We start from the raw sequence: 288,358 nt of genomic DNA, 5'->3' as shown, positions 1-288,358 counted from the left end.
ATGGAAGAGGCAGCTTCAGTGAAGGAGGAGCTCATCTTCTGGGCAGAACCTCTGAGAGGCTCTGGGTTCAGTGTTGGCAGGCATGAGGGGCAGAGAGAGGAAGTCTATACATGATCACCCCCATGTCTTCTACCCAAATCTGGAGCTCAGGTAACCCAACTTTAACCCCCAGATGGGGTCTTCTCCAAAAAGTCAAATCCTAGATAGCGCTGAAGCTTCATGTATGGTGAAATTTATGGTGTGGCATCCTAAAGAGAGCCATCTTTATTCCAGTATTTGAGGGGTCCACTGTCCATATAGCTCCCACCAACTCTGTCACACAAGACTGCACATACAAGTGGAAGATGGCTGGGTGTATAGAAAAGTAGTTTTAATCCATTTTCTGCAGTAATCATTCCAGAAAGCCAGCTGCTATCTAAATCAGATTTACAGGAGGCTGGAGCACTATTTTAACCACAAGCGCAGGAAGCCAGACAATCACTCCTTTAGCAATTGGTCCCAGACAGACAGGACTTGATTGAGTGACAGCTTCCCTAACTTTTATCCTTACTTCCAACTGAGGATCAGTCAGAGAAAGCCAAGTACACATTTCTAACCAATCACATAGGATGCCCCTCTTCTAGTTAGCCTGCCTACAGCCTCCCCATGCCAATAGCCTCAGTTAGGGCATATCTGAAGCTTTAAAACCTTCTGTATCTGCTTTTGAGTCTCTGTCAAAACCCAAGTGTTGGTGGCTGACTTCCATGTTACAGTAAGCTCCGACCAAATAGCCTTTTCTTGTTCTCATTTACTTCCACACTCAGGAGCTGTCCTCTAGCCAACAAGCCTTCCGCCCTATACCCAGAACTCCCCATCAGCTTTGCTAGTAGGAGAAAGAGTCTCAGACACCACCCCGGGAAACCTATACCAGCTAGAAAAAAAATCAAACCAGCTCATCATTCTTGGATGTGGATACGCAACCAAGGTCACCAGACACAGAGAAAACTAGCGACACATGGGGGAAGATGAAGATAAAGATAACAGATTGCCTTTGGTGGAAATAGGTCATTCAGACACTAGAAGAAAAGACTTTAAAAAATTCTAATTAGAGCCTCAGTGAAATTTGAGAAGAAATAACAGCCATAAAACCAAAACAGCAGGTTGTGAAGACCAAGGGAATTTAAAAAAAAAAAATCTCCTGGAAATTAAAAATGGACTGCCAAAATTAAAAAGATCAGAAGATTAAGAAAGTAACAGAATAGAGAGCAAAAAGGTAATCTGTGTGGCAGAAAAGATAAGCCGCCTTTTGTAACTTTTTCATAGCTAAATCCAGAAATGGTAGGAAGTGGTAGCCCTGGAGCTAAGGGGCTGACTGGCTGGGGCTCTGTTGTTCTGTTAGGGGGCTTTTTTAAAATTAATTAATTAATTTATTTTTTCAGTGTAACAGTATTCATTGTTTTTGCACAACACCCAGTGCTCCATGCAAAACGTGCCCTCCCTATTACCCACCACCTGTTCCCCCAACCTCCCACCCCTGACCCTTCAAAACCCTCAGGTTGTTTTTCAGAGTCCATAGTCTCTTATGGTTAGCCTCCCCTTCCAATTCTTTTTTTTTTTTTTATAAACATATAATGTATTTTTATCCCCAGGGGTACAGGTCTGTGAATCGCCAGGTTTACACACTTCACAGCACTCACGATAGCACATACCCTCCCCAATGTCCATAACCCCCTCCCCCTCTCCCAACCCCACCTCCCCCCAGCAAACCCCAGTTTTTTTTGTGAGATTAAGAGTCATTTATGGTTTGTCTCCCTCCTCTGCTTGAAACAAATCACTCAACTGCAAATCTAACAATCCTATTCCACTACTGAAAACCGTCACTCCTCTAAACACAGACAGGGAGAAAGCTTAGTCTCTCTTTCCTGACCATGACCTGACATAAGCCTGCCCCCTCTCCCTACATTTGCCCCAGTGCCACTTGCCAGGGTGTTCTGTGTAAGACTCATGAGCTGGGATTGTGGGGTCAGACCTACCTGGTTTCAAACCCACATATGTCTGACTTAACTTGAAAGGTGTGTGTAAGGGTGACTCTCAAAGCTTTTGGAAGGATCAGATCAGCTAATGCATGTTAGGAGCTTAGCAGAGCCGCAGGCACAGAGTAAATGATCAATAAACAGTAGCAGTCATTAGGGCTCCCAGAACTGGTCTTGTTTGGGCTACCTCAATGTTAACCTTAATTTTATATTTTTACCAAAAAATACTTTTTTTTTTTTTTTTTTTTTTTTTGCATTTTTTTTTCTCATTTTATTTATTTTTTCAGCGTAACAGTATTCATTCTTTTTGCACAACACCCAGTGCTCCATGCAAAACGTGCCCTCCCCATTACCCACCACCTGTTCCCCCAACCTCCCACCCCTGACCCTTCAAAACCCTCAGGTTGCCCCAACCTCCCACCCCTGACCCTACTTTTAAAAAAGTCATGTAACTCTCAGCTTTAGAACTGTACACATATCCTCAGACACTTCATTCAAGTCCTTAATTTTTTTTTTTAGTAAAGTGATAGTTTATTAAGTGAAGATAGAGAAAAACCAAGTCCTTAATTCTTAAGAAATTTTACCTATATGTATTTTTGAAGCCACGATTTCTTGATTCACTTAAGAGTAGGTAAAGTTCCTGTTTCAGATCATTGGGGTCTTAAGGACTGGCCGGTTTTTGTTTAGCCTTTTTTTGTTGTTGTTCCTGTGCTTACTGCAAAGACCTCTCTTCAGTGGGCTCAGGCATCACCCCCTTTGTGAGGACCCACAGCCCAGTCCCTGTTCTCGCAGGCTTCCAGCGAAGCGCTTTGTGTCCACTGCTAGTGTTGGTCTTCTACTCCAGACTCTGAGCACCTCACTTAGGAGGACCGTCCTCACTGGTTTGAGAACCCGAGTGCCCAAGCTGTGATAGGGTCTGTTCAGTGAAGGAGCACATTCAGGGTAAGGATGGAGGGATGGACATAGACTAATTATGAGCAAGGCTTACTGGTGTCTGGTAAGAATGAGTAATTGTCAGAAAAGCCATGGGCTGACATATTAGAAACCCTCTTTGTCAATGGAAAGGTTGTAGGGAAGGTGCCATCTATGCTGAGAAGCTGCTGGGCTTCTGGTTCTGGAACGTTCTGGCTGGGTGGATTAGCTCCCATGCCACTTACAGAAGGGACGTGAAGGCTGCCCAGTGCCCCTTCTCTGGTTCAGTTCTGACTTCTATCTTGTGCTTTATGGTGTGGCACTGCCTGAGAAGTACAGACCATAGCCCCACCAACGGTGGCATTGGCTTTTCCCTTTTCCTTTTTGTAAGCTAAGAAATCATGGAGTCCAACTCCATCATGCCTTTAGAGGAGAGGGAGGCACAGACAGTCTTAACTGAAGGCCAGTGGACTTGCCAAAAGTCCTATAGAAAGTGGTAAAACTGGAATAGAGCCCTGGCTTCCAGAATTCCTGAGCTGTGTGTTGTGAATCTGGGGTTAAAAGAGTAGGAAATGGGCAGCTGGGAAGCTCCCTCGGTTAAGCGTCCACATTAGGCTTTGGTCAGGATCCCAGAGTCCTAGGATCCAGCCCCGTGTCAGGCTCCCTGCTCAGCCGGAAGTTTGCTTCTCCTCTCCCCATCCCCCTCCACTCAAGTGCTCTCTCACCGCTTGACCTCTCAAATAAATAAAAAAAAACTAAAAAAAAAAAAAAAAAAAAAAAAAGAAGAGGAAATGCCTCAAGCATTTGAGGGGCTTTAATCCTGTATCCAAGATAAATCCAGTGGTCTGGGTGATCCTTACCCTGGCTTTGGGTCCTCTGTTTGGCACAGGGCTTAGGGGGGCTAGGGGGAGGGGGTGTTGAAAATCTTCCCACCAGGAGGCGTTCTGAGGAGGTAAGGAGAGGACCTGGCACATGTGAAGAAGCTAATTGTTAGGAGTTAGGTCGCAGCCAACTCTGAGACGTCAGTGCAGCAGGCGGACTGGCTCCCCGCCATAGGGCTAGGACAGAGTGGGTCACACAGAGTGGGAAGGTCAAGTGCAGTTTTGTTGGAGGCCCCATGGTGGGACGGGAGGCCGGGGCTGTGACAGCCAGCTCTGCCCTGGAAGGAGGTGGGCACGCCCTGGAGGAGAAGGGCCTGGAGCCCCACATGGGAGTCACACAGGCCCCGTAAAGGCGAAGGGAGAAGGTCACGTGGGCGCTCCCAGCCTCTGCTGCCTTCCAGGCAGAGGAAGACAGAACAGAGCGGAGTGGGATGGTGGGGGATGGGGGCAGCTAGAACGGAAGGTTCAGTGCTTGGGCACCAGCTCCTGAAGCCTCAGTGATTCCGGCCCCCAGCCTGTGCTGCTCTATTTAAGGGAAGGGCCCAAGAAAGGAGGAATGCGGGTGGGAGAAGAAGGGGCTCTGGGGATAGGAACGCCAGGAGCAGAGAGAAGGCCAGGAGCGTGCAGGGGCGGTCCCAGGACCAGGACGGGGCCGTGCTGGCAAAGAGGCGGGCCACAGCCACATTGGGGTTGCCCTGAGCAGGCTCAAACCACTTCTGCAGGCACTGCCCACTGTTCCGGTGCTCAGGGCTCGCCTTGAAGGAGTGACTCCAAATCTTCTCACACAGGTCAACCGGGGTGGGGAAGTAATGGGGGAAAGGGTGGCAGAAGGCCTGTGCAGGGCAGAGGTTCTTGCCTGTGGAGGGATGGAGGCACACCCTTAGTTCCCCCTCTCCTCCCCACCCCTCCCTACCCTTCACCCTCGGGGACCAGAGAGGGCTTGCACTTGCCCCCAGGTGGGGGCCCTGCTGAGCGAGCGACACTTACCCCCACTCCGGTCCCAGCCGTGCCAGTCGGCTTTGCAAGTGTAAGATGTGCTGCAGTCTTCCCACCACTGCTCACAGTCCTCCCGGCACAGGGGCGCCTCCAGAATTCGCTCGTCCGGCCCGCCCGAGTCCAGCTGGATATAGGCATGGCAGGTGACAAGAATGCTAGTAGCAATCGCTTGAAGATGATCGGTAGCTGGGAGGGTACTTGTGCCGGGTACCCTCGGGACAGATTCTTCTACGGAGTCTATAAGCAGGGCTTTACCCAGAACAAGGAGGCTTGGAGGCTCCATTGTTCGGCCCTGGCTACACAGCTTCGTCCATCTGGCAGAATGGGACTCAGAGGGGCTCTTCTCCTACAACTCTCATCTCTTCCCCACTACACTGCTCTCCAGGGCCTGAGGAAGCTGCCTCTCCAGCTTTGGTCCCAACCCAGCCTCTGACTGCGCTGTCTGTAGGGTGACAGCACTGCCCACTCTGCTAGCAGCGCGGGGCTCAGGTCCTCAGTAACAGCACACTGCGTGGACCGGCCTCCCGCCTGCCCCCGGCCCAGCCTCCTGACCTTCTGGATCCAAGGCCCCAGGTTTGGGGAGCACTGGTAGAAGCAGATGGCCTGGAGGAAGTGCTTCTCACAGCCTGGCAGCATCACCCCACAGTGGTGCAAGCTGAAGTTGTAGAGCAAGGGCAGGTCCAGGTGGGCGTCCAGGCTGGTGCCCGCCGTGCAGCACGCATTGCCTCGCCAGGGGTTGCACTGAAGACCGAGGAAGCAGGAAAAGGCATGGGGGTTGGTAAGACACGGGAGAAGGAGGAGGACCTGGGCAAGGGGGATGGCTTCCAAGTTGGCAACGCCCATATAGAAGAAAAGCGGAAATTCCCAGCCAAAGGGCCCCTGCATCTCCATGCTGCAGGCTGCTGCAGTCCTCTAGAGACTGGACTTGCAGGGTGTCACCTCCTGAGGGGCCGCTGAGGAGCCCCACGAACCCCAGGGGGATGTGGAGCACTGAGAAGAGCTCTCAGGGAAAGGCCAGTTCCACAACTCCGCCCTGCCCCCATCAATTGCCTTTAGGGCTTGGGGAGGGGTCACCAGAGTCCTAAGTCTCCCCTTCCTATTGGTAGGAAGGCTAGAGGAGGAGGACCTTGTTTGCATTTATGCCAAACCAGTGCTGAGCCTCCAGGATCACCACCTGCCCCTGTTCCCCAAGTGGCCCAGAAGCTTAGAGATGGGGAACTTTGAAGCACTCAACAGTTATGATCTCAAACGGCCACAGTGTCCCTCCAGTGACTCGGGCCCCAATACCAGCACAAGGAACCACAGGAGTTAGAGTTGGTGGTGGTTCAGAAACCATTGTGGCATTTATGTCCCTTCCCTGAGCTGCCAAAGCAGCCCCTCCTCCCACCCCCAGGCAACGTCTGGCCTCTGTACCTCTTTGTGGAGCTGGTCTTCTGGGCCAGGCTCTCGCTTGTGGTGTTTGGTGTTCATGCAGACATTGAGCAGCTTGTCCCGAGCCCAGGTGGGTGGTGTGACTGTCCACAGCCCTAACAGGAGCAGCCATGACCGATCCATGGCCGATGGCAGACAGGAGCCACACCTGCTTGGGTGAGAGACCAGATAGGTACTCCATGCCCTCCACTATCCCAAGGAGTGAGGTTAGGTGTCAGGGCTCTCTCAAGTGACCATGACCCTCTGGCTGCTCTGAGGACCTCTATCAGATGTGGCATCAAAAAATGTCAGGGCGGGTAGGACATGCTTTAGCGTTCCGACTCCCACTCCCAGCGATGTACAGACACCTAAAGGGACTCCCAGGAAGAGCCCAGCCCGAAGGTGAGGGAGGGTCAGTGTGGAATGGCTCCAGCCTGGGAGCTTTTCCTGGTCCCAATGCCTTTACCCATCCAGAGATCCCCTGGCTCCCACCATCCCCCAGCACTTGCAGGAAGGCCCCTGTGGCCCATCACAGTGAAAATGAAAACCCCTGACCTCACCTGAGTTTCGAGCAGCCCGCAGGCTGGGGATGGAGACCCCAGGCCGCCCTTCCATGCCCGAATCTGCCACTGCCCCCACTCAAGTGTCAGGCACAGCTGTGACCATCCAGTATCTTTAAAGAAGCTGGTTTAGCAGGGGAACAGAGGAAAGATGCTGCCCCTTCTAGTGCTTTCTGTATACTTACTTTCAAAATGGGAGTCGCTCCCTCCTGCTTCCAGAGATGCGAGGCTGCCATCTTGCCCATTTATGGCCCCCTCCACACAGCCCAGGTGCGGACACAGAGCTCCAGGTGGCGTCCCTTAAATGGCATCCATCTCACTGAGCTTGAGGCTTTCACTTTCTCAGAAAAGCAGAGACCCGGTAGTAGGAAGGCTCCTGGGCTCTGGTCAGCTACTGACTTTTGCTCTTGGCCCTGCTCCTGGCCAGCCGGACGACCTAGAGAACGTGGCCAACTTTCTAAGTTTGCCTGTCTGTATAAAGAGCTATTTTGTAACAGGGTGGCTGGGGGAAAGAAATGAAGGAGAAAATTCACAGAAAGGACTTGGCATTGTGTCTGGCACAGAGTAAGTCTTTTGGCTTTAATTCTTTTCCTTTATCCTGGGAAGCCTTTGTCTCTGGGTCCCTGCCTCCTGCCCTCCATCTGCCCGCAGCTCCACCTGGCCCTTTGTGGGCTCAGACACCTGGGATGCACCACCCGGTGGCTTGAGTGACAGTGAGCCACCTCTGTCAGCTCGCAGGTGCCAGGGTTCCTGCTGGGAAACAGACGCTGTGACCCAGAAATAAAACAGGGCCTTGGAGACCCAAGATTTTCAATGTGTGACCAAAGCCCAATCCAACAAAACCAAGAAAGTCCCCTCTGAACAGCCTCCATGAGCATGCGAGACCCCTGTCCCGTGAAGTATTCTGCGGTGCCCTCGGCAGTGGACGTGTTCACAAGGAAGTCCTCAACCAAGAGAGGCTGGCAGACTCGAACAGGACTCTTGGGAGAGGCCCAAAGGTGATGGGAATGCTGGAAAAGGAGCCCCTCTCCTTGCCCGTTTCCTAAAACAAGTCCCCTCTCCAAGGGACAAGCAGCCCAAGTGACTGAAGTGGTACCGATAGCCAGGAAACTAAAACAATAAGCATTTTTATACTTGAAGCCCACAGAGCCCTTCCTGGGTTGCTCAGCTGCGAGGCTGATGTGGAGACGTGAGTCAGTCATCACGCTGGAAAATGGAGTTCTGCTGAGCGCCAGGAAGGACCCAGATGCTGGGCTGGCGCCTTCTCCACGTGGTCTGACTCAAGGGAGCCTGAACGCCCTCCCTGATTTAACTGCGGGGAGCCTGAGGCTCAGGTGGGGGCAGGGGCGGAGCTTCATATCTGATGCACAAGGACCAGCTGAGTGGGTTCCCTTCAAGACTGAGGGGTAGATGCTTGTCCGGGTCTCCAGGGAGGTCTGTTTTTCAGAAAGTCAAATGCTAGAATCAGGTGGTGTTTCGGGAGGCAGGTGTCTAGCTTTATTTGGGAGTGGTGATGATCACTGGCCCAGCCTCCCATGTCCTTTTTTTTTTTTTGAAATTTATTTGAGAGAGAGATTGAGAGAATGAGTGGGAGGAGGGGCAGAGGGAGAATTTGGCTCCCCTCTGAGCTAGGAGCCCCACGCAGAACTCATCCCAGGACCCTAAGATCCTGACCTGAGCCCGAGGCAGACGCTTTACTGACTGAGCTACCCAGGTGCCCCCAGCCTCTCATGTCCTTAAGTAAGAGTTAGGAGTCCCCCCTTTTAGGGTCTGATACCAAACAGTCACTGCATTTCTGTGGCATGGGTCTTTCTCCAAGGGCATCCCCAGGGGGTGCAGGAAGAGCAGGCAGGCCTGCCCTGTTCAAGTCCTCACAAACACAAAGCTCCTAAGCCTTCCAAGGCTGTGGGCGTGACAGCGACAAGAATCCAGCAATGAAGACCAGAAGTAATTATGGGAATGGAAAACAGGTCCTCAGATATCACAGGGAGGGAAGGAGAGGGAGGGGCTTGCTAACAGTCTTTAGGACAAGGCTGGTAGGAAATGAGCTGAAATTACACTCCTCACAGGTGCCGGGCTTGGGGCAGTAGGGGGAGTGGGAGGGTTGGGGGGAGGGGGGAGGGATTCCTCTCCCAGAACCATCAGGCCAACAGCTGCTCTAGCAAAGATGCAGTTTGCAAGCCTGGAGGAAAACTCATTTTTGCTTTATTGTGATTGAGTCTTCCCAAGGAATCTGTTTTGTAACTGAAAGCTGATAAATTAAAGTTGGCTGTGGTTGAAGAAGCCATAAGAAGCTGCTGACCCCAGAAGCTTTGCTTCTGAGAAAACAAAACACTTGAACTGCAGGAGCAGAGCTACAGCAGCAGCGCTGGGAAAGGGCTGAGGGGAAGGGGAGGTGGGTGGGAGCAGCCCAACCCCAGCAGGGAAGTAGCCACTCTCCGACTCTCCCCCGGACTATCCCCCCTGCTCGTGAGGTGCTGTGGCCCACTGAGTTCCCCACGAGTTCCAGAGCAGACAAAGAAGGCAAAGGATTCGTGTCAGGAATCTTCTGGCAGGGACCCGAGGTCAGAGGCCAGTTAAAGGGGACACTGGTGACTCAGTTCTTCATGGGTGTTAGGAGTCCTCCTTTTCACCCCCAAATCTATTGGCCATCCTTGCTCAACTCTTAACTGGTTTGTGGCCTGGTTTGTTGTTTATCCCTAGCCTGCCTTCCTGCCAGTCAGTCCATCACCAAGTCATTGACGTAACTTCTGAAATAGCTCTTGAATTCGAATTCTTCTCTCCCTGTCTCTCCCCAGTTTCCGGGAACATGACTACCTCTTGCCTCAGTTACTGCAACCACCTCCTCACTGGCTCCTATTCCCCTTTCTAGAATGTTCTATAATCAGCCAGAATGATCTAAATTTCCCCATATTTTATTATCAACATTTTCAAACATAAGGAAAGTTGAGAGAATTTTACAACGAACACCTATATCCCCACCACTTTGATTTTACCATCACCATTGTACTGTATTTTCATTGTCCCACATCCAGCCAGCCTTCCAGCCTTCTAGTTACCCACCGGGCTGCTTTTCCATCGTGCACTTCCAAGTAAATCACAGATCTCAGTATGCTTCCTCTGAAGTAATTTGTGTATCCTTATCATTAACCAAGTTTGATATTTTCCTCCAGGTGTTTTTTAATTACCCCCTTCAGATGGATCTTTTTAAAAGGTTAAAGGTGGTTAAGATACTCTCATGTTTAAAAGCCTTCCAGATTTAACATAAGCCCCAAATTCTTAACCTGTCCCAAGAAACCTGTTTCATCAGGTCCCTGTTTATTTTCTGTGCTAATCTCTTGTGCTTTACAGCTTTCGACAGGCCCTTCTCACACTGACATCGAGACCACCCTGTGCGGGAGCTCTGCCCGGCCCTTCTCTCCAAGCTCACGCTCCGTGGCTACTACCTCCTACTGATCCCTCAGCTCTGAGGATGGATGGCTTCTCAGGGAATGTGTGTGGCCCCCACCAGAACTGGTGAGCTGTTCTCTCATGCCGGTCCCTGTTGTGGATTTTACCGCCCGTCACTGTGAATGCCTGCTTGCAGCTCCGGCCAGGCACCAAACACAGTGCCTGACCCAGAATGGCTAGTCAATACATGTTTGTTGAGTAATCAAGCAGAAAATACCTGAGTAGAATACAACTGCATTTCTCTTTTTTCTTTTTTTCTCTAATATTTATTTGAGAGAGATTGAGCATGCGCACACTCACACCCACACCCCTGCCCCTCCGAGCCCACAAGCACAGGGCAGGGGAGCTGAGGGAGAGAATCTCCAGCATAGACTCCCCACTAGTGCAGAGCACGACCCAGGACTCAGTCTCACGACCCTGAGATCACAACCTGAGCTGAACCAAGAGCAGGATGCTTAACTGACTGATCTACCCAGGTGCCCCTAAAACTGTATTTCTTATACACTTTTTAATCCTGCTTCCCTAGTTTAACCTGACCTAGTCCCTCTCCTCCCCCCTTCGCCTTCCTTCCTACTCTTTATTCCATCCCCACCTATGCTTCCTGCCTCAAGTTTAAAATTACCTCTCATTTTCTGTTCCTGTCCTCTCTCCTCACCCTCCTCCTCTCTCTCTCTCTCCCCTCCTTTTCCACTCTGCCTTCCCTCACCCTTCGATTTTCTCTCTCACTCTCAGACTCTCACTTGGGATTGTCTTCAGTTTCTGGTGATTTCTGTGAATGCTGGGGCCTTTCATCACCTCCTTGAAGAGACCACTTTTTTGGTCTAATCCTAACAAAGGAAAGGAGTGTGAAGCCTGTCAGGTGTTGAAGAGAGTGCAAGTAGATAGAGAGAGAGAAAAACATCAAGGTCCTACAGGAAAGAGATGAGCTGAAAACCAGAGACGGGAGAAAGGCAGGTCACAAAGAACAAATGTCTTTAGTCTCTTCTTTTTCTTCTCAGGATACTAGATTCTTCTCTCTTCAACACAGTTGCCCCGTTGCCAGTGTCTCATCGTGACATTCAAACCAGGCTGCTCCTGGGTGTCTGGGAGACCGCATTAATAAGCAACCGAGGTTTGTGGGCCGTTTGACAATGTGCAGCTGAGATCAGTCCATTTTCTCTTTTAGTCCTCCCAACATCTCTCCCCCCAATTATCTCTTGACTCGGAGTTTTTCTCCAGCTACAAAACTGCCTCCCTCTCCTTCCCAGACTCGCTTCTTAAAAGACCTGTGTGTGTTCGTTGTGGCTTCCGTGTGTCGCCAGACATTCATGTATTGACCACTGCTATTCAGCTTCTACTCACCGTCCCATAGAATCCACTCTTGACAAATTCACTAACAACCTCCTAATTGTTCTATGCAATGGAAAGGGTCGTTCCATATTATACTTGTCCTCCCGGCTGCCTTTGACCAAGGTAATCCCTCCAGCCTTCTTGAAGTTCACCTCCTCCTTGATTCCCAGGGCTCTACTATGTTCTGGTTTCCCTCCAATATTTCGACTTGTTCTTTCTCAGTCTCCTTGGTAGGCTCCATTTCCTCCATCTGCCGTGTAAGTGTTTTCTTTTTGTTTTGTTTTTTTGGGTGGAGGGGACTCTGTGCTTGGACCTCTTTTCTTTCTACTATACTTACTCTCACTGTGCATGATCTCCTTTAGAAGATAATTTCTAAATCTCCCTCCAGTCCTGACCTGTAGAATGGCTGGGGTGTGTGTGTGTGTGTGTGTGTGTGTTTATGTATGTGTGTGTTGATCTATCTCTAGTAGTGTTTTACTTCGATTTCTAGCAGGCTCCTTACACTCAATATGACCCAGTTGTTCTTTGCTCCCCATTCAATCTGCTTTTCATGTTGCTTCATGGGACCTTATTCTTCTAGTCATCCAGGTCATGGCCCAGGAGTTGTCTTGGACTCTCTTTCCTCCCCAACTTCATACAGATACTTCCATGTGACCTGCAGAATTCTTCATGGCCTGGCACTTAGTTTCTGTAGAAACCCCTCTTCCTCCCACTCCCACCCTCACTCTAGACACTTGCCAAATTGATCTACTTGTTTCTGTCTGAAGTTGCCATTGCTCTGTATCTTCACGCCTACATCTCCATCTGCCAGGGGTTCCCTTCCCCTGCTTCTTCACTCAAGTTCTCATCCTTGGAGACTCCACTCAAGCGTCATCCTCTCTAGGCAGGTTACCTTTGCCCCTCCCTGGGTTTGGGTCCCATCTGAGGACTCCCGTGGCTTTCTATGTTTTTTTTTTTTAGCCTTGCATTGATCACAAAGTGGTACAATTTTCTGCACATTTGCTTGCCTCCCCATGTAGATTGAGTTCCCTGAGGGTGAGGATTTTATCTTCTTCTGAGGCTGCTAGCCCCTAGCACAGTTTTTGGTGCATATACACACCTCTAAATGTTTGAATAAATGAGTGAGTGGTATGTGCTACATCTAACGATGCCCAGGGGCCTGCACCCAGATGCAGAACCTGGTCTTTCTGAGCCATGGACAGTGCTCTTTCCTCATGGTCCAATTCCCAGCACCCATTGCTTCACTGTTCCATCTCACCTGCCTAGTATATTTAAAATGGAAAATTTGTTTGGAAAGGCCCAAACCTATCAGCAGGTCCTCTCAGAGGATATTTTAGACTGGAACAAATTGACACAGTTATAATACATATGGTTTAGAGACCCCCATCCAAGCATGGATGTTTAGAACATGACTCTTGGCACCACTGTGTCCTCCCTCCCTCCATTCCCCTCCCCAACCCCCACCATCTATGGGGTATGAGCCAATACTAGCATTAACCTTAAAATTGTAACCACAGGGGCGCCTGGGTGGCTCAGTGGGTTAAGCCGCTGCCTTCGGCTCGGATCATGATCTCAGGGTCCTGGGATCGAGTCCCGCATCGGGCTCTCTGCTCAGCGGGGAGCCTGCTTCCCTCTCTCTCTCTCTGCCTGCCTCTCTGTCTACTTGTGATCTCTCTCTGTCAAATGAATAAATAAAATCTTTAAAAAAAAAAATTGTAACCACAATCCAATCCTACCCCTGAGAGGAAGAGACAGGGCCCTAAACCCCAGCTAAACTGAACTCTCTTTAATATTCTGTGGTCACTTTTGCCCCAGGTCTTCACACGTGCTCTTTCCTTTCACTTGGGACCTTGCCCCTACCCTCAACACTCTTAGTACTTCCCTTACCAGACACCTTATTTTTGAGATCTCAATTTGGAGTGGTCCACATTCAGGGAAGCCCACGTCTAAGTTAGGTGTCCTTCCTGGTGTGGTGACAGCCCATGGGTGATCTCTACTATGATGCCACACTGTCCCAGAACTGCCTGCTGGCTCACATGTTCCCTACTGGTCTAAAATCTCCCAGACCAGTAGAGACTGTGTCTGTCTGTTTCACAGTTGTAACTGAGTGCCTGGTACACAGTAGACCCTCCGTAGGTATTTGTTGAATGAATGGATAATTTTTTTGGTAAGAAGGATTCTTTCCTATGATTCATTTTTTTACTAAGAAGCATACCAGGACAAATTCTAGGAAACCTCATTATTTTTTATGTGTGCTCAGAGGGATAAGAGTTAAATGTATGTGGTGTACAAGCTAGTGGATTTCTACCTTTTTAAAAAGAATTGTTTTTCTGTCCCTCTCACTTATTTGCTAAATGACCTGTGCTGACAGTCTCATCTTGCTAATCTACTCTCCACAGCTCTGATAACCATGAGGCTTGGCAAATGTTGTTAGTGAATTGTTTCTCTCTTGGGCATGTTCACAATTTCAGGTTCAAAGAATGAAATTGGGTCAGTTGTATACTTATTTTCTTTGGTTTCTGAAATATAATCTTTCTAGGTTTGTTTTCATCTTTATGTCTTGGTCTTGATCTTACATTGCAAATGCCTGAGAAAATGCACAGAAGGGTTGGAAGGTCCATAATGTGTTTCATTGTTTATAGAAAGAAAGTGGTAGCAAGCAAATCATTTTGAACTGGCAAATATTTGACTTCTTATGCCCTTGAGCCTACAGATGAAAAGATGGAGATGGGAAAAATGAATTTTGCAAGAAACTGTGGGTAAATTGCCTTCTGGTAATGCAATGATTAAGCCATTGCCATTTCTAGAAAAGTGAATTTTGTGACTCTTCCATGACCTCTTTTATAAACACTATAATATAGTACAATGTGAAGCTCTTGAATGTATTATGTTTACTTAAGACTTAGTTCTCTGGAAAATGTTAATGGCTGTGAAGATTCAATTACTTCAGTTTACAAAACTAGATTTTAATTTGCTAAGTGTCTGCTCACACTTGAGTTGATGATTCTGGTGTTTTGTTTTGTTTTGTTTTTACCAAAGACTTTGGAATGTTTGGTTGCTATGGATACTGGGGTTTAAGAGGAACCACTGAGTCATCTTATTGTCCATAAAGACAAAGCACTGCACACATCCCCAGAAATGTGGAAATAGCTCTATCTTCTCTATCTCTCCGACATGGTGGCTTCTTTGGATTCGGAAGAAGTTTTCTGGACTTGCTACTGCAGTACGAATGGTCCCTTTGGGTAGAGTGAAGACACACAAGCTACCACTGGTTATTCTGAGAGCTGTGGCTGCCCCATTCCAGGAGGAAGGGGAAGTCAACTGAGGCTTCTCAAGGATTACTCTGTCCTAGGCCATGTGGCAAACTCTTGATAGACCTCATCTCATTGCCTTATGTGCTAGTCAGGGGCAAAGATGTGTCCAGTTCAGTACTACATAGTTTGTACTGATTGACACAAATGATTGCTGAATGAATGAGCAATTAACCCTGCATAGGTATTATAAACCCATTTAACAGATGACCTCAGATGGTTTATACAAGTTCTTTGATGTCTTATCTCCTTATCCTCTAACATAAGATGTATTAGTAGTAGTTAACTTTATATCACAGTATTTAAGTTATAGGATATCAGAGGAGAAGAGGGAATATCATTCAAGGATCTGAATCCTCTTCTGGGGAAATGGATTAGCACATTCCTGGTTGTATATGGGATAATTGTATCTTGTGGAAGTCTGACTATATTGTCGTTACTTGGAGATTAAGTATGGTTTAAGGTCTGTATAGGTGCCAAATTGACAAGAGTAGACTGTAATGCTCAGTTTTGTATGTCAGCTTGTCTAGGTTGGGATCCTCTGTTATTCATTAGCACTAACCTAGATGTTGTTATGAGGGTGTTTTCTAGAACTTACTAAAGTCTGTGGTTAGTGATGAGGAATAAATAAGGATCTGAGTCTAGGACTATCTAGCTTCAAAATCTGTGTTCTCCTGTGTTACAATAAATAGGAGAAAATGGTCTGTTGAATTATTCCTTGGCACTTAAATCCTATAATAAAATCTGCAAAGTGTTGTGTGCCTGTTAGAGCACTGGGCCAGGGATGTTGTTCAGGTTATTACATAGCAACCCCAAGTACTTTCACACCACCTACTGTCATGGAGAATGTGGGGTCTAGAAAGCCTCCATGTTATGTTTAACTCTTCCCTGTACTGTTTCCCAATGTATGTTCCGTGAAGCTCCAGTCCCCCAAATGACAGATTCTTTCCATGAAACAAAAACTGGGGAGATGTTCATGCTATCACTTCCTCCTGAGGACTCTGTGTATATGCACGATGTATTACAAACGTCAAGGAGTCCTCTGGTAAAGACATTTCTTGAACTCCTCTTAACCCAGCATTTCCAAACGTATTTGACCACAGTAGCCCTTGCGTGTATAACAATCGTCAACATCACGGTAGGAGTGTTTTGCTGATCACACTTAGGGGAATCCTGGGCTGCTCTGTGGCACTAGTCATCGGTTTCACTGCAGCAACACTGGGAAAGGTGCTCGGAACATGTCAAGCTCCTGGGCTGTGCATATTACTTATTTGATGTTTCACATTTGTATTACGTTTTTTTTTATTTTTATTTTATTTTTATTTTTTTTAAAGATTTTTATTTATTAATTTTGACAGAGAGAGATCACAAGTAGGCAGAGAGGCAGGCAGAGAGAGTGAGAGGGAAGCAGGCTCCCTTCAGTGCAGAGAGCCCGACGTGGGACTCGATCCCAGGACCCTGAGATCATGACCTGAGCCGAAGGCAGCGGCTTAAACCACTGAGCCACCCAGGCGCCCTGTATTACGTTTTTGCTAACAGTCTTGTGTGGGCTAATTTCTCTTTTGACGAGCCTCATTTTGCCCATAGACTATATATCAGATTCCAGTGAAAGATAATTCTTTTTTTTCCCAGTGTAACAATATTTATTGTTTTTTTGCACAACACCCAGTGCTCCATGCAATACGTGCCCTCCCTATTAACCATTCTTGCATATTTGTCAGAATAAGAGAATCTCTCAAGTCTTCTTTCATTTTTATCATTTTGTGTGCCATTTTGATTTCCTTTCATTCCTTTTTTATGTATTTTTAAGTTCTTTTTAGAAAATTTTTAAAAAATCATATTTGTTTTTTTCTAAGTTATTATCCTGGGCATTACAATTAACATCTTAAAGTTCTAGCAAAGTCTTGATACCAACTTAACTTCAATAGCATACAAAAAGTCTGCTCTTGCACAGCTCCACACCCCTCTTTATGTTGTTTTTGTCACAAATGACATCTTCATACCTTGGGGCCTGTTCACACAAATTTATAATTGTTTTATGCCTTGTATTTTATTTTTTATTTTATCTTTTATTTTTAAAAATATTTGAGAGAGAGCAAGGGTAAATGAGCACAAGCAGGGGTGGGGAGGGGCAGAGGGGGAAGCAGACTCCCCGCTGAGCAGGGAGCTTGAGCTCTATCCCAGGACCCTGAGATCATGACCTGAGCCAAAATGAGCCACTTAACCAACTCTGCATTCTTATTTTAAATCCTATAGGAAAAGAAAGAGGAATTACAAACCAAAAAATGCAGTAATACTGGTTTTCATATTTGCTTATGTAGTTACCTCTACTGATGTTATTTCTTTATATGGTTTCAAGTTACTGTCTGGTATTCTTTCATTTCATCCTTAAAGACTCCCTTAGTATACCCTATAAGGCAAGCCAATTAGCAATAAAATCCCTCAATTTCACTTTCATTTTGGAGTATACTTTTTACAGGTATAGACTTATTGGTTGAGAGGGTTTTTTTTTTTTAATTTTTTAAATTTTTTTATTTGACAGACAGAGATCACAAGTAGACAGAGAGGCAGGCAGAGAGAGAGGGGGAAGCAGGCTCCCTGCTGAGCAGAGAGCCTGATGTGGGGCTCGATCCCAGGACCCTGAGAGACCCTGAGATCATGACCTGAGCTGAAGGCAGAGGTTTAACCCACTGAGCCACCCAGGCGCCCTGGTTGAGAGGGGTTTCTTTTCTATTTCTTAGTACTTTAAATAGGTTACCCCATTGTCCTCTGGCCTCCATTGTTTTTGATAAGAAATCAGCTGCTAGTACATTGAGGATCCCTTGTACCTCACCAGTTGCTTCTCTGTTGCTGCTTTCAAGATTGTCTTTGTCTTTTGATAATTTGATTACAATGTATCTCATTGTGGATGTCTTTGGATTTATCTTACTGGAGTCCATTGAACTTTTTGGAGGTATAGATTCATGTCTCTCATCTAATTAGGGACTTTGGGGATATTATTTCTTCAAATATTTTTTCTGCCTCTTTCTCTCTTTCCTCTCCTTTCTGAGAGTCACATAATGTGTATATTGGTACATTTGATGATGTCCTGCATGTCCCTTCAGCTCTGGTAATTTTTTTCTTCTCTTCAGACTGGATAATTTTAATGGAGCTATCTCTAAGTTACTGGGATTCTTTTGCCTGGCAGATCTTCTGTTGAACCCCTTGAGTGAATTTTTCATTTTAATTGTACTTTTCTGCTCCAGAATTTTTATTTGGTTCCTTTTATTGTTAATTGATAGTCTCTATTTGTTGAGATAGCATTTCTCTGGTTTCCTTTAGTTCTTTATGCATGTTTAAGATGGTTGTTTAAAGTCTGTCTGGTAAGCCTAATGTCTGGGTTTCCTTAAGGACAATTTCTGTCCATTTATTTTCTTTTTCCGTGAAGTGGCCATAGTTTCCTATTTCTTGGCATGCTTCTAATTCTTTGTTGAAAATTTGGCATTTTAAATATTACAATGTGATAATTCTAGAAATCACATTCTTTCCCCTTTCCATGACTTGCCTTTGTTGCTTATAGTGACCTGCAACCATCCACTTATTTAGTGACTTTTCCAAATGATTTTGCACAGTGTATTTCTTGTCATGTGTGCTTATGCCTTCCATTACTTGGCAGTGACCTGTAAGATATTTCCTTAAATTCCCTGGAGCCAAAAAGAAAACCAAACAGAAAATACTTTGTGGTATTTGCAGTCCTTGCAGGTTGTTTCTGAACTATAGCCCTCAGTGCTTAGGCAGACCATCTACAACTGTCTTAACCGTTACCTCCTTTTACATGGATCCCAAAGATAAACCAGAAGTATAAGCATAGGGTCACCTTAGTCTTTTTCTGAGTATGTATTCAGACTTGGGCATGCACATGGCCCTCCAGACTCCCTGGCATCGTGGCAGCCCTTCCAAGCCCTTATTCTTTCAGGTATCTTCCTCCTCAGACTTCTCTTTCCCAAACTTTCTGGTCTGTCAGTTGCTTCTTCCATTCTCCATCCCTTCCCCAGGTGACTGTCAGTAGTCTAATGCTTTTAAATCCTTTGACAAATGCTACCCAAAAGACCATCCCATCCCTGAGAAAATTCTAAGAACATCAAAACAAAGGCAGCCTCTGAGCCAATCACTTAGGGAACCACCAGACAGTTCTTTGATAACAAGGTTTGAATTGCCTCTCTGACTTTAGCAAACGGCACTACCAAGAATATGAGTCATTGTCACCATGGCCACTGGCCAAGTTAAGGAATGGGGGATGGTAGGTGGGTAAGAAAAATGTCAAATGCTCTCACTAAAATTTAGCAGCTGCTGCTTCATTAAGCATTCCCTGGTTGTTGCAAGTCTTTTTTTTTTTTTTTTTTTTTTTTAATTACATTCCTGGTTCTGCATGTTTCTTCCAGCTTAATGTTTTCTTCAGTGGAGGGATAGATGCTTGGAGCTCCCTAGTCCACAGTTTTTTGGTGACACCTGTCCTCCAATACCTAACACATGTAGAAGCAAAGATACTCTGATTAGAGCAGGGATAGGAGGCCTGGAGTTCCACTCTTGCAGGTAGCTAGTCCACATTATCCCTCTTCTCATTACCCGAGGCCGCTGTGGCACAAAATTTAAAACCACCACTATAGGTATCAAGGAGGGCACATATTACATGGAGTACTGGGTTTATATGCAAACAATGAATCATGGAACACTGCATCAAAAACTAATGACATACTGTATGGTGACTAACATAACATAAAAAAAAGAATAATAAAATAAAAATGAAGATGAAACCAGTACAGAGGATAGAGCAAGAACTTTTGGGCTACACATCCCTGCCTGCCTGTTTGCTTGCTTTTCCATCTTACTTATGTATTTATTTATTCCTTGCCCAATAAATATTTATTGAAGGCCATGTGCTAGGCAGAGGTTTGAACCTTGGCCCCATGGTTTATTAGCTGTGTGACTTTGACATATTCTCAGCAAAATGTGTTTCTTCCCCGCTGGTGGAGGACTAATACAGCCTGGCTTCAAGATTGACTGTTAATGACTGGGTTTAGTACTGAACAGCCTTCAGTATTTTTCACTGGAACAGTATAACATGTTTAAAATCCTATCATTCAAGTCAGCAAAGGAAACTCTATACACTTTAAATATTCCTTAAGACCAAACACTTCGTCCATTGTACAGATAGTGTAATGGCAAAGAATGGAGGATTTGGAGCTAGACGAAGGCATCCAAACCCCAGTTCTCCATCGTATATGTGGTCTGACCATGCATAAGTTGCTTAATTTCTTTATGCCTTGGCCTTCTTATCTGAAAAATCAGCATATCAGTAGTATCTAACTCATCCTACTCTTATGATGTATAAATAAAAAATTTATTTAAAATGCTTAGAACAGGGGTGCCTGGGTGGTTCAGTGGGTTGAGCCTCTGCCTTCGGCTCAGGTCATGATCTCGGGGTCCTGGGATCAAGCCCCGCATCTGACTCTCTGCTCAGAAGGGAGCCTGCTTCCCCCTCTCTCTCTGCCTGCCTCTCTGCCTACTTGTGATCTCTCTCTCTCAAATAAATAAATAAAAATTTTTAAAAATGCTTAGAACATTGCCTGACATACAAAAAGCTCTCAATATCTCAATATCTCAATGCCTATTATTATCATTTTCATAATTTTTGTTTAAGTGGTGCTCTAGATAGTATTTCCAGAGCTCTGAGGAGTGGATGAGGAAAGCGCAGGCAAATTATGAGAAATCAAATCTTTGCTTTGCGTGGGTGGCAGAAAGAATAAGAGGGAAGAGCATCTGGAAGGAGAACCCTTCCTGGATTCATTTAGCTCTTACCATAAAGCAGGGGGATTGTGTTCATATCATTGGGTCTTTCCCTGCCTTCTCTCTAGGGCTGTGGCAGGCACACAATCATAATTGTGGATGAGTAAACAAAGGAATGGATGAGAAGTGAATGACTGTATAAGTGAATCACTGATAATGGAATCAGGTTCCTTTTCACAGTCTTTGACACTCAGTTTATCATATTTCACCCAGACACATGGGTCTACTTATTTTAGTCTCTTTCAAATTAAGAATATGAGTAGTCATCGTACACTGCCTCCTCCTCCCTCCCACACCCACCAAAAAGAGGATTCTCAGCTTGTGCCTGTGCTTTCTGGGCTTTATGATCCTGTTCCCCAAATCTTCAGTGTTTCATAGGTCTGCCCCTTCCCTTCCCTTCTCTGGGAAGGAAGAGCTGGAACTCACGTGGCTGTCATAGGGAAGGCTGATGTTATCAGCTGGTCCTGACGTTGTCCTGACAAGAAACAAAGATGATGCCATGTGGCCCTGCTTTCCAGAAAGACTAGAGGACCATCATAGGACCACTGGAACTCTCAGGAGTAGCAGGGCTGAGTTTACTTGCAAGAACTCTTAGATTCAAATTTCATGATAGAATGTCCATATGAAATTGTAGAGTGTTAGTCTTTCTGCTGGGTATTTCTGTTCTATGTGGACCCTAAGGTACATACTGGTTTTCTGATATGGCACTGACATAAAGTAGCATGGGATGGGACTGTGCAGGGTACAATTTCAGAAGTCTTTCATGGATGACCTGGTATAGGAGCTTCTCTTCAGTCCCCTAATGCACTGAAAGGGGAAGGAGGCTGTGCTCACAATTTGGTCAGACCAAGTAGGTAGCAATAGTTCTGTTGAGTGTAGGACACAGTGAATTGATTCTCTTCCCTCTCTCCACCTGGCACAGGGCCCCTAACCCTCCCCGTCTCCAAGGGAGGTCACACTCCTGTCCTGTAATCTCTGCATCAGGAACAAGGTAAAAGGAAATGGGTCTGTCCCATCCCCATTTCCAGAAATGTTTTATTTCACTTCCTCTTAATATATACCAGATTTAGGGTTCTGACTCTCAGTGTTTTTCAGCCTATTGGCAATTTCCATCCTCATTCTTACCTCTTTCTCCCCATGATATTCCTCCTGATGTGTCTTTGGTACTTAAAGGGTCTCTTCCTGTAGAGAGAGTTAAGATGAGGTAGCCAGCCCTTGGGATAAATGCTAACACCACTTCAATGATTTTCTTTGTGGTTGTATTTTCAGACTCGTTCTAAGGCTCCCTCCAGTAGCTTCTTCTCCTGTGGCAAAAAGGAGCACAAAATGGTGATGATGGTGGTGAGGTACAGGGAGGGAAAGAGAAATGTAATTGGCGCAAGTAAAGCCCTTAGTGTAATTTTGTAATTTCTATAAATGCAACTATAGAAAATAGAGGTGACTGAAATCCACACACATAGCTTCAGTAATACCATCTTTGTCTAGAAAATGTTCACTCAGACTGCATAAGAAGGTTCATAGCGGTAACCTTACCTGAGAGAACGCACGTAGTGAGGGATCTCATGGCCCAGGAGTCAGTATTGGAGATATTTGGGATTGGAGATTAGAGGCTCGGGTTTCAGCTGTGGCTTTGACATCAACTCTGTGGGATGTTTCTGGCAAATTACGTTTCTGGGTCTCGGACTGCTCGTCTGTAAACTAGAGGTAATAGTTCTTTTCTAAAAGCACGTGCAGATTAAATGAGACAAAGTGTATAAAGGGCCTAGCACTGTGCACAGCTGCCTGGTGGGTCCTAACATGTTTACTAACTGAGGGTAATTGCAATCTGCCTTGAGGACCTCATTGGTGATGAAAATGAGAATGTGCTTTGGAACGGGCTCTGTCCAGTGTTCTTGGGGTCCAGTGCAGAAGGTCTGCTTAGGAACAGCCCATTTTTGGCAAATGTTTGAATTCAGTAATGAAGAGTCAACAGAATCCAGGGAAGCCCTCCTTTGGTACCCCTGAGAAGTATTAGCTTTGTGAAGAGTTCCTTCTAGCTCTTTGGATGGTTGCTTCGTCTGCATTTATGTTCAAGGGATCTCAAAATCCAAAAAGGAAGTTGTGGATTTGGCACAATTTACTGCCTTTCACCAAGTTAAAACCATTCCTGTGGCTTCTGACTTTGTGGGGGTAAAAAGGGCAGATCTCTGGGTCTCTGGGAGCTTGGGCCTGGGGTTCTGGCAGGGGGGACATGAGCACAAAAGACACGGAAATTTCTGAGACCTGAGAACCCCTTGGAGTCAGGAAGAATGCTGATTGCTTGTACCTGACCTTGTACCTGATGCAAAGTTGGTTCTTAGTATTTATGCCAGAAAGAATGAAAGACAACAAGTCCTAAACTGGTGGGACGGGGGAACACTCAGAAATCCATATAGGTGAATTCTGCTATCAGTTCTATAATTTTCCAAGTACTGTATTTAATAACATAGGGCATGACCCACCAACGTCGGCAATTTCTGTTTTATTGATAATAATAGCCGTTTTTTATTAAGCACTACTTATAAGTCTGGCCCTGTGCCAAGCACTTTACAAATATTAAACTTAATACACCAGCCCTGTGTCAAATCAAACTTCACTGGTTACCTCCACTTTAGGAATACCTCCCTCTGACTTGGTAAAATGGTTCTCAGACTCCATTCTAATGAGGGGGGTGGGTGGAGTGGTTACCCACCACGCCACCAATTCTCTGGGGATACCAAGGGGTGTCCAATTCAACTCAATACTATCACTGTCTACCTGGGGATAGGATTGGACCTCACAGGCCAAGGGTTCGGTCCCATAAGACTGCCCCTCACCATTTCCCCACCCCCACTTCAGATGCCAGTCACTTGGCCGGGTTACCTGTGTTCCTGACCAGCTGGCTATAAATCAGAGATTCCCAAGACCCCCTTCTTGGGTTTGACTCATTTGCCAGATTGGCCCACACACCTCAGAGAAACGTTTTATGTCCCAGATTACCACATTATTATAAAAGGATACAACTCGGGAAGAGCTGGCTAGAAGAGATGTGTAGGACAAGGTGAGTGGGAAGAATGCAGAACTTCCCTGCCCCCCAGGTGTGCAGCTTTCCCCACATCTCCACATGTTCATCAACCCTGATGAACCCTGGTCTCTGAACAGGTCCCTGAACCCTGTACTCTTGGGTTTTAATAGGGGCTTCATTACATATGCATGGTTGAGTAACTTATCGACCATTGGTGACTGATTCAACCTCCAGCCCCTCTCCACTCCCCTCCCAGGGAAGGAATGAAAGTTCCAATTTAATGGAAAGGTGGTTCCATTGGCAACCAGCCCCCCATCCCTAGTAGGTGTTTTCCAAAAGTCACCTCACTATCATAACAGAGTGATAAACTCTCAACACAGGAAATTCCCAGGGTTTTGAGTTGTGTGCCAGAAATGGGGACAAAGACCAAATATATATTTCTCATATTTCTTTTTTTAAAGATTTTATTTATTTGACAGAGAGATCACAACTAAGCAGAGAGGCAGGCAGAGAGAGAGGGGGAAGCAGGCTCCCTGCTGAGCAGAGAGCCGGAAATGGGATTTGATCCCAGGACCCTGAGACCACGACCTGAGCCAAAGGCAGAGGCTTTAATACACTGAGCCACCCAGGCACCTTATTTCTCATATTTCTTATAATAGATCACAGCATCACATTAGGTAACTCAACACTGACTTTTTTTTTTTTTCCTGAGCTGCATTGTGCCCAGCCCCAAGATATGAATACTATTTGGTGTAAACTAGTAATAACAACCCTATTCCCCAATTTCCCAGTTCCTTCGCTCTAAGAGTGCCAGATGTCTGAGTTCTGGCTATTAGCATCTAAAGAAAAGTCCAATACAAGGACTACTGGGAGGACTTCTATTTTCCTATTAAAAGGAAAGCTATAGGTACCTTGAATATAAATGTGGTATCTGGAGCCACAGCAGCCATTTTGTAAGCATGAGGCAATAAGAATGACATAAAAGCCGAAAGAATCAGGAAAATATTATTGAGGTACTGAAACAACGCAATTAGTCACCACTCCCAGAGCTCTTAAGTGAGAGAAACTGTAATCCTTTTTGTTTAAGCCACTGAGTCTGATTTCTTTACTCGTAACCAAATGGTGAAAAAGGTGTCCTGTGGATACCATCATTTTCATTTCTGGATGAGAAGATAGATTAAAGTAACTAGCTCAAGGTCACAAAGCTGGTAAATTGTGGTGCAAAATTGAAATCTAGTTCTATCCAAATTTAAAGCCTGTCTTCTCAACCGCTATGTTATGTTTAAATTGTCAGTGTGGTTAATAAAAAGTACGCTTCTCAGTTGCTGGGAACTCTAAAAGATAGAATAACAAAAGAGCAGGAAGAAAAGAGGAAAAGGCAGGCTCCTCGGAATCTTTGCTATATCTGGGGCCCAGGGTCTGAATCTGGGACTCTGACCTCCAGTTAGAGGTAAGAACTGTGCTACAGACTTATTTACTCTCACATCTAGGAGTTCTTCCAGCTGCTTGAAGGAGACCAATGGCTACAAGTGGTGGGGCCAGTGAGGGAAAAGCTGGGATTGAGGTTTTGGTGTACCAGCTCTGGTGGGTTGGTGAGGAAGCCTGGAACAACCTTGGGGAACTAGTCCAGGGACTGGATTGAGACCGGCCTTAATGCTGACCTAGTGGGAACTGGACATCAGCTACAGCCCCCTGCACAAAGTCAGGGGGAGTGGGGAGTGACAACTCAAGGCAGATGTGACAAGAGCCAAAGACTGCTACTTGCTTGCAGCATGCTTATCTTGTAAACAGAAAGAAGGGAGAATCTGTCTGAAAATCATATCCTAGAATGTGCAGGGAGTGACAAGGGGCTGTGAACCTGCTTGAGGGGTAAGGGAGGCAGCTGGATTCTGCAGTTCAAGTTTTCTACCAGGAAATGTGGCAAGGATGCTTTCAACACCAACTATGCAAGGGAGAACAAAGATGAGTGCATTTCTGTACAATGTGCCAGACTCTGAATTAGGTACTTTATGCATAATATTTCATTTACTTCTTACTATAACGTAATGAGGTATTTATTAATATTATTGAGTTGTTAATTTTTAAAAATTAAAGCTCAAACAAGTCAAAATTTTCAGGTTTCACAGCTAGAAAATGGTGACGTTGGAACTCAAGCCTCAGTCAGTCTGCTTCCAAAGCCCAAGCACGCTACCCTGACTCTCAGGAAGGTTGGGGTAGAAGGAAAGAGACCTGTTTCTTCCTACACAGCAGAGAGAAGGAAAGAATGGTTCATGGTTCTTAGTGCCTGAGCTCTGCAGAGGAGCGGATTGATGACTGGTCTAGAATTAACAGTGCTTGGCAGCTGTCACCACCCGAGAGGGCAGCGTCGAGAAGGAGGGTTCTGGAAACGTGGGCCAGGGGAGGTCTGAACTCACTACGGTTCTCACTGGGATGGTCACGCACAGACACGTTTTCCCTCTGCATTTCTTCAGTATCCGGCTGCTGTGACCCAGACCTGTGTCTCAGCACAGATTGTGGGTGACAGCAGAAATGTCGGCGTGAGTACAACCACTCTAAGGATGAGAGCAGAGGTCCCCAAGAAGTAGGCTGCAGCAGACTGGCATCTGAGCACAGCCAAGGTCAGGGGTAGTCCTTGAGTCGTTTTCATGCTTTGTTGATAGGATTCTTCATGGCTCTGAGTTCATTAAACAGACTCTCATTTGTATGTTGCTGAGTCCCTGGGGTGGGCTTGATTCCTGGTCCATGCAGCCAAAGCCCCTCAAGACAGACCAAATGTCCTCTCAGACAGGACTGTGATGCCCACCCTTTCCTGAGCAATGCCTTCTGTGATCACCACAGAGCATCCCTCTCACCACAAGGCCCGGGCCGTGTGGCCCTCCCTTTTCCTTCACCACACCCCTGGCTTGCTGTCCCTCCTGCCATTCCCGTTGCATCTGCTCTGTTTACTCCTCTAAGCTCATGCCAGCTCTCCCACTGCCTCCATGCCCTCCCTGCCTTCCAAGCAGATCCGTTCTGCTCTGCCCCTCACAGCTCACCTCAAGCCGAATGCCCCCAGCGTCCATCCCAGACCAGAGCTGGCCTGTCCCAGGGCCCCTCATTCTCTGTCATGTCACCCATCCTGAAATGGACCCCTTCCAACCACCATCCTCCCTCATGACCCTTCCTGCTCCCAAAGTTCTAGAGTTATGGAGGACCCCGCTGCAGGTATTTGGGGGAGAATGACGAGAGGGACTGGAAGGCATAAGACAAAACGGACCTCTGGACGCACCTCTTCAGGGGTCGTTGCCCACGATGGTTAGGTTCCAACATGCTATTAGACATGTGCTATAAGAAGGGTTGACGTGCCCAAACATGTTTTTGTATACAGACAAGTATGTATGTTCTTAAGCAGTTTTTCACAGTGCTTTAAAAAATATATATATGGGCTGCTTAAAAAAAACTTAGAGCAATAAATCAGAAAGGGCAACACAGTGTACTTCTAGAGGCTTATTTTATATCATGCCACCATTAAAACATCCAGATGTACAATTATAGGACCAAAATCTTCTCCATGTATAGTGAGGCAAATGGCTCCCAGCTGCACCATTCCACATTCTTTGCACAAAATCTGGGATCATAAAGCCCTGACATCAGGTCTTTTGCGGAGCAATTAGGCTTAGTGTAAGCCACCCTGATTGTGCTGGTTAGAAATAACATTATTATAGTTTTTTCAAAAAATATTAAAATAACCCCTCTACTTAGAAGAGTTCCAAGTAGTGCAAAATGAGCCAACGGGGGGGGGGGGGGGACAGTTTCTTAAATTAAATTCTGCTGCCTCACTGACTAGTCTCACTTCTCAGAGGCAAGTGCTTTTAAGCATTTCTAACGTTATTTTTTGGTTTTGGTTATTACCATAATTGTGGACGAGTCTTCCACTGTTGCTGTCAGAGAGGACGAGTTTCGTGTCACTTGCACTCTCCCCCACCTTCGCCTGCAAGCCCCACGAGGGCTGCCTAGCAGCATCGTGGACGTGTTCAGCATCGTGTCTCAAGACCCAGGGCAATGAGTGGCACATGGAGGGCATGTAAAAATTGTAGGCTGAACTAAGCAATATACTCCAATATGTACGTCTGGTTCAATAGACTTGAGATGATCATTGTGGGGGAAACGGCACAGCAAAGCCAATACAACATCTACTGTTTCCTTTGTCAGTGACAGAATATCATTTTTACCAGGTGATATCATTCTAATTCTTTTCTGTACCTATAATTATATTTCATGTTATGCCTATAGAATGACTCCAAAAAGCAAGATATCACCCCAGTATTATAGTTACATGTTTTTCATTTGTTGCAAACCCAAATACAAATTACATCACATGTTGCTAATCCTGTGCAGTTCAAAGAATATCCAAGCCTACTGAGCAAATGAATCCTCTTACGTTCCACCATTGCTCAAAAGCATGTCATTTTATTTTATGTTTTTAAATTTAATCTAACTTAGTTTTTTTCAGTGTTCCAGAATTCATTGTTTATACACCACACCCAGCACTCCATGCATTACATGACCTCCTTAATACCCACTACAAGGCTCACCAGCCCCCGCACTGCGCTCCCCTCCAAAACCCTCAGTTTGTTTCTCAGAGTTCACAGTCTCTCATGGTTCATCTCCTCCTCCAATTTCCCCCAACTCACTTCTCCTCTCCATCTCCCAATGTCCTCTGTGTTATTCCTTATGCTCCACAAGTAAGTGAAACCATGTAATTGACTCTCTCTGCTTGACTTACTTCACTCAGCATAATCTCTTCCAGTCCCGTCCATGTTGATACAAAAGTTGGAGGCATAATATTCCATTGTATATATGGACCACGTCTTCTTTATCCATTCATCCCTTGAAGGGCATCTTGGTTCTTTCCACAGTTTGGCGACCGTGGCCATTGCTGCTATAGACATTGGGGTACAGATGGCCCTTCTTTTCACTACATCTGTATCTTTTGGGTAAATACCCAGTAGTGCAATTGCAGGGTCATAGGGAAGCTCTATTTTTAATTTCTTCAGGAATCTCCACACTGTTCTCCAAAGTGGCTACACCAACTTGCATTCCCACCAACAGTATAAGAGGGTTCCCCTTTCTTCACATCCTCTCCAACACTTGTTTTTTACTGTCTTTTCATTTTGGCCATTCTAACTTGTGTAAGGTCTCAGTGTGGTTTTGATTTGAATCTCCCTGATGGCTAATGAAGATGAACATTTTTCATGTGTCTGTTAGCCATTTGTATGTCTTCTTTGGAGAAATGTCTGTTCATGTCTTCTGCCCATTTTTTGACGTGATTATCTGTTTTTTGAGTGTTGAGTTTGAGGAGTTCTTTATAGATCTTGGATATCAACCTTTTGTCTGTACTGTCATTTGCAAGTATCTTCTCCTATTCTGTGGGTTGCCTCTTTGTTTTGTTGACTGTTTCCTTCGCTGTGCAGAAGTTTTTGATCTTGATGAAGTCCCTGAAGTTCATTTTTGCTTTTGTTTCCTTTGCTTTTGGAGACATGTCTTGAAAGAAGTTGCTATGGCCGATGTTGAAGAGGTTACTGCCTATGTTCTCCTCTAGGATTTTGAAAGATTCCTGCCTCAACTTGAGGTCTTTTATACATTTCAAGTTTATCTTTGTGTATTATCCATTTCTTTCTTGGAGATCGTCATTTTGGCGTCCTTTGACTTCAAATTCTGGGTTGGGCCAGTTGTTTTATAAACTCCCTGTACAGTTGTCATCTAATATGCCTTTTCATTGTAACCATGGATACAATGAACACAATTTCTATTGTTGTGTAGACACACCTCCAACCCATATTGTTGTTTTTTAAATAAAGATTTTATTTATTTATTAGAGCATGAGCATGAGGGAGGGGAGAGGGAGAAGCAGACTCTGCAGAGCCTGGCGTGGGACTCAATCCTGGGATCTCAGGACCCTGGGATCATGACCTGAGCTGAAGACAGGCACTTAACCAACTGAGCCACCCAGGTGCCCTGTTGTTGTTGTTGTTCTTCTTCTTCTTCTTTTAACACTGTCTCTTACCTAATTTTTTAAAAGTTTTTTTATTTATTCATTTGAGAGAGACTAAGAGAGTGAGGGAGAGCACAAGCAGGGGGAGGTACAGAGGGAGAGGGAAAAGCACTCTCCCCGCTGAGCTGGGAACCCATTGTGGGGCTCAATCCCAGGATTCAGGGATTTTTTTTTTTAAGATTATTTATTTATTTATTTGACAGACAGAGACCATAAGTAGGCAGAGGGGCAGGCGGGGAGGGGGGCGGGGAAGCATGCTCCCCACTGAGTAGAGAGCCTAATGTGGGGTTTGATCCCAAGACCCTGGGATCATGACCTGAGCCAAAGGCAGAGGCTTTAACTCACTGAGTCACTCAGGTGCCCTGGGACTCAGGGATCTTAACCTGAGCCAAAGGCAGATGCTTAACCCAGTGAGCCACCCAGGCACCCCTCACATTGTTCTTCAGTGAAGCTGAAAAAGCTTTATTCCTCAATTTCCAAGGAAATTCCCAAGTCATCATTTTTTTTTTTTTTTTCCAGAAAGACTGTGAGAGATAAACTCTTGGACCCCTGTGGTTCTGAAATGAATTCAGTCCCCATGGTGACTGACTGCCACAAGAACTGGCTTCAAGGGGGCATCATGGGTGGACCTGCTGGAGGGCAGGGATGCCTGGGAGAGTCACCGTAAGAGACCAACCTTGGATTCGCCCTGTCTCACCGTAAGCCCTCCGGAGCACACTGGAGTTGTAATCAATTATTTGCTCCTGGTGGGCTGGCAGACAGAGGAAGAAGGTCAGATACAAAAACACACCAGACAGAGCTCCCTGATTGGGATGCTCCCCTGAGGCAGGTGATGAATCAGCAGTCAGGTACCTGCAGGGAGAGGTGAAAGCCAGAGGGTCTGCTCTCTGGGTGTGCTGCTGCCCTATGCTCCATATGGCTGTCACTGTCCCTTCCTTCTGCATGGAAGGACCTAGATGTTCTGCTTGCATCTTTTGCCTCTCTCCAGCCGTTCCTTGGGACAGTCATGCCAGTTTGCCAAGTGTCATGAGGTGCTTCTCAGTGCTTTCCAGGTGATGCTAGATTACACTTTACCTTCAATATTGATGGTGCATTGTCTACAGGCAATTGAACATTTGTCCTTTTGTAGTTGACTTACTTTATGTGTGCCTTATTTTTTCCAATGGCAGCTTTTAAGCATACCTATTCTTAGTAAAACTTTATGCGGATGTATTTGCATATGCATCTTTTTTCACTCAGCTTTTGGGGGACACATTTCATTCTGAAGATGTGAATTTGGGGGGACTCTGGGAAATGTATGTTTTTAATTCCTCAGTTGTGTCCTTTTTCATATACTGGATTCAGTTTTTCTAGGATGGATGTTGGATGCCTGGTTTGGTGCTTCGTGTCTTTTCTTTCATGTTTTGTATCCTTTATCTTTTGTTCCATGTTCTTGACAACTTCCTCCATTTTATCATCCAGCCCTACTATTAAATTTTTATCATGGAAATCACATTTTTAAATTTCCATTCAATTGTTTTTCTCCTTGTCCAATATATTAGCAGCTGATTCGTGTTCCCTTGATGTAATAGCTTCTCCAATATCTGAGCATTTTAATAAGACCATTTTAAACTATCCTTCTTTTCCTGAATATTCTGTTTCCCCTTTTCTTTTTCTTTCTTTCTTTCTTTCTTTTTTTTTTTTTTTTAGAATTTGTATTGAATGAGTTTCTTGTTTTGTTTTCTTATCTTGATCCTTGTCTTTTAACCTATTGATTTTCCTCATAAAGATTGCGATCCTGGGTTTCCTTTTGTATTTTTGAAAGACCAGGTCAGTTAATAGAGATGCTGGCAGAGGGTCTGCCATTTCTCCAACTCAAGTGTTCCCAAGGGAAAAGGGCTAGCTGCAAGTTCTGTGTACTTAGAGTACGTTGAGTGAATGACTCCGTGCATGGGAAAACATTCGGCAGGATCCCTCCTCACGCCCATCTCCATCCTTACAGATAAATAGACTTACTCTGAGGTGGGCAGCAAGCTTCCACCCTGAGAGCCCTGTTCTCTCCAAGCAGACTCTTCCTGGTAGAGCGGGTCTTCTCAGGTTTTGTGCCGAGGGCAAATACCGTGGCCGACTAATTGCTCTGTGTGCTGAGGGACTGGTGGTAGAAACAGAGAAACGTATTTGAGTAACTGACTCCGTGGTTCAGTAGATTGATTACAGGACACGCCCCTTCATATACCCTGCCAAGAAGAAGGCAGTAGGGTATGGACTTTGGGGATTCATGTGTGGGCAATACGCAAAAGGAGAGGGAAAGGAGGTAGAGAGATGGGGTGGGACTGGCAGAATGAATGATTTACTGGTATTTGATTATGTACTGTCCCTCGATTGAACCATAAGCATTGGAAAGGCAGAGACGTCTTTATCCACTGGCAGTCCATTGAAGAGAGGGGCTGGGCTGCAGGTACGGTCACCTGCAGAGATGGAATAGCCAGGACGGGAGAGACAGATGAGGCCCTGGAGAAAGAGAGTCCCAGAGAAGAGGGCAAGGACAGGGCCCTGTCTTGTTTCGTCAACAGATCTTTGAGCAAAGTTAGTCTACGGCCGAAAATACAGTCTAGAGCAGACAGCCCAGCTCTGCCATTTACCAGCAGTGTGGCCTATAGCACACGCGTCTTAACCTCCCTGTGCCTCCGTTTCCTTATCTCTAAAACGGATCTAATATTAACACTGAGAATTTGAAAAGTTAACAGATGTAAAGCATGGAGAGCACACGTGACACACTCCGAGGTGTGTGTTAGTTGTTATCGCAGAAGGGTTAGCTGTTCCTGTTGTAACAGCTGTTGTCGTAAGCACCGGGCACTGAGCTAGAAGCTGTTGATGCAATAATGAGTTAAATACACCCTAACCTGGTGTATTTGGTGGTGGTGGACACAGCAAGCAAGCGGGCTACTACTATAGCTTGAGCCTTGCTAGAGTGGAGACAAGTTCAGGACACCTCTGGGCCTACAGAGGAGAGGTGCCATCCCACGTGTGGTGTCGGGAAGTTTGTCCTGTTGGACGTGTTCTTCCCCCTCCCTATTTTCTCTGGCCTGTGCTCTTGCCTTGCCGCACCCACACAAGCCTTGCTGGTTGGAATCCCCGAGGCCTAGGGAAGCTGGACATCTGGGCTTCCTCCCAGCTCCCCCCAGGCTGCAAGATACTTTTTCCAGGGCTGGGTAACCCAAGGCTTTGCCTTCTAAGCTCTAAAGTTACCTTTCAACTGACCAACCTTGGAGCTCAGTCTTGCTCAGAATGTAGCCAGGCCCTTCCTGGCCCTGGTTTCATTTCCTTTAGTTCAAATTGTCTTTTGTAGTTTCCATAGACGTGAAGGCTTCCGGCTGGGCCCATCCTTGTGGAAACTTCAAGGAGATTCACAGGCACCATTACCATCTTTTATTCATTTCTCACTTTCTGCACTGAAGAAAACCTCACATCCTAGCCCTTGTTTTTTTTTCCAAAGATTTTATTTATTTATTTGACAGAGAAAGAGATCACAAGTAGACAGAGAGGCAGGCAGAGGGAGAGGGAGAAGCAGGTGCCCTGCCGAGCAGAGAGCCCAATGTGGGGCTTGATCTCAGGACCCTGAGATGATGACCTGAGTCGAAGGCAGAGGCTTAATCCACTGAGCCACCCAGGTGCCCCTCACATCCTAGCTCTTGATCTTTCTGGTGCAAAGGATGGCAAATTCATCAGTTTGCTAGAAGCTTATGTGTAACATATATGTTTGATGTGTAGGCACTGCTTCGTGGTTGTGTCAACATCCTACTTGCTGGCTTGGAGTAAAAAACATACATGAATACATATAGATGCTCACGATATATGGATAACGTTCCCCCGTTTGTTTATGGGAACCCGAGCAAGAGGACAGTGTGTGATCATTGGTTCATCAGGAGTAGACAGTCGTGCTGATTCCGAGTGGCCCTGATCCTCCTCGTGCCAGGGCTGAGTCTCTGTGCTCCCAAATGACAAATTCCCCAAGGCAGAGAGGAGTCAGTGGCCAGTCTTAGAGGCAGTGGCCCCAGCCGGGGCAGCTGTCCCAGTGGGCTAGACAAAGAAAATTACTGTGTCTGTGCCTTTTCCTTTCCCCCCTATTTTCCAAAGCAGGTGTACCGAGGTATAATTTTTTACAGTAAAATTCATCGTGTTTATGTACAAATCTGGGAATTTTGACACAGGTGTGCAGCCACCACTAGAAATAAGATCTAGAGCACTTCTGTCACCAGCGCCCCCCAAATTCTCCTGCGCCACTTTCGTGCTACCCTTTTCCCTTTCCCATCTTCTGATGCTCTGGCTTTGCTCCTTCCAGAGCAAAGGTATACACAGTTATTCATTTTTCATGTTATGTGCACAAGGGCGTCACACACAGAAAAGTGAATACCCCCAGACGTGGTGCGATTTCAGAGCTTACTTGCCGTCTTAATAAGGGAAGGAGGGGCTCGTGGAGCAACATAGGGGAGAGTGCCTGGTTTTTAGAGAAGATGAATGGGCCCTTAGAAAAGCAGATGGGACAGATGATAGTTTGTAACAAAGTGTGCCTCGGTGTGGTGTCCACTTCTAGTCTCCTGTGATAGGAGTCCATCTTCTCTGGTTGACGGAACCCAAGGAAGGGGACGTGACAATGGAGTTCCTTTTGGGGGCTCTGTCTTGGGGCAGAGCAGGGTGTACCAGGAAAGTCTCTCTTCATGTTTGGTGTTTCTCAAGTGCCGTAAGCTCGAAGTAATCACTCTACCAAGTGGCACATCTTGGGGTGATGTGTCCTGAGCTTCTTGAATGCACTAACGCTCACCCAGCTCGTGAAAGTAGACCTGACTCTCAGTGTGTGTGTTTCCAGAGTCCACAACCCCTTCACCCTTCCCCCCACAAAGGCAATCCTGGCAAAGGAGGATCTTTCTCTCCTCACTAGCTAAGAGAGACGAAGATGTGAGGAGGAACTGCACGGTAAAGACCATCCATCTGAGGGAAGAGACTGTCCCTTCTCCCACCTCTTCCCTTCCTTCCACGAACCCTTCTGGGTATCAGTGTGTTTGAATTCCATGTGCACCTCAGAGATAAGAATGTTCCCATGACAGAACGGGAAGAATCTCTCTCCCTGTGCCGCCGACACGGTCTTCCATGAATGTGTCTGCGTGTCCTACTGAATTTTTCTTTGTGAAACTGCTCTTCTGGGAGAAGACTTTCCAGGAAAAGCGTTGGGGTAGGCCGCTGAGCAGATCATGGTGGGCAGAGCAAATCCCCTGAGCTGGGAGAAGACCAGAGGCTTGTATTACCAAGTACTGCATCTCGGTTTTTTTTACCAAGTGGTTTGTCTCTTTTTAAAACTCGATACAGAACAGATTCCATCTACTATTCATTATCATCATTCTACATATTCATTATCAGTAGATTCATTATCTACTGCTGTATAACATCTCACCCCAAAACTTAGCAGCTTCAAACGTTCAATATTTACTATCTCACCGTCTCTGTGGCAGAGGCATCCAGGCCCAAGGCCCAAGGTAGATGAGTGGTTCTGATTCAGGGTATTTTACAAGGCTGCAATCAAGGTAACAGCAGCCTGACCAGGGAAGGACCCACTTTCAAGTTCACTGGCTTAGGCCAGGCCCCAGGCCCTTCCTGGTTGTGGGTCAGAGGCCTCAGGTCCTTGCCACATCACCCTCACCACTGGGTAAGCTCACAGCAGAGCAGTCGGCCTCTCCCAGAGAAAGAGCAAGAGAACAGCAGAGTCTCCCTCAAGCAACGGTCTTCTCAACGAAACCTCAGTAGTGATGAACCATCCCTCGTGTTGTCGCAATTTTGGGGAAGTCAGTCATTAGATTCGGCTCACACACCAGGGGAGGACCTCGCACCTGGGTGGGAATTCCTGGAATTGAGGACCATCTTGGAGGCTGCCTGGCACGGGCAAAATGTTATCACACTTTAATACACCTTAAATCTTCAGGGTTTAAGTCCATAAGCTTGGACAACTGTATACACCATGTAACCATCACTCAAGGCACAAAACATTTCCATCCCTGTAGAGAGTGTCCCAATGACCCTTTCCACTCAATTTACCCGACCCTCCCCCCAACAAAACCACACACCCCACCACCCACTTTCTTCTTTCTATCACCATGGATTCTTTTGGCCCATTGGTGGACTTCATGTACATGGAATCAGTCCGTCTGATTTTTAATTCATGTCCTTTCATCTCTGCTTGGTTATGTGGAAATAAACAAAGACCGCCCACATGAGAACAAGTAAAATCTATTTATTCCAAGCTGCCTCTGACAAGAGAGTCAGCCACCATTGCTTGCATTTTGGCAGAGACTCAAAGGCAGGCAAAGGAGCGGAAAAGCTTTCTAGTAAGAGGAAAGGGAAGGCCTCAGGTGTGCGCCAGCTGGAGGCTGTTTGCGTGGGGACGCTGGAGGCGGTATAACCAGAAGCAGAGCATCCTGTGTGGTTGGCGAGCAGAATACAATGGGCTTTCTCTAGGTGTTCTGAAGTTAGAAGCGAGGACAGAAGTCAGGGAAACCACCAGTTACTAATCGAATCCTGACATCTGGGGCCTGTTGCTACAGGGGTTTGCTTTCATAGACTGGTTGCCACAGACCGTGGTAGATCTGGTCCCTGCAGTTTGCAGGTCAGAGTCCTAGTTCAACATATGGCTTGGCTATTGTTCATTGTCCATTTGGCTCTTCAAGTTCTGGGTTGCCTTCAAGGAAGTAAGGAAAGGGATCCTGGCCCAGACATCAATATTTGGTAAAAGCTTTCCTGAGCATCTTTTAGGTGCAGCCAAAAAGAAGGGTCAGTGCTCTGAAGGGCATCTCTGGGCCAGCTGCCCAGCAGAAAAAAAATGCAGGCCATCCCGAGCTTCTTCCTGAGTACCTTGCACCTTCTCCCAAGCTGGTGTCGCTATGCCTCCTCAACTTCACCTCAGTGGTGGCCAAACTCCTGCTCAGTGACTGGTGTTTGTGCCTCCAGAAACCTGGCCCGTTCTCCTGGCCTCACCTCAGGAGGACAAGGCTCTCACCTCCAACCCCCTTTTCTCTAGTCAGGATGCTTAATCTCCACCTAGCTTTGAGCAGAGAAAAGCCTCCCCTAGCTGTGTATCCTATTGTAGATGATTCTCAAATTATTTCTGGAAAGTTTTGCTTCCTGAAAGGGATTTCAACCTGCACAGAATTAAAGTCCCAGTCTAGTTTCAGGAGGGACTAGCATACAGCCGTGCAAACAGTAGGCAGAGCTTGAACGCCTTTGCTCTGTAAAATGAGGTTATCTATAAAATATACGGATGGGCAAATCTCATCCTGTTTCAAAGGAGGTGTTGGAAATGATGCACACAAAGTGCCCGGAAGTGGTGGCTATTTTTAGATCCGTTGAAACCCAGACATTGTAACCTCCAGGTCCGTACTTCCTCTAGCTCTCAGCAAGCCCCTAGTGACCATGAGACTCCAAACTCTTCCAGTTTGGATGTGGAAGTGCTGAGTGAATTGATTGGCTGCTAACTGTGAGCTCTGTTCAGGAAACATTTTGACCAGTGAGTTTTGCAAGGCCCATTACCATGAGAATGTTATGTCAACATGACCTACCAGAAAACAATAGAACCTGAGTCATTCAGAGGACTAAGGGTGTGACATTCAGGACTCCATCAGCCTGATCAGCATGCTTCTGGTCCTCCTGCTGGGCCATTGCTTAACTTATTCTGTAAAAGACCTGCCTGGCTGGGCTTGACCCACTCTCCTCCCCCCATTCCCCCTGGCTCTTCTGAGCAGATGATAAGGACCCACTGTTCTGGATACAGGCTGCCTCTTCTGTCACTCAGCAGGAGGGTCTCTTGCTTTGTGTTTTGTCTTCAAAGGAAATCACAACTCTCAGATGTCGAGGTACTGCCGGTTCAGAGAGAAGGCACAACTTCCCAAATTCTACCTCTGTTTCATCTCTTCTGTTAAGAAGAATGGAGAGTTGTTAGATTGGAAAGGTTGAGGTCACATTACCTGAAGGGTCTAGAGATCCAAGAGGATAAAAGATCAGAGGAGAGCTCAGAATTCATCTGTCTTTGAGCCCTCCCCAATAGAATATTTCCCATTGTGCTTGGAGAGGTTGAGGATGAAATTTTAGAACGTTTGTTGGCACATCAGGGAAAGTGGGTGGAAGAGAAGTTCAAGGTGAGGGAGGCCAATGTTGTCCCATCTATTTTAGTTACAGTGACACCAGCTGCTCTAATAGATAAACACCAGAGTCTCAGTGGCTTAACACAGTCAGGGATTACCTCTCCCTAAGGCATGGTCTGCTATGAGTTACATGGCCCAATAGCCCTCTACACCAACGTTCAGGGACCCAGCCCCTTTCCAGCTTGTGTTCCACGCTCCTCGTCGGGGGTCAGAGTTTTTCCCGTTCAACTGTTAGATGGGAAGAGAAATTATAGAAGAAGTAAACCTGCTTCTTAACGGAGTCTGCCCAGAGAGGATACCTGGCACTTCTGGCCATATTTCCTTGGTCAGAGCTTGGTTACATGGTCACACCTAACTGCAAGAAAAGTGGGAAGGTGGTCTAGCTGTGTCCCAGGAGGAAAGGGAAAGGATCTGATGAAGAAGCAAGGGAAAAATTGAAAGTTAACTGAAATAAGGATGCCAGAGTACAATGTCACAACAAGCCTCACTCCTTCTGAACTACTGACTTTGTTTTCCTTGAATAACAGTTCAAATCTTCTCACTGTTTCTTTTTTTGTCTTCACTTTAGCCACCACAAAGCTCAACTATAGAACTTAACAATGTCTGCTTCTAAGTATAACCTTTTTCTCCTGGCCTTATATTTCTGTCTTTGTACTAAATCTACATTTATTTCCCCATTTTCTCAGATATCTTTCTTTCTTTCTTTTTTTTTTTTTTTTTGGAAAGATGGGTTTGCCTATAAAGCAGACAATTTGGGGCTCCCACTTTTGGGATAAGCTCAAACCGAGGTTCAAAGCCTCTGTCTGTTTGTTAAGGCTCTTAAAGATTTGTTCTGGGCTCTTTGGGGATCTTCTTTCATAAACTGGTAGAAAGGGCTTTTGCATTTCTGTATGGTTTGGAGGACAAAGGGGACACAAAGGATGGGAAAGCTGTGTGCCTTGGGGCTTCAGAAGACAGTTAGAAATGATGCCCAGGAGAGAGTGGTATGGTCTGGCCCCAGCCTAGGCAGAAGCCTCTATGCAAATACTCAGGGCCTCAGGCTGCAGGGATTGGCTCAGGACAGACTTTGTAAAATGGGGTTGTAAGGTGACAGAGTGCAGCCAGAAGGAGGACAAAGACTAAATCCTTTCCACCACCACAAATCACAGTGCAGCTTTGGCAGCAGAAATGCTGGGAGCCTACCACTGACGAGTACTCTCGGGTGTCACCAGCCACAGAGGCGGTAGTATGTGGCTCAAGAGTGAGAATATGGTCCTCTTCCCTGAGGTGGAGATCTCTAAAAAAGAGCTTTAGGTTTGTGTTGTTTGGTCTTGTTTTGTAAGTTCCCCATAAACAGGTAGAGAGGGGCTGCCGCTCCAGTTAAAAGATGAATACTGGTGTGAGTGTGGCCTCCTCATGCTATCAAGCCAACGAGAGGCTTGGGAAATTCAGTTTCATTCATTTTTGTAAGTTACTTCAAACCTTTTGGAAAATGAGATGAAGTTTATTATGAGCTGAGTGTCCTCCAAAAGATGTGTTGAGGTTCTAGCCCCAGTACCTATAAATGTGCCTTCTGTGATAAAATTAAAAGACTAAAAAAGAGAAGAAGGAAGGCTGTCCAGACAAGCTCCTTTCAAAATTAGAAATGAGTGCCTGTGTTTTATTCCTTTGGAGTCTGGCATGAAATCTCTGCCCCCAGTTTTCCTGCTGTATTTCAAATGTCAGAGTGATCATAAGACATTCAGGTTTCCGCAGGGAAAGCAAGATACCTCTCTGAGGGATCTTGGGTAGCTCAGTCGCCTAAGCATCCAACTCTTGATTTTGGCTCATGCCATGATCTCAGGGTCATGAGATCAAGGCCCACCTCAGGCTTACCGCTCAGTGGGACATCTGCTCAAGATTCTCTCTCTCCCTCTTTCCCTCCCTCTGCTTGTGCAGACACTCTCTCAAATAAATAAATCTTTAAAAAAAAAAAAAAAAGTTCCTTCTATGAGACCAGCAGCTGAGAATGAGGGAGTGTCCTTACTCCTTCCTAGACCTCCACCATATGGCATAGCTACTCAGGAACAGTGTAATTCATTTACCTGTTATGCCTATTCTCCAAATGGAATACAAGTTCCTTGAATGTAGTGTTCTCTGTAGTCTTCTCTGGAAGCTATTGTTTGTTTGTTTTTATCTCCCCAGCATGCTTTCATTTCTCTCTTCTTCCATTAAGGAGGGGGGACTGTTTTTTCCTTTGGAGATGTCTTCCTCACTTCATGTGGTACTGGTAGACTTTTACTTCTAATGATTTCCCCCATTCAGAGGGATGGGTGTGGGACCCAGACTGGGAAAGCCATAATCTGATAGTCCTTCAAAGCCATGGATTAGTCCAAGGATGAACACATGATTCAAAGTCAATCATCAGTCCTTCATCAAATTCTTTGAATTGGAAGGGAGACAGGGTAACCATTTTTCTTAGATTCTGAGCTGAAAGAACATTGCTTCTGGGCTGCAGCAGCCAAATTCCCTGATACCGAGTAATCCTAGCTGCAGAAAAAGAGTGAGGCCAAGAAAAGGAGAATTGAGTGTAGAGTGTGTAGAGTGAGGAGCCTTGAGTCCTCGGCTCCAGTTTCTAGCTCTTACACTCAATTCCTTGATTCTGTCACTTTCCCATGACTGCTGCAAGCATTTTAATTCAATAAGACCTGCTTTTTTGTTTAGTCTGCACTGAATTTCTATTGCCTTCTACATGCTGAAGTATATACAGTTACACAGCTATAACACCCATTACAAATATTAATGGTGGAAAGTATTTATACATGCTTTCTGTGTACCAGATATAGTCAAAATTCTTTATGTACATTAATTCATTCAAAAATAATGCCATTACGGCATCACGTTACCCGATTTCAAGCTTTACTACAAAGCTGTGATCACCAAGACAGCGTGGTACTGGCATAAAAACAGACACATAGACCAGTGGAACAGAGTGGAGAGCCCAGATATGGACCCTCAACTCTATGGTGAAATGATCTTCGACAAAACAGGAAAAAATATTCAATGGAAAAAAGACAGTCTCTTCAATAAATGGTGCTGGGAAAACTGGACAGCGATATGTAGAAGAATGAAACTCGACCATTCTCTTACACCGTACACAAAGATAAACTCGAAATGGATAAAAGACCTCAACATGAGACAGGAATCTATCAGAATCCTAGAGGAGAACATAGGCAGTAACCTCTTCGATATCAGCCACAGCAACTTCTTTCAAGATATGTCTCCAAAGGCCAAGGAAACAAAAGCAAAAATGAACTTTTGGGACTTCATCAAGATCAAAAGCTTCTGCACAGCAAAGGAAACAGTCAACAAAACAAAGAGGCAACCCACGGAATGGGAGAAGATATTTGCAAATGACAGTACAGACAAAAGGTTGATATCCAGGATCTATAAAGAACTTCTCAAACTCAACACACACAAAACAGATAATCATATCAAAAAATGGGCAGAAGATATGAACAGACACTTCTCCAACGAAGACATACAAATGGCTATCAGACACATGAAAAAATGTTCATCATCACTAGCCATCAGGGCTAGTGATTTTAAAAGTGAAATTAAAACCACATTGAGATACCACCTGACACCTGTTAGAATGGCCAAAATTAGCAAGACAGGAAACAACGTGTGTTGGAGAGGATGTGGAGAAAGGGGAACCCTCTTACACTGTTGGTGGGAATGCAAGTTAGTGCAGCCACTTTGGAGAACAGTGTGGAGATTCCTGAAGAAATTAAGAATAGAGCTTCCCTATGACCCTGCAATTGCACTGCTGGGTATTTACCCCAAAGATACAGATGTAGTGAAAAGAAGGGCCATCTGTACCCCAATGTTTATTGCAGCAATGGCTACGGTCGCCAAACTGTGGAAAGAACCAAGATGCCCTTCAACGGATGAATGGATAAGGAAGATGTGGTCCATATACACAATGGAGTATTATGCCTCCATCAGAAAGGATGAATACCCAACTTTTGTAGCAACATGGACGGGACTGGAAGAGATTATGTTGAGCGAAATAAGTCAAGCAGAGAGAGTCAAGTATCATATGGTCTCACTTATTTGTGGAGCATAACAAAGAACATGGAGGACATGGGGAGATGGAGAGGAGAGGGAGTTGAGGGAAACTGGAAGGGGAGATGAACCATGAGAGACTATGGACTCTGAAAAGCAACCAGAGGGTTTTGAAGGGGCGGGGTGGGGGGAGGTTGAGGAACCAGGTGGTGGGTAATAGAGAGGGCACGTACTACATGGAGCACTGGGTGTGATGCCAAAACAATGAACACTGTTATGCTGTAAATAAATAAAAAATATAATGCCATTAGATAAATACTGTTATTATCACCACTCTTTTAGGGATTAGAAAATTGAGGTATAGGGCGCCTGGGTGGCTCAGTGGGTTAAAGCCTCTGCCTTCAGCTCAGGTCATGATCCCAGGGTCCTGGGATCGAGCCCCACATCGGGCTCTCTGCTCAGCAGGGAGCCTGCTTCCTCCTCTCTCTCTGCCTGCCTCTCTGCCTACTTGTGATCTCTGTCTGTCAAATAAATAAATAAATCTTTAAAAAAAAAAAAGAAAAAAAAAAGAAAATTGAGGTATAAAGACCAGAGAACTAATAAGTAGCAAAGCTAAGATCTGAAACCAGGAAGACTGGTTCCAGAATATGAGTTCTTCACAGCTATGCTATTTTGCTGCTTTTTTAAAAGAAAAAGATTTATGTATCTATTTATTTATTTGATAGAGAGAGCACAAGCAGAGGGAAGAGGCAGAGGGAGAAGCAGGCTCCCTGCTAAGCAAGGGGCTCAACCCTAGGACCCTGAGATCATGACTTGAGCTAAAGTCAGATGCTTAACCAATTGAACCACCCAGGTACCCCACTATTTTGCTTCTTTTTTTTTTTTTAAAGATTTTATTTATTTATTTGACACACAGAGATCACAAGTAGGCAGAGAGGCAGGCAGAGAGAGAGGAGGAAGCAGGCGCCCTGCTGAGCAGAGAGCCCAATGTGGGGCTCCATCCCAGGATCCTGGGATCATGACCCAAGCCAAAGGCAGAGGCTTTAACCCACTGAGCCACCCAGGCACCCCCCACTATTTTGCTTCTTAAACATTAAGTACTTACTGATATTCTGTAGAGTGGATGAGTGGCAAAAAAGGAAAAATAGGAAAACCATATTGCTTCAATGACTGTAAGGGGGAACTAATGCTATGTTCCACGCATGAAGGCAAAGGAACACTCTGCGCTAAAAGACTAGAAGGAAACAAATATCCATTAGTAGGAAATGAGTACCCTAGTACTCAGATTATGGTCTCTAAATACTATTTCTCACTGCTAGGAACCAGGACTCTTTGCAAAAATTGCAGTTTCTGTATCTGAGGCAGAAAAACGCACAAGTGGAGTTTAGAACATCATGTCATACTGGAATGCAGGGTATCTATTGAAAATCAGTAAGCCCTTGTCAAAAGAATTTAGGAAGTAACTTGGAGACTAACACTGACCAAAGATGGGACAATTTGAGCAACAATAAGGATATTAACTACAATGGATTGGGACATATTAAGTAGGTTTAAATCCATGTTTTTCTTATATAATGAGGTCAAGAAAAATTTTTTTGAGCATCTTTGAAGGATATTTGGAAATTAGCAAATAAAAGAAATGACATTTTTCCTATCTTTTCCATGGATAGTAAATGGTCAATGAGGGAAAGTTTCTCTGTATATACATAATGAAGGAAAGAAAAACCTAGAGAATCACTATTTGCAGCCATTAATTAATGGATCTAGGCAATTATCAGCAGCAACTGCTGACATCACAGAGAGATGACCAAACATTATACGCCTCCTAGAGGAAGTACCCAACACCTCCTAAAAGATGTCTTGCCAAAAAAATCAGATTGAATCTGTTGAAGTCCCTAGACATAACTACCAATTTACAGGAAATACAGAGGGCAGGGAAACATGTTAAATGATGCCATACAGATGCAATCACCAAAATTAACACTGTGGAAAACTCTAGAGAACAAGCAACTTGTTTTCTTCAACAAGTAATTGCAAAGGGATGAAGAAAAGAGGTGGAGCATATTGCTGGGTCAGAGACACTTTTAAGGTATAAAACTAAATGACAATGAGTATTAGTTGGAACCTGGTTCAAACAAAAACACTACATTGACAAAAAGATGATTCATTGACAAAATACTTATTAAGGATTATGATGAATATTTAGGTGTGATAAATATATTAGTTATTTTTTTAGAGTCCTTATCTTTTAGAGATACATACTGAAACATTTATGAATGAAATTATATGTTGTCTGAAATTTTCTTCAAGATTCTTCATGGAATGAGAAGGAAGTAGTGGGAGTATAAATGAAACAAGACCAGCCATGAGTTGAAAATTGTTGAAGCTGGGGAATGAATGGGTCCATGCCTCCCTCTTGCTATTCTCTCTACTTTTGTATGTTTGTTTTCTGTAGTAAACAATTTAAAAATATATTCCCACATCAGTCAGGACTGGCTTGGAAAAAGGGCACAACGGAGGCTTCATACTAATGGATGGACATCAGTAAGGCCAATTGTAAGTGGTTGTAGACCTGGGGAAGAGCCAGGTCAAAATGGAAACTGGGACTTAGCATGAAAACTTGTATCTGGGGTGATTGTCTAATCCTTTGCTTCTGTGCTTATACAATTCCTCCCATGCACCCATTCATCAATCCACCCCTTATTCTAGGTGCTACCTTCCCAGATTATGTATCTAAGCACCTTCTACCCCCACTTACAAACACCCCATTTACTACTGCTTTGGCTCTCTCCTCTTCCTCTATGCTTGAGAATGAAGATGTGGTAGTGGTTAGGTCTATATCTGCTCGCTTAGATCAGCATGAATAAGTGAAGTTGAGTGTATTAAATGGCATTGAGTTCTTAGAATTCAGTAAACTCCTTATGGGCATGTAAGGACTTCTATGTCCTAAATTCTACTCCAGCCCTGTGCTTTCTCAGTTAGTATTCCATCTACAGTGCTTTTAAATCTTATTTACAGAGTTGTGAAACAAATGTGTGATTAATCCAGAGAACTGATGTTTTCCAATTTGACTTCATGACATTTCTGGTCACTTTTTCCATGGAGTGAAGAGTAGCTCCTCATCCTCTATGCTTCATATGAAGGATCATCTTCATAAATACCCATACAGAAGGTACTGGAATTCCAAGGCAGTTTGATGTCCAGAGAGGTGATCTGCAAACCAAACAGGAGATGAGAGTGGGTAAAGCACATTAATTGTCTTTGAATCTCATAATTTGTTTTCTTTAAGTCACATTCATGGTCTAAACCATTGTTTCCAGAGCTTTTTAATAGTACAGACCAGTGGGGTAAAGAAAAAAAAATCCCATAGAATGACAGAGTGCTTTTTAAAAAAAAATACCAATTGTCCCATTCAGATCTGCCCTGCAACACTCTTCCTCTGCCCCATCACTGTAAATACTCGTTTAAATGGATACAAAGAATGGATTTACCTTATGACAGCTTATCATTTAGAAATATTATGTATATTAAGGAAAGGAAAAGTCAGAATCAACTCTTGTTAAGGATCGTCAGTGTAGCAGGCATGGCTGTGTTTATCATTATTTACGTGCATTATGTCATTTAATAATATAAGGGTTTCTAGATGATTAAATGATATCACACATGTTAAGTGCCTGTCAGAGAAACTGACACATGGAAAATACCTAAAGTTGGATTGCTCAAAAATACATAAACAAGAATAGCTTGGTTATTAATTATGAAGTAGTTAGTCCCCTTATTTTATAGATAAGGAAGCAGAGGCCCAGAGACATTTAGTATCTTTCCTAAGATCACACAGGTAATGAGTAGTAGAGCTTGGGTTTTACTGGGGTTCCCATGAGTATAAAGCTACACCAGTCAGAGTTCAACCAGAGAAACAGAACCAATTAGAGATATGTAAAAAGAAGTTTATTGCAAATAATTAGTCTAAATAACAGTGAAGACTATGTAGGCAAGTTGGAAATGTGTAAGGTAGGCCATCAGAAAAGCCTGGGTGGCATTTTCAAGCATGAGCTGCCGCTGGAGTCCACAGGCAGAATTTCTTTTTCAAGGAAGCCTCAGCTCTAAACTAAGGCCTTTCAACTGATTGAACCAGGACCACCCATGTTATCTAGGGTAATCAGCTGATTATAGACCTTAATCACATCTACAAGATACCTTCCCAGCCATACCTTGGTTACTGTTTGAGTAAGTAGGGAGTATAGACTAGCCAAGTCAACACTTCAAAAGACCATGACAGCATTCCTTCCATTTTGCCTTCTAAATAGAAATTTAGAGGAGGAAGTTGCCTTAGACTTAATCAATTCCAGCTTGTGCATTTTAGAGGAGAGAAGAACCAGATTTAGGGCCATGCAGTAACTTAGTCAAACTCACGCACTTACCAAAGCCCAGGACTTCTGGCTTCAGGCCTCTTTCTACAGTGACACCCAAAGCTTGTTCAGCAAGGATTTGCTGAGCAGCCATCTTGCACCCTGTGAAAGATGATCTATGACAGGATGTCAAGGATGACACGTAGATGTGTGTGCAGCACACGGGAGAGGCACAGAGTGAGATCAATTCCTTGCAGAGAAGAGTGGTCAGGAAGGGGCTCATGAAGGAGCTGAAGCAGAGGTCTGGAAAACTTGCTAATGTTGGCTAGGTGCTCAGCAAGAGAAGAGGCATCAGTGATAGAGAAAACAGTGGGAGCAAAGCCCTGAAGTAGTGTTCACCTGAGGTGAGAAGAAAAAGAGGATTAAAGTTCTGCCTTGGAGGAAAGCACAGACTTTTTCACATTATGTGCAGTAAAACTAATTGAGTCGATCTGTGGGTACTTGTCTGGTCATTAATGATCTCTGACTTTATTTTGAGAAGTATTGCCTTCAGAAACCCATTTAAGAGAGGCAAACAGGTATCTCATTTTTAAACATAGAGGAAGATGGGCAACTCTGGCAAGAATATAGCTAGAACCATCAAGCATGAAGTGAAAATCACAATAAGGAACAGCCACATCTCTTCTGCAATAGGACAGGACAGGGGTGTGTCTCTGGAGATGTCACTCTGCCATTGCCTGTGCCTCTGGCTGGAGGATGGTGAGGACTGGAGGCTTGCCGTTCTGTTCCACAAGGACACTTTCACTGGGCAGAAAGGAAAGCCTGGGTGATGGGTTGTGGGGACATTTGCCACCTTCTAATGTACAGGGGCCATGAGAGCAGCCCTATTGCTGCTCCTGTGTGCAGTCAACACTTCTTTGAAGCAGCCAACTTCTAGAGGAAATTGAAGCTAACTTGGATATTCCTACACGGAAGACTTCAAGGACAGGAGGACCCGAGCTCTCAGAATTCTGAGGTATGTATTCTCAAGAGCAGAACAAAGGAATAGTGGGGCCCCCATAGGCTCAGTGTAGCACAGGAAAGAGGCCAGCATGTTAGCTCATTGCAAACTAGCTGTGTGGCCTTGCTGAGCTGCACAGAAAATGGGGAAATACAGCACCCTTTCTCTCAGGGTTGTCGTGATGTAATGTAACTGCAAACATCCCACAGAGTGCCTGGAAAATGTTTGTGGAATTTAAAGTCCTGGAAAATCCATACTCTATGCCACCCTGCAAATCCCCACAGTTACATATAGTTAGAGACATATTAAGGAAAAGTTCAAAAGGGGACTGAAGCTACTCAGAAGTTTTCCCTGAGCTCACCCATCACCCAGGTTAGTTTTCTCAGCTGGCAATCCATAGCACCTGTGTACGTACCCATCATAATAGTAATTAGACTTTCCTATGAGTGCGGATTAATCACTGAGTTCCCCTAATGGACTGTGAACTATGGAAGGGTAGGACCATATTCATCTTGTTCCATACTCTATTCCCAGAGGCTAGTATGAGCCTGGCACATGGCAGGTGTTCAGTTCTTGCCAAATGAATAAGGGAGTGTAGAAGGGATTGAGCAGTCCCAGGTGCTTTGCCTTGGTCTTTTGGACCGGCTACACCCAGGGGAGCCAGAATTCAGTGATGGAAGACCCAGCCCTAGCTTGGCCTAAAGGTCATCTAGAAAATCTACCCAAGCCCCTGAGAAGTAAAGGGTAAGGATCACTGGATCAGAACTTCTCATGAGAATGTTACAAATGTGCTGGTATATTGATCTCCTTCTGCCCATCAAGGAGGGCCTAGAATAGCTGGGGCTCACAGGTTTGTCACCTCTAGCCAGAAGCAGTCCCAGACAATTATCCCAGAATGCCAGGTAAATATTTTCATGTATGACATAAAATGGAGAAAAGAAAGTTGGGAGCACCGCATTGGGATGAATAAGGATATGGTCCCTGGCCTAGGACATGACAAGCTCTTACTTGGAGGCCCTGGGCATTTGGAACCTAGAAGGATACTTCAAAGGAAGGGATAATTGGAGAAGACGGAGCTGCCCAGAAAAATAATAAGTAGAATAGTCTCATGGGATCTGTCTGTGGTGCTGAATCAGCTCCCAGCCAGGTTGACCCTTCTCTCTAACTTGACCCTAGACCTCTGCTACTTCGATCTTTTCCTTTCTTGCTGGTCATGGAATCATAATCTTGACCTCATCTCATTAGGCTATTGCAATCAATCATGAGAACTTCATGTGGGACCCAGACCACAGCATGTACCACACCTGTGGGGATCTCTGCCCTCAGCCATGCAGGAATCTGCCCCTTCCCAACTCTCCTCTTCTGGACCGTATCTCCTGCCACATCCATGTTTTAAAATGTGGTAACTGAAGACTCCAGGTGCCAAGGAGATTGCTGAATTTGAGGAGGGAAGTACAGTTGGGCATGGCTTCCTGGGCTTCAGAGCATCAGTGTGAACTGTAAGGGAGGGAAGCCCAGTCCCATATTAAGTCTGTCAGTATTAATCAGGATGGGGCTAGATTATGTCGTGATGCCAGACAGTCCCCAGATCTGGTCTGCCTACAGCAGAAGTTAAGTTCTTGCTCCAGCAAAGTCTGCCGAGGAACCAGGTAGCTCACCAGTGTAAATGTCTGTTTGTTGTCTCATCATTCTGGGCTGCTTTGATCTTGCATCACCTCCATATAAAAACTTGCTTCTATGTGTGGGAAGTTGTAACAAGGAAAGAAGAAGAGCTGATGAGTTGACCACCAAGAACTAAATGCTTTGGTGCAAAATGACACAAATCTCTTTTCTCATTTTATTGGCCACATCTAGCCAGTATAAACAATCACATCCAACCGAAGGGAACAGGGAAGCACAATCCTCTATCTGTTACTCTGTTTACATGTTGATGACCATTTGTATTCTCTACCACACTGCCTGGCATGGGGCCTCAGGGTAGTGAATTTCAGGTCAGAAGTACCTTATTTGAGCCCCAGCTGTGCCACTCACAAGGTCAAGTCTCTCCATCTCCCTCGTCTGGTTTTTTTCTCTCGGTGTAAAATGGAGAGCACACCTGTTCTTTCTGTTGAGACATGAACTAATGTAAGTGTTTTTTAGAACTGTAAGCATCAGCTCTTGATTGTTAAAAATTAATAGAATCCCTTGCAACATTTTATAGAAGAGGGAGCTGAGACTTCTAAATAGAGAAACAACTAAGTATGAAAATACCCTTAAGGGAACAATTTCTAGCAGCTAGAAATAGAGAGGAATTAATTTTTCACTAGGTCCTTACTGCCTTGTACAGATATTTTTATACTTCTTTTATTCATGAACTGTTGGTCGACTTGCCATGAACATGTTTAAGATTTAGGGGACAATAAATAGCATCCCTCTTGTCTACCTGAGTTTGGGAACCAACTGAAAAATAGAAAGGAGTCGGGTTCAGGAAGAATAAAAGACTGGTTTTGTTAGTAATAAAACTGACGCTGGAAAATACAGCAGTAGGTGCAACAGTGGATTTCTTAATACTGAATCCTAGAATTGGACTTTCCACCTAGTGTCATTCAGATAGATGAGGGAAATGTAAGAAAGGAGCTATGGAAACAGGGAGAGGGCAAATCACTTCTCAGCTCTTTGGTGCCAACCATAAAATGAGTATAGAACAGAACACGGGCCCATCATCTGTGGGCATATAGGTTGTGCACTGCACACTTCTACAGGGTATTACAGCCTATGACCCCACCACCACCCCCGAATGTTGCATAAGGAACAACCTGAAGGGCTGTACACAGTGACCCTCACAGAAAGAATGGATACCATTTGGGGGGTCGAAACTTCTTGAAGGATCAGATGAAATCAAAGATATCAATTATCCCTAGGAAGATGTGCTTCTGGTGGAATTCTGCAAATAATTTCAGGAGTGACACTAAGAACCTGAAGCCCATCTCTGAAGAACTAGCAACGAATTCCTGCAGAAGATGGTCTCCAGAATCCCATACCGCTCTGATATTCCATAACTCTAGGACAGTCTTCTGGTGAGATTGCAGGGTTGGCCTGGCAACAACCTGGAGGAAATGCATCAAGGTTAAGAGAAAAGACCACTTGCAAAATGCAAGGCATGTTTTAGCAGAGAGGGCAGAAAAGCTCATGCAAAAACCTATATACCATAGCCATTAGGTTAGGCTTTTGAAATGATGCATTTGTTTGTCTCTCTCTTGACATTTAAAAATTGTGGTTATTTCCCTGTTTAAAGCAAAAAAAAAAAAAAAAGAAGAAGAAGAAGAAAGAAAAAGATAAACAACCCCTGTGGCTTCATGCTGTTGGCATTTATCTGAGAACAAGATTCGCTGGCTGGCTGCCTGGAGGTGAGCTCTGCATCGCTTCCTGGCTTGCCATGTCGGTGGCCCCTCCAGTGACAGCAGTCAGCCTGGCTCAGCCTCCAGGCCCTGCCCCTGCCTGGGTTTTGCTTCTGAAACCATGTGGAGGAGAAAGTTAGACAAGTAGGGCTAGGTGAGGGGCTGACTCATGACTGACCATTAAGATCTCCCTCCTCCCAGGGTGTAGTGGACCCCTGCAAAAAAACACAAGTGGGGGTGCATTTAACCTTGCAACTGCTTTATATCCTTAAACAAAGGTGTCTCCTTCCTTCCTCCTTAATTTTTTCATGACCTGATAATGCAGTATGTCCTAGAAGATTTTTCAAAGACTTCACTCTTAATATGAAACCTGTCCTCATCCTCTCTTGGGAAAAAACATTCCTATTTCCCTGTAGATACAGAAATGCTGAAAGGGCGCATGCAGAGGGCATGGATGTTGATGTCCCTAAGTACACTGGAAAGTGGGAGGGGTGAGAATACGGACCAATGGGAATGATATTTTCTCCTGATAAGGAATGCCCTTTCCTGGGAGCCCCTGAAAAGTGAGAAGGCAGGACAAAGGCGGTAGTCCTCTGCTGGGAGTGCTCTTAGCCTGGGCTAAACAGTTACTCTATAGAGGTACTTAATTTATCACCAAAAGTTGGTGCCTTCCATTCAATGCCATGGCTGGAACCAGTTGTTTTCAAGCTTCAGGATCATCTGGGTGTTAAAAGAGTTGGGGAAGATAGCTGGCCCTGCCCCCAGAGTCTCTGATTCAGTAGGACTGGGGTAGGGATCAAGGGGTTGCATTTCTACCAGCTGCCTGGTGCTCCTGCTGTTGCTGACCCAGGGATCATGAGGTGAGAACCACTGGATCAACAGTTCACATTTTCCCATTCTCTCTCTTTTAAAAAAATTATTTTTAATGTAAATTCAGTTAATTTACATATGACATAAGGTTCAGAGGTAAAGGTCAGTGATTCATCAGTCTTCTGTAATACCTAGTGCTCATTACATCACGCACCCTCCATAATCGGTCCAGGCAGACAGAGGATATACAGAGACTCAGAAGAGCTCATGGGGCAGTGGGGGAGAAAAGCTGAGGGAAGGGAGGTGATTGAAGGAGCAGCAAATGTCTAATATTGGTTTAGCATATATAATAGGGATCCAAACTCTAAGTTCGGAAATCATATTCAGCAAGCAAACCTTCAAATTCAGTTCTCCAGTTTTTGGCTCTCTATAACACTCATTGATCACTTTGTACAAAAGGAAATAAAGATGTAAGACCATGCATAGCCCACCATGCAGATCCTGGATATTGTGTAAGTTTTTCCCACAGTGCTTGCTATGAATTTCTGAGGCATAAAATAGGGAATTACCAGAAGAATGGAAGAGGAAGGTGTCACCATATGGGAATGGGAGACAAGGTTGTGACATTTCAAGAAGGAAGGCATTTAGTAGCAATACGTATTTGTTGATGAGCGAATGGACCCGTAGCTATGTTATTTAATGGTGTCTAATTCAAAACTGTTGAAAAGACTAAGAATGGGGCAAACCTTTGAAGGCTACAAGCTCACTGGTTTTCAGGTCATGCAAATTAATAATCCCACTGGATCCCTTCTCCTTCAAACTGCAATGGAAGACGATGCTGAGCTCCTGCTGGGATATTTTGAGGTGCAGTCAAATGTTTCTGTAACCCGAGAGGAGGACAGCAGCTCTAGAAAATTCCTAGGTGAGAAGTGGCCATGTCATCTTGTTTTGGATGATGGCTTCTGACCATCAATGGAGAGCACGGAGTCTCCCGATTATCTTTTACGTGCCTCATCCTGAAACTTAGCCTCTGAATTATGAGCACACATGGCCCCAGGATGGCCCAGGTACATACAGGGTTTCCTCCTCCACCATCAGTCTCTGCCTGCTCTGTCCTGGCATGGAGGAACCTGGGACTTGGCCTGCAGCAACGCGGTGATTGGGACAACGAAAGATATTTAGGATGTCTTCTCTTGCCAAACAACTTCCCATTTTTTTCCCCCTACAGAAAAGTCCTGACTTCTGGACGGTTTCTGGATGTTATGTTCGTTTTATAGGTACATAGGTCTTATAAAGCTGAGACATAGCTTGGCTATGGCCTCCCAGGCTCCCCTCCCTCTGCTTCAACTGCCCGAATTTTATTTTCATCGCATCCTTTTGATGGCTCACAAAAAGTGATTTCGATGGGCAGTTTGGACTTCAGAGCCCTATAAACTCTGGGGGAAGTCCAGCAGGACTTTTGAATTACATTGTAGTAGTTCAGTTTTAACTGACTCGGTTAACTGTCACAGCGGTTGCCTGGCTGCCATCCACGTCTCTTTCCCCAGCCAAGCAGTTCATCCAAACAAAACCTGCTAGAATCGACAAGGAGATTTGAGGCACTCTGTCTCCTGAGTAGCTTCAATTCTGTACAAGAGAAAAACTCACATGAAGCTCTCCACAGAAAAAATAATTCTGTTTTTAGGCATGGGATTTGGGCCTACTCCTCTTGAAAGTTGGCTTCTTAAGGATGCCATGCTCTGTACATAATATTGGAAATGAAAGGAATGGCTTATTTAGATCAGCCTCTAGCCCGAGCACTTCCTATGTTATCTGATTTTTTTTTAAAGATTTATTTATTTATTTATTTGACAGAGAGACATCACAAGTAGCAGAGAAGCAGGCAGAGAGAGAGAGAGGGAAGCAGGCTCCCTGCTGAGCAGAGAGCCCGATGTGGGACTCGATCCCAGGACCCCGAGATCGTGACCTGAGCCGAAGGCAGCGGCTTAACCCACTGAGCCACTCAGGCGCCCCTATGTTATCTGATTTAACCTCAACATTGGAAACAATAACATCTGCCATAGGGTGTGAATTTCTGTGGGCCTCTGTGGATTACGTACGTTGCTCAATGGGTCCTGTTTTCACCCCCATTTTATAGATGAAGAAACTGGGGGTCTAAGAGGATAAGACCAGACTCTTTTGGGTGTGGATTCTGGAATCCTCAGAAGCCTAAATTCACCGGGCTCCTTTCAGAGTCAATAAATTGGATAGATTCTCATTGTGAGGCGATCCCCAAGAGCCCGAAAGGGCGGTAAAACATGACTTGTCTGAGGGTTACGTTGTATGGCAAACATAAGGGATTTGAATCACGGAAGGAGAGCTAACAGACTTCATGGGTGCCAGGCACAGAAGCTCTTTCCATGTCTTCCCTCAGTTAAGCCTCAGAAGGGGCTTTGGAGGTAGGTGGTACTATCTGCATTTTTCAGTTGAATATGGAGTTGTAAGGAGGTTGAGGAACCCTGAAACTGTGCAGGAAAACCACACTAGGAGCCAGCCTGCCGACCTTACAGACCTCCCCCACCCCTCTTAGCCCTCTTTAAATCCATCTGAGAAACAATGCCTCAAGCCAATACTGTTTGACTAAAAATATCACAGATTGTAGGAAAATGTATGTGTTAGAGAAGTATGACACTCTTCCGCTTCCTGAATGATTCAGTCCTAAAAGCATTAAGTGGGCAGTGGGGGGAGGGGCGAATCCAAAGAAATGGGGAGAACCACAGGAGCAGGGTCCTGCCTGGGGCCTCACTCTTCCCACCTCCAGGCCAGGAACACATGCGCCCAGGAAGGCATGCGCCCACCCACAGGGACAGGGGCCCTGATGTGTGACTGTGGCCTCCGTCAGCACAGAGGCCCGGGGGCTGGGGCTCCCTGAGAAGCTTCTCCAGCCTCCAATGCACATGCTCCAGGTTCACACCCACAGGGCCCATCTGGCTCTTCCTCAGGAGCTTGCTGAGTCAGGGACACTCCTGAGCCATTCTGGAAAGCCCCAAGCTACTGTCAGGATCCTCCCTCTTTGCTGCCACTCCTGTGGGGCCCAGACACAAACCCCGGGGATTAAGGGCAGCGTGTCCAGCTGCTCTTGGAAAAGGTGAATGTTTTCCTGTCTTAGCAATGACCTTTCTACATACTTTCCCGGCCAAATGTCTGGCCAGTGCGTTGTGTGAGTTTGCCTTGCCTCCAGCTGTTCTGAGTGGGTTCTGCTTGAGCTAAGATTAGTAGCTACTGTTTGTTGGGCCCCTATTCAGCGCCAGGTGCCTCGCTTCACTGAATGTGCACAACAGCCCTGAGAGAGGGACTGTGGTACAAGGAAAAACATCTGAAGTGACTTTTGCACAGTCACCTCTTGTAAGTGTTAGAGCTAAGGTGCCAAGTCAGATTTTCTGATCAGAACTCACATTGAGCTTTTCCAGGATGCTGAGCTGCCTTTTGTTATGCTCCAAGAATTTGGGGTTTTCTAGTTTTCAAACATGGTTCACTTTGTGAATAAAGAAAATGCTGTTAGACTTTTTTTTTTTTTTTTAAACAAGAATTAAGGGTTTTCTCTCTGCGGGCATAACATTTAGTGTCTTTATTTTTATTTTTAAAGATTTTGTTTATTTATTTGACAGAGAGAGATGGGGGGGACACAAACAGGGGGAGTGGAAGAGGGAGAAGCAGGCTTCCCAGCAGAACAGAGAGCCTGACGTGGGGCTCCATCCCAGGACCCCGGGACCATGACCAGAGCAGAAGGCAGTTGCTTAACCGACTGAGCCACCCAGGCCTTATTTAGTGTCTTTATTTAGATGATCTACTTTGACCCTTGCCAAAACCCCATGATGATATAGATATTGTAGATGAGGAGACCAAGGTCATACAGAGGTCAGACAGAATTCTGGCAGCTTGTCTGAAGCACCCCTTCCCTTGACCCCTTGATTAGGTTCCTCATTCCAAAACAAACAGGGACATTCTCAAGAGACTGTGAAGGCGTAGTGAGCTAATGTATATTTTTAAATGTCCAACAAACAGGTGCTCAACAAATACTAATTCCTTCTTCTGTCTGGAGTCCAAGGATCTAGTGTGGGACACTATGATTCCAGAAGCTCAGATGTTAGACCTCAGAGGATGGTTAGTCTGAGCCCCAGACTGAGCAGACGAATGGGGCAGCACAGCACGATCTTGGATAGAAACAAAGCCTTAGTCCTCTTCAGCTTCCCCCACACTTTGGCCACCAATGTGCCCAGGAAAATCCATGAAGCCCAGGGCCCGCTGGTGTGTTCAACTTTATAACCGGCATCGTCATGGTAAGAGTTTGGAAAGCCTTTGTTGTATGAATGAGTGAATGAATGAATGAATGAATGAATGCCAACCTCATCTTGCAGCTGAACTGAGTTTGAAGTCATGAAGTCTCCTCCTTGGAGCTTTTTATCTAGGGAAAAACCGAGCATCTTTTTCTCCCTGCCCTGACTCAGTCAGTGTTCAGGGGCTTGGTGAGGAGCCCAATTTCCCAGCCGACAGACAGTGCTGTACACAGACTGCCCCCCACCCAGTGGGGGATTAATAAGCTGGGATAGACGGCAGGCTCGGCAGCAGGCCCAGTACAGTGGAAAGAGCCCTGGGAAGGGAGTACGTGACCTAGGGGCTTATTCTTGACCTCCCTTTTCTCTGGCCCTCATCCCCCTTCACTCTACAAGAAAGTGGTGCACCTGATGAGCTCTGACCACAGGGCTTTATACAACAGAATGCCAAGCCGAGCGGGAGGGCAAATTCATGGGCAGTGGGACCCCCTGCCCCAAGCTGGTGTTCATCTTCAGCAAGAGCTCAGCTTTGCTGCCAGGAACATTTGCCAAGAAAGTCCTGTTCACGGACCATGGTGCTCATGACTTGTCTCTGGGCTTTTCTGTAGGATCCTGCAAACAAGTTTATACAGAATACTCTCGGTAGAAAGGAACAATCTATTTACACCTGCAGCAATGTGAATGGACCTCCAGGGCCTTATGCTGGGCGGGGAAAAGAAGACCTTTACAAAGAGCGGTATGCTGTATGATTCTACTTATGCAGCATGCTAGAAATGACCGAACTATAGAGATGGAAACTAAATGATTGCTAGGGATTGGGAAGGTGTCAGTGGGGGCGTGACTATAAAGGGGTAGTAGCATGGAGTTCTTTTGTAGATAGAAAACAGTTCTGTTTTCTTTTTAAAAAATTTTATTGTACTTAAATTCAATTAGTTAACGTATAGTATTAGTTTCAGAGGTAGAGTTCAGTGATTTATCAGTTGCAAACAATGCCCAGTACTCATTACATCACAGGCCCTCCTTAATGCCCATCACTCGCCCCTCCACCAACCATTCTCCCCTCTAGCAACTCTCAGTTTGTTTCTGAGTTAAGAGTCTTTCATTTGTCCCCTCTCTGGTTTGGTCTTATTATTCCCCTCCCTTCCCTTGTGATTCTCTGTTTTGTTTCTTAAATTCCTCATATGAATTAAATCGTATGATAATTGTCTTTCTTTGACTGACTTATTTCGTTTAGCATAACACTCTCTGGTTCCATCCATGTCATTGCAAACGGTAAGATTTCATTTTTGTTGGCTGAGTAATATTCCATTATATATATATATATATACACATATATATGCATATATAATATGTAATATAGGTATATATGTGCACACACACACACACAGACACACACCACATCTTCTTTATCCATTCATCAATGGACAGCTGGGCTTTTTTCCATAGTTTGGCTATTGTGGACATTGCTGCTATTAACATTGGGGTACAGGTGCCCCTTTGGATCACTACATTTGTATCTTTGGGGTAAATACCTAGCAGTGCAATTGTTAGGTCATAGGGTAGCTCTATTCTTAAAGTCTTGAGGAACCTCCATACTATTTTCCAGAGTGGCTGCATTAGCTTTCATTCCCACCAGTACTGTAAGAGGGTTCCCTTTTCTCCCCATCCTTGCCAACATTTGTTGTTTCCTGACATGTTAGTTTTAGCCATTCTGACTGGTGTAAGGTGGTATCTCATTGTGGTTTTGATTCATATTTTCCTGATGCCAAGTGATGTCGAGCATTTTTTCATGTGTCTGTTGGCCATTTGGATGTCTTCCTTAGAGAAATGTCTGTTCATGTCTTCTACCCATTCCTTGACTGGATTATTTGGTTTTTGGGTGTTGAGTTTGATAAGTTCTTTATAGATCTTGTATACTAGTCCTTTTTTGGTAAGACATTTGCAGATATGTTCTCTCATTCTTTTGGCTGTCTTTTGTTTTTGTCAACTATTTCCTTTGCTGTGCAAAAGCTTTTTTATCTTGGTGAAGTTCCAATAGTTCATTTTTGCCTTTGTTTCCCTTGCCTTTGGAGATGTGTCTAGCCAGAAGTTGCTGTGGCCAAGGTCAGAGGTTGCTTCCTGTGTTCTCCTCTAGAGATTTTGATTTTGATTGATTCCTGCTCATATTTAGGTCTTTCATCCATTTTAAGTTTATCTTTGTGTATAGTATAAGAGAATGGTCCAGTCTCATTCTTCTGCATGTGACTGTCCAATTTTCCCAGCACTATTTATTGAAGAGACTTTTTTCCATTGAACATTCTTCCCTGCTTTGTCAAAGATTAGTTGACCATAGAATTGAGAGTCCATTTCTGGGGTCTCTATTCTGTTTCATTGATCTATGTGTCTGTTTTTGTGCCAATACCATTCTGTCTTGATGAGTCCCCTGGTGACTGGTCTTTTCTGGTTCCATACAAATTTTAGGATTATTTGTTCTAGCTCTATGAAAAATGTTGGTGGTATTTTGATAGGGATTGCATTAAATGTGTAGATTGCTCTAGGTAGTGTAGTTGTTTTAACAATATTTGTTCTTCCGATCCATGAGCATAGAATGTTTTTCCATTTCTTTGTGTCTTCCTCAATTTCTTTTGTAAGTGTTCTATACTTTTCTGAGTACAGATCCTTTGCCTCTTTGGTTAGGTTTATTCCTAGGTATCTTATGGTTTTGGGTGTGGTTGTAAATGGGATCAATTCCTTAATTTCTCTTTCCTCTGTCTCATTGTTAGTGTGTAGAAGTGAAACTGATTTTTTAAAAAGATTTTATTTATTTATTTATTTGACAGAGAGATCACAAGTAAGCAGAGAGGCAGGCAGAGAAGGGGGCAGGAAGCAGGCTCCCTGCTGAGCAGAGAGCCTGATTTGGGACTTGATCCCAGAACCCTGAGTCCATGACCTGAGCGGAAGGTGGAGGCTCAACCCACTGAGCCACCCAGTGCCTGGTGCAACTGATTTCTATGCGATGATTTTATATCCTGTCAATTTGCTTAATTCCTGTATGAGATCTAGAAATGTTGGGGTGGAGTCTTTTGGGTTTTCCCATAGAGTACCATGTCATCTGCAGAGAGTGAGAGTTTGACTTCTTCTTTGCCAATTTGGATGCCTTTTATTTCTTTTTGTTGTCTGATTGCTGAGGCTAGGACTTCTAGTACTATGTTGAACAACAATGAGAGTGGGTATCCCTGTCGTGTTCCTGACATTCAGGGAAAAGCTCTCAGTTTTTCCCTGTTGAAAATGGTATTCGCTGTGGGATTTTCATATGTGACTTTTATGATATTGAGGTATGCTCACTCTATCCCTACACTGTGAAGAGTATTAATTGAGAAAGGATGCTGTATTTTGTCAAATGCTTTATCTGCACCAACTGAAAGAATCGTATAGTTCTTGTCCTTTCTTTTATTAATGTGGTATATCACATTGATTGATTTGTGGATGTTGAATCACCCTTGCAGCCCAGGAGTAAATTCCACTTAGTTGTGGTGAATTATCCTTTTAATGTGCTCTCAGATCTTATTGGCTAGTACCTTGGTGAGAATTTTGGCATCCATGTTCATCGGGGTACTGTTCTGTAATTCTTTTTGATGGGATCTTTGTCTGGTTTTGAGATCAAGGTAATGCTGATCTCATAGAACGAGTTTGGAAGTTTTCTTCCCATTTCTATTTTTTGAAACAGCTTCAGAAGAATAGGTTTTAATTTTTTAAATGTTTGGTAGAATTTCTCTGGGAAGCCTTCTGGTCCTGGACTCTTGTTTGTTGGGAGATTTTTTATTACTGCTTCAATTTTCTTGCTGGTCATGGGTCTTTTCAGATTTTCTCTTTCTTCCTGTTTCAGTCTTGGTAGTTTATAGGTTTCTAGGAATGCATCCATTTCTTCCAGATTGCCTAATTTGTTGGCATAGAGTTGCTAATGATATGTTCTTATAAATGTTTGTATTTCTTTGGTGTTCGTTGTGATTTCTCCTTTTTCATTCCTGATTTTATTTATTTGGGTTCTTTCTCTTTTGTTTTTGATAAGTCTGGCAAGGAGCTTATCAATCTTATTAATTCTTTCAAAGAACAAGCTCCTAGTTTCCTTGATCTGTTCTATTGTTCCTTTGGTTTCTATCTCATTGATTTCTGCTCTAATCTTTATTATTTGTCTTCTGTTGGATTTAGGCTTTATTTGCTGTTCTTTCTCCAGCTCCTTTAGGTATAAGGTAAGGTTGTGTGTTTGAGACTTTTCTTGTTTCCTGAGAAATGTTTGTATTGCTATATACTTTCCTCTCAGGACTGCCTTCTCTGCATCCCTGAGGTTCTGAACTGTTGTGTTTCCATTTTCATTTGCTTCTGTGAATTTTTAAAATTCTTCTTTAGTTTCCTGGTTGACCCATTCATTCTTTAGTAGGATGATCTTTAAGTTCAATGTATTTGTATTCCTTCCAAATTTTCTCTTGTGATTGAGTTCAAGTTTTAAAGCACTGTTGTCTGAGAATATCCAGGGAATAATCCCAATCTTTTGGTACCAGTTGAGAACTGATTTGTAATCCAGTATGTGGTCTATTCTGGAGAATGTTCCTTGTGTACTCAAGAAGAGTGTGTATTCTGTTGTTTTACGATAGATTCTCTGAGTATAGCTGTGAAGTCCATCTGGTCCGGTGTGTCATTCAAAGCCCTTGGTTCCTTGTTGGTCTTCTGTTTAGATGATCTGTCCATTGCTGCGAGTGGGGTGTTAAAGTCCCCCATTATTATTGTATTATTATCAATGTGTTTCTTAAATTTTATTAATAATTGTATCATAATTGGCTGCTTCCAAGTTAGGGGCATAAATATTTATAATTGTTAGATCTTCTTGTTGGATAGACCCTTTAATTATGATATAGTGTCCTTCCTCATCTCTTATTACAGTCTTTGGTTAAAATCTAATTTGTCTGATAAAAAGATTGCCACCCCAGCTTTCTTTTGATGTCCATTAGCATGATAAATTGTTCTGCATCCCATTACTTTCCATCTGGAGGTGTTTTGGGGTCTAAAATGAGTCTCTTGTAGACAGCATATTGATGAGTATCTGATACCCTGTGTCTTTTGATTGGAGCATTTAGCCCACTTACATTCAGAGTTACTATTGAAATATGTGAATTTAGTGCCACTGTATTACTTGTAAAGTCTCTATTTCTGTATATTGTCTCTGTTCCTTTCTGGTCTTTGTTACTTTTGGGCTCTCTCTTTGCTTACAGGATCCCCTTTAATATTTCTTGCAGGCCTAGCTTATTGATCATAAATTTGTTTGTCCTGGAAACTCTTTATCTCTCTTCCTATTCTGAATGACAGCCTTGCTGGATAAAGTATTCTTGGCTGTGTATTTTTCTCATTCAGTACCCTGAACATATCATGCCAGTCCTTTCTGGCCTGCCAAGTATCTGTGGACCCGTCTGCTGCCAGCCTTATGTTTCTACCCTTGTAGGTTAAGGATCTCTTGTCTGCAGCTGCTGTCGGGATTTACTTTTTATCTCCGAAATTTGCAAGCTTCACTATTATATTATATGTTGGGGTGATGACCTATTTTTATTGATTTTGAAGTGGGTTCTTTGTGCCTCCTGGACTTGAATGCCTGTTTCCTTCCCTAGATAAGGGAAATTCTCAGCTATAATTTGTTCAAATAAACCTTCTGCCCCCCTTTCCTCTTCCTCTGGGACCCCAATTATTCTAATATTGTTTCACTTTATGATTTTGCTGATGTCTCGGATCCTTTCCTCATGATCCAGCTTATATTGTTATCCCATTCTACAGATGAGAAATCTGAGTCTCATGGAGGTTGTATAGCTCTAGGCAGAAAATAAGAATTTTATTCACTTTCCTGAAACCCCTTAAAAGTATAAAGTTGAACAAAAATCAAAATGGCTGCACTAATGCTTCAGTAAACCTCGGTTTTATACTAAATAACCTCTTCCTCTCTTCCCCAAATCTCCCCTCCTTCCTTCTTAGCTTTTTGTTTCAGGAATCTGGTACCACTTGGAAAATGTGACAAAAGAGGCTGACAAGAGGTACACAATTCCTGTCAAAGCTGACTAGATCCTGTATTTTCCTGTAAATCCCCTCAGTGCCTTCCTCAGGGTGGGCTTGCATTTTGAAAAGTTTAGTCTGCTGTAGCCTCCCTTGCCTGGCAAAGTAATAAAGCTGTTATTCCTCTTTATTGCAAATTCTCTGAGTTATATTTTGGCTCTGTAGCATGAAGGTCAGTTTTCAACAACACTCTGACTCCAGAGCTGTGAGCTTCTGTCTCTGCCACAGGGCCCTCAGTGTGGAAAGAGAGCTGCCAGAAGCCAGCCCATGCTATCCCAAGTTCTCCACTCCTACTTTCAAAGGTTTCTCTTTAGAGATTCGGTGCCTCATATTGTGAAGGGAACATGTGAAGTATTCATGTTTTCCACCTGGGTGGTGAGAGTCTAAGACTTAGCCAGCTCACTGGTGGACAAGCCTTTGGAGGGCATCTACCAGGCACTCTTAACTCTTATTACCCTCCTTTGCACACTTTCAGCAAGGCTTTGGTTAAAGGAAAAAGATTGACCCTGAGCACCTGCAGTTTGATTGCCCTCAGAGGAAGGAAACACTTCTTTAGCCACTCACTTAAACTTTCTCCCAGAAAATTCCATCTCACTTTATCTTGCTATGCTTGGCACTAGCTAGACAAAGGCTGGGTGGGAAGGTTTACTGTGAAGGTCTGAAGACAAGATGCCTGAATGAAACAGAGCTAAAACCCATTTGAGGAGCACAAGGACAAGTAGTAAACAAACAAACCAAACAGCAACAAAGGCAAGGGAACATGTGGTTGGAGAAGCAGCTACAAACTCTTACTCCATTAACTGTTTTGAAGGGAGGTATTTAATGTACATCGCATTGTGGGTGGGTGGTAGGTACTCGTAGACTTGTTGAGTTTCAAGGTAGCAGAGAATATATACTCTTCTGATGAGGGGGGACCCATATTCTTTCAGAAAGGAGCTAGGTTTTAAGAAAAGAGAACCCCAGACCGGAAGAAAGACACTGGCAAAGACACAAACACATTAAAGTACGTATCTTTAGGTGGGAGCAGACGGAGGCAAAGCATTCTGTTGTGATCTGTCCCATCCAGAGTGATAGCCACTGGCCACCTGTGACCACTGAGCACTTTAAATGAGACTAGTCTGATCTGAGATGTGCTTTAAGCATAAAATACAGGCTGGAATTTCAGAGTTAGTACCAAAAAAAATGTGCTTTTCAATATTTTTATATTATATGTTGAAATTATATTTTTGATATATTGGGTTAAAATAATTATGGACATTAATTTGACCTGTTTCCTTTTACTTCTTCATGTGGCTGCTAGAAAATTCTAAATTAATTACTTGGCTCTTGATGTGATATAGGGTTGAGAGTTGAGAAAGAGTTCTTGAGACATTTTCTGTGCAAAGAGGTATTTTTATTATAGCATGGGGATAGGACCTGAGGGCAGAAAGAACTGTGCTGGGATTGTGATGAGTGATGATAATAAGTTTTTAGTTTGCTGGGGTTAGGGATAGTGTAAGTGCCTAAGAAATTTGGAAGCACGCCTTGTAGGACCTTGAGAGGCTAGCTGCTTTTGGAATAAGGTTATTTACTGCTAGCTAGTAAACATTTCTGATGTATAACTGTGGGCCTTATGTTTGAAGGATATATCATATATCTGACATATCTCTTGGGGGGGTAGAGATAAAGGAAGTTTCCAAAGGGATTTTTCATATATTAAAGAAGACTTACAGGATCCTGGAAGTCAGGCTAATGTCAAGCTAAGGTTCCTTTTTGCCTCTGGCAAACCATTAACTTTAAGATAGTTGTGAGCTCGGGGAGGAAGATCATATCCAGTCTGCCTCAAGTGTTTTCAGTGGGCTGCACGTTGTAAGATTTCACATTATCTACATTTCTCTTGCCTTTTTTCTCCTCATCAGCTCTCATCTTATTCTGTTGGACAGCCTGTCCAGGCCATGCTTGCTGTAATACTACTCTTTTTTTCTGCTCCCTTTTGCAGCAGCCATAGTTTGGGGTAATTTCTTTTTTCTTAAATGAGCTTCCCTTATCTCAAGGGCGATATTACTTATAAAATACTTTAAGAGATGGTGAACAGCCCAAAGGGCCTCTGGGCTCAACAGTGCTCCCTTTAGAGCAGTTTTGATATTCAAAATGAGCAAAAGAGATGAATATGGAAATCTTTACCTCTGAAATTACCATCAGAACTTTCCCTTTTACATTCCTGATGTTTCCATGGAAGCCCAGCTTCCGCTGGACTCCTAAGGGTCCTAGGAATCACAGTTCTGGGATGTGGAAGTGATTTCTGATAGCATTTTAGTTTCTCGGGATTTCTTTTCCTTGTGTCTGAAAAGCCACACCGCAACAATCAAACCAGGGTCTGGGAAAGCATATTTCGATTTCTGTTCCTTCACTGATTTGACCTGCTTCTCCTTTCCGCCAGGGGCCTGCAGTCTCCAGTGTACCACAAAGGAGCATTTACCTGCTCCTTCTCTTTTTCTTCATCTCACTCTCAAGAAGGGGAACCCAGAACACTGATGGTATTTAAAGGGGGAAGAAGAGAGAGATCTGAATCAACAAATTCTCCATTCTGCTGTTTAGTCACTGTAACTCAGTTTCGTCAGAAAGGGCACAGAGCTGCTGGCCCAAGTCAGCAGGCTCCAGCCCAACCTCTCCCCCTTACCCCTGTCCTCCACCTGGGTGGTGGTGGGGGTGGGGGGGCGATGCTGGTTGGCAGGGTGGGGAGGTTCTGGGGGGGATTAGGGTTGGCAGTGTAGTGGGGGGAGGGGAAGCCCCACAGACTAAGCCTCTTCCAAACTCTGACTAGAAAATGTGTCATGATTCTCCTCTTGACTACAATGCCATCAGCATTTCAAACCCACAGAATGCCAAGGATTCGCAGAAGGTGGGGTGTTAGAGTTGTTGAAAAATGAACTGAGACCACTCGGATGTAAATTGGTATGGACACAGATGGAGAAACCACTTACCAGGAAACTCTTAAAAGTGTTTCAGAAAGGCCCCAGCTGAGCTGTCACAGAAGTGGGAGGAAACAGAGGATGGCCGTCTTCAGCCACATGAGTTAGGCAAACTGGAGGGAGGGGTGGCGGAGCCCCATGACGACTGGGATGAGGGGCCAGGGAGCATCCCTTCTTACCGGATGCTCCTGTGCACACGGGCCATTCTCAGGAGACATCACGGGGCTATGAGGGTAGAAAGAACTGTGGGCCAGGTGCCAGGAGTCAGGGACAGGAAGGCTCGGGCTGTGTGGGGGTGGAGGGGGGCAGGAAGCCGGGGGGTGGGTGTCCTCTGAGCCTTGGGAAAGGGGAGGGGAGGTTGCAGAGAGCTGCCTGCAGCTGATCTCAAACATTTTCTTCTTGAGGTGAAGTGTATGTAACCTAACACTGCCCGCCTTAACCAGGCTTAAGCATACAGTTCTGTAGTGATAAGAACATTCACGCTGCCATGTGACCAACCTCCAGAGCTCTCTTCATTTTGTAGAACTGAACTCTGGGCCCTTTAAACAAAGACACCCTCCTCTCCCCTCTCTCCAGGCCCTGGTAAGCCCCAGTCTACTTTATTTCTGTGAATTGGCTTACCTCACTGAGCATGATGTCCTCAAGTTTCATCCATGTTGCAGCCTGGCTCAGAACTCTTCTCTCAGGAGGGTCTGGGTACGGATACTTCCTTTCCCAGTTCATCCACTGACAGACATTTGGGTTGCTTCTACCTTGTGGCTATTGTGACTAGTGGTGCTATCAATAGGGATGTACAAATACCTCTTCAAGATCATACTTTCCCTTCTCTGAGGTACATGCCCTGCTTTGGACTTGTCGACTGAAAAAAAAAAGTCAACCTCCAAGTAGGTAAGTAAAGGCTTTATTCCTTGTCTTCTAAGGATGATGATAGCTCCTGAGACAGTACTCCAGCTAGTTCTGAAGGACCGCTCTGAAGCTTGTTAGCTTATGGGGGATCATATGCAAAGAGGGGAAGGAGGGATATACATGCTTGCAAATAGTACTCTCAAGGTAAAATTGCACATCACAAGGTATAATTTGGTTGTAGAAATTAAGGCTTACTGATTTCCACATAGACATGGAGACACATTGGTTGTCCTAATCCATTGTTCCCATCGTATCTGAGTTTTCAGAAATTTTGCCTGCCTCTGCTTGACTGGTTTTCTAGTTCTTGTTTTGGATTTCTCCTTGAGGTCCCTTGAGATGATCACAGAAGGCTGACATCAGTCTCCTATCTGAATGTGCTATACTTTTAGGGCACGGACTGAATAGTTCTCCTCTGCCTGTCCCCCCACCCATTCACAGGTTGAAGCCCTAATCCCCAAGGAGATAGTATTTGGAGATGAGGTCTTGAGATAATTTATTTTTATTTTTATTTATTTGACAGAGAGACAGTGAGAGAGGAAACACAAGCAAGGGGAGTGGGAGAGGGAGAAGCAGGCTTCCCGCCAAGCAGGGAGCCCCATGCAGGGCTGGATCCCAGGACCCCGGGATCAGGACCTGAGCCAAAGGCAGATGCTTAATGATTGAGCCACCCAGGTGCCCCTTTAGGAGATAATTAAATGAGGTCATAAGGGTGGGGTCCTAATACCAGAGGCCTAGTAGCCTTATAAGAGGAGGAAGAGGGGGCACTTGGGTGGCGCAGTCAGTTGAGTTTCCAACTCTTGCTTTTGGCTCCTGTAGTGATCTGAGTCCTGGGATCGAGCCTCACATCCAGCTCTGTGCTCAGTGTGGAGTCTGCTCGGGATTCTCTTTCTCCCACTACTCACTCACTCTCACTCTGAAATAAAATTTAAAAAAAAAAAAAAAAGGAAGAGAGAAACCCCTACCCTTCCCCCAATCATCACATGCACCAGGGAGAAACATGTGTGGACAGAGTAAGGAGGCAGCTGTCTGCAAGCCAGAAAGACAGTTCCCCCCAGACACTGCATTGGCTGGAAACTCTAGCGTAGACTTCTAGTCTCCAGAGAGAGCCTCCCTTCTCATGAAAAATAATCCAATCGTGTAAGCCACCAGCTTCTGGTATTTCATTAGGGCAGCCTAAGTGGACAGATATGTACCCAGTAGTGGAAATGCTGGGTCAGGTGGTAATCCTATGCTCGATTTCTTGAGGCCCTGACCTACCTTTTTCTATAGTGGCTGCACGGTTTTACATTCCCGTCAACACAGAGCTGATTTTTGACTAGAAGAGGAGGGGTGGGGGTAGGGAAGGGTGCCTGAGAGAGGGGAGAGGCCATCGAGGAGCAGTGTGCAGGGCCGCATCTGAGACGGGAGACACAGGGCTACTGGACGAGCCTGAAGCAGTGGGCCAGAGGCGGGGCCTTTGCAGCAGAAACCACGAGTCTGTTCTTTATGCCGAAATCCGTGAAGAATCCTGAGGGCTTTAAGATGGTGGGGGTGAGGTAGGGAAGGTTGACAGTATCAGAAGTCCTGACAGGAATGCAGAGGATGCCAAGATATGGTCAGACTGGAAGAGGAGTTCAGGAAAGAAGGGACCAGAGCCGGTCAGATGGGACTGGGAATGGAGCGAGGCCTCAGAAGGACATTATGCTATAAAGCTCAGAGGCAGGGAGGCTGGGAATGAGGATAACTTCCTTGGGTGGCCCCATGATTCCCTTGATGTTCATGTCCCAAGTGCAGGCGGGACCTGGGACTTGTCTCTGGGTGACACAGTACGGTAAAGCTGAAGTGGTTCCGCAGACGCAATCAAGCTCCCTGAGCAACTCATTTTGAGTTTATCCAAAGCGAGAGAATCCTGAGGGGCATGACTGAGGCAGGTATAAACTCTTAAAAGAAGGGCTGGGCCCTCCCCGAGGTGAGACACAACCCCTAGGGGCTTGATGGCAAGAGCAGTCATGTTGGAGAAACGCACACGGCAGAGGTGGGCAGTCTCCAGCCAACAGCCAGTGAGAAGCCGTCGGGACAGAAGGAAACTGAGTTCTGCCTGCAACCTGAGGAGGTTTGGAAGCGGCTCCTTCCCCAGCTGAGCCTCCAGGGGAGCAAGTAGCCCTTGTCAGACCCTGAGCAGGACACCTGGCTCAGCCACGTCCAGACCCCTGGCCCGGAGAACTGTGAGTTGATAAAGGTGTGTTGCTTTAGGGTGTTTAGGTTGTGGTGATTTGTTCTGGAATGACGGAAACCGAGTGCCCCGTCCAAGGTTCCTTGGGGTGCCGCCCTAGGAAACAGCTGGGAAGCAGGAGGGGGCGAGGAGGGCTGCAGGTGGTGTCAATGGGTGACTTTAAGCCCGGCGCTGTATGACCACTCTGGATGGCCCCGGATTTACTACCTACGGCAGTAAAACTGTGTTAAGTGACCACACGTAAGGGAGTCAGTCCCCCTCGAGAGAGAGGCAGGCAGGCCAATCCGTGCTTAGTGGCATATTGTCCCCGTTTCTTCCTCGCCAAGCACGCGCGGACAATCCCTAATCAGAAAGCATGTGATTTTGGCTTTGGAAATTACAGAAGCTGTGGGCCCTTCATCAAGGGCTTTCTTCCCTTGGTTCCTGCCAGCTGGGTGGGAGCAAGTACCACGACACCTACTGAATTTTATGTATTTGGCGGAGAGGAAGGAGCCTCGAGCCACATGACATTTCAGGACTCGTCTCCCGTGACATCCGCCCCGAAGAGAAGGCAAGAAATGGGACAAGACACATTTTTCATTAGCGAGAGTTTTATTGGGGTGGATGCAAGCCCTGCAGAACGAAAACATTGTTTCCACATTCTCTACAGACAGGGGCAGCCTTGGATCCCTCCTTAAAGGGAAGTCAGAATGCAGAACTTGGACGGGTGACTTGTGGAAATGGAAAACATCCTAGTGAGAACCACCGAACCTCAGAGCTTTCAAGACTCTTGTCCTTTTCTTAAGGGTCATTTTCTAACGCCGTGATCTGCTGTCACCCTTTGATCTTTGTGGAAGAGCGAGTGAGTGTCCTTCCCGAATGACACAGCGGAAAAGAGCCCATGTATTTTTCTTTAAAATTTTGTGAAGATGTTTAGTCATTCGAAAGAATTTAAAGTATGCCTCGAGCACCTCTCCACAGAACCGTGAGACTGTAACAGTGGTACTTTTAAAAAAGCCAACTTGTTAAAGAGGAACGGGCGGCATCAGCTTTTGTAGGGAACACTCGTGACCCTGTCGAATTCTACAAGGCTTTTCCTCCTCTGGGGGGCAGGGGGGGGGGCAGGGGAAAGCACTCACTGCATGAGAAACTATATTAACTTTCAAGAACTTGAACAATCACGGATCAAACCGCATGCTTTAAGTAACAAAGTGTTTTTTACAACTAAGAAGAGAGCCCCCAAACACAATACATTTCATTTCAAGCAGGCCGAACAAACCAAGGGTGAATTAACATCTATTATGCTCCGCAAAGGACACACTATCCTCTTTGCAGCCCTTTTTCGGGGCTTCACATTACTTGTGAAAAATACGGCCCCGGTCAACGATGGCCCAGAAGGGCCATTTCATCTCCGCGCCCTCATCTGAAACCCCAATCAACGCTAACTGCACATTTCAATCATCGTTCCTTTTCAAGAGGTTGTTCTGGGAAACGACAGAGATCGGGAGCATCAAAACTTCAATTTCACTAATCATGGCAGGGCAACGCTGCACTTGGACTGAATTTGGAGAGCGGCCACAAGAAGCAGCTAAGAACCGTCACTGCTTATTTGTGGGGCCATAGTAATTTTACACAAACATTCCCCTCTCCACAGGAGGCTGAGAGGGTCTCCCCTCTCCTTTCCTGCAGAGGACTGTGTGCCTTTTTGAATCAAATAACAGCTGCCAACAAACTCGAGTTCTCATAACTGTGTTCAGCGAATATTTACAGAATGCCTATTACAGGCCAGCCGCTGGTTTAGCTCACATCACAAGATCAACAACGCCCATCCTCGTAGATATTCTATTGATCCGGGACTGACAATAAGCAAAATAAACCAATACGAACACATTTTAAAAACGGGTGCAACACTCTGGCTGTGGGAGTGTCTGCCTGGCCATCTCCCGACCTTGGCTCATTCTTGGATAGGACACAGGCTCGGCTTCTACAGACGAAGCACGACCACGCAGTAAGACAGCCCAAGCAGCTGGAAGTTTCTAGCGTTTTCACAGCACAAAATAGGACAAAGCACCGTTCAAGTGTTAGGCTCACCGGCTCTCCATGCTGGAGAGGCTGAACGGGGTCAGTGGCAGCAGCCAGCTCGCCCCGGCCACTGTCATCCACCTGCCCTCTTCACTGGCTGTTCACCCGGACTCTGAACAATGAGATCCACCCCTCAGAAGGTACAGCCCCCTCAGAAGGGTGTAAACATGATTTTGCTACGTGGACACAGAGCAGATGTTGCTGGAAGCAGCTCTCTGGGAGGCCAAAGGGGCCCCCGCTGTGCACCGGGTAGACTGGTCTCCAACCCCTCGCCGTGTGCGCGCCCAAGGACAGCCCCTGGAGGTGCATTTAGTGTGTGTGCGCGTCACAAGAGAGGGTCTGTGCCTTTTGGGGTCAGTCACTCCCCGGAAGTTTGCAGAAGGTCTACACTGGAAGTCTCTGCCTGTCCTGGGGGAAAAGCAAACAGGTGGCTGGATGCTGCTCCCAGGATGATCGGTTCCAGTCCCAGCTGGTGCCTTTCTAGGAAGATGCGAGCTGGAAACAAAGTCAGTAGCCTTGGGGTACCCAGTTAGGATCTGTCGGTCCCTTCGTAGAAAGCAAGGAATGACTGTTCACCCTCCGGAAAGGGAACCCTCAGAAGTCGTCCTTTAAGCCAGCAAATCCCAGGGGATGGAAGAGTTCACTCTCCTGGTAACGCTTTTTCCCACGCCGGACTGTAGGGCTGGGCATCCACCTTGGCCTCTTAGCTCTACAGCAGTCATTCACGGGTAATTCCATGGCCACTGCAGGCTTGCCCTCCCCCTCCCCTGCAGAAGGCCAGTGGAGAAGGCCACTGGTAACGTGCGGAAGGCCAGTGGAGCTCTTCCTGTGCAAAAACACTCGGTTAGTGTTCTGTCCCAGCTTCACACCACAGGACCAGTGGCTGAAGAGCCTCTGGGAAAAACCAGAACTGGACTCTCAAGACCACCAACTCCAGGAGACAGGAAAACAAGATGGCATCTCCCGAGAACACAGAACAGCTGCTGGGAGCTTTCTGGAAGGGCCTTTACTGTGGCTACTCCTTTGTACCTGCCTCTGCCTTTGCTGCCTTTGACTAGGCTCTAAATTCCTCAAGGACGGGGAGTGGCCTTATTCATCCTATCCAACAGTCTGGGACGAGCACTACGAGCCTGGGACATCAGGACCTCCTGGGGCTCAGTGTGTCGCAACAGGGACAAGGAAGAGCAGGCAACAACTCCAGCCCCACCAACCGTGACAAAAGGGTTACAGGGCATAGGACTTAGAGAATTGCTGGTTTCCTGAAAAAAATGATCTATTTTACCACCTCAAAATACAAATTAGGGGCTGTCTATAGAGGAGATGAAGCTTTTGAGGGGAAAAGAAGTACATCCTAGAAAAATAGCTCAGAAATCTTTTCAAATTATAAAAAAAAAAGCCAGTGTGGGGAGCTGTGACGGAGCACTTGGACACAGTGATAGAAAAATGAAGGAAAGAGGAGTATTTAGGTTCCTGCAATTTCTAAGTCACATGAACTCAAAGGTAATAAATAGCACATAATAATTTAAAGCATGAATGCATCCTTGAGACTCGCCGTCAGCTTTCCATCTCAGACCCCATCACAGAAGGGCAACTAAAATCCACTTCTGTGAATATTCTGAAAAGAGAGTAGAATATTCTCAGAATATTCTGAGTAGCTTATATAACTTTTGTTTTTCAAACACTAATTAGATTAAGTAAACAACTCTTCCTAGGAGCCAATTGTAAACTTTGAGGTTCCTGAGGATTAGATTACTCACTTTAGTAATGTGTTAATTTCCTAAGAATAAAAACAGGGAGATCCACAAACGGAATTTTAAAGGGTTCTGTATAAAATGTAAACATAGTTTGGACCTATTTACATGGTTAGAACTGGGAAAGGTTTTTATATACTCCGAATCGGCCATAAATGTTTATGAAATGATGCTTGGGTGTGATACAGCTGTCTGTAACATTTATTCTTTCTCAGTGCTAGAACATCCTTCCCACATGGCCTCCGTTCTGACATCACAGGATTCTACATTAAAATGGATTTTTAAAAGATGTGCTTAAAATATAGATAAAATAAACCACAAAGCTGGTCTCATTCCAAGCACACCATATGGCCAATGTCATTTATACGTTCTGACCGTCATAAGCAAAATGTCCCTTTATTACTATTATTTTTAAGCATTCTGTGTTCTGTTCATTTGTTTACCATCCTGTTTCGAGTCTTTTGATAACAGAGGAAGGACCTACACAGAACCCCTTGGAAAATGGATTGAAATAACCTGCTCTGTCTGCCCAGATCTCCCCACGGCTCTGTGACAAGCATCCTCTCCCATACAGAAGTCACAGTTCTGCCTGGCTCACCACGTTTCCAGGGTGGAGTGGCATGATTTTGGTTTGCTGTGGCCAACGAGCAGCGGTGTGCTCAGAGCCCTGGGGGACAGGAACCCATGCCAGCACTGTCCCCAGAGGAGGACACCGCCAATAGCAAGTCTGCAACTGGCTGGTGCAGCGGTCGTTAGGGGCACAGAGGAGGTTCCTAGTAAAGCTGTACCCTGACAGGTGTTATCATTATTTCATATAACAAATCCAAAAAGCCTCCCAAAGTCCTTGCTGGTACCCCTGAGTCTTACTGCACATCCTTCCAGAAACGGGCTTCTTTGAGGCACAAACAGGTCTCTGAGTCTTGCTCTGATGAGCCTTCCCACCTTCCAGGTGATGGACACACACGTACACTTGCTGGGGCTGGTTTGCCCCCATGGTGCTGCTCATCAGAAGTTCATGAATCATGCTCCTACAGTGTTCTGGGGGCCGTCATTTTCCTTAGGGACTCAGTAAGGCACACTCAGAAGGACCAGCGGGGAATCTGGCAGCCGATACAAATCCCATGTCACAGAGGGTCACGGACCTCAAATCAGCAAGAAGAATCGAGAAGTCTCTGTCGAGCACTCGTCTCTCCGTTATTTACTTTAATATCACTGGGTGCGCTCGAATCTGTAAAAACAAAACATTTATGACAAAAAGCAAGAACCGACAGCATGAATTACCTTCTTGTCTATAAATCCCGTATTCTTTGCCTTACAAGGTTTTGCTTCTAAGCCACATTTCAAGGAACAATGAAGTTAGGTCAGGGCTCCAGTTCCATCAATGAACTCTGTATCTTTTGAGAGAGATGGAGGACAACGGGCTGAGGCCCAAAAGTACGGGGAAAAAGCCAGCAGCACAGGACAAGTGTATGCGAAAAGGACAGCACGGACGGATGCCTGGGGCAGAGACTGTGAGAGCGTGACCAAGCAGCAAGGACAGTCTGGAGAAAGCACAGTTTCCTCTGGACATCTGGGGTGGCACCGATTCTTCCCCTCTGTCTCCCAGTACTGAGGCACCCCAAGAGCTCCCCCTACCTTTGAGCTCTGTCATCGGGTCCCCCGGCTCCTCTGTCGTCATCTCCATGGGCTCCTGTTTCTTGCCATCCATGACATCCATCTTGATCATGCCAAGGTTGGTCAGGAGGACCATTGGGTCGATGCCCTGGCCACTGTTTTTAATATTCTCCAGCACCTTCAGACACCTGTAGGACTTGAGCTCACTTACGTTCTCCTCCAAGAAGAGGTTGTAGAGACTCAGGTCGTTGTATGCCTCCGATTTGAAATGCAGGACATCAAAGGTGGGCAGAATCTCATATACCCTGAGAACGTCCGTCTTCTGCCGGAATGGAACGAAGAGCGTGTAGATGACCACGGGGGCCAGTAGCACATAAACCACGAGGTTGATGAGGCTGAGCAGCTGGAAGACGCCGACGGCAATGAGCTTGCACTGAAAGCGATCGGGGATGGTGCTGTCGTTTCTCAGGATCCCAGACTTGATGCTACAGACAAACTCGTCAGACAGCGACGAGAGGCTGATGTAATAGCCTAGGTAGACGCTCGCAGACAGGACAATGGCGAGTGTCAGCAACCGGCAGCTGACGTACTTGATGGTCAAGTTCCTACAGTTCCTCTTTGTCTTCAGGTACTGCTCCACAATCGGGTACTTGAAGTGGCGTTCAGAGATCTCCCACAGACTGCAAACAGTAACAACGAAGGAATAAAAAAAGAATTTAAACCTTCGCGAAGAGCAGATATCAAAGACGTAAACATGCAGGGATAGTACCATGCTAAAAACCTCAAAACCCTTTTCTCCCTCCCTGCTTCACCTGTAACTTCGCTGGCGGATCAGGGAATAGAATCGGGTCCAAGTAAGAAGACAAGCTACCACAGAACACTCTCCCCCTGTTTTAAAGAAGGTCTGGTTAAACAGGTTCTATTTGAAAATTCTAAAAATGCCCGGCATCTGGTAAACACTCCACATGGACCGTTCTTATTCTAGTGTTTCTAAATCTGATTTAGATCTTCTCTGCTGTGCACAATGAAGTAGACTTTCCCGCCCAGGCGAGGGGCAGGAGGCGGACAGCTCCGTGAGTGCGGGGCTCAGGTTTGGGCCCGTCCGCCTGGGTGGGTCCCAGCTCTCTCGCGGAGAGCTGGAAGCCAGTGTTTTTTATTTGTGGAAGAGGGAGGCAGAAAATCAACGCAGTTAGTTGTAATGACGTTCTGAGGGTTGAGATAATGTACCCAGATAAAACACAGTCTCTGGGATAAAGTATTTTAAAAATGAGAGCTATTAATACAATTTCCCTTGCTGACAACAGGAACCAGAGGAAGAATGTGAAGAGACCAGGCGCTGCCTGCTCATTCCCCCACTTCTCTCTCTCTCTGGTTCTCTAAGCTCGGGAGGCCCATAATCCTCCTTGCTTCTCCATTGGTGCCAGCGAGTAGCTGGTGCCACCCCGTTACCCCAGCCTTTCAGAACACGAGACGGCGGCATTCCCCTCAACAAGGGAAGGCGTCTGGATGTGAGGACAGGTGCTGGCACAGGGAGGTGGGATGAGACTGGGGGCCAGCAAGTCTTCCCGGCTCCCACAGTGTGTCTGCAGGTGGATGACAGCCCCCCACCCCCTCCCCATCTACTACAGTGGGAACCCTAAGCCCAGATGGGCAGGAGGAGGACTGAGACCTCATACCCCAAAGCCCGCCAAGATACTTGCTGGGGGCTGAGTTACCTTTGTCCCATGTTCTCCTGAAAGCCTGGAACTGGGCTGGTACCATCCCTCACATCCTGGTCACACATGCTCTTAGCAGCTTGAATTGCGCGGTTGTAAACTTTGTCAAGTTCTTCCATGATGAACTTCAAATCTGAGCAAAGATGAGGGGCAGCTGCAAAACGCCAGAACAGGGAGGGCAGGTACAGGAGGATAGCCACCAGCAGCAGAATGTAGGGGAAAAACTGAAAAACAAGAGAGCCCATCAGGGGACCCGCAGAGCCCTCACTTCTGGAACCTAAGCGTACAAGTGCTGCTCGCCGTTTTCTCCTTCGGAGACCAATGTGCACGCTCACATCAAGCACAGATGGAAATCAGGCTCATTCCCTTGTAACTATTTAAGTCTAAACTCACCTGCCCAGGTAAGTAACATCACTTTTTTTAAATCCCCCTTCAATAGAGTTTGAATTAACTGGCAACTACACTAATCACAGAAGGGAACAAAAAAACCAAAATGACTTCCATGTCCTTTAGAGTAATCCCTTAATAAAACCCCTGTTAAGGAACAGGTAAATGTCACAGTGGCCTCTGCTGGATCTGGGGGGTTGTTTAATTTTCACTGCCATGGTTTTAGGAGGTCACTAATCTTAAAGCTCCCCCCATCCCAATCTGGGAAAATGACGTGGAAATGCCAACTTTGCCCAAACGTGTGAGAAAAATCATGGCCTCAGTGATCCAGTAATCACACCGTCAAACGGGGCATAAGCAGTTAAAATTCCCAGAATGCAGGATGGACCGTCTGTGCCGGGACAGAGCTGGGGACTGCCCAACACCCCCAGTGTGCACCTGAGCCATCTCAGGTCCAGACCAGCCGATCGCCATGGGCCACAGCCCCGCAGAGAGCAATTGGACACGGATGTACATGAGAAAGAAACAGGAGCGGAGTCTGGAGTCCAGGAGAGCACAGAGCACCCAGGAACCAGGGCCATTGGGAAAGCCTGAGAGCAGGCAAAGGAAGACCACAAACTAGTTAGCATGAATCTGAATTCAGATTCGTCTTTGTGTCCTTGGGTGCTGAGGTCACTGAGCCTCTGACTCTCAGGCTCCCGATCTCTGAAACGATCATGTAAGAGACATATCACGAAGATTAAGTTAACTTGTGTCAACTGTTTAGCGTGCTGCCCATGCGTGTGCATGTAAAATGCACAACACACCACCTAAGACCAACAGAAGGGCTACCTCGGGGACACATCATACCCTTGGTCCTCACAATGACCCTGCCAAGGCCTTTACTGATGGCTTCCCTTCACCAAGGGGAAGAAGAAGCCTAGAATGGTTCCTGGCCACAGAGCGCAAAGCCAGAGCCAGGGACAAAACAGGAAGCTGGACCTTTCTGAACCCAGAGCCGTGCCTTTTCCACAATACGCCATAGATTGTTTCACTTCTCTGGAAAACTTCTCCCCGTCTTTTGGACTGGTCTCTCCCGTCTCCTCAGAGGTGTAGCAGTGACGGCCTCGAAAGGACACAGATCTCCCAACCCCCATGTCTGGGAGCAGGCAGCAGACCCAGCACTGGGCCTCTTGCCACCAAGTCAGATGTACAGAAAAGTTGCAAAGACCGTACAGAGTGTTCTTGAATGACATGCATCTGGTGTTCCCACTGTTAACACTTTACATTTCCGGGGTCCACGTGTCAAGATGAAGAAGCCGTCATTAACTCAATTTCAGACTTGTACTTGGAATTCTCTAGCAGTCCCGTTATTGTCTTCTTTCTGCTCAAAGATCCAATTCAGGATCTGTCTGTTCATTTAGTTGTCATGTCTCCCTCGTCTCCTTGGTTCTGTGATAGTTTCTCGGGTCTTTCCTTGTTTTTCATGCAGAATAGTATTTTTTTTTTCTAAAGATTTTAAGTAATCTCTACAGCCAATGTAGAGCTTGAACTCACAACCCCAAGATCAAGAGTCACACCCTCCACCGACAGCCTGCCAAGCAGCCCAAGAATAGTCTCTTTAAATGTATAAAGTAATACCTACAAGTTCACCAAAGAAGTGGATAACTGAGTTACCGCAACATCAAAAAACAAATTTATGTGTTTATTGACATATGGTCTGACACCAACTTGAAGAAGTAAAAGGTCTCTGTACCAGAATCACAGATACCACTGACATCAGAGATTATTGTCTGCATGATACGTATTTTTCGATGTTAAATTTTAGTTAGAGATGCATTTTAAAAAAAAAATTCAAGCTGTCACATGTTTTCCTCTCCAGGTTCACAGCCTCCCGACACATTCCTGGAGGCCACACAGCACCAAGGTCCCCTCACCAACGCTTCCACCTCTGTCTGGGGTTCTGGCCTGGGATGGCTTTCTCCAAACCACGAACCCAGTCTGCAGGGGCCCACTGCACTGTGACACGCACAAGAGGCTGAGATCCAGTGAACTCTGGCCATGTCACTCATAGCTGGCTGTGGTGAGAAGCTCGTATTCTGAAGGGCGCCCATTTGCACCGTGTGTAACGGCATTGGTTCTGCTCCTACAAGGAAGCCAGGCATTTTCTTGGGGAGCTGCAGGGGAAGGGCTATTTCTAATTTGGGGCTGTGGGATACCTTTACAAGTCTCTTTTGTCTCAAAGTTATTTGAATTGCAGAATTTTTACCTCAAGCTGTTCTTCTGGATGAAAAAGTGACTGTTCACAGTCTGTGGCACTTTTTCCAATAGGCCCGTGTGGAGCAATAATTAGTACCGATGACTAGATCGGCACAGCTCATGGTAATTGGAAAAATGAGTGTTCAAAGCTATTACATATTGGGGGTTCGCTTTCTCCTTGGATACCCTGTTACCTTGATCACCTCTGCAAGGAATGCACTGAATAACGCCCCATTTCTCGGTTGTCTGCACAGTTAATCCTCTTGTTTTTCATCCAAAACAAAAATGTGACTTTCAGTGACTCAGCAACAAGGTGGAATTAAAATCAATTCAATTGGAAACAGGAATCCAAAAAAACATTAAAATCCTTTTGTCCACATACAGAACATAGGAAAATTGCCAAACTTTAGGAGTGCACCTGCTGGATGGGAATGGCTTTGCTTGTGAGCTCCATCTGCTCCAAATGAGGTCTGAGACACCCGGCATCTCTCAAAGTCACGGCTGTCATATCAGCACTGGCTCTTCCGTGATGGCGAAGCTTCTCAAAGCCCGGTAGAACCAAACGGCAGCACAATTTCCAGTCTGTTTGCCTTCGAAGTTTCTTCAAAGTGTTGTTTCTGGAAGGGGTTGCAGTTCGGACAGCAGAACTTCCAGATGGAAGGAAGCCTGGAGGGGCTCTGGTACAACCTCCCTCCACATTCCAATCCCCTCTGCCTTGTGGAAGGTGAAGACACGTCCACTTAGGCCCGAACAGCTCCCCTGAAATGTACGTAGTCACGGCCAATGGCACTAAATGCACAGGGGTAAATCCATTTCAAATCATCCGGGCTGGGGAACCTGGCTGGCTCAGACAGTGGAGCATGCCACGCTTGATCCCGGGGTTAGGAGTCTGAGCCCCATGTGGGAATGGAGATTACTTAAAAAAATAAAATCTTAGGGCGCCTGGGTGGCTCAGTGGGTTAAAGCCTCTGCCTTCGGCTCAGGTCATGATCCCAGGGTTCTGGGATCAAGCCCCGCATTGGGCTCTCTGCTCATTAGGGAGCCTGCTTCCCTTCTTCTCTCTCTGCCTGCCTCTCTGCCTACCTGTGATCTCTCTCTGTCAAATAAATAAGTAAAATCTTAAAAAAAAAAAAATCTTAAAACAAAGAAAAAACCCATCTGGGCAGGCAGCTGGGCCAGGTAGGAATACCAGCTAATAATTAAATGATCAAAATATTAAAGCGACAGGCACTAAATATGTTGGTCCTTAAGTACTGAGCGATGAGAAGTGTCCTTGGGAAGGTCAAGGAAGGCCTTACAAAGAGATGACACCTGAACTAGGTCTTCAAGGACAGTGAGGCAACGAGAACATACAAGAATGCCATTCATACATTAAAACTCCACTCAAATCTCCCCTTTTTTGTGGCCCTTTGGACGCACTCTCTCTGCTACATGGAATTCTCTCTCCTTTTCCGCCCAGTGAATTCCTACCCATCCAGGGCACCAAAGCAAAGGAGCAAGCCCAGGATGAGGACGCAGTAAGAGCGGAGGCTGGAAGGGCGCACTGGGTTGAAGGGTGCCCCCTCCCCCGTGAAAACATACACCCGGAACCTCAGAACATGACCTTGTTGGGAAATACGCCGGAGCTTGCCGGTCACCGCCAGAAACGAGAAGAGAGGCACACAGTTCTCTCCCTGAGCCCCCAAGAAGGAACCCGCCGTGCTGACACCTTCATTTCCAACTCCTGGCCTCCAAAAATAGGAGCGAATGAATTTGTTGTGCCAAGCCACGGAGGGGGTGGTGGTGATTTGTTACAGCAGCCCTAGGAGCTCATTTCAGGAGGAAGCAGGAACTAAATTACGAAGCCCTCGGCTTCCCCATTACAGGTGGTGGGAAGTCACCAGCGGAGCATGGTGAAAACTTCCTTGAGAGATTCCTACAAGCCGTGGAGAAGGGAACCCACTGGAGAGGAGGGAGACAAGGCCGGAGGTCTCGGCGGCAGAGTGGCGGGGAGGGCCATGCGCTGGACTAAGGCAGCAGCGGTGCGGACAAGGGGGAGACCGAGGCAAGAGCCACAGACAGCGAGAAGCAGACACTGCAGTGCCCCCGTGGAAGGGATGGATGGGAAAGGGAAGAACAGAGGCTAATTCGGGGTTTCTGGCTTATGCAAGGGTGTGGGTGGTAGTACCCTTGGCTGAAGTGAAGAAACAAGAAACAGATTCCAAGCAGAGGGGAGTGAGGTGGGAAGCGGATCGGAGAAGATGAGAAATTGTGAACGTAAGACTCCCATACTCAAGAACTCACATCCTAGCGGAGATGTGCAGCAGGCAGCTGAAAATAAAGGGGGGAAATCCAGCTGATCTTACCGTTCAGGACTGTGTAGCACACGGAGATGGGCGGAACCAAGAACACCTGAGCTCATCCAAGGAGAATGCGTAGGAGGGGCTGAGAGGGGCAGGGAGGGATGCGGGATCCTGACGTGAGGGTTGGGCAAAAAGAGAACCCTAGGGGTGCCTGGGTGGCTCAGTCGTTAAGCGTCTGCCTTTGGCTCAGGTCATGATCCCAGGGTCCTGGGATGGAGCCCCATGTCGGGCTCCCCACTTGGAGGGGAGTCTGCTTCCCCCTCTCCCCACTTGTGCTCACTCTCTCTCTGACAGTCAAAAAAATTAAATCTTTTAAAAAAATAAAAATACAAAAAAAAAAAAATACACACGGCAGATGTCTCCTTTTGGCCTCATGTTGTTCAGACCATAACTTGCTTTAAAGATAATCCCAGATTTGGGAAGTCTCAAGTGAAGGGCTACACAGAAAGGCTAGCGCAACCACGAGCAGCTTACAGAGGACAGAGAGGAAAGGTGGGTACTCCATCCTACTCTGCACTCAAGGGAAGTCACCCAGGGTAGCAGGCTTCATGACTCGAGACATTGGGGGAGGGTCCCGGCACCAGGAGAGACTTAGAAAAGAGAAGATGGTAAGCCAAGCATTTACGTGTGGAAGCAGAAAGAGAGTCCTGAAGGCAGAATTAGAACCAAGTGACGAGGAAGGAAGGACAAACGTTCCCGAAGATCTAGACAAAAATGGAACAAACTGTTTGGGAAGCAGGGAGTTAGTTCCCTTCCAGCGAATCATCCGGGAGGGCTTTAGAATTCTCCATCAGGGGTGGGCAAAGGTTCTCCTGCAAACAGCCAGACAGTAAATGTCTGTGAGCCACAGGACCCCTGGCGTGCATGTGAGAGCAGACGCAGGGAACATGTGAAGGAACAGGCATGGCCTCGCGCCAAGAAAACTATTCGCAGAAATAGGTGATGGAGGGGCTGGGTTTGGTGGAAGCACGTACATCCGAGTCTGTCAACCCGTTGCTCTGGATCCTTGCTTGTCAGAGAGTGGTCCAAAGAGTACAACTGCAGGATCATCTGGGCCCTTGTCAGGAAGAACGCAGGCCACGCCAGACCTACCGGAGCAGAGCCTACATCTCCACAAGGTCCCAGATGACTAACATGCACACACAATTTGCGAAACCCAGGTCCAAGTGAGTGGTACCCACCTGGGAGCCCGAGGCAAACCAGCAGCATCAGCAACTCCTGGAAGACGTAAGAAAACCAGATTCCTGGCCCTCCAGATCTGGGATTTTCACAAACCCCTGCCCCTCCAGGGTAATGCTAAGGTATGGAAACCTCTGGTCTGGGAGTCTCCGTGGATCCCTCCAAACTAAGTTTCACTAAATCCACTTAAATAAAGATTTGTCCGTTTTATTAATTTTATTTTCTTATTCTGCGGCTTTTTTGTTGCAGTCAAAACCTTGCTTTCTTGTTTCAGAAAAGAAAAAGCTTGCCTAGCCGCTGCCTACATTAAGCTCTTGAACAAAGAACAGAATGCTAAAAGGGAAAAAAAAAAAAAAGGCCCATTATCAAAGAGTCCTTGAGCACCACCTGCCGGTGCCCCTGACTGCACACACATTTCTACAAAAGCCGTTCCTTGGAGCTACTGGAAGCTGGGTGAGTGGAGGAGGAAGAGGAAGAGAAGAGTGAAGAAGTAGCTGGGGGGAATCACGGCATTCCTTATACTGGGACCACAAACTCCACATGGATGTACACTTAAATACTCCAGTGGGTAACTTCTTTCGGGGGAGTTTTGGCCCCTTCGGGGCAGGTCTGGTGTCGGCACTGACTTGAGGAGTGTTCTCATAAACCCTGGGCCTCCAGCGCCCTCCCCCTGGCCTTGGGAGGCTCCCAGAGAATGAAGCCTGAGCAGGCCCTAGGAACTGCTTCATTTTCCCACCCTCCGCCCGCAACAGACGTGTTCTGAGCCCCTGCCACGGGCGGTGCCCTGTCCCAGGCGCCCGCTGCCGCATGAGACGCAGGAACCTGCAGGCTTAGCAAAACATCCCTTCAGTAGAATTCGGGCAAGTATGTGCTACCTCCCACGGCTGTTCTGGGAACAGCACAGGCTGCTCTGGGAACGCACAACAGAGAGACCAGAGTGCGGGGAGCTCACATTCTGCTCAGCCAGTGCCCCATTTTTGGGATGTGCCCGCCTGGAGGCACGTTATGCAGTCTGCTGTCCATGCAGTGGCCTCCGGGCCTTAGTCCTGGAGCTTCATGTTGACCCCGCCAGGCCCTGGAAGTGACTGGACTTGGCAACAACTCTCAGTCGGGAGGTTCAGAGGAAGCTTCCAGGCAGACAGAGTAACCCATTAGGAGGTGGCTGGATTAGAGGGGAGGGGGCTTCTGGGGGTCGGATCTGGAGCTCCGGAGGGGTAGGGGTTGCCGATGAAGACCCGGGTGCTGATGGCAGAGGGGAGGAAGCCGAGACAGATGCCAGGTGAGATGATCCAGGGAAGGGGGCGGTGTCACAATGGGAGGGGCCAAGGATAGAGGCCCGGGGTAGCCCCAACTTCTCAGTGATGGGCAAAGGAAAAGCAGTCCGCCAACGAGACCCTGCCCCAAGAGTCGGGAGCATTTCTGCAGAACGAGGGCATGGTCCGCAGGACTGCACCGCTGAGAGCAGTCAGGTGGGACGAGCCCCAGGAGGCAGGCATTTACGCGGCATCACAGAGTTGCTGGGGACGTGGGGAGAGCGCTTTAGATGACAGATGTGCCAAAACGAACTCGGAGTGCGGTGGCCATGGGAGTGGAGGACACGTGGAAAGGGGGTAAGTCCTCAGGGAGCGGACAGAGGGTAGTGTGTCACAGGCATCATCCGGGAGGACAGAGCTCCCGTGGGATGGAAATGTCTGTGAGCCACCTCCGGAGCTGTGAACGACTGAGGACTAACTGGGCGCGTGATAGCGGGGGAGGCGGGGATGACACAGCCAGATGCCCAGAACAGCTGGGAGCTGGGCTTCTGCGTGAAGGAAGCCCAGCTAGGGTGAAGCCCTAGGAGTGAAGCCGTGCGGAGAAGACACACACCTTTGTGCCTGTCCCAAACCAAGGGGCCCCCCTCTGCACCACTCTGCTACCAGAAAATCCTTTCTGTGTAGAGCTGAGGCTCACCAGGTGAGCCTGGGGGCAGCGTGCAGACTTCTGAAGCCACACTTGGCAATCAAGAGTCCGGCCGAATGCAGAGAGGCCGGAAGAAAACCACTGGGAAGAACTCTGGAAACTTGGGGTGGAATCCAACAGCCCTGTGTCCAGGTGTATGCTTGCAAGACCCGTGGGCAAGGGCTCGTGCTGATGCCTGTCCACCCACGTCTGTGCAGCATCACGGCACACAAGACGGGGTCGACACACGTGATGGAGTCTGACTCAGCCTTAGAAAGGGAGGGAGTTGCGACAACAAGGTGAGAAGGGTCGTGAAAACATTATGCAGAGTGAGATAAGCCAGACGTCAAAGGACCCATCTCCTACAACTGCAGCTACAGGAGGGCCTGGAAGGGCAGACAGCACACAGCAGGACAGTGGGGGCTGGGAGTTTCAGTTTGGGAAGGCGAGAAGGGTCAGACAGATCTTGGCAATGAGCGTACTTCACGCCGCGCAGCTGCACACCTGAGAATGGCTAGGAAGGTAAATTTCACGCGGTGTGAACTTTGTCACCACTAAACGAAAACACCGGAAGAGGAAATCATAATGAAAACAAAGCAGCTAGAATTGCGCAGTCTGGCCGGGCCAGTACCACCACGTGGATGTGCACGTCTACCCTCGGTTTCGGCTCTCCTCCCGCCTGGCTGCAGCCCTAGCTTCTGCGACAACCTGTATCAGTCCCCAGGGCTGCTATGACCAGGGCCCACACGCCGGGCAGTTTAAATAATGCTTTCCCTCCGAGTTCGGGTGGTTGCATGCCTAAAACCAAGATGTGGGCAGGTCCGGGCTTCCGCCAGTTCCGCGAGCGGAGGACTCTTTTGGCCTCGTGCACGTTCTGCTCGAGCCTCTGTGTCACATGCCGTCTTGTCCCCAGCACCTCAGATCTCCTCCCTCTGTGTCTGCAAACAGATTTCCTTCTGTTATGAAGGCACCAGTCACAGTGGACAGTCACCTGTCCCAACTCTGGTAGGACCTCACCTTAACTAATTCTACTTGCAACAACCCTGTTCCCACAAAAGGTCCCATTGGAGGGGTACAGGTGTTAGGACATCAAAACATCTTTTAAGGGATACAATTCAACACGCGACACCACCCAAATGAAGATGCGGTATTCTTGGACATTGGCTATTTTTTAAACGACTCCTGAAATTATACGTGAAAATCTGGACGAGGATTTGAGGCTCCGGATGAAGTTAGCTGCCTCTGGAGAAGACTTATTTCTGCTGCTGGCTGGCGGGCAGACTAGAGGCACTGACAATCCCCCTATCTCCTCATTCCATCAGTACTGAAATGATTCAAATCAGGACTCTAGTCCCCATGAGGGCTGGTCTAATTCAAAATCATTCTTTACTCCCCAGGTACGGACTTTTGAGCCTGGGGTGTTTTCCAGGGTCCTTCCAACTTGGCTGGTCCCACCTCTAATTTTCTGCACCCAACCCTGTGAATCTGGAAAGATCTCTCTGCCAAACTTCCATCCAAATAAGCTGGACTACCACCACCAGAAAGAGAGCCACTCAGCCTCTCACCGGCACTGGAGACAGAAGGCTTGGCTGCCCCTGCTGCTGTATATGGTTTCTGCCTCTCTACTGCAGGGGCAGGGGACAGCCAGGGACCTGACTCTGGTCTTAGAGCTGGCAACTAATCCTGAGTCCCCAGCTTGCTCTCTCTAGGTGCTCTTCACCTTACACTGCAGCAAAATCCTTGAGTTTCTTCCTGCTCTAAAAGTTTCACAGTCCCTACCATCCCTGCCAGCACTTACACCGGAAAGCCAGATTATACATTCTTCTTCTGTGGTTCCATTAATGTCCAGCCCAGTGACAAATTACAAACTCCCTTCTCCCAAGAGCATCACAACAAAGGGACCTAAGCCATAACTGCATGGAACTATGCCCATTCATATCGTTATTGGTTGGCCTGGCTACTACACATGCAGAGTTGACAGGGACCCAATGGGATGCCAAGGCTAAAAGTCAAGGAGAAAAGCCCAAGCCCAGAGAAGAAAGGAGTCATTGTAGGGCATCACTGTGCCCGAGAGCATGCAATAAATAAGCAGGGGAAGAGGCCTGAGTCATAGTAAAGGACTTAAACTGCTCATTTTTAGAAAGAAGGATGCTGTGTGTTCAACAATAGATCAAGGCTGGAGTGAGTTAAACGTCAGCCTGTGGCTTTTCAGAAAGTAAAACAGCATGCATTCATCAATGGAGGAGAAAGCAGAAGAAACACCCATCTTCTGTTTGTTTTCAGGACGGACAAAAAACCAGCAATTGAAAATAATGACAGGCAGACGCATGATCCTACTTCTGTAAGCACAGAGAAGACCTAATGCAGCCACTCCCTTATACAGAGAATGTTTGGCTGCACAAACCCACAGACTTTGGCTCAAGTTCCCCATGGCCCATCCTCTATGCACCTGTCTCCACCGCTCCCCCGCCATGGAGCTCTTATCTATACCTCTTCTCTGCAGGATGCCGGTGTCTCCCATGTAGTGTGCCTCCCCATCCTTGCAGTATCTGGACCCATCAGAGAGCAAAGCAATCTATCCCGAAGGCTGTGTTGCAGCCAACACCCTTGGAGGGAGCCTCTCCAGGCTTCCCGAAGTTCCAGCAGAACACACTGGCTGTACGTCAGCCCTTACTTTTGCCGGGAGACCCTGTGAGCAGTGAAAAGGCACCAGCCAAAGTCAGGTGCGAGCGTTACCTCTGCCCCATCTAATGCTGCCCACCCAGGCTCCACCAGGAGCCTACTCTGTGTCAGACACCACTGGGCAGTAAGGGTAGAAAGGAGACTAAGACATAAGAGGTGTCCCCTGGGACAGAGCTAAAATCCAAAGAGTGCCCCCGCATCCTCAGCTGCTAGCGAGGGTGCTGGACCAGGTCATCTCCGAGGTCTCTCTGGACTTGAAAGCACTCTGGCTGTCTGATCCGTGGGATGGCGCTGCGGGCTGGCCACAGTCTCTGCGTGGCCATGGACAAGTGTGGCCTCTCGGGGGCCCGTTCCCACATTGACAGAGCAAACAGGTAAGACTCGCACGTATCCGCAGTTACCTTATGCAGCCACAGCGGAAGGCGTCCGGAATCACCTTGCAAGGAGCCCTGCTGAACAGCAGCCCAGCAGTAGGAATCCACAAAGGCAGCCTGCCGCCACGAGAAGGAGCTTGGGGAGAAACAGCTTATCTGGGTACCTGAGAAGCAAAAACAGATGGTGCTAAATAAATGTGAGCGCAGGGTCTGGACCCGCCCCTCCACCCCAGCCCGCCCTGCCGTGTTAGCAGGCAGCGCCACGCCAGGCAAAGGTCACAGTGAAAACCCGGCGCGAAGTTCGCACTTGGGCTGCGTATCTGAGAGATTTTCGGCCGATACGGGTCATGAGGGCAGCTTGGGCTCTGCTGGGGAAGGCTTGGAAAGAAGTGAAACCACCATATAAAAAAGAAAAAATGGCCAGGAAAAGAACCAGGGCCCAAAGCGTTGCAGGGAGACATGTCCAGGACTGCTTGAATGCAGGTGAGGACCGAGAGAAGGGAGGGGTGACGGGGCAGGGGGAGGGGTAGGAGGCGGAGGGTTGGTCAGAAAATTGGACTAGCGGAGGAGCCCTTCAGAACAGAGAAGTCAGGGCTTCGAGCCTGACAAAGGGAAGGCCAAAGGAGCGTCTGGTGATGGGTCACTGGAGGGAAAATCAGTAGTTTTCTGCCTCCTCCAAGGAAAACGGCGGCATAGGCGAAACCACAGCCCGAGTGGGAGTGCGCAGCCCCGCACACAGGGGGACGGATGCGGGGTGGGTGGAGGGAGACATGTGGGGGAGCAGGGACGCGTAGGAGCGCAAGGCAGGTGCACTGACCCGCGACTCAGGCCCAGAGCAGCCGTGCCATCTTCCACACCCCGTGTGGCCAGAGAGATGCCAAGTGCTTGGGCTCTGCTGCTGGTTCTATTCAAACCCAGCCCTGCCAATCACAGCTGGGTGACCTCAGGTCACTTCACTTGCCCAAGCCAAGGCTCTCCAAACGGACACTGGCCTTCATGCCTGCGTTCTCCGTAGGCGGCCTGGTTCCCAGGAGTTGTTCAGTAAGCATTGCATTCTTCTGTATGAAGTAACTAGCGAGTGCTGCTATTGCTTGAAAAGTGGGGGGACGCCCACCCTAGACAGAGGGGAAAGAAGGGAAGGCACGTGGGTGGACTTCCCTTGTCTCTGGGACAGAAAAAGCCCCAAAGAGTCACCTCCCTCTGGGGAGGGGGAGGGCTTTATACTTGTGGCAGGAGAGGGCAGTAAGGGGGGGGGGGGGTGTTGTCCAGGGAGCAGAGTCTGATGGTGGAGGAGGTACAATGGGCCCAGAGCAGTCCCCCTTCATCGGGGACTTCTGTGCCCGGAGACACTGAGAAAGGACTTCTTAGGGGGCGCTTGGGTGGCTCAGTTGTTCAGTGTCTGCTTTCAGCTCAGATCATGATCCTGGTCCGGGATCGAGCCCCACATCCGGCTCCCTGCTCTGTGGGAAGCCTGCTTTCTCCTCTCCCACTCCCCCTGCTTGTGTTCCCTCTCTGTATCTCTCTCTCTCTGTCAAATAAATAAATAAAATCTTTAAAAAAAAAAAAAAAAGGAAAAGAAAGGACTTCTTGGCAAGAGGCCTTAGGGGAGATGGCTGTGAAAACTCACACCATCCGAAAGTGTCTGATAATCGGGTACATTCTTGCCAGCTGCGAATGGCTTAGACATGAGTTGGGGGTAGGTCCGGGATTTCCAGGACCTTTCAATTCTCATATCCCATTGAACTTCAGTTCTTGCATTTTATAAAAATAGATTAGCCGGAAAAGCGCAGAACCATGGGGCTGACTTCACAAAGCTCTTGTGTTAGCATGACTTTGCTAAATGCTGCCCACGCAGTCCCACGCACCAAGGCTGACCGAGCCCAGTGGCAGACACACAGGAGGCAACCCCAGGGTTATAAATGGATGGGCAACTGGCCCAGAGAAGAGTGTCCAAATGCTTGCTCATGAAAATGGGCAGTGCTAGTAGGAATTCAGGAAGATATGATCGTCCCGTGTAGCTATTAGGTACAGTCCTCGCCGTGCGCATAGCCAACACGTCGTAACATTCTTTCTACAGGAGAATGTGCAGCAAGTCCTATCTTGGGACTTCCCAAACCTACCCCAATGTGCTGGCAGAAAACGCCAAAGCATAAATAACTGAACTGTTTATACCAAAGTTTTTGCAAAAGAGGAAGAAAGAAAACATAACTTAGTCTAGAGAGACAGAAATTACGGCGGTGCTGAGCTCAAAAGTAAACGTTCTTTGTCTGCAATGGAAGGTCAGAAGAAAAGACGACAGACAGCTAATATTCACGGGACACTAAGCAGTCCTTAACTCACTGCCTCATTTCAACCTCACACTGAATCAGAGAGGGAGGGAGAACGCGATGCCTTCTCTTCCTTTCGCCCTCGATGAAACTGAAGCTCAAAGTCACCCCTACCCGAGCTAGTGACTGGTGATGGCAGAATTTTAATCCCTCAGTTTCTTAAGCCCTCCTCTCTGGGCCAGTTGCTCTAGCGAAGGCACACCGGGGAGGTCCCGGACCCAGCGTCTGTAGAAAAAGAGGTGGTTTGGGAAAGGGGTCCCTCCAAGTGAGCAGGAGGGGCAGAACTTTCTGGGAAGACTCAAGAACAAATCCAGGAAAGGACACAGATAAAGCCCTGAGGGGTATTTCTGGGCCAGCTGTCAGAAACAAAGGAAGCCCAGAGCCAGGCAGCAGCTGGAGCCAAACTGATGGGAGTAATTGGAAGGGCAGAGCAAGAGGGCCTGGGCTGTGCAGGCCCTGGGCAGCAGACCAGCCTGGCTTCCAGGCACACACCTGCCAGGTGCTCAGTGGCCGCCAGAGCCTAGGACACTGGGGACCTGTAACATCCTGACTCATCTCTCCAAACGTATTTCCACAACCTTCATCTCAATGAGTCTTCAAAATCATACATAAGCACCTAAGTATGGTGCTTTGTACATTTTCATACTGTGTCCAGTACAGAAAGCTCTGGCTCCAAAAGAAAAAATAAAAAAGGGCACTGAACCAAATTAATTCACCAGGTCTGTTTTCCACACCCAAGACAGGCTGCTTCTCTTTCTTTCTTTCTTTCTTTCTTTCTTTCTTTTTTAAGAGAGGGAGGTGGGGTGGGAGGGGCAGAGGGAGAGGGAAAGAAAGCATCCCAAGCAGGCCCAATGCCCAGTGAAGAGCCAGACATGGGGCTCGACCTCATGACCCCGAGATCATGACCAGAGCCAAAATCCAGAGTCGGACGCTTAACCAACTGAGCCACCCAGGTGCTCCCCAAACCCAGCTTTTTAAAAAGAACCCACCAAGGCTAACATTAGCTAAGATGGGGATAATCAAGTGTTATCTCGTCAATGAGTTCTGAGCCCCAAGGCACTACCCATCCCTGCTAGAAAGAGCAGAATGAGTGGTTTTCCCCTTCGGGGCCCAAAAAATTAGACAGAGGCCCTATCAGTGCACAACACCATCCCTAAATGGACAGGGAGAATAGCTCGTACCTAGCAACCTCTGGTCCAGGACGGGTGACCACAACACCGCACAGTCAAAGGGAACCCACGACCAAGATGGCAAGCCACAGACGGAACCTACGTGGCTGCTTTCATTCAGTCAAGCACTGATGGCGTTAAGAGAACAGAAAACAGGTTGCTAAGTGCAGAAGCAGAAGGAGAAAAGGAAGCTGGATGCAGACCCTGGCCCCACAGAACCGTGGAGCCAGATTACATCCAGGAGAAAAGACCGGAGAACTAAGCAGCAGGCTGAGTGGTTCCTCTTCTGTGGGGGAGAACCCAGAACGTCTACATCACGGGAAAGAAGAGCTTGTATAAAGCTGGTGTAAAACCTGATGACTGTCCAGTGAATAAAATTCCCATGATCTGGGTACCAGGGCAAAAAAGGCATGAAAAGAACTCAATGTTCCAGGAAAGATGCAAAGTAGGACTCCATATATCTACCCGTTATTTTCTTTTAAAACTTTTGACATCTGAGATTAACTCAAATACATAGAATATTATGGAAAATAACAGGAGGGTATGTGATATGGTGAATGCTGTGAAATGTGTAAGCCTGACGATTCATAGACCTGTACCCCTGGGGCAAATAATACATTACATGTTAATAAAAATCTAAAAAAAAAATAATAGACACACAGGAATTTAAAGCAATATGAACATTTTGCTGTATTTACTCCATTTTCTTAAATTTAGCATTTTATTTTGATTTTTTTCACACCTACAGAGAAATTACAGGAATATTCCAATGATGTTTATCCATTAAAAGGAAGGAAATCCTGCCATTTGAAACATGGATGGACCTTGAGGGCATTCTGGTAAGTGACATAAGTCAAACAGAGAAAGGCAAATACTGTATGATCTTGCTTAGATGTTTTATCCAGTAAAACCAAACTCCTAGAAACAGAGAACAGTCTGGTAGTTGCCAGAAGGGGAAGGTCGGGGTGGGGTACAGGAAATGGGTGCAGGTGGTCGAAGGGTACAAACTTCCAGCTACACGATAAATAAGTTCTGGGGATGTAATATACAGCGTAGTAACCATAGTTAAAACTACAAAAGCTGCTACTAAGCAAATCATTTTTTTTTTTTTAAAGATTTTATTTATTTATTTGACGGACAGAGATCACAAGTAGGCAGAAAGGCAGGCAGAGAGAGAGAGAGAGGAGGAAGCAGGTTCCCCACTTAGCAGAGAGAGAGCCCGATGCGGGGCTCCATCCCAGGACCCTGGGATCATGACCTGAGCCGAAGGCAGAGGCCTTAACCCACTGAGCCACCCAGGCGCCCCACAAATCTTAAAAGTTCTTATCACAGGGGCCCCTGGGTGGCTCAGTGGATTAAGCCTCTGCCTTCAGCTCAGGTCATGATCTCAGGGTCCTGGGATCGAGCCCCACATCGGGCTCGCTGCTCAGCAGGAAGCCTGCTTCCCTCTCTCTCTCTGCCTGCCTCTCTGCCTACTTGTGATCTCTGTCAAATTAAAAAAAAAAATCTTAAAAAAAAATGTTCTCATCACAAGAAAAAAGACCATGTGAGGTCAGAGTATTAACTAAACTTACTGCAGTAATTATTTCACAATACATACATCTGTCAAATCATTATGTGGCATATCTTCAATTTATACTATAAATGTTATAGGGCAGGTGTAGCTCAGTACAACCGGGAAAATGACATAAAATTTGTAAACACCATAAAATACGGTATCAGCATGAAAAAAGAACATTACAGTGAAATCACAAATAATCACCCACTGTCAACATTCTGCCACATATCCTCTCTAGACACATATCCTCTCTAGTACCTAATATATCCATTTCTTTTTCTTCCTAAACCACCTGATAGTAAGTTGCAGCGGTTATGACCCTTTCTCTCAGAAATGTGTATCTTCTAAGAACAAAACATTCCTTTATGACCAGCCCAATTATTGAGGATTTTTTTTTTAAAGATGCAGTACTGGAACGCCTGGTAGCTCAGTCAGTTAAGCGTGTGCCTTGAGCTCAGGTCATGATCCTGGGGTCCTGGAATGGAGCCCCAGGTTGGGCTCCCTGCTCAGTGAGGAGCCTGCTTCTCCCTCTCTCTCTGCCTGCCACTCCCCCTGCTTGCGTGCTCACTCTTTCTCCGTCAAAAAAATAAGCAAAATCTTTAAAGATGCAATACCGCTAACAGTGTTCGGATCTTCCCAACTCTCCTTTAGAGTGATCCTCTCCCCTCCAATCGGCCCCCAATCCTGCACCAGATGCCACATATCTTCAGCCACCTTATCACCTTCTCCTGGAAGAGTTCCACAGCCTTTCTTTGTCATCTGCAGCCCTAACGGGGGTGAAGGGTGCAGGCCCTCTGCTCTGTGGGGGACCCCCCGATTTCTGTCCATCTGATCATCTGTCCACGCTCTGACCAACGTCTGCATTACGGGCAGGACGCCCCCAGGAGGGTGCGGGTCCTCGGCAGGACTCCTCGGGAGGTACCCGGCATCGGTCTCCTCCAGGGCCAGTGACGTCATGTAGGACGGCTATGTGCTCAAGCTGCTGTCAGGGCTCTTTGTCCCTGCGACGGACATTGTCTATGTGGAGATCCCGGACTGTGCAAGTCTTTGGTTGCCCAGCAGGCTTGCACCCGGTGGTGAGTCAGGCACTTCCACAGGCTTTGCACAGTGAAGGTTTTCCAACTTCATCCTTCCCTCTGTGTGTTGGTCAGCATTGTACTGGAGAGAGGAACTTCCCTTTTCCCCGTTTCTGACCAGCTCTGTGCCCTTTAACATGTGCCGTGTAGTTCCTGGGCACCCTGCACTTTGTGGCACAGATTTCTGGGCTCTTCTTGTACTTTCCCTGCCCCAGCTCTGCCACTGGCCCTGTCTTCAGGGAGTCCTTGGTTCCTTTTAGTAGGTAAAACAATTCCTAAGATGTGTTCACTGCTACTGGGGTGTCAGTGCTCCTTGCTGCCTGCAACAGACGCAGCAAGGAAACCAGTGTGTGTGTGTGTGTGTGTGTGTGTGTGTGTGTGTATGAGAGAGAGAGAGAGAGAGAGAGTGTGTGTGTGTGTTTATTCTAATTCCAGTATACACCCCTGGCCTCCCCCAGTCTGTATTTGCATGTTCTGTCTTTTCCAGTGAGACTCCTAGATCCCAAATAGACCAACAGAGTTACCCATTTTCTCAATTCGAAAATGCACACAGAATAATTTCAGAATTTTTAAAGCCAATGCAGCTTCTGATTTTCATTTTAAAAGGCTTCCTCCGGACGCCGTGTCAGTAATTGCCCATCCAGGGTCAAGAACAGAAGCAGACACCGGTCAGGAGTCTAGCACAACAGCACAGCGGAGACACGGTCTGCAGAAGCAGTCCCAGCGCACAGCAGCCTCAAGCCTCTTCTACTATTGCCTCTCGGGCGTGGCGTGAGCCCAGCCAAAGGCACAGGGTCTGCGAAAGGAAGAGCAATGCCAAAGGCCAGACGGAAGGCAGAGAAAGAAATAAACACAAACATCTCTGCTATTTTGCCACTGGCTGGCTTAAAAAGAATAGGAAACTCACACAAAATCTGTCCCTAGAGCAACCAAACAGCAACAATCCCGATAAAAACACGAGCATGATGACAGGGGCTGTAAGGAAGGCTGCTGAGTTAGCGCACAAGACTAAAAAGCAGAACACACGAAGACCAGAGGGAACTGCATGACGGCATTTCTAAAACATGGTGCATGGCCGGGGGAGCCCAGAGGAAGAGCCTGGGGTGAGTGGGCACCATGGACACACGGAGACGGAAGAACGGAGGTGACCCCCCATTCCACTGGCATTCCCCTGAGTGCTGAGCTCATGCAAGCTACTTCCCTTCACAGAATCGCCTACGGAAGGAGGACAGGAGTCATTTATTAAACACTACGATTAAGTAGGAATTAGAAGCTCTTGTTCAATCCAATAAAAAGAGCCTATGGGCTAGTTATCATTTGGGTCCATTTGTGTGAGGCAGAAATGAGGCTCCGAGTAACTTCCAAAGACAGACAGCTGGTACAATCCCAAGGGCCCCTACTCTTTCCCGGGAGTGACGGCAGCCTGGGAACGAGGGAGCAGTGGAGAGAGAGGGCAGAGGCAGGGCAGGGAGGCAGGGTGGAGGGGAGGACAGGTGTGGCACAATGCCAGGCCAGCCAAAGACACAAGAAGCAGCAGGGAAGGGCCAGGCTCCGTGTCCCCAGCAGCCTGGGCCCAAGCTCCGAGTTCATGAGGAAGCATCACCAAAAACCACAGGGCCAACAAGAGCAGCCCCAGGTGGCCAATGGCTGGTGAGTGAAGACCTACCCCGAGCACGTAATGCTGTTTTGTGCGGAGTAGGAAGACTGCTGGCGAGGTGCGGAAGAGGAGACCGCGGGCATGGACCTCGCTCAGTCGGAGTGGAGGCTGGAGGCATAGAAGGGAAGGGCCAGAGCAAAGAGACTGCATCACAAAGGCCACAGTGCAACCGGACGTGTGAGAGCCGGGATTAAGTTCTGATGGCAAAGCCAGACTTGCCACACCTCTGCCAGAGGAAATGCGGTCTTGATTTATGCACTGTTAGAGGGCGCAGTGGGGAAACGAGGCATCGTTTCAAAATGAACACGAGAAATGGATGCTGCCCCAAAAAGGAGGTCAGGGGTCTGAGGTCAGCTTAAGAAAAATGTCAAAAGATACAGAGACACGTGTGCCTTTGTCACACCCGTGTCACTTTCTTCAGTGTGCCTGGGAAGATCTGAATGTCACCTGTACTGGCTGGTTTACCTCTGGGTCGTGTCTTCTCCAGCCCTCGAACCCCTGTGCCCCGAAAGCCCGCCGTGGATCACTGGGATCTTAGATTTGATGAGGCCATAGCCTGAGACTAGACCCAACGTTGTTCAGTCCCTCTGCCACCTCCTCACCCTCAGTGACAGCTTCGAAAAGCTAGCTTTTGGGGTTCTGGCAACAAAGGAACCCTACTGTGAGAAGGCCTTTGGTGTCTCAATCTGGGAATGAATCCGAGATTGGTGACTCCAATAAAATGAAAAGAACTTGGAACAACTGTTACTATTATTTAGATAAGTGGTCATGAGACTTCTTTGCAAATACAAAGACATTCTAAGTAGACCAACCCAGATTTCAGGGCGAATGCTCTTTTCTCAAGAAAGCTTGGAAAAGAAAAGACATTCAAGTTCGTCCGAGCGGGTATTAAAGGGCACAGGGCCTTTGTGCGAGCAGCACAGCAGAGAGAGCCATGGACCCCGCCCTCCCCAAGTGCTCTGTTCTTCCTGCATCTATTACAGGGCACCGAGCGCGGATGTTCTCCCTAAGGTACTCAGAACTCGTCGGTGAGCAAGGACTCACTGGGCATGACTATGTCCATGTGCTATGCGGGACATGGGGGATTCTAAGGTAAAGAAGACAAGGTCCCTGTCCTCGAAGAGCTTACAGCCCAGTGGAGGAGGCCAAGACAATGACACTAATGACTCAGAGACAGAGCAAACTGCATAAGGCAATGGCTAGGCCATGGCAGGTGTTCCCATTTGAAGGGAGGAGGACCGAGGCTAGGGAACCAGCAAAAGCAGATACTGGAGTCTTTCAAGTTCCCAGCTCGTTATGAAGGGGAGCAGACCACTGTGCCTGGAACACAGAACCCAGCCGGCATCAGGGAAAGGACGTCCTTGCAGACTTGATTCTGTGGTGCTGGCAGGGAGGGCTGGGTGGGGGTGGGAGTGGCGGGGGAGCTGTGTTTTAATGTCCTTGGGGCTGTCCTCTGCACAGAGTGGTCCTGATGACCCGCAAAGGCCCAAGTGCTGGACTGGGAGGGGCGAGCCGCGACCTTAGCAGAGCAGAACGCCCCCACCGCCGACCCCAGCAGGAATGCAAGCGGTGGGGAGGGCAGCCCCGGGGCCCATGCCCTGGCACAAGCAAGCAGCCTTGGTGCTGCGGTGCGAGCTTGCCCGGCTCCCCCTCCGCTGCTCCTCACTTCTCACTCTGGGATCAGAGCCACTTTCCCACCGGGCTCCGCAGGCTTCTGGGCGGTTATCCGACCTCCGTGGCCCTTAGCTCCTCATCCGCCGGAGACACCTATGCCAGGGTATGGTTAGCAGCCAATCTCCCAAACGCCTGCCTGCCCCCAGATGGGGGTCCGGTGCTCACTGTGCTGAGCAACCTCATCCTCACAGCCCTGTGAGTTGGGCTCTGTGACTCCCGATGTCACTGAGGAGGAAACTGTGTGACAGAGAAGTTATGCAACTCGTCCGAGGTGGATGTGTCACCCGCCAGCATGAGCCCAGGCGGTCTGCCTCCAAAACTCACATCCTTTTTTTAAGATTTCATTCAACTATTTGAGAGAGAAAGTGATAGCAAAAGATCGAGTGGGAGGAGGGGCAGGGTGAGAGAAGCAGGAGAAGGAGAAGGAGAAGCAGGCTCCCCACTGAGCAGGGAGCCTGATGTGGGACTAGATCTCAGGACCCTGGGATCATGATCTGAGCCGAAGGCAGATGCTTAACTGACAGTCGCCCAGGCACCCCCAAAACTCACATCTTGGGTGCCTGGGTGGCTCAGTTGGTTAAGCGACTGCCTTTGGCTCAGGTCATGATCCTGGAGTCCAGGGATCGAGTCCCATATCAGGATCCCTGCTCGGCAGGGAGTCTGCTTCTCCCTCTGACCCTCCCCCCTCTCATGCTCTCTCTCTCTCTCATTCTCTCTCTCTCTCAAATAAATAAATAAAATCTTTTAAAAAAAAGAACCTCACATCTCAACTATTATCCCACAGTCTCTCAAAAGTGAACAACATGTAATTGTCTGGCAGGATTGAGGCCCAGCAAGCACTGTGCTCAGAGGACTAGCACACAGGCGGTGTGGGTCTGTGGCGGCTTCACGCAGTAAAGGAGTGGGATTCAAAGTCCACCAGGAACCCTTCAAACCCAACAGTAAGAAAACAACTCAATTAACAATAAGACCTTAATGGGCACTGCACCAAAGAGGATATGTAGATGGAAAATGAGTGTGTGGAAAGGGTCTCCATGTATGTCACCAGAGACGTGCAAATCAAAACAGGGTACTGGTGGGGCGCCTGAGTGGCTCAGTGGGTTAAAGCCTCTGCCTTCGGCTCAGGTCATGATCCCTGGATCAAGCCCCATGTCTGGCTCTCTGCTAAGCAGGGGACCTGCTTCCTCCTCTGTTTCTTTTCTTTTTTTTTTTTTTTTAAAGATTTTATTTATTTGATATATAGAGAGAGATCACAAGTAGATAGAGAGGCAGGCAGAGAGCAGGCTCCCTGCTTAGCAGAGAGCCCAATGTGGGGCTCGATCCCAGGACCCTGAGATCACGACCCAAGCCGAAGGCCGAGGCTTAACCCACTGAGCCACCCAGGCGCCCCTCCTCCTCTGTTTCTGCCTGCCTCTCTGCCTACTTGTGATCTCTGTCTGTCAAATAAGTAAATAAAACCTTAAAACAAAAACAAAAACAAAACAGGGTACTGGTACCCGCCTATTATGATGGCGAAAATCTGGAACACTGACAATCCCAAATGTTGGCAGGAACATGGAGCAACAGGAACGCTCATTCACTGTGACCGGGAATGCAAACACACAGGGGTCCTAGGAGGGCAGTCTCTTACCAAACTAAACATACTGTTCCCACGCCATCCGGTGATGGTGCGCCTTCGTATTTGCCCGAAGGACTTGAAAACTCATGCTGACGCGCAAACTGCACATGGCTATTTACAGCAGCTTTGCTTACAATCGCCAAAACTCGGAGGCAACCAAGAAGTCCTTCAGCAGGGAAATGGAGAAACTGTGGTACACGGAGACAACAGGATAGCACTAAAAGGAGATGACCCATCAGCTACAAAAAGGTGTGGAAGAATCCCAAATGTATACGACCAAGTGAAAAAAGCCAATGGGAACAGGCTGTACGGCTCCAACTCATGAGACTGTGGAAAAGGCAAAAGTACAGACACAGGAAAACCAGCAGTGGTTGCCAGGGGTGTGGGGGTAGGGCTCGAATAAGCACAGCACAGAGGACTTTCTGGGTAGCGAAAGCACTCTGCACAACACCATAACGATGGACTCATGTCATTCACGGTTTTTCCAAGCTCACGGAATACACGACTCTTGCGGGGGACAATGCTGATGAGGGGGAGGGCCAGGCCTGTGGGGGGGCAGGGGCTATCTAGCAGATCTCCCGACCTCCCGTCAGTTTCACTTTGAAGCAAAAAATGCTCTAAAAAAGTAAAGCCTTCGTTACAAAATGCAAGGATGTGTGCGTATCTGTGCACACCCAGGAGCTGTTAACCCTGGTCCAAACGACAGCAGGGGAAGGCAGACATTCAGCACAGGGGCAGGTGGCATCTCCTTCTGTGGGCCCCCCTCTGGGGCTCAGGCCAGGCCCACCCAGAACTGCAGCTTTCACAAGCACACTCACCACAGAAGGGGCTCCTGCTGGCTGGGTGATGAGCGCCAATCACTGGCCACCCCTCCCTCCAGGACCAGGCTCCCACGACTGCTTGCGCCCACCTCTTCCTCCCCACCCTGGGCCAGGCTAGGCTTCCAAAGTGCCCACGAAGCCATTGCCCCCCACCCCCAAACAGAGCCGCTGCTGGGGACCAGCTTGGGTCCTTCCCAGATGGGCTCCCGCATCCCAGGAGAGGCAGGCGAGCCCCCACGTGCTCACAGAGCACCTGGCAGTGGCCCCCGCTTAACTCTGATAAGCCATCTACCCAAAGTACCATGGCAGAGTCCAGGAGCCCTATAACTGCCCCCGTCCTTCCAGGGGCACAGAGACCATCGGGCCCCCAAGTTCCCTGCAGTCGCCCCTGACTAGCGTCTCCACAAGGCCAGGCCATTCTCACGGTGCACCTGGGGTGAGGTTTAAAATGTCTCCCAGACTACATCCCATAGACCTAAATGTCCTCTGACTGCTAAGAATGTTCTGGATGAACTTGACCATCCAAACGCCGCAGGCACACCACGACCGGGCTGCTGGCCACCTCTCACATGTGCACCCCTCACTCTTCCCCCTCCTTCCACAGGCCCCAGGAACCCGGACCCTGTCCTCTTCCCCCGAGAAACCACATCCTCTCTTCCCAAAGAGGCTTCGCACAGGCTGAAGGACAACTCAGGCCTAAAGCCACCCCCAATGGCCCCCACTGGCTGAGGCTCCCCCCACTCCCGGGGCACTGGTTCCAGAATACTTCTCACAGCCAGCAGCAGGAGGCAGTCCCTGGGAAGCCATCCCCCTACCCTCAGGCCGGGCCGCAAGTTTCCCGCCTTCTTCAGCCAGAGCTCCTGGTGCACTGGCCGGTCCAACAGAGCACCAGAAGGATGAGAACACAACTTCCTGGGGGCGAGAGGAGCAAAAGAGTCATGACCTTAAGATGGAGCATGACCCACAGCGCCCGAGTCAGGAGGGGCCTGGAGGGCATCTGGTAACTAATTTTAGTCCACCGTCCTCCCGTCGCAAGGCTGACAGTAGGTCTCGGCCAGATGCCCTCCAGGCACATGTGCTCCGCACAGGGGCTCCTTGCTAGGAAGCAGTGAAGGCGTTCCTTCGCTTCTTCACACGGCACCATCTTCCTGCTTGGGCATTCACTGCGTGCGACAATGGAAACCAAAAGCATAAAGGCTTAGGGAGACCTAAAAGGACGGATGCCTTGCTGGGAAGAAGGATTTCAAGGTCATCAGGCTCTCCTTCCTCTCAGGGACACGGAGGGAGGGACAGGAGCCTCGTGAGCCACTCCTGTGGAGCTGAGCCTCCCGGGCAGTCTCAGGAGCGCCTGAGTAGGGAGGCGAGCTGGGGAGAAGCGCGAGGCCTCTCATCTCAGCTGTGCTGGTTGATGGCTCAACACGACATTGCAAAACACCGCCAGACTGCAGAACCTAATGTACCCCACCTGCGGCGCCAACCAGCACATACGAAACTGGAAGCTGGTTTCCTTCCACATACTCTCTCACTTAACAGGCATCATTTTGTTTTGCAAAGAAAACCTGGTCAAAGGAGAGGTGAGCCTCCCCGAACAAGGGAACAGCACTTCTCTGCTTTCTGAAACCCTAAGAACCTTACACTGATCATCGAATGCGCGGCACATGTTAACATTTAAAAGAAAGACTTTCGAAAAGACATCTTTACAGTTCCCAATAGATATTTGCTAGTTTTGCTCGTTAACCAAACTTAAGCAAACTTAAGTGAGGGAAATGTTTTTTGGGTTTTTTGTTTTTGTTTTTTTAACTTTCAGCTTAAAACACATACAAAGGAATAGTTAAGATAGCCTGGGGATGGGGGAGATTTCATACGGCAATGATAACAAGCTGAGACATCCCGGGCTCCCTAAGATCAGATACCCCCAAAAGCATGAGTAGGTAGGCTGGAAAGAATGAGCAGCCCCTGGAACACTGCGAAGGGTTACATCCAGAGCCAGAACCACATCTTGTGAAATCTCCGTGCAAATAGGGAACTACAAACCAAGACAGTGAGATGCCATTTTTTTAAAAATATATTTATTTATTTAACAGAGAGAGCACAAATAGGCAGAGAGGCAGGTAGAGAGAGAGGAAGGGAAAGCAGGCTCCCGCTGAGCAGAGAGCCCGACGTGGGGCTTGATCCCAGGACCCTGAGATCATGCCCTGAGCTGAAGGCAGAGGTTTAACCCACTGAGCCACCCAGGTGCCCTGAGATGCCATTTTTATGGGAAGAGCGAAGAGAAAACTCTGAAAACATCAAACGTGAGTAAAGCAGTGGGGCAGGCCAGCTCCCCTCCAATGCTGGTAGGAGTGTCCGGTGATATTCCGGGAGCGCCTGCAAATACCTTTTACGTTTGGAATGTGCCCACTTTGTGCTCCTCTAACTTCCAATTCCACCCTCCCGTTTGACCCTGGAGCAACAGGTCTCCAAGTGTGGTCTGGAACCCGAGACTCTCCCAGGAAGGTTGTGATGGTAAGCCTATTTTCACAATAACACTAGGTTTTATTTGCCTCTTTATTCTCATTCTCTTATGAGCTTATACAGTGGAGTTTCTAGAGGCTACTCACATGGGATATTACCACATGAATAAAAGGCAGATGTGAGAGTCAGTGGTCTTCTATTAAGTCAGACAGTAAGAAGATTTGGTACAAGTGGAAAACAACGCCACTCTTACAAAATTCTTGTCTTTGAAGTTGTTTTTAAAAATATGTATGTTGACATATATATGTTGACTTAAATTGTTTTTAAATTTTCTCAGTTTTAATTTTCAACATGAAAAATACTGACAGATACAATCCACAAAGAAAAGTTCTTCGAAATCTTTAACAGAATTTACGAGTGTAAAGTGTAAAGGGGTCGCGAGACCAAAAAGTCTGAGAACCACGGATCTAGAGAAACACATTTTACATGACGAAGCACGTCCAAGGACGCTCCTAAACCACTGCGTACAGTAGGAAAAGGCAGAATGAACGTACTTGACCCCTAACAGAATGGTTAATTGAACTGGGGCGTAGTCATACTGTGGAAAATTACTCCACGCCTAAAAAGAATGAGGCAGATCTACATGCACCAACACGAAAAGATCTCCAGGACACACCGCAGATAAATGCACAAACTGCAAGCCAGTAATATATGGCATAATATTTTGTTAAAAATTTAATAATAATAAAATACAAGTAAAATCCTGTTTTTCCACGGGAACCCAGAGTGGCCTAAAACACTAACAAACAGTAATGGTAGTTACCTCTGAGAAAGAGACCAAGGGTAGGTGTGTCCAAAAAAGGGCAGGGCTTTAATTTTCTTACTGCCTGAACTTGAACACAGACACACACACACACAGACTTACAGACATGTGGCAAATTAGAATTTTGTATGGAGGAAGCTCCCTCCACTATCATACCAGAGGCAGGTGGTGGGACAGACTGGGGCTGGTTGGAGCAGGCCACAGCCTGTCTCACTGGCCATAACCTATCCCATCAGTGGAGGCACTGAGGCAATGGACAGCCTATTCATCCTTCCTCCTGGAATATTCTCCGCTTTCCAAACCAATTTCGAAGTTGTAATTCTTCTCAGAACCCATTCATAATCAATTACAACTTCCTGTAATCACAAAGACAGTAGTCATAGCAGTGATCAAAATACAGAAGGTTAAGTAGCCTTAATAACACCCCGAAATGTAGCAATGTATGGGTTCTCGTAACTTTCAAAAAGAAATGTGTCCAGGAGTTGGGATAACCTGACAAGTTCCCAATAGGATCCCAGTAAGGGACCTGTTGGTAATGATCCTCTTCCTATAATTCAGTAGCATTCTAAATATTCACTGTATTGTAAGGAATTTATCTGCAACAATCTGAGCTAGGCAAGTGGGATACTTCAACTGCGAGCTATGCCTTGGACTCCTTGCTCATGGTTCCAGTATTCCCCAATTTTATTTAATTTACCCAGGTATCTCCATGTATCTAGAAACAAGCCAAGATGAAAGCAGTAACAGGATGGTGCGGTATTTTATGAGAATTAATAGACCACTGGAACAATACAAACATCCCTAAAACAGGCTAAGTCACATAAGAGTTGATGATAAAAAAAACCACCATAGACCCATGGGTAAGTAACAGGTACCTCAGTAAAGAACAAGAGACATTATCAGCTAAAGCCTTGACTTACACCATCAAAAGAGCAAAGCAGACTAAAGAGGTAAATGTTAATCATCAAAGATAATTAGAAGAAAACTAAATGGATGTTTAACTGTCCTAAGAAGGAGCTACACTGGTCTAATGATAACGGAATTGAAGAAATAAAAAAATGAAAAAATGGGACTGTTTTGACAACTTAAAATAATATCTGCTCATCAAAACTAACCACAGCCACAGTTCAAAGGTAACTGACAACTGGAAAGGAAGGTATCTGCCATAAAGGATAGTCCCCAAGTTTGTGAAACTATGTTAGCTCTTAGTTAATAAAATCCACTGAGAAACCAACAACCCCTTTGAAAGACAAGCACAAGACACAAACAATTCAGAGAATTATACAAATGGTAAAAGTACATATGGAAAAACGTCCAACACCGTGACCGAATAAATGTGACCTGAAATGATGGCAGACCTTTATCCATCTACTAAACTGTCAAGGACAATCACCACCTGCCGTGGACAGAAGGGAGATGGGCTCTCTCCCTGCTGGTGAAGTGGTGAGGACGATCTTTCTGGAGGGCGGCCTGCCACACTGGAGCCCTGAAAATGCGCACTCTGGCCTCATAATTAGACTTACATGATTTGCTGAAATACTGAAATCTCCATAGGGAAGAGGGCTCTGTTCAGGTGTATTCCCCACAGTGCTATTCACATCAGCGAAAACACTGTGAAAGGGCTACACTGTGATACTCAGATTCAAGGTTCAATTTTGTAGACAACAAAAAGCAAGTTTAAGAATATGGTAAGATTGGGGGCGGGGGATGCCTGGGTGGCTCAGTCTGTTGGGCGTCTGCCTTCGGCTCAGTCATGATCCCAGGGTCCTGGGATCGAGCACCACATTGGGCTCCCTGCCCACAGGCAGGCTGCTCTCCTTCTCCAACCTGCTTGTGCTCTCTCTCACTATCTCTTATAAGAATAAATAAAATCTTAAAAAAAAAAGAATATGGTAAGATGGCTCTGATTAGTGTTTGATTTTTGTAAGAAGTAGAAGCTGTCAGCTATGTATATATAAAAAGCCTCAGGGGGAAATACACCAAGCTGTAACAGTGGCTATCTCTAGTGGTGGGATTACTGCTGTTTTCTCTTCTGTATCTTCCATTTTTTTTAAAATTTTATTTATTTATTTGACAGACAGAGATCACAAGTAGGCAAGCAGAGAGAGAGAAGCAAGCTCCTGCTGAGCAGAGAGCCCGATGTGGGGCTCGATCCCAGGACCCTGGGATCATGACCTGAGCCGAAGGCAGAGGCTTTAACCCACTGAGCCACTCAGGCATCCCTCTTCCATGTTTTCGACACTAAGCCCTGTCTTTATCATCAGATTAAAAAAACACACAAATTCAGAGAAACAGGAGCACAAGCTTTAGAGAAGATGAATAAACACATGAGAATGAAAACCCCTTTCCCCAACATACACCTGTACCCCACAGAGAGCGAGGCTGGCCTCAGTACTCTACAGGTTCGGTCTAGGTCCCTCCCCCCAAACCCCCACCCTGCCACGCCACCTCCCTCCCCACCCTGCCTGCCTTGCTCCACCAGGACGCAGTGGGCGTGACACTCCCATACTGTCACCCTTTTTCCACTCTAGACCAACTCACTGCCTGAGTTAAGCCGGTTTGTTTGAGCAAAAAGCAATCCAAGGAAGCAATCGGCAGAGAAAGAGAGGCTTACGTGGTTTTTTAAAAGGATATTGCTAATCCAAACTTGGAATCTGCAAACGTTCCAAGATGTACTTTCATTTTGCTAGTGGTGGAAATTCCATCTATTAGGAAAGAACAGACTTTCTCCCAGTTTCATTTTCCTTTCTTCTTTTTTACTTAGGGCATGGGTGGGGAGACACAGGAAAGAGGGTAATCATCAAACAGGGCTATTCTATTTACTAGGTCTCTTCAAGTCAGGGGACAGGGTGCGCTGAAACCGAAGACAGAATGCCTTCTCGTCAACTGCACATGAGGGTTCCTTTTTTTCCACCTCCTCGCCAACTTATTTGTTTCTCTGATTTTAGCCATTCTGGCAGGTACAAGGCAATGCCTCATCGTGGTTTTTATTTGCCCTTCCCCAATGCTGAGTGATGCTGAGCATGTCTTCATATGTCTGTTGGCCACATGGATGTCTTCTTTGAAGAAATGTCAGTTCATGTCTTCTGCCCATTTTTAATCAGACTGTTCTTTTTGAGGGGTGTTGGGTTGTATAAATTCTTCATATATTTTGGATATTAACCTTTTATCAGATATATCATTTGCAAATATCTTCTCCCATTCAGCATGCTGCCTTTTTGTTTTGTTGATGGTTTCCTTGTCTGTGCAAAAGCTTATTTTGATGTAATCCCAATAGTTTATTCTTGCTTTTATTTCCCTTGCCTTAAGAGACATACCTAGAAAAATGTTGCTATGGCTGATATCAAAGAAATCACTGCCTATGTTCTGTTCGATTTTTATTATTTCAGGTCTCCCATTTAGGTCTTTAATTCATTTTGAGCTTATTTTTGTGGATGATGTTAGAAATTGGTTCCGTTTCACTCTTTTGCACATAGCTGTCCAGTTTTCCCAGCACCATTTATTGAAGACCCTGTCTTTTCCCCACTGTTTTTTAAAAAAATATTTTATTTATTTATTTAACACAGAGAGAGATCACAAGTAGGCAGAGAGGCAGGCAGAGAGAGAGGAGGAACCAGGCTTCCCGCTGAACAGAAAGCCCGATGCGGGGCTCGATCCCAGGACCTTGAGATCATGATCTGAGCTGAAGGCAGAGGTTTAACCCACTGAGCCGCCCAGGTGCCCCTCTTTTCCCCATTGTAAAACTGACACAGTCACTATGGGAAACAGTATGGAGGGTCCTCCAAAAACTAAAAATAAAAGTGTCATATGATCCAATAATTCCACTACTGGATATCTGCCCAAAGAAAACAAAGACACTAATTTGAAAAGATATATGAACCCCTATGTTTACTGCAGCATCATTTACAATAGCTAAGTTATGGAACAACCCATGTGTTCACCAATAGATGAATGGATAAAAATGCGCACGCACACACACACACACACACACACACATAAACACACACACAGGAATATTATGCCATAAGAAAGAAAGAGCTCTTACCCCTTATGACAACATGGATGGACCTGGAGGGTATTATGCTAAGTGAAATAAGTGGGACCAAGAAAGACAAATGCCCTATGATTTCACTCAGATGTAAAATCTAAACAAATGAATAAACAAATAAAAAGCAGAACATACCTATAAATACAGAAAACAAACTGACTGTTGCCAGACAGAAAGGGGTTGGGGGGAGTGGCAAAATGAGTGAAGGGGAATGGGAGACAGGGTTCCAGTAATGGAATGAATAAGTCACGGGAAGAGAAGGTACAACACAGGGAATACAGTCAATGATACTGTAATTGCAAATCACTATGTTGTACACTTGAAACTAAGGTAACTCTGTATGTCAACCCTACTCAAATAAAAAAATTAAAAAAAAAAAAAAAAGAAAAAGAAAACAGACCAAATGCTGCTTCGGTAAGTCTAGTTATTTTATTTTCTTTATTTTATCTTTTTAAAGATTTTATTTATTTGACAGAGAGAAAGAGAGCATGTGTACAAGCAAGGGGAACAGCAGGCAGAGGGAGAGGGAGAAGCAGGCTCCCCGCTGGACAGAGAGCCTCATGTGGCGCTAGATCCTAGGACCTTCGGATCACGACCTGAGGCAAAGGCAGATGCTTTACCCACTGAGCCACCCAGGGCCCCAAGATTTTATTTTAAAATTGGTCTCATCATTACTAAATGTTTGCTTATCTTCTCTCAATTCATATCCCTTGCTCTATTATTGTTATTCTAATCAGTTCCGATGACACTATAGAGGGTTTCCAAATATTTTTGACAATTTTTTTGACAATTTTTTTTAAAGATTTTATTTATTTATTTAACATGGAGAGAGAGATCACAAGAAGGTGGAGAGGCAGGCAGAGAGAGAGAGAGGAGGAAGCAGGCTTCCCACTGAGCAGAGAGCCCGACGCGGGGCTCGATTCCAGGACTCTGGGATCATGACCTGAGCCGAAAGCAGAGGCTTTAACCCACTGAGCCACCCAGGTTCCCCCGATTTTTGACAATTTTTTAAAGACTAACTCTTTGAAGGTCCATAAAATCCCATCTTGCAGACAATATAATAATTGACACTCAGGACCAGTCCTACCACATGGCTGATCATCCGCTCATTCACACACTGTTGAATGTCTACTATGTATCAAGTTTTATGTTGGAAACTAGGGATAGAGCAGTCAACCAGCCAGAGGACAGATGGTTCCTGCCCTCAATGAACTTACAGTGTGGTGGGGAGACAGTAACTGCAACTTATGGTTAAGTGCTTAGAAGGAACCCTACAGTGTGTTATGAGACTACTTGAGTCCAATAAATGTTGCAATTTTCTTCTTTCATCCTTAAAACTGAAAGCACATCACAGTGCCTCTCCCCATCTTCTGACAGAGTAACATCCAGAGGGAGTTAGCGGTGGAAGCATACAAGGTGGCTTTTTTATTTTTTTTTTTTTGTACTTACTTTCAATAATAACTCAGGAATCCGAAGCTATCCTGGAAAATGATTTCATCCTGGAAGCTGATACTGGTCTCTTCTTCTGGAAGCATACAAGGTGGCTTTTTTTTTTTTTTTTTTGTACTTACTTCCAATAATAACTCAGGAATCCGAAGCTATCCTGGAAAATGATTTCATCCTGGAAGCTGATACTGGTCTCTTCTTCCCTTTCAATGTTGAGAGGAGGAAGTATTTACAAAAACTTACGTACAAACAAGGCTTGTGTGTAACAGCAGAAAGCTGGAAAGAAACTAAATGGGCCTCACTGAGAGAATGCTTCGGTGAATTATGGTGAGAACATTCTACGCTCTTCAAGAACATGGATGGAGCCAGAGAAGGACAAACACCCTACCATCTCACTCATATGTGGAATTTAAAAAACAAAGACACAAGGAGATAAACAAACAAAGAAGACACTCTTAAATACAGAGGACAAACTGGTGGCTGCCGGAGGTGGGGTGGGTGAGGGGACGGGCGAAGGGGTGAGTAGCGGATACAAGTGCTGAATCCTTACAGTGCTCACCTGAGACTAACACGCCACTGTAAGTCAATCCCACTTCAGTTAGAAAAACAGCCAGTAATGCCCATGTCCTAACATGGAAGGCTCTCCTAAACACCCCAAGTGGGAAAAAGCAAACCACTAGGTTTGACTCAGTTTGTTTCCTAAAAGAACATGTACACACGGCATACTAACGAGCGAAAGGGAACGTTAAGGCTGTACCAAGCATCCACAGTGGTTACCTCCGGCACAGGACAAAGGCGGCTTAGGCGTCATTTATCACGAGAATGTATTTAGGTACTATCTGTACAATAAAAATACCAGGGTAAAAAAGAAAAAAAAAAACAACTCACAAAAATGAACCCAGAAAAACCGTACCCATCAGCAGCCTCTCCGGAGTACAGGAAACACAAGGGGACTGGAAGCTGAGAGGACTGGAAGCAGCTGCAGTTGTCACCTGTCCTTTGGCTTCGAGGGGGGGAGGGAGAGGGAGACTGGCTGACCCCTACCCTGTAAAACTAACTGCGGAGCCAAGAACTGTGGGCGCTGCAAGGGGGGTGGGGGCTGCAGGGAGCAAAGGCTCCCAGCAAGACGAAACACCCTTTCCAGGGATCTGCCGGCTATGCCACTGCTCATTCCATCCAGCCACACTGGCTCCGGGCAAGAAGCATCCTGGCAGAAGACAGGGGCTCTCCTCTCCCAGGGCCTCCTGACATGCCAGGTCAGGGCAGCGGAGAAGCAAAGCCGTCCCTCAGGAGGAAACCGTCAGCATCAGGCCCTGAACAGTCCTGAGCCAAGGGCACGGCAGACCCTGCCAAAGACTCTGAGAACATGAATCCCACTCATGTTGAAAGGCAGCACACTTAGGGCATCTGTTTCTTCAATAGTTTGGATAAATCCGCGTAATGTCTTGAAGCTTAAAGGTCATGCAGTCTACCTATGCTGGTATTCTCCTTTGTTTGTAATTTAAGTAGGCTTCACTCCCAGCGTGGAGCCCAGTGCGGGGTTCGAACTCACAACCGTGAGATCGAAAGCCAAGCTTCACTGACTGAGCTACCCAGGCGTCCCTATTTATGCTTGTTTTCTAAACAGAGTTGCCACCCACCTATCTCCTCACCTCTCCCCAGGGGCAGGTATATTCGAATGAGGGTCCTTCCGTGGCACAGAACTTTGTCCCCCTCCCACACAGGCGACACACAAATGTTCTCCGAGCCACAGGGAATGAGAGTCACCGCCCTACATAGTAGAGCCCTTCAGCACTACAAACACAGCTCCCTCCTCGTCACAAAACACTGCAAAAGGGAATCTGAGGTACTTGGAATACAACCTACCCTTGTAAGTCAAGTGGGGCAGCTTGGCTCCCCCCCATGATGACTGGTATCCGAGAATGCTATTATTGGGAAGAGACAGCAGGAAGGAATCCATGACTGGACATGACTTGTCTTCTTAAATGACATGGGAGCCCAGCGACTGGGAAGTGTCCCTCTCCATACCAGGAACCCTGCCTCTAGCTGGTGAATTCCAGGCACTGGGTGGGACCTGGCAAGCTTAGCATCTGGACCTGGCTTCCCATCTTCCATGCTTCCTCTTGCCCACAACGCCCCTGCTCCCTCTGAGCCCAGCCACAGTCCAGGGGACAACTCCAGAGAGTCCTTATTGGGCTCCGGCATTTCCTTTGCTATATTTGTATTGAGCAATTGTTGTAGACAAGACATGAGGCAAGGCGAGGGGTGAGCAAAAGGGAGGGCTGGTAAAACAGAGCGTCAGTTTCCCCTTCTCTGGCTCCCATCCCAGTCTTGCCAGTCCAATCATGAGGACATCAAAACTTCTGGTGTGTCCCAGCTAATGCAAAATTCACTTGTTTTTTTCTCCATACCCAATGTGCCCACTAGTGAGCCAGGGCTGGAGTGTTTGAGGTGAGCTGAGCAGAAGTATCAGGCCTCACCAGACCAGACCATATTTTAATTCTTACATCATTTCAATGGTCAGGAGCTATTGCTCCAAGAGCCTTCCAAAACGCTCCCAGCAACAAGTCAGGGCTTAGAAAAGTCCCCTTAGTGACTCCTTCCAGAATGTTTCTGCTTGAAAGTCTCCGCATCGCAGGGCAGTCAGGATCAACAAGCAGTCCCAGCCCCAGACTGCTGCAAAGGCTACCAGAGTTCCTTTGAACTTGACCACGGGCACCACACCCTCTCTGGTCTTTTGCACCTCATCCTTTCTACCATGGCCCACAATCTGCCGGCAGACAGCAAGGCAGAGCCCCTTTTGCTCCCCACCCCCGCAGCAATCCTCCCCAGTGCTATCTGCTGCTGGGGGGGGGGGGCGGGGCGCACAATGTCTGTGGCATGGGCTCTGCCTGCAGCCCCCCATCCTCCCATGCCAGCACCCAGGAGGGCCTAAATAACAGTCCTTCACTGCCCCACCTGTGAGTCTCTGTAGCCTGGGCAGGGTCTGTCCCTCTTTTCTGAGAGAAGTCCAGTGGGCTGAACTACAGAGAAAACGGGCCAAAGACCAAGGAGAAGCCTTTAATATAAACCCCAGTCGGTTTTATTGTGAGATCTCTCTCTAATCTTCCACACACTGCTTCCGTACACATGTACTTTTTTAATTCCAAAAAGTCTGTGCAAATTTTCAGATTTGGTAGAACTCTTTCTTTAAAAGAAAATGTTTCCTTAAAGTAAAAATTGTCACCCATTTACGGCTTGGATCCTATTTTATAGACTACTAGTTCATGAAAAGTTTAGTTTTCAGAAACTGGAAAACAAAAAGTTATTTTAGGCTTAAGAGGATATCAAATTGCAATCAACACATTTTGACGTATACCAGGATATCAATGTCAGATGTAGAGAGGAAAATTGGTATCTGTAGCCACTAAAGGTGATTTTCACATTTTGCATACACATGCCCACAGCGACAGGAAAGCAGTGAGATTTACTGCACCCTCTTCCCTAGCAGCACCTCTGGACTGACCTGACTCCCCCTTTTTCCTTTCCCCACATGACCATGCCTGCTCATAAAGCCCCACAGCCACATGGCATCCCATGCCCTGCTGCTTCGGCTCGCACTGCACCATATATCTGGAACCCTTCTTCAGAGTTCCCTTCGAACTCTTCCCCTGCTCGTGACTGTTACCCCGAGTCAGAAGCCACCCCTCCCTCTGCTTTCCATGGCGCCAAGCTGCACACCTCTGACACTGCCCAGATGCCACGAGTCCTGCAAGAGGAGGTTATGACCATCTTCTCTGCTCAACCATCTTCCAAGGGGCAGGTTCTCTGTCCTATAAGACCCTATAAGGGTCTGACGTCCACTGCCAAGAAAAGCCATCGTGCACACCAGGCTCAACAAACATCGGTGATGCCAAAACCTACCACTTCTTGTTCACTTGACAAGCCTTACAGAAGGGCTTCCACATGCCATACAAGACACCAGCTTCTAGGGAGCAACAGAATATGGAATAACTCATAAGCAAGGGAGCCATGCAAACAAGTGCAAAGTGCAACCTGGAAAGAACATTCCAGGTACCAGCAAGGTGGGGAGGACTACTCATGAGGGGAGATGAAGCCAGGTTTTAAGTGTGCAGGCCTGTCTCACACGTGCTTGGGGCCAGCGCTCCTGACTGAAGTGGTGGGGGTCAGCTCCATTGAATCACTCCCTTCTCTCTTTGTTGTTGCTGTTCTCCTTAATCGCCACCGCTTGTTCTTGCTTTCACCCAAAAGCTGACACTGCACAAAGTTCAATGCTGCCTGACATGACTCCATGCATGAATTTATGTACCTCTCTTCTCTTCCCTACTCTCTCTCTTTCTGGCACTATCTAATAAGCACTCCACCTAATAGGTGTTCCCCAGTGCAGCTGGGATCCCCCATGCCTGCCCTCCCTGTGGAAGCCCGTGAGAATAAGGGGAGTCTGCTCCACAGCATCACCCAAGTCCCCGCCAACCCTCAGTGGCTGGGCGCTCAGAGTCTGACACTGTCTTGTCACTGAACCACGTGCTGCTGGATATCACTGGTCAGCACGTCTGTCCTAGCCCCCAGATGAGGGGTAAACTCTTGCAGGGCGGGAAGAAGACCATGCCTGGACCTCCTCTCGTGTCCCACTCAACACACAGCAGTGCTCTGCACCTAGCATAAGCTCAGATGGCTGCTAGATAAACCGACTCCCAATCCCAACCAAACGCCCTTCCGGCAGCCCATCAACTTGAACGTACCCAGAGGGCTTCCGCCTCCGGAATGCCCCTACTATGCAGGTAGACATTAAGCTTGATCACAGAAGGTAACCAACTCCTTCCTCCTGGCATCAGAGGCCCAAAACTGCTGCCTCTCCATGATGGGGACCGTGCCTCATTTGCTCCTGGGCCCTCACTGCCTAGCATAGGCTCTAGCCCACAGCTGGTCTTCAAAGAACATCTGCAGAAGGAGAGACTATCTCCAGGACCCCAGCTACTTGGTGGTTTTCCTTTCTACCAGAAGTCCCAACTCCTTGCCAGCTGGAAGGCGGAAAGAGAAACTGCATGACTCTGCCAAAGACACACAAAAAAAAAACCCCGATCACTTGTTTTCCACAAGGAATTTGGCAACTTCCTGCCAAGTCGAACAATTTAGTGCTGTAGATCACAAAATTAAGCTCACCCTAAGCCGTTTCTAACCAACTCCTTCTGCAACTTCAGAAGTCCCATCAAAATATCACCATTCTCAGGACGCTTGGGTGGCTCAGGTCTCAGGCTCTTGATTTCAGCTCGGGTGGTGATCTCAGGGTCATGAGATGGAGCCCTGCGTCAGGCTTCGTGCTCAGTGGGGAGCCCGCTGGAGAGTCTCTCTTCTCCCTCTGCTTCTTCACCTCTGCAGGCACCACCATTTTCCAGTCACTCAGGTCTGCAGCCTTCCCAACAACTCTGGTCAATATCTGCCTTTCTTGACCTATTAAAAACTAGGTACCCAAGGGCCGCTTATTGTTCCTTGATCTCTTAGAAATCATCCTCTCCCATCCTTCCCCTTCAAATCTTGGCCCCCATGCATGCATAAGACCTCATTTAATGCCCCATCATCTGGCATCTGGCCTCCCTAGTTCCACTTCCCTCCTCGACCCTAGACCCTACATGTTACCATCAGGTTTATTGAGCACTGCTTCCAGCAGGTCCATCCTCTGCTCAAATAATAACTTCGCACTTTGAAAATCATCAAGTCTGTACTCCTCTGTTCTAACAGACTGGACCTGTATTCATGCTCCTATCCCAAGAACGGTGACTAACTCCCCTAACGCAGGGACGGTCACTGTCTCTCTCCTTCCAGGAACATGTAACATTCTGTGAAATCTCAAAATCTTAGCAAAGGTCTCACCTCTGCTTATCCAAATCCCACCTGTGCTCCAAGGCTCAGGACCAGCACAACTTCTCATAGAAGCTTTCCCCAAGGTCCATTGCCACCCACCTCTCTTCTCTAGGACTGAACAGGCTATAGCTGTCCCGTTGACTCAAAAGCATCCTCTCCTGTGTTGGAAGTCAGAACAGCTGATGAGAAAGACCAGTCTTATTAGCCGCATGATCCTGCCCCAAACACTTTCGCACCTTGGAAGTGTTATTATGAGTAAAGGATAGTCTACATGATGGGGACTTGTTCATCCCACATTCGTAACAATGCCGTCCGGATGGAGGATTCTGGTATCCCTCTAATACCTGCCAGGTGCAGTCATTTCCCAGCACTCACCATCCCGCAGGGCTAAAGTCTCAATCAGTATCAACTCAAAGTGAGGTAATGAAGGGAGAACACACATTTCATGGAGTACTTTTCTTCACATCCTCCATTCAGCCACTCAGGAACTTCTCTGCTCCAAATTTTGAGGTAATTACACAAATGCAGGCGTGAGAGGGAAGGGAATAGGAGACCGTTATTTTCGACAAATATGATGGTAAGGGCGCTGGTCCTAAGAGCGGGACACGAACGCTAAGCCACACTCAGGATCAGTGGGGAAGCAGGCAGAAGAACTGAGCAGTAGGGATACAAACAGGATCCACAGGGGCATAAAATGAACCACGTGGGCAAAGAATACACATAAAGCTGGGGCTCCCTTTCTTCCCAACGTTCACGCCCATCGCAGCCTGGGAGGGCTTCCAGGGGCGCGCAGTAAAATCTATTCCCACCAGACCTGGGCTCCTCGGATGACGCCCAATCGCGCTGGCCGGCCCCACCCCGCCCCTCCCGCACCGGCCTTACCGATCGAGATTTCCTGCGCGAAGGCCAGCGAGATGAGCAGCAGGGGCAGACCCACGGCAATGCACGTGACCATCTTATCCACTGCCAGCTCCAGCCGCAGCCCCTTGAACTTGGGCTCCGAGGGCTCCTTCAGCAAGAAGTCCGAGAACACGTACTCGGTGGCCAGGTGGGCGATAGCCATGGCTGCGGCGCGCCGGGGTCAGCCCGACAAGCCCTGGAAGACAGGCCCGGGTACCCCGCCTTCGCCGTCACCTGCCGCGCCCACGGCTTTCGCTTTCCGTTTCGCGGCTCCCCGGTTGCTCACACATCCCCTCCCCGCCCCCCAGCCTTTGTGTGTCGGGGCTCCCGGCTCCCGGCGAGCCACAGCACCGCCGCCACAGCTCCCGCCGTGCGCCCGGGCGCAGGAGCTCTCGCGCTCGCTAGTCCGCCGCCGGCCCGCCCCCGCGCGCTCGCCCAGTACGCGTTCCCCGGCTGCGCGCGCCGCTCGCCGCCTCGTCCGCGGGCGCGAGAGGCAGCCGCTCCCGCGACCCCTCCGCCCCGCCCCAGGACCCGAAGCCGCCCCCCGGCCCGCCCGCGCTCCGCTCGCCCCGCCGCGCTCTTCCGGGACCCTGGGCGAGCCCGAGAGTCCGGGCGCGTGGAGTTGCCGGAAACCGCGGTGACGCGGGCGGGGTGGGCGCCGCCCCGTGCGGGGTCCCCGGGATCCGCCTCCGCAGAGGCATCTTCGCACTGAGCAGTACCTCCGAATTGCTCGCGTCCCTCTCGGCCTCCCCCGTTCCTAGCCCGGGATTTTTGGAAATCATTTCTGAAAGCGGCTTTTCACCCTGTGGACAGGACGGTCTCCCTTGACGCCCCGCTAACAACTCTACACGGTGGAACCAGCTTAAAAGGAGCTGCAAATGCTTCAAAGGGCAATGGCCGCCATAAAAGCCAGTCCAAGGGTGTAGAAGAGGGGACTCTGGACCCTTCCGGGGAGCTTGTGCGAGTGGAGGCGCGAGGTCTGTGGGGAGCCCTGCGTGCGCCACAGTCCCACACTTCTATGATCGGTGCCCTGGTCTGCGTTTTTCCTCCGGCGCTGGAGAGCCGAGCCTTATGCGGGAGCCGGCCCCCAGCTGTTCGCCGGTGGGTGGGATTAGGGGCTGCAGACAGCTGCTTCTGAACCCCTTACAGGAAGTGGAGAAACAGGAGGAGATGCTCTAGCCCACAATCTTTGCAGCTGACGGGACCTTTAAACAGGAGGCTGCTTGGGCTGGGCTGCCTACTCTGCCCTTTGTTGCTGGGCGGGCCCAGGCTAACCAACCCCTCTGCCCTCGAGTCCCTCCGGCTTATCTCCATCTTGACCTGTCCTCTGAACGCTCACCCAGCAGTTTACACAGCTCTGCGCTGGGATGGCTCACAGGACTTTGGACTCACAATGGTCGGGACTGCAGTCGTCTTCCCCTCCAGCTGAACTCCTGTCTTCCCTATCTATCTGGCTGAATGCACTACCATCCATCCATCCACCCAACCCAGAGCCTCCAGCACGATCTTCACCGCTTCCATTTCTCCCAGCTGCCACAACCAATTTCCAAATTCGCTTGCTCCTCTCTCCTAATATACAAAATCTGATGGTTGATCAGATTACATTAATATTAATACAATAATAATATTAATGAAAATCTAGTTTATTCGTATCTCCTAAATGTTCACCTTGTATCCTTTTTAGTTTTGTTCTGTTTTGTTTTGTTCTAGGATCCCATCTAAGGATGCCACGCTGTGTTTAGTTGTCACATCTCCTTAGTTCCTCTTAGCTGTGACAGTTTCTTAGACTTATTTTTGATGACATTACCTTTTTTAAAAAAAATTAATTGTAAAGTGCATTTAGGGATTGAATAATACATGCTCTTCCCCGCCCGGACCCTTGCTCCTGTGCCATTTATTAGAAGGAAGCCAAAGCAGCTGTGGACCTCACAGCAAGCATCCCAGAATCTGTTTTGTTTGTTTTAGACCCTTGACATTTGAATGAGACTTTTTGCAACCGAAATAGTCAAAGTCAGACTAGTCCAGCCCACTATACCATCTGTTCTGCTTATACATTCAATCAAGTAATATTTGCTGAACAACTATTATGTATCTGCACAGTGGTCTGGGCTGGGGATGCAGCAATGAGCAAAAAAAAAAAAAAAAAAAGTCAGGGGTCTTTGCTTCCATGAAGCCTACATTGCAGTCAAAGAGGCAGAAGAAAATCAAACAGAAAGATAAAATGGTCATGTCTTGTGATAAGCACTACAAAGTAAAACAGTGACTCTGGGAAATAACAGAGGAAAGTCTGGATAGCTCAAAGATAGCCAGGAAATGTAGGAAGAGGGATGAGAGTGCTGGAGAGGAAGAGTACTCCAGGCACAGGAAGCAGCATGTGTAAAGGTCCTGAGGCAGAAAAGAACTAGAGGACACAAGAACTGATCAAAGCTAGAGCAGGGAAGAGTTGGAGATCAAGTTGGAGAGGTGTGCATTGGCCAAATCAGGCTGGGTCCCAGACCAAGATAAACAATTTGGAAATAATTAAAAGTGAAATGGATGAAATAACATATGGAGAAGGCTGTAAAAAATGACCACAAACTTGATGGCTCCGATGTATTCTCTAACAGTTCTGGAGCTCTTAAATCCAAAATCATGTTCACTGGAATACAAGATGCTGGCAGGGCCAAGCTCCCTCTGAAGGCTCTGGAGGAGAATCTGTTCCCTTGCCTTTCCCAGATTTTACAGCAGCCATTCCTTGGCTTGTGGCCCCTTCCTCCAACTCCAAAGCCACAGCACGCTGTCCTTCTTCGGTTGTCACATGGCCTTCTTCCATAGACAAATCTCCCTCTGCCTCTCTTAGAAGGGCACTGTGAGTTTTATTTATGGACAGCCTGAGTAGTCTTTCTCAGGATCCTTCACTTCACTGCATAGTCCTTTTTGCCGTATAAAATAACACAGGTTCGGGTATGAGGACACAAAATCTTTGGGAACATTATAAGCCTACCCCGAGGGCAAAAGAGAGAAGAGGGCCCAGTGGCAAGCCCTGACACATGCCAACACTTAAGTTAGATGGGAGAGAAGGAACTAGCAAGAGACTGAGAAGGAAGAGCTGAAGGAAGAAGGAAGGCTGGCAAGGGGTCATGGTGATGAGCCAGGGGACTATGGGGTATTTCAAAAGAAGGAGCCATCAGTTGTTATGGACAGGTTGAGTGAGATCAAGATGAGGAAGCCATTAGAAATGGCTTCGTGGTTGTTGATTTTGACGACAGCAGACTGGGAGGTGGGAGCAAGGCACACTGAGTTGGAAGTCACTGGAATGGGTTGAGGAATCCATGAGGTGAGGTGGTACGGACAAAAGTTCTGCTATGAAGAGAACAGAGAAACTGGGTTAGAGAGGGATATGAAATTAAGGAGAGCAGTCCTCTGTCTTTTGGCAGTTGGTGCTGCCAATGACTTCATGCAGTAGAAAAAGCTGAACACTGAGGGAATGAAGTTCTTGAGAGAGCAAGAAGGTTTAAGTCCAGAGCTAAGGAAGACACCTGCCCTGGTAGGAGCACGGATACTTCTTCAGTGTAACAGGAGATGTATCTAATTGTAATTGATTTTCTCAAGGACTAAAGCAGAGGAAGAAGTATGGTACATTTGAGGAAACAATGTTTAAGGATAGTCATATTCTTTGGGAGACATATTGTTATTCTGTTTCATTTCCTTAGCAGGTATAAGAAGGATAATTGCTGAATAGCTAAAAGACTATTCTCCTTTAACCAACCCTGCCCTAGGTCTAGTGATCAGGTAATAGTTAAAAAAAAAAAAAAAAGCAAGTAGCCATCTCATAATCTGTGAAACTTTATTAAAAAGAGAAATGGTGTGTAATCAAACTACTTTATGGTTTCATTTTCATTAAAAAAATAGACTAAGAGAAAGGGGAAAAACTAAGTAATTTGTTATCTAGGTGAGTTATAAATAAGGCATTTATCATAATTATCACTATGAAATTATACAGCCTACACGTGTATGAAAACCGTAGAACACATACTACAAAATCACATTGTGTGGTTAGCAGGCTGGAATTCAGAATCCTTTGGGTACACTGTTGGATATGACGTTCAAGCCAACTAAGAACAGAACTATTAGCATCCGCATCCTGTTTCATGTAAGACTATAACTTCTATCAAATTACCCATTTTCCCTCACCAAGATGAAGATGAGAAAGTAGGAAAGGTCCCTCCACCAGAGTATTTTTTTAGGTTCTACTTGTTCATCTGGACAGCCAATTGACCTGCTAAGGCAGATGTACCGATATCATTCATTTGGCATTGACATTGGCATCGCAGGGCATCTGGCCCTGAGTTAAGGGCAATTTCTCAGTCTAGTAATAAGCAAAGTTGCTTTTATCAATCTTAACCTAATGTTTAGGCATGTATACGGAGAGTGTGGATCACCTTGTAATGGGTTGAGTTTAATTGTCTGGTAATTTATTTTTGCATTTGAGCCTTGAAAACTGTAATGCATGTCTTTAAAACCAATTTAATGATTTAAAACCTTACAACTGGGACTCTCTTTTTTCTAGCCTTTTCTTTTCTGTTTTTTTTTCTCCTCCCCCAAAGGGCTATCTTTAAGAGGCATGGAATCAAGAATTTTGTGAGTTCTTCTCCCCACCAGTCAGCTGCACATGACTTCCTCCTTCCTGACCATTTGCATGAGGGATTCAGGGAGGGTATCATGTTGCTCACATGGTGAGACTGTTTTTGTTTCCTAGAAGATGCAGACTTGGAAAGATCCACTAGGTGAATGAAAAATCAGACTCAAGGCTCAAGTCCAGATTCGCCTTCTGCAAAGCTTCCCTCCCACGCAGGAGTTCCCACTAAACTTTAAGGAAGTCTCTGCTTCACAGTGGGAGATCCTATCCTTCTCTTGTAGACTTTCTGGACCCCACATTCTAAAATACAAATACAAATTCTCTGAATGATTTTTTTGGGGGAAAAAAAACCCATTGCCATGGAAACTTTGTAAAAACATATAACATAATGTGAGTTGTAAACATCAAAGTATCTCTGCAGGTTTGCATAAAAACAGCAGCAATTAAAAAAAAAAATGCTGATAACTTTGCCTTCTGTAGGCTATTTATATTAAAGTGGAAAAGGCCAGGAGATCTGGCTAAGGCCTCCAAAAGCTTCATTTGGTCAAATTCTATCAGCAGATAGTGGTTTAGACATTTTCATGAACTCCTCAAGAAGTTATTTTCCCTGAAATGACTAAGGGAAACATCTTAAGTAACATTATGCAGTGTTGAAAAATCAGTGCCATTCCACTTAGGTGCCTGAAGCAGTATAACTCCCAAAGTCGTCCATCTAGAAACTTGGATGGTTAGCTGAGGAAGCACTGTCTAATCTAAGAATTACAAAAAAAAAAAAAAAAAAAAAGGAAAATAAAGATATCTTTCAGAGGGTTGTCCCACTTCAGCAAATTCTTTCAGAGAACAGACTGTGTTTTCTCAGTCACACCTGTTCTTCTTTCTGTATTTTATACCTGAGGATTATTCACAGCCCATTAAAAAAAATAAATAAGTAAAAGCAAATTGCTATGATTGTGTTCTGGAGGATCAGAGCCTGATCCAAGATATAATGTAAACCTGTCTTAATGAACGATGCCTTGTCCAGTTTCCCTGCTGAGGACGACCAGCTGGTTCACAGAGCATCCGTGGGGAGTGCGCAGGACTGGACTTCCCGATATGCGACCTGCTTCCTTGCCGACTGCAGTCTGAGGGAGAGAATCACTGTGGAGATCAGGAGGAGGAGTTCAATGATGAAGAGGATGACCAAGGCTGCTTTGGCTCCCCTAGGACCCAGATTCTTGCCAAAGAAATAGAGCTGCTCCTTGCCGGGTTCTTCTGCGAAAAGAAAAGTGAGGTGTTAGTCCTCTGCCCTTCCCTAGGGAGTGAATGCTGACCATTTGCATGAGGGATTCAGGGAGGGTATCATTACCATTGGGGGGCACTGTGTCTGGACGGGATGCTCCTCCAGATGGAGATTTCGTGGAGTAAGGGATCCTGTTGTCTGGACAAAGATGACAAAATTGATTGTTTTATAAACAACAGAAGTAGATTCTTCTCATGACATGAGTTATTTCAAGGGTTATGCCATTTTACCAAGGAGGACTTTATCCTGTTTGTATCTGCAGGGCTTTCTTAAGTTCTTACTGTTTTACATACCTATACACACACTGTCCTTACCCCATCTACCTTTCAAGATTCTGCTCACCCATTAAGATCCATCTGAAGCATTATAGCTTCTAGAATGTTTGCTCATGTCCCCACATTGTTTTTTTGTTTGTTTTGTTTTTTTAAAAGATTTTGTTTATTTACTTGACGGATCACAAGTAGGCAGAGAAGCAGGCAGAGAGAGGAAGGGAAGCAGGCTCCCCGCTGAGCAGAGAGTCCAATGCGGGCCTTGATCCCAGGACCCTGGGATCATGAACGGAGCCAAAGGCAGGGCCTTAACCCACTGAGCCACCCAGGCGCCCCCTGTCCCTACATTGTTAACCATTATCTTCATTATCTCCACAGAGCCCTGTACTCTGCATTATATGTTGGCACATATCATATTCTATAATAGTTACTGTTTCTATGTCTGTCTCTCTTACTTGACTCTGAGCCCTTGGAGGCTCTTAAGTCCCCTATTTTCAGGGCCTACAGGAAGCCTGGTGCTATCACCCATCATCCCTGACAGAAAGCAGTACCTATGTTCCGAAGGACTGTGTAGGTTGTTTCCATGCCAGCATGGATGTGGTCAGACACGTGACAGTGTAACAACCATGTCCCTGGGTGATCAGCAAACAGCTCAATGGTTTGGAATGTCCCAGGAAAGAGATCATAAACATCTCCTCGGTAAGATTTATCTATCTGCAGAAAGAAGGTAATAAAGATAAGAGCAGAAATCAATAAAATGGAGAATAGAAAAATAATAGAGATAAATCAAAGAAAACAAAAACTGATTCTTTGAACAGGTCATTAAGATGTGATACCATCCTTCATGATGCCTCCCAATGATCCCTGCCTCCTGCTATTCATAACCTTTGTAGTCCCCTTCTATACTGTATGAAAGTTGGTCTGTGAGATCAACAGCATGTGGAAGAAGTGATGGCATTCTACTTCTAAAAGACTTAGACTCTCTCTCTTGCTCTCTTCTCTTGGATCACTCACCCCAGGGAAAGTCCACTCCCATGGCATAACCACGTGGTGAAGAAATGAAGCTTTCAGTCAATAGCTCCATGAGTGAGTTTGGGTGTGGATTCTCTGGTCCCAATCAAACCTGACGACTGCTGCTCCAGCTGACATCTTGATTATAGCCTTATGAGAAACGCTGGGTCAGAACTGACTAGCTAAACTACTCCCAGATTTCTGACCCAGAAAAATTGTAAGTTAGCATCTGTTGTTTTAGGACACTATGTTTTGGGGTAATTTGTTATAAAACAATAACTAATACAAACCCCTAGACAAACTGACCAAGAAAAAAAAAAGACACAAATTACGAATATTAGGAATGAAAGAGGGGACATCACTAAGACCTTCCAGGCATTGGAAAGGATAATAAAGGAATATTATGAATAATAATAATAATAATGTCTGTGAATTCTACAACTTGGATGGTATGGACAAATTCCTTAAGATGAAAATTACCTAGGTTCACTATTCAGATTATCTATTAAAGAAACTGGAATTATATTAAGACTTTCTAATAAATTAAAACTCCAGGTCCAGATGGCTTCATTGGCAAATTCTACCAACATTTAAAGAAGAAATAATACCAGTACTAAACAAATCCTACTGGAAAAATAGAAGAGGACAGACCTCTTCCAACTCATGAGCTAGCATTACCATGACACCCTAATATTTTACCTATACATTACCCTAATACTATATGAGAAGAGAAAGCTACAACCAATATTTTTCATGAACATAAATGTAAAATCCTTAAAAAATACTAGTATGAATCAAAAAATACACACAAAAGATAATGTATTGTGACAAAGTATGATTGATCCTGAGATTGAAAACTGGTTCAATATTTGAAAATTAATCTATGTCAATGACAAATATACTAAAGAAAATCATCCACAAATTAAAGAAGAAAAATATGATCATCTCAATAGATGCAGAAAACACATTTGATAGAATTTAACATCTGTTTATGATAAAAACCATCAGCAAACTAAGAATAAAAAAAAACTGCTTCCACTTATTAATAGGAACAACAAAAATCCTAAAGCAAATTTTATATTCAGTGATGAGTAACTGAATACTTCCCCCCAACCCCCATCAAGACTAAGGCGAGGATATTCCCTTTCACCATTCAGATTCAACATTAGAGGTCCTAGCCAGTGCAATAAGGCAAGACAAGAAATAAAAGGCATGCAGATTGAATAAAGAAATAAAACCATCCCAATTCACAGAAAAAAAGATTGTCTATGTACGAAACCATCATCCCGAAATCTACAAAAAAGCTACTAGAACTATTTAGCAAAGTTGTAGGATACACGGTCAAGTATACAAAAATCAATTATACTTCTATATATTGGTAATTAAAAATTATAAGTTGAAATAGAGACAATGAAACTTATACTATCACCAAAACCCATGTTATTACTTAGGTAATAATCCAACAAAATATATTCAAGATCTGTATGCTGAGATGGAAAAAACATTCCATGCTCATGGATTGGAAGAATAAACATTGTTAAAATATCTATATTGCCCAGAGCAATCTACACATTCAATGCAATCATATCAAAAAACCATCAACATTTTTCCCATAGCTGAAACAAACAATCTTAAAATTTGTATGGAACCAGAAAAGACTCTGAATATCCAGGGGAATGTTGAAAAAGAAAACCAGAGCTGGGGGCCCACACAGTGCCTGACTTCAAGCAATATTACAAGGCTGTGATCATCAAGACAGCATGGTACTGGCACAAAAACAGACACAGACATCAATAGAACAGAATAGAGAGTCCAGAAATGGATGCTCAACTTTATGGTCAACTAGTCTTCGACAAAGTAGGAAAGAATATCCGATGGAAAAAAGACAGTCTCTTCAATAAATGGTGCTGGGAAAATTGGACAGCCACATGCAGAAGAATGAGATTGGACCATTCTCTTATACCATACACAAAGATAAACTCAAAATGGGTGAAAGACCTAAATGTGAGACAGAAATCAATCAAAATCCTAGAGGAGATCACAGGCAGTAACCTCTTTGACCTTGGCCACAGCAACTTCTTGCAAGACACGTCTCTAAAGGCAAGGGAAAAAAGGCAAAAAATGAACTATTGGGACTTCATAAAGATAAAAACCTTCTGCAAGGCAAAGGAAACAGTCAACAAAACTAAAAGGCAACCTAGAGAATGGGAGAAGATATTTGCAAATGACATAACAAACAAAGGAAATAAAAAGAAAGAAAAAGAAAAGGGGAAAGGTTAAGGATAAGGAACAGACTATTACTGGGGCTTTTATATGTAGTATTAACAGCATCATCCAGAGTGGTAAACATTATCCCCATACAACTGATGAGAAAACTCCCCTCTGAAGCTTGGAGAGTTTCTTGTAAGCACAACAAAATATGTACACATATTAAGAAATATTTACCAGGGGGAGGGTATAATCACGTTATTCTCTTCCATTTTCTAACAAGAACCTCACAAGTCATCTTTATTCACAGTGAACATACATTGACTCTTTGAGTTCAAAAAGTCTTCCCCAAAGCGCATTCCTAAGACTTACTTTGAAAAGAAAGCTCTCAGCATGATAATGGATGGTATGTATGTCCACCTCACTTCCCATTCCCAACAGATACCAGTTGGTCATCGTATCTTCATTCATGATAAGGCCATGGAGGTTCCCAAAAATCTTTCCATTGATAGCTAAGAAGATGAAAAGAAAAGAGTCTTTGATTAGCGGTCATTACTTAATCTGGTTTTAGAAATGGTTCAAGATCTTTAAGTTACCCATATTTTCATCTACCTAATAAACACATAACCATCTTACTCACACCAATGTTCCCACCATTCTAGATCCAAAATCCAGGTTATGAAGAAATCCTTACAAAAGAGAGCCAGAAAAGAGAAGTCGCAGTTTATTTTCAAAAGCTACGTCTTGGGTAGCAGGGTGTTGTCTGTGTACTTTCTAGTTTGGCACATTCTCTTTATGGAGTGGGTTACAGGCTTATTTCTGAAGCAGCCCTTATTTATGCCATTCTATAGATGAGTGAACTAAAGCACAGAGAATCAAGGTCCTATAAGTCAAAACTGAATGACTTAGAAGCTATTCCCTTAACTCTTTGCTTTCTGAGAGCTAGTTTGGGGCAAGTTCCGAGGCATGACTGAATTGCCAAAAGGAGGAAAGCTTCACATGGACTGAGCCCATGCCCTCACAATGACCAAAGCAAACTCCAGCTGGGTTGAATTATGGGGACTCCCCTCCCCTGATTTCTACTATTATTCTGTACATTTTGCCACAGCCAAATGAGTTATATTTATTAAAAATAGCATACTCAAACTTTGGGGGAAGGGAAGCAAAATTGTAGGGGAAGGAGTAGCTGAATCAGAAATCAGCCTACATATTCTATCAGTGTTAGCAATAATTACTTTGTGACCTTGGGCAAGGCCTATCTTTTTGTATATTTTGGTCAGAAGTAGATCTTGGTATGATAGTACGAATATGTCAATTAGAACATATTACTCTCACTTAAAATAAAAAAACTACCTTAAAGTACATAGAATTAAATAAATAGCATAGACACATTAAAAGAGAAATTTGGTGATGGAATTTCGTGTCCCCGAGTCAGTGTAACCAGGCCCTTAAATTTGATTAGCTTGATGTTATGATGTATTCTTATAGAAATATACCCATAAGTGATCATTCATTTTTTAGGAATTACTTTACAATCTTATAGTTTATGGATCCCAGACTTCTGAGATAGAGCACCCTACATAATTGATCTAAAGTTGCACTGGACCTTGCTGGCAGCCAATCAATGGATTAGTTCATTCCCTCTGAAGGAAAGGTCTAGAGGACTTTCTCTAGTCCAGGTGCCCCTGGGAATGGGGAAGGGTTCAGAGAAGGAGTTGGGGACCTACTATAGTTATAGGAATTTCTATGAGCTTATATCTTCTTTTTAAACCTCTGATATACCATGCATTCTGTTGCTCTCTTCAAAATCATCAGTGCGCTTAAAATGTCGTGGATCTTTATTGAGATACTTCTTAATATTGTCATCCAGATACCAGGATTCATTCTCATTAAATACCAAAAACAAGAGAACGAATTCATAATCAACATCACTTCTTCTTCCCTTTTCATTCAACACTCCTTCTCTGCAAATAATCAGAGGACCCATCAAACCGCTATATGTATCCTGAAAGAAAAATAAACTGAATTAGAGGAGCCTTTAAATAATTTAACAAGACATTTTAAGTTAGTAGGAAGGCCACTGTTGAAAAGACTGTCGACTGCAAAATAATAATTTTTTTTAAGATTTATTTATTAATTTGTGAAGGGAGAGGCAGAGGGAGAGGGAGAGAGAGAACCTCAAGCAGACTCCATGCTGAGTGTGGAGCCCCCTATGGGGCTCGATCTCACAACTCTGAGATCACAACCTGAGTGGAAACCAAGAGTTGGCCACTTAACCTACTGTGCCACCCAGCTCCCTACCACAAAATAATTAAGAAGCCCTGAAGATGTGGAAGTGCTCCTAAAAATGAGCTCCAGCAACCTCTTTGAGGGCTGAATTGGTGTCCCTTCCTCATCACTGAGTCACCAGAGCACAGTCCAGTGATTAGTACCTAAAAGATGCTCAATAAATATTTGTTGAATAATTGAATGCTTATTTCTATTTTCTTGTTCACGTTCCAAGTGAGACTATATAACTACATACAGGTCTTATATTCCACTTTCTATGGGTAATTAGAAAATGATTTGGGACCATGGATGACTGCCATGTCAAATTGTTCAGCCCTACGTTTTCTTTGGGAGGAAAACTCCCACATTTCCAATTGCCTATTTAGATACTCCATCTGGATGTGCTTCCGGCAACAGTTCAATCCACTGAGCATTTTTAAAGTGCGTTTTATTATTTCCCTCAAAACACTTCCTTCTCCTGAACTCTCTATTTCTGTTGATAGTACTATGCTGTTTCCTGTTATTTAGGTCAGGAAACAATTTCAGTGTTTCATTCTTTTTTCTTCCTCATTTTGTCCCATCTTGTTTACTGTCAAATCTTACATTTCTTTTCCCTTCACAATACCTCTCCATTCTGTGACTTTTTTCCCATTCCATCCACCATGGTTCTAGTGTTGGATCTTAATCCCTCGCCCTGGACTAGAAATTGGGTCCTCTCTGGTCTCTGGCTTACCTCGCATCCAGCCTATCCTTTTGACTACCATCAAGTCAGTCTCATCACTCCCATATCTAGCAGTCTTCAGTGTTTTTCCAGTGATATTCCTGCTGGAAAAACACAAACTCTCGAGAGGTCCTTAAGCTCTTCATGTGCTCCCCCAGTGGATTTTTCTACCTTAAGTTCCCCCAAACTACTTTCCTTTTGTACCTTAGATGGTGGCCAGTAGGATGCTGAACATTTCCCAAACACACCTTCTATTTTCCTATTTTCAGCTTTACTCGTAATGTTCTTTCTTCTTAGACTCTCTTTCTAATGCTCCCTCTATAGCCCTGTATTCCTACTGAACTCACCAGACTCCAAGTTGTATTATAATTATGGGTGTGCACATGTATTATTTTCCCCAAAGATGATAAATTCTTTCAAGACAGGAATATTTGCATCCTTCATAGAACTTGGTAGGACCATTTGCATATCACAAGTGCTCAATAAATATTTATTGGGAGGCTCAAAGGAATAAACAAATGTGGGTTTCCCATAATTCCAATATGTAATTTTATTTTTTCGGGTGTCTTGTATTTCTCTCCTGAACTCTTGCACTGTCCAATACAACTCAGGGATGTTAATACAGCATCTAAAATATAAGTTTAGATAATCCTTTATCTTTTTAAAAATAATGGACAATGCTTACATTACATATCAGATATGACTTTAGTTTGGATTTTGATTTATGACATGTAATTAGAGACTAGTTGTTTTATATACACATATCTGACTTGAATTCAGTATTGAATCTTTAATTGCTAAGTAAAGTTAATTACTTATTATTCAAATAGTTTGCAGTTTCAGTTATGTTTGGAGTGTGCTTTCTTTCCCAAGTCCAATGGCAATGGCAGTACCTTTACAAATGATAGATTTCTCACATCAAAAACCATGATATAGGGACGCCTGTGTGGCTCAGTTGGTTAAGCGGCTGCCTTCGGCTCGGGTCATGATCCCAGCATCCTGGGATCGAGTCCCATATCAGGCTCCTTGCTCGGCAGGGAGCCTGCTTCTCCCTCTGCCTCTGCCTGCCTCTCTGCCTACTTGTGATCTTTCTCTCTCTGACTCTCTCTCTCTGACAAATAAATAAATAAAATCTTTTAAAAAATGATATAAATTACATTAAAATGTGTTTTTATTTTATGATTATCTATTTACATATCCTCTTTTGCTTCCAGCTACCTTTATTTTATTATTATTACTATGCTCAATTAGCCAATATATAGTAGATCATTAATTTTTGATGTTGTGTAAGTTCTAAATTTGGTAACTGACACACGGGGATTTTATTTGTTGTTTTTTTTTTAACCCATACTTTAGATCGAGGGTTGGCAAACGTTTTTTGGTAAAGCACCAGCAGTAAATATTTTTTTTACTTTGCTGGCCATACTGTTTCTGTAATAACTACTGTTTACAAAGAGATAATAGACTCCAGATGGAGTCACTTATACAAAGCCCACATCACCAAACTGAGATTTAATACCTTTTCATTTAATTACCATTTCAACCTCTCCCCAGAGTGGAGTCTTAATCTGGAGTTACTTGGTCATGACCAATGAGGTAATCTGCTTCTTAGACCTCTGCCATCCCCTAAAGGAAGATGACCTTGCCACAAATAATCCATTTTTCACTAGTAACTTTCTTATCCCATCCCTTTCTGCCTATGAAAGTCTTTCATTCTGTGCAGCTCTTTGGAGCTCTGATCTATCTGCTAGGTGGGATGCTCCTTGATTCATAAGTTATTGAATAAAGTCTGTAGGACTCTAGAGTGTACTCAGTTGAGTTTTTTTTGTTTGGTTTTTTTTTTTTTTGAGTTTTGTTTTTTAAGAGAATTGGTAGCAATGATGGTATCCAAAGAACACTCCTGATGGCTTTCAGGAACAGTGAGAAACAGGCATGATACCTGCAAACCCTCTGAATTCTCTTTCTTACCATTTCTGAGGGCTGTGGATAAGTTCTCCTTGGTTCTGAGCTCCACTCTCTTTGCGTCAAGCTCCCACTCTAATTAGCTTTCCACAGTTCTCCATTGGACTGGAATCCCCAGCCCTTGGTTCAGTCTCCAAATTCTACCTTGGGAACTGCTGGTCATTACTGGTTGGAGTTGGACTGGATCTAACTTGAAAGCTGGGCTGGGTCCAAAACAGAATTTTGTTTTACGTGTTTTGTGTAGATAAAGGCTATTGCTAATGGAATCTTGGAAGCCAAAACCTACAAAATTGGCAGGCATGGATTGAGCACTTAAAAGCTGTTAGAGCATCTGCTACTAAACTCCTAAGACTCTTGTGGTAAAATAAGTTGGTCACAGAACAGGTTAGATTGACACTCGGTCATTCATACACCTCAAGAAAATGTCCGAATAACAAGGCACAGTGTAAAACACCACATAATCTCCAACCCAGTGGCACAGCCCCCTTGGGTATTAGTTTGACTTCAAGAGACTCAAAGACTTAGCTCTCTCTTTGAGAGAGACCCTCAAATTTCAAAGAGTTGAGCATACCACCTTCTGGAACATCTACTTATTTTATGTCTTGGAACTACAGCCCCAGAAGCTATAAATACTACTAAAATGGCAAAATCTAACTAAAGATGACCTAGAGTTACAATGGCCATCATGGGGAATGTTTCAATGAGACAAGATCATTGATTTAAGAAGTACACTTACAAACAAGGGTTTCCAAATCAAGCAAACAGAATGGGAAACCTATTTTAATTGGTATGTAAAAGCTTCCAAAAGGCTTTAAGATTCCAAAATAACTTATATAAAAAAAAAGGGATTCCAAAATAACTTCATGCAAAGTGTCTTTGCAAAAGTCTAATGAAAAATTAAAGATGCAAAAAGTATCTGAAACAATACTTAGGACTTCTTCATTACATGCTCCTTGGAGTCCATCATCAAAACACTGGCCCAGAAATTGATGTCTCATTTGTAATCAACTGAGACATAAGGAGAAAGACATAAGGAGAAATACAAAACCGTCCTCACAGGTTTTGTGCAAATTCTTCAATAGCCACTCAAATGCCCCATATTTACCTACAAAGGGGTCATAACGCCCCCCACCCCCAGAGTTGATAAACCCTGACAGATTTTTTTGATAAACTGTTACATTATTCCCTTAAAAAGCCCAGGGGAAACTAAAATTAAAATGAATAAAAAACCTTGCCAAATCCTAATAGACAGTGGAGCCTGCAGTGGGGATCCTGAGAAAACTGGCAAAAGTCAGAAAATGGTAAGAATTCTTACCAAGAGTCAGGTCTCCTGAACATCTGTCTGTAGGGTCCAGTTAAGAAAGGAAAATTAAACTTCACATTGTCCTTTCCTTTCCAAATCCATACCTGTTGGTTATTGATCATTTCTCTCCCAGGGACAACTATTGCCTTCCAGTTTCTTTTATGTCCTAAGAACTTGACTTGGCTTTCTGCCTGCCTGGGACATGCAGGTTGCCATTTCTTTCTCTTGCCTATCTTTGCGTGTGACTTTGGATCTTGGGAAATTAGTATCTTTTACCCTCTTCAGGGACTGCTTTTCTATACAAGGAGTATTCAGTACTGCCAGAAATATTTTCCTGGCTGAAAGGTGACAAGATATTTACAAGAATTTTTAAAGTAGTTCTGTGGCAAGAAGTTGACCAGATTGGAAGCTGATAATGAGACCCTGAGAGACATTTTTTTAGATTTCCTGGCAAAAATGAAATGATGTATCCAGAGGGAAAGAAAAACATCCCAAGCATTTGTAGAAGGATTTACTAAAACATTCCAGAGACAAACAGTCCTAAATCCATAGAAATCGTTTGATTTTCATCTTAGCTGGAAATCCTCTCCTGACATATATTTTTAAAAAGCCAAATTGAAAATAATGAGGTTAGGTGGGTACATCGGCCCCTTGATATCATTTAGGCTGCAACCCAATTCTTTGAGGAATTAAAGCATCTACCCTTATTTCACAAATCTTGACAAAACCAAAAATGCAGCTCTAGAAAGAATTCAAAATCCACCTACTACCAATTTGCCAATCCCCCAAACCTCATCTATTTATTACAAAAAGCTTGCAAATACTGTAAAAATTCTGACCTCGGGAAATAGTTCTGGTCAGTTCTTTTGGAAAAACTGGCATTCTTTCCCTGTGCCTTTGAGACTGGAAATATTCTACCTGGTGTTCTCCAGGAACTCTTATCTAGTCATCTCTTTGAAATACAAACTTCATGGAGATAATTCTTATCAGAAGAAAAACAAGGAGGTGGGGAATTTCTTTGGAACTTGGGCAAATGAAAAATCGCATCTTCTCCACAAATAGTAATAAAAAGCTTTGACCATCTTAATAGGTAACCTTAACTTCTTCCATCTATCAGTAACACAATTTAGATCTAACTTCTTTATAACTATTGGATTTTGTATTATTGTGCTTGATTCATGGCAACATTTTAGAACAGAATCTATAAGATCTGTTTATATCTCTCTGTGTGTGTGTTAGATAGTATTGCCAAAATGAATTTGTAAAAGAGCTCTATTTAATTGACTTAAAGAAAATTAAATACTTAAATGAATTAAGTATTTATAAAATTCTCAAAAATATAATAGAAATTAACCCAAATGCTTTCTGGGTTCATGTGATCTGGGAAAAGTATTCAGTATTAAAGCTAATTAAGTTTCGGGACACCTGGGTGGCTCAGTCAGTTAAGTGGCTGCCTTCGGCTCAGGTCATGATCCCAGCATCCTGGGATCGAGTCCCACATTGGGCTCCTTGCTCGGCAGGGAGCCTGCTTCTCCCTCTGCCTCTGCCTACCACTCTGCCTGCCTGTGCTCTCTCTCTCTCTCTCTGACAAATACATAAATAAATAAATATTTAAAAAAATAAAGCTAATTAAGTCTGATAGCTTAATTAAAATGTATACGTCTTTAGAATTATTAACATTCAATAATGCAGACCTGCAACTTTTATTCTACCTGGGTTTATTAATTAAGGAAGTCCACATTACCTCTGTTAAGAATTTTGTTAACAAGAAAAATAATTTGTATGATGAAATTTTCATAAGTATTCTAAACATGATTGTTAAAAAACAAGTGAATTTAATAGATGTAATCAGAATTAGAGTTTTTAGGTGAACTTTTTTAATGTTTGAAGTTTTTATTTAAATTCTAGTTAGTTAACATATAGTGTAGTATTGTTTCGGGAGCAGAATTCAGGGATTCATCACTTATATATAACACCCAGTACTCATCATGACAAGTGGCCTCCTTCATACCCATCACCTATTTGCCCGTTTCCTCTGCTCCCCTCCATCAACTTTCAGTTTGTTCTCTATCGTTAGGAGTCTCTTATGGTTTGCTTCCCTCTTTCTATTTTCCCCCTTCCCTTATGATCATCTGTTTTGTTTCTTAAGTTCAACATCTGAGTGAAATCATAGGTATTTGTCTTTCTCCGACTGACTTATTTCCCTTAGCATAATACTCTGTAGCTCCAGCCATGTCATTATAAATGACAAGGCTTCATTCTTTTTGATGGTCAAGTAATATTCCATCTCACACACACACACACACACACACACACACACACACACACACATCACATCACATCTTCTTTATCCATTCATTAATCAACGGACATTTGGGCTTTTTCCATAGTTTGGCTATTGTTGATGATGCTCCTATAAACATTGGATGGCATGCACCCCTTTGAATCTGTATTTTTATATCCTTTAGATAAATAGCTAGCAGTGCAATTGCTGGATCATAAAGTAGTTCTATTTTTAAGTTTTTGAGGAACCTCCATACTGTTTTCCAGAGTGACTGTACCAGCTTGTATTCCCACCAACAGTGCAAGAGGGTTTCCCTTTTCCGCATCCTTGCCAAAATCTGGGGTTTCCTGTGTTGTTGATTTTAGCCATTCTGACAGGTGAGAGGTGGTATCTCATCCTGGTTTTGATTTGTATTTCCCTGATGGTGAGTGATATGGAGTATCTTTCCATGTGTCTGTTGGCCATCTGTATGTCTTCTGTGGAAGAATGTCTATTCATGTTTTCTGACCATTTCTTAACTGGATTATTTGTTTTTTGGGTGTTGGTTTGGGTAAGTTTTTATATATTTTGGATACTAACCCTTTATCAGAGATGTGAATTTGCATTTTTCTCCCATTCTGTAGGTTGTCTTTTAGTTCTGTTGTTTCCTTTGCCTTTTTTTAAAACAAAGATTTTATTTATTTATTTAGGATAGTAGGAGGATGGGTGGATGGAGAGAAAGAGAGAGAGAGAAAGAATCTCAAGCAGATTCTACACCAAGCATAGAGACTGATGGGGGGACTCAATCTCACAATCCTGAGATCATGACCTGAGCCAAAATCAAGAGTCAGATGTTTAACCAAATAAGCCACCCAGGTACCCCCAAAAGCTTTTTATCTTAGTGAAATCCTAGCAATTCATTTTTGCCTTTGTTTCCCTTACCTCCAGAGACCTGTCTAGTAAGAAGTTGCTACGGATGATGTCAAAGAGGTTGCTGCCTGTGTTCTCTGGGATTTTGATGGTTCCCTATCTCACATTTAGGTCTTTCATCCATTTTTGAATTTAATTTTGTGTATGATGTAAGAAAGTGGTCAAGTTTCATTCTTTTGCATGTGGCTGTCCAGTTTTCCCAACACCATTTGTTGAAGAGACTGTCTTATTTCCACTGGATACTCTTTCCTTTTTTGTCAAAGATTAGTTGACCTTATCAACTAATCTTCGACAAAGCAGGAAAGAATGTCCAATGGAAAAAAGACAGCCTCTTCAATAAATGGTGCTGGGAAAATTGGACAGCCACATGCAGAAAAATGAAATTGGACCACTTCCTTACACCACACACGAAAATAGACTCCAAATGGATGAAGGACCTCAATGTGAGAAAGGAATCCATCAAAATCCTTGAGGAGAATGCAGGCAGCAACCTCTTCGACCTCAGCCGCAGCAACATCTTCCTAGGAACAACGGCAAAGGCAAGGGAAGCAAGGGCGAAAATGAACTATTGGGATTTCATCAAGATCAAAAGCTTTTGCACAGCAAAGGAAACAGTTAACAAAACCAAAAGACAGCTGACAGAATGGGAGAAGATATTTGCAAACGACATATCAGATAAAGGGCTAGTATCCAAAATCTATAAGGAACTTAGCAAACTCAACACCCAAAGAACAAACAATCCAATCAAGAAATGGGCAGAGGACATGAACAGACATTTCTGCAAAGAAGACATCCAGATGGCCAACAGACACATGAAAAAGTGCTCCACGTCACTCGGCATCAGGGAAATACAAATCAAAACCACAATGAGATATCACCTCACACCAGTCAGAATGGCTAAAATTAACAAGTCAGGAAATGACAGATGCTGGAGAGGATGTGGAGAAAGGGGAACCCTCCTCCACTGTTGGTGGGAATGCAAGCTGGTGCAACCACTCTGGAAAACAGCATGGAGGTTCCTCAAAATGTTGAAAATAGAACTACCCTATGACCCAGCAATTGCACTACTGGGTATTTACCCTAAAGATACAAACATAGTGATCCGAAGGGGCACGTGTACCCGAATGTTTATAGCAGCAATGTCTACAATAGCCAGACTATGGAAAGAACCTAGATGTCCATCAACAGATGAATGGATCAAGAAGATGTGGTATATATACACAATGGAATACTATGCAGCCATCAAAAGAAATGAAATCTTGCCATTTGCGACGACATGGATGGAACTAGAGCGTATCATGCTTAGTGAAATAAGTCAATCGGAGAAAGACAACTATCATATGATCTCCCTGATAGGAGGACATGGAGAAGCAACATGGGGGGGTAGGGGGATAGGAGAAGAATAAATGAAACAAGATGGGATTGGGAGGGAGACAAACCATAAATGACTCTTAATCTCACAAAACAAACTGGGGGTTGCTGGGGGGAGGTGGGATTGGGAGAGGGGGAGCGGGCTATGGACATTGGGGAGGGGAGGCGAACCATAAGAGACTATGGACTCTGAAAAACAACCTGAGGGTTTTGAAGGGTCAGGGGTGGGAGGTTGGGGGAACAGGTGGTGGGTGATGGGGAGGGCACGTTTTGCATGGAGCACTGGGTGTCGTGCAAAAAGAATGAAGACTGTTACGCTGAAAAAAATAAATAAATAAATATTAAAAAAAAAAAAAAAAAAAAAAGATTAGTTGACCTTATATTTCTGGATCCATTTCTGGGTGTTTTGTTCTGTTCCATGGATCTATGTGTCTGTTTTTTGTGCCAGTACCATGGTGTCTTGATGACTACAGCTTTGTAATGGTGTTCAAAGTCCAGAATTGTGGTACCGGCAGCTTTGTTTTTCTTTTTCAAGATTCTTTGGCTACTTAGAGTCTTTTGTGTTTCCATACACATTTTAGGACTGTTTGTTTTAACTTGTGAAAAATGCTGGTGATATTTAGGTGAACCTTTAAGCAATAGTGGTATTTTATGGTATGTCTACTTAAATAGTCTCCTCACATCTTTTTGATAACTTAAAACTTTAGAGTTTTGCTAAGTGAAATGAAATGATGAATAATGACTTAATATCTAGATCATTTCCAGATAAAATACAGAAATGCTAATTACTGAACATGGGTTTACTTACTTTTTTTTACTTCTTATGAGCAAGAAACTTAAGATATTTGGGTTTATTAATAAACAAGTTGTATGCCCCATTGAAAAATTTACTATGAGGTAGAATATATTTCTATAAATTTTGAAATGCATTTATAAATTTGTCAAACCACAGAATACTAGTGTAAAAGACAGTTAACAATTGTTTACTTTTTTATTTTCACTAGAAATTATGGTGATTAATGGTTAAAAATTCAATATATTCAAGCTATTAGAAACAATAAGGGAAATGACTCTGTAAGGAAACTAGGCTGTATGTTTTTGGTTAAAGAAGGTATGAGAAATGGAGATGCATTTTTGTTGAGGGAAAAGAGAGTAATTTTGTCCTAGAGTGAGGCTGATTATTTCAGAATAAGGAAGAGGAAAAGCAAAGGACAAAATTTGGATGTAAAAAAGGAAGTTGTAGAAGGTTTGTAGAAGGGAATCTTGGGAAAGAAATTTTATGTGAGTCAAGCTGGCTCAGACTATAATAAATTTAAGTAAAAAAAACTTTAATATCAAAAGTACACAATATATGGGTAATGCTGAGCTTGTAGAATGAGTTTGGAATTTTTCCTTCCTCTTCTATTTTTGGAATAGTTTGAGAAGAATAGATATTAATTTTCATTTAAATGTATCATAGAATTCACGTGTGAAGTCACAGACTTTCGTTTGTTGGGAGTATTTTGATTACAGATTCAATTTCATTACCAGTAATTGGTCTGTTAAAATTTCCTATTTTTTGGATGCAGTTTTGGAAGATTATATGTTTCTAGGAATTTATCCATTTCTTCTAGGTTGTCCAATTTTTCCAGTAATTTTTCATAATATTCTCCTATAATCTTTCATATTTCTGTGATGTCAGTTGTTATTTCTCTTTTTTCATTTCTGATTTTATTTGAGTCCTCTCTCTTTTTCTCTTAACGTATCTGGCTAAAGGTTTATCAATTTTGTCAATCTTTTCAAAGAACCAGCTCCAGGGTTCATTGACCTTTTCTATTTATTTTTTTATTTTTTTTTAGTCTCTAGTTCACTTATTTCTACTCTGATCTGTATTATTCCCTTTCTTCTACTAGTCTTGGTCATTGTTCTTTTTCTAGTTCCTTTAGGGGTAAGGCTAAATTATTTGAGATTTTTCTTGCTTCTTGAGGTATTACTATAAACTTCCCTCTTAAAACTGCTATGGCTGCATCCCAAAGATTTTGGGCCATTGTATCTTCATTTTCATTTGTCTCCATTTATTTTTTGTATTTCCTCTTTGACTTCTTGATTGACTCATTTATTGTTTGGTATCATATTTTTAGCCTCCATGTAATTGCATTCTTTTCAGGATTTTTTTCTTGTACTTAACTTCTAGTTTCATATAGTTGTGGTCAGAAAGGATGCTTGATATGATTTCAGTCTTCTTATATTTATTGAGACGTGTTTTGTGTCCTAACATTTGATCTGTCCTGGAGAATGTTCCATGTGCACTTGAAAAGAATGTGTATTCTGCTGTTTGGGCTTGAAATGTTCTGTACATATCTGTTAGTTTTAGCTGGTCTAATGTGTTGTTCAAAGCCACCATTTCCTTGTTGATTTTCTGTCTGGGTGATCTATCCACTGATGTAAGTGGGGTACTAGAGTCCCCTACTCTTATTGTATTATGTTAATTTCTCTTTTTATGTCTGTTGCTTTATTTTTTTAGGTACTCTATGTTCAGTGCATAAATATTTACGTTATTTTATCCTCTTGTTGAATTGTTTCCTCTATCATTGTGTAATGACCTTCTTTGCCTCTTACTACAGTCTTTCTTTTGAAGTCTATATATCTGTCCAAAAAAAAAAAGTCTATATATCTGAGATAAGTATTGCCTGTCCTTTTTTGTTGTTGTTCACTTCTATTTGCTTGGTATGCTTTTCTAGCTCTTTGCTTTCAGTTTCTGTATGTCTTTAGGTGTGAAGTGACTCTCTTGTAAGCAGCATATGGATGGGTCTTTTTTTTTAATCCATTCAGGCATCCTATGTCTTTAATTGGAACATTTATTACATTTATATTTTAAGAAATTACTGATAGGTGTGTACTTATTACCTTTTTGTTAACTATTTTCTGGCTGTTTTTTAGTTCTTTTGTATTCTTTCTTCTCTTCCTTTCTTCCCTTATAGTTTGATGGCTTTCTTTAGTGTTGTTTGGATTCCTTTCTCTTCATTTTTAAAATTGATTATAGGTTTTTTATTTTTGGTTACCATTAGATTTATATATGATATCTTATGTACATAGCAGTTTATGTTGTTGATGGTTGCTTAAATTCAGACATATTCTAAAAACAATATATTTAGACTGCCTTCCACATATAATGTATGTGATTTCATATTTTGCATCTTTTAAGTTTTGTGTTTCCTTTGACTAATTTTTGTAGATATAATAAATTTTGCTACTTCTCTGTTCTAACTTTCACACTGACTTTGTAATGATTAATCTACTACCTATAATATATATTTGCTTTTACCTGTGAAAGTCTTTCCTTTCAGAGTTTTCCTCTGGTTATGCCTTTTCTTTTCATTCAAAGAATTTCCTTCAACATTTCTCCTAAAGCTGGTTTAATGGTGATAAACTTCTTAACTTTTGTTTGTCTGGGAAACACTTTATCTCTCCTTCTACTGTGAATGATAACTTTTCTGGGTAGTGTATTCTTAGTTACAGGTTTTTTCCTTTTAGTATTTTGAATATATCATGCCACTCTCTTCTGGCCTGGGAAGTTTCTGCTGAAAAACCAGGTGAGAGCCTTATGGAATTTCCCTTGTATGTAACTATTTTCTTTTCTCTTGATGCTTTTAAAAAGCCCCTCTTTATCATTACTTTTGCCATTTTAATTATTATGTGTCTTGCTGTGGACTTCCTTGGGTTAATCTTACTAGAAGCTTCTGTGTTTTTTAGTTCAGGATGTCCGTTTTCTTCCCCAGATTTGGGAAGTTTTCAGCTATTACTTCTTCAATTAAATTTTCAGCTCCCCTTTCTCTTTTTTCCTCTGAGATCCTTATAATGTGAGTAGTATCATGTTTGATGTTGTCACTGGGTTTCCTTAACATATCCTCATTTTTACAATTCTTTTTATTCTTTTTAAAATTTTTCTGCTTGGTTGTTTTCCATTCTCTGTCCTCCAGATCATTGACCCATTCTTCTGCATCCTGTAATCTGTTGCTGATTCCCTGTAGTGTGTGTGTGTGTGTATATATATATATATATATATATATATATATTTTTTTTTAATTCAGTTATTGAATTCTTCATTGCTGACTGGTTCCTTTTTGTATTTTCTATCTCTTCATTGAAATGTTCATTGAGTTCATCTGCTCTTAAATCCAGTATCTTTATGACCATTAGTTTGAATTCTTTATTAGGCATATTGCTTATTTCATTTCATTTAGCTCTTTTGCTGTGATTGTGTCTTATTCTTTCATTTGGCCCATATTTCTCTGTCTCTTCATTTTGTCTAACACTCTGTGTTTGTTTCTATGTAGTAGGGAAGCCAACCACATCCCTGCTCTTGAAAGTAGTGGACTTTGTAGAAGAGATCCTGTAGCATACTCTGGTCACCAGAACCAGGTAATACAGGGGTGTCTCCTATGTGGGTTGTGTGCCATGTACTGTTGTGGCAGAAATGTGTCTGCCCTCAGAGAAGTGAGCTGCAAGGATCTGCTTTTCCTGCTATGGATGCACAGGGGAGGGTTTGTCCCTGTGCTGTTGAGGGGCCTGCCTGAGGTTGCCATGGGTTCATAAGTGGACAAGATCTGTATGTTATCTTGATGCCAAAACCAGACAAAGACACTATAAAACAAGGCAAACAAAACAAAAACCTACATCCCAGTATCTCTGATGAACATGGTATAAAAACCCTTAACAACATGTTAGCAAACAGAATTCAACATTAAAGTTAAAATCATTCCTCACAGTCAAGCAGGATTTACTCCAGGAATGCAAGGATGGTTCAATATTTGCAAATCAATCAGTGTGATATATCATATTATAAGAGAAAGGATAAAAACCATATAATCATCTCAATAGATACAGAAAAAGCATTTGACAAGATTCAACATTCATTTATGATAAAAACTTTGAACGAAGTTCAGACTTTATTCATGAACCTAACATCATGAACAAGACAAAAAAAAAAATCCATTCTCACCATTTCTACTCAACATAGTACCAGAAGCCCTGGCCATAGCAATGAGATGAGAAGAAGAAATAAAAAGCATCCAAACTGATAAGGAAGAAGTACAATTGTCACTATTTACAGATCACATGATGTTACATATAGGAAACCCTAAAGGCTCCACCAAAGAACTATTAGAACAGATAAACGAATTTAGCAAAGTTGCAGAAAGGAAAGTTAATATACAGAAAACTGGTGCATATCTATACACTAATAATGAAGTAGGAGAAAGAGAAATTAAGAAAATAATTCCATTTATAATTGTACCAAAAAAGAGCAAAATATTTAGGAATAAATTTAACCAAGGATGTGTAAGACCTGTACTCTGAAAACTATAAAGCATTGATGAAGGAAACCAGGGATGACACAATTGGAAACATATTCCATGCTCATGGATAAGAAGAATAAATATTGTTAAAATGTCTATACTACCCAAAGCAATCTACAGATTCAACACGATCTCTATCAAAATACTAATAGCATTTTTTACAGAACTAGTATAAATGAACTAAAATCTGTATATTACCACAAAATACTACAAATCAAAGCAATGTTGAGAAAGAACAGAACTGTAGATATCATAATCCCAGATTTCACGCTATATTACAAAGCTGTAGTAATCAAACTAGTATGATATTGGCACAGAGATATAGATCAATAGAACAGAATAGAGAGACTAGAAATAAACATGATTATATTATCAATTAATCTATGATAAAGGAGGGAAAAATATACAATAGGGAAAAGACAGTCTCTTCAATAAATGGTTTTGGGAAAACCGAACAGCTACATGCAAAAGAATGAAACTGGGACACATTCTTACACCACAAACAAAAATGAACTGAAATGGATTAAAGACCTAAATGTGAGATGAACCCATAAAAATCCTTAAAGAGAGCACAGGCAGTAAAATCTCTGACATCAGCCATAGCACATTTTTCTAGGTATATCTCTCAGGTAAGGGGAACAAAATAAAAAAAATTTAAAAATTGGAATTACACCAAAATAAAAAGCTTTTGTACAGTCAATGAAACCAATAACAAAATGAAAAGGCAACCTACTAAATGGGAGAAGATATTTGCAAATTATCTTTAATAAGGAGTTAATATTAAAAATATATAAGGAACTTAAACATCTCAACACCAAAAAGCAAATAATCAAATTTTTAAAATGTGCAGAGGATTTGAGTAGACATTTTTCCAAAGAAGATATACAGATGGACTACAAACACATGAAAGATGCTAAAAATCACTAGTCATTAAGGAAATGCAAATCAAAACAATGACGAGATATCACCTTACAACTGTCAGAAGGGCTAGAATCAAAAAGATAAGAAATAACAAGTGTTGGTGAGGATGTGGAGTAATAGGAACCCTCTTGCACCATTGGTGGGAATATAAATTGGTGCAGCCACTGTGGAAAACAGTAAGGAGGTTCCTCATAATTAAAACCAGAAATGCCATATGTTCCAGTAATTCCACTACTGGGTATCAAAAAGATATATACACCCCTATGTTTATTGCATCATATTCATGATAGTCAAGATTTGAAAGCAACCCAAGTGCCTATTTATGTATGAATGGATAAAGAAGATTATACACACACACACACACACACACACACACATATCTAGGCCTGTAAAAAAGATTTGTGAGACCTTGTCATTTATGACAATATGGATGAAACTGGAGGGTAATATGCTAAGAAAAATATGTCAGAGAAATTAAAATATCATATGATTTCACTTCTAGAAAGTAAGAAAAAATATCTAAAAAAAACAAAACAAATGAACAGAGAAAGAAACAAAGAACAAATAAGCAAATAAACAAAAACTGAGACCCTTAAATACAGAAAATAAACTGGTAGTTGTCAGAGAGGCAATGGGGGGGGGTTGGGGAACTAGATGAAGAAGATTATGAGGAACAAAGTTCCAGTTATAGAAGAAATAAATCTAGGAGATGAAGAATACAGCATAGGAAATGTTACATACATATTATCACAAACATTATTACAATAGTATTGTAATTATGTTGTAGGATGACAGGTGGTGACTAATAATTATTGTGGTGAGCACTGAGTGATACATAGAATTGTTGAGTCAATATATTGTACCCTATAACTAATATTATGTCAATCACACTTTAAAAAATATACTGGTATGAAGTTAGAATTTGGTTTCCTCTCTGTTAAAAAGACAAAGTTTTCTTGGATGACTGGTTTGCTCTTGATAAACAATAGTAATGGCTGTGTGTGTATGTGTTTTACCTTTGAAGTAATCTGCCTAGAAAACAAAGATTCTGTCTTACCAAAATAATATTCTGTATTTAATGTTGTCTTTATCAAGTCTTTGATTATGTAAGAGAACTGAGTCTTCTCTACTAAAAGAGCTAAGATTTTCTTAGAACTATTTAGTATTCTGTATTTGCCTCGTGAAGACTTATGACACTGGTTCAATGGATAACTACTCACTGTTTCACAGCAAACTATGATGCTATTTAGCCAAGTAATTTTTTTAAGATTTTATTTATTTATTTGACAGAGAGAGAGACACCAAGAGAGGAGACACAAGCAGGGGGAGTGGAGGGAGAAGCAGGCTTCCTGTCTAGCAGGGAACCTGACACGGGGCTTGATCCTGAGACCCTGAGATCATGACCTGAGCTGAGGGCAGACGCTGAACAACTGAGCCACCCAGGAGACCCTGGCCAAGTATTTTTTAACCTTTTGATATTTTTGAGAAACTTTCCCCAAATCAAATTTTAAATGGAGTCTTTTTGGCCATGAACCAACTTTTAAGATATTTTGAGAGGGTCCCTGGAACATTTCAAAAGATTTGTTCTTGGAACACCTGGGTGGCTCAGTCAGTTGAGCATCTGACTCTTGGTTTCAGCTCACGTTGTGATCTCAGGGTCATGAGACTGAGCCATGCATCAGTCTCCACACTCAGTGGGGAGTCTGCTTGGGGTTCTCCCTCTGCCCCTCCCCTTTCACCCTCTCTTGCTCTCAAATAAATAAATAGATCTTTAAAAAAAAAAGATTTGCTCTCTCTCCTTATTAGAAGAAAGATGTTGCACTAATTTGATACATTAAATCACATGGGAAAAATTATGAAATAAGAAGTAATGTTAAGCCTTCTTTATATTATATTTGTACAGATACATATTATAAATGTTCTAGAAATTGTGTAAAATTCCTAGAAATTTGATACATCCTAATATCATGTTATCAGTATAATTCCAGTTATTATTTTTAAAATGTTGTATGTTACAGAAATAAACAAATTTCCTTGTGAATTCCATGATAATGAACTCTCATTATACTTTTAACCATGGATAATGTTAAAGTCTTTTATTCACAGAGAGTTATTATTGTACTCTGATATTTTTGTAAGACTGAGGCTCAAGGGAAGTGCTTATCAAGTGCTCCTGACTACTGAGCTGAAGAAGGCTTTACCTGTTACCTGGTTCTGTATAAAGTTGAAGATTTCCAAATCAAATTGACTAGGAAAAGAAATATCCTCTGTTGAGGTAGACTGTTTCCATCCAAGATACCACATCAAAGCTTCATACTTTAACTAAACATGAAACTCTTCTTTCTCTTTCTTTCCTTTACTCTGGCATTGGTCTGGAAAGATAACACCATCATCTACTTCTGCCAGGCCCTTGTTAAGGTGGGGTTAAGATTTCAGACTGCTGGATTTGTCATCAAAGACTATGATGCTAAAGACCCTGTGGTACACCTTCTGACCAGTTTTCTTCTATTCCTAATTGACCCCCCCCCCCCCACCAGCACTTTGGAATCACTTACAAAGTCCATCCTTTGTGGTCAGAATATCCATGTCTTGTTTTTCCTTTCTCCAGTTATGACTGTACTTTGTTCAGTTAAATACAAATGCATATTCAAATCATAGCACATTTGCCCCCCTACATTCTTCTGATTATCTGAATCAGATCATCCCCAATCACAAAAAGATCTCACGAGCAGTCCCCATCTTTGCAAGGCCAAAGTTGTCCTGGATCATAGGATAGCCTTTTATTTCCTTTTAGCTGAACAAGGAGGTGTCTGTGCTATGGCCACCACCACTTGCACCTGGATAACATTTCTTGGGAAGTTGAAACTCAGATACACAAAACCACTGAATAAGCCACTTGGCTTTAGAAAGTGACTCCTTCAACCTGATCTTTCTTTGACTTATTTGATTTTGATTGGTTTGCCTTGGGGATCCTGGCTGCAAAGTGCACACCAGAAAGTGGGGATTGTTCTGCTTATAATCATCACAGTAGTCTCCCCGGTGCACTGTATTCCTTCAAAAGCTTGAAATGCATGTTCATAGCTGCTAAATGAGCAAACGGTCTGGCGAAGACTGGAACATTGGAAAAAGAATGAAGAGAATGACCAGCTTAAGAAATGTAAACCTGAATCTGTGACCTATGAATACCACAGAAATTCAACAAAAAGCATCATGACAGGGGCGCCTGGGTGGCTCAGTGGGTTAAGGCCTCTGCCTTCAGCTCATGTCACGGTCCCAGGATGCTGAGATGGAGCCCCGTATCGGGATCTCTGCTCAGCAGGGAGCCTGCTTCCTCCTTTCTCTCTCTCTGCCTACTTGTGATCTCTGTCTGTCAAATAAATAAATAAAATCTTAAAAAAAAAAAAAGGTACATAATGGAGTCACTTGTGCTAAGCCCATATCACCAAACCAAGACTTACTTCCTAGATTAATTCCAGTTTCAATCTCTCCCAGGAACAGAATCTTAAACTAGTCAATCACTAGCACTAGTGAGGTAATCTGCTTGACAGACCCCTTCTATCCCTTAAAGGAAGGTGACCTTGCCATAAACAATCCACTCTTTGCTAGTAACTTCCTTGTTTTTCCCCCTTCTGCCTATACAAATCTTTCATTTTGTACAGTTCTTCAGAGATCCTTTCTATCTGTAGAAGGGAGGCTGCTCAAATCATGAATTGTTGAATAAAGCCAATGAGATCTCTAAAATTTACTCATTTGAATTTTGTTTTCTTTTTTTAAAAAAGATTTTATTTATTTATTCGACAGAGAGAGATCACAAGTAGGCAGAGGCAGGCAGAGAGAGAGGAGGAAGCAAGCTCCCTGCTGCGCAGAGAGCCCGATGCGGGGCTTGATCCCAGGACCCTGAGATCATGACCTGAGCCAAAGGCAGAGGCTTTAACCCACTAAGCCACCCAGGCGCCCCTGAATTTTGTTTTCTTAATACCACTCAACTCAACCATAGACAATGTTAACAAATGTGCATGGCCATCGTTTGAAATTCCTGCTCTCGACCATTACACCCTTCACATATACTCATCCAAGTTGTGATAACTTGAATAACTGATTTAAAGCCATATTACTTAAAGCATTTTGGTTTCTTTCTCAGTCTTACCTTCACAAAGTTTACTGTTGAATAGTAAACTGATGGAATACAATTTGGGTCATTTGGTCCTGGACCAGATCTTTTAGGGACATTCCACCTGTAGGTGTTTATTTCTCCTGAAACAAATGAGAAGAAATAGAAAGAATTTATTAGTGTTACCTTTGTTTCAGATGTTTTACCTGAAGAAATAACAAACAGATCTTTATATATTTTGGTTAATGTTTATTGCTAGGAAGAATTACTCATCCATTAAAAATGTTCCAATTAAACCTATATGTTGATTTTCTGAATTTGCAAAATGGCAGATTTTTCATTCCAGACTACAAATTTCTTTCTAATTTGACCTTTCTGTTATCAACGGATGTTTACCCAAGACATGAAAACTTATTGTATTCCTCATTGTTTTTTCTCCTCAAATTTCTTATCTCCCTCCCAAGAGCTAGGCTTGAGCACACTTGAGTTACTGTGGGACTCAGCCTTGATTTCTGATCGACTCACCAAGGAACTTTATAAACTCTTACTGCTGAGGTCTCATTGCAAACCAATGAAATTAAAGTATCTAGGGTCTAGGAATAGGGCATCAGTATTTTTTTTTTAAAGCTTCTCAGTTGATTATATTGTGCAGACCCGTCACATCTAGTTAGAACCAGAGAGAATCAGAGAGACTTAGTTCCAAATCTCAACCCTATCACTTCCTATTTATCTAACTTTTGACAAAGTACTTAACTTCGCGGACCTTTAGTCTCCTCACTTGTAAAGGGGCTTAGTCATCCCACTTTTCAGATTGCTGTTAAGATTAAATAAAATAAAATACCTAGGTTAGTGCCTCACATTGAAGGCAGTTAATAAATGTTCATTCATATATATGCTACAACAAATGAATGCCAGGCACCACATCTATGCATCCCCTGTGGCTGACCCAGAGCCTTGCAGAGGAGTCACAAATAAACTCACATACTCACATAAATTAGCAAGATAATCACATTGTAAAAGTCTCAAATGAAAGCCACAATTAAAATGCTATCTCCTTGTGGTATACACACACACACATACACACACATACACACACACACACACACAATGGAATACTATGCAACCATCAAAAGAAATGAAATCTTGCCATTTGCAACAATGTGGATGGAGCTAGAGGGTATTATGCTGACTGAAATAAGTCAGTCAGAGAAAGACAATTATCATATGATCTCCCTGATATAAGGAATTTGAGAGGCAAAATGGGGTGTTTGCGGAGTAGGAAAGGAAAAAATGAAACAAGATGAAATCAGGAGAGAGACAAACAAGAGATTCTTTTTTAAGAATATTTTATTTATTTGACAGACAGAGATCACAAGTAGTCAGAGAGGCAGGCAGAGAGAGAAGAGGAAGCAGGCTCCCTGCTGAGCAGAAAGCCGGATGCGGGGCTCAATCCCAGGGCCCTGAGATCATGACCTGAGCCGAAGGCAGAGGCTTAACCCACTGAGCCACCCAGGCGCCCCCATAAGAGACTCTTAATCTCACAAAACAAACTGAGGGTTGCTTGGGGAAGGGAGTTGTGGAGAGGATGGTTGGGTTATGGACACTGCAGAGGGTATGTGTTATGGTGAGTGCTGTGTCATGTGTAAACCTGACGGATTCACAGACCTGTATCCCTGGGGCAAATAATACATTATATGTTAATAAAAATAATTAAACAAAAAATAAATGAATAAAAATTGCTATCTCTTTTTGAACTGTCTAGGTCCCATCCCTCCCCATCCAGACATACAGCCTATGGCTGAGTGCAAGCCACAAGGCAAAACAAAAATGATGCTTGTATGTCACTCCTCCAGATTTGCTGATCCACCAGTAGGTTAGCAATATAACCGTGGGTCTAATTTCCATTACCTTTCATAATAGCCCCTCTGCCTCGTTAATTGCAAGATAAACCACTGATATTTAGCTTCCTCAATGGGAGTGGCGAAGGGGAGGTATTATTAAAGTTGCATGAGAGACTATGGACTCTGAAAAACAACCAGAGGGTTATGAAGGGGCGGCGGGAGGGGGTGGGGTGGGGTGGGAGGTTGAGGAACCAGGTGGTGGGTAATAGGGAGGGCACGTACTGCATGGAGCACTGGGTGTGATGCCAAAACAATGAACACTGTTATGCTGTAAATAAGCAAATAAAAATAAATAAATTAATTTAAATAAAAACAAGCAAACAAAAAAAAAAAAAAACAAACACACACAAAAAAAGTTGGAATGATCCATTATTCACCCCACTGGGGAGCCCAGTTCTAAACAAAAGAAGATGCTCAGGACATGCATGTTGAGTGGCGGCATGAAAAAGAAGAAGGAAAAGGAGAAATTTGAGAGGGATTGCTTTGCTTATCTCAAGCATGCCTGAATTAACCATTCTCCAACCTGTCTGGATTTTGTGCAAGAAATTAGTTTCTTGCTCCTACCCCCCCATCTCTGGGCTCTCCCGAGCTTTTCAACCTTGTCAGACAGTGACCCTTGTGGGGATTCTCTCCCTCTGAGTTCCAGTGAGAAAAAGGCTCCTTTGCTATGTTCTTTTTTTTTTTTTTAGATTTTATTTATTTATTTGACAGAGAGAGAGATCACAAGTAGGCAGAGAGGCAGGCAGAGAGAGAGGAGGAAGCAGGCTCCCCGTGGAGCAGAGAGCCTGATGCGGGGCTCGATCCCAGGACACTGAGACCATGACCTGAGCCCAAGGCAGCGGCTTAATCCACTGAGCCACCCAGGCGCCCCTCCTTTGCTATGTTCTAATCATTCTTCCCTCTACCCCCATAACCCCATTAAGGACACTTAGAAGGCCAGTCAGCACAGAACTATGTCCCTTGCTAGTCCTCACCATCAGGGCATAGCAGCCCATGAGGGCTCACCCCAGCTGGCCCACCCCTGTCGGGAAGCCATTCCCCATGCCTGACTGGCACCTTCTTCCTCCCTCCTGAGTTACTTTTTGCCATCAAAACTGAATAACTTTAGTTGCTTTTTTGACCCAACTAAAGCCAGTTTCCTCTTCATAAAAGTGAGACATCCAGTAGAGAAAATGTAGTAAGTACAAACAAGGTGAAGATGCAGAAAGGAGCATCACCCTATTACTTAAAATACTATCTCAAAGATGCAACCATTATGAACATTTTAGTTTATTTCCTTTTTAACCTTTGTTCTATACCCATATTTTGCTTAACATGATACCACAAGTTTTTCTCATGCCATTAAAACCTTCTTAAACATCATTTAATGGCTGTGTAATAGTTCATCAGAGGGATAGTCCAAAATGTGCTTAAGTATCTCCCTATAGATAGACATTTAGAATGTTCATGAGAGATTTCTTGAAGCAGCAAAAGACAGATTTCTAAATTGGGGGAAGTGTGGGGTGTGGAGCGGCAAGAAAGGTTGGAATTGTGGCCAGTGAAGATTTCTTTTCCTCAACCTCATCCTTGTAGGAATATCTTGCTAATTTTTTCTCATGATGCATTAGATTGTTTTCTTCCTTCTAGGCATCTTTAACATTTTACAGGTTTATATGACCTTTATTGCAATTACTATAGTATTTAGTATTATATATATATATGTATGTATGTATATATACATATATATATATGAGAAGTAAAATGGAATGTAATTCCTCTCTAATTATTCTTATGATTGCTCTCAATTTCGTAACTGAAGGTCTCAGAGGATCTTGACATTTACTACAACCACATTTCAACTGTGTAAATGTTATGGGAAGCTCTTTAAATTATGAGACCTTCTCTCCCTTCAGTATATATTTTAAAACCCAACTAGAGTTCCACCTCTTTTAGAACCCTAATTACTACTTTTTTTATTTGCTCTGAATCAATCAATCAATTAACGAATCAATCTTTACGGATTTTCTTTCTCTGAAACTTTTGTAAACATTCCCAGATACATTCTTGAAACTCTTCACCACTTAGAATTTCATTAGGCATAATCTGCATTACTACTGAAATGATTCATCTTGTTTGTCTTTTTTTCTTCCGAATTCATTTTAAGCAACTCAAAAGAAATGTACGGCTAAGAGCAGAGGTTCTAAGTCCAACAAATTGAGGTTTCACCATTACTAATGTATGACCCGATCAAGTTCTTTACCCCTCTGTTCTTCAGTCATCTGTTAAATGGACATAATACTACCATATTTCCCTCAATTGTAGGATGTGCATTTTTTACATTTTAACATAACTCAAATCAAGATGCATCCTTCAATCAGCAGCATGCTAAGGTCTAATTGGCCATGTGTTCTTTTTTTTTTTTTTTAGTAACAGATAAAAATAATGATGAATATTCTAATCAATGGTATCAGAGTCAATGACATATGTTAGTGTCTACCCTGTTGGGCTATTGTAAGGAAAATGAAAATTTTTTTGTTTTTTAAAAATATAAAGCATAGCACCTGGCAAAAGATGACATTCAGTACGTATCAGCTATTATTATGACTTACTACGCATTTAGGTCCCTAATGGATGCCTAAAAACAGCATAACTACTTGGTCATTAGATAAATAATGATCTTATATTAAGAGTGACTATGTGATGACTGAAACATGTTGGCATTAAGATGAGCCTTCCAAGAGCCTTCAAAGATCAGAAAAGTTCAGAAGAGAGTTGAGTCCAGTGTCCTTATCAGCATGGAGCAGATCTCCCATGTAACTTACCTGGCTTTGTGACAGATGCTTGGAGCTGCTTTCCACTCTCCATGTCTGCAATACCTTGGGCTGAGATGGAGTAGGGCCGGTTGGCTTTATTCTTAAATATGATCAGGATGGAGTCACCCACCTCAGCATGAACCATTGGGCCTAAAGGCAAAGCATAAGCCTGTGAGCATTATCGTTGCTCTTTTCAACACTGAAGTAATATATATGCAGTTAGTTTTTAGCAAAATAAAGCTAACCATAGCTTCTTCCTTTAGAGGGCAATATATGTCATATGAAATACTCATGTAGGATTTGGCAGAGTCGGACCAACCTGGGTTCAAATCCTGCTTCCTTCACTTATTTGAGAGACCTTGCATAAGTAACCTGCCTGACTCAATTTCCTCATCCATGAAATGGGTTTACTATCACCTTTCTCATAAAGACATAGTAAGGATTAAATAAAATAATGTACGTAAGGTGCTTATTTTAGGGCACTGAAACATAGTAGGTACTTAATAAATGCTGAAATTTTTACTGTTGCGGAGACGGTCTCCAGGAAAAGCCACATCCACATGATATGGTGACTTTCCATTGTAATCCTTCTGTATGTAACCTTTGGCAAGTCCGAAATTGCTCATTATCTGGTCAGTGGATATATCAATAATAAAAACTATAATGAGAATCCAATGAAATATTGTATATAAAAGAGATTTGAAGGTAAGACCAAAATTGAAACACCTATGTACTGATTTATGATCAATACAATGATTTCCCTCATTCATGTCCAACGCCACTTGGATACCTTGATGAGACATGCTCTCCCCAGTAATCCCACGTGCACGCTTCTGTTGGAAGCAGCCAGCCTGCACGCCAGCAGAAATCGGCCCACACCCTTGCCAGAAAGGCATGTGCCTTCAATGCCCCTTGCCTACACTAGGGGCCTTTTCCTCTCGATGCCTCACAAGTGGCGCAAAAGCAGTTTTCTCAGCGCCTGCCCCACAGTAACAGAGCGCCATACACACCGGCGTCTTCATGTGGCATCGCTTCAAGAACGATGTTAACAGAATCCCATTTTGGAATCACCTCAGACCTGATCTTATGGCTCTTGGGGATTTCTTTGCACTCTTGGGTGTTCACAGGATTCTACATTCACAGAGAGCTATGCTCATGGTAGGGGGTCTGACCGCATCCATCCACTCTTCGCCAATTCAACCCGTCGTTTTAGTTGCTTTTCTGAGAAGACCACTAGAGTCCTAAATAAATCTGGAATTTCGTTGGACTACTTTTATCGCTGGGAGAAAATATTTAGTATGAATCAGGAAGGGTCTGAAAAAAAGGTTATTTTGTTTTTCATGCTAGAAAAGAATGCATGTTTTTTAAATTGCAAAGTTGGGTATAGTTCCAGAGAGGGGAAAGTGTATGCATGTATTAAAATCATTATTTGTCGTTAATTACTGCTTTCATTCCACATGGCCTGCTGTACTGGTGAGAGTGAATGTCTTCTGATTTGGGGCCTGATAGGTCACCGGGAGCATAAGGAACAAAGGGCTGCCTGCCCTGTGCCCTTTGGAACTTCAGGGGCACAGGCCTGTCCCTGAGCTGCAGAAAATGAGCAGTTGGGCCTCATGCTCTTCTGGGGGAAGCACCGCTGGACTTGCCCCTGATGGTGTCACTGCTTTGTGTCATTTTACTGAGCAGACCCCAACTGGGACTTTCTGAGAGGCAACCCACTCTTGTTGGCAGGACCAGTGAGCTTTTTTCCTGGAGCTCATTCGACATACACAGCTCCAAGGAAGAAATGTTATCATCGCAGCTGACTCTTCAGTGTCACAAACAAGCTGGCAAGCCAATGTTGATAGACAGGATGCGGGGAAGATGGGTGGGGCATGTAATAATTTATCAAGCTAGCTGTCTCCATGCCTTTTTTAATATTAAGAAGTACTGTGTAAAGCTATACTATTTATATAAGTCACCCTGTGCATTTAAAAATGAGAACAGAAAAAAAAGGGAGAATGGATTTCAGAAAGTCATCTAGATTAGCCCTCAGCCTAAAGGTCTCATCTTTGTGATGGGGTCAGGTTTGGTGACTCCCAGGTGAAAGCAGGGAAGGAGAACTGGAAGTGCTTAAAGTGCTTATCTGATCACCAGGTGGGGCATGCTGCCCAGGATTTCAGACAGGCCCTGGAGTTCCTGAGAAGGCCAAGTTCAGGGCCTTCTGAACTCAAACCAGGCCTTCCACCCTTAGCGTTCCTCTCATGTAAGGGGTTTCTCTTTGGGTTGAATTATTTTTATGGTGTGTTCTTATGGCTCTGTGCACGGAGAATCCAGGACCTTAAAGAAATTATGCAAATGCTCTGCCTGCTCTTCTGAGGCATCAAATTATTCCAAGTTAAAATGTCCTGGCTTAGCAGAGGGATGAGAAAGGGACTTGAGGGTAGCAGATGTTGGTTAGGCAACCCTGGTGATATGGATGGCTTTTTGTGTGTTATCTGGTCATCTGGTTGACTATTCTTTGAATGAGTGTGCTCCCTGACAATGGGAAGACAGGAAGATGTCACACTTGGATCAATGCAGTCAGGCTGTTCTGTCCCTGCTGTGCCTTCTCAGGCCACTCTGGGGGCTGGCAGTGCACGCCTGCCATCTACGCCATACCCAGGAGTTCCAGGTGTTTCTCTCGTGGCGGTCGGGCTTTGATCTCCACAAATTCTCCATCAGTGTATTCTCTGTAAACCACCTTCCTGTACTGAGAGCCAATCCAGTTTTCAGTGTGGTTCATAAATATATCTCCATGTCTGTAAAGTAGAAACATCAGAAATTAAAGTTGCCAGGAGGTAGAAAACCTTTGAATGCTCCTGAGTGACTCAGGGGTACTCTGGAGCAGGGTTTCCCAAACCCAGCTGCCATCAGGATCTCCCTGTGGAGCTGGACTTTTGCACCAGGTTCTCTGGAAGTGAGGCCAGGGATCTGCACTTGAAAGCACCTCAGGGGGTTTTGATAGGAGTAGGCCAGCTCTGGCCCTGGTCTTACATTTTGGGGATCATCGTTGCAAAGCCCTGCTGGATGCCCCATGGGGCCAACCTTAGTTAGAGACTCCCTTAAGATGGCATGTTGCTTTTTGGGACTAACTAACCTCACACACACGCACATGCGTGTACACATGTGCACACTCACATTCTCTCACCCTGAATTCCTTCAGATTTCATGTGTATCATTCTGCACTGTGTTCTACTTTTCCACTTTAAAGACCCCAAACCAGACTCTGGGTTGTATATTGTGCATATACATACATACAAATAGAGGCATAGTTGATTCTTGTTATTCACAGGAATCATGTTCTAGAAAGTGACCTCAAACACCGAGATAATGGATACTGAACCATGGCTCCTAGAGGAAACCCAAGGTTAGGTTTTGTAGGTGTTCACAAAGAATGCCCCTAAGAGGTGCCATTTTGGCATGTGGATTATTTTGAGCTGAAAACAATCGAGACCCAAAAGGTCCAGGAAAAAACTTTGACCTTCCTCCTAACTGCCTATAAGTATTTAGGTAGAAGACCCAATACCATTATAATATGATCTAGGGGTGGGAGACAGGGGAGAAATTTAGCAAAGTCTGTTTGTTAAAATTCTTCTCTCTGTCTCCTTGTTTCTGAGTTGCCCAGCCAACATTTGTTTACCCAACATTTACTCTTTTTCACCTTCTTATGAATTGCTCTCCTTTCCTTTGAAGTCCTAGACTCCTTCCCCCTTCCCCCTTCTCCTTATATATCAAGTTTTGCCTATCTTTGGAATCTCTCATGTTTATGTGAATTCTCCCTGTGTACGTGAATTTGATTTTCTCATGTCAATTTAATTCTTAGACCAGCCAGAAGAATCTGAAGGGCAGAGGAAAAGCCACCTCCCCAACCTTCCAAAAAAAAAAAAACCAACCTAGTTTCTTCAAACCTCTGGTCACAATATTTTCATCAGCTGATTAATAAATATCTTTATTTTATGTGTGTTGCTGTTTAAAGACATCTTATTCAGGGGCGCCTGGGTGGCTCAGTGGGTTAAACCCTCTGCCTTTGGCTCAGGTCATGATTTCAGGGTCCTGGGATCAAGCCCCGCATCGGGCTCTTTGCTCAGAAGGGAACCTGCTTCCCCCCTTCTCTCTCTACCTGCCTTTCTGCCTACTTGTGATCTCCATCAAATAAATAAATAAAATCTTAAAAAAAAAATAAAGACATCTTATTCGATATGTATTGCTGATTCATTGACTTTAAACTCATGGCCAATAGCACTGTAACTCATGCCTGAATGAAGCTTATCTAACACGTATTTCCTCTGTAAGGCACATCACGGCCTTCTCATACTTGAGAACACTAGGCAGTGTTACTCTGGGGGACCATTTTAAACAGCTAAGTCACCACAAAAAGCACATACACACAAAAGTAGCACTAAAGGGACCACAAAGAGGATGTCTGTTTACACTGAAAATTGAAACAAGAAGGCAGAGGGATGCCTCATTTGTCTGACCTCAGCTGGGAATGCGCGCATCGGGTGACTCAAATCCTTTGCTGCTTTATACATCCCTATAAATGACCCCAAAAGCACCACAAAAAAATTGATTTGGGTATTACAAATATATTTCAGCAAGAAGAAAAATTCACAAACGTGGAGTCTGCAATAGTGAGGGTCAACTATGTATTTAATCCACCACCAAGATAGATGGTCATAAGTGATGGGGGGAAAAAACCTATCAGTTTTACCTATAAAACATGGTATGTCCATTTCCCTCCCTTAAACTACCTGCACTCCAACCTAAGCCACTTACCTCACTTACCTGTGTGAACTGGGTTGTTCCCGGTCATTCTACGTGCCTCCCACACTCCTCCCTTCCCTCTATCCTCTGCACTATAGGCAGAGTGATCCTAACCTGTACATTCAACCAAGTGAGTCCTTGTGGAAAACCTGTTGTTGGCTTCCCACTGCCCAGTTCCCCAAATTCCTCACAGTCTTTCACTACCTGCCTCCGCCAACCTCCCAAGCCTCCTTTCCCCTCACTGGCACCCACACACTCTATGTTTTGGTCATTCTAAACATTCTCTCTCAAGCTCCACGTGTGCGTCCCACCTCTAGGCCTTCCAAGTGTTATCACCTGGGCCGAGACCACGTTTGCCACCTCTTCAACTAGCCTATTCCTCAAGTCCCAGGACGAAGACTGCTTCCTCAAAGAAGCTCTCCCTGGCCACCTGCTTTCTCCCTAGCTCTCCCGGACACGGGACCATGCACACCTGCTGTGGGCTCCCTCTGCCCCCAGCACTTCCCCTCTCATAGTGATGACCTCGCTCAGTATGCTTGGTCTCATGTCTTCCCCATGAACCGTGAATTCTGTGTGGGAAAGAAACTCGCCTGTCCTTGCTAGCACCATTTGCCAACACTGGGTTCAATGCCTAGCATGCAGTAGATGCTTAACAAACAAACACATGTACATCTTCAATCTGGACCACCTGCTTTCCAAAGGAAGAGAATTTTTCTTCTACTTTCATTTTCTGAGAGTCCTAGTAACATTGTGGTAGTGACCCAGATGCCTCTGGAGCCATGCTTTACTGTTTGTCATCTTTCCTGGTCTGCAAAGTGGGGTGATGACAATGCATTGGCCTCCCGGGACAGGTGTCGGGAGGCTGTGGGTTGAGATCTGTAAAGACCTGCACTAGACAGACATCGAGCACCATGTAAGCGCTTGCTCATCTGCTGTCTTGTTGGGATGCAGCTGAGATGCTGGGCTGAGGCTGACCAAGGGGCTCAAGGACATTGTGAAGGTCACTAGGAGATAGGATTTTTAAGAACCCTAGCAAAATGCCTGGCACATGGTGAGCACTCCATACATGGCCGTTATTGTCTCAAATCTCACGCTGATGAAATTAAATGCCTATCAGTTCACGAGTTCAGGAGTTCGAGGAATACAGCTTTATTTCCCTAGAGCAACTCTGTCTCGGATTTTGAATTCTCTTCCACGGCACAAACCCTGGCATTGTGCTGATGAGTCGCACTGGTTGCTTTTCTGGGATCCTGAGGCCTTCTCAGTATGTTCTGAGAAAGCCCTGAGGGAAAGCTATCTGGGTCCCCAAGGTGAGGCAGAGTCTGTGCGAACCAGAATGAAGGAATGTCTGAAGGAGAACCCACACTGACAGGGGGCGTGAAAACCAGATGTGCTTCCTTCCAAGGCTTTGGCTCAAAAGGCAGAGGCATAACAGTTGGGGGGCAGAAGGGGCATATGTTCCTGGGCTCCCAGCTGCAGAGGTGCCCCAGATGTGCCTCTAGGAGGCCCGGTCATCTCCATCTGTACTGTTATTCTCTATGGATCCACTGTACTTTGAATATGTGAACAGGTTCTCATTTTCCTTTGTTTTCATTTATTTATGGGCAATATTCCAAGTGGCAGGGCAGAGGGCAAACACAGCCAGCACCCTCTGTCTCTCTATGTCTCCTGGGAGACAATCCCAAAAGACTGAGGCTGCCGCCTCCTGCCAGTCCAGAGAGCAGGTGGTCGGAAAACCGAAATTACCCTAAGTTTTGAGAAAAGCTTGATGGCTATGTCTCTTGGGCTAAGAATATACATTCCACAAAATTGTTATGCCATTATTTCTTTAGTTCTAGCAGCCTTTTAGTAAACATCATCATTTTAGAAAAGGCTGCATCACTCCTCGTTTCATTTTCCACTGCCCCAGCATCCGTCAGGAGCTGGCATCGGCAACACTGGTTTTGCAAGACAGGAGCGTCTGGTTTAATAAATGGTTTGGTTAGTTATGGGAACAAATTTTAAATCGTCCTGTCCCTGAGACAAATCTTTTTAGAAGGGAAGAGTCAGTTCATTTCTTCATTTATCCGTAAGGTGACGCTGTTCTACTCTCTTTTCCAGGAGTCTATACCCTCAAAACAGGCCAAGAAGTAAGAACAGGAAAAAAGACGCGTTAAGATCGGAACAGCTGGGAATAGAGGATTTGTGTGTGGCATGGCAAAAAAGAATTAGTGGGGCCGGGGGGGGGGGGGGGGGGGGGGAGCTGATAATACAGAACAAAGAGGAACAAATACATGCAAATTAACATGGCTTGGTGGTGAGAACACAGATCTGTCCTTCAAAAGGTCTATGTTCATTTCCAGGGCCCATGACTAATGGTTAGCCTTAACCTTCTGCACTGAATCTCCTGGTCTGTATATGGGGCAGGAAATACCCAAGCAGCAGGTTGTTTCTTTTTTTCTTTTTTTTTTTTTTAATTTTATTTATTTGACAGACAGAGATCACAAGTAGGCAGAGAGGCAGGCAGGGTGGGGGTGGGGGAGCAGGCTCCCCGCTGAGCAGAGAGCCCGATGCGGGTCTCGATCCCAGGACCCTGGGATCATGACCTGAGCCGATGGCAGAGGCTTAACCCACTGAGCCACCCAGGCACCACCAGCAGGTTGTTCCTGAGTGGAGCGTATGAACTTGGGGGAGGAGGTCTACAGGTCCAAGCTGGCAGATGCCTCTATACCCTGTTTGACTCTACCCCAGTGCACACAGGTGGGAGGGGAAGTGTGTGCAGGGAACCAGAGCTCACACGGTCCAAGACATGCTCCAGCCCTGAGGACCCTTTGGTGCTTAGTGCTGGCTTACAGTACTCTCCCAGGAGGGTCAGTTTTGGGAACTCTCTGGGTACAGCCTGCTCATCTTAATTTGGGGATCTTTGCCAAGGCAATGCCTCCTACCTTCTCCTAGGCTGCTCCCCATCCCATGAAGCCTCTTTCCCTGCAGTCCTCAATCTACCCATCTGCTCACCTTGCCTCTGCCTGCTTCTGTACCATTTTGTCTTCACAGTCCCCCTGTCACTGGGATCTGCGTCTTTCCCTAACCCTCTCAAGCTCGGTGCTCGCGCAAAGGCACACACATGCTTGGGACAGCCGCATTCGCAATCAGCCACCGCGAGCAGGGGATGCCCTGAGCCTGTGGGGTATGCCCCCAAATGACTTTAGACGCCCCTCCTGGGAGGCAGACCGGCAGCTTGCCTCCTCTTTTGTGCTCACAATAACAGTCTCTGTCCACCAGAGTTGTGCAGACAAAACCAGGGCAATGTTAGGTGTCCCCACTTGAGAAACGTCTACAGAGCATGCGCAACCCCACCCAAGAGACTTGGCGGCTTCGCCCGTGGTACCTTTCCCCTCCTGCGTCCAAGTGCTGCTTTTCGAACTCCCAGTTTTTGTTAGGGGCATAATCCCATTCTACCTCTTCAGCGGCGATGTAAAAGGTTCTTATCATCCCGTATGGCTGCTCTGAAGGGTCCTTGTTGCCACAGCTGTTGACCTCATAGATCTGATTCATGCCTCTCACGAAGTGGTGCATGGTGGAACAAAATAGCCTGAAAATACCTGAAACAGAAACGGCTTGGCGTTGTGCAGGGAACTCGACTGTTCCAGTTGTGGCTTTGGTTTGATAGCAATCTACAGCATTCCATTCCCCAAGAAAATAACTTGTAAGACAGATCTTTAAAATCCCAATTTTATATGTATTTCCCAGCCAGACTCCAAGGGAAATAAATCACTGTGAATATACTTACTTACCGGGGGGTGGGAAATACCATCTGAAATTGAAAATGAAAACTTGCAAAGTTGCTACCAAGAAATAATTTCTCTGGGTCTTCCCTACTGTACACACCTGTTAGAAGAGAGTTGCTCCTGGAAAGTCACCAATAGGTATGATTATCTTAGCCCACCCCAGTTTAAAATGAACTAATTACCTGTAAGATTAATATTCTAAATTAAATTAGGGCACATTTCTGAAATCATGTATTTTGCCCTAAAGGATTTCATAAACTATATATAGTGAAATACACATGTAAAATATTACTATTAAATTATTATTATTGCTATTATTATTATTCATTAATCCTTTGAACAAAGGAGGGTCTCATTACCGTGGTAGGTCAACATTATGCCAAGTGTAAAAAAAAGAAAATCAACTAGATTTCCCTACATAATGCCAACAATTATGTCTGAGGATTACGTAATTTTATAAACTGATGCAATTTTCTAGATTGGCATCAGGTTATACAAAACAAAATTATTGGAAGATATTAACTGTCAGTGGAGTTATTGGATCAATAAATTTTCCCTTCCTTTCATAGAGACTCTGTTCTTAGAGGCAAGGGATCAGTGATTAGTCTCATTACCCATGTCCAATGCATAGTGATAGTTTGTATCATGCTGTACATATCAAAGTATTGCAGATTACCCCCTTAAGAATGAGAAGAACCCATTGTTTCAGTGGGTGTTCTAGGCCCCTCAGCACTAAGCAGGACCCTCATGAGGAAGGGTCTTTGTGAAACCAGAAGATGCTCCGAAGGCAGACATTGGAAGAGCTCCCATTTAGGAGCAATGTCCACAATTGCCAAACTGTGGAAAGAGCCAAGATGCCCTTCAACAGACGAATGGATAAAGAAGATATGGTCCATATATACTATGGAGTATTATGCCTCCACCAGAAAGGATGAATACCCAACTTTTGTATCAACATGGACAGGACTGGAAGAGATTATGCTGAGTGAAATAAGTCAAGCAGAGAGAGTCAATTATCCTATGGTTTCACTTACTTGTGGAGCATAAGGAATAACATGGAGGACACTGAGAGATGGAGAGGAGAAATGAGTTGGGGGAAATCAGAGGGGGAGAAAAACCATGAGAGACTATGGACTCTGAGAAACAAACTAAGGGTTTTGGAGGGGAGAAGAGTGAGGTGTTGGGTGAGCCTGGTGGTGGGTATTATGGAGGGCACGTAATGCATGGAGCACTGGGTGTGGTGCATAAACAATGAATCTTGGAACATTGAAAAAATTTAAAAAAAGGTCACATAAATAAATAAACAAACAAACAAATAAATAAATAAAAAGGAAGAGCTCCCACTGGGTGTATTGTTTGCCAGAAAGCCCATTATTCACCTGTTCGTGTTCTTCGCTAGCCAAGGAATTATCTTCTCTAAAAACAAAGAGGAGTTTAAGGCTTTGTGGTGACAGCTTCACAGATGTATACTTACTTGCCAGCTCATCAATTTGTTCTTTTTTTAGATACATAAATAGCTGTTTGTTTTTTCCTATCATTTTATTTTTTTTCATCCCCTCTGGTAACCACCAGTTTGGCCTCTGTAGTTAAAGGCTGATTTCTTGGTTTGTCTCTATCTCTCCTTTTCTTTTTTCCTTTCCTTTCCTTTTTTCCTTTGCTCCTTTGTTTTGTTTCTTATATTCAACATATGAGTGAAATCATATGGTATTTGTCTTTCTCTGACTTATTTCACGTCACATAACTCTGTCCATGTTATTGCCAATGGCAAGATTTCATTCTTTTTATGGCTGAATAATATTCCATTGTATATATTACCACATCCTCCTTAACCATATTTGGGCTTCTTCCATAGTTTGGCTGTTGTAAACAATGCGCTATAAAAATGGGGGAGAATGTATCCCTTTGAATTAGTGTTTTTGTATTTGGTGTTAATTCCCCGTAGTATGATTCCTGGATCTTAGGGTAGTTCTATTTTTAATTTTCTGAGGAAGTTCCGTACTGTTTTCCACAGTGGCTATACCAGTTTGCATTCCCACCAACAGTGCATGAGGGTTCCTTTTTCTCCATATCTTTGACAATACTTCTTGTTTCTTACATTTTTTATTTTAGCCATTCTGACAGGTATGACAGGTACAATTACTCATTGCAATTTTGATTTGCAAACCCTAAGACTAACAAAAAACTATGTGAACTGATAAATGAATTCAGAAATGTACAAAATCAATGCACAGAAATTTGTTGCATTCCTATACACTAACAATAAAGCAGCAGAAAGGGAAATTAAGAAAACAATCCCATTTACAAATGCACCAAAACCAGTAAACTATCTAGGAATAAACTTAGTCAAAGAGGTGAAAGATTTGTACTCTGAAAACTGTAAAACACTGATAAAAGAAATTCAAGATGACACAAGAAAGAGAAAGACGTTCCATGCTTATGAGTTAGAAAAACAAATATCTTTAAAATGTCTATACCACCCAATGCAGGCTACAGATTTAATACAATCTTTATCAAAACACCAATGTTATTTTTCACAGAACCGGTACAAACAATCCTAAAATTTATATGAAACCACAAACACGCAGAAAGCCAAAACAATCTTGAAAAAGAAAAAAAACTGGAGATATCTCAATTCCAGATTTCAAGTTATATTACAAAGCAGTAGTAATCAAAACAGGATGGTGCTAGCATAAAAATAGACACAGAGATCAATGGAACAGAATACAACACCCAGATGTTAATCCACAACCGTATGGTTAATCAGTCTTCAAGAAAGTAAGAATGGCTATGCAGTGAGAAAAGACAGTCTCTTTAACAAATAATGTTACAAAAACTAGACGGCAACATGCAAAAGAATGAAACTGGACTACTTTCTTACACCATACACAAAATAAACTCAGAATGCATTAAAGACCTATATGTGAGACCTGATCCCATAAAAATCCTTGAAGAGAGCACCGATAGTAACTCTGCATCAGCCATAGCAACATTTTTCTAGATATGTCTTCTGAGGCAAGAGAAACAAAAGCAAAAATAAACTACCAGACTACATAAAAATAAAAGTTTTCTGCACAGTGAAGGAAACAGTGAAACTAAAAGGTAACCTACTGAATGGGAGAGGATATTTGCAAATGGCATATCCAATAAAGGATTAGTATCTAAAATATATAAAGAAATGATACAACTCAATATCCCCAAAACACATAATCCAATTAAAGAATGGGCAGAAGACATGAACAGACATTTCTCCAAAGAAAACATATATGGCCAGCAGGCACCTGAAAAGATGTTCAATATCACTCATTGATTTGTATATATTAAATACCTATAGGTTTTTGTTTATCAGTCATATCTCAATAAAGTGGTTAAAAACAAGAACAAAGGAAAAATATTTGAGTTGCAGCCTAGGGTCTACTCATATTTTGGGCACTATTTTTGGTCTGTAGATATGGGATAGGAATTGGTGAAATGACCAAGCTATTAGGCAGTCACAGGTTTTTACTCACTACCATATTTAAACTAGAAAACTTTGTCATAAGCTCTTTATAATGTTGGAGGGCACATGGGTAATATGCAAGGCACTGGAATAATTAACCAAGTCCCTAAATTTATTCCAGCCAGCTGTAACTTTGAATGTCAGTTTCTATGGATTAAAATCGTTTTCCTTCTCTCCCATCTTTGATCTTGAAGACCATATTTTAAAAAATAATTGTGTCCAAGCCATCCCTTGGCTTGGGTGATTCATAACTGATTAATTATACTAATGTTGAAAGGTTAAATCCTCAAAGTCTATAAGGGAGGGATTGTGGAGCTCCTAGTTTCAGGCAGTTCTTGGGCAAAAGTTTTGAAACACAAGCCATGTTTTTAACCAATGACACTGAGGGGCATCAAAACTGCACTTCTAGTGTGAAGTAAAGAAGTAGACATCAACTCATAGAGGACACAGAGTCAGCAAGTACTCATCTTGGGTAGCATATTGGTTTCTTTTTTTTTTTTAAGATTAATTTATTTATTTGGGGGGAGGGACAGAGGGGCAGAGGGAGAGGGAGAGAGAGCCTCAAGCAGACTTCCTACTGAGCAGGAGCCCGAAAAGTTCTCAATCTCACAACCCTGAGATCATGACTGGAGTCAAGATCAAGAGTCAGTTTCTTTTAAAGACTAATGAAAAAGTTGGCTTGGAGAAATATTTTGAGTGCCCATAGCATCTGTTATCTTTATGTTTCATGTGATAGGTAGCATATGCTGCCATATGTTGCCCTGTATCTTTTGTGAAAATGCCCCAATTATGTAATTAGCTTGGGAATCTCTAAGAGAAGGTATGAGTACTGGCACTTCAATGGGCCCTCTACAGACTTCAGACCCAATGCACCTTCCCCTCTGGGGAAACCAAGGGTGCTCAACAGAATGAAAGTGGAGAATCAAAAGGCTATTATCAGTCTCTAGACAAGGGAAACCAGGTCATGCCCATAACTTGGAAGCATCCAGCAGGCTGTCCATGCCTGGTACATTCTTCAGAGCAGCAAATGAAATGTTTGTGCCTTAAAGAACAAGAAATACCCTTTTTCTTGGGGCCAAATCATTCCTGGGAATGAATCAAGAACACTCTTCTGGGATTTGTGTGGCAAGGTTGTTTGGAGGACTTGATTCTGCTTTGTGTCATTCTAGATACATCTCCTCTATTCTTTATACCGTGTGTTTGGAATAAAATAGTTAGGATTGTCCAACTGTAACCAAGGCTGTTTGCCTTGAAGTGCCCAAATTCAACCAATTTCTTCTAGAGTGTGTGACTGAAGACAGGGATTTGGTCACTGGAGATGATCCTGCCAAGTTTACCTGCATGGTCCGGCTGCATGAAAACCGTGGTGGAGGTATGGGGAAACAGGGCTAGGGTGTCGCGGTGAGTCCCTCGTACATGGATGGTGTTCCCTTGAAAATAAACTCCATGCATATCCGTGTCGGTGCCCATTCCAATCATATGCCAGGAAACTCTATCTTTTTTGCACATGGTTAGGCCCGGTTGGTTGCCAAACATAAAGCCATTAATAGCTAAATGAAAGGAAAACAAAGTCAGAGCCCACGATGATCTTGTAGGTACAGAAAACACACCATTTTAGTTGAGGATTATTTGTGTGTGGGACAGTCTGTTCCAGTACTCAAGTTTAAACTATTTACAGAAGATCCTCACTACCAAAGAGTAGATAAGACTAGAGAAAATTCACACAGGGAATCAATCCAAATTGGAGACTAAACTGAACAATGAAGAATGAAAATATACGAAAATTGTGAAAATAGTATATTTAACCATGTATACACGAGGGCACAAGTCCTAAGAATCAATAAAAAATAAATCAGGTTTTCTCTGGCATAATTTTTTTCTGACAAAATTGTTTGATCGTATAATATGATATCCTGCAATTTTCATTTTTGTTTGGCAGTTTATGAAAAGCATCATCCTTGTAAATATATTTATGAACTTCATCAATTTCCCCAAAGCCTGTTCTAGAATTCTTGCTATGAAAATCATTTTCTTTTGAGGTTCTTATCCTATTATCTCCTTTAAGTGTCCCTTTCTCATCTTGCTGATTCATTTCATTTTGTTTTTCATTTCATCTGCCAACAGATTTGCATTTGATTCCAAGAATTGCCAGACATCCCTTTACTGATTTCTTGGATCCTGTGCCATTGGAAAAATTCACAATTGATTGATATTGAACTTGCATGTCTGGTCAGAGGCGAGAGATTTTTTTTTTTTTTTTTTTTTTTTTGCCCGGGTGGGGGAGCTGAGTTTGTAAGAGGCTAGTCTTTGAGAAAATACTTTTACCTTTTGAATACTTTCATTTCCCTACCTCAATAAAATAAAGGGCCTTTGAATAATGATGACTTAGGTCATGAAGACCTTCTGTATCTCCCACAATAAGAATTGTTTTCCTCTTTTATATCAGCTTCAGTCCACTGATAGTGACTACCTGGAGAAACGTCTTGAAAAGAATTTAGAAACCACATTCCAACTCTGTGAGGCATGAATATATTAACTGAATAGCACTTTTTGAGGGGAGATTACATGTAATTATGTCTCACGCTTGATGTCCCTAAGAGAGATCAAGATTCTATCCCCACCCTACTCGTTATTAATGTCCATAGTAGGAAAGAACAACTATCACATTTATGAGTGCTCTTCATTTATAGTCCCATTATTAGAAAAAATTACTTTTTATTTCTGTGTTTCTTTTTATTTCTGTGTCTGCAGAACCAGTGATACTTGGTAATTTTACTCAGATGTCTGGGATTATTAATAAAAAGTCTAAGAAGCCTGGAGGCTTCTAAGAACATTGCCTTTTCTGGAAAAAAAAAAAACCTTTGGTAATAGTTTTGCAAATAAATTATGTTAATTTTGTCCATTGAATGTTAAAGAGATTTTTATAATTTGGGGTGCTAATAATTTCACCCTTGGCTGGCTGGTAGGGAATCTTCTCTTGCCTTGGAATTCTAGTTTAAATCCTCTCTTTCTGGAACAACCATTCATACATTCAACAAATACTTTTGTTTTCTATTTTGTTTTTTGTTTTTTCCAGTACTCTAAACATTTCCTGAAAGAATGATGTCATTGCTCGTTTAGTCTCAGATAAAGGTAGCCAAAGCCCGTGAGAAGATCTGGTAAAGAAGTTACACTGTTCTGTCTTCTTGTGTAGCCTTGTCGCCTAACCCAGTTGATATTTGTTGACTAACCCAAGAACTACTGGAGGCATGGCCCTTTTTTTGTCATAAAAGACCCCCAAGGACAGCTCACAAGTCACTGAGGATGATCTCGAGGGAAGGAGGTCAACAAACACCTTTGAATATCGACTATATAACAGGTGTAATGCAAAGTACCATCTACCATGTGAGGTACTTTCTCTTTGGTACTGTTGCCATCATTCTTCCTTCTACTCCATGCAACTAAGCCTGGGGATAGAATTCAATTTATAATTAATGTAAAATTTAAATTAAAATACATTGCTTTCTACACATCCAATGTATAAGAGTGTATTTCACATTGTCAAACCAGGGCTGGATGTGACACGGTCCACTGGGGCTTAATGCTTTCTCTTTACAGGCCTGTTTCACAATAAATTTCTTTTGCAACTTAGTTTTTCCATGAAGGAATTGCTATGTTTCCTCATTTCCACTTTATTCCACCCCCCCCCCTTTTTTGGTTAGTAGGAAGGTTGGAAATAAATTTCATTATTCAGGTATAACAACAATTTTGTAGATGATGGTATTGAAAGTGAGTTACTCAGTGCTTTTCATTAGCCCAAGAAGAGACTGTTGGCGTGGAGCACCCAGGACCATAGGAGTCTGTGAGCTGCCTGCTGTGGGTCACTTGGAACCTTGGACGTTTTTGGACTTCCTTGTGGGGAAAGGAGATTAGGGACTCTTTTGTTATTCTCCTGTAATATTTCAAAGGCAATACACAGTTGTTGTCCTTGGTCCTAAAATGAGCAATTTGGCACCTGTTCTCTTAGAGTGCTTGCTTCAGGCCCCTTTGTTGAGCACGTCCTTCAGTAGTTGTTTGAATTTGGACTCTCGCTCATTATTCTATCACCTTAGGTAATGTGCCCAAGACTAATGAGAATCCTGTGTAATTCACAGCAATTACAAAGTGGCTTGCCACTGTTACAACTGATATAAGAGACACAGAGAAGGGGAATTAAGCAATTCCTTCTAAGTAAGATCTGGGATAGGAATGAGTAGCATTTTACAAATTAGCACTTTAGACAGGCCTTCATGTACTTGGTAAGAGATGTTTACAGTTGAATGTTTATCGCTAATGATCACTTGGATTATCAGACTTAATAATGTGATTACAAACCCAAGGGAGGGCATTTTGTCAGTAATTTTGTACTTTTATAATGTACTGTGATCTTCGCTAGTTCATATTCTGTGTGGCTTCTTCTCAAGCTGATGAAGTATTTCGGAAGTATTAATTAAGTTTCACAATATCGCTGGGAGATAGGGAGGTTTCACCATACCTTCCGAGATGAAGTCAGGAAATAATTGACTCGTGACTGAGAACAATATCCAAGAAACCAAAATTAGGATAGTTTAAAACATTCAAAACATTTTCACTTCAAATGCAATTATCCTTTCCCTTATAGAAGGGAAAGTCATTTTTCGTACCATGCATTCGGTTGGACTTCACAAAATCCTTGTCTTCTTTGTCAACACTGAAGGGGCGCCATGTAAACCTCTGAATGTTTTCGTCAAGATACCTGCTCAAGTTCTCATCAAAGACTGTGAATAGTAGGTAAAATTCCTTGTCTATTCCTTTCTACAGAGAAAAAAGAAATGAATGTATAAAAAGTACAGCTTGGAGGGAATTGTTCTCTCTACTTCACTTTCAAAGTTAACACCAAGTAAATGAGGACCGACATCAGCCATAGATTTTTTGGCTCATTTTACAAATCGGGATTCCAAGCATGATTCTGATAAATTCATTTTATACCCTAAAATTTCATCTTCTTCATTACATCCTTCTCCCTCCCCATTAGACTTGCTAAGAAGAAATAAGTCCTTATTCAGAAGCTTTTCTACACTGTGGGACTCCTGTTTTCGGGCTGGTCCTCACCCTTTTATTTTCCATGCCTATGCCTCTCTCTGCAGCTGTCTTCTTGTCCTCACCCTTTGCTGACTCCAGCTATCCTGATCTTTTGTTCTTCTGTGACCATCCAGCTTCACTCCTGCCTCAGCAACTTTTCATGTGCATTCCCATTGCCTAGAAGTTTCTCCCCAGTCTTGCCTGGCTCACTTCCTTACTCTGTTCGGTTCTCTGCACAAATCTCACTTCCTTGAGTACCCTTCCCTGACTACCCTGTGTAAAAGGGTCACCTGGATTCCACCCTGCCTGCAAACTCACCATTCACTCCCACTCTACTCTTCTTCATAGCACTTGTCTCCACAATAATATTTTGTTTATGAATTTATGTTTATGATCATTGTCCCACTGCATTATAGCTCTGTGAGCATAGGGACATTTTGGGTTCCTCTCTGTGTTCCCAGTTTAAGAAAAAAATGCCTGGAAAAGAAGGCACTCTACATGTTTTTGAGTGAAATAATGAATTCACATAACCCATGAGACTTTGCTAAATTATGTTAACAAAAGTTGAGATTGAGGAGACCATGGATTATTTCCCACTGTGTATACTCTTAACCAATGTGTTTGAGCATGTAGCATCCTGCATTGTTGAAATATGCTTTTATTTAAAGCTGAACCAGAGAGGTGACTGTATTTTCTTTCCTTCAACCATCTTCCTATCTCCAATGTGTTCTCCTCCAGCCCACACTTTACCCTGCTGTCTGCTCTGGAGGGATCCCCAGCAATGCCACTGATCACATCTCTCGCCTACTGAAACTGGACAATACAGTCTAAACTTGGAATGATCTGGTCCTTGCCTTCCAGCTCAGGCTCATCTCTTGGTCCATACCTCCTGGCAGTTTGACCAAAGTGAGGCCAAGCTCTTTGCAACAATCTGAACTTGCTGTTTCTTCAGACTTCTGTCTTTCACGCATGCACCCTTTCAACTTGAACCTCTGCCACCCTAAGTCAACCTTAAAGGCCAGTTTGGCTGTCCCACCTCTGTGATGCTTTCCTAATGTATTATCAAAGATGTGGGTAGCCTTTGCTTTGTTCTTGCACCATCCCTTGTATTCACTTACTGCTTTTATCATGTGCTATTTTAGAAGGCAGTAATTTTAGATCATGAGCTATGAAAAGGAATAATGTAGACTTGAAAATTTTCAAATAAAATATAAAAAATTGGAGAGAACTAAGAGGTCATATGTGTATATATACATATATATCTTTTTAAATTTAAAAATAAAAGTCTTTTTAAAAATGTGTGTGTATATATACACATATGACCTCTTAGTTCTCTCCAATTTTTAAAAAGGTTTTATTTATTTATTTATTTGACAGACAGAGATCACAAGTAGGCAGAGAGGCAGAGAGAGAGAGCTGAGCAGAGAGCCTGATCCAAGGCTCCATCCCAGGACCCTGAGACCATGCAGAGGCTTCACCCACGGAGCCAAATGCAGAGGCTTCACCCACGGAGCCACCCAGGTGCCCCAGGTCAAATATATTTTTAAAAGTGTATGGGATTCTCCTCCTCCCATACACTTTTAAAAATATATTTGACCTGGGGCACCTGGGTGGCTCCGTGGGTGTCTTGCCATTTGCGACGACGTGGATGGAGCTAGAGCGTATCATGCTTAGTGAAATAAGTCAATCGGAGAAAGACAACTATCATATGATCTCCCTGATATGAGGACATGGAGAAGCAACATGGGGGGGTAGGGGGATAGGAGAAGAATAAATGAAACAAGATGGGATTGGGAGGGAGACAAACCATAAATGACTCTTAATCTCACAAAACAAACTGGGGGTTGCTGGGGGGAGGTGGGATTGGGAGAGGGGGAGCGGGCTATGGACATTGGGGAGGCGAGGCGAACCATAAGAGACTATGGACTCTGAAAAACAACCTGAGGGTTTTGAAGGGTCAGGGGTGGGAGGTTGGGGCAACCTGAGGGTTTTGAAGGGTCAAGGGTGGGAGGTTGGGGGAACAGGTGGTAGGTAATGGGGAGGGCACGTTTTGCATGGAGCACTGGGTGTTGTGCAAAAAGAATGAATACTGTTACGCTGAAAAAATAAATAAAATGGAAAAAAAAGTGTATGGGATTCTAACGCTGAAAAAAATAAATAAAATGAAAAAAAAAGTGTATGGGATTCTAGACAAACCATAAGAGACTCTTAATCTCACAAAATAAACTGAGGATTGCTGGGGGGTGGGGGGTAGGGATAGAGTGGCTGGGTTATGGACACTGGGGAGGGTGTGTGCTATAGTGAGTGCTGTGAAATGTATAAGCCTGATGATTCACAGACCTGTACCCCTGGGGCAAATAATACATTATATGTTAATATAAAAAAAGAGAGTATGGGGTTCTAATGTCATTTTGCTTATCCACTGTGGAAACTGGGGCAAGTGATTTACCCTCTCTAAGTCCTAAATCCCTCATTTGCAAAAGGAGGATAAAATTAGTCACTATTTCCCTTTTTTTTGGTGAAAGTTAAGTTAGATAATATAGGTAAAGTACTCAACACAGCATTTGACAAATCCTAAGTGCTCAACATTAGTTGTGATTATTATCTGTGATTGCAACTGTCCATAAAACAAGAAAGAACCACTGAAAGGTATTGAGTTGAAGAACTCATCACCTGCAAGTCATTTGGAAGGTACCTGGGTCTATGAGGGTGGGAAATAAACCCAGGAAAAGGTTAGAAAGTAGGTGATAGGACCCTGTGTGATAGTTAATTTTATGTGTCAACTTGACTGAGCTGCAATGCCCAAATATTAGGTCAAACATTACTCTGGGTGTTTCTATCAAGATGTTTTTGGATGAGATTAACTTTTGAATTTGGTAGATGGAATAAAGCAGATTGCTCTCATCAGTGTGGGTGGGCCATATCCAGTCAGTTGAAGGACTCAATAGAACAAAAAGTCTAACCCTCCCACAGGTAAAAGGGAATTCCTCCTGCCTTTGAAGTGGAACATTGATTTTTTTCTGCCTTCAGACTCAACGTCAAACATAGGTTCTTCCTGGGTCTTAACCCTGCTGGACTTTTGTGTCTCCCGGGTTTCTTGCTTGCTGATTCTCTCTGCAGATTCTGAAACTTCTCAGCCTCCATAATAATGTGAGCCAGTTCCTTATAATATGTCTGTTTCTGTTTACATATACATCCTTATGATTCTGTTTCTCTGGAGAACTTGGAATAATCCACCCCACCACCTGTGCATGGAATGCATCTGAGTGATGGTGAGTGTCCACAGCACAAAGATCTTTTGTGAAGAGTACTTACATCAGTACGATATAGGATCCCAGAGCAGCAGGGAAACTGGGAGGTCTGAATCATGAACCATCATACAACTTTGAGTGTTGAAATGTGGATACGGGAAGTGAGTTTTGCAAATAAGATTGTCCTGGAATTTTTAGTGTCTACTTGCAGGCCACACGTTTAATGTTTGAGTGTGTGTAACATGGTTTTTTCTGCTACCTAAACTTCTTAATATGAATTTGAAGGTGGAGTGTTTATCTTGTATTTCATTTATTCAACCATAAATATCAGTTGAGTGTCAACAGTACATCAGACATTGTTCTGGGAAATGAAGATAAGACAGATAACTTTCCTGCTCCCTGCTACTTGTATTCTCATTAGAGAAAACATACTAGACACATAAAAAATAAAAAAAGAAAATGTCCTATGAAAGTCAGGGGATGTGATACAGTATGATTTTAGCCTGGGTTTCAGGGAAACCTCTAAGGAGGTGACATGAAGAGCCAGCCATGCAAAGTTCAGGGGAAGGCATTCCATGCAGAGGGAGCCTAGGAAAGAGGCACTAAGCCAAGGATAAGGTTGGCCTGTTCAAGGAACAGCAAGTCTTATATGTGTGGAGTAGAAATAAGCATGAGGGAGTGAGGGAGATATATCAAAGAAGGGGTCAGAGGTTGGGCACATAGGTCTAGGCTAAGGAATATAGATTTTTATTCTAAGTGTGATAGGAAGTCACTAGAGGGTGGGGTGTGTGTGTGTGTGTTATGTTAGTGGAGGGTGTTTAAAATGGATATGACTTGATATTATTTGCATTTTAGAAAAGTCACACTTGCTTCCCTGTGAAGAAACAGATCACAGGAGAAACAGGGACATGAAGAGGGGATGATACATGATATAGATGAGAGCTTGGATGAGGCAAAATATATTTTTCTGTTGTTGTGAATGACATTGGGAAGACAGCAAAATTTTCAAGGGTGCTCAGATTTGATAACAGTACTGTATCTAGACTAATTTCCTGACCTGAATAATTATATTGTATTTAAGTCAGAGGTTGACCTCGCTTTTTGGAAACACGCTGAGGAGACAGCAAGTCAATAACCTACCTCAAAGAGGTCAGGGAAAAAAAAAAAAACAACTGAAAAATGAAGAGAAAGCTAATAAAGCAAATGAGGCAAAATGTTTATATTTGGGGAATCTGGGTGAAGGATATATGGGAATTCTTCTTGGGTTTTTTTTTTTTTGCAACTTTTGCATAAGTCTGAAATTATTCAAAATAAAAACTATTCAAAATAAGATAGGCATAGATGGCTGGAGAGAAAGAGAGTCGAAGTAGGGAGTCCGATTAAGTGGCCATTGTAGAAGGCATGGGTGTTAGTGAAGGGCTCTATCAGCACCTGGTTAGATTCTGTGACATTGATTCACCACTGGGAGAATTTTCTGGAAAGAGATACAAATACCTCTTTTTGTGTTCTCAATCTGCCTGATGAGAAGAGACCTAAGCTTTGACCTATTGAAGGCCTGCTTTAGCATGTGTTTCATAAGTACTTTTCGTATTGAAAAAAACTTTGGCCAAATGGATTTCTCTCTCAGCCAAGTCCCAGGTGTGGGGGATTTCAGGTTGCTATTAATTTTTCATGAACTTCATGTAAATGGACCGACCATGAGTGGTGTTTGATTCAGGCGACAACCTTCACATGCTACGAGGTGCTTCTAGCAAGCATCCAAAATACCATCAAATGGATGCAATAGGGACAAAATCAGAACTGCCTCATGGAAGTTTTCTGGCACTCAGTTTCCTGGGCTCCATTATTTAGCTATAGGAAGAAGGGTATTGTATTGGGAAAATAAACAAAGTTGGAAATTCAAAGTCCTCTGTCACCATTGAGTTTCACTACTTACTACTTGGGATATCACTCAATGTCTTTGGGCTTCAGTTTCTTTAACTTTAAAATAGGGATGGTCATTCTGCTTTACCTTATGTAAATGTTGGGGTACAGTGTAACTGTTCAATCTTATTACACATGCATTATTGAGGGTCCACCTGGAGGGCCAGTGACCCACTGAGCCTCTAATAGATATTTCCACAATTGGCACTTTGTGCAGGGAAATGAAAATCTGAAGTGGACCAAGACACTTTGTGCCCTCTACCTAGAAATCCCCTAGAGCCTAGAAGTGGGTGCTTATAAAGCCAAACATTATAAAATATACCATGTAAATAAATAGTCTTGCTATTTCTGACTGGTGAAATAAATCGAAATGGTTATATGATCAGATTTTCCTCCTTTAATGTGTTTAAGCACATTAAACAATGTGTTTAATATCATGTAGTCATAGCTTGAAATACTATGTTTTGCCACACTAGTCAATGCAACCAGCAATGCCTCCAAGTTGGAACTTTCAAGAAATTATCTGCATGCTTTCTTGTGCCCTTGACTCTAGTGATTTTAACTCTAGTGATTAACTCTGGTGAGTTACAGTGGTTCTGTACCCTGGCTACACACTGGAAAGCACCTGGAGATTCTGGTTTAATCAGTTTGGAGCACTGGAATGAAAGATGTTTAAAAGGTCCCCTTTTGTGATTCTAACATGTGGCCAAGTTTGAGAAACCTTGTGCAAGAAGAAAGGGTCCCAATTCACAGTCCATGTAGATCTCTGAAGATCCTAGAATTAAAGCAATGCACAAGGCCAGGGACCCACCAAATTCCAGCCACAACAAACAGAAATCCTGGGTGGACATCTGTAACTTTCAGACCTTAAATTTACCTTAAATTTAAATTCAGATCTTAAATTTACAAAAAATAAAATACTCATTCTTATTTTAAGTCAGTTTTAAGAAGAAGGAGGAAAAATCAAAATGGTTTTTTTCATACCTGACACCTTATTATACTCTAATCTCTACCCATATTACTGCCCTCTCCCATAGACAACCCTGAGGAGAATTTAGTGACCTTTGATGGCCTACCTGTGTCCCATCGGCATTGAGAGCACCCTTCTTACAGACTAGCAAGGGCCCCAAAAGGCCAGCACTGGTGTCCTGGATAGGCTCCACCGCTGAGAAGTAAAGATAGGTCAGACAGGGGGGATCACCTGCTGTCGGGCTTACGCTCTCAGGCACCGTCCACTTGTATGTGAATGTTTCACCTGGATTCACATGAGCCCCTGGCTTCAGAAATCCTGAGCAGATGAAAGATGAAAGTCACTCTCAAAGAAAGAGCCAAGAACATTAAATTTGTCAGACTGAGTCTTCCAGCCTTGGGGTCTCTCTCTGATGTATTTTGTAGAAGGGCAGTTGTTTCCAGTTGTGTATTTTACCAGGGAGTTCACTGCCACAGTCTGCTGTTACGAGATAAAAGAAGCTTATAGCCAAGGGTTATCTTCTTCTGAGATTACATTTAGTGTCTCTCCAGATACTCTTTCTTACCCAAATACTAGGGTTAGCAAATATGAAAAGAGCGATAATTGCCTCTCTACCAATTAAATGTAAATCCACAAACTCTCATTGAGTGTCTTCATATGTGGAATCCATTGTACTCAGCACTACAGAGGGTACCCCAAAAAGTTAAGAAAGAGCCCTATCCTTAAACAGTTTGAAATCTAGATTGAACTGGGAAATAAGCCAAATAACCAAGAGATAGAGGAGGAAAGGGAAGACACAGGGTGACAAAGTTGGTAAGTGGCAGGTCTGGGATTCAAACTCAGGGCTGTCTGATTCTAAAGACTCAGCACTCAATCCACACACTGGAGTGCCAAATGTACACGTTGAGTCTCTCCAGCCATGCTGAGGCCAGAAACTCTCTGCACTTTGTCCAGAGCTTTGCAAAATGGTACCCAATAAATTTGCTAAGGTAATGATAGAAAATACAGACATTTGGGCTGTTACTGGTGATCTTCCTACACACACATGCTCGTGCGCGTGCACACACACACACACAGTGACTATGAGCACTCTGACCAAGGAGAAAGTACAGGTAGGAGAGAGGTTGCTCTAGGAGCACGGAATGATGATGGGTCTGGGGAGGGGGAATTCTCCCTCCAATCCTCCCTTTTCTCTTCTCTTAGCATCACCTCAAAGCCTGCTCTGGACTGGGCCTAGCCCCATCCTTGGGCATGAAGTATCCCAGACGTTTGTGATGTCTGTTGCAGGGATGGGGAAGACTTCCAAGGAGACGAGGAGGTTCCCAAGAGCAGTATCATGAGTGGAAGCCTAGTTCCTGTGGCCACTGGGCAGAAGCTCCCTTTCTTACATGTAGGGAGTCTCCGCTACCGACTCTGTGATGCGGAGGGCTGAATATGATAGTAAGCACATAAGACTGATTATGATAAATATTTGTCAACAGAGACAGAGTGAAGACCATGTGTAGGATTTTGATGTCAACCAAACCCTGGAAATCAGATTTTACCCTCAGCTGTCACCCACAGAATCCCGTGTAACTTGTGGCTGAAAAACTTTCCATCTTAGGGAAGTGGGGGTGACTGTGAATGTAGCTCACTTTGAGACTTATAACATTACTGAGGGAAAAGGAAGGAAATGAACATTTCCTAAGTGCTGATTGTGGAGCAAACCCCGCCCCGAATTCTCTCAAGCTCCTTTCGAAGCCCTGTGAGGTGAGTGTCACCATCTGCGTTAGTAAGAAAAGAGTAAGGCACAAGCTCACACAAGCTCTCAGGGCTGGTAAGAAAAGCATTTGAACCAAATCTACCCAGTTCTAAGTCCTCTGTTTCCGCATCCTCTTTCCTCCACGAGGTCAGGCTGAGACTCACCATCTAAGTTTGGGGCTGCATCAGACGCCTTGTCATAGATCACGCCATGGGGCAAAATACTGTAGACTTTGTCAGCTTTGTTGGCAAAGGTCACTAGCAGGGTATCACCCACCTCTGCCCGGATGACAGGGCCTGAAAGATATCAAGAGGAGGAGGGAGAAGAGGATGAAAAGGGGCAGAGGGAAGTGAATATAGGCAGGAGAAGAAGAGTCATTCCATATACATATATGCCCCACTAGACCTCTCCCCCCACTCAAAACATGACAGATGGTTTTATTCTACCAAGAATTCCAAGATGGGCTTCTGCCTCAGAGAGTCTCTTTCTTCGAGTAAAAGTTGCATCAACATACTCCATATACTGAGCCTTCCAATATTTTCCTCCAATTCTGTTGTCCCCTTGTGTGAAGTAGAGCTCGGAGTCACTGTGTAAAGAATAGGAACCTGACTGAGACCACATCTCTACATATCCACCAGATGCCTTAATCATGGAGCTTCCTTTCATTATCTTAGCTCATTCACCCACCCCGGGAAAGATGGCCCAGTCTTCAACCACGTTCCCAGAAATAGTCAGACAGCTTTGCAAGTCTCCAGAGGGCTGGATGGTGGTCAAGCTCATTCCTCTCTTAGCCACCGTACTTTCTTCCCCAGAGGTCCAGCAACTGAAGAAAACACAGGTGAACTCTACACTTACCTGCGCTGGAGTCCCAGAATGGCGTTCTACAAAGTAAAGAGCTAACCGGTTTCTTTCCAGAGTAAGTATCCCTCTCTCTCTTGCTGATGTCAATATGAATATTCTCTGCTTCTAGTAAGCTCTTTCATATCTGGCATGATTAAGGTATGGAGTGTCTAGTTAACCAAATAGTTTAGTCAATGGAGAGACATCGTATTAACTATATACATGACATACCAAATTCCCAAGTTGTGAACTACAGTGGTGTGAATCCTGACTAGCACTGTCTCTCGAGGCCTTAGTTTTGCTGATGGTACCACCACTCTTGCAGTCACATAGTCTGACTTTGTCTTCTTTCTCTGCCTTATCTCCCTACTTGTTCATGTTCATCCTTCCTTCTCTGTACCCTTTATGCCTCTTTTCCTTGCCTTTCTCCCCACTGCCACAATCCCCGTACCTGCCCCCTTCACCTTGTGTTTGCAACATTTTACGAAGCTCCAGCTACACACTCTATGCTCTCCCTCTTGCCTGGGTTCGTTCCACGTTCTCCCTCAGCATAAGCACTACTACAACACTAACCTCCAGAGGGTCATTTTCACTGTCATTTCCTGCTCCAACATCTTCACCTGCTTATATCCTCCAATCAGATAAAGTTCAAAAGGATTATAGGACCTCTGGGGTTGAGATCCAGTATACCCAAACCTCTCCCTATGGCTCTAGGCAAACCTCCACTCCCCTGTGCAAATTCCCCATCCAGTCATTTTGACCTCACTGACCCCTGCATCTAAAATTTCCCTCCTAATGATTCACTTATATAAACTCCACTATTCTTCAAGATTCTGCTCAAGTCCCATTTCCTCTGTGAAGTGTTCTTTGGCTATCTTAGCTCTCTCTGAACACCCAGAGAACTCACTTGTCCGGAAAACTCATGTTGATCTTATTTGTAACTTGCCAAGTTATTTTTCTCTGTGCACACAGCCTCTTTCTGATCCAAGGGTGGGAACACTGCCTTACACCTCTCTGCAACCCTCATGTCAATTTTTATGTTGTGTTTTCATATATCACATTAGTTATCAGTTAAATATGCTTTAATATTTCCTTTTTTCTTTTTGACACACAGAGAGAGATAGTGAGAGAGGGAACACAAGTGAGGGAGTGGAAGAGAGAGAAGAAGGCTTCACACTGAGCAGGGAGTCTGAGGCAAGGCTCTATTCCAGGTCCCTGGGATTACAACCTGAGCTGAAGGCAGACGCTTAATGACTGAGCCACCCAGGCACCCCTAATATTTCATTTTTATAAGGTGCTTCAGAATTCTGGAAAGCTTCTAAGACAAAATTCCCAATGCCAATCTCATTATTCTGTTTATAGAGAAATAATAGTCAACCTGGAGTGTCGATATCAAATAGGTTCATATATGGTTCATATGGATTCTTTAGGTTAGGTTCAAGGGCATCAGTAAATAAATAAATAAATAAATATATTTATGATGAAATGAATGAAGGGTATCTTATCCATCACAAAGAGAATTTTAAAAACATTCCCTCAAACACAAAAAGGGATCATAGGGTAATAACGACCATTCTTGGTATCATACTGCCCATTTAAAAAAGATTTCACAGACATCATTGCACAGGATTCTATAATAACAACTCACAGGGGCCCACATCCATTTACTTAATGGATTGTTAGATTGAATTTGAAAAATACTACACGCTATGAGAGAGAAAATTATTAACAACGACTTGGGAGTCAGGGGTGGCATCACTTAAGAGGTAACATTAGGATTAGATTTTGAAGGAAAAATTACATTTTGCTGGGTAGGTAGGAAAAGGACACCCTGGGTAGAGGGGGCATAACTGAGAAGGCTGTCCTTGAACCACAAAGGGTAAATTTCCTTGGCCAGTTCACCTCCACTGAAAGAGAGCCCTGTCTTATTCTCTCTTCAAAACAGTCATCTCCACACGTGCAAAGGCCTTACTCTATTCTCTAACAGCTTAGTATTTCTCGTGGCACTTAGCATTGCAATTCGCACCCAGTAGGTGCTCAAGAAACGTTTCATAAATGAATGAATGAACGTAGTGCTTTGAAATAACCAGCCAATCATGACACAATAAATACTCCACCAATTCTCAGCCATATGTACATTATGGGGCTCCGAGCCCTTTAAGTGGTGTCGTTATGTCATCTATGGAGAAGGGCTGGGGATACCAGTGAGGCCCCAGGTAAAGGTCTAACAGAGTTCTCTCTTATGAGAAGCTTAGAACGGCCAGCAAAGAGTACTTACCTGCCAGAAGCATTTAGGGGAAGACCACTGAATTTGTTATAGCCTTGAGGAGCATAATCCCAAAGGACTTTTTCAGCTGCTATAAAGTAGTGCCTCTGTTGACCTTTCATTTTGGGGTGAGGAATATCACCTTTGCAGTTACCAACATTATATTGTCCCAGCATGCCAGCTGCAGAAGAGAGAAAACCACAAGCCAGAGCATAAATGCTCACAAAAGGAATCTGACAGGAGAAGACGGCTAGATTTGACTTTGTAAACATTGAAGGCAAAACTTTTTCATTAAAAATTTCAAGAATATATTTCAAATAGAAAATCAATGAAATACATGAAAAAATAACCTAGACTAAAAAGTAAACAAACAAACAAACGAAACTTTTGTACAGAAAACAGGACCTTAATGAAGTTAAAAGGGAAGATAAATGATGAGTGGGGAGATATTTTAACCCATAGGACAAAAGATTAATGTGTAAAAATATTTGGCAAATAAGAAATAGGAAAGTAAATCTCCAGTGGAAAATGGGCAAGGGACATCAATAGATTATTCACAAAATCTTTCTAAATACCATCAACCTATAAACACATGAAAAAAAAAAACAGTTCGATGTCAATAGTAACCCTGTTGTCCATTTATCAGATTGGTAAAGATTGAAAACACTAACAATTCTCAGTGTTGGCAGATAATGGGGAATGCTCACACACTAAGGGCAAAGAGTAAAAGGGAATTTGGCAGTGTGTATCCGTCCATAGCTTTAAGAGCAAAAACAAACTCTTTGACCCAAGAATTCTAAATCTAAGAGTTTTCCTAAAGAAATATCGGACAAAATCTCAACATCTCTGTAAACTGAGGATTTTAGTATGGTTTATCATAGCCCCCCCCCCCCAAAATGGGGGGAAAATACAAGTGTTAAGCCATAGAGTTTTGGTTGGTTAATTCGTCATCTCCTTTGAAAGGACACTGGGAGGATTAATAATGACAAAGTAGCTCTATATTCACTGATATGGAAATATATTTCTAATATATTAATAAGTGGGAAAAGTAAGATAAAGGGCAGTATAAATAGATTCATTTCATTTTATAAGTAACATGCATTTGTGTATAAAAGTCTAGATAATAGAAGGAGAATGAGGGAAACTGGAAGGGGAGATGAACCAGGAGAGACTATGGACTCTGAAAACCAACCAGAGGGTTTTGAAGGGGTGGGGGGCGGGTGGGATGTTGAGGAACCAGGTGGTGGGTAATAGGGAGGGCACGTACTGCATGGAGCACTGGGTGTGATGCCAAAACAATGAACACTGTTATGCTGTAAATAAACAAATAAAAAAAATAATAACAATAAAATAAGAATAATTTTTAAAAATAGTAAAAAAAAAAAAAAAGTCTAGATAATAGAGGGAGAATGTTCCTCAAAATGTAATACCATTATCCTAAGACAAGTTTATTGATTTTTAAGATTAAGTGTATTTTCTAATTTTTTATGATAATTTTTTTCTGAGGGTATGGACAATTTAGGAAAAACTACATTTCAGTAATGTACAAACACCAGCTTATGTCCACAACCATTGGCCCTGCTTTGCAATCTTACTAGTCTCAAATAGCTGCGAATGCCTTGATTTTAGAACTAGTTTCTTCCTACATATAACAACATGAAGCCCTGTAAGAATAGGAATCTTGCAGTAAGAACGCTTAATATCCACCTTCTTAGGAAATTTCAAGTACACACTACAGTATTGACCATAGTCACTATGCTATACGCAGGCCTCCAGAATGCATTCATCTTGCGTAACTGAAACTTTGTACTCTTTGAGATCTCAAGTGTTCTTAGCATGGACTTGCACATACACACAGTTAACCATGCGAGGTTACGGATATGTTAATTAGTTCGAGTGTGGTGATGAGTTCACAGTATGCGTATATCAAAACATCAGGGGTGCCTGGGTGGCTCAGACTTGAGCTCTGCCTTGGGCTCAGGTCATGATCCCAGGGTTCTGGGATGGAGTCCCGCATTGGGATCCCCACTTAGTGGGGAGCCTGCTTCTCCTTCTGGCTCTTTCTCTGGCTCTCATGAATGAATGAATCAATCAATCAAGTTTCACATCTTAAATATATGCAATTCCTATGTGTCAATTATACCTTAATAAAACTGGGAGTGGGGGGAAATAAGAATGGGAATCTTGTCTTGATCACTTTGTCTTCCCAGAACAGTATCTGGTACATATTTACTGATCCACTCAACATTTATTGAATTGAATGGAATTGGAATAACCCAGCAGACTAATGTTAATACTAGATGCTTAAGGTTGACAGGAACAAGAATGTGTGATCAAAGCTGCCCTGGAGGGGCACCTGGGTGGCTCAGTGGATTAAGCCGCTGCCTTCAGCTCAGGTCATGATCTTAGGGTCCTGGGATGGAGCCCCACATCGGGCTCTCTGCTCCGCAGGGAGCCTGCTTCCTCCTCTCTCTCTGCCTGCCTCTCTGCCTACTTGTGATCTCTCTCTCTGTCAAATAAATAAATAAAATCTTTAAAAAAAAAAAAAAAGCTGTCCTGGAGAATTGCATCCCTGTACCTGCTGGTGACTGTGGATAGTGAGTCGGTATCCAAATTTAATCACACATTATTTCTTCTGTGTGTATTCCATTGACACCTTTTTTAAAATCTATTTTGTTTTCACCATCTTAGGCCAGACTTTTTCTAAGTCTAACTCTAATGTTGACAATGCTTCTTAACTAGCATTCAATGGCCAGAATCTCTCCATCAAATCCTTTCTGCACACAGATATCATACTTATCTTCCTAAATTGCTCACTGATTATGTCACTGATGTGCCTAAGGATGTGGAAGAACCCACTTGGCTTTCCAGACACAGTCCTGACTTCTTAGTCTTGCCTTTTAAATCTCCTCTCGCTAGGCTCTACCTCTGTAGGCTTCTCTCTATCACTCTTCTGGCATAAACCTATGGTCCAGCTGAGTAGAGACCCATTCTGTGTGGTCCCAAGGGACCAAGACTAAGTCATTCAATGGGCATTTAAGTAAAAAAAAATGTTTATCATGTAAATAATAGGATTTTGCAACTATCATTGGATCTTGTCTCAATATACAGAAGAGCATTCTAACAGAGCAGCCCAGAGATGAAATGGGGGTTGCTACAATTACTTCAAAGAGATATCCAAAAGGAAATTCAAGAATTGGATGGTGGGTTGGTCCAGATTATGTGTAAATTTCTCTCCAATGTTAAAATGTTATTTTTCTATTTACAGTTGCTCATATAGAATATGTCTTTTTCCTGGTTCATGGTACTAACTCTGCCTGGGAAGCCTTTCTTCCCTTCTGCATTTGTTCAATTCCTACCCATATTTCAAGACTCAGATTAGGAGCTAATTCCTCAGGCAGTCCCTCTGCTTGTTCTAGAGAAATAACTCTAATAAACAAAGAACATTTATCTTTCTGCCTAAAATTTTATTCATTTGTGAATGTCTAACTAATTCTAGCTACTAGACCATAGGCTCCTTGAAGGTCTTACCATTTCTTTCATTCACCTCCCAACTTTTTTATAGGGAGTTGATGAATAAATATCTGTTGATAGGATGACAAATAAATGAGCATTGTACATTTTCCTCTATATTCAAATTAAATATAATACAAGAACCTATCTAACAACAGACACTGAATGAGCATCATTGACTGTGTGGTATAATCTTCTCCCTCGAAACCTCCACACACTACACTGGTCTTCATCCTTTTTACCTTGTAGGTGATCACTAACTTGGCAAGTTATCATCCATTTCCCAGGATTCTCAACTACCATTTCTGTTGTCAGGAAGGTGGCTGGGAACAGGTTGACGACATCAGTCCGATGCCCTCTGCTGATGAATGTGTTGCCATAAAAATAGATGGAATGGATGTCTATCTCGTTCCCCATCCCGTAGAGGTGCCAGGACACTGATTCACCAACACACATCTCAGGCTCTGGGAGGTTTCCAAAGAGGTATCCATTGAGAGCTGAAAAACAGAAACACACTGGTGGCAGAGTCTCCCCTGTAGAGGCAGTAACACATACTCTAACATGGCTGAAAAATTAGCCCCGATCGTCGGTTGTAATGATTTTGTGCAGAAAAGCATGGCTCCTTTCATAAGCTATGGTCCCAGAAAGGAATGAAAGGTACTGGGTTTTTTGAGAGAAAAGCACTCAATAAAAGTAGAGATGAGCACGCAGGAAAAACAGCCTTGGAGCTGCTGTGTGAACACAATAATGAGGTCAGAAGTGAACAGAACACTGCTCAGACTTTCAGGATGGCTCAGCCACTTCCTCTAAGGATCCTTCATTTTCATACCTGACTTCCCTACAGGACTCTGTTCCCTGACATTGGAAACCCTGTGTCACTCATTCCTCAGCTGTCAGAACCCAACAGAAAAGCAGGCACATAGGAGCTACTTAATTTAAGTAACCAAAGTGAGCAGGAAGAAGGAAAGCAGGAAGAAAAAACAGTTGTTATTAGGTCTTGCTGGGGCAACATTTAATTGATTCAACTTAGGCTGGAAGTCCAAGACCTGTCTTTTGAATCATCTGAACAGCAGCCAGGACTTGACCAAGTGCAGAAGAAAACTTGATTCAGGGTTGGTTTTTTGTTTGGTTGGGTTTTTTTTTGGTTTTGGGGGTTTTTTTGTAATTTTATTTTTTTTTCAGTGTTCCAAGATTCATCGTTTATGCACCACACCCAATGCTCCATGCAATACGTGTTCTCCTTAATACCCACCAAGAGTCATAATATTGCTTCTTAGATTCAAACTGAGTGAAAAAGCAATTGTTTCTAAGATAACAATGATTAAGGTAGCACAATTGATCCTAAATAATTTTAGTAAATTTAAATAAAATTATCAATAAATCTTATATTGATTGAGCATCTTCTATGGACGAGTTTTTGTCGTTTTTTATTTTTTAAAGTTGATGTTTTTCTATTCCTGGTTAGGTCTCTTTTACTAGCAGATTGATAAAGAAGATTTGTTTTTTGTTTTGCTTTGTTTTGAATTTCTTTTCAGTGTTCCAGAATTCATTGTTTATGCACCACACCAAATGTCCCATGCAACATGTGCAAGATTGATTGTTTGCGAACATCTACTTCTGCATACAGGCTGATTTTTATTTTTTATTTTTATTTATTTATTTTTAAAGATTGTATTTATTTATCCATCTTAGAAAGAGTGCAAGAGTGACAATATTCAGCAGACTCCTAGTTGAGTGTGGAGCCTGACAAGGGGCTTGATCCCACAACCACAAGATGATGACCTGAGCTGAAACCAAGAGTTGGATGCTTAAAAAACTGAGCTACCCAGATGCCCTTATTTTTTATTTTTTAAAGAGTTTCTTTTTAATTCATCTTTTATACCCAGTGTGGGGTTCAAACTTACAACCCTGAGATCAAGAGTCCCATGATCTACAACTCAGCCAGCCAGGCACCCCTAGGCTCATTTTTATTTTAAATACAGTCTGTGTTTGCTTTATGTAATTGATTCCTTTTTGTCTGACATTTTCATTTGAAGAGTGAGAGGAATTCTGTGGGCAGCTGAGTTGTAAACCATCACAGTAGTTTTCAGAAAGATTTGAGATCATTGCCACCATTTTATAAAGCATGTGGATAAAAGTTGATTGGATACAGCAATGTTTAGAATTTAGGTCTTTATTTCATCTTTCACTTCCTTCCCTGCCTCCCTCCCTTCTCTCCTTTACTTCTTCCCTCCTAAAATATTGTCCAAACACGCCCCTTACACAAGGTTGCTGAAATACCACTAGAAAGAACAGAGAGGGTGTGCGACGCCATAGAAATCGTCAGTTACTGACGCTTACACCTTGATGCACTTTGGAATCAAACACAACCAAATTAACATTTATTTGCTATGGGGCTCCTCCTTGAAGGAGTTGTTTCTGAGCTTCTCTCAAGCAACTCTGGCCCCAATTATCACTTTGACCTTAGGCAAGTCACTGATGATCTCTCTCTCTCTTTTTTTTATTTTATTTATTTATTTGACAGACAGATGACAAGTAGGCAGAGAGGCAGGCAGAGAGAGGGGGAGGAAGCAGGGTCCCTGCTGAGCAGAGAGCCTGATGTGGGGCTTGATCCCAAGACTCTGGGATCATGACCTGAGCCAAAGACAGAGGCTTTAACCCACTGAGCCACCCAGGTGCCCCAAATCATTGATGTTCTCTTGACTTCAGTTTCTTCATCTGTAAAATGGGGGAGATCAGAAGATCTTCAGCTCCTTCCCCTCTCCCATGATTTTATAACTAAATCTTGGTTAGGGTGGGTTCTGGGAGATAGAGAAGTAAATATGGAGGAAATTTATCAATGAATAACATGGGGTATTTGTTTACACTGAAGATGTTCTTTATGTTCATTAGATCTCTATGGGAAAACAGAAAATGAGACTACTTAATAATCCCCACATCCTAAAATTCTGTATTAAGCCACTCTTCTCAAAACAGATGTGAATAAGTAGTCTGTCTTGATGGAGAGGATGACTATAGAAATTCACTATTTTCAAATATGGGGTCTGGCACATAGTGAATGCTCAATAAATGTTGATTGAAAAATTGTCTGGGAGGGATACCTGGGGCTCAGTCGGTTCAGCATCGAACTGTTGGTTTAGCTCAGATTATTGTCTCAGGGTCATGAGATTGAGCTGTGTTGGGCTCCGTGCTGGGTGTGGAGTCTGCTTAAGATTCTCTCTCTTGGGACACCTGGGTGTCTCAGTTCTGAGGTTAAGCCGATGCCTTCAGCTCAGGTCATAATCCCAAGGTCCTGGGATTGAGTCCCACATGGGGCTCCTTGTTCAGCAGGGAGTCTGCTTCTCTCTCTGCCTCTGCCTGCTTGTGAGCGCTCTCTCTCTCTCTGACAAATAAATGAATAAAAACTTAAAAAAAGAAAAAAGATTTTCTCTCTCTCTCTCAAAAAAAAAAAAAAAACTAAAAAAAAAAAAAAACAGAATGCCTGGGAAATATAACAAATTCACAAGCATGTATTTAAACACAGCATACAGTATAATTTTTGAAATTTAGCAGTCACTCAGGAAATGGTTACTGGAATAATGCAAAAGGTTGCAAACCACAGAATTGTTACATGATGGTGATTCATTTTCCTTTCTCCTGTCTACATAAACCTACCCATCCTCTCTAGGATCACCTCTTGATTCTTTCCTGATTATAACTAACCCTTCCATTTTCTGTAACATAGCTTGTCATACTCAATTCAGGGGATATCTATTGTCTCACCTCTTCTCAGATTGTTTTATGTTCTCACATGGACTGTGTTTTATCACTTCCTAACAATTCTTATCACTAAGTTATCAATCCTAGAAAACCAGGTTAGACTTTCTGTGTTTCTTCACCCCTCATAGTATCAGATCCACAAAAAGCATTCAGGATATATTTGATAATACTGGAGACACTCACCATGCATTTTGTTACTTCTCTGGAAAACAGGATCTTTTTTGTCAACTGAATCAGGGTCGGTGCAGAAATGTCTGATATTTTCATCAAGGTACCAGCTTTGATTCTCATCCACCAGAGTAAACATTATAATGAACTCTCGGTCCACATCTGTCCTTGCCCCTGAATATTTATTCAGGACACCTATCCAGGGCGGACATCCAAAAAAGTAGAGAAAAAAGTTCAAAGTGAATTAAATCAAGATGAGTTTTGCCTTTTGCCAATGGTATCAGTTAAGTTTGAAGTTGGCCAAAGACTTACAGGAAAAAGAGTGACCACAACATGAAAGCAGCAAAGGATTTTAATAGAAATGACAGAATCATAGAAGAAAAAAGTCATAAAACAGAAGCCCTCACAACCAGAGACTTGAAAACCTCGCTCCTGGAGGGAGCCAGTGTTACTGACAGAGCACAGACACACTAAGGCGATTAATGGGGAACAAAATCACAAAGTGATCATGCACGTGAAATAGCAAAGCAAAACCAAATCTGGCCATTTGGCTACATTCCTCACTTTCCTGTGTGTAGTGTTGGGCTGGCATGAATGGCTATCAGTATGGTATGTCCCTGGTTTGTTTTCTTTCTTTCTTTCTTTCTGTATCAGTTTATTTATTTATTTATTTATTTATTTTCAGCATAACAGTATTCATTGTTTTTGCACCACACCTAGTGCTCCATGCAATACGTGCCCTCTCTATTACCCACCACCTGGTTCCCCAACCTCCCACCCCCCCACCCCTTCAAACCCTCAGGTTGTTTTTCAGAGTCCATAATCTCTCATGGTTCATCTCCACTTCCAGTTTCCCTCAACTCCCTTCTCCTCTCCATCACCCCATGTCCTCCATGTTCTTTGTTATGCTCCACAAATAAATGAAACCATATGATAATTGACTCTCTCTACTTGATTTACTTTGTTCAGCATAATCTCTTCCAGTCCCGTCCATGTTGCTACAAAAGTTGGGCATTCATCCTTTCTGATAGAGGCATAATACTCCATAGTGTATATGGACCACATCTTCCTTATCCATTCGTCCGTTGAAGGGCATCTTGGTTCTTTCCACAGTTTGACGACTGTGGTCATTGCTGCTATAAACATTGGGGGTACAGATGGCTCTTCTTTTCACTACATCTGTATCTTTGGGGTAAATACCCAGCAGTGCAATTGCAGGGTCATAGGGAAGCTCTATTTTTAATTTCTTGAGGAATCTCCACACCGTTCTCCAAAGTGGCTGCACCAACTTGCATTCCCACCAACAGTGTAAGAGGGTTCCCCTTTCTCCACAACCTCTCCAACACACGTTGTTTCCTGTCTTGCTAATTTTGGCCATTCTAACTGGTGTAAGATGCCTGGTTTGTTTTCTTTTTTAAAGCATTTAAGTTCCAGAATGCTATAATGTTTCCTTGACAGAAGTCTGAATTATTGTCCCTGCTGTTAGAAGAATCTAACCTTCTATGTTAGAAGAATCTCCCTAATCTTACAGAAAGCGTGGAAGAAAAGGTACCTTCAAATGGAGCAAGGAAGGGAGGCAAAACACATTTGGGAATAGGCCTGTGTGTGTGTGTGTGTGTGTGTGTGTGTGTGTGTGTGTGTTGGGGGTGAAGGAGCTCCTTACCTTCCTTGCACACTAGCAGCGGGCCAATTAGCCCAGAGCAGATGTCCTTAGGAGCATCAATGTGCGAATGGTACACCCAGGTCAGACAGTTAGCGTCTGCTGGAGCAGGGGCGTATTCTTCTCTCACTGGCCAGACATAGGTGTAGTTTCTGCCAGGAGGAACCATATCATCATTCTTATTTCTTCCAGAAGTTCCATCTGGGTATAGGGCTCCTTCCGAGAAAAGATAAAACATAGTTAACCTACAGAGATCGCTTGCTAGAGTGAGCAGGGCTCAGTGAACTTTGGAATCAAATAATTTTAAATCAAATAAATTTAAATCAAATAAATTAATTAAATTTTAAATCAAATTTAAATTTATTTCCTGTGGGATTGGGGCAAGATACTTAAATTCTCAACACCTTGGTTTTCTATCAGTGAAGCTAGAATGTTGATACCTACCCCACAGAGACCTGAGAACTAGCTGACGTAATGTGTATCAAGTGTCCTGCACAAAACCAGATGCTTAATAAATGTTCATAAGGACCACTTCTGATGGGCCTCTTGTGCCAATCAGGAAGATTTGAATCCACCTCACTTAACATCAACTCAAAAGGGAAAGGAGATGGGTGCCTAGATGGCTCAATCAGTTAAACATCTGACTTTGGCTCAGATCATGATCTTGGGGTCTTGGGATCAAGTCCTGCATTAGGCTCCCTGCTCAGTGGGGAGTCTGCCTCTCCCTCTGTCCCTCTGCCTCTTCCCTCTACCGTGCTCTCTCTCTAATAATAAATAAGAAGAAATAGTGAAATTATTGGGCACTTGTTACTGATTCAGCACCTGTTTGAGCTCACGAAAGATAGGATGGAAGAGTAAAACATTCATCTTTCCTCTAAGGATCCTCCGTTCTGTTGAGCCGACCAGAATAGGAATTATTATTATTTTTTAAAGCTTTTATTTATTTGACAGAGAGCAAGATCACAATAAGCAGAGAGGCAGGCAGAGAGAGAGGAGGAAGCAGGCTCCCCGCTGAGCAGAGAGTCCAATGAGGGGCTCGATCTCAGGACCCTGAGATCATGACCTGAGCCAAAGGCAGAGACTTAACCCACTGAGCCACCCAGGTGCCCCCAGAATAGGAATTATTAGCACAAGGGACAAGTGGAGAGTAAAATAGGGTGAAGTGTTGAACACTATTTGGGGTTTTGCTAGGTGGAGGGGGGTCTACCACAGAGTGGGTAGGGGTGCATAGGCATGGCATCCCCTTTCTCTGTTTTGTAAACTAAGATTGCACAAGAGTTTTCAACTAAGGAAAGTCCACTGCTAAAACTAGTTTGATAACCACCTGGAAAGAAGGTGGTTCTGGGAGGAGCTGGATGGCACTGGGGAGAAGGCTGGGGGGTGAGAGGCCGAGGAGATGGATGTGGACACAGCCAAGTTCATTCTCAATTCTTTCACTTACTCACCATCCATTCACAAACCCACAATCCTGAATTAGGTCAGTTTTCTAAAATGCATTCACACAGAGAGAAGGGCAGTAGAACCAATGGTTAAGTTCAGAGCTATTGAAGTTAGACTAGTGGAATCAAATCCTATCTCCATCTCCTGTTAGCTATAACTTGGGCAATTTCCTTCCTTCTAGCAGCCTTGGGTTCTTATCTGGAAAAGGGTGGTAGTTATCAGACCTGTCTCAGCGTTGTTGAGGCTTACATGACAGAAGATCTACAATACATTTATCGCAACACCTGGCATATAATAAGATTTCAGTACATCACTTTTTCATTCATGGCACCTGCCCAAGGTTTTAATTACATATGTATAATATTGTGTGTATAATTGTTGAAATAATGTCTGTCTCTCAATTTAGACTACAATTCCACACAAAAAAACCACCCAGGGTTTTTTGCTCATAATTTTGTATGCAAGGTCTACCTCAGTGCTTAGTACAATGGGTGCTCAGAACATATCTGTTGAATAAAATAATGAATGAGTGGCATGATGTACACCATACACCAAAGCCTTGTGAATAAAATGCATAGCTTTGCAGCTTCTGAATTTATATATGGAGGGACTGAGGGTCAGTAGCTGGGGGACGGTGGGTGGGTAGTGGACTTGTCTAGAGGCTTCAACTGAGATCACTCATTTTGCTTTGATTATATGATACAAATCAATACAAGTAATAATTTTTCTTAAGACTCTTTTTTGCACAATTTATTTATGTGCTTTCTTTTTGCTCTTTATTATTGGGAAGTATTGATGGCTATTATTAAAAAGTATTAATGGCCATTATTGAAAGGTATTATGGAAAGGCTGGAGTCCCCAAACAAATCCTTGGTGTCACCACACAAGATGAGGAAGATCATTTAGAATCCAAAATATACCGTGAATATAAAGTAAAAAGTGATTTAGGGTGGGATAACCTATTAAGCTGTTCTGGAAGTTATTCCCAGGAAGGAATTTTGATTTGTCAGAACAAAATCAAATTTTTATTTGATTTGTCAATGGAATTTTGATTTGTCAAAGGTTTTGAGCAATATAACATAAACAATATAAGAATATTTTTAAAACATTCATTTGGTTTCATGTATTATAGAACGTGTGGGTTTTTAGAAATTAAAATATAGAAGTTTTCACCCCATCAGGTTTGAGAATATTGAGGATTGGTGAAGCTGTAGGAGAAACAGGCCAGCTCATAAACAAATAGCAGGAGAGTGCAATTTTTTGGAGGACAATTTGCCAATTCGTTTTGAAAGAAAGAAGAAAGAGTATTTGAATATAACCAGCAATTTTATTTTTAAGAATTTACTTCAGAAACATCTTTGAAAATGGTTTTCAAAATACATGAAAGGGTGTATTTGTTGTAGAATTGCCAGTATCAACCCCAAACTGAAAGCAACCTAAATAATCATCATCAGTCATCAATAACCATCAATGTACCAGACTGATATATTCATATAATGGGATATTGCATAACTTAAAAGGAGGTCTTTCTATGCGTGTTATATGAGAAAATATCCAAGATGAAGACATTTTTAAAGGTGATTGCTTTTCAGATAAGAGCCAAGTAAGAAGAATTTTTACTTTTCTTATTATACTTCTCTGTACTCATAAAATTTTCTTCTTTTTTAAGATTTTATATATTTGACAGACAGAGAGAGCACAAGAAGGAGGAGCAGCAGGGAGAGGAAGAAGTAAGCTTCCCACTAAGCAGGGAGCCTGATGCAGGACTTGATCCCAGGACCCTGGGATCACGACCAGAGCTGAAGGCAGATGCTCAACCGACTAAGCCACCCAGGCACCCCTAAAATTTTCTAACCATGTTCATATACTACTTCTTGTTTAATCTTTTTTTTAAGCTTATTTTAGTGGATAAGTAAGAAATGAGAATGTAAGATATTTACCCCTTCTTTATGTTTTTCTGAAATTTAAAAAAATGATAAAATTTATTTTTAAGTAGTCCTAATACTTAACTGTATTTCATATGGAGATCAAGAAAGCACTAGCTAATTCCATTAATAAGTGAGACATTGTATGGTTGCCTGGGTGGCTCAGTGGGTTGGGCCTCTGCCTTCGGCTCAGGTCGTGATCCTAGGGTCCTGGGATCGAGCCCCACATCAGGCTCTCTGCTCAGCAGGGAGCCTGCTTCCTTCCTCTCTCTCTGCCTGCCTCTCTGCCTACTTGTGATCTCTGTGTGTCAAATAAAGAAACAAAATCTTAAAAAAAATAAGTGAGACATTGTATGTAAGAGTTCTAGCAGAGGCATTGGCATACTTAATCAATGTTAATCCCACCCACTGACTTCCGAGTTCATTCTCTACCACTCCCCAGATAAACTTGGAAGGAACAACTATGTATTTATTCATTTTTGCAGCCCCAGTATCCAGCATTGGGTCTAGTGCACAGTAAACACTAGATTGAACTGAGCAGGGACTTTCAGACTAGCAAGCTTGCAATAGTAGCCAAGAGAAAAACTCATCAAAAGAGAGTGAGGAGGTGGGTGCCTGGGTGGCTCAGTTGGTTGAGCATCTGCCTTTGGCTCAGGTCTTGATCCCAGGGTCTTGGGGTCAGGTCCTGCACCGGGCTCCCTGCTCAGTAGATGGGCCTTCTTCTACCTCTCCCTCTGCCTGCCTCTCCCCCTGCTTGTGCTATCTCTTTTGCTCTCTCTGTCAAATAAATAAATAAAAGCTTCAAGGAAAAAAAAAGAGAGAGAGAGTGAGGAAGTCAGCAAATCCTCTCCCCCAAAAGTAATGTAAAGTGGAACGAAATAGAGAAAAACAACCATTTCATTGCTGCGGAAATCAAATAAAGGCATCCAGCAGTGTTTACGCTTGAACAACGGCTGAACGTCGGTTATTTACCTACTCCTGGCTGACTCTAATGCTGTGTGCTTGCAAAGAGGAGAAGCAAAGGGCCCAGCAAAAACTAAAATCCGAGGAACCATGAGTTACTATGGACTTCGGGAAACATACTGCGGGTTTTAGAGGGGAGGGGGATGGAAGAATGGGTGAGCCCAGTGATGAGGATTAAGGAGGGCATGGATTGCATGGAGCACTGGGTGTTATACGCAAACAGTGAATCATGGAACACTACACCAAAAACTAGTCATGTACTGTATGGTGACTAACATAGTTGGGGAAAAAAAAAAACCCTAAGATCCAAGACAGACAAAAACCACAGAAACTGTGAATGTGTTCTCTATCCACCCACAATTCCAGCTGCAGAGAATTGAGGACTTACTGATGCTTAAGAACATCTCTGTCCCAGCATCTGCCAACTTCAAAGCTAGGCAGATTTAGAGGTGACCTCTTAGAAGCCAGCCTTAAAAATGAACAGAAGAGGGCGCCTGGGTGGCCTTCGGCTCAGGTCATGATCTCAGGGTCCTGGGATCGAGTCCCGCGTCGGGCTCTCTGCTCAGCAGGGAGCCTGCTTCCCTCTCTCTCTCTGCCTGCCTCTCTGCCTGCTTGTGATCTCTCTCTGTCAAATAAATAAATAAAATCTTTAAAAAAAAATGAACCGAAGAAAAAAGATAGAAAGACAGGGGCGCCTGGGTGGCTCAGTCATTAAGCATCTGCCTTCAGCTCGGGTCATGATCCCAGGGTCCTGGGATCAAGCTCCACATCGGGTTCCCTGCTCAGCGGGAAGCCTGCTTCTCCCTCTCCCACTCCCCCTGCTTATGTTTCTTCTCTCGCTGTATCTCTCTCTGTCAAATAAATAAATAAATAAATAAAATCTTAAAAAAGAAAAGAAAAGAAAAGACAGACAGACAGGAAGAGCAGAAACCTTGGTGGCTGCTGCACACTATAGGGAAGACAGATTGCATGGATTTAGCTCAGGTAAGTTACTAAACAAAAAAGCAAACCAAGAGCAAAAATAACCTCGGATGAGGGAAGGATTTGAATCCAGAGTTGCTCCAATATATGCTCAAAAATTTCCAGTTTCCAACAACAACAAAATGAGACATACAAAGAAATAAGAATGTGTGACCTAGTCTCGGAGGAAAAAAAGCAGTCAATAGAAATTATCTCTAAGTGTCTCCAGATGTAAAATTGAGCAGATACAAACTTTAAAGCAGCTATTAGAAAAATGTTCAGGCGGGGCGCCTGGGTGGCTCAGTGGGTTAAAGCCTCTGCCTTCGAGATTATGCTGAGTGAAATAAGTCAAGCAGAGAGAGTCAAGTATCATATGGTTTCACTTATTTGTGGAGCATAACAAATAACATGGAGGACATGGGGTGATGGAGAGGAGAAGGGAGTTGAGGGAAATTGGAAGGGGAGGTGAACCATGAGAGACTATGGACTCTGAAAAACAACCTGAGGGTTTTGAAGGGGCGGGGGGTGGGAGGTTGGGGAAGTAGGTGGTGGGTAATAGGGAGGGCACGTATTGCATGGAGCACTGGGTGTGGTGCAAAAACAATGAACACTGTTACGCTGAAAAGAAATTTTAAAACAGTGGAAAAAAAAAAAACAAACCTCTGCCTTCGGCTCAGGTCTCCATCCCAGTGTCCTGGGATCGAGCCCGGCATGGGGCTCTCTGCTCAGCAGGGAGCCTGCTTCCTTCTCTCTCTCTGCCTGCTTCTCTGCCTACTTGTGATCTCTGTCAAATAAATAAATAAAATCTTTTAAAAAAATGAAAAATCTTCAAGCAATTAACAGAAACCATGTTTAAATGACTAAAGAAAAGTAAGACATCATGATTCAACAAATGGAAAAATCTCAACAAGGAGGTAAAAATTATTAAAAGAACAAAGTTGGAGTTTTGGCATTGAAAAGTACAATGAATTATTTAAAACATTCACTAGAGGGTCTTGACAACAGATTCAAGATGGCAAAAGAATCAGTGAACTTGAATATAGCAGAATTATCCTATCTGAAAAAGAGGAGGCGGGAAGATCAAAGAAATAAAACATCAAAGAAAATAAACAGAACCTCAAAGGCCTGTGGGTCAACACCAAGTATATTAACATGTGTAATAATAGCCTGCCAAAGAGAAAAAGAAAGAAAAAGGGACAGAAAAAAATGTAAAAATAATGACGCGAAGCTTTTCAATTTGGTGAAAAACATTAATCTACACATTACAGAAGCATAATGAACCACAAGTAGGATAAATACAAAGAACCTATACACAGACACGTTGTTGTCAAATTGTTAGGAAAAAACATCAAAGAGGTAATATTGGAAGTGAGAGAAAAATGACTCATCACATACATGGGAGTATTGACATGATTAACAGTTGACTTCCCATCTGAATGCTGGAGACAAGAAGACAGCGAGATGACATACTCAATGTGCTGGGGCTGGGGAGCGATGCAAATGGAGAATACCATATCCAGCAAACTACCCCTCAAGAAAGGATGGTAAAGTAAAGATGTTCTAGAAACAAAGACTGAGTTCACCGCTAGCAGACCTGTCTAGCATTGGGTAGAATCTTCAGGACAATATATATTACCTTCAGGACATAATAGCAGTGAGAGCAGACATTTTTGCCTTATTCCCAATCTTATGAAGAAAGTATTCAGTCTCCCTTGCATGAAGCGTGATGTTAGCTGTGGGTTTTTCTTAGATAACTTTTATCAGGATGAGGAAGTACCTGTCTATTCCTAGTTTGTTGGAAATTTTTAATTTGATAAGTACTAGATCCTGTTAAATGCCTTTCCGTACCTCTTAAGATGATCATGTGGTTTCTGTCCTTTATTCTATTAATATGTTGTATTACATTTGTTTTTTTTTTCTTAAATTTTTTTTTAGAGAGAGAGAGCATGCGTGCATGAATGGGACTGGGGGAGGGGCAAAAGGAGAGGAAGAGAGAATCTTAAGCAGGTTCCACCCTCTACATAGAACCTGACCCAGGGCTCAATCAGACAACCTGCGCCAAAATCAGGAGTCAGATACTTAAGCGACTGAGCTACCCAGGTGACCCAACATTCATTTGCTTTTGCGTGTTAAACTAACCTTCCAACCACAGGATAAATTCCATTTGGTCCTGATGTATAATTCTCCTTATATGTTGCTGAAGTCAACATATTTTAATACGGTAATATTTTGTTAAGAATTTTTGTGTCTACATTCATGAGGAATATTGGTCTGTAGTTTTCTTGTGATGTCTTTATCTGGCTTTGGTATCAAGATTATGTTTGCCTCATAGGATAAATTTGGAAGTATTCCTCTATTTCCTAAAAGATTTTGTTAAGAATTGGCATTATTATTATATTAGCGGTGGATAGAATTTATAAATGAAATCATCTGAGCTTGGGTTTTTCTTTGAGGGAAGATTCTTAATTGCTAATTCCATTTCTTTACATTTTATAGGTCTATTCAAATTTTTATTTATTCTTAAGTCAGTTTGGGTAATTTTTGTCTAAGAATTTGTCAGTTTCATTTAAGTTGCCTCATATTTTGGCATAAAACTGCTTACAATCCTCCCTTATAATCTTTTTAATTTTTGTATGGTCAAAGTGATGTTCCATCTTCCATTCCTGATTTTGGTAATTTGTGCCATCTGTCTTCATCAGACTAGATAAAGCTTTCTCAATTTTGTTAATCTTTTTCAAAGAGCCAACTTCTGGCTTAACCAATTTTATATTATTTTTCTGTTTTCTCCTTTGAATTTCTGCTCCAGTCCTTATTATTTCCTTCTTTCTGCTTTTTTTAGGTTTTTGTCTTTGTTTTCTAGTTTCTTAAGATGGAAGCTTATGTTATTGATTTGAGACTTTTCTTCTCTCTTGACATAAGTGTCTAAAGCTCTAAGTTTCCTTTTAAGTACTTCTTAGCTATTTACCATAAATTTTGGTTATGTTTTATCTCCGTTTTTATTCAATTCAATTTACAATTACAATTTATCTTGTGATTTCTTTTATCTATGGGTTATTTGTTTATTTATTTTAAAGATTTTATTTATTTATTTGACAGACAGAGATCACAAATAGATGGAGAGACAGGCAGAGAGAGAGGAGGAAGCGGGCTCCCTGCTGAGCAGAGAGCCTGATGTGAGGCTCGATCTCAGGACCCTGGAATCATGACCTGAGCTGAAGGTAGAGGCTTTAACCCACTAAGCCTATCTATGGGTTATTTAGAAGTATACTGTGTATTTCCAAATGTTCGCAAGAATTTGCACGATTTCTTTAATTGATTACATCAAATTGAATTCCATTGTTATTGGAGAATACACCTTGCAACCTACCTGTTCTTCTAAATTTATTTAGATTTATTTTATGCACAGCGTACTGTCTATCCTGAGGAGTTTTCATATACTCTCTTGAAATACACCTTTCAAAAAGAAGATATATTCTTTAGTCATTGGACAGAACGTTCTGTAGATGTCAATTAGGTCAAGTTGGTTGATAGTGTTTTTGAAGTTTTCTCTATCAGGAGGAGCAGATGGAGATGGGAGAGAAGGAAATGGGGAAAAGACAAATCGACATGTGTCATCACTGTCTCTTCGATCCCTTTAACTGTAGCTGACAATTGCCTTCCTTATGAAATAGAGACAAGACACCAATAATGCAGGATTGATATTTACCTTCTGAATCTTTGTTGTAGAAAACGCCATGTGGATGCAAAGAGTATGGTCGGGAAGCGAAGTTCTTTAAATGGATGACAATCACATCACCCACTTCAGCCCTCAAGATAGGGCCCAGGAATCCAAGCCAGGGAGGTTTGGGGATCTCCGTGGAATAGGTCTCATCTGTGTAATGTCTGTAAACAGCCTTTTTGTAAAGACCACCTATCCTGTTGGGCCCTCTTTCAAGAAATAAGGTTGCAAGTCTAAAAGTAAAAAGGAAAATATTTTATGATTATATGACATTAAGAAAAAATCTTAATAGTTTACCTTAACAGTTCATAAAGTACTTGCATGTATGATTTCTTATTTGGTGTTGGACATAACCCTGTAACCTGTGTAGAACTGGTAAGATTATCGTGAATTTACTGATAAGGAAACTGAGGCTAAGAGAGTTAAATGACAAAACAAGAGTCACAAATGGTATCCACAACCAAACTACAACTAAACAGAATACTTTAAAGTCTGGCTGTCCATTTGCCCCTTTTCATTCAACATGTTCCCCCTTCACTTTTTCACTTAACAAACCCTTAGTGCATGTTTACCATGTTCCCAGCACTTTGCTCTGTGCTAGACAGGGATACAAAAGAGATTATGACCTAATGGGAAAATTAAGTAATGTCATTCAGCAATACATGATTAAGTGCCAGTTGAGTTGGTGGAGTCACACAGGTCTCTGAGGTCTGAGGTCACAGATCTTCGGTGGAGTCTCCAGAGAGGTCTAAGAGGCTCTGTATTGACTAATGAATTTATGTTTGCTTCATGAAGTTTGGGGAAAGCACTATAGATCAAAAAGCCAAAGACAAGATATTTTCAGGGCTTCATCCTCTTTTCCTCAATGAGATCATCCAATGCTTGTATACCAGCGACTCAGATGCACGCTCCTAAGCAGTTCCTACTACAAGGCTCCCCAGCAGTCTCTAATATGAATGGAAGCCTTGCCCACCCTGCAGACTTCCCAGGATGATGGAGCCAGAGAGCAGCATGTCAAGTGGCCAGGTATGCAGCCCACCATGGAGCAGAAGACAGAAGTGCAGGCAGATGGAGGAGAGGGTGCCTAGGTCAACAACACAGGGATCCTGTAGCTCAGGTCAAAGCAGGAGTGATCTTTGGTGCATCCAGCCCAGCTTTGGTGCATCTTTCCAGGCTTATTTCCTCTTTGCCTACCTCCCATGGTCTCACCCTTCCACCAGACCTCATGCCCAGTCTTCCCAGGATGCACCATGTCTTTTCAGCATTCTAAGACTTTCACACATTCTTTTTCTACATCTGGGTGGTATCCCTCATTCTCTACCTGCCAAGAACTCTTCCAGGTCAGTTCAAACTCTTCTTTCTCCTTCTGTACACACACGGTTCAAGCACTAATAACACACTTGCCAAGATGTGTCACAGTAAGATATGTACATCTCTGGTTTGTGAGCTAATTGAAGACAAATCATTCAAATATCTTTTTTTATTGTAGTGCTGAGTAAGTGCCTGGACGTTTTGGTGCTTAGTGACTTTGGAATAAAGAAAAAGGAAAAGCCTCGAATTTGCCCTTAGATTGGCAAGTGAAAGCTGGGATAATTTGGCAAATTACATTTGCAGAAAATTGTTTGTTGCCACACTTGATTTTGAATATTCTCTACGCCCAGGATAGTAAATACGTTTTAACTTGTGCACCAGATCTGATTGGTTGGTAGTGACTGCTTAGGGGAAAAAAAGTCAAGGTTGAGTTCAGTCAGGGGAAAGAGGAACCACTCCAGAAGTCTACTGTGGATGTGGGGTTGGAAGCATGCCTGATACATCATTACTCTCTTTGCTCTGCACAGGCAGCCAGGTAACACAATAGTCTGGGGTCTTTGGGTGTGGCCTTGTCTACAACTAGATGACCTAATACTATCACTACCGGCAGAACATACTTCCAGTTGTTCTATCATAGCAGCAATAGTGAGGGGGTGAGCTCCTCATGCCCATTTGTCAGGTCTCCTTTGTAACCAAAATACACAAGGCATTATATCCAATGACGGCTGGGTCTGGGGCAGAGTTTGTGGACACCAGAGAATATCCAGTGATCATCTCTGAAATCCAACCTGTCATCTTATGATATTCCGTTTGCTGGACCTTCCAAAGGCTCTCCTCTTGCTCTCAGGGGCCTGCTGACAAACAGGGCTTGCAGCCACCTTCCCTTTTAATAATTTATAAACAGAAGCTTATAGAGTGACAAAATTTAAAAAGAGAAACATTTAAACAGAACATAGCATGGTTTTAAAATCAAATTGAAAAGTGATTTCTTAAGTCAATCGGAGAAAGACAACTATCATATGATCTCCCTGATATGAGGAAGTAGAGACACAACGTGGGGAGTCTGGGGGGTAGGGAAGGAATAAATGAAACAAGACGGGATCGGGAGGGAGACAAACCATAAGAGACTCTTAATCTCACAAAACAAACTGAGGGTGGCCAGGGGGAGGAGGGTAGGGAGAGGGTGGTTGGATTATGGACATTGGGGAGGGTGTGTGCTATGGTGAGTGCTGTGAAGTGTGTAAACCTGGCGATTCACAGACCTGTACCCCTAGGGATAAAAATACATTATATGTTTATAAAAAAAATAAAAAATTATTTAAAAAAAAGGAAAGTGATTTATTCACAAGGTCATTACTTCCTTGTTCTAACCAGCTGGGGCATCCGGCCTACTACAGACCGCCTAATATGGTCACAAGCCATGGGCAAACCTGTAGCAATAAAGCCCCTTTTGAAGAGACTGGCCTTGGTGTTGGAGGCAGGGGAAATTCCAGGGGTCCTCAGCTGAGCCAAATTAAGGGATGGAGCCACTAGGCCTCAGCTCTAACGGGCATTGCAACATCACTGGGGAGCTCGATGGCATTGTTGTGGGGATAAAATTAACTGGAAATGACATTGGGACTGGAGAATATGGCAACTTCCAGAACTTCTCTGGGGATGAGTATTGTTATATGGTCAGAAAGAATCAAGAGTTTCGGATGGAGTTTGGGAGGTGGAAGGAGGAGATGCCTGGAGATGTGCACAAGTAGTCCCTGAAATCCCTTCCAAGAAGGATTGCTCTGGTAAGCTGTAGAGTGGGTTCCTTCTTCTTGTGACCAAGAGGACAGTGAGAACTGCCACCACCAGGCCACTTTCTTCTCTCCTCAGCACTCAGCCTTGCCTCCAAATAAGAGCTGAACAAGTATTTTTCCAAATATCAGTTGAAGGAGCCCCAATATTATTTATTTTCCCAGAGCACCAGATTACTAGCCTGCCCAGCCGCCCACGTGTGTCAGCCCTGCCCTGCCCTTGGAGTGGAGTAGTAGGTAGGAGGTTCCTGGGAAAAAGGGGAAAACCATGGGTTGAGGCTCTCCTCAAAGGACCCAGGGACCATAGGTCTAGTCTTCCCAGAGGCAGCAAAGCTCTTTCTCCCCAACCTGCCAGATTCAATGCCCAGATAATGGGACTCACAAGACAGGAATCCTGACAAAAGGGTTGGAGTATTACGACAATGATTTTGGTAGCAAAAAGCCTGGAAAGACCACAGTGTTTTTCAACTAGTGACTAGATAAATAAATTCTGGCACCTTCATGCCACATAGCCACACAACAAAATGAGGGGGTTCTACAGGTGGCAATGTGGCATGAGCACCAAGAAACTACATGAAAAAATCAAATTGTAGGTGAGCATGTAAAGTGTGATCCCATTTCTGTTTTTTAAACAATGTGCATATATACATAGATGCAAACAGAACATTTAGAAACTGGCCATGGAAACCACCAAGGTATATTGGCCATATCTGGGCCATAGGACTGAGGACACAGGCAGGAGCCAGAAGGAATGGGAACTTTACTCACCCTCTTTACTCACACTCTTATGTACATGGGAGTGTTTTACTCTGTATCTTCTATTTACTTTCATAATAAAAACAAGCTCACATTTTATTTAGAAAAGATGGGCAACTGAGGTGTCATATTTCTCTTCTTGTCTGCCATCTTCCTCTGAAAGCACAGCTGCCACCCCAAAGTGCGTTGTTTGGGTGAGTTCTCCTCCATGGGGGCATTGGTGCCCTGAGAGGGAGCATAGTGCCTGCGGCTTGAGTTGGAGGGAAGAAAATCACTGCTCAGCCTCTGGCTTGACAGGTCCACTCTCAGGCATCAGGACCCGGGGACTTGGACATGGTCAGGTGTGGGCACACTCGACCCTCTGCCTCTGTGTATCCACTGAGCCTGCGAGTGTCTGCCTGGGAGCAAGAGTTGGCCCCCTTCTGCTCCCTGAGGGAGAACCCTATATTTCCCTGTGCAAGGGAATGGGATAAAAGTCTGAGTCCCTGACACTGGGGCTTTGTGATGGAAGCTCTTATGTTTCCTAGCCTCACTCGAGGCTTGGATGGTCATGGGACACACTTCTAGCCAACGAGATGTACGCATGTGTCATTCCGTGGTAATTCTCTGGACTCAGTTGGCAGACACCCTTGTAGTGTTTTGTTCTTCCTCAATTTATGCCTGAAATGGAGATAGGATGACAAGCTTCAGCAGTCATCTTGAGAGAAGGGGGAAGAGGGCCATACCCTACGAATAGGTGGTCAGCTGGAAAGCCAAAGGAATCTGGTAGATTCCTGAATCTTCCCTGAAGATTGCCAACTTCTGGCTTTCTTTTGCCGAAGCCAAAAAATACATTCGAGCCAGTGTTTTCCAGGCTTCTGCTAACCAGCAGTTGAATACAAGTCCTAATTGAGCAGGCTCTTTAGGAGAAGGAAGAGGAAGAAGCAGAGGAAGAACTGAGTCATCCCCAGGCTGGCTAATTAGCCCCAGAGTAGGCAGAGTTACCTGGCTTTATAGCTGATGCCAGGCCACCCAGTAAGGCAACAACAGAGGAAGGATTAGATTCAGAATCACTGGTGTCCTCTCTAGACTCATTCTGGTGGGTAAAAAGCTAGAATGGGGTTATTCATAGGGAGGGTTCTGTCATTCCAACAGGGTCTGCAGGGAAACATGGACCTCTGACTCTCTGAACTGCTCTACTCTGAGCTCCCAGCATGCACAGGCACACACACACACACACACGCACACGCACACTCATGCAAATACATGCTGATCAAGAGCTCCTTATCATGCACGACTTGTCTGACAGAGCCACCCAAGCAAGAGGCAAGTATATCAGGAGGAGGGGAAGTGTTTGTTGCCTTCCCACAGCACTTACTACACATGCCGCATATTTTAGCACTGAGTTACATACATAGTGACTTGTTTCGCACAATCCTGGACGAGTGTCAGTCTTATCCTAGAGACAGAGACAGCCAATAGTCACCCCAAGAGGGGACCAGGTTTTCTAAAGCAGTAGTTCCCAAATGCCCATCCAAATATCAACTGGATCAGAGTTATTTGGGACAATTACCAAAAATTGAGGTCCCCAGGCCCCATCTCAGAGCAACTGAATCAGACTTACTGGTGTGGCTTCTATATTTTCCCGAAGTTCACCAAACAGTATTTAGAGCAGAGCTGTCCAGTGCTTACCCAAGCTGATTCTTCCCTCCCAGCAGAAGGGCAGAGCAAAGAGCTTTTCCAGATAGATGGAGCCATGGGATTTTGGCAAATGGGCTGTGAATGGAAGTGACATGTGTCACTTCCAGGCCAGGACATTTCATTGCCATTGCAAGATCTCCCCCCGCCCCAACCTCTGCTGCAGGGAAAGGGTCCAGTGAAGATCGTTGAGCCTCATGATCCCAGCAGCCTGGCTTACTAGTTGTCCCAGGAGGACAGTTGTCCTGGAGGCACATGGTCCTCTATAAACTCCACTGTGTTCGAAATACGCCTCTGTGGTGTTAAGCCCCTGAGATCTGGGGGTTGTTTGTCGCTATAGCACAACCTGACCTGCTCTAACTAACACAATGCTGAATGCACATACAAGCTGGGAAATCGCCTCTCTGTAGCATTCAGTACAAAACAAAACCACAGTAGCTGTTTGAAACTAGAACATAATGACTATTTGGAAGCCATAGGAACTATCCAAAGTGGAAAAGATAGGGACAGAGGAAAGTGAGAGAAATCAGTCTCTTGAGTCTCTTGAGTCTCTGTGGCAAATCGTGCCTAAGAACACATTATACATCTGTGACAGTGGAACAGAAGCTCCATGTGCTATGAGTCCTAGAAGGTAAAACAGGTGGGTGACTTCAAGGAAGGTGTCCACAGAAACCAGCCTCTGACATGGCTGGAGAGTACTCAGTGGTGGGAGCACACAGGTTGGTGGGCTTCATGTTACTTATAGCATAGCCACAGGACGGCCCCACTGTGAGGGACTGAGCAATCACTACCCCTCAGGCTCATCCCCAACCAACACTCTCGCATTTCCACTCAAACTGAGGAGGTGTCTATTTTATGCTGGGAAGAAATCCAGTTGGGCTGGAAAGTTCCATATGAGCAACTGCTTTAAAGACAGAATAAGGATGTAGAACATTTACATTGCCAAGGCCAAGGGCAATACATGAAGGACGATGCCTTCTAAGAGCAGGAGAGGTTAACCATTGCTAGAAGGAAACTGCGAAAATCATCTAACCAGAGCAGAGACGGGCTTCTAGATCAGATTCCGAGGAGCTGGTAGCTCACGGGGGCAGGGGGGAGGGGCGTGTGCACCTCACCAGCACCACTGTCCTCCAAGACCTGAATCTTTCAGTCAGATTTTCCCCCATCCCTTCAACCAATGAACAGTTGTTAAACCTCTACACTATACAGGACATTAAACTAGGACCTAGGACCAAGAACTGTGAATGTCCGTCCATGCACTCAAGAGATTTACCATCTGGCTGGGAAGACAAAACACACACAATGGAGAATAAATAGCAGCAGCCAGTTTTCTATATTAAGTGACAAGTGCACTGTATAGATCCTGCAGGTCTGAGTGTGTGGAGGGGAGGTGGGGTGAAGGTGAGACACAGTAGAGCAAACGTGTGGGACCATCATGGTCACAAGAGGGACCCACAACGTTGGCTGCTTGAGCTTGAGAAGGGGCACTGAGAAAACAGGACTAGATTGGGGCAAGGGCTACGTGGCCAAAAGGAGGGTGGAGATGGTGATGGCCTGTTGTTGCACTTAGATGTAGCCACGCCCTGCCTAATTACATTAATACATTTTAAGCCATCCAAGCGATGCATTCCTCTACACAGTCTCCCCTCCTGGGTCCCTTGGCCCCACACACGTCTTGAGTTCTTCCTTCTCCCACTTCCTGTCCACAGAATCCCCTCAGAACCCACACAGTTGGCTTAAAAAACAAATGCATGCAATGAAGGGAAAAGAGAATAAACTTGAATCCCAGTTTCCCTACTTCCCTACTTGATGCCGGCTGAAAACTGGTGACCATGACAGAGCCCTCCTGAGGAGTCAGTGAGATGGTGTGGAGACCCACACACAGCATCTGGGAGAGTGGGTGCTCAGTCAGTGGGAGTTATGGCAAAGCTCTAATTAGAAAAAGAGAAATGTGACCATTTGCAGTCTGTTTCCTGCAGAGCTCCTGCTCTGCAGAGACCCCTGGAGATAAGAAGGCTATCACGATGACTAACATCTCTGGCATGCTAACCTGGTGCCAGGCGTGCATCTGAGCCCCTTTACAGATCTGGTGTCATCCGAGCCTCCTAATCCCCGCTTTGGGTGGGCTGATAATGGCTTCCAAAGATAAGTCCCAGTCCTAATCCCCTAATTTGGAAAAGGACTCTGCAGATGGGATTAAGTTAAGGATTCTGAGATGAGGAGAAAGATCTGACACACACAGGGTAGGTGATAGGAAAAAGCAGGCAAACAAATGCCAGAGCTTGCCACCACATCCAGCAGCTTCTACCCGAAGCTGAGTCAGTAAACAGAGTCCCCCCTAAAGCCTCCAGAGGGAATGTGCTCCTGCTGACATCTTCTTTGCAGACTTCTGCCTCCAGAACGGGGAGAGAATAAATTCCTGCTGTTTTAAGCCACCGGGTTTCTGGTAATTTGTTCTGGCAGCCGCAGGAAACACCTAGAGCCCTAAAGTGAGTACTATCATTATCCCACTTACTGATGAGCATATTGAGGCAAAGAAAGATTCAATTACTTACTCAGTTGGTAGAACAAGAATTGTAAGCTTGTTGGTGGATGCAAGAGCCCACACACTTCCCCCAGGAAACCAGGCTGCCTTAGCATCTCTGTTAGACCACTGCTTAGCTACACTTGGCTAGAGAAACCCACCTTAGGCCCTGACCTGGGACAGGACCTCTGTCACCCCCCTGCTTGGCATGGAAAGCCTTTATGACAATGCCTGGAACAGAGTAAGGACGCAAGGATGGTTAGCTATTATACTGTCTGTGAGTTCTCCCAAATGCTACTAACAGGGACTTGGGACCCCACTGTCTGGAGGTGGGAAAAAAAAAAGAGGGGGACTAAGAGGGTGTTTGTGAAGGATGAGAAACAGGGAGGACTGAGGTAGGGGAAGGTGCAGGGACTGCTTGCTGCCTTGCAATATTCATGTTCCCTTCTTTCTTAGTAACAGAATCAAATCCTGCTTTTACTCATAAACAAAAGCACAAAACTAAAAGACTATATTTTTTAACCCCCTCTTCCCCTACTTTGTGGCTTCGAGTATCCAGTGAGATGTATGTAGAATTGGTTGTATGGGGTTTCCATGAGATCCCATTAAAGGGCTAATGGGCTAATGCAGCAGGAATTGTACCCTTTCTACCTTTTCCCTTCCTCTCTTCTTCCTGGAACATAGACATGAGGGCTAGAGTTCCAGCAGCCATACTGTGACCATGAACTTCCTTGAGAAGTAAAGTCACATGCTAAGGATCATGGGTCAAAAGTATAGAGGTTCCCCAAATCCTATCATACCCCCGTCCCACCAGTCTTGGACTTCCCACCTCTGGGATTCTTTTGTAAGAGAATACAGAAGCTTAATTTGTTTAAGGCATTCTATTCTGGTCTCCACGGGCAGGCCAAATCAATCACTATCTGACATAGGGAATAACAGCAGCCCCAAGATATTCATATGACCTCAGAACCAGCACATGATTTTTTCTGCTGATCCAACAGAAGTTGAGATTTGAACGTCACCCTCTAAGATCAAGCCCAGATGAGATGTTCCCCTTCCCTTTATTTCAAAGCTTACAAAAGATTCTCTCTTCCCCCACCTGCTTCCCTTCAATTAACTGGCTCTTCTTTCAGAGAGTTATGTAGTTCTTATAGTTATATAGGTCTCCCTTATGCCCATCCTAGGGCCTACCCCCAAATCCTTTACCATCAACTGAAACAGTGATACGGTTACATAAACTCCTTAACAGACCCTGCACGTTGGGGTTTGAGCAGTGGTCGGCCTCACTCATGTCCAGGGATAGTTCTTCCTGTGAGTTAACACCCGTGAATACCCCACATTCTACTGGGAAGAAAAATCCTGCATGTGTGTTGGTTGCTTAATGAGGTCTTTGGTGAGAATTGTAGCTTTAAATAAGGTGACCCCACTCTAGTTCCATTAAAGACTTGGCTTTACCACCGAAGCACAGGAACACCTTAATTAAGCCCTTTATGAGCCAGAACAGGACAAGCATGAATGGATCAAATGCTGACACCATCCCCAGGCAAATCAAAGGAGCCCAGTGTCCCCATTAGGCCCAAGGGGGAACAGGAGGAATATATTCATCTGGATAAACTACTTCTAAATAGAATGTAACTCCCAAATTTTATGCTTTCTAGGAAATATGAGTGCTTACAGTCTCGATCATATTTCTGAAATCTATGATTAAGCAAAGGTACCCAGATGGAAAATTAAATTATACCATCTGACTGCTATGGAGTCTTGGCAAAATGACCTCAATTTATTTCCTATCCCATCCTTGTGAATCGGGATTTATTAGGCTTTCGGTACTGCCTAATTTTGGTTTCTAAGCTTTTTTACATCACAGATACTTTGGCACTCACCATTCTGTTCCCCTCATTTTTGCCATTCCCATAGTCAAAGATTAAGCAACTGGAATAACTACATTGACATAGTGATTAGTTTTTAATAATTCCAAATGAATAGCCTTGTGCTCAGTCCTCCATGGATTACTGTCACCATCAAAGCTTGGGGGAAGGGAGGACATTATTAAATATACTCTAGGCCTCCCTCTCTGCCATGATGGTGCTTATCTTTCAGCTGCCAGAGTGACCAGTGGGTACATCAAACACCCACATAGCAATGCGGGGAGAGGGAAATGTTGTGTCTAAGGCTTAAGAAAGATACCAAGTTCCATGATTGGTGAGGAAGGAAACAGATCAGAATAAGCCAGGGTTGTGGGGAAATGCTTTGTGCATAAAGAATTGGAGATAGTTCTTAAAGAACAGGGGAAAACAAAGAAAAATATGGAATACTTCAAAATCTGTCCCATATCCCCACTCTCGGACCTTCTCCAGCTCTGACTCCTAGATTGAATGTTTGCAAAATCATCTGTCTCTCTCACCATTGTAAAAATCTTTCTAGAATTGGAGAATCAGGTAAGATGCTCCTCATTCAGTTTCAAAAGTTATTTTTGATTCTGTGGAATTACACCTCTTGAGTGACTTTAAGGATTATATTTCAACTCCCTTGTCATACCCATTAAGGAGCTTGATGGTCAGGAGATTATGTGAGATGTTCAAGGTTTCACAGCAAGTTGGGGGCAGAGCGAGAACTTCTAAGTCAGGTCTCCCAATTCCTATTCCAGGCTCTTCCCACTGCTAGTGGGATACTAGGCACCTGGCTCTCCAAATATCAGGCATTTGTCTCGGTCTGAATATCTTCAACAGCAGACCATCCTCAGAAGTGCCGGAGGCCGAGTGAGAGGCATGGTCATGTTATCCATGATGACTCTTTGCTTCTGGGAAAATGGCATGAACTAGAGTACGCACACTGAGCTCCATATGTCCCACAATTGTGACATCTTCCCCAGTGACACCTCTCGTAGCTGTGACAACTGGAAATCATGACATGTGTCCCTTATGCTTCAAGCCTGAGTCAGCAGCACCTTCTTAGGGACTTGCCCTGAGCCGCCTGCCACACGGGTATCACGGCTAATAAAAGCCACTATGCGCCATGTAACCCAGGCTCCCCCTTTCAGAGGCAGGAGGCAGCCCTGCGTAGACGCCAGTCATTCACACAATTGGGGACTTCGGCATTGCAGGCATGACATCTAGAATGCCAGCTGTGCTCAAAGGGCAAGAGTCCTCTCAACTGGGACCACACCATTTGTTAAAATACCCTACCCTAAGCTGACACCGAACTGTCTTAGTCATGCTTATTCTTTTTTTTCTTTTTCACCATAACTATTTTCAAACATTTTATTGTATATTCTTCAAAGCACTATCTTCTGGCTGAAATTATTAACAGGGAGCCCCTAATGTCTTCCTGCACTCAGCTTTGCGAAAAGAGCATTGTAGCATTTAAGTATTTAAAGTACGTTGGGTTTTTGAATGAACCCAAATAGGTAACCAGTTTCGCCACTGACAGCAGTGATCATTTTCAACGTCTCTCTGGGAAGAGTAACCTGTGAGACTACACCTCACTTTGGTAAGAATTGGGAATTTCTAGAAAGTTCTTTTTGCTGGAATCCCTGGCTGCCATCACAGCTGAGTTTAATTAAGTGGGAAAGGATCACCTCTACCAAGAAATGGGTTGCATGGTGGAAAAATTACTTTGGTTCCGCCTTTACTCTGTAAATTCCAACAAGTACTTAATTTCAGGGTCTCAGTTCCTGGTTTGAAAAGTGGAAATAATAACTTCTGCAAACAATAATGAATTGAAAGTCTCTGGTGGAACTCCTGGGTCATAACAAATGCTCACAAATAGCCACACTGACATTTTAGGAGAAAGATAGACTTCTAAGCTCTTTACTCAACCATAGGAAAAGGCAATCCAATGTCTCATTGTGCTTAAAGACTATATTTGCTGTGCTCAGCATACAAATCTTGAACAGTCTCATTCATGTTCAATAGCTGCCCACAATGACTATTTTCCATGGAGCCCTTTATAAGGACATCAGAGCTCTATTCTAGGGAAGGTCAATCAATGGGTAGCCTCTCAATCCCATATCCATTTGTCACAATAAAGATTACCACAACCAATGGTCAGCACATATGAGACTGAAAGAAGTCAAAAGCTTTGTTTGGAAACAGGCCTCTGGACATTAAGTTTCCAGGAACAAAGCTTAAGGAAGAGTCTTTCTTAGCAGCCTGGCTGGCATGAGTTTCATCCTTCTTTAACCAATCATGACTACGCCACCTTTATATTGTCAGAAAACCCGGAAGCAATGTGTCTAAGCAACTGGATATTTGGTCTTCTCCTGGGGCAGGGGGGCCTGGCTCTTAAAGACTTGTTGGAAGACTCCGTGGTATTCCTGAATCTTAGCCACTAACTTCATCTTTAGAAAATGGAACTTGGATATTGAATGAATTGGGTTCTTCCTATCAGAAAGAAGCCAGAATATCTGGATATCCAACAGAAGTTGCCAGAACATCACAAAAGAAGTTCTGAAAATCACAGTATTGAAAGTATACATTATAGCTCCTGGGGGTGGAAGATGACTTAAGAGGGAGCTCCAGGGAACAAATACGAGATTTAAGACACTGCACCCTGAGAGAGAAAGGAAGAGAAAGGGCTATTTTCTGCAAAAAAATAAAAAAAAAATCAGGGACATACAACACTCTGACACCATCTCACCTAGCTATGCCATGGGCCCGGGAACTGGAATATTGCCCTCAGATTGAATGAGTCGGAGCTAAAACAAACCTCTCACGTGAAGAAGTTATTTCTAAGAAGACTTGGGGAAACTCTTAAAATACCAGCCAAATCCATTATAATTGCCCCTCTTTTAAACATTGCAAAACAAAACAAAACAAAACAAAACTTAACTATTTATAGCATATGTATCTCCAATTATGATGTTTCATTCCAAAAATAAAAACTCAGAAAACAGTGTGTGTTTTAACAGTAAAGAATTCTTGAAAATTCTCAAATGCTTATCCAAAGGGTTGCCATTATTTTTTTTAACAAACTGAGTCCAGAACCCACTGGAAGTTCCTAATAGTGCTCAGTGAAAATTGTCCTTCTATAGAGTAAGCCATTGTTCAAAACACGTGGTTTTGTGTGTAGCACTTCATGGACAAGGCTCAACAAATAGGGCCAAGAATATCTATCTCTTCCACATTCCATGCCCACCCTTGTGAGGGCTCTGCAAACACACACAAAACCCCTCCGCTGGGCTTACATCAGCTCATCCCCACTGTAACAACCCAAGGACTATAACCTTCTCCACGCAGAGTCAAAAAAAAGCGAACCCCAGAGTCTGTGAGAACCCCAACTTTACTCACTTGTCTTCTGAAAAACTTCCTCCAGTAACAACGTTCTTCCCTTGGGGTACATAGTTCCAGTATTCTTCCACAATCCCAATGTGGTATGTTCTGGTAACTGCGCCAACCAGCCCAGACAGACCCAGGAATGTGAGGAGAACGACGCAGTCAGCCTGCTGCTTCCGAGGCATTTGTGAATGTAATTCAGGCAAGCAGCCTGAGCAGGAGGCAACCCTGCCTGTCCCTCCCCCTCACTGGAAGCTAATTATAAATAAGGAATGAACAAGACCCGGCTCCTCCTTCTTAGTAGCTTGGGGTTGGGACAGAGGCTGATAACTTGTGTAAGCAGATCAAACGATGGGGGGAGTTGCTATGACGTCGAAACTTTTGCCAGCCATCCAAGAGAAGGTGTAACTGGCTTATTCATTTACTATCCAAGCCAAGCAGGCCGTTTCTGTAAGTTTTGGTGCTCCGCTGTAACATTAATCATTCATCTTTGCCAGGAATGGCAGTGCGACAAGTTGGGCCGATGGGTTTCCTCCCTTCTTCCTCATTTTTTTCTCCACACCTACTACAGGAACGTATTAAAATCTGAAAACCGGGCTGGCTGGAGTGGGGCATCAGGAAAGCTCTTGCATGCTAAGGAAGGCTTCATCTCTGTTGGGAAGGCAGGGGGAATGAGGTAATCACCCTCCGCCATCTCTGACTTGTTTTATGAGGCTACATGAAACAATCAACTCACATCATAAAGTTTGTAACAACATTGTAAAACCTCGCTAATTCTCCATTTGCTCATGCACCATCTCCCCCAAAGTCTCTCAAATCCTACCAGCCAAAATGAGGAGCTCGGTCACCCAGTTCAGCCAAAATTTTAGAGGTCATCCCTCTCAGTGAGTTACCTTTGTAAGAAAGAATGACAATGACCAGGGAGGAGTACCCTTCTAGCACATGACGATAAGATTTAGTAGGTCTTCGAGTCAAAAAGGCAAAAGAAGTACCCGTTCTTCTCTGTGCTCTAATCTGTGACCTAGAATCTCAGTGTTGACAGAGACCTTGTCCGACTGTGGACAAGAGCCAATCTGATAGCCATTGAGAGTTGCTCTTGAGGCAGCAGCCACAAAGTAAGGAGAGAGCCTCCTGGCTTGGCTTTGAGGTTGGACAGACCTGTGTTTGAATCCAGTCCCACCACTTGCTATTTTAGTGGCATTGAAGAACCACTCACCCTCTCTAAGCCCACATCTGTTAAACAGGGTTGGAGGGATTGTTAAGATTTAAAGGATCATACAGGAACAAATACAGGTGACCTTGGGTTTGACAATGACTTTTTCATTACAACACCAAAGACACAATCCATGAAAGAAACAGTTGCAAAGCTGAATTCAAAAAATTAAGAATTCCTGCTCTATGAAAGATGCTGTCAAGTGATGAGAACAGAAACTACAGACTGGGAAATATTTTTGCAAAAGAAATATCTGATGAAGGATCTAAAACATATGTTATCCAAAACATACAAAGAAATTTTAAAACACAACAATAAGAAAACAAATATCCTGATTAAAAAATGGGCAAAAGATCTCAACAGACATCTCTTCAAGAAGATATACAGGTGGAAAATAAGCACATGAAAAGATGCTCCACATCATACTTCATCAGGGAAATGTAAATTAAAACAATGAGATACCACTACACAATGGCCAAAGTCTGGAATGCTGACTACACTAAATGCTGACTGTGAAGCAACAGGAACTCTCATTCATTGCTGGTGGAGATGCAAAACAACATAGCCATTCCGGGAAGATAGTTTGGCAGTGCAAATGGAACATTCTCCAGAACTGGTTACATGTTAGGCCGCAAAACAAATCTCAATAAATTCAAAAAGACTTTTTTAAACCTAAACATATGGCACACATTACATATATTACAATTTTATTTGTCAATTATACCTCAACAAAACTAAAAAAAAAAAATACTCTTACCATATGATACAGCAATTATGCTCTTAGGTATTTACCTAAAGGACTTGAAAACTAAAAACTAAAATGTTAAACTTTGAAGCAACCAAAATGTCCTTCAACAGTTCAGTGAGTAAATAAACTATCTTCAGTGAGTGAATAGTAGTTCGGTGAGTAAATAAAGTATGGTACAATGAAACAATGGAATATTGTTTAGCATTAAAAGGAAATGAGCTAGCAATCAATGAAAAGATATGGAGGAAATTTAAATGCATAGCACTTAATAAAATAAGCCAATCTGAAAATGTTCTATGATTCCAACAAGATGAATTGCTGGAAAAGACAAAGCGGTGGGGATTTAAAAAAAAAAAAAAGATCAGGGGTTATGAGGGGTTAATGAGGAGGCAGGGGCGAATAGGCAGAGCACAGAGGATTTTTTACGGCAGTAAAACTACTCTGTATGATATATACATATACATCATACAGAATGAACAAATGAAATGATGCATATCTACTATTATAGTATATGTATAGTATGTATACAGTATATATATGATATATATTACGTATATACTGTAATAGTAAATACGCATCATTTCATTTGTTCAAAGCTGTAGAAGGTACAACACTGACAGTGAACCCTAATGCAAACTATGGACTTTGGGTGATGATACATCAGTGTAGGCTCATCAGTTGTAAGACTATACCACGATAGTGGGGGGTGTTGGTGATAGGGAAAGCTAAGCATGTGTCGAGGCGAGAGACGTGTACGAAAATTCCATACCTCCTGCTCAATATTGCCTATAACCATTCTATTTTTTTTAAAGATTCATTTATTTGACAGGTAGAGATTACAAGTAGGCAGAGAGGCAGGCAGAGAGAGAGAGAGAGGAGGAAGCAGGCTCCCAGCTAAGTAGAGTGCCCGATGCAGGGCTCAATCCCAGGACCCTGGGATCATGACCTGAGCTAAAGGCAGAGGCTTTAACCCGCTGAGCCACCCAGGTGCCCCACCTACAACCATTCTAAACAATGAAGTCTATGTTAAAAAAAGATTTAAAAAGATGTCTGCAAAGTGCCTACCATGGCCCCCAGCACAGCATAGGTGAGCAATAAATGTTAAATTCGTTCTTCCCGGGGCACCCGAGTGGCTCAGTTGTTAAGCGGTTGCCTTCAGCTCGGGTCATGATCCCAGGTTCCTGGAATGGAGGCCCGCATTGGGCTCCCTGCTCAGCAGGAAGCCTGCTTCTTTCTCTCCCACTTCCCCTGCTTGTGTTCTCTCTCTCACTGTTTCTCTGTGTATGTGTGTATTTGTGTCAAATAAATAAAATCTTTAAAAAAAATTTGTTCTTCCCCACTCACACCCTCTAAGAGAGACTCCCACAATCTCTGTGATGGACACCAGCATTTCCAACCTTCTGCTCTCTTTCCCAAAGTCCCAACCAGACTCTCACCCGCCTCAAGTAAAAGAGTTCTTTTCCTTTACATTACACTTTATAGAAGTGCTATAGCATGCGTTTTGAATTATCCATCTTAGCTAATAAAATACATGCTGAGTATTCTGTTTCACAACCAGTCTCTTCACATCTTTGATTTATTGATTTGTTTTTATGTCAAGACACTTATAAGTAATTACCATAGCACATTTCCATTTAACTAAGATCTACTCTTCAGTATTAGTTTGAAAGCACTTTGTGTGAGCTTGTCACTTGAACAGCTACTACAGAGGAAGGACTCACAAGGTGAACCAGAACTTGGCCTCAAAAGAAGCAGGGCTTTAGGAGTTCTTGGAATCTGGATGTCTTCGGCCAAATAGCTTTGTGTCTGTACCCTGGAGAAGCAGATTATTTTAAGTCAAACAGGCTCAATATAGTATCAAAAACTTCATTAGGATATATTCCACCCCAATTTTTTTAGACAAAAGAAAGGGATGTAAAAATGGTACGGATCAAAAACGCAGAAGAGTTAACTTTCCTATCTGGGATACTGAATGCGTGTGATTGAGTCCCTGAGGAAGGCACCCCTTAACTTCTGATTCAAACCAAGGTTTACAAAAGGATAGAAGAGGCATGGAGAGCCAGAGTTGCTGAAAGAGATCAGTGCATTCAACCTGTCTCAAGCCAAGAGTGTAGTTGCTGAGGGGCAAAAGAGTCAAGGAAAGAGTTTATTGGAAACCATGAAATAGTGTCTGGAAAACACTCTGAAATTCTTCCTTACCCTTGGACAGTACAGATGGTCAGAAAACATCCAAATTACATAAGAGATAAACAAAAGGAAAGGGAAGGAGAGGGGAAGGGAGGAGAGGGAAAGGGAAAGAGAGAGAAAGGGAAAGGAGAAGAGAAAAGAAAAGAAAAGAAAAGAAAAGAAAAGAAAAGAAACAAAACTGGTGTATATGATTCCAGTGTTCCCGTAACACTCATTTTGAGAACCCACAGTAAAACACAAGATGTGATTGACAATGCCTAGCATTCAACTCGGAAACCTGTGAGTGATAAGGTTAACGAATATGTTTAGCTCCTTTGGATGCAATTCAGACATAAATAATGCAGAGGAACCCAGCATTTCTAGAGCACCTACTGTGTAAGATCGCCAGTCCATTATTTCTTCAATACACTCCTCAGGTTGGAGATATGGTAACTTTGAGACATTGATAGAAGAGAAAGATAACCTTGGATCAAACCATATTTCACTGAAACATAGCACAGGGTAATCAAACAACAAAACTTTTTGTGGGAGACACCAGTGTAGAGAAATAGTGTTCTAGCTAGCATTAGCTGAGGTGTCATTTTCAATAATACAGTGTGAATGACGAAGTTGGCTATCCCATTCTGCAGACTTATTTTTTTTTCAGGATTTTTTTTTATTTCCTTTCAGCGTAACAGTATTAATTGTTTTTGCACCACACCCAGTGCTCCATGCAATACGTGCCCTCCCTAATACCCACCACCTTGTTCCCCCAACGTCCCACCCCCACCCCTTCAAGACCCTCAGGTTGTATTTCAGAGTCCACAATCTCTCATGGTTCACCTCCCCTTCCAATTTCCCTCAACTCCCTTCTCCTCTCCATCTCCCCATGTCCTCCATGTTATTTGTTATGCTCCACAAATAAGTGAAACCATATGATAATTGACTCTCTCTGCTTGACTTACTTCACTCAGCATGATCCATTCCAGACCCGTCCACGTTGCTACAAAAGTTGGGTATTCATCCTTTCTGATGGAGGCATGATACTCCATAGTGTATATGGACCACATCTTCCTTATCCATTCATCTGTTGAAGGGCATCTTGGTTCTTTCCACAGTTTGGCAACCGTGGTCATTGCTGCTATAAACATTGGGGTACAGATGGCCCTTCTTTTCACTACATCTCTATCCTTGGGGTAAATACCCAGCAGTGCAATTGCAGGGTCATAGGGAAGCTCTATTTTTAATTTCTTGAGGAATTTCCACACTGTTCTCTAAAGTGACTACACCAACTTGCATTCCCACCAACAGTCTAAGAGGGTTCCCCTTTCTCCACATCCTTTCCAACACATGATGTTTCCTGTCTTGCTAATTTTGGCCATTCTAACTGGTGTCAGGTGGTATCTCAATGTGGTTTTAATTTGAATCTCCCTGATGGCTAGTGATGATGAACATTTTTTCATGTGTCTGATAGCCATTTGTATGTCTTCATACGAGAAGTGTTTGTTCATATCTTCTGCCCATTTTTTGATATGATTATCTGTTTTGTGTGTGTTGAGTTGGAGGAGTTCTTTATAGATCCTGGATATCAACCTTTTGTCTGTACTGTCATTTGCAAATATCTTCTCCCATTCCGTGGGTTGCCTCTTTGTTTTGTTGACTGCTTCCTTTGCTGTGCAAAAGCTTTTGATCTTGATGAAGTCCCAAAAGTTCATTTTTGCTTTTGTTTCCTTGGCCTTTGGAGACATATCTTGAAAGAAGTTGCTGTGGCTGATATCGAAGAGGTTACTGCCTATGTTCTCCTCTAGGATTCTGATGGATTCCTGTCTCATGTTGAGGTCTTTTATCCATTTTGAGTTTATCTTTGTGTACGATGTAAGAGAATGGTCCAGTTTCATTCTTCTACTTACAGCTGTCCAATTTTCCCAGGACCATTTATTGAAGTGACTGTCTTCTTTCCACTGTATATTTTTTCCTGTTTTGTCGAAGATTATTTGAACATAGAGTTGAGGGTCCATATCTGGGCTCTCCACTCTGTTCCACTGGTCTATGTGTCTGTTTTTATGCTAGAACCACGCTGTCTTGGTGATCACAGCTTTGTAGTAAAGCTTGAAATCGGGTAACATGATGCCGCCAGTTTTGTTTTTGTTTTTCAACATTTCCTTAGCAATTCGGGGTCTCTTCTGATTCCATACAAATTTTAGGATTATTTGCTCCAGCTCTTTGAAAAATACCGGTGGAATTTTGATCGGAATGGCATTAAAAGTATAGATTGCTCTAGGCAGTATAGACATTTTAACAATGTTTATTCTTCCAATCCAAGAGCATGGAATGGTCTTCCATCTTTTTGTGTCTTCTTCAATTTCTTTCATGAGTGTTCTGTAGTTCCTCGGGTACAGGTCCTTTACCTCTTTGGTTAGGTTTATTCCCAGGTATCTTATGGTTCTTGGTGCTATAGTAAATGGAATCGATTGTCTAATTTCCCTTTCTGTATTTTCATTGTTAATATATAAGAAAGCCACTAATTTCTGTACATTGACTTTGTATCCTGCCACGTTACTGAATTGCTGTATGAGTTCTAGTAGTTTGGGGTGGAGTCTTTGGGTTTTCCATATAAAGAATCATGTCATCTGCGAAGAGAGAGAGTTTGACTTCTTCCTTGCCAATTTGGATACCTTTTATTCCTCTTTGTTGTCTGATTGCCGTTGCTAGGACTTCTAATACTATGTTGAACAAGAGTGGTGAGAGTGGGCATCCTTGTCATGTTCCTGATCTCAATGGGAAGGCTGCAAGCTTTTTCCCACTGAGGATGATATTTGCTGTGGGTCTTTCATAGATAGATTTTATGAAGTTCAGGAATGTTCCCCCTATCCCTATACTTTGAAGCGTTTTCATCAGGAACGGATGCTGGATTTTGTCAAATGCTTTTTCTGCATCAATTGAGAGGACCATGTGGTTCTTCTCTCTTCTCTTATTGATTTGTTCTATCACATTGATTGATTTGCGAATGTTGAACCATTCTTGCAACCCAGGGATGAATCCCACCTGGTCATGGTGGATAATCTTTTTAATGTGCTGCTGGATCCTGTTTGCTAGGATCTTGTTGAGACTCTTAGCATCCCTATTCATCAGGGATATTGGTCTGAAATTCTCCTTTTTGGTAGGGTCTTTGGCTGGTTTGGGGATCAGGGTAATGGTGGCTTCATAGAAAGAGTCTGGAAGTTTTCCTTCTGCTTCAATTTTTGGAAACAGCTTCAGGAGAATTGGTGTTATTTCTTCTTTGAAAGTTTGGTAGAATTCCCCAGGGAATCTGTCAGGTCCTGGGCTCTTGTGTTTTGGGAGGTTTTTGATCACTGCTTCAATCTCGTTACTAGATATCGGTCTATTCATGTTGTCGATTTCTTCCTGGTTCAATTTTGGGAGTTTATAGTTTTCCAGGAATGCATCCATTTCATCTAGGTTGCTTAGCTTATTGGCATATAACTGTTGATAATAACTTCTGGTAATAACACTTGGTGTTAGTTGTGATCTCTCCCTTTTCATTCATAATTTTATTAATTTGGGCTTTCTCTCTTTTCTTTTGGATTAGTGTGGCCAATGGTTTATCGATCTTATTGATTCTTTCAAAAAACCAACTTCTAGTTTCATTGATACGTTCTACTGTATCTCTGGTTTCTACCTCCTTGATCTCTGCTCTAATCTTGATCATTTCCCTTCTTGCATGTGGAGTTGGTTGGATTTGTTGTTGATTCTCCAGTTCTTTAAGGTGTAGAGACAGCTGGTGTGTTCTGGATTTTTCAATTTTTTTGAGGGAGGCTTGGATGGCTATGTATTTCCCCCTTAGAACTGCCTTTGCTGTATCCCATAGGTTTTGGACCGAAGTGTCTTCATTCTCATTGGTTTCCATGAATTGTTTAAGTTCATCTTTGATCTCCTTGTTGATCCAAGCATTCTTAAGCAAGGTGGTCTTTAGCTTCCAGGTGTTTGAGTTCCTTCTGAACTTTTCCTTGTGATTGAGTTCCAGTTTCAAAGCATTGTCATCTGAGAATATGCAGGGAATAATGTCAGTCTTTTGGTATCGGTTGAGTCCTGCTTTGTGACCTAGTATGTGGTGTATTCTGGAGACGGTTCCATGTGCACTTGAGAAGAATGAGTATTCTGTTGTTTTAGGGTGGAATGTCCTATATATGTCTATGAGGTCCATCTGGTCCAATGTTTCTTTCAATGCTCTTATTTCTTTATTAATTTTCTGCTTCGATGATCTGTCTATTTCTGAGAGAGGCGTATTAAGATCTCCTACTATTATTGTATTCATATCAATATGACTATCTTTATTAATAGTTTTCTTATGTATTTGGGTGCTCCCATATTGGGGGCATAGATATTCACAATTGTTAGATCATCTTGGCGGATAGTCCCTTTAAGAATTATGTAGTGTCCTTCTGTATCTCTGACGACAGTCTTTAGTTTAAAATCTAATTTATCTGATATGAGAATCGCTACCCCGGCCTTCTTTTGAGGCCCATTGGCAGGAAAGATATTTCTCCATCCCTTCACTTTCAGTCTGGGTGTATCCTTAGGTTCAAAATGGGTCTCTTGTAGACAACATATGGATGGGTCCTGTCGTTTTATCCAATCTGCAACCCTGTGTCGTTTTATGGTCGCATTTAGGCCATTCACATTGAGAGTGATTATTGAGAGATAGGTTTTTATTGACATCGTGTTGCCTTTGAAGTCTTTCTGTCTGTAGATTATTTCTATATTTCTGTTCGATGATATCCTTAGGATTTTTTCTCTTTTATAGGACCCCCCTTAATATTTCCTGCAGTGTCGGCCTGGTGGTTGCATAGTCTTTTAAGCCTTGCCGGTCTTGGAAACTCTTTATCTCTCCATCCATTTTAAATGTCAGTCTTGCTGGATAGAGTATTCTTGGTTGCAGTTCTTCTCATTTAGTACTCTGAATATATTTTGCCAGCCCTTCCTGGCTTGCCAGGTCTCTGTGGAAAGGTCTGACATTATTCTTTTTTTTTTTTTTTTTTTGAAAAGCACTTGTTAGCATTTAATGAACCTCTCCCCACGGGGCTTCAAGCTACTAGAACACAGGCGCCCCCAACACCCTTAATCTTCTCCTCTGCTCTTCTACTGAAGAATTTGGCATTCACGATGACAGGCTGTTTTGGGAGTTTCCCCTTTCCCAAAACTTTGTAGTAGCCTGATCGCACCACATCAATGATAGGAGCAGCTCCAGTCTTGTTTTTGGCGGCATTTACCCGTGTCTGCTCACTAACTAAGGTCCACAGTTTATCAAGATTGACAGTTGGGCAGAAGCTCTGGTTCCTCTTTAAGTGGTAATGTCTCATACCAACTTTTCCAAAGTAACCTGGGTGATATTTGTCGAAGTTGATCCTATGGTGATGCATGCCACCAGCATTACCCCGGCCTCCTGGATGCTTCCGGTGCTTGCCGATGCGGCCGTGGCCGTGGCTCACGTGGCCCCGAAGTTTCCGGGTCTTCCTCAGTCTGGAAGGCATGTCGGCAGCCCAGACGGAAAAGGGATGCCCAGGTCTGACATTATTCTAATGGGTTTTCCTCTGTATGTAAGGAGCCTCTTTGTCGTAGCTGCTTTTAAGAGGGTCTCTCTTGAAACATAATTCCTCATTCTAACTATAAGATGTCGTGAGGACGTTCGAGAATCTAAAATCTTGGGAGGAAATCTTTCTGCCTCTAGTACATGAACGTTGTTTCCATTCATGAGATTGGGAAAATTTTCATAGACATCTTCTTCCACTATATCTTCTAGAATTCTTTCTTTTTCCTCCCCTTCAGGGATTCCAATAATTCTGACGTTGGAACATTTCATGGCATCGTTTATTTCCCTGATTCTGTTTTCGTGGCTTCTGAGCTGTTTGTTCCAGGCTTCCTCCTGATCCTTTCTCTCTATCTGTTTGTCCTCCAGATCACTAATTCTATCTTCTGTCTCAGTTACCCTAGCTTTTAGAGAATTTAGATTAGATTAGAATTCATTGAGAGCATTTTGAACATCATCCCTGGTGGCTTTCAGTTCTGCCCTAACATTGTGAACATCATCCCTGGTGGCTTTAAGTTCTGCCCTAATCAATTCTGTTTGGTCATCCATGGCTTTCTCCAACCTAGCTATTGCCTGGATAATTGTTCGTCTGAATTCCTTTTCTGACATATTGTCTATGTTGATAGCCATTAGCTCTGTTGCCGAAGGTCCATCCTCTGTATTTTTCTTCTGTTGGGTATTCCTCCTTCTAGTCATTTTGGTAAGAGATGACTGAACAGATGCAGCTGGACTTATCGATTGTGGTGCAGTCAGTGTGCACCCTGGAACGCTTCTGTGCAATCAGGATTCCCCACCCAAATGAGAGGAAAAAGAAAAGAAAAAGAAATAGAGAAGAAGAAAGAAAAAAAGGGGGAAAGAAAAAAGGAAAAAAAAAGAAAGAGAGAGAGAGATAGGAAAAAAAAGGGAAGATAAAAGAGAAGGCTCAGCCCAAATGGGCCACAAGGTAAGATTTGTGAAGTATACAAACAAAAACAGACAAACAAAAAGAGTGATAAAAGTATATGACAAGAGAAAAAAAATGTATATATAAGCAAAAAAAAGGGAAGAACTTCATCAGAAAGAACCCCCAAGTATAAGATTAATATATTATCAGGACAAACACAAATTCACAGAAACACTGACAGAAGGAAAAATTGGGAGAGTGGTTATAAATTCTCAGTGTGGGTGAGGAAGGTTATTTTGATTCTTCCTGAAGGTATCTTGATGTTTTCGTTAAGGGACTCATCTTTCCTAAGTTACAGGGGGATTAGAAACTGGTTTGCCTATAGGGGTAGCATTGATTGGGGAAAGGGGATTACCTTGAAGTTTAACTCTATATGTATAGTAGAAAATAAAAATTAAAAAAGAATAAACTAGACTAAACTAAGTTAAAATTTAAAAAGAATTAAAAAAATAGAAAAGCAAAAGAAAAACACGGGTGTATGTATCAAAAAGTTCAGGTTAGAAGGTTATTAAAGAACTTGATGTACTGGACATCCCAGTGTGGTGGTAAATAGGTTAAAAAATTATCTGTATGTATAAAAATAAAGAACCAGAATATTGGTAAAGAGTTAAAAATAAAAGTTGTATTTATGAAGTAGTGGTGATTGTTCTCTTGTAGTCTTTTTTTTTTTTTTCTTCCTTCCTGGTTGGTTTTCTGGGGGAGGGGCCTGCCACGTGGGTTTTCAGACAATGATGTTCCCTGAGTTAGGTCCTCCCGCTCCCTTCAAGGGGTTGAGCTCTGAGGAAACTGTTTTTTTCAGCCTTTTGTTCTCTGGGCGTTTTTATGTTCTTTCATCTGCTTTCTCTCGCCTTGACAGCTTTTGATGGTTTTTGGAGGTTTAGAGGAGAGCAAACTGCACCCCGACCTCCCTCTCAGAGAGAAGCCTCAGAATGTTTTTCAAAAGCTGCTGGCAGAGTCAGTTCTGAGTCACTGTCCCTGGGGATGCAGGAGCTCCTCGTTGTACCCAAAACCAGGGCAGCGGTGGCTGTCTAGGCCGCTCCAGACCGCTGGAGAGGTTCTGAGCAGAGATCGCACACTGAGATTTTTCCGCTCTCCAGGGCTGGGAATGTCTGGTTTTTCTGGATGCCAGAGCTCCAGGCTAGCGCCTATGAGCACCTATCTCAAGGGAGGGTGTGGGACGCGCGCGTTTCAGGATTGCCCTCTGGCCAGGCTCCCAGCCCCTCACGGGAGCCAGACCCCACTCGTTCTCGGGCGCGCTGGCGTTCAGGCGCACTGGCAGCTCAGGGATGGAGACCTGATTTCTCCGCCGCACTCTCTCTGGCTCAGCGCCAGGGGACGCTGTCCTGGGTCCAGGGACTTAGGTCCCTGACCCTAACTGCCCAGGTTCCCACTATTACCCCCCGCGATCCTTTGCTCTTTGTTTTTTGAGTGCTTTCAACCAGACTCCAAGTTAATGCTGGTCCCCAGAGGCAGAGCACTCTCGTGTTGGGGTATTACTTTCCAATCGGTCACCTCTGGTGGCTCCCTCCCCCTTTTGTTTATCTTCCGATATCAGTCCGACGCTCCCAGTCTGCTTTACCTGCCACTGGCATCTTCTGCTCCTGTAGAGATCCAGACGTGTATAATTCTGATCTCAGGCTGATTTCATGGGTGGTCGGAGTTCTTTGGTAGGTAATCAGCTCAGTTTAGGGTACAGGTTGAAATGGTGCCTCCTCCTACTTCCCCGCCATCTTGACTCCCCCCCCCCCCGATTAATAGTTTTCTTATGTAATTGGCTGCTCCCATATTGGGTGTGTAGATATTTACAATTGTTAGATCATCTTGGTGGATAGTCCCTTTAAGAATTATGTAGTGTAAAAAAAAAAAAAAGAATTATGTAGTGTCCTTGGGGCGCCTGGGTGGCTCAGTGGGTTAAGCTGCTGCCTTCAGCTCAGGTCATGATCTCGGGGTCCTGGGATCGAGTCCCACGTCGGGCTCTCTGCTCAACGGAGAGCCTGCTTCCCTTCCTCTCTCTCTTCCTGCCTCTCTTGTGATTTCTCTCTGTCAAATAAATAAATCTTTAAAAAAAAAAGAATTATGTAGTGTCCTTCTGTATCTCTGACTACAGTCTTTAGTTTAAAATCTAATTTATCTGATATGAGAATCGCTACCCCGGCCTTCTTTTGAGGCCCATTGGCATGAAAGATGCTTCTCCATCCCTTCACTTTCAGGTTGGGTGTATCTTTAGGTTCAAAATGGGTCTCTTGTAGACAACATATGGATGGGTCCTGTTGTTTTATCCAATCTGCAACTCTGTGTCATTTTATGGGCACATTTAGGCCATTCACATTGAGAGTGATTATTGATAGATACGTTTTTATTGACATCGTGTTACCTTTGAAGTCTTTCTTTCTGTAGATTGTCTCTATATTTCTGTTCAATGATATTTTTAGGATTTTTTCTCTTTTATAGAACCCCCCTTAATATTTCCTGCAGCGTCAGCTTGGTGGTTGCATAGTCTTGTAAGTCTTGCAGTCTTGGAAACTCTTTATCTCTCCATCCATTTTGAATGTCAGTCTTGCTGGATAAAATATTATTGGCTGCATGTTCTTCTCATTCTGCAGACTTTTGCATGTTTTTAGAGATACAGTAAATATTCTTTAAGTGATTCTTCATATCGTAGACTCTCATTGAAAATTCACATCATTTTGGTCTTCTTACTGCTACAGTAGATCATGGCTCTTGGGCCTCATTAAGACCCTCAATTCCTTGATTGTAGCTCATTCTTTCTCACTTAGAATTCTACAGCTTCCTAACTAGTGTTGCTGGGGCCAGAGTGACCTTCCGGAATGCAGAGGTCCCTCCACTGTTTCCGATTTTTCAGTTGCTCCTGTGACCTTCAGGATAAGGCTGACATCTTTTACTTGACTTTCAAGACTGGTCTTGATCTGACTCCTGAGCACTGGGCCATCTCCTCAACATTTCACCCACGCTCTGATGCTGATTGTCATCATCATGACAACCTGTGTGCCCTTCATTGGTGCTCCCATCAACACTCTGCATGTGCCCTCACCACAACACCCATCACACTCATGGTAATCACCTGTTTACTTGCCTGTACTCCCACACAAATACTCAGCACAGGCTTCTTATGGGCAGGGACTGGGCCTTTTTCATACCTGTGTTCCCCATGTCTGATGTTAAATGGTGAACTAATGCATGTGTGAATAATGACGTTTACATTTCTGTACCAAGCGTATGTATTGGTTTCAATACTAAGCTCTTTACATGCATTATCTCATTTGATTATTACAACGACCCTGTCGAGTGTGCAACATTTTCTATCCCTGTTTTACAGATGAGGAAACTCTAAGTTTAGAAAGGTGAGGCAGTTTTCTCAGTGCCCCACAACTGATAAATGGCATGGTTCTATGAAACTCCAAAGCCAGTATTCCTACCCAGCCCCCCAGACTGAAAACAGGAGGGGGGTTGCCTCAGGAATCATGGTGGCCTTCTTTAACCCAAGTGGGACCCACTCTCAGTAAAGAAACATGAGTCTAACCTGTCCATTGGAAAAGGAATCCCAAAACACCCCACCAGCCTAGTCCATGTACCCCTGAGAGTCCAGATAAAGCCCTAATCATGAAAGAAATTTGAAAACGCCCAAACATATCATTCTGCCTCCCTCCTCCATTTTAGGTCCTAACCCTCCACCCACTCCATCCCTCACCTCCACTAAATTCTTTCTCATCCTCCAAATCCTCCTAGGCTGTTCCTCTCTGAAGATTTCCTCAGCTCCTGCCACACCCACCACACAGTCCCTCCCATGCCCTGACAGTAATCACTCCCTCCTCTGTGCTTCCTCTAGACTTTGTGTGCACCCTTACCCCTGTTTATAATATTGTTTGCTTACACATCAGTTTTCTTTATAGACTCTAAACTCCTTGACAACAGCATCGGGCCAGCCCTTAACACCTCTCTCTATACCTGAGACTACACCTGAGGTCTCAAAGATTTATTTTAAAAAAACCTGCAGCTCAGGGACTGCCTCAGCCTCCACTTGCCACCCCTGGGCCTGTCCTCTCTACACTCTTCTTTTTTTTTCTTTTTAAATAATTATTTATTTACTTGTTTGACAGAAAGAGAGAGAGCGAGAGCACAAGTATGCATAGTAGCAGGCAGAGGGAGAAGGAGAAGCAGGCTCCCCACTGAGCAAGGAGCCTGATGGGGGGCTCAATCCCAGGACCCTGGGATCATGACCCAACCCAAAGGCAGTCACCCAACCTACTGAGCCACCCAGGTGCCCCATCTACAGAGTCTCACCCTGCCCATCCTTTTTGGACCATTAACTCACCTGGTGAGATGTTTTGACCTCTCCCCTCCCACAGTTCTTTCATTCACATCTCTGCTCCAAGCTCTGAGACCTGAGAACTAGTCCTGCCTCACCCCCACACCCAGGTCTGGTGCTCAGGCCACTTCTGTCTCGATTAGGAGATTTAAAAGGCATCTTGTTCATCTCTATACCGCCAGTGGTTAACACAAGCCAGTGGTTAGCAGTAGGCACTGAGAAAAAAGCAGTATTGGCTGTAGGATTTATGGCACATCAGGCAGTGTGCCCACGTACTGAGCAGTAAGACGTATCACAGCATAATACTCTATGAGGTAGATATTTTTGTCCTTGTTACTTCAGATGGAGAAACTAATGTTTGGTAAGGCAAATAATTTGCCCAAGTTCCCATAAATAGAAAATAGCAGAGCCAGGATTCAGACCCTCCCCAGTTGCACATCTCAGAAACCTGCACCCCAGACCACCAAACTTGAGAGATGTTAGTGGGACTGGACTAAACTGAAAGGCAAGGCAATGGCAGAAGACCATTTCAAGGAAAGAACCATTAGCAATACACAAGAAGTTCCATCAAACGTAAACAGGACCTAAGAATTTAAAAGGAACAGAATGTAGAATGCACATGGGCAATTAGTCCACCAAACCAAAGCCCAGTGTATCAGGAATAAATAATAAATAATAAAATAAAATAATTCATTTAACCATTGGAAAATATGTGCTGGGCATCTACCCTGTTAACTGTTCTTGTCAACTGGGAATGAGACATGCATCATCCCTGGCCTCAACAGTTTATATTCTAGTGAGGAAGAGAGATTATTAAAAAGGTTTTAAAATATTAATTAAAGGGGCACCTGGGTAGCTCACTTGGTTAAGGATTTGACTCTTGATTTCAACTCAGGTCATGATCCCAGGGTCATGAGATCAAGTTCCCTGTTGGGCTCCCCGCTCAGTGGGAAGTCTGCTTGAAATTCTCTCACTTTCCCTCTCCCTCTGCCTCTCCCTGCCATGCTCTCTCTCTATCAAATTAATAAATAAATAAATCTTTTAAAATAAGATATTAATTAAAATAGTAACTAAAAGTATTGTGTAAAGCTCAGTGAATTTCAAGTTAAATTTGGTACAAATGGTGTGGGGAGAATGCCAGGACTGCACCCAGAAGGTGTCTGAGGTACTTGGGGAGGTGGCCCAGTAGCTTGTTCTGAAGCACACTCTATTTTATAGGGTGGAATAGAGCATATTGAGGTCCCATCCCTAGAAGTTGTCATAAAAAAAAACAAAAAACAAACCCAAAAAAACCCAAAGTTCAGATCTAAGAGATCTGAACTCAACTTCAGTTGAGTTCTGGAAGGAGAGCTAATGGTCCACATCCTTGCCCAGTGGGAATTTTCACTTTCAAGCACTCATTTTTTCCTTCACTAGGCAATTGCCTGATGATGTCTCACTTTCCAGAGGCCTGAGGCTTACCCTGATGCCAGAAAGTCAAGACAGGCAGCCTTCTATCACAGATATACTAAAAGGAAGAGCAGAGGAAATGGGCTCCCCTTCACTCCCAGACTCCTCTGTCTTCTTTTCCCACACAAACCAACACAGGTGCTGAAGGTGATTCAATCCCCCATTACCTCTTTGATGTATGGATGGGTTCAGGCAGGGCTGCCCCTCGGGTGTGTGTGGTAGAGTATTAGCACCCCTTTGGCAGCCAATCTTACACAATCCCACAAAAAGAATCCCACAAAAGAAATGTCACACCTGCTACCAAGAGCAATTTGTCCTGCAGGCCCCCCTCCAGGAATTGGAATTGACTCTAGATCCCTGGGAACATCATATAAGAACAAATCCTAGAGCATGTGGAGACATCTGGTCAACCCTATGCACAAGCTAGAGGGTGGAGAATACCCAAAGAGGTGGGATGAGACCACAGACCAATGTAGGTTCCTATGTAGGAACCCATGTAGGTTCCTATCTGGGCTTAAGGGACCCTGTCCAGATGACACTGCTAGGCACAGTCTCAGACACCAGAGGAAAACCACAGTCTCTCGAAAATGAGGAACCTCCTAAGGGCTGGAGATCAGAGCAGGGGTTCCATTGCTGGGTCTAAGGACAGTAGTAGGTTCAGCTCTCTTACCAGCTCCTCTGTGTGTGTGTGTGTGTGTGTGTGTGTGTGTGTGTGTGTGTGTGTGTGTGTTTGGAGGAGAGGGGAACAATCTGGCCAATGTGGTCTAGACATAGGGTCTTCCCATAGCATCTCTTCAGTGACACTTCTAGACCCTTTAGGGTGACTCATTCAAAAAGAAGAACTAAAGCAAAGAGCTAGAGGAGACCCACTCCTTGTCTCTTTCCATATCAGGGATTACTTTTCATCATCTCTGTGACATTCTCACTATGCCTTGCTGTCCTCTATTGCTCAAATTTCATGGCCACCTCTGTTGTAACTTGGACACATGGCACGTGATCATAACTCCTAAACCCAGCCTCCAAATGTTCTTGAGACCCCCTGTGTGTGCACAAGTCATAAATAAAGAAGGCAATGGTCTGACAATTATTTGAGGGGTGAGGAACAGTCAGATTCCATTGCAACAAAACTCTAAGGATTCTTTTGTGGGACCTAGAATTTTTTGTGTGTATCTAATACTCTCTTAGCCTTGAAGCTTCTTTTGTAATAATCGTGTTTGTAATAGCCTTGATTTATACCAGTGGAGAAAGCTGCATTTCCCTTAATATTAGTGACCAAAGAAGTCATAGAGACCTAGAACTCTCTTATCTGAGACCCCAGGATTTGAGAGTAATATCTGCATGAAGGCATTTGGCAAACCAAGATGGTATATAGGATTGGTTGGCTGAAGGTCAATCCAGACTCTAGATCCCCCATTTTTAGGAGACCACAAAGTCCCTCCAATTTCACCTACCCTTCTATGGTTCTTCTAGTAATGGCACAGTAAGGGCTTCCCTTAGTACATCCCTAGTGCCCTGGCCCTATGGAGTGTGGAGGAGGAGGGCAAGGCACTCAGAAAGGGATTTATTGGCTTTCCAACATGTTTTCTGGGAAGATAGCAGGCTGCCCATCTCAACATTTCTGAAAAATCCCACCTGAGGAGTAGAGCTCTTCAGGAAGCCCTGATATATGGCATCAAAGATGCTGGTTAACTGTAGCAAATTCCTGTGGGTGACTGTAGGAAGTGAATTCCTATTAGAAAGGAGGGCCCTGGCTCCAGGTGGGGGCCTACAATACCTGAGACCTCCTTAGGACATAGATTCCCAGGAGAGATGCCTCTGACGATCAAAGCACCTAGTGATTCTCTGGAGAAGATCTTTATAGGCAGAGCTTCAACTCCCAGGTTTGGGCATGTAGGCACATGTAGCATAGATTCTGGGGCACAGCCAAGGCTCTCTGCTCTGGTCTCATCACTGATTCTCAACCTCCAGCATCAGAGTTTCTTGATATTGGCTTAAGACTAACACTGTAAAAGTACAAATATCACATGGTATTGGTCTCATTGGGTGAAGTTGGCTTCAGTGGATGAATTTATTAGATCCCTTCCCATGAGTACGTTTAGGTTGGGGGGAAGAAGATAGCGGACATGAGGCACCTGGTCTTCCAGGAGGAGGTCCAGTAAATCAGAAGGAACCCAAGTGACCATCTGGTTCAAAAGTTCGAGCTCAAAGCATACAGGCCAAACAAGCCTATGAGGTTGGTCTAGAATAGTGCCTAATACAAACTTCAAAATTTTTTTTAATTAATTTTTTTATTATTGTATAAACATATAATTTATTTTTATCCCCAGGGGTACAGGTCTGTGAATCGCCAGGTTTACACACTTCACAGCACTCACCATAGCACATACCATCCCAATGTCCATAACCTCACCCCCCTCTTCTAACCCCCCCCCCAGCAATCCTCAGTTTGCTTGTAAGATTAAGAGTCACTTATGGTTTGTCTCCCTCCCAATCCCATCTTGTTTCATTTATTTTTTTCCTACTCCCCAAACCCCCCACATTGCATCTCCACTTCCTCATATCAGGGAGATCATATGATAGTTCTCTTTCTCTGATTGACTTATTTCGCTAAGCATAATATCCTCTAGTTCCATCCACATCATCGCAAATGGCAAGATTGCATTTCTTTTGATGACTGCATAGTATTCCATTGTGTATATATACCACCTCTTCTTTATCCATTCATCTGTTGATGGACATCTAGGTTCTTTCCATAGTTTGACTATTGTAGACATTGCTGCTAGAAACATTCGGGTGCATGTTCCCCTTCGGATCACTACATTTGTATCTTTAGGGTAAATACCCAGTAGTGCAATTGCTGGGTCATAGGGTAGCTCTATTTTCAAATTTTTGAGGAACCTCCATGCTGTTTTCCAGAGTGGTTGCATCAGCTTGCATTCCCACCAACAGTGTAGGAGGGTTCCCCTTTCTCCGCATCCTTGCCAGCATCTGTCATTTCCTGATTGTTAATTTTAGCCATTCTGACTGGTGTGAGGTGGTATCTCATTGTGGTTTTGATTTCTATTTCCCTGATGCTGAGTGATGTGGAGCACTTTTTCATGTGTCTGTTGGCCATCTGGATGTCTTCTTTGCAGAAAAGGCCTTTCAGGTCTTCTGTCCATTTCTTGATTGGATTATTTGTTCTTTGGGTGTTGAGTTTAGCAAACTCAACAAAATCTTTATAGATTTTGGATACTAGCCCTTTATCTGATATGTCGTTTGCAAATATCTTCTCCCATTCTGTCAGTTGTCTTTTGGTGTTGTTAACTGTTTCCTTTGCTGTGCAAAATCTTTTGATATTGATGAAATCCCAATAGTTCATTTTTGCCCTTGCTTCCCTTGCCTTTGGTGATGTTCCCAGGAAGAAGTTGCTGCAGCTGAGGTCAAAGAGGTTGCTGCCTGTGTTCTCCTCAAGAATTTTGATGGATTCCCTTCTCACATTGAGGTCCTTCATCCATTTTGAGTCTATTTTTGTGTGTGGTGTAAGGAAATGGCCCAATTTCATTTTTCTGCATGTGGCTGTCCAATTTTCCCAACACCATTTGTTGAACAGACTGTCTTTTTTCCATTGGACATTCGTTCCTGCTTTGTAGAAGATTAGTTGACCATAGAGTTGAGGGTCTATTTCTGGGGCTCTCTATTCTGTTCCATTGATCTATGTGTCTGTTTTTGTGTCAGTACCATACTGTCTTGATGATGACAGTTTTGAAATAGAGCTTGAAGTCTGGAATTGTGATGCCACCAACTTTGGCTTTCTTTTTCAATATGCCTTTGGCTACTCAAGGTCTTTTCTGGTTCCATATAAATTTTAGGATTATTTGTTCCATTTCTTTGAAAAAAAATGGATGGGATTTTGATAGGGATTACGTTAAATGTGTAGATTGCTTTAGGTAGCATAGACATTTTCACAATATTTATTCTTCCAATCCAGGAGCATGGAGCATTTTCCATTTCCTTGTGTCTTCCTCAATTTCTTTCATGAGTACTTTATAGTTTTCTGAGTATAGATTCTTTGCCTCTTTGGTTAGGTTTATTCCTAGGTATCTTATGGTTTTGGATGTAATAGTAAATGGGATTGACTCCTTAATTTCTATTTCTTCTGTCTTGTTGTTGGTGTAGAGAAATGTAACTGATTTCTGTGCATTGATTTTATATCCTGAAACTTTACTGAATTCCTGTACAAGTTCTAGCAGTTTTGGAGTGGAGTCTTTTGGGTTTTCCACATATAGTATCATATCATCTGCAAAAAGTGATAGTTTGACTTCTTCTTTGCTGATTTGAATGCCTTTAATTTATTTTTGTTGTCTGATTGCTGAAGCTAGGACTTCTAGTACTATGTTGAATAGCAGTGGTGATAATGGACATCCCTGCCGTGTTCCTGACCTTAGCGGAAAAGCTTTCCATTTTTCTCCATTGAGAATGATATTTGCGGTGGGTTTCTCATAGATGGCTTTGATGATATTGAGGTATGTGCCCTCTATCCCTACACTTTGAAGAGTTTTGATCAGGAAGGGATGCTGTATTTTGTCAAGTGCTTTTTCAGCATCTATTGACAGTATCATATGGTTCTTGTTCTTTCTTTTATTAATGTATTGTATCACATTGATTGATTTGCAGATGTTGAACCAAGCTTGCAGCCCTGGAATAAATCCCACTTGGTCGTGGTGAATAATTTTTTAATGTACTGTTGGATCCTATTGGCTAGTATTTTGGTGAGAATTTTTGCATCTGTGTTCATCAAGGATATTGGTCTGTAGTTCTCTTTTTGGGTGGGATCCTTGTCTGGTTTTGGGATCAAGGTGATGCTGCCCTCATAAAATGAGTTTGGAAGTTTTCCTTCCATTTCTATTTTTTGGAACAGTTTCAGGAGAATAGGAATTAGTTCTTCTTTAAATGTTTGGTAGAATTCCCCTGGGAAGCCGTCTGGCCCTGGGCTTTTGTTTGTTTGGAGATTTTTGATGACTGTTTCAATCTCCTTACTGGTTATGGGCCTGTTCAGGTTTTCTATTTCTTCCTGGTTCAGTTGTGGTAGTTTATATGTCTCTAGGAATGCATCCATTTCTTCCAGATTGTCAAATTTGTTGGCGTAGAGTTGCTCATAGTATGTTCTTATAATTGTCTGTATTTCTTTGGTGTTAGTTGTGATCTCTCCTCTTTCATTCATGATTTTATTTATTTGGGTCCTTTCTCTTTTCTTTTTGATAAGTCTGGCCAGGGGTTTATCAATCTTATTGATTCTTTCAAAGAACCACCTCCTAGTTTCATTGATTTTTTCTTTTTTTTTTTTTTTTTGGTTTCTATTTCATTGATTTCTGCTCTGAACTTTATGATTTCTCTTCTCCTGCTGGGTTTAGGGTTTCCTTCTTGTTCTTTCTCCAGCTCCTTTAGGTGTAGGGTTAGGTTGTGTACTTGAGACCTTTCTTGTTTCTTGAGAAAGGCTTGTACCGCTATATATTTTCCTCTCAGGACTACCTTTGCTGTGTCCCACAGATTTTGAACCATTGTGTTTTCATTATCATTTATTTCCATGAATTTTTTCAATCTTCTTTAATTTCCTGTTTGACCCATTCATTCTTTAGAAGGATGCTGTTTAGTCTCCATGTATTTAGGTTCTTTCCAGCTTTCCTCTTGTGATTGAGTTCTAGCTTCAGAGCATTGTGGTCTGAAAATATGCAGGGAATGATCCTAATCTTTTGATACCAGTTGAGACCTGATTTGTGACCCAGGTTGTGATCTATTCTGGAGAATGTTGCACGTGCACTAGAGAAGAATGTGTATTCTGTTGCTTTGGGATGAAATGTTCTGAATATATCTGTGATGTCCATCTGGTCCAGTGTGTCATTTAAGGACTTTATTTCCTTGTTGATCTTTTGCTTGGATGATCTGTCCATTTCGGTGAGGGGAGTGTTAAAGTCCCCTATTATTATTGTATTATTTCTTTGATTTTGTTATTAATTGGTGTATATGGTTGGCTGCTCCCTTGTTGGGCCATAGATATTTAACATTGTTAGATCTTCTTGTTGTATAGACCCTTTGAGTATGATATAGTGTCCTTCCTCATCTCTTGTTATAGTCTTTGGTTTAAAGTCTAATTGATCTGATTTAAGGATTGCCACCCCAGCTTTCTTCTCATGTCCGTTAGCATGATAAATTGTTTTTCCACCCCCTTACTTTAAATCTGGAGTTTCTAAATCTAAAATGAGTTTCGTGTAGGCAGCATATTGATGGGTTTTGTTTTTTTAATCCATTCTGATACCCTGTGTCTTTTGATTGGGGCATTTAGTCCATTAACATTCAGGGTAACTATTGAGAGATATGAGTTTAGTGCCATTGTATTGCCTGTAAGGTGACTGTTACTGTATATTGTCTGTTCCTTTCTGATCTACTACTTTTAGGGTCTCTCTTTGCTTAGAGGACCCCTTTCAATATTTCTTGTAGAGCTGGTTTGGTGTTCGCAAATTCTTTCAGTTTTTGTTTGCCCTGGAAGCTTTTTATCTCTCCTTCTATTTTCAACAATAGCCTAGCTGTATATAGTATTCTTGGCTGCATGCTTTTCTCATTTAGTGCTCTGAATATATCATGCTAGTTCTTTCTGGCCTGCCAGGTCTCTGTGGATAAGTCTGCTGCCAATCTAATATTTTTACCATTGTATGTTATAGACTTCTTTTCCCAGGTTGCTTTCAGGATTTTCTCTTTGTCACTAAGACTTGTAAATTTTACTATTAGGTGTGGGGTGTGGACCTATTCTTGTTGATTTCGAGGGGGGTTCTCTGTACCTCCTGGATTTTGATGCTTGTTCCCTTTGCCATTTTAGGGAAATTCTCTCTAATAATTCTCTCCAATATACCTTCTGCTCCCCTCTCTCTTCTGGAATCCCAATTATTCTAATGTTGTTTCATCTTATGGTTTCACTTATCTCTCAAATTCTCACCTCGTGTTCCAGTATTTGTTTGCCTCTCTTTTGCTCAGCTTCTTTATTCTCTGTCATTTGGTCTTCTATATCACTAATTCTTTCTTCTGCCTCATTTATCCTAGCAGTAAGAGCCTCCATTTTTTATTGCACCTCATTAATATGTGACTTCAACTTGGTTAGATTTTAGTTCTTTTATTTCTCCAGAAAGGGCTTCTATCTCTCCAGAGAGGGTTTCTCTAATATCTTCCTTTCGTTTTTTGAGCCCGGCTAGAACCTTGAGAATCATCATTCTGAAATCTAGAGCTTACATATTACCAATGTCCATATTGATTATGTCCCTAGTCTTTGGTATTGCCTCTTGTTCTTTTTTTTTGTGGTGCATTTTTCCACCTTGTCATTTTTTCCAGATAAGAATATATGAAGGAGCAAATAAAATACTAAGAGGGTGCAAAGACCCCAGGAAAATGCACATTAGCCAAATCAGAAGAGACCCCAAATCATGGGGGAGGGGGAGAAAGGGGATAAAAAGAAGTTCAGAAAAAAAATTTTTTTTAAAAAGAAAACAAATTTTAAAAAATATACAAAAGAAAAAATATATATATTAGACTGGTGACTAGAACAGGGTCACCCACTTAATTTTGGGAGTATTTTGGTCTCTTAGAAGAAACTACCTCCCAAGATTTTAAAGAATGAAAAACATATATAAGGGTAAACACAATGAAGGGATGGAATATGCCTATAAAGATGAAAAAAAATTTTTTTAATTTCTAAAAAAGGAGTTGATAAAGTAAGTTGGTTGGGAAAATAAAGAAAAAGAAAGTGGAGAGATTTTGCTTGGGCTGGAGACTAGAACAAGCAGGGAGCTAGATTTAGGGCATATTTTGATCTATTAGAAGAAGTTGTACCCAAAATTTTTTAGAAGAAAAAACCCTATGTGTATGCAAAAAATAAAGTTAGATACAATGAAGGATAAAATATGATGATAATAATGAATGTTCAAAAAAGATTATTTTTTTTTAATGAAGGGTATTGTTAAGATAAACTAGTTAAAAAACATTAAAAGAGGAAAGGGCAAAAGTTAAAAAAAAATTTAGAAGAAGAAAAAAAATTAAATTAAAAAAATTAAATTAACTGCAAGACTAAGGAATCATGGAGAAAGCCATGAATTCCATGCTTTGCTTTCTCCTTCTCTGGGATTCTGCTGTTTCTCTTGATACGTGAACTTGGCTGGATTTCTTGTTGATCTTCTGGGGGAGGGGCCTGTTGTAGTGATTCTCAAGTGTCTTTGCCCCAGGCGGAATTGCACCGCCCTTAACAGGGGTGGGGCTAAGCAGTCCGTTGGGGCTCGCTTTCAGGAGCTTTTGTTCCGGAATGCTTTCCATAGAGTTCCGGAGGACAGGAACGAAAATGGCGGCCTCCCAGTCTCCGGCCTGAAGGAGCTGAGAGCTGGGGGCCCCACTCCTCAGTGCGCCCTCAGAGACAAGCGCTCAATCACTCCCGTGTCCCTGGCCTCTGGCTGTACTCCGAGCTCACCCAGCCTGCGACCGGTTCAAGGTAACCCCAAGCTGAGAGCTTGCTCCTTGGCTCTGTCTCTGTAGCTGGCTTCCCCACTCTAAACAGTTTGGTTTTTTTTGTTTTTGTTTTTTTAAGATTTTATTTACTTATTTGACAGACAAGGAGGCAGAGAGGCAGGCAGAGACAGAGGAAGGGAAACAGGCTCCCTGCTGAGCAGAGAGCTGGATGCAATGCAGGGCTCCATCCCAGGACCCTGGGATCATGACCTGAGCTGAAGGCAGAGGCTTTAACCCACTGAGCCACCCAGGCGCCTCCAGCTTCCCCACTCTAATACCTGCGAGCTCTGTGACACTCAGACACCCCTATCCTTCCGTGACCCCTTCAGGTCCTTCCGGGACCTGGGGCCACGCTGACCCCGCATGGGATTCACCCCAGTTTAGCCTCTGGAGCGATGTCCCTCAGTGGAGCAGACTTTTTTTTTTTTTAAAGGTTTTATTTATTTATTTGACAGAGAGAGATCACAAGTAGGCAGAGAGGCAGGCAGAGAGAGGAGGAAGCAGGCTCCCTGCCGAGCAGAGAGCCCAATGTGGGACTCGATCCCAGGACCCCGGGATCACGACCCGAGCCGAAGGCAGAGGCTTCAACCCACTGAGCCACCCAGGCGCCCCGAGCAGACTTTTAAAAGTCCTGATTTTGTGCTCCGTTGCTCCGCCGCTTGCCGGGAGCCGGCCCCTCCCCCCGCGGTCTATCTTCCCGTCACTTTGGATTCACTTCTCCGCCGGTCCTACCTTTCAGAAAGTGGTCAATTTTCTGTTTCTAGAATTGTTGCTGTTCTTCTCTTCGGTCTCCTGTTGGATTTGTAGATGTTCGCAATGGATTGATAAGCTATCTAGCTGATCTCCTGCTACCTGATATATGTAGTCTCAGCCTGCTACTTCTCCTCTATCTTGACTCCTCCTCCCCCAAACTTCAAATTTTCTTTTCTTTAATTAGGGTATGAGCCCTCCACTTCATCATGGATGCCACCATTCCTCATTGTCTTACATCTGTTTTCTTCATCTGTTGAGGACACCTAGCCCCAAGAATAGGTGTGTCTGTGACCCTGAATTCTGGTGCAAGTTTCCACTCAATGCAAAGCCCTTTCAACAACACCATGAAGTCTGTCTTTATTCATTTTTTCACACACTCATTCAAAATATATGTACCGAGCACCTACTAATGTGCTCGGTATGGTAATTTTTTTTTGTCTTTAATTTATTTATTTTTTCAGTGTAACAGTATTCATTGTTTTTGCACAACACCCAGTGCTCCATAATGCATGGTAATTTAAAGCATGAAAAATCCTGCAAGATATTCTAGTTTTACCACTTCATTTCACAGGTGGTGCAACCAAGGCCCAGAGAGCTGTGTGACTCATGAAATGCCACAAAGCTGTGTGGAGGAAGAGCTAAATTTAAGAAGAATCTGGGTGGGCAGGGGTGGCTGCTGTCCCTCTTGAGACTGCTAAGAACCTTGGTGAAACCCAACTATCCTTCGACTATGATGATCCCCTAATGTGCTTAGTTCAAGGATTCTCAAAGTGTAGCCCAGGAGGAGCCTCTGTGGTCCCCAAGAGACTTTCAGGGCATCTGTGAGGTTAAAACTACTTCCGTAATGAAACAAAACTGTCATTTGCTTTTGTTATTCCCATTCCTTCACGTATGTATGGAAGTTTCCAGAGGTGTGTGATGTGTAATATAGCAACAGATTGAGGGCAGAAGCATATATGAGAATATCAACCTGTTACTGAGCAGGTTACCCTAACTGTATAACTATGCCACTACTCTCACTAAATATTTGTTTGGAAAATATATTTTACTTAGGAATATGTTATTTATATCGACATTTAATGGGTTTTTTGTCATTTAAAATATATTAATAAACGGTTTTTAAATTGCTCAGTTGTTTTTTTTTTTTAGATTTTATTTATTTATTTATTTGACAACGAGAGAGAGAGATCACAAGCAGGCAGAGAGGCAGGCAGAGAGAGGAGGAAGCAGGCTCCCTGCCGAGCAGAGAGCCCAATGTGGGACTCGATCCCAGGACCCTGAGATCATGACCTGAGCTGAAGGCAGTGGCTTAACCCACTGAGCCACCCAGGCACCCTAAATTGCTCAGTTTTAATTTCTAATGTGGTAAATATCCATAGACATAATCGACAACTATAGCTTTGGGGGGTCTTCAATAATTTTTAAGATTATAAAGAGGTCCTGAATTCAGAAAGTTTGAGGACTGCTAATTTATTCTGCTAAACCTAGTAAAGGAAAATTACAACACTTGAACTTTTCCAACAGGCATAGGGTCATGTGAAAGTTGTATAATTATTTTTTAAAAGGTAAAAAACTGAACAGGATCCATTTTTGCTTCTTAGAAATGAAAAATGGCACACTGCAACTCCCTCAGTGGCCTCAAGGATTGGTCTGACTTGAGCTATTCCATCACCAAAAACTGGATGGAATAACCTTGGTCTTATGGTGATTAAAGTATGAAAGGACTTATGTCTCAACCCCCACAACCTCCTCCTGCTTTCATTTTACCTACAAGTACCACGACCACAAGGGGCCTGGGCCAAAAACTTGGGTTCCTCTTCCACTCTCCTCTCACTTTCCGCCACGTTCACCACTGCTGTCTCCCTCAACAGCTCTGGTGCATTTTCTCTTCACCGCATCAGCTGCAGTTGAGACAGCTAATTTTTTTTAAAGATTTTATTTATTTAATTTTATTGATTTATTTATTTTATTTATTTAATTGACACAGCCAGAGAGGGAACACAAGCAGGGGGAGTGGGAGAGGGAGAAGCAGGCTTCCCACCAAGCAGAGAGCCCAATGCGAAGTTCGATCCCAGGACTCTAGGATCATGACCTGAGCTGAAGGCAGCAGCTTAACGACTGAGCTACCCAGGAATCCCAGTTGAAACAGCTATTATGTCATGCCCAGAGATAGCTTCTGTCTTGCTGATCCGCACCCTTCTTGTCCCCTCCGTGGTGGCTCTGCTCTGCCTCTGGAGTAAGCTTTGGATTATGTGAATCTAATCATGATCCATCCCATTCCACCTTCTTTGACGCCCTTGGGAATCTGGCCCCTGAGGACCAAGCAGCCTCACCGTCTCACACACTTCTTGCCAACTCTGTCTTCCACCACAGAGAACTCTTTATATGTCTGCAAACCACCATGCTCAGTAGGGCTTCAGAGCCTTTCTACCTGGGGTTGGGACTTCTCCCAACCTGAAGTACATTTCCTTTCTGCTTGTCTACCTGACCAACTCCACACCTCAAATCTCAGCTCAAGTGTTCCTTCAAGAGACCTGGATGGCTCAGTTGATTAAGCGTCTGCCTCAGCTCAGATCATGATCTCAGGGTTGTGAGATCGAGGACCCAACTCCTAGAAAGGCCCCACACAAAGTTAATAACACAGTAAGCATTTGCTAAAATGAGTGAATCCTTCATTTGAAAAAAAAATATTCTAAACAATCTGTTCAATTTTCCTGCCTTACTAAGTATAGCATAATGAACTGAGCTGATAATTGCCATCCTGAAGGGTCAGTGGTCATTGCTATGGATGCCAGGCCTCATTCCGCATGCCACAGGGTAGAGGCAGTGAGATGCAATGAACGTTCATCGACCTTAGGACTTGACCATATATATATATATATGGACTTTATATATATATAAAGAGAAAGCCAACTTCATATATATAAATATATATATATACACATTTATATATATTTTTATATAAATATATATATTTAATATCAACGCTTTTCTTATCTTCTGCTTATTTCTCCTTAAAATTGAATCACAGGGTAAGATCAAGATGGTTTGTGTTTCTAAGTAGGAGATGGGATTAAAGAGTACACTTAACCATGATGAGCACTGAGTAATGTATAGAATTGTTGAATCACTATATCATACACTTAAAACTAATATACCACGGTAGGTTAACTATACTGGAATTAAAATTGAAAACAATAAAAACATCAAAAGAGAAAAATACCTTTCAAAAAAGAGGATTTGTAGTTCTAACAAATTGGTTTCTGGTTAATTGATTCTGTCACTTTAAGGTTAATAATATAATACTTATGAAGCTTTTATCTAGGGTAAATAATTCATGGATATTATTCTTATCACTTTCTCATTTAAAACAGTACTTTGTAATATTAATTCAGGCAGCATTTTTCTTACAATGATGAAATGGGATAGGTGGTCACAGAGACTTTCACCTGACTAAAATAACCTGTGGTCTCTCTTTCTTTTTAATAGAGAAAACTTTATAGAAAGAATATAATCTGTTGAAATAACCCTTTTCAAGCACATAAAAGTCTTGTCACATGTTGGTGAACAATAAGTGCTAGTTCTACTCCCTTCCACCATTAACGTCAAATTTGACAAAATGAAATCCAAGTTTGCAGCGTGGCCTGTAAAGCCCTACTGATCCAACCTCCTCCCACATCTGCCACTCTCCCCATGTAGCTTCCTGTTCCAGAACCTGCCTGCATCCAGTCCCTGTATACACTGTGCCACAGTGCCTCTCCTCTCTGCCTGTATTCACTCAGTTTCTCTGCAAGGAATGACCTTGCCCCCATCTGTCTCCCTCCTGTCCTGCCAGACTCAGAGCAGGTTATCACCCTCTCAGGGGAAACACTTCCAGTCCTCCTCAGTGTGGGTTAGCTGCTCCATCTTGAAGCTCCAGCCCAACCTTAGGCTGACCTCTCTCAGAGCTCCATGACCTTGGGCACAGGACCTGACCTCTCTTATCATGGCTTCCTCATCTGTAAAATAGAGTAATAATGGTTTCCACCTCACAGTGTTATCAGGATAATTATTTAAGAGTTATGTTAAGTGCTTAGAATAGTACTTGGACATATTAATAACCCCCTAAGTTCTAGCTGTTATATTTGTTGTGGTATCACTTACCATAAAGAAAATATCTGCGCTTATCTGGGTGTCTTTGAATTTTTTTTTCTGTCTCTGAGAACCTAGCGTACCTCCTAGCAAGTGCTCTGTAAATTGAACTAATACTAGTTCTATTATCTATCAATGTACATATAAAGCTTTATACCATAGTAGCCAGCAGAGAACAATAGTCCACATTCTGATCTTTCACTCTACATCAAACAGCTTTGCCATTTTTTTTAAGGTAGGCTTCATGCCCCTGACAGAGCCCAATTCAGGACTTGAACTCACAACCCTGAGATCAAGACCTGAGCTGAGATCGTGAATTGGATGTTTAACCAACTGAGCCACCCAGGCACACATGTTTTTTTGCCATTTTTAACAGCTAGGCACATGTCTATTTATTTCCCTTTATGTTTTTATAATTCACATGGTTATAAACATCTTTAGCATTAAACAATAAGTGTTTCCCTGTTGTGGCAAGCAGTTATTTTGTCAAAACTTATAAATACCTTTACAACACTTGAGGGGGATCACCACACTGATCTCTAAAGAGACTGCGCTAATACACAATTTCTCATGAAACTATTTCTTCCCAGACTTGTCATCATGGGATTTTATCACTAGTTTTTTTTACTTTAATGGGGATGGAATAGTATCTCTGAGTTGTTTTTATTTGTCTGTTTTTAATCACTAACAAGGTTGGATGTTTAGCACATGATAAGATGCTGTATCTTTTCGATCAGCAACAAAGCATCTATTCATTTTTTACTACGTTCAAAGTGGAATCCAAATTGTAACCATACACACACACACAAACACACATACACACACACACACATATATATACATCTAAAAATATATAAAATATATAAAATTTATATATACATGTTTTACATATATTTAAAGATTTTATTTATTTATTTGAGAGAGAGAGAACATGAGCAGGGGGAGGGACAGAGGAAGAGGGAGAAGCACACTCCTTGCTGAGCAGGGAGCCAGCCCTGGGACTCCATCCCAGGACCAGGAGATCATGACCTGAGCCGAAGGCTGACACTTAACTGACTAAGCCACCCAGGTGCTCAGTGATACATTTCTATAAAATGTTTATACTTCTTCAAATATAAAATTCCCCCAACCTATGTTTTTTTCTTTTTAACATGTATTTACAACGTCTTCTGCTACCATAGAATTTTGTACGTGAACAATCCCCCAGAGTCAGGCAATACTGACATTCGAGCTTCCCCCCCAGAGTCTTGGGTAGTATTCAATTATGCTAATTTTTTACTTCAATCTCCTTTGTTTGACAGGTTGTCTTTAAATAGCTTATTCTTTGGCTTATTGAAGGTCCATTCTATGGACCAAGTTTATTCTTCTCCCTACTGAGATCGAATTTCTACACAGCAGATTGAATAACAATTCTTTTTCCTGCTGTGATACTGTTTCTAGCATGTTATAAATTCTATACAATTTTGAATTTCTGAACTTTCTCTTCTATTGCACTAACGAATCTTTTAAATTGCACATTATATGGTTTCAATCAGTTACTGTTTTTATTAAGGTTTTAATTTTTTTTTCACTTTTTTAAAATTTCTTTTCAGCGTAACAGTACTCATTGTTTTTGCACCACACCCAGTGCACCACGCAATACGTGCCCTCCCTATTACCCAACACCTGGTTTCCCCAACCTCCCACCCCCCCACCCCTTCAAAACCCTCAGGTTGTTTTTCAGAGTCCATAGTCTCTCATGGTTCATCTCCCCTTCCAATTTCCCTCAACTCCCTTCTCTCCATCTCCCCATGTCCTCCATGTTATTTGTTATGCTCCACAAATAAGTGAAACCATATGATAATTGACTCTCTCTGCTTGATTTATTTCACTCAGCATAATCTCTTCCAGTCCCGTCCATGTTGCTATAAAAGTTGCGTATTCATCCTTTCTGATGAAGGCATAATACTCCATCATGTATATGGACCAATCTTCCTTACCCATTCATCCGTTGAAGGGCATCTTGGTTCTTTCCACAGTTTGGTGACTGTGGCTCTTGCTGCTATAAACATTGGGGTACAGATGGCTCTTCTTTTCACTACATCTGGTAAATACCCAGCAGTGCAATTGCAGGGTCATAGGGAAGCTCTATTCTTAATTTCTTGATGAATCTCCACACTGTTCTCCAAAGTGGCTGCACCAACTTGCATTCCCACCAACAGTGTAAGAGGGTTCCCCTTTCTCCACATCCTCTCCAACACACGTTGTTTCCTGTCTTGCTAATTTTGGCCATTCTAACTGGTGTAAGGTGATATCTCAGTGTGGTTTTAATTTGAATCTCCCTGATGGCTAGTGATGATGAGCATTTTTTCGTGTGTCTGATAGCCATTTGTATGTCTTCATTTGAGAAGTGTCTATTCATATCTTCTGCCCACTTTTTGATATGATTATCTGTTTTGTGTGTGTTGAGTTTGAGAAGTTCTTTATAGATCCTGGATATCAACCTTTTGTCTGTACTGTCATTCGCAAATATCATCTCCCATTCCAGGGGATGCCTCTTTTTGAAAGAATCGATAAGATCAATAAACCATTGGCCACACTAATCCAAAATAAAAGAGAGAAAGCTCAAATTTAAAAAAATTATGAATGAAAAGAGAGAGATCACAACTAACACCAAGTGTTATTACAAGAAGTTATTACCAACAGTTAAATGCCAATAAGCTAAGCAACCTAGATGAAAGGGGATGCCTCTTTTTGAAAGAATCGATAAGATCAATAAACCATTGGCCACACTAATCCAAAATAAAAGAGAGAAAGCTCAAATTTAAAAAAATTATGAATGAAAAGAGAGAGATCACAACTAACACCAAGTGTTATTACAAGAAGTTATTACCAACAGTTAAATGCCAATAAGCTAAGCAACCTAGATGAAATGGATGCATTCCTGGAAAACTATAAACTCCCAAAATTGAACCAGGAAGAAATCGACAACATGAATAGACCGATATCTAGTAACGAGATTGAAGCAGTGATCAAAAACCTCCCAAAACACAAGAGCCCAGGACCTGACAGATTCCCTGGGGAATTCTACCAAACTTTCAAAGAAGAAATAACACCAATTCTCCTGAAGCTGTTTCCAAAAATTGAAGCAGAAGGAAAACTTCCAGACTCTTTCTATGAAGCCAGCATTACCTTGATCCCCAAACCAGGCAAAGACCCTACCAAAAAGGAGAATTTCAGACCAATATCCCTGATGAATAGGGATGCTAAGAGTCTCAACAAGATCCTAGCAAACAGGATCCAGCAGCACATTAAAAAGATTATCCACCATGACCAGGTGGGATTCATCCCTGGGTTGCAAGAATGGTTCAACATTCGCAAATCAATCAATGTGATAGAACAAATCAATAAGAGAAGAGAGAAGAACCACATGGTCCTCTCAATTGATGCAGAAAAAGCATTTGACAAAATCCAGCATCCGTTCCTGATGAAAACGCTTCAAAGTACAGGGATAGGGGGAACATTCCTGAACTTCATAAAATCTATCTATGAAAGACCCACAGCAAATATCATCCTCAGTGGGAAAAAGCTTGCAGCCTTCCCGTTGAGATCAGGAACACGACAAGGATGCCCACTCTCACCACTCTTGTTCAACATAGTATTAGAAGTCCTAGCAACGGCAATCAGACAACAAAGAGAACTAAAAGGTATCCAAATTGGCAAGGAAGAAGTCAAACTCTCTCTCTTCACAGATGACATGATTCTTTATATGGAAAACCCAAAGACTCCACCCCCAAACTACTAGAACTCATACAGCAATTCAGTAACGTGGCAGGATACAAAGTCAATGTACAGAAATCAGTGGCTTTCTTATACATTAATAATGAAAATACAGAAAGGGAAATTAGAGAATCGATTCCATTTACTATAGCACCAAGAACCATAAGATACCTGGGAATAAACCTAACCAAAGAGGTAAAGGATCTGTACCCGAGGAACTACAGAACACTCATGAAAGAAATTGAAGAAGACACAAAAAGATGGAAGACCGTTCCATGTTCTTGGATCGGAAGAATAAACATTGTTAAAATGTCTGTACTGCCTAGAACAATCTATACTTTTAATGCCATTCCGATCAAAATTCCACTGGTATTTCTCAAAGAGCTGGAGCAAATAATCCTAAAATTTGTATGGAATCAGAAGAGACCCCAAATTGCTAAGGAAATGTTGAAAAACAAAAACAAAACTGGCGGCATCATGTTACCCGATTTCAAGCTTTACTACAAAGCTGTGATCACCAAGACAGCGTGGTACTGGCATAAAAACAGACACATAGACCAGTGGAACAGAGTAGAGAGCCCAGATATGGACCCTCAACTCTATGGTCAAATAATCTTCGACAAAACAGGAAAAAATACACAGTGGAAAGAAGACAGGCACTTCAATAAATGGTGCTGGGAAAACTGGACAGCTGTATGTAGAAGAATGAAACGCGACTATTCTCTTACACCGTACACAAAGATAAACTCGAAATGGATAAAAGACCTCAACGTGAGACAGAAATCCATCAGAATCCTAGAGGAGAACATAGGCAGTAACCTCTTCGATATCAGCCACAGCAACTTCTTTCAAGATATGTCTCCAAAAGCAAAGGAAACAAAAGCGAAAATGAACTTTTCGGACTTCATCAAGATCAAAAGCTTCTGCACAGCAAAGGAAACAGTCAACAAAATTAAGGTTTTAATTTTAAATCCAGTAGAGCTAACATACAGTGGTATATTAATTTCAGGTGTTTAATATAGTGATTCAACAGGCCTATACATTACTCAGTGCTCATCATAGTAAGTACGCTCTTAATCCCCTTCACCTCTTTCACCCATCCTCCAACCACCTCCCCTCAGGTAATCATCGATTCTCCATAGTTAAGAGTCTGTTTCTTAGATTGACTCTTTTTTCCCCTTTGCTTATTTGTTTTGTTTCTTAAATTTCATACATATGAGTGAAATTATATGGTATTTTTCTTTCTCTGACTGGCTTATTTTGCTAAGCATTATACTATCGAGCTCCAACCATGTCATTGCAAATGGCGAGATTTCATTCTTTTCATGGCCAAGATAGATAGATAGATGATAGATAGATAGATAGATAGATAGATAGATAGATAGATAGATATCACATCTTCTTCATCCATTCATCAATTGATGGACCCATGAGCTGCCTCCATATCTTGGCTATTGTAACTGATAATGCAATAAGCATTGGGGTGCATGTATTCCTTTGAATTAGTGTTTTTGTACTCTTTAGGTAAATATCCAGTAGTGTGGTTAGTAGATCACTGGGGAGTTCTATCATTAACCTTTTGAGGAAGCTCCATACTCTTTTCCACAGTGGCTGTATCAGTTGGTCCTCCTACCAGTACTGTACAAGGGTTCCTATTTCTCTACATCCTCTCCAACACCTATTATTGATTCTAACCATTCTGACAGGCATGAGGTGATATCTCATTGTAGTTTTGATTTGCATTCCCCTAATTACGAGTGATGAGCATATTTTCATGTGTCTGTTGGCTACCTGTAGATCTTCTTTGGGAAAAATGTATGTTCATGTCTACTGCCCATTTTTAAATTAGATTATTTTGCTTTGGGCTGTCGAGTTATATCAGTTCTTTATATATTTTGGATACTAACCCTTTATCAGAATGTCAGTTTGCAAATATCTTCTCCCATTCAGTAGTAGGCTGTTTTTTAGTTTTGTTGATTGTTTCCTTTGCTGTGCAGAAGATTTTTATTTTGATGTAGTCCCAATAGTTTATTTTTGCCTTTGTTTCCCTTGCCTCAGGAGATATACCTGGAAAAAAAATGTTGCTATGGCTAATGCCAGAGAAATTACTGCCTGTGTTCTCTTCTAGCATTTTGATGGTTTCTTATCTCACATTTCGGTCTTTCATCCGTTTTGAGTTTATTTTTGTGCATGGTGAAAGAAAGTGGTCCAGTTTCATTCTTTTGCATGTAGCCATCCAGTTTTCCCAAAACCATTTGTTAAAGAAACTGTCTTTTTCCCATTGCAGATTCTCTCCTGCTTTGTTGATGATCAATTGACCATATAGTTATGGGTTCATTTCTGGGTTTTCTATTCTCTTCCATTGATCTATGTGCCAGTTTTTGTGCCAGTACCATACTGTTTTGATTACTACAGCTTTGTCATTCAACTTGAAACCTGGAATTGTGATGCCTCCAGCTTTGCTTTCCTTTCTCAAGATTGTTTTGGATATTTGGAGTCTTCTGTGGTTCCCTACCAATTTTAGGACTGTTTGTTCTAGTTATTTGAAAAATGTTGGAATTTTGATAGGGATTATATTACATCTGTAGATTGCTTTGGATAGTATGAACATTTTAACAATATTTGTTCTTTCAATCCATGAACAGGGACTATCTTTCCACTTGTTTGTGTCATTGTCAATATCTTTCATCAATGTTTAATAATTTTCAAGTACAGGTCTTTCACCTCTTGGGTAATATTTATCCCTAAGTAGTTTATTATCTTTGGTGCAATTGTAAATGGGATTGCTTTTTTAATTCTCTTTCTGTTGTTTCATTATTAGCATATAAAAATGCTAGATATAAAAATACAGATTTTTGTGTCCTGCAAGTTACTGAATTCATTTTTGGTTCTAGCAGTTTTTTGGTGGAGACTTTAGAATTTTCTATGTATAGTATCTGTTAACACAAATGGTGAAAGTTTTATTTCTTCCTTACCAATATGGATCCCTTTTATTCCTTCCACTTGTCTGATTGCTATGGCTTAGACTTCCAGTACATTGTTAAATAATAGTAGTGAGAGTGGATATCCCTGTCTTGTTTCTGATGTTGGAGAAATGCTCTCATTTTTTTCCCCATTGAGTATGATGTTATCTGTGGGTTTTTTATATAAGGCCTTTATTATATTGAGGTATGTTCCCTCTAATCCTACCTTGTTGAAAGTTCTTATAATGAATGGATGTTATACTTTGTCAAATGTTTTTTCTGCATCTATGAAACAATCATATGGTTTTTATCCCTTCTTTTATTGGTGTGATGTAGCATATTGGTTGACTTGCGAATATTGAACCACCCTTGCATCCCAGGGATAAATCCCAGTTGATTGTGATGAATGATTTTTTTTAATGTATTGTTGGATTCAGTTAGCTAATATTTTGTTTAGGATTTCTGAATCTATGTTCATCAGATATATTGGCCTATAGTTCCCTTTTTTGTAGTGCCTTTATCTGGTTTTATTTTTTATTTTTTTTAAGATTCTATTTATTTATTTGACAGACAGAGATCACAAGTAGACAGAGAGGCGGGCAGAGAGAGAGGAGGAAACAGGCTCCCCGCAGAGCAGAGAGTCTGATGCAGGGCTTGATCCCAGGACCCTGGGATCATGACCTGAGCCAAAGGCAAAGGCTTTAATCCACTGAGCCACCCAGGCACCCCCTTTATCTGGTTTTAATGTCAGGCTAATACTGGATTAATAGAATGAATTAGGAAGTTTCCTTCCTTTTTTATTTTGTGGAATATATTGAGAAGAATATATATTAACTCTTCTTTGAATATTTGGTAGAATTCACCTTGAAGCCACCTAGCCATGGACTTTTATTTTCTGGGTTTTTTTGATTTCTGATTCGATTTCACTGCTGGTAATTGATCTGTTCAAGTCTTCTATTTCTTCCTGTTTCAGTTTTGTGAGGTTAGATGATTCTAGGAAATTATGTATTCCTTCTAGATTGCCCAATTTGTTGGCATATAATTTTTCATAATATTCTTTTATAATCCTTTGTATTTCTGTAGTGTTGGTTGTCATTTCTCCTCTTTCATTTCTGATTTTGAGTTCTCGTTCTCTCATTTTTATTTTGTTTTTGTTTTTTTTTAATGAGTCAAGCTAAAGGTTTATTAATTTTATTGATCCTTTCAAAGAACCAGATGTTAGTTTCATTGATCTGTTCTATTGTTGTTTTGGTTTCTATTTTGTTTCTTTCCAATCACTGTTACTTGTAACATGCATCAGGATAAGAGGAATCTTATTACCTATCTAAAATAGTTTTGATGTTTTTGACCTCACTTCTTCATCAGGAGTGGAGAATTGAGGGCAAGGAGAGCCAAAATGGTCAGGGAACCTTACCTTTCTTTCCCATCTGCAGAATTTGGATGCCTGTGATGGTGTATGGCAGACCTCAGCAACTGACTGCCCTACCTGACCTACAGTCTTGTTTTGTTAAGAGGATGGAGCTAGTGTGTCAGTGTATCACAGAGTTTCAGCTTGGGAAGATGAAAACATTCTGTAAATGGACAATGGTGAGGGTTGTACAACAATGTGAGTATAGTTAATACTACCTAGTTGTACAGTTAAAAATGCTAAAAGAATGGGGAGCATGGGAGGCTCAGTCAGTTAAGCATCTGACTCTTGATTTTAACTCAGGTCATGATCTCAGGAGAACTCAATGAGGAGCCTGCCTTTCTCCCTTTTCTTCTTCCCCTCCCTCCCCCCTCACTCAGGTGCACAGGCACACACGCACGCACACACACACACACACACACACACACACACTCTCAAAATAAATCTTTTAAAAAATGAATAAGATCCTTTAAAAATCACTAAAATAGTAAGTTGTATGTTATGTATATTCTACCAAAACAAAAAACTTTTTTTAATTAACTATTTATTTATTTATTTTTAATTTATTTACTTATTTTCAGCGTTACAGTACTCATTGTTTTTGCACCACACCCAGTGCTCCATGCAATACGTACCCTCTCTATTACCCACCACCTGGTTTCCCCAACCTCCCACCCGCACCCCTTCAGAACCCTCTGGTTGTTTTTCAGAGTGTATAGTCTCTCATGGTTCATCTCCCCTTCCAATTTCCCACAACTGCCTTCGCCTCTCCATCTCCCCATGTCCTCCGTGTTATTTGTTATGCTCCACAAATAAATGAAACCATATGATAATTGACTCTCTCTGCTTGATTTACTTTGCTCAGCATAATCTCTTCCAGTCCCGTCCATGTTGCTACAAAAGTTGGGTATTCATCCTTTCTGATAGAGGCATAATACTCCATCGTGTATATGGACCACATCTTCCTTATCCATTCGTCCGTTGAAGGGCATCTTGGTTCTTTCCACAGTTTGGCGACTGTGGCCATTGCTGCTATAAACATTGGGGGTACAGATGGCTCTTCTTTTCACTACATCTGTATCTTTGGGGTAAATACCCAGCAGTGCAATTGCAGGGTCATAGGGAAGCTCTATTTTTAATTTCTTGAGGAATCTCCACACTGTTCTCCAAGGTGGCTGCACCAACTTGCATTCCCACCAACAGTGTAAGAGGGTTCCCCTTTCTCCACATCCTCTCCAACATACGTTGTTTCCTGTCTTGCTAATTTTGGCCATTCTAACTGGTGTAAGGTGATATCTCAATGAGGTTTTAATTTGAATCTCCCTGATGGCTAATGATGATGAGCATTTTTTCATGTGTCTGATAGCCATTTGTATGTTTTCATGGGAGAAGTATTTGTTCCTATCTTCTGCCCATTTTTTGATATGATTATCTGTTCTGTCTGTGTTGAGTTTGAGGAGTTCTTTATAGATCCTGGATATCAACCTTTTGTCTGTACTATCATTTGCAAATATCTTCTCCCATTCCGTGGGTTGCATTGTTGTTTTGTTGACTGTTTCATTTGCTGTGCAGGAGCTTTTGATCTTGATGAAGTCCGAAAAGTTCATTTTCGCTTTTGTTTCCTTTGCCTTTGGAGACATATCTTGAAAGAAGTTGCTGTGGCTGATATCGAAGAGGTTACTGCCTATGTTCTCCTCTAGGATTCTGATGGATTCCTGTCTCACGTTGAGGTCTTTTATCCATTTCGAGTTTATCTTTGTGTACGGTGTAAGAGAATGGTCGCGTTTCATTCTTCTACATACAGCTGTCCAGTTTTCCCAGCACCATTTATTGAAGTGCCTGTCTTCTTTCCACTGTGTATTTTTTCCTGTTTTGTCGAAGATTATTTGACCATAGAGTTGAGGGTCCATATCTGGGCTCTCTACTCTGTTCCACTGGTCTATGTGTCTGTTTTTATGCCAGTACCACGCTGTCTTGGTGATCACAGCTTTGTAGTAAAGCTTGAAATCGGGTAACATGATGCCGCCAGTTTTGTTTTTGTTTTTCAACATTTCCTTAGCAATTTGGGGTCTCTTCTGATTCCATACAAATTTTAGGATTATTTGCTCCAGCTCTTTGAGAAATACCAGTGGAATTTTGATCGGAATGGCATTAAAAGTATAGATTGTTCTAGGCAGTACAGACATTTTAACAATGTTTATTCTTCCGATCCAAGAACATGGAACGGTCTTCCATCTTTTTGTGTCTTCTTCAATTTCTTTCATGAGTGTTCTGTAGTTCCTCGGGTACAGATCCTTTACCTCTTTGGTTAGGTTTATTCCCAGGTATCTTATGGTTCTTGGTGCTATAGTAAATGGAATCGATTCTCTAATTTCCCTTTCTGTATTTTCATTATTAATGTATAAGAAAGCCACTGATTTCTGTACATTGACTTTGTATCCTGCCACGTTACTGAATTGCTGTATGAGTTCTAGTAGTTTGGGGGTGGAGTCTTTGGGTTTTCCATATAAAGAATCATGTCATCTGCGAAGAGAGAGAGTTTGACTTCTTCCTTGCCAATTTGGATACCTTTTAGTTCTCTTTGTTGTCTGATTGCCGTTGCTAGGACTTCTAATACTATGTTGAACAAGAGTGGTGAGAGAGGGCATCCTTGTCGTGTTCCTGATCTCAACGGGAAGGCTGCAAGCTTTTTCCCACTGAGGATGATATTTGCTGTGGGTCTTTCATAGATAGATTTTATGAAGTTCAGGAATGTTCCCCCTATCCCTGTACTTTGAAGCGTTTTCATCAGGAACGGATGCTGGATTTTGTCAAATGCTTTTTCTGCATCAATTGAGAGGACCATGTGGTTCTTCTCTCTTCTCTTATTGATTTGTTCTATCACATTGATTGATTTGCGAATGTTGAACCATTCTTGCAACCCAGGGATGAATCCCACCTGGTCATGGTGGATAATCTTTTTAATGTGCTGCTGGATCCTGTTTGCTAGGATCTTGTTGAGACTCTTAGCATCCCTATTCATCAGGGATATTGGTCTGAAATTCTCCTTTTTGGTAGGGTCTTTGCCTGGTTTGGGGATCAAGGTAATGCTGGCTTCATAGAAAGAGTCTGGAAGTTTTCCTTCTGCTTCAATTTTTGGAAACAGCTTCAGGAGAATTGGTGTTATTTCTTCTTTGAAAGTTTGGTAGAATTCCCCAGGGAATCTGTCAGGTCCTGGGCTCTTGTGTTTTGGGAGGTTTTTGATCACTGCTTCAATCTCGTTACTAGATATCGGTCTATTCATGTTGTCGATTTCTTCCTGGTTCAATTTTGGGAGTTTATAGTTTTCCAGGAATGCATCCATTTCATCTAGGTTGCTTAGCTTATTGGCATATAACTGTTGATAATAATTTCTGATGATTGTTTCTATTTCCTTGGTGTTAGTTGTGATCTCTCCCTTTTCATTCATAATTTTATTAATTTGGGCTTTCTCTCTTTTCTTTTGGATTAGTGTGGCCAATGGTTTATTGATATTATTGATTCTTTCAAAAAACCAGCTTCTAGTTTCATTGATATGTTCTACTGTATCTCTGGTTTCTACCTCATTGATCTCTGCTCTAATCTTGATTATTTCCCTTCTTATGTGTGGAGTTGGTTTGATTTGTTGTTGATTCTCCAGCTCTTTAAGGGGTAGAGAGAGCTGGTGTATTCTGGATTTTTCTATTTTTTTGAAGGAGGCTTGGATGGCTATGTATTTCCCCCTTAGAACCGCCTTTGCTGTATCCCATAGGTTTTGGACCGAAGTGTCTTCATTCTCATTGGTTTCCATGAATTGTTTAAGTTCTTCCTTGATCTCCTGGTTGATCCAAGCATTCTTAAGCAAGGTGGTCTTTAGCTTCCAGTTGTTTGAGTTCCTTCTGAACTTTTCCTTGTGATTGAGTTCCAGTTTCAAAGCATTGTGATCTGAGAATATGCAGGGAGTAATCTCAGTCTTTTGGTATTGGTTGAGTCCTGCTTTGTGACCGAGTATGTGGTCTGTTCTGGAGAAGGTTCCATGTGCACCTGAGAGGAATGAGTATTCTGTTGTTTTAGGGTGGAATGTTCTGTATGAGGTCCATCTGGTCCAATGTTTCATTCAATGCTCTTATTTCTTTATTGATTTTCTGCTTCGATGATCTGTGTATTACTGAGAGAGGCATATTAAGATCTCCTACTATCAATGTATTCATATCAATGTGACTCTTTATCTTGATTAATAGTTTTCTTATGTAATTGGCTGCTCCCATATTGGGTGTGTAGATATTTACAATTGTTAGATCATCTTGGTGGATAGTCCCTTTAAGAATTATGTAGTGTCCTTCTGTATCTCTAACTACAGTCTTTAGTTTAAAATCTAATTTATCTGGGGGCGCCTGGGTGGCTCAGTGGATTAAGCCGCTGCCTTCGGCTCAGGTCATAATCTCAGGGTCCTGGGATCGAGCCCCGCATCGGGCTCTCTGCTCCGCAGGGAGCCTGCTTCCTCCTCTCTCTCTGCCTGCCTCTCTGCCTACTTGTGATCTCTCTCTCTGCCAAGTAAATAAATAAAATCTTAAAAAAAAAAATCTAATTTATCTGATATGAGAATCGCTACCCCGGCCTTCTTCTGAGGCCCATTGGCATGAAAGATGCTTCTCCATCCCTTCACTTTCAGTCTGGGTGTATCCTTAGGTTCAAAATGGGTCTCTTGTAGACAACATATGGATGGGTCCTGTCGTTTTATCCAATCTGCAACCCTGTGTCGTTTTATGGGCGCATTTCAGCTGTTCACATTGAGAGTGATTATTGATAGATAGGTTGTGATTGACATCGTGTTACCTTTGAAGTCTTTCTTTCTGTAGATTGTCTCTATATTTCTGTTCAATGATATTCTTAGGATTTTTTCTCATTTATAGGACCCCCCTTAATATTTCCTGCCATGTCGGCTTGGTGGTTGCATAGTCTTTTAAGCCTTGGCGGTCTTGGAAACTCTTTATCTCTCCATCCATTTTGAATGTCAGTCTTGCTGGATAAAGTATTCTTGGCTGCATGTTCTTCTCATTTAGTACTCTGAATATATTTTCCCAGCCTTCCTGGCTTGCCAGGTCTCTGTGGACAGGTCTGACATTATTCTAATGGGCTTTCCTCTGTATGTAAGGAGCCTCTTTGTCGTAGCTGCTTTTAAGAGGGTCTGTCTAGAAGCATAATTCTTCATTCTAACTATTAGGTGTCGTGAGGACTTTTGAGAATCTAAGATCTTGGGGGGAAACCACTCTGCCTCTAGTACATGAACATTGTTTCCATTCGTGAGATTGGGAAAATTTTCATAGACAACTTCTTCCACTATATCTTCTAGAATTCTTTCTTTTTCCTCCCCTTCAGGGATTCCAATAATTCTGACGTTGGAACGTTTCATTGCATCATTTATTTCCCTGATTCTGTTTTCGTGGCTTCTGAGCTGTTTGTTCCAGGCTTCCTCCTGATCCTTTCTCTCTATCTGTTTGTCCTCCAGATCACTAATTCTATCTTCTGTCTCGGTTACCCTAGCTTTTAGAGAATTTAGATTAGATTAGAATTCATTGAGAGCATTTTGAACATCATCCCTGGTGGCTTTCAGTTCTGCCCTAACATTGTGAACATCATTCCTGGTGGCTTTCAGTTCTGCCCTAATCAATTCTGTTTGGTCATCCATGGCTTTCTCCAACCTAGCTATTGCCTGGATAATTGTTAGCCTGAATTCCTTTTCCAACATATTGTCTATGTTGATAGCCATTAGCTCTGTTGCCGAAGGTCCATCCTCTGTATTTTTCTTCTGTTGGGTATTCCTCCTCCTAGTCATTTTGGTAAGAGATGACTAAACAGATGCAGCTGGATGTATTGATTGTGGTGCAGTCAAGGTGCACCCTGGAAGGCTTCTGTGCAATCAGGATTCCCCACCCAAATGAGAGAGCAAAGAAAAGAAAAAGAAATAAAGAAGAAAGAGACAAAAAAAAAAGAGAAAAGAAAAAAGAAAAAAGAGAGAGAGAGAGAGACAGGGGGGAAAAAAAGGAAGATAAAAGAGAAGGCTCAGCCCAAATGGGCCCCAAGGTAAGATTTATGAAGTATACAAACAAAAACAGACAAACAAAAAGACTGATAAAAGTATAGGACAAGAGAAAATATATATATATATATATATATATAAAAGCAAAAAAAAAAAAAAGAAAAAGGAAGAACCTCAGTGTGGGCGAGGAAGGTTATTTTGATTCTTCCTGGATGTATCTTGTTGTTTTTGTTAAGGGACTCAACTTTCCCAAGATAAAGGGGGAATAAAAATTGGTTTACCTCTAGGGGTAGCATTGATTGGGGGAAGGGGATTACCTTGAAGTTTAACTCTATATGTATATTGGAAAATAAAAATTAAAAAGAATAAACTAGACTAAACTAAATTAAGATTTTAAAAAATTTTTAAAAAATAGAAAAGCAAAAGAAAAATGGGTGTATGTAACAAAAAGTTCAGGTTAGAAGGTTATTAAGGAATTTGATGTACTGGCCATCTCACTGTGATGGTAAATAGGTTAAAAAATTATCTATATGTATAAAAAAAAAGAACCAGAATATTGGTAAAGAGTTAAAAATAAAAGTTGTATTTATGAAGTAGTGGCGGTTGTTCTCTTGTCATCTTCTTTTTTTTTTTTTTTTCTTCCTTCCTTGTTGGTTTTCTGGGGGAGGGACCTGCCACGTGGGTTTTCAGACAATGATGTTCCCTGAGTTAGGTCCTCCTGCCCCCCTCAAGGGGGTGGGCTCTGAGGAAACCATTTTTTTTTTTCAGGCTTTTGTTGTCTGGAGGTTTTTATGTTCTTTCATCTGTTTTCTTTTGTCTTGACAGCTTTTGATGGTTTTTGGAGGTTTAGAGGAGGGCAAACTGCACCCCGACCTCCCTCTCAGAGAGAAGCCTCAGAATGCTCTGCAGTGCTGCTGGCAGAGTAGGTTCTGAGTCACTGTCCCTGGGGATGCAGGAGCTCCTCATTGTACCCAATACCACGGCAGCGATGGCTGTCTAGGCAGCTCCAGACCGCCAGAGAGGTTCCAAATAGCGATCAAACACTGAGATTTTCCTGCTGGCCCAGGCTGGGAATGCCTGGTTTTTCAGGATGCCGGAGCTCCAGGCTAGTACCTGTGCGCACCTCTCCCAGGGGATGGTGTGGGACCCGAGCATTTCGGGAATGCTGTCTGGCCAGGCTCCCAGCCCCTCACGGGAGCCAGACCCCATGGGTTCTCAGGCGTGCTGGCGGCTCAGGGACCAAGACCTGCTTTCTCCGCTGCACTCTCTCTGGCTCAGCACCAGGGGAGGCTGTCCTGGGTCCGGGGACTTAAGCCCCTGTCCCTAACTGCCCTGATTCCCACAATATCCCCCCCCCCCCCCCCCGCCGTGATCTTTTGCTCAATGCTGGTCCCCAGACACAGGGCACTCTCGTATTGGGGTATTACTTTCCAATCGGTCGCCTCTGGTGGCTCCCTCCCCCTTTTGTTTATCTTCCAATATCAGTCCAACGTTCCCACTCTGCTTTGCCTGCCACTGGTGTCTTCTGCTCCTGTAGAGATCCAGACGTGTATAATTCTGATCTCAGGCTGATTTCATGGGTGATCGGAGTTCTTTGATAGGTAATCAGCTCACTTTAGGGTACAGGTTGAAACGGCACCTCCTCCTACTTCCCCGCCATCTTGACCCCCCCAACAAAAACCTTTTTAAAGGGATTATAAACATAAGGAATAAGGGATAACATGAAAAATATTTCTTTTTTTTAAAGATTTTATTTATTTATTTAAAAGAGAGTGAAAGTGAGAGAGATTATGGAGGGAGAGGGAGAAGCAGACTCACTGCTGAGCAGAGAGTCCGATGTGGGGCTTGATCCCAGGACCCCGGGATCATGACCTGAGCCGAAGGCAGCTGCCAGACCATCTGAGCCACTCAGGTGCCCTTTATTTATTTATTTGACAGACAGAAATCACAAGTAGGCAGAGAGGCAGTCACAGAGAGAGGGGAAGGCAGGCTCCCTGCCAAGCAGAGAGACAAATGTGAGGCCTGATCCCAGCACCCTGGGATCATGACCTGAGCCAAAGGCAGAGGCTTTAACCCACTGAGCCTCCTAGGTGCCCCAACATGAAAAATATTTCTTATATAAAAAAGGATAATGTAAAATTATTTCTATACTATCATTGAAAGAATGTAAAATTTAGGTAAATGAAAAAGGATTAGAAAAGATCATGGATAATTAAAGGTACAATGTTTTAGGACCATGGGATTATGTATGAATATCTTCTTTCTTTTATTTAAAATTTTAATAATGTTGGCACAGTGTTTTTTATTTCATTTAACATAAAAGTGACTATCCTCTTACTCCTCTCCCCTAAATGCTGAATTTAAATAAAGGAATGTATATAAATAAGCTTAAAAGTACTCAGAAACACCTCCTTCTGTCATGAGGGCTCAAGTCAGTCTGGAACAAGTCTGGAAATGCTTGAAGAGGAGCAGAAAAAAATTCTTACTTGGGCAAGTCCCTGGTCTAGTCTCACTGTTGAGTTCTGCCTAATAGAATTGCTTTCTATAACTCTTCTTTGCTTGGTACTTGCCAGAATGTACTAAAAATCACCTTGGCAAATGACTTCCTGTATCAGGAGCAGAATCAATCAGAATGAATGCCTCCAGAGGTCCTGGTATTTATGATCCTAGATCCTTTCTTGGGTTACTTGTGCAGAGTAGGGTGGGAAGTAGCTATAGCACATTATATATAGTTCAAGGAAAGAAATGAACCTTATTTGACCACTTAGTACTGACCACATGCCAGATTCTGGGCCAGGCATTTAGGTGAGTATTTTACCTTACTCTCAGAGCAAAGATAGGTATCTTTTTTTCCATTTCAAAGGTGAGAGACTTGAGGTTTAAAGGATTAAGGAACTTGCTAGTGGCTTACAATTCTGGCAATATGAAGAAAGAGGTAAACTACCTAAAAGTCCTTCACTCTCATACCCTGGAAACGTTATATATATTTATGACCAAAAAGATAACATTTTAGAAGCATAGATGAATTCACAAGAAAAGGGAAGAAATGTACAAACATCAGTAACAAGAGAAAGGTATGAAGGAGAGTAGTGAGAAGAGTAAGTGATGAGAACAGAGCCTGTGGCTTCCTGAGGAAAATGCTAGAACCCAGTAATTTAGGCACTGGGATTTTACCACCTTTTGAGAACTGAAAATGAGTTCTTGGTCCTGCAAAGAATAGAAGTTAGAACTGAGGCCCATAAACACAGCCAGGGTCATCTACAAGCAGAAGCTCAGTAAAAGGGTGAACTAGGAAAAAATAATAATAATCCATCCACCAGCACCGAATGACAACAAAGAATGTCCCTGTTTTTGCTTGGAATCTAAGTAAGGAAAAAAAAAAAAAAGAAAATAGTTTCAGTTGAGAATATGAAAACCTGGAGCTTTATTTCATGAGGACATGCATTTGATTTTCTCTTGGTTACTTCATTTTGGTTACTCTCATGGTCTCAGAATCACCAGGCCAAGGAACTCTTCTAATAATTGATCCCAAGCCAGTAATACCTTACTTAATTCTGAGAGAATTAAATGGAAAACTTCTCTGGCAGGAGGCCAATCCAGGCCACAAGGATTTCTCTCAGCAAAAACAAGCAAGTCTCATCAGTGATGAGCTCACAATCACAATTTTTAAAAGCACATAAGGTGGATGGAACTAAAGTATATTATGCTAAGTGAAATAAGTCAGTCAGAGAAAGACAAATATATGATTTCACTCATATGTGGAATTTAAGAAACAAAAAAGATATTGGGGAGGGAGGGGAAGGAGAAAGGGAAACAAACCTTAAGGGACTTTTAACTACAGAGAACAAACTGAGGGTTTCTGGAGGAAGGTGGGTGGGATTGGGCTAAATGGGTGATAGGGATTAAGGAGGACACTTGTGATGAGCACTGTGTGTGATATGCAAGTGATGAATCACGAAATTCTACTCCTGAAACCAACATTACACAGTATGTTAGCTAACTAGTATTTAAATTAAAAATTGGAAGAAAAAAATAATTTTTAGTAAGCCAATTTCCAATAAAAACATATTTGTAGGGATGCGTGGGTGGTTCCATCAGTTAAGCATTTGACTCTTGATTTTGACTCTGCCAATGATCTCAGGGTCATGAGGTGGAGCCTCCCATCAGGCTCTGTACTGGCCTGGAGCCTCCTTAAGATTCTCCCTCTTCTTCTCCCCTTGCCCCCCCCCCAACTCTTGCATGCACTCCCATACTAAAAAAATACAAAATAATAGAGACACCTGGGTAGCACAGTAGGGTGAGCATCTGACTCTTGGCTTCAGCTCAGGTCATGACCTCAGGGTCTTAAGATCGAGCTCCATGTCAGGGCAGGCTCTACATGGAGTCCGCTTGAAGATTCTCTCTCTCTGCCCCTCCCCTGCTCTCTTATCTCTCTAAGAGAAATGAATAAATCTTTTTAAAAACTTGTAGCAAAAAGTAATAAAATATAAAAACATGTAAGGAAAAAAATCACCATGTGCACAAGTCAGCAGACACAGTAAATATCAGGATTTGAGCCCTAAAAACTTGAGACAATGGAATTGAAACCTAAGAGATATGACATAGTATATTTAAATTGATGAATGAAGAAAGAAACCCAAAGAAAAGGGTGTCACTATGAAAAACAATGGGTAGATATCTTAAAATAGAATTTCTAGAAATAAAAAAATGAAAAATATAAAAATAAAAAAATACAATTTTATTTTTTTAAAAGAAAAAGAATTGTGAATCGTGGATGCACCAAATAGCTTATTAGACACTGAAAAGAGAACAAGTCAACTGGACAAGAGATATGATCCATCCCCTGGGAGGGGCCATTGCTTGTGCACAGGGAAGGTGATCCTCATTCTGCAGGCCCAGCAGACCACGGGGCCTGACTAGCACCATCAAGCCTGAATGAAAACCCATGGACAAGTCCAAATGTGTTGTTAATGAAGAACATCAACTTGGCTCTAGTTTGGGGCCATTTGGTTACTAGAGAATTTTCAGATATTGCACTAAGAGTTTTCATTCTATTGGGCTCACTGATTTGCTGGGTGGATTTATTGCTTGAAATTGGGACAATTATTAATCACCTTGGGAAAATGTTCTTGGTCCCCTTGTGGGTGAAATCCCTACCAGCATCCTATATGTTAGCTTGAACTCTGCAGATCTTACTCCACTTTCACTTATTTATATGATAATTTCAAAGATGTAATATTGGTTGCTACCATTCTTATGTCAGATATTGCATTCTTCCAACTCTGAGAACACTTCCTAAGTATTTCAATCCTTGCTGTGTCACTGCTAAATGAAAACCAACATGCATCAGCAACATAAACACAGCAGTCCAGTTAATCTTGGTGGTTTCTTTGGCAGCTCTGGTTTTCAATTATGCTGACAGTATTTAACTTCAGATACTGTGGTGTTTCATATTTTGCAACACAGCTGCCTCAGCTTATAGTTACCATCATGTCCAGAATGCTGGTCAGGAGAAAAATGTAGATCAAAGTCATCCATCATCACTAGGAAGGAAGTGGTATGCACCCCTGGCCCCAGGCCCACTTGGAAATCTATAGGAATTTGCCATTTTAGTGTTCAGCCTGAAAAAGGACCTGTCAGAACAAACCATGTCATCAAAATTGAAGTACTACATATTGAAAATAAGCTTCACCATGATGTGCAGAATTTTCATGTATTTTTTAAAGATTTTATTTATGTATTTGACAGAGAGAGGGAACACAAGCAGGGGGAGCAGGAGAGGAGAAGCAGTCTTCCTGCTCAATGTGGGAGCATGAGCTCAGCACATGAGGGAGCTCAATGTGGGGCTCAATCCCAGGACCCTGGGATCATGAACTGAGCCAAAGGCAGAGGCTTAACAACTAAGCCACCCAGGCACCCTTCATGTATTTTTTTTTTTTAAGATTTTATTCATTTATTTGAGGGTGGGGGTAGAGAGACAGAGATCACAAGCATGGGGGAGGTATAGAGAGAGAAGCAGACTCCCTGCTGATCAGGGAGCCAGATGAGGAACTTGATCCCAGGACCCTGGGATTGTGACCTGAGCCAAAGACAGAAGCTTGACCAACTGAGCCACCCAGGCACCCGTGATGGATTTTTAAATGCAAATAGAACTGAGCATAGCATTTTATTTGGGGATTCTTGATTAATTTACAAAATAACAATTATTCCAGTTACTATCAATCTTTTTTTTTAAGATTTTTTATTTTATTTGTTCAACAGAGAGAGAGATCACAAGTAGGCAGAGAGGCAGGCAGAGAGAGAGGGGGAAGCAGGCTCCCTGCTGAGCAGAGAGCCCAATGTAGGGCTCCATCCCAGGACCCTGAGATCATGACCTGAGCCGAAGGCAGAGGCTTAACCCACTGAGCCACCCAGGCACCCCACTATCAATCATTTTTAAATACATTTTAAAAAGTAGTCCAGTATATGGAAACTAAAATCATCACTTCTTCTAAAATAGAAATTAGATGAGTCACAAAGCACTACGGAATTTTTTTTTTTAAGATTTTATTTATTTGATAGCAAGAGAGACAGTGAGAGGGAGCACAGGCAGGGGGGAGTGGGAGTGGGAGAAGCAGGCTTCCCACTGTGCAGGGAGCCCGATGCGTGGCTCAGTCCAAGGACCCTGGGATCATGACCCGAGCTAAAGGCAGACACCTAATAACTGAGCCACCCAGGTGCCCGAGCACTAGGAATTTTGTGTGTTTAAATACATATCTTATGCAACCTGACTGGAGAGTTTTGCATTTGATTTTTAGATTTGTGGACATTAGTAGTTCATGTGATTAATATCTAATTGCTTAGGATAATGACAGAATAAAGGAAGTTTAGCTATGGATAAAGAAAAGTTATAAAGAGATTTAAAATGCAGGAAATTTTGAAAATAATAAATAAGATCAAACACAAAATAGAAGCTGTTGAAGTTTACACTCAAGAAAATCTTCCAGCTCTCGGGTGCCTAATAGTTTATGTATTGGGATAAGAAATAACACAGGTACTAGGAATATGACAACATGTCCATTACCCTTTGTTGTTTAGGAGGTGGTGATTTACATCATGCCTTAATGCTGTGTCTCTTACATAGTGATGTTTGCATTACATTGGAATTTGTACTCATGTGATATCAAAATAATATGAAATTATATATTTTTTAAAGTTTTTTAAAGTTTTTAAAATGTTATTTTATTTAAATTCATTTAATTAATGTATAGTATATAATTAGTTTCAGAGGTAGAGTTCAGTGATTCATCAGATGTATATAAACCCAGTTCTTACCACATTATGTGCCTTCCTTAATGCCCATCCCTACAGCAACCCTCCCTTCCAGAAACCCTCAGTTTGTTTCCTATAGTTAATGTTCTCTTATGGTTTGCCTCCCTCTTTGATTTTGTTTTATTTTTCCTTCCCTTTCCCTAGGACCCTCTGTTTTTTTGTTTTTTTTTTTTAAGATTTTATTTATTTATTTGACAGAGAGAAATCACAACCAGGCAGAGAGGCAGGAAGAGAGAGAGAGAGAGGGAAGCAGGCTCCCTGCTGAGCAGAGAGCTCGATGCGGGACTCGATCCCAGGAGCCTGAGATCATGACCCGAGCTGAAGGCAGCAGCTTAACCCACTGAGCCACCCAGGCGCCCCGGACCCTCTGTTTTAAAAGGGTCTGAAGAGTCCTTTTTTTTGCCAATAGGTTAAAGGAATAAGAGAACTGGAAATAAAAATTAACAAGATGCAATGCAAAGAGATAATGAAATGAACAATATGAAAGAATGTTTGGGATAGAGAGATAAGTTCTAATATATATCTAGTAAATGTTCTGGAAGGAAAGAAATAAAGATATTTGAATTATAATAGTTGAAGTTTTCCAGAATTAATGAAAGACATAAATCCACAGAAAAAGAGCATGACGTATCCAAACAGAATTTTAGAAATCCATATGTGGCATACTGTATTGAACCTGAGAGTAGGCAGTTAGACACGAACTGGAGGCAAGGGTGGTGATAAACAGGTTACACATTGGAAGCCTGGGGACACAGCATCCTGACTCTGTGGCTCACAACATCCTGACCTTGTGGCTTCCCCAGGCTGACAGATCAAGAGCAACAGGTACAGAACGTGGGCTCTCCTCTCACACCTCTGCCCCAGGCTAACCTCTAGACTCATTACAATTCATTTGCATTGCTTTTCCCCTTCTCCATGGAAAAATGCTGCCATAATGGTTCTGGTACAAACCTTGAGAAGTCAAAAACTCCCCCTCATGACCAGTGGGAGGAACCTCCCCCAAAATGATTGGAAGAGCCTCCATTAGAGATCAGTCTGTCCATAATCCAAGACCCCACTTACATACAAAGAAAAAAACCCTGTAGCTTTAGTGCAATTACCACCTCTGGGCCTGCCCATTCTCCCATCTGTCCTAAAGAAATTGCTTTGTGCTTGCTGCTTTCCTGCTGGCTGTCTTTCTTCTAGCATGGATCTTCATATAAATCTTTCATGGGAAATTGAGACCTCCATTCACACAACACAGAATCTCCAACTAGTAACAGAAATCATAGAACATCAGGGGCGCCTGGGTGGCTCAGCGGGTTAAAGCCTCTGCCTTCGGCTCAGGTCATGATCCCAGGGTCCTGGGATCGAGCCCCGCATCGGGCTCTCTGCTTGGCTGGGAGCCTGCTTCCTCCTCTCTCTCTCTCTGCCTGCCTCTCTGCCTACTTGTAATCTCTATCTGTCAAATAAATAAATCTTAAAAAAAAAAAAAAAAAAAAAAAAAGAAATCATAGAACATCAAAGATATAAAGAAGATTCCAAAAGTAGCCAGGGAGAACAGACAGATCACCATAAATGGTAATTAGACTGACAGCATGCTTCCCAGCAGTATCAATAGACTCTTAAAAAATGTTGTCTCCAAAATATTGAGAGAAAATACCTATTAACTTAGAATACTAGCCCCAGCTAAACTATCACAAAAGGATAAAGATATTTTCAGACAAATAAGAACTATTAACATATGTACTTCAGCAATAAAGAAATTGAATCCAAATGGAAGGAATGAGATGTAAGAAGCAAATTAGGAGGAAAAAAAGGAAAATTGGAACATGCATTTTTGAATGAAATGATATCAACAATAATAATTAATTTGGTGGCATTTTTTTAAAATATGGCACTAAAATACTAGTAAACAATAACACAAAATGGGAGGAAGGAATCAGTTAAAGCCACTTAGTGTCCCTGTATTATTCAAGACAAAAGAAGAGGTACTGTAGAATTTGTTTAGTATGCATATTAAAATTTTAAGGGTGACTGCTGAAAGAATAGAAATAGAAAGAGCAGGAGCAATAGATGAGGGGAAGGAAATAAAGAAAGCTTGATTATCTAATGGGAGGCAAAAAAAAAGAGCAGAAAATAAACTCAAACTAAACATAGAAATGAAAAAGAACAAAACAAGATAGTAGAAATCTGCATATATCAATAACAAAAATAAAAACAAGAAGGTTAAACTTAATAGTTATAAGGGAATCCCAGAATATTTTAAAATTTAATTAAATATTGTTAAATATTATATGACAATTAAAATTAACAAACCAAATATGTCAACAAGGATAAAGTCCCAAACATAATGTTGAGTGGTAAAAAAGAGGTAAAAGAATATTGCAATATTACAAAATTTATGCATAATTTTAAATACCTCAAATTATAATGTAGATTGCTTTTTCCATTTATATATGTAAATCACCCATGGAGATTTAGATAGTAAAATTATAAAAATAGGCATGGGAAAAATATGCAGAAACTTTGAGATAGTGGCTAGGGAAGCAGTAAAGTTAGGGAAAAGGAATGAATGCGCTTTCACTATTTTTTTAATGTTTTGATTCTTTAGAAAAAAATTTAAACCAGGGCACTTGGGTGGCTCAGTCAGTTAAGTGTCCAACTCTTGATTTCAGCTCAGGTCATGATCTCAGAGTCATGGGATCAAGCCCCATGTTGGTCTCTGCATTCAGAAGGGAGCCTGCTTGAGATTCTCTCTCTCCCTGTCCCTGCTCAAGTGCTCTCTCTCTCACTCAAATTAAAAAAAAAAATAAAATAAAATAAACATGGCAGACCATTAATATCTATTTTATTTTCATAGGAGTTTGGTAATGCCTATCATTTCTCTACTTTTCTCAATGTTTGAAATATTTCCCAATTTAAAATAAAAGTGTTTCAATTAAGATCTTGCTAGTTTCCACTCCTGGGTCTATATCCGAAGGAATAGAAAGCAGAGACTCAAACAGGTACTTGTACATCAATGTTCATTGCAGCTTTACTCACAATAGCTAAGAGGTGTAAACAACTCACGTGTCCACCAACAGACAAATGAATAAACAAAATGTAATGTATGAGTACAACAAACTATTTTAAAAAATGAAGTTCTGATACATACTGTAATGTGGGTAAAACTTGAAACTATTATGCTAAGTGAAATAAGTCAGATGCAAAAGGACAAATACTGTATAATTCATTTATATGAAATACCTAGAATAGGCAAATTCATAGAAGCAAAAATTAGATTAAAGGTTACCAAAGCTTGAAGGAGGGGGAATGGGAAGTTACTGTTTAATAGATTTAAGTTTGTATTTGGGGTAATGAAAATCTCTGGGAAATAGTGGTTATGGTTGCATACATTGTAAATATAATTAATGCCACTGAATTGTACACTAAAAAATGGTTTAAGTGGCAAATTTTGTTATATCTAATTACCATAAATTTTAGAAAATAATGTAATATGTCAAAAACCATTGAACAGTTTTATTTGCTTATATATTATTTTTTTAAAGATTTTATTTATTTGAGAGAGAGGGATAGCAAGAGAAAGCATGAGCGGGGGGAGAATGGGGAAGCAGACTCCCCACTGAGCACAGAGCCCCACAAGGGGCTGGATCCCAGGACCCTGGGATTAAGACCTAAGCAGAAGACAGATGCCTAACCGACTGAGCCACCAAGGTGCCCCTTGTGTATTATTGAAGACATTTATTAACATGTACCTGCCATTTGTTGACTTTTTTGAAAAAAATCAAGCTATAAGCTTTTATTACAAATTTTAAAATGAGGTTCTTAAAACTTCAACTTGACCAAATATGAAACAATTTTAAAATCTCTAAAGATGTACGAGAAAAACAGGCTTTAAAACACACAGGTCATTACCAGAAAGAGACATCTTGAGGTAAAACTAGGAAAAGCACTGGGGCATAGACAGTGCAGGTAGTTCTAGTCATCTGGTCAACAGAAAAGTCACACAGTTGAGGTCTTGGCTCCAATCTTCCATTCTTTTTTTTTTTTTTTTTTAGATTTTATTTTATTTGTTTGTTTCTTTATTATTTGACAGAGAGACAGCGAGAGAGGGAACACAAGCAGGGGGAGTGGGAGAGGGAGAAGCAGACTTCCCAGGGAGCAGGGAGCCTAATGCGGGGCTCGATCCCAGAATCACGATCTGAGCTGAAGGCAGAAACTTAAGGACTGAGCCACCCATGTGCCCCTTTCACTCATTTCTTATTGCTGGAATGTCATAGTCACTTCTTCTGGTAGGAGGATGAAAAACCCCCATGGGGAAGGCCAGCCGGCATTTACTTCGTCCTGCCCTCTGGAGCAGCGGAATTTCCAGCTGGTGGATGGACTGCTTTGGTGTCTATGCCATCTTGTGGTTTCAGGTTTTCTGGGCCTCTGCCTTCATGTTTGCAGGTACAGCACTGTCAACATTGGGTCTCATCTCTGATTCCCCATGTTTTCATTGCTTGTCCTCTTGGGGCAGTTTTTGGCGGGGAGGGCCCCTGAGAATCACTGTCTGTAACCCCGTCAGTATTTGGTCTCACTGCACCCTGCTTGTCAGCACCCTCCATCCCTTACCCCAGCAAGGGAAGGGTGGAGTGCTGTGGTTGATGAAGGTGGGATCGGTAGCCTGGGTAGGGTGGGTGATGTGGGGCCTCGCCTTGGGGAGCACTCTCCCACCCCTCATTCTTTCCCCACTCTCTTCATTCTGGTACTTCTGTGGAAGGACCCCTGCGCTATGGCTAGGATGGGCTCCTCTGCATATTTCCTACCTTGTACTGGGACACCAACAAGGTCCTATGAGGACATCAAGCCTCACAGGCCCTGCAACCTCTCCCCCACAAAGTTACTTCCGGGGTCCTTCTTCTTTACGGCTGTCTGGCATGCAGAGACATCTTCCTTGGTATCATTCCTGTTGATGAAACCATATCTGTTTGTTGCATGGAACCATTTTGCTGTTTCCACAATCTTCCTCATGGTGACATTCTTGTCCCCACTGGCAGGCGCCTTTGGTGTGAGCCTCCTGGGTGTTGCTCCCTGCACTACTATGGGTGGTGCTGGGCTTGGTGTCTGCAGTTAGCACTGAGGGTGGGTGGCTGTGAGCTGCTGGTGTCAGTGACACTGCAAGCCATTGCTGTCACAGAGACTGGGCCACCTTCTGCTGCTGTGGCTCCTCCTAGGTGTGGGTACCTAGCCCTTTGGTGGCAGGGGGGCTACTCAGGGCTCCCTGGGGTCTGCTCTCTGTTCACACTATGGATCTAGCTCTAACAGTACACTTTAAATGAATGAATCCTATGGCATGTGAATTAATATCTCGAGAAAACTGTTTTAGAAATTTTTTTATTATATTCAGTTAGCCAACCTATAGTACATCATTAGTTTTTGCTATAGCATTCAGTGATTCATTAGTTTCATATAATGCCCAGAGCTCATCACAACAGGTGGTCTCCTTAATACCCATCACCAGGCTACCCCATCTCCCACCCCCTCCCCTGTGAAACCCTCAGTTTGTATCCCACAGTTATCAAAAACTAATGACGTATGGTATGGTGACTAACATAACAATAAAAAAATTTAAAAAAAAGAAATTGAGGGGCACCTGTGTGGCTCAGTGGGTTAAGCCTCTGCCTTCGGCTCAGGTCATGATCCCAGGGTCCTGGCATCCAACCCCACATCGGGCTCTCTGCTCAGCATGAAGCCTGCTTCCCCCTCTCTCTCTGACGGCCTTTCTGCCTACTTGTTATCTCTCTCTGTGTGTGTCAAATAAATAAATAAAATATTTTTTTAAAATTGAGGTGAATTTTTTAAAAAAGAGTCTCTCATGGTTTTTTATTCCCCCCGCCTTCAGTTTTCCCTCCCTTCCCCTATGGTCCTCTATGCTATTCCTTATGTTCCACTTATGAGTGAAACCATATAATTGTCTTTCTCTGTTTGATTTACTTCACTTACCATAATCCCCTCCAGTTCCATCCATGCCGATGCAAATGGTGGGTATTCATCTTTTTTAGTGACTGAGTAGTATTCCATCGTATGTATGGACCACATCTTCTTTATCCATTCTTCTGTTGAAGGGCATCTTAGCTCCTTCCATGGTTTGGCTATTGTGGACGTTGGTGCTATGAACATTGGGGTGCATGTGCCCCTTCTTTTCACTACATCTGTATCTTTGGGGTAAATACCTAGTAATGCAATTGCTGGGTCATAGGGTAGCTCTATTTTTAACTTTTTGAAGAACCTCCATACTGTTTTCCAAAATGGCTGTACCATCTTGGTTTTTGTTTTTTTTTTTAAAGATTTTATTTATTTATTTGACAGAGAGAGATCACAGGTAGATAGAGAGGCAGGCAGAGAGAGAGAGAGGGAAGCAGGCTCCCTGCCGAGCAGAGAGCCCGATGCGGGACTCGATCCCAGGACCTGGGATCATGACCTGAGCCGAAGGCAGCGGCTTAACCCACTGAGCCACCCAGGCGCCCCGACTGTACCATCTTGTATTCCTACCAACAGTATAAGAGGGTTCCCCTTTCTCCAAATCCTTGCCAACAATTGTTGTTTCCTGTCTTGTTAATTTTTGCAATTCTAACTGGTGTAAGATGGTATCTCACTGTGGTTTTGATTTGAATTTCCCTGATGGCTAGTGATGTTGAACATTTTTTCATGTGTTTGTTAGCCATTTGTATGTTCTTTGGAGAAGTGTCTGTTCATGTCTTCTGCCCATTTTTTGGCTGGATTATTTGTTTTTTAGGTGTTGAGTTTAAGAACTTTTTTATAGATCTTGGATACCAGCCCTTTATCTGTTATGTTATTTGCAAATATCTTCTCCCTTTCCATGGGTTACCTCTTAGTTTTGTTGACTATTTCCTTTCCTGTGCAGGAGCTTTTTATCGTGATGATGTCCCAAAAGTTCTTTTTTTCTTTTGTTTCCCTTGCCTTTAGAGATATGTCTTGAAAGTCTTGATAATAAGTGATAGCCTGAAAACAAAACTGATCAGAACCACATATCCCAGGATCAAGGGTCAGTTTGGTAATCCAGGCCTCTGTTTTCATATGTATGAGATGTACTAGATGATCCTTAAGGTTCTTAGAATACAAGAGTCTGCAAAAGACAGGCAAAGAGTGTTAAGACAAGTTTCTTTGCTAGAAGTTGAGGCTCCCTTTTATGTAAGGTCAAGTGTTGGTTGCTTCGTGTTCATGGCAGGTGATGGGGAAACCCCCTGAGAGTTTCCCCCTGTACTGCTTTGTTAGAGACACTGAAATCAAGTGGATGAGAAGAAAGAAAAGCCTGTGAAGCCAGTAATGTAATGCCGGCTGTGATGTTGGAGCCTTGATCTGGTCCTAGGCAGTCCTTAGGGGATTGGGCCACATTACAAATCACCCAAGATGAGTTGCAACCCAGGCTGTTCCTGTCCACCCTACCCCCATTGCCCTAATGCTGGATTTGTATTTCATAAATAATGCCTATCTTTATCTGTGTGGAGAAACATTTAATCTCTTAAACTTCATTCTGTTTAGCTCCAGAATGCAGAAGAAGACAAGGTGTAGAAATCACTGTGGATTTTGGCTCAAAATAAGAAGAAATTTTCTAACAATTAAAATGATATGAAAATGGAGTGACAATCTGATAATATGGTGAAACTCATTAGTGGGCAGGTCTAAGAAAGAGATCATACTACCAAGATTGCAATAGAGAAGTTCTCAAACTTTCTCTGCATCAGAAATCTAGGAAGCTTGTTAAGCCACAGATCGCTCAGCTCTCTCCCAGAGCTTCTGAATCAGTAGGTCTAGATGAGAGCCAGACAATTTGCTTTTCTAATAAATTCCCAGGGACTACTGGTGTCACTAATCTGGGGACCACACTTTGAGAACCACTGCTAAAGAGGATCTCCTGCCATCAGGTAGGATGCTGTAGTAGATAACTTCCAAGTTATCTGTCAGCTCTGAGACTCTGAATCTATGGAAGGCCCATACAAGGCAAACAATCAGGTTCCAAAGACATGAATTTGCTCCAAAAAACAGAACTCAGTTCACTTTAGTTCAAAGAACCAAGTACTTAAAGAACCCTCATTACATCCTTAGCAATAAACTACTAACTACTCAAGGTACTATTTAAAAAATTACAGCAAATGATCCTGGCTCTCAAAAAGCCTGCATTTAGACTAGAAAGGCAAATCCAAGTTCTTCCATGTAACTTTCATCTACCTGACAAATATTCATTATGTTTCTACTATTCTTCCATCCATAAGCTACACATGCGAGTACAAAGTGGGGGGGAAGGCAGCCCAATCTAAGAAGTACATAAAGTTACAACCTTTCTAAAACTTAATTTATTCATATGTAAAAGGGAAAAGATACCTACTTTCCAAGGTCATTGTGAGAATTAAACTAAATAATTGTTTATGAAAGTGTCTATAATAGGTGCTCAATAAATACTGTTGTCCCCTCTAATACATGGTTACAGTTACCCGCAGTCATTCATGGTCCAGAAGCAGATGATCAGATGGTAGATAGTCCAAAGGTCAATAATAATGTAACACTAGGTCACAGTACCTACGTCATTCACCTCGCTTCATCTCACATCATCATCACAAGAAGAAAGGTGAGTGTAATATTGAGAGAGAGAGACCACATTCACAAACTTTTACTATTGCATATTGTTATATTTTACTATAAGCTGTTGTTAATCTCTTATTATACCTAATTTATAAATTAAACTGCATTGTAGGTATGTATGTATAAGAAAAAAACAGTATATGTAGGGTAAGTTACTATTTGTGATTTCAGGCATCCACTGGGGGTCTTAGAATGTATCTCCCATGTATTAAGTGGAATTACTGTATTTCTTTTGTCTGGGATGCTTCTTACCAGAAATAAAACTTGATCTGGTCCTTGAGAGCTGCCAGAGTAAGTTCATAGCCATCAACCTCCATGGAAAAAGTGAGCGAGGTATTTTTCTAAACATGCCTCACTGTGATCTGGTTCCTCCCACTGTCACAGTGTCTCTACCCCCTACCAACAGCAGTAGAACAAAGTCTCAGAGGACCCCAGGAACACTGCAAGAGCTGTGTCATCAGGGGCACTGTCACTCCGAAGATCCCAGATGGTGATTAGCTGATAAGCAGCAGATACGGAGTTTCTCAACTTGGCACCATGACTTCTTGGATTGGGTAGTGTTTTGTTACTGGGGCTGTTTGTGCATCATAAAACATTTAGCAGCATCCCTGGCCCCTATCCCTAGAAGCTAGCAGCACTCTTCCCTGGTCATCACTTCCAAAAATGTCTCCAGACACTTCCAAATATCCCCATGGGGCAAACTCCCCTAGTTGAGAAACACTGGTGCAGAAGGACTCTCACACACATAGATTTGCCAGATTTAGCAAATAAGAATATAGTACGCTTGAAAAAGCAGTTCATAATGTGAGAGAAAACATTGGCCCATCATATATCTGATATACAGTACCAGGGATGTATTTCCAGATTATACAAAGAACTCCTACAATTCAACAACAATAACAACAACAACAACAACAAAAACCAATTCAAAAATGGACAAAGGTATTTACGACAAAGATACAGATGTAGTGAAAAGAAGGGCCATCTGTACCCCCAATGTTTATAGCAGCAATGGCCACGGTCACCAAACTGTGGAAAGAACCAAGATGCCCTTCAATGGATGAATGGATAAGGAAGATGTGGTCCATACATACTATGGAGTATTATGCCTCCATCAGAAAGGATGAATACCCAACTTTTGTAGCAACAGGGACGGGACTGGAAGAGATTATGCTGAGTGAAGTAAGTCAAGCAGAGAGAGTCAATTATCATATGGTTTCACTTATTTCCAGAGCACAACAAATAACATGGAGGACATGGGAAGATGGAGAGGAGAGGGAGTTGAGGGAAACTGGAAGGGGAGGTGAACCATGAGAGACTATGGACTCTGAAAAACAACCTGAGGGTTTTGAAGGGGTGCGGGGTGGGAGGTTGAGAAACCAGGTGGTGGGTAATAGGGAGGGCACGTACTGCATGGAGCACTGGGTGTGGTGCAAAAACAATGAATACTGTTACGCTGAAAAGAAAATTTTAAAAAAATAACCAAAAAAAAAAAAAAAAACGGACAAAGGACTTATGTAGATAGTTTTCCACAAGACATATAAATGGCCAATAAGCACGTAAAAAACTGCTCCATCATCTCCAGCTATTTGGGAAATGCAAATCAAAATGACAATGAAGTATGGAGGGAAATGATGGAATGGAAGAAAATATTTGCCCTAGTAGAATGGTGGTTCTGGGGCTGGGAAGGGGAAATGGGGAGATGCTATTTAATGGCTAGCAAGTTTCAGTTATGCAAGATGAATACTCTAGAGGTCCCCTGTACCACATGGCCCCCATTGCTAACAATACTGTCTTTTGCACTTGTCAGATGTTAAAAGAGTAGATCTCAAACAATAATAATAAAATAAAATGGGAAAAAACACAATGAGATACTTCTTCACACTCATGGCTATTCTGAACATAATTGTTTTAAGCAGGGAAAATAAGAAGTGTTGGCAAAGATGAGGAGAAATTGAAGTCCTTGTGTACTGCTGGTGGGAAGAGAAAATGAGATGGCTGTTGTGGAAAGACTTTAATGGTCCACCAAAAGGTTAAGCATAGAATTACCCTATGATCTGCCAATTCCTCTTCTAGTGAATTCCAACAAAAATAGAAGCAGGGATTTCAACAGAGTTATACCCCAATGTCCATAGCAGTTGACAAAAGGTGAAACAGCCCAAATGTCTATCAACAGAAGAATGGATAAACAAAATATGGTATATTAATGTCGAAGGGAATTTTGATACATGTTACAACATGGGTGAACCTTGAAAGCATGAGGCTAAGTGAAGTAAGACACACACAAAAGGAGAAATACCATATGACCCCACTGATAGAAGGCACCTAGAATAGACAGATTCGTAGAAACAGAAAATATTATAGATGTTCTGGGGGCATGTGGGAGGAAGTGGGGAGTTCTTCTACAATGGGTACAGTTTCTATTGGGGATGATGAAAAAGTTCTGGAAACACAGTTGTGATGGTTGCAAGATATTGTGAATGTGCTTCATGTCATTGAATTGTATACTTGACATTGCTAAAAGGGTAAATTTTATGTATATTTCATCTCAACAGAAAAAAATGTTTAGTACAGGACCACCAAATTACATTTGAAATTGATGTAAACAATGAATTTTTTAGCATGAGAATGTCACATGCAATTTTTAGGACATATTTATATTTAATACCTAAAATTACATTGTTTTTCTAACATTCGAATGCAGCTAGGCATTCTGCATTTTCTCTGCCAACCCTGCCAGGAGACACCCAGAGTCTTAACTTAGGCAGAAACAGAGAAGATTCCAGAGGTGTTCTAGGGAGTAACACTGATAGGACTTGGTGACCAAATGAAATGAGCACAGGCTGAAGCAGGCAGAATTTCAAATAGCACTGAGGTTTTTGTTTTATAGCACAGAGAAGCCTCTTGTGGAGGTAAAAGAGCCACCACGACCATTCAATTCATTCATTTCTACCACTTAACCCGTATACTTCGCTGACATTGTCCTATGGTCTATCCACACCTCAGTGAGGAAATAAGGAGTGTAGGGTCCAGAGGGGTCAAGGACAAGTAAGGAGACAGTGACAGTGGGTTATGGAGAGTTCCATGACGGAGGGAGTAGATGCTGCAAGGGCAGCAGGTGGCAGGGGTCCCCAGACAGGATCCTGGGATAGGGGAGAAGCAGCATCAGGAGCCCTTGAAAGACTACTGGGGACAGACCTGGCCTCTTGGGCTGTCACCTGGGGTAGCTCTGCAGACCACGAGGAATCTCACTTTCTTATTGTCTTCCAAAGATCAATGTCCTAAGGAGGAACTTCACAGCTCCCAACCCAGCCAAACCTGTTGCCAGCAGATTCAGATAGTATCTTGCAAACTGGAGTGACTTCCGTCTGCCCTGCAGCCTTCCTGGAATAATGATTTTAAAGATAAAATATAAAATAGATTGTCGGGGTCCTTCCCAACCACAGGTTTCCCAGCAGCCAACGTGGAGCCACCAGTAGGACCTGGGAAATGGGCAGCTTCTCAGCTGGGTTGATTCCTTGGCTTCCCTTCTGCACTGGCTTAAACTGACCCCCTCTGCTGCCTCGTATACAGGTGCATCCATAAATTATCACTTCATTAGACATGTTGTAGCACCACTAAAATTACAAATGCAAAATGCACCATTAAAGGACTGGGACTGGCTCGAGAGGAGTGAGTCACCAAGATTAAAGAAAAGCCATTTCTAAAATCCTGGCATTTCTGGGAAATATCCCGAGGCTGCTCAGTGGGGTGGGGCGGGGGGTGGTGGTATTAAATTGCCTTGTTAGCCTACTGGATTCTGTGTAACTTTCTGTGCCTAGAGACCCAGCCTCCTCTCATCTCCTTTTGGATCTTTCTACTTGGTAGGCAGGGTGAATTTCCTGTCAAGACCGGTGAAGATTCAGAGGTGTCTGGCTGGTCAATCAGCCGAAATCCTGGTGGGTGGGTTGGGCAAGGCAACTTGAAGATGTGCTGCACCTGGATTTCAATCCAAGTGAGTATAATCTTACTTTATTCTTGGGAGGCATGGGGCAGACCCTGAGAATAGGAAAGAACAAAAGGGGCTGCAGATGGCATTTTTAGGGCAGTGCAACTATTCTGTATGATACTGTAATCAGCATATGTGCCATTAGACACTTGTCCAAACCCATAGAATGTACACCAAGAACCCTAATGCAAATTGGGTTTTAGGAAACAATGTATCCATATTGGCTCATCCCTTGTAACAAATGCACCCCATTAATTTGAGGTGTTACTAATAAGAGAACCTGGGGAGAGGGGAGTGAGGCAAACTCTCTATACTTTGTGCCCAATTTTCTGTAAACCTTAAACTGCCAAAAATAAAATAAAGTCTCCTAATTTAAAAGACAGAGAGAGAGAGAGGAGCTGAGGAGTCTTCCCAGGGTAGGACTGGGTTGGAGGCAGGACAGGCAAGGAATGGATTCATTCATAAATGGTGAGATCCAAGCAAGCAGGTCTGTAACCACTTAGAAGGTGGGGGCTATTTTACTAACCTCTATATGTGCACATCATAATATGTTTGCTATATGAGTGAACGAATCAATGAATTAATGAAACTGATTTAAGGTGGTTATCAATGGGTAAATGATTTAGAAACACCAAGGAACCTCTCTCAAGAGATACAGCCTGTTTGCCTATCCATCTAGCCTGTAAGATTTGCAATACACACCCACCTGTGTGCACAAGAAACCCCCCAACACACACACACACACACACACACACACACACACACACAGCTGCCTCAACCCCAGCCAATCTCTAGGTTGAGAGCTACAGTTTTCGGGATCTTCTCACCATTTGTGCACATAGCTGTAGGATAAAGATATTGTCGCCCTGTGCTGCTGGGGAAGACCCAGCCTAAGAAAGAACTCATCTTTGCCAAATTCATTTTGCATGTTAACAAAGCCCGATATGCAGGCAGAGAATGTGGCTTCCCAGGAGCATACACAAGAAGTTCTCTGCTTCTCTTCTTACTGCTTTTCTCTACATGGACAGAAGCCTTCCTCCAAGTGCTCACTGGACAGACTTCATTAAGGACTCCAGAAGGCCTCTATTAAAACACCTGAACCGGGACGCCTGGGTGGCTCAGTTGGTTAGGCGGCTGCCTTCCGCTCGGGTCATGATCCCAGCGTCCTGGGATTGAGGCCCGCATCGGGCTCCTTGCTCCGCGGGGAGCCTGCTTCTCCCTCTGCCACTCTGTCTGCCTGTGCTCTCTCTCTCTCTGACAAAAAAATAAATAAATAAAATCTTAAAAAAAACAAACACCTGAACCACTCCTTATTCTCTGCCCATAGCAAGAGGGCACAGAGGAGGCTGGCCGTGGAAGAGTTATCATCGTTCATGCCCTGGAGGGTCGGTTCTAAACGATATTGAAGGCCTGGCGGAAGTTTTAGATTCAGGGAATCATGGAAGAGTTGGCATTTAATCTCAGGTTTAGGAATAAATAGTAGTTTCCATGCAGGCAGGAAAGGCAACCAGGGATTAAAATCAGAGTTTGACTGTTTCAGAGATTGCTAAGAGTTGGCCAATTGCCCGCTGCCCAAATCTCATGGCAAGAGAGAGGTTGTTTGAAGTTGCTTATGCATAGGGTCCTGGGCCCACATTAGCTTTAGAGGAAGGTTGGTCTCAGAGCTGAGCAGTGAGTTCCATCCCTGGACAGCCTAAGCACTTCTGGCTTAGAGCCTACTGTACCTAAGGAAACTTGGCCCCTCTCCCTTCCTGTCTTCCTCCCTCCCTCCTTCCCTTCTCCTCATCCTCTTCCTCCTCCTCCTCTTCGTCCTTCCCCTGCTTTTTTTCTTCTTCTTTCTTTCTTACCCCCCTTCCCTCCTTCTCTCTCTTCCTTCCTTCCTTTCTCTTTCCTTTTATTTTTCCTTTCCTTCTTTCTCTTTGTGTTGTTGTCAGAAATACCAGGAACCTGTACCAGCTATCCAATTTCTTAGCTTGTCTAAGAGGTAAAACAGGGTGAGCTCACTCCACAGGAACTTGGAAGATTCCCCCAAGCCCAGAAACAGCACAGCGTGTCTCACATTCAGAAGTCCCATAGAGAAGCCTGGAATACCAGCTTGAGCAAAGTATTAACTTTATGAATTACACTAGTGCCTCCCAAACTTTAATGTGCATTCCGATCACCTGGGGGATCTTGTTAAATTGTAGGTTCTGATTCACTAAAGCTAAGCTGGAGCCTGAAATTCTGCATTTCTAACCAACTGCCGGAAGTTGCTGTTGATTCTTATTGGTGGGATCCACTCTTTGACCCACACCAATGTGGAAGGGAGCAAGCTCTCAGCCTCGCTTGTCGAGTATATGAAGGAATGCTCAGCTACCACCTGTCTTCCCGTGGCTACTTCCAGGTACCAATTTCTGGGACCTGAAGGAGCATGCTGTGGTTGGACTGGTTGGTTCAGAACATACCCATATACACATATCCCTACCCCCTAGGGAGTAGGCATCACCTTGGACTATGTGTCGAGAAGGTTCTGTCAACCAAACTGTGTGAACAAGGCAAGATGAGAAGAGTCAATCTAAATCCTTTTTTTTAAGTGAAAAAAAAAAAAGTATTAACCTTCACTAAAATGTCTTTTGGTCCTCTCTTTATTCATGGTATCTACCCTAGAAGAGACGTTGGCACACGAGAGGCACTGAGTGTATGTAAATGAGCAAATAATAATAGTTATCATGAACTGAGTGTCTGACTCTACACAAATTATCTCATTGCTTTCCTACAACCAGATAGGTGTCTTTATTCATTCCAGCCCTACTGGTAGGTTAACAAATGCTTAAATAGCTTGTTGAGCTAATGGACTCAGTGGTAAACCTCTGGCTAAAGCTTTCTTTACACCTTCTGTGGCCACTCGTGATTCTAGCCGGTACTCTGGAGACTTTCCAGTGTGAGAACATTCCCCAGCCTTGTCTTTCTTGGCTCAGGAGGGTAAATGGACAAGGGCAGGGAAGGTACATTGAGCAAAGAGTCCAGCAAAGGCTGAACTATCTTTGTGGCAGCACTGAGGCCGGGGCACTCCACGGGGACCATTTGGAAGCAGCCACATGTGTTAAGAATGGTAACAAAGCCATTGTTCACTCTTGGACACATTCTCTGCATTTCACAAACTTTCTTGGCTACTGGCTTCTGGGAGATGAGACCAGCGAAACGTTTTGGCAGAAGAGAGCAGAAATCAAGACAATTCTATCTTTCCCAATCTGCCTTGGGTGGCACTTCTAGAAGTGGCCATCTCCTCTGAGCCCCAGCTTCTGTGACCTCTCACCTTGTGGTTCCACCTCTGACTGCCTGTTCCCACCGCGTTTCTAACTCCAACCACAGTTTCAGCATCGCACTTTGACAAGGCTTCCTTGCTCTGTTGTCTAGCCGGACCTAGGGATGGAGCAGCATTCTGCTGTTACTAATCATAGGATTGTCTCACCTTCTCATGCTTGGCTTCTAAGCTCTTTCATATTTTCTATAACCAATTCCTTATATTAAATTCCCTCTGTTGAAAGACTTAGAGTTGTACCCAAATAATCCAATTAAAAATGGGCAGAAGACATGAACAGACATTTCTCCAAGTAAGACAACCAGATGGCCAACAGATGCATGAGAAGATGCTCAATATCACTCAGCACTGGGGAACCACAGTGAGGTATCACCTCACATCTGTCAAAATGGTTAAGATAAAAAACACAAGAAAGAACAAGTGTTGGCAAGGATGCAGAGAAAAAGGAACCCTCCTGCAGTGTTGGTGGTAATGCAAACTTGTAGCCAGTGTGGAAAGCAGTATGGAGGTTCCTCAAAAAGTTAAAAATGGAACTACTCTATAATCTAGTAATCACACTACTGGATATTTACCCAAGGAATACAAAAACAGTAATTCAAAGGAATACATGCACCCCAGTGTTTATAGAAGTATTACTTACAGTAGCCAAGATATGGAAACAGAGCAAGTGTCCATTGATAGATGAGTGAGTGAAGATGAGTGCATACACACACACACACACACACACACACACACACACACATATTTTATATATGTGAAGTCTTGAATGAATATCATTCAATACCTGAAGTATCATTCAGGCATAAGAAGAATGAAATCTTTCCATTTGTAACCACACAGATGGAACTAGAGAATGTAATGCTAAGCAAAATAAGACAAATACCATATGATTTCACTCATATCTGGAATTGAAGAAACAAAACGAGTGAAGGGGCAAAAATGAGAGAGAGAGAGAGAGAGAGAGAGAGAGAAACCAAGAAACAGACTCTTGACTATAGAGAACGAACTGGCAGTTACCAGAGGGAAGGTGGATGAGGGATGGGTGAAATAGGTCATGGGAATTAAAGAGTGCAGTTATCATGATGACAAAATAAAATAAAATAATATATAAAAGAATAGATTTTCTCAGCAAGCACTTTTCAGCTCTGAAATGCATAATTTCTACTGAGAGGCCCAGTTTCAATTAAATAAAACATAGTAACCCAGAGGTATCATTGTCCAACCTCAGACAAATTAATCCATGAGTTTCCTCTCACTGGAGTTGACTACATCAATGTCAGTGACAGTTGCCAAGACAGCTGGAGCAACGATTCTTTCATCAGATAAGAGGATTACATCAGATGGCCTCAAAAATCCCTCCTATATTTATGATAAATATAAGGTAGACTAAGAGCTCTTAAAGATCTGTCTTGCCGGGGCGCCTGGGTGGCTCAGTGGTTTAAGCCGCTGCCTTCGGCTCAGGTCATGATCTCAGGGGCCTGGGATCAAGTCCCACATCGGGCTCTCTGCTCCACAGGGAGCCTGCTTCCCTCTCACTCTCTCTCTGCCTGCCTCTCTGCCTACTTGTGATCTCTCTCTGTCAAATACATAAATTAAAAAAAAATCTTTTAAAAAAATAAAATTAAAAAAAAAAAAAGATCTGTCTTGCCCACCGTAATAGTCCCAACACCTAGCACAGTATGTAGTATTTAATAGGCACCAAGTAAACATTAGTTAAATAAATAATTGGCGGTTCTTGGATTCTTGGGCCTGTGATTCTATTATTGGTGTCTGAAGCTTCTTTTATAGTACTTACCACACTATGTTGTAGTTGGCATTTTATCTGTTATCTGCACTTCTTTCTGATCTCCCCAAGGACTGGGACTGCTTTTTAATCTTTACTAACCAGGACTGCACACAGCTGAAAGCAAATACTAAGTGAATGTTTATTGGAGACAGGGAGAACAATATATGAACAAATGAGTAAGTTATTTGATTCACAATTTTATGACTTATGAACATATTAGCTGCACACTTCTTGTCAGAGATTCATGTTAAAAAAGAAAAATCAAGGATGCCTGGGTGGCTCAGTTGATTAAGCAACTGCCTTCAGCTCAGGTCATGATCCTGGAGTCCCAGGATCAAGTCCCACATCTGGCTCCCTGCTCAGCAGGGTGTCTGCTTCTCCCTCTGACCCACTCCCCTCTCATACTCTCACTCACTCTCTCTCAGATAAATAAATAAAAAAGAAAAAGTGATAAAGACCCATAACAAAATGGTGGAAGGGATTCCAGGGAGGAAGTTGACTATGGAAATAATTGCTAACATTCCAGAGGGGACATTTTGTATCTGAAATGAGTCAGGGTAGAGGAGAAACCTCCTAAGTTAATGTCCCCTCCCAATGTGCTGAGAGGTGATGATTCAAACTTTCCAGAACTATCATCTAGACTAGTGGTCAGCTTTTCTTGTAAAAAGCCAGAAAGTAAATATTTCCAGCTTCTCAGGCCGGGTGTTCCCAAGGCAACTATTCAACTCTGCTATAGAGCAAAAGCAGCCCCAGATAACACGTAAACAAATGTAAAGTTTGTAAAAAACTTAATTTACAAACCTTGCCATCTGAGTTTCACATAATTTTCATATGTCATGAAACATTATTGTCTTTTTGATTTCTTAAATAAGTGAAGCATAGGGAATGTTGAGGGCAGTGAAACTATTCTATATGATACTATGATGGTGGCTACGCGTCATTATGTATTTGTCAAGGCCTGCAGTATGTCCAACAGCAAGAGAACCCTATAGGGTCTATGAACTATGGACTTTAGTGAATAATAATGTCTTAGTATTGGTTTATGAATTTTAACAAATTCACCACACTAATGCGAGGTGTGAATAGGGGAAACTATGTGGCAGGGGGTGATGGTGGCGGGAGAGGTGGACATGGAAGTCTATGTACTATCTGTTCAATTATTTTGTAAATCCAAAACTGTACTTTAAAAAAGATCTTTAGGGACTCAAGAGGGAAAAGCTGTTACGTGGTTTATTGATAATTTGTATGTTGGTTGTATGTTGAAATGTCCTATTTTCAGTCTCTCAGGATAAATTTATTATTTGTACTAACTTCGCCTTTTCTTTCCTACCCTTTCAATGTGACAATAGGAAGTTCACAATTCCGCACATGGCCTGCGTTCTTTTTCTACTGGACAGCACTGTTCTGAAATGATTCCAGTTGCCTCCTTGGGCTCCGACTCCCACCCCTACCCTCAGTGGCTCTGAGTTCTGCTCCATCTTCTGTCTGTGCCAGGAAAGCCCCTTCTCAAACTCTGTTTTTTCACTTGGCAGTTTTCCACAGAGTGCCTCCCGGATGAAATCAGATTATAACCTCTAGTTCGTCGTCCCGACTCTCCAGACGCATCCTGGCCCCACCCAGCCCACACCGCCCCACAGCCTGTAGGACTGCAGTCTCTTATCTACTCCCTGCAGTGGCCGCCTCTGCTCTGGCCAGACACATGTTGTGCCAAGCCCATATTCACGTTGTCATGCTTTTATGCCAAGCCCATATTCACGTTGTCATGCTTTTGTTCCTCTCCCAGCACTCCTCCCCTCAAATCTCGCTACTTCTCCCACCTACGGTTTCCATCCACCCCCTCAAGGTGGGTCTCAAAAATCCAGCTCTTCCAGAAATATTTCCCATAGCAACATCAGCCCTGCCCGTTTCCCCTCCCTTCCCCTATTCCTTGGGCCTTTAAGTCCAGTTGTAGCTGCCGCTCTTCCGAAGCCTGACTAGAGTGCCCGTGCCTTGCGCCCCGAGCCAGATCGCCAGCTCTGTGGAACAGACAGAGCAGACGCATGCCTGCTCTCCCATGTTGCCCAGCAACACCTGCCACCAGGGCTCTCAGCCCTCAGGAAAGAGGCACAGAGACAAGAGAACAGGGTTTTCAGGTATTGATCCTTCTTCCTACAGACTTGTTTTATGTGGTGTGAGACCACATCTGGCATGTCACCTTTCATGTCATGTGTAGAAGGGACACATCTTCATCAAAGCCTTCCTTTCCCCAAAGCATATTACAATAAAGTCCCCTTGGCTTTAAAGCAGACATTTGTACAGGCGGAGCTGTGAGCATTGTATCTAAAAGATTACTTAGTTTTTCCCTAGGTCAAAAGCTATCTTGACTAGATGGCCTTAATGCTCTCTCCAACTTATGGGTTCTTGCTGTTGGGACTTTTTGTCATTTTTAATGGCAGAATAGTATTACTGAGCTAATATAGCCTTAGAAGAAAAGTTCTGTGTAAACTTCAGTCCAAAAACCTTCCCAACTTTTGATATACACTCAGTGAAAATCACCTTCAAAACTGAGGATAAGAGGCACCTGGGTGGCTCCGTTGGTTAAGCGTCTGCCTCTGGCTTCAGGTCATGATCCCAGGGTCCTGGGATGGAGCCCCACATTGGGCTCCCTGCTCAGTGGGGAGTGTGTTTCTCCCTCTGTCCCTCCCGCTGCTCATGTACACTCTCTCTCTCAAATAAATGTTTTTTTTTTTTTAATGAGGATAAAACAAAGACATTTTAGATAAAAGGTAGCTGAGAGAATTTCCCACGTTCCAGTTGACGCACACTATAAAAAATGCTACAGGTTATTCCTCAGGTTGGGGGAAGTACTACCAGAGAGAAACTTGATTCTACGGAAAGAAAAGAAGAACATCAGAAACCATGGGTAAATATAAAATACCGTGGTTTGTCTTGAACTTTCCTCGGAAAGACAACTGATAATATGAAATGACAGTGATCACATTGTACAGACAGGTTTATAATATATGTACAACTGAAAGCCATGACAACAATAAAAATGGAGGGTAGGGACAGTAGGTGAATGGAGAAATAAAGATGGAAAACTTATCATACTCTTGAAGTAGAAAGTGTCAGGCATGAAGTGGAAAACTAGAAATGTGAAGGGTAAGAAATAAAGAGAGAAGTAGAAAGTATGAAGTGGGGGCACCTGGGTTGCTCAGTCGTTAAGCGTCTGCCTTCGGCTCAGGTCATGATCTCAGGGTCCTGAAATCAAGTCCCGCATCGGGCTCCCTGCTCAGCAGGGAGTCTGCTTCTCCCTCTGCCTCTGCTGCTCCCCGCTTGTGCTCTCTCTTTCTCTCCTCTCTCTTAAGTAAATAAATAAAATCTTTTTTTAAAAAAAGTGTAAAGTGGTGTGATGTTGACTGGAACAGCTTTGATAAGTTGAGGACACATTGCTATGACGAGCGCAGCCACAAGGAGTATTTTGTCTCAGCTGAAGTATTTTACACCATCTGCATGTTATTGTTTGTGTTTGCTAAATTAGCTCATTTACATTAACTATGGCATTATGTTCTGTTACCAATTTGAAAATTGGATCAAACCCTCAAATATGATTCACTGAAGTATAAAAGTCATGATTAAAATAATGACAACAACATCGCATTTCAGAATAAAATCATAAATATAAAGAGCAGGGTGCCTGGGTGGCTCAGCTGGTTAGGCGGCTGCCTTCGGCTTGGGTCATGTTCCTAGAGTCACAGGATTGAGTCTGGGCTAGGGCTCGCCACTCAGAGGGGAGTCTGCTTCTCTCTCTGCCTGCTGCTCCCACTGCTCATACTCTTTCTCTCACTTTCTATGTGTCAAATAAATAAATAAAATCTTTTTTTTTAAAGAATAATATATTTTTGAGCCTGGGTGGCTCAGTGGGTTAAAGCCTCTGCCTTCGGCTCAGGTCATGATCCCAGGGTCCTGGGATCGAGCCCCACATCGGGCTCTCTGCTCCGCGGGGAGCCTGCTTCCCTTCCTCTCTCTCTGCCTGCCTCTCTGCCTACTTGTGATCTCTGTCTGTCAAATAAATAAATAAAATCTTTAAAAAATAATAATAATATATTTTTTAAAAAAGCAAAAAGGAAGTGAATCTACATAGAGACTGCGAGTCTCTACTAGGAAAAGTGAATCACTAAAAGTGATGATTTTCCACAGTAGCTAAAAATGGAAGTTACCCATGTAAAATACTATTTCGATCTGGAAAGTTGATCTGATGGGGCCATCCACTCATCTCCAGTACCCAGTGCCCTGTCTGTTAGGGAACATATCAAGCATAAAGCCATTACATGCTCTTATTTCATGTTCAAACAAACACCAGTGGGCTTGTTTTTCAAGAAATAGGTTAATCAGAAGAAAGAAAGAAGGAAAGAAAGAAAGGTAAATCTTTCTTTCTTTGGAAAGAAAGTCATTGGAAAAGAGAAAAAACCTACAGAGGCAAGGCTCAAACTTGTGTTCCTCATGACAAAAATAAGTAAGTAAATCATATTATTTCCAAAGCTTCTAAAGTCATGCCTAAAGTTCAGAAAAACAATATGAGACTTACAGAGAAAACAGGAGTTAATGATAAATTTCCTGTGTCAAACGAGATCAACAGTGAATACTGGGATGACAATGATGAGCCCGCAGGCATACCAGAAGTTTGCTTGAGTTGAATGGAGTATACAGATGTGAAGAGTATGATTCATTCCTTGAAATGGAAAGTACCTATACTGGAAGGAAGTGCTTACAAACTTTCTTTCCTTTTTAGATTGCATTTATTTATTTATTTATTTATTTTAGAGAGAGACAGCACACATGCACAACTGATGGGAGAGGAAGAAGCAGATTCCGTGCTGAGCATGGAGCCCCATGTGGGGTTGAATCTCACCACCCTGAGATCATGACCTGAGCCGAAATCAAGAGTCAGATGCTCAACTAGTCGAGCCATGCAGGTGGCTTGCAACTTTTCTTTTTATCGCTGGAAACCAGTGTTACCGGAGCAAAATATTTTGTTAATTCACAATCAACGTGTTAGTTCTGATAGGGGCTCAAAAGGTATTTGGAAATCATTGTTGGCCAAAAGGTAATGTTAGGTGACTTGAGCAAGTCACTCCATCTCTTCACCTTAATTTCCTCCCCTGTGGACTGAGTGTCAGTATCTGTGAGTGCCATGGTTCTTTCTCAGTTCCCCAGGCGGCCACTGAACTTGGGCAACCCTAGGACAGAAGCTGAGTGTTGGTCCCTAAGCCTTTTCCTTCATGCTGTTCAGGTATATTGTTCAGAACAATAGCTCCAGATAAGCCTCTCCATACCTCAGTTTCCTTCTGTATTAAATGGAAACACAGAGACCACTCACCACAAAGTTTTGTGAGTACTAAAAATAATCACTTAGCAGAGACTTGACATGTAAAAAGCACTCCATCAAGCTAAGCTATTATTGCTGGTGTTGTTAGTTGTTTATTATTATTATTTGTTATTATTACCACTTTCCTTTTAACTGACATCAGTTGGCAATGAGGACAGCTTATGCGAAGACATAAATTTAGGAAAGGAAAAAAGTAAAATTCCAGTTATATATCTTTACCTATCAGAGAAAGAAACAGGTCTGCTCAGACCTGTTCTTAAATGGGGAAACTGAGGCAGTGAGGTCTGGAATTGCTGATCAAAGGCTATCTAATGAGTCAGTAATAGAACTGGAATGAAGCCCAGAAATCAGTTTTCTGAGGAGAGTGGTAAAAGCCTTTCAGTTCTCAAGTCTTAAGAGATTTCCCAAAAAGAAACCATTCCACTTTCTCTACCCTAACACCAGCCTGAAGGCCATCAGTCAAAGAAAGACACATGAGTACTTACACTGAGGTATAGATGCTATTGGAATGGAGCAAAATTTTAAGGATAGGAGGGCTTGTGACAATATGCTCTCTGAAATACATTTTTTTTAATTTTCAATTTTTTTATTATTTTTTATTATGTTCAGTTATCCAACACATAGTACATCATTAGTGTTTGATGTACTGTTCAATGATTCATTACTTGTGTATAACACCCAGCACTCATCACCACACATGCCCTCGTCAATACCATCACCCGGTTACCCCACTCCCCCACTGCCCTGCCTTCTGTAACCCTCAGTTTGTTTCCCAGAGTCCAGAGTCCATAGTTTGTCTCCCTCTCTGATTTCTTCCCATTCAGTTTTCCCTCACTTCCCTTATGGTCCTTTCCACTATTTCTTACATTCCACATATGAGTGAAGCCATATGATAATTGTCTTTCTCTGCTTGACTTATTTCACTTAGCATAATCCCCTCCAGTTCCATCCATGTCCATGCAAATGGTAGATGTTCATCCTTTCTGGTGCAGCCATTCTGGAAAACAATATAGAGTTTCCTCAAAACATTAAAAATACAGCTACCCTACAGCCCAGCAATTGCACTACTAGGCATTTAACCCAAAGATACAGATGTAGTGAAGGGGCACCTGCACCCCAGTGTTCATAACAGCAATGTCCACAATAGCCAAACGTGGAAGGAGCTGAGATGTCCTTCAACAGATGAATGGATCAAGAAGATGTGGTGCCATCTGAAATAAATTTATCTTTGCAGAGAAATGTACTCGTGGAGCCTCAGAATACTGACCAATAAGAGGAACCATAACTCTCCATCCCACTACAAAGACAGAGGTCATGGACAAGCGCTCTAGGATGACCCGCCCAGCCACAAATGGAAACTCTGTAACAATCACTGACCACACACACAGTCACTGAAGCTAGGAAATGTGCTTTGTCCTCATCCTCACTCATCTTCCGGAGACAGTCAGTGCTCACTAAATACTACTTCAGTCAAATCCTGCCAGCTGCTCGCCGTTATTCCACTATTTAAATCCCTAGATTTATAGCATGCAAATGCCTTTAAAGTCAGAAATCAAAACCGAACCTAGCATATATAAGCTTTTGCTGTTGTTTATCTCCCCCATATTCACTCCCTCTACTGAGATAATCACCGCTTTCCCATTCTCATTCATGCAGTTCGGACAGAGATGAATGAGACACTCCTAGCTCCAAAGGGCGTATGCGACACTGTTCTCAGCAACTGGGTCCGGACACATAACTCCCAAGGGCCAGCAAAGAACAAGGAGACTTTTTCTGAAGCTACAGAAAAGGAGGTGGAGATTCTTTTCCATGGGATTGAACCTCAAAGTGTATGACCCAACCCCACCCAGATCCAGGGAATAAAGGCAGAAAGGTAGGACACGGAGCTGAGAGATGAAAGAAGCCACATCTGGTGATGTTGTGGGGCTCCCCAAATTCAGCAGCTGTCAAAGCCAGTCTACTACCTATTAGTTATGTGGCTAATAAATTCCCCTTATTAAAAGGAGCCAATGAAGTTTGTTTATATCTGTACTTGTTGCTTGAACTTGACCAGTGTGTTAGTTGGCTGGGGCTTCACAACAACGCAGCACAGACTTGGTGGCTTTGACAACCGAAACATATTTTCTCAAGCTCTGTATTTTCTCACAGCCAGAAGGCCAAGATCACGGTGTCAGCAGGTTTGGTTTCTTCAGAGGACTCTCTCTTTGGCTTGCAGTTGGCTACCTTCTGGCTATGCCTTCACTGGGTACATCCTCTGTGTGCACATCACTGGTGTCTCTCTTGCGGGTCCAAATTTCCTCTATTTTTTTAAAGATTTTATTTATTTATTTGACAGAGAAAGAGAGAGCGAGCACAAGCAGGGAGAGTGGCAGGCAGAGGGAGAAACAAATTCCCCACTGAGCATGGAGCCTGATGTGGGGCTCAATCCAGGACCCTGAGATCATGACCTGAACCGAAGGCAGATGCTTAGCCAACTGAGCCACCCAGGCACCCCAAAATTTCCTCTTCTTATAAGGATGCCAGTTATATTGCAAAGTTTTAGGAAAAAGATCATTTCAACCTTGAATGTTCTACCTGAACCATCTATCGATTATGTTGAGAGAATAAAAACATGTGTAGGCTTTCAAATATCAGAAATTATTTTTAATAGAACTTTGAGGGGAAGCTATTGAGGATGTTCCCTAGCAAAACAAAAGAGGAAGCCAAGAACAAGGAAGACATGTGCTCCAAGACATGGAGGCAGTGAGGAAATCCCAGGGTAGCTACAGTTGTAGCACACAGAGGGCAGGCAGTCTGATGATAGAGCCCCATGAGAGGGCATTGGGGGGAATCACACTCAGGGTATTAAACAGAATGCCTATTTGGATCAAGTATTCAAAAATAAATTAAGGGTATAACAAAAGCAAACAGCACCAGAAAAGGAAAGGACTTACAGGAAAAACCCATATCTCCACAAGAGAGAAAATATAATTGTACAAAATCACGCTCTGCCCTGAATGGTGAGAATGATCTTCCACTCTTAAACTAAACCCACAGATGGAGCACAGTGTACAGTTACTGTGTCAGAACAGGATGTAGGTATCATCACCCATGGCACCCTGCAAGTCCAATGGAGAGATGTCAGGAGGCAGGAGGCAGGAAGGGGAGCTGAAGGGCATGCTAGGGATGCAAATGGCTCTGTTTTGCAAAATGAGAGTCAACAAGGGTCTAGAGCTGAACAAGGTATAGAATGGTAACATATGTTTTTGAGCGTTTTTTCATGTCTCTGTTGGCCATTTTATGTCTTCTTTGGAGAAGTGTCTATTCATGTCTTCTGCCCATTTCTTGATTGGATTGTTTGGGTTTTTAGGTGTTGATTTTGATAAGTTCTTTATATCTCTTGTCATAAGGGAAATACAGATCAAAACCTCAATGAGATACCAGTCAGAATGGCTAAAATTCACAAATCAGGAAACAACAAATGTTGACGAGGATGTGGAGAAAGGGAAAACCTCTTACAGTCTTGGTGGGAAGGCAAGTTGGTGCAGCCACTCTGGAAAATAGTATGGAGGTTCCTCAAGAAGTTAAAAATAGATAGGAAAAAAAGAAGTTAAAAACAGAGCTACTTACTCAACACCCAAAGAACAAATAATCCAATCAAGAAATGGACAGAGGACATGAAAGGCCTTTTCTGCAAAGAAGACATCCAGATGGCCAACAGACACATGAAAAAGTGCTCCACATCACTCAGCATCAGGGAAATACAAATCAAAGCCACAATGAGATACCACCTCACACCAGTCAGAATGGCTAAAATTAACAAGTCAGGAATGACAGATGTTGGTGAGGATGCAGAGAAAGGGGAACCCTCCTCCACTGTTGGTGGGAATGCAAGCTGATGCAACCACTCTGGAAAACAGCATGGAGGTTCCTCAGAAAGTTAAAAATAGAGATACCCTATGACCCAGCAATCGCACTACTGGGTATTTACCCTAAAGATACAAACGCAGTGATCTGAAGGAACACGTGTACCCAAATGTTTATAGCAGCAATGTCTACAATAACCAAACTATGGAAAGAACCTAGATGTCCATCAATAGATGAATGGATAAAGAAGAGGTGGTATATATATACAATAGAATACTATGCAGCCATCAAAAGAAATGAAATCTTGCCATTTGCGACGACGTGGATGGAACTAGAGGGTATTATGCGTAGCGAAATAAGTCAATTGGAGAAAGACAAAGAAAGAAAACTATCATATGATCTCCCTGATACGAGGAAGTGGAGATGAAACGTGGAGGGTTTGGGGGGTAGGAAAAGAATAAATGAAACAAGATGGGATCAGGAGGGAGACAAACCATTAAATACTATTAATCTCAAAAAACAAACTGAGGGTTGCCAGGTGGAGAGGGGTAGGGAGAGGGTGGTGGGGTTATGGACATTGGGGAAGGTATGTGCTATGGTGAGTGCTGTGAAGTGTGTAAACCTGGAGATTCACAGACCTGTACCCCAGGAGCTAATAATACATTATATGTTTTAAAAAATGTTCAAAAAATTATTTTTGTAAAAGGAAAAGCTCGGACAGCTTGTACTGAAGACAAAATTGTAAAGAATAATAAAGTAAGAGGGAATACACCCAACAAAACAGGTACTTTAAGACATAGCAATTGTACTACTAGGTATTTACCCCAAAGATACAGAGGTAGTGAAAAGAAGGGGCACCTTCACCCCAGTGTTCTTAATGACAATGTCCACAATATTCAAACTGTAGAAGGAGCTGAGCTGTCCGTCCACAAATGAATAGAGTGGTTCATATATGCAATGGAATATGACTCAGCCATCAGAAAAGATGAATACTTAACATTTACATTGACATGGTGGGAACTGGAGGTTATTACACCAAATGAAATAAGTCAAGCAGAAAAAGACAATTATCATATGGTTTCACTCATATGTGGAACATAAGGAATAGCATGGAGGGCCATAGGGGAAGGAAGGGAAAACTGAACGGGAAGAAATCAGAGAGGGAGACAAACTATGAGAGACTCTGGACTCTGGGAAACAAACCGAGGGTTACTGGAGGGAGATGGGTGGGGGGATCGGGTTACTGGGGCATGGGCGTTAAGGAAGGCACATGATGTGATAAGTACTGGGTGTTTTATGCAACTGACGAATTGTTGACCACTACTACATCTAAACTGGTGATGTACTATGTATTGGTTAATTGAATTTAAATTTTTTAAAAAGATATAGAATGGTAAGTTTGTGACAAAGTTTCGGATAAAAGAAGTGGACTAGTGATATAGCCAAATTCAAAGGTTGCAAGGAGGGGGATGGATGATAGTAAAATCACCAATAGACCAATGGCAGAAATTCAGTAACTGATTTCTGAATGTGAAATAATCAAGACCCAGGACTTTAAACATTTTCATTTAGAGATATGAGGAGTAATACCAAAACCAGTAAAAAGGTGACAAGTGGGCTGCCCTAGGGAAAAGGACAGGAGTTAGGGAAGGAAGAGGCAGGGAACTGTGGC

At 43.2% G+C, this 288,358-nt stretch overlaps 4 protein-coding genes and 1 pseudogene across 4 annotated transcripts; 1 reads left to right on the top strand and 4 right to left on the bottom strand.

Moving 5' to 3' along the window:
* Nucleotides 1-3,742: 3,742 nt before the first annotated feature.
* On the bottom strand, nucleotides 3,743-6,355 carry IZUMO1R (IZUMO1 receptor, JUNO). Its single transcript, XM_046017111.1, has 4 exons — nucleotides 6,215-6,355; nucleotides 5,354-5,542; nucleotides 4,793-4,925; nucleotides 3,743-4,661 (listed from the first exon to the last, which is right to left on the bottom strand). The coding sequence occupies exons 1-4, from the start codon at nucleotides 6,353-6,355 to the stop codon at nucleotides 4,300-4,302; spliced, it is 825 nt and encodes a 274-aa protein (XP_045873067.1). The 3' UTR covers nucleotides 3,743-4,299.
* A 62,148-nt stretch (nucleotides 6,356-68,503) lies between these two features.
* PANX1 (pannexin 1) lies at nucleotides 68,504-114,451 on the bottom strand. The gene is made up of 6 exons (XM_046015592.1): nucleotides 114,358-114,451; nucleotides 113,621-113,834; nucleotides 86,233-86,369; nucleotides 75,066-75,289; nucleotides 73,372-74,030; nucleotides 68,504-72,964 (listed from the first exon to the last, which is right to left on the bottom strand). The coding sequence occupies exons 2-6, from the start codon at nucleotides 113,799-113,801 to the stop codon at nucleotides 72,885-72,887; spliced, it is 1,281 nt and encodes a 426-aa protein (XP_045871548.1). The 5' UTR covers nucleotides 113,802-113,834; nucleotides 114,358-114,451; the 3' UTR covers nucleotides 68,504-72,884.
* Nucleotides 114,452-119,304: 4,853 nt separating this feature from the next.
* Nucleotides 119,305-208,639, bottom strand: HEPHL1 (hephaestin like 1). The gene is made up of 20 exons (XM_046017259.1): nucleotides 208,470-208,639; nucleotides 195,115-195,359; nucleotides 186,124-186,336; nucleotides 184,476-184,655; nucleotides 180,776-181,030; nucleotides 177,033-177,201; nucleotides 174,361-174,500; nucleotides 174,079-174,210; nucleotides 172,280-172,491; nucleotides 165,612-165,762; nucleotides 162,288-162,500; nucleotides 157,055-157,268; nucleotides 151,543-151,682; nucleotides 148,912-149,052; nucleotides 144,246-144,352; nucleotides 124,806-125,028; nucleotides 123,396-123,535; nucleotides 120,356-120,518; nucleotides 119,602-119,673; nucleotides 119,305-119,507 (listed from the first exon to the last, which is right to left on the bottom strand). Exons 1-20 carry the CDS (start codon nucleotides 208,637-208,639, stop codon nucleotides 119,305-119,307), a joined length of 3,483 nt encoding a protein of 1,160 aa, XP_045873215.1.
* Nucleotides 208,640-217,621: 8,982 nt separating this feature from the next.
* LOC123949075 (60S ribosomal protein L27a-like) lies at nucleotides 217,622-218,135 on the bottom strand. Its single transcript, XM_046016386.1, has one exon. It carries the CDS (start codon nucleotides 218,110-218,112, stop codon nucleotides 217,666-217,668), a length of 447 nt encoding a protein of 148 aa, XP_045872342.1. The 5' UTR covers nucleotides 218,113-218,135; the 3' UTR covers nucleotides 217,622-217,665.
* Nucleotides 218,136-257,392: 39,257 nt separating this feature from the next.
* LOC123948804 lies at nucleotides 257,393-258,058 on the top strand (annotated as a pseudogene).
* The last annotated feature ends 30,300 nt before the right edge of the window (nucleotides 258,059-288,358 follow it).

The sequence above is a fragment of the Meles meles genome, chromosome 8 (genome assembly GCF_922984935.1).
Source record: "Meles meles chromosome 8, mMelMel3.1 paternal haplotype, whole genome shotgun sequence".
NCBI lineage: Eukaryota > Metazoa > Chordata > Mammalia > Carnivora > Mustelidae > Meles > Meles meles.
This window is presented reverse-complemented; position numbering and strand designations above follow the sequence as displayed.

What these genes read in the sequence shown, in the direction of transcription:
- IZUMO1R (XM_046017111.1), bottom strand. Translation starts at nt 6,355, where the DNA reads ATGGATCGGTCATGGCTGCTCCTGTTAGGGCTGTGGACAGTCACACCA. An exon ending in AAGACCAGCTCCACAAAGAG is followed by an intron (nt 5,543 to 6,214) that starts GTACAGAGGCCA and finishes CTCGGTCTTCAG; the next exon opens with TGCAACCCCTGGCGAGGCAA. An exon ending in TGGGGCCTTGGATCCAGAAG is followed by an intron (nt 4,926 to 5,353) that starts GTCAGGAGGCTG and finishes GCCTATATCCAG; the next exon opens with CTGGACTCGGGCGGGCCGGA.
- PANX1 (XM_046015592.1), bottom strand. Translation starts at nt 113,801, where the DNA reads ATGGCTATCGCCCACCTGGCCACCGAGTACGTGTTCTCGGACTTCTTG. An exon ending in TTCCGCTGTGGCTGCATAAG is followed by an intron (nt 75,290 to 86,232) that starts GTAACTGCGGAT and finishes CTTGTTTTTCAG; the next exon opens with TTTTTCCCCTACATTCTGCT. An exon ending in CCCGATGACAGAGCTCAAAG is followed by an intron (nt 72,965 to 73,371) that starts GTAGGGGGAGCT and finishes TTGTTTTTACAG; the next exon opens with ATTCGAGCGCACCCAGTGAT.
- HEPHL1 (XM_046017259.1), bottom strand. Translation starts at nt 208,639, where the DNA reads ATGCCTCGGAAGCAGCAGGCTGACTGCGTCGTTCTCCTCACATTCCTG. An exon ending in AGCCCATCTTGGAATTCTTG is followed by an intron (nt 174,211 to 174,360) that starts GTAGAATAAAAC and finishes GATATCTTTCAG; the next exon opens with GCCCTGTCATCCGGGCAGAG. An exon ending in AGACACAGTGCCCCCCAATG is followed by an intron (nt 119,508 to 119,601) that starts GTAATGATACCC and finishes TTCTTTTCGCAG; the next exon opens with AAGAACCCGGCAAGGAGCAG.
- LOC123949075 (XM_046016386.1), bottom strand. Translation starts at nt 218,112, where the DNA reads ATGCCTTCCAGACTGAGGAAGACCCGGAAACTTCGGGGCCACGTGAGC.